Here is a 243,793-nt window from a genome sequence, read left to right as displayed (position 1 = left end):
CAGACAAAGCAGATCAGAGAGTCACACAGTCCATGCTGATAAGATGCTCAGTAGTTTAACTCCAAAGTAGCGGCCTCCCAACTCTATTGGTTGTGCAAAGAAGGCCAAGAGGAAACCAGAAGCTGCTCTGCATTTGCCCTTCTATATGGATCATGGCTCCATGCTAGCCTGCACTTCCTGGTCCAGGGGTGACCCACTGACAAGGAACATGCACCTAGAGGAAAGGATTCTGTCTCAGCACTGGAAAGAAAGGGAACACACAGCTGGAAAGGAGCTGGGCTTCTCGATGTCAGACCAACTCAGGGCTTCTTTCCTTATTGGGAAACTTAGACAACAAACTAAAGCTAAAATCCAGCCCCATCTCACAGGCAGGGCTGGCAAGGTTGCCCAATGTTTAGCATTACTTGCAATTTGATAGGAAAGCAGTAAGCAATGTTTTGAGAAAAAACAATTCATTACTGTCCACAGAATTATATTCAAATATACTTGCAAGTTATCTCAAGCAGGTAACCTTAGGAAGCAGGCTTAAGACTGACATTTGGAGATAAATTGTCTTTTCCATAACAATATTGTACCCCATCAATGTATGAAATTCAATCAGTAGGTGCTTGTGCATGTAAATGTGGGCAGAAATTAACCAAAATCACATTTGAGAGACTTCCCGTGGTGTTAGGCAAGAAAGATGAGATCTTTGTGTCTGGTGCCTCATGTATACTTTAGCAGAACTATGCTGTAGCAACAGAATGTCCTATATTTAAATAATAAAGATAGTGAAGACTTCAAGATTGTAGCCCTATCTGCTTTTCTTCTCCTTGATAAACAGTTGTGGTAGATGCTGCTACCCTGGTGTCTCCTAAAATGGTTAGGAGATGCAACCATCAAACCATTCTCAGCTGTAAAATGATAGTTTTGTGTCTGCTATAAGCTAACTGAAACTCCTTACTGCCTTCCAGTACTAACCTGTACCCAACTGCACCTAAGGTGATGCTATGCTCTGACACAGCAGTTTTAGACACCCCTGCTGCTTTAGTTGTGCAGCAGAATTTGAAAGGTAGAGAGAGTTTGTGTCATTATCAACTGTATTCTGTAAATCATAGTTGACAAGGAACATAGTAGGGACATTCCAAAATAGGAGGATTTGAAAACACCACCACCATTACCACACCTCTGCATTCATTGTTTTAAATGAAAAGGTAACTCATTTTAATTGTACCATGAGGTACATTACATATTAAGCTTAAAAAAAGAGAAAATGGCACCCTCAGTCAGTATGTCATTAATATGGTGGTGCTGACTCTGCATTAACTCCAGGCTTGTTTCTCTCCCCACTCCGCTTCTGTAGCTAAATTAATCAGCTTTTTGCACTGGCAGGAGCCAACACAGGGCTGGTGTATGCTGACACTTCTTGGCTTAGCTCAGTGATGCTTTATGCTGTCAAGAGTAAGCACAAATCACAGATGAGAACTAAAAGCAAGCTTAATAATTAAAAGGGCAGTCCTGCCAGTACAAGTTGTGGTTTATAAAAAACATGGAATAGCAGAATAAAAAGTCATGTGAAGCCAATCATGCAAAACTCAACTATCTTGTACTATGATCTGAAATACCCAGTTGCATCAGAGAAGGATTCTCTTTCTAATGGCCTTAGATAGTTATAAATAAGACTGACAATTTAAATATTAGAATTAATTTTATTAGTATAAATTATGTAAGTAGAAATGACAGTTTCAGTATCACTTCACAGTGATGCTGCTGGGTTTCCTTTCAGGTAGCCTCTATTGGTAGAGCTATCTGGCACCATCAATTTGAGACCAAACCTGACTGATAAAATATTTTGTTCCTCAGGGCCTTTCATGTCAGATGTAGAGCATTTCTGGGATTGCAGCAGCACCTGCCCCAGCATTCCTTTGCAAGAGCTTCCCATTCTGTCTCCCCTTTCCCATACCACTAGCACTAACTCTCTGCTTGGTGCAGTTCTCACAGAAGGTTAAAGCGTTCTTAAGGAAACACATTTTGGTCTCCAGAGTGCCTGAAATAAATTTCCAAAATTACAACTTACATGGAAAAAATGGTTCACTGGGTTTTCCATCTTTCAAACAGGCCTCTCCCACCTCATCCTTCAGATGACAGACATATCCTACATATAAACTTCTTCTACTAAGATCAAGTAGAAGGGATAGATGGGAGCTGGGAGCCCCACAGTGCCCCTGCACCTTGCAGGCACTCCCAGTACACCTGTCCCTTGTCCTCTGCCCCCCAAACCCACATCTTGTCCCAGCAGGAACCCCTTTGGGGGGTACCTTCATTCAGGCCTGGTGATGGGGCTAGCAAGGCTGGGTTTATCTGACAGGCAATGCAAACACTTCTCAAAAAAACTTCTAAGCCAGTTCAATACCACTCTGATAGTGGTATTTGATATAGTATTTCTGAAAAGTAGCCTCCTGTACAACTTCTTTTCTCCTCAGAAATTATGCCATGTCTAAATCAAATTTGCAGTAAATTCAAAATTTTCCTTGACAATCTGTTAAATCTTTTTTCCTCTTTCTCCCATTTTCACTCCAGACCAGACTTTACATGCAAGATTATTGAAATTCCAGGAAATTCCAGTATTTAAAATCAAGGTTTTGCTATCAAAATATTTGGGTTTTCTTTAAATTATGCTTAAGTGTTGCTTTCAGTGCTGTTTGTAGGATAACCTTAGGCTCAGCCTTACATCCAAGTTCAGATCACACCAGAGGATGTCTGATGAAAGCAGTAAATGGTGGACCTACAGGAGAAAAACAAGTGGCTAACACATTTTTGTATGTTTCAGTACTTAAACAGTTCCACAAACTCCAGCTTGAAAACTGAGACATTACAGTGACTGATCAGATACCAAAATTAAAAATATGAAATTAATCTCATACCACCTGTAGGGGGATATAATATAAGAAAATATAGTGTAGAAAGTAATCTTACCCCTAAGGAGTTGCAGCTGGGCCAATTATCAAAGATTAGGAACAGGCCTGACTTTAACAGGCCACAGCTGTAACCAATGAGAAGAAGAGTGCTATAAAAGAGTGGGGTGGCCCCTTGAGAAGGGAACTGGGGTCAGTTGGCTGCTTTGTGAAGGAGACAGAGTCAGTGTTCTGAGGAGGTGCCCACAAGAAAACACCAAGAAGGTATGAAACTTTTGTGACAAGGAGACAACAGTATGGAACCCCTGCAATAAGATGGCAACAACTACCCTTTCATGAATGTATCCCATGTGGGTCTAATCTACTTTGAAGAAATGGAGTAATGCCATTTTAGATCAGAAACAAACCAGGAAAAAGAGCTTCCCTACATTACCTTAGTGAAACTTTTTATCATGTAGTGATAAACAGTTCATTTTCTCAAGTTTATAAATGTTATCAAATTGTTATTAAATTTTTGGAGGTTTCCTGGGATTATTTTGTTTTCAGGATTCTGTCTTACTTGGTACAATGTTTACCTTGGTACAATGTTAATTACTGAGAATTTATTCACCAGTTCCAGCAATCTAGTTAGTAGAATAGGAGCCAACACTGACAGCTCAGCTGAGACACAGATAATCTTGGATTTTGAAATGGGAAAAGTTTAAAAACCTTGACCATCCCACAAACATTATTTTGGCAAGGAACAACTCTGTTATCAGTGCCAATTCATTGGCCTTGTTGTAGCTGTGAAGGAATTCAGAAGCTCTGATTTCTAGACAGTATTTGCTACCAGCTGCTATTAGGACTTGTTAACCAGGTAACCAGTTCAGCAAGAACCTGTTTGCATGACAGTGGTGCATGTGGCCCAGGGGATGTCTGCCAGGGCTGATAAGGCTGGCACTTTGCATGTAACTAGACCCTCCTCTGTGGGGCTGGGATGGGGAGGCACAAACAAGGACACAGCAATATTTATTCTTCACAGAATGTTTTCTCTGGCACCCCTATGATTTGTTTCCAGTGCTTCTCTCTCCCCAAAAGGACAACAAGCACTTTTACTTGTGTTTTTAAAAATCAGCTCCCAACTCAGGCCTACTTTGTGCAGACTGTGTTATCAGCAGCTTCCATTTCTTAACTTGGTAAGAACAAGCTATAATTAAAGGCTGAAGGTATTTATTCTTTCTTCCCTGCCCTGAAGGGACTGAGCTGTTGCCAGCAATTACAGGCAGCTGGCAGTTCCCTGGGATCACAGTAACCAGGAACCAGTAAGTGCACTGTGCTTCCATCTCCCCGCCCTAGAAAAACTCCTCTGCCACCCAACAGTGACACTTCCCAACTCTGCCTTTCCTCTGAACACCCACCAAGGAATGGCCTTCTTTTCCAAAGAAGATTTTCACCATTTAGGTCAAAATCCTAATCAAAGAAGAGTGGTGACAATTTTGCCATTCAATTCACTCTTTATAAGCAATTTCAAAACCTGTAGATGTGGACATGCAAAGCGTGTATGCACAAGTGTTATAACCAGCCCTGAAAAGGCCATGGAAACCGGGGCATGTGGCTGCTCTTGCAGGTGATGAGTTACATCATTGCTAACTTGTCCTCCTACTTTGCATTATATATATATATAAATTTTTTCCTTTTGTGTGTGTGTAACAAGGACTGCTTTCTGATGAAGTTCCCATCATTGCAGTGGCTGTTTTTGTGCTTTACTTGGAGACTGTACAGAATGTGATCCTGTTGTGGCAGCTTTGAATATTTTAGTAACAGGTAGAGACTCCCAGCATTGTGTGTTAGTAACTGTGTTACTTTTTATAGCAATGTTGTTAACTTGTCTCATCCTGTGCTGCTACTACTAAGTGTTTCACTTTGATTTACATGGGTAGTCGCCAGTCTCTTCCTAAATAACAGGTAGTACAAAATAGAACAAGAAAATCTCATGTAACAGAAAGTTGTGTGAATTTTACAAATCAGAGCAGTTTAATCTGTAAGATATTTTTAAACTAATAAATATTGTAACTATCAAGTTATATTTCACACAGTCTGTTTTGAAGCAATGAATCAACAAGGTGACTAATTTAATTATTATTTTCTCTTCCTTCTTTTACTACCCAAGCATGTATCTCTTGTTTTGCTTCCCCATTCCTTCTGTCCTGTCCTAATCCTTCAGCATTTCTTTGATTTGAAAAAATCTCCCTAGAATGTTGTTGCTTCCTCAGCAGCCTTTATATTTGCTCCTTTCCTGCTGCTTTTTCCTCTGAGCTGCCCTGTCTCCACAGCCATCTCTGCTGGTTCACTGGAGCACATTGCCCTCTAGCACTCAGACACAGCAGAGGTCACTCAGCAAGTCATGGCTGGGTGTTGGCTACCTGAACACAAGGAACACAACCAGAAAAGATTTCTAACAGCAAGCTGCACATAGTTCTAGTTCTTGGATGTTAGCAAGAAGAGGAACTGGATTTTAGATACTTGTATGTCTGCCTAAGTCCTTCCACTTGCCAGAAATACAGAGATAGAAAAGTAAAAAAAAAAAAAAAAAAGATTTAGTTGTTTTGGGGGAATTCTGTGTAGCCTGGGTACAGATTCACAAATCTAGAGGGTCTGGAGAGAAGCCCTGAAAGTTAATATATTCATTACCTCCTGAAGGAGAAAATTATGGCACTGAAAGCCATTCCTTTAGGTAAAGTCCAGAACAAGGCAGTGAAGAATACAGTTTCAAATCCTGACCACCAAATGAAAAGTTGATCCAGCCAAGGTGGACCCAGCCTGGATCAGCTGGTTTCCACAGGCAGTAGCTGCTTCTGCAGTCTCTCTGCTCTACAGCCAGTACATGCAACAGCCATTTCTCTTCTGTCTTGGCCAGGAAAATCTCCAGAAGTCTTTAGGAATGACTGCTGCTTATCCTAAATCATTGCAATTCATGGTTCTGAATGTTGTTGGAAGTGCAGAGAATGAGCAGGACATTGTGTGGATAAATACAAGTGTTGATAGGCTCCAGCAGCTGCTGCTGTGAAAGATCTCAGGGAGAGACATGCTTATGTTATGGCCCAGACCACTGTGAAGAGCAGCTCCCTTCCATTATAATTTGAATTTACCCACAAAGTCTGGTTGTACCTGACTAGCAACAGTCTCAGCACAGATCTGGGCCACCATCAGTGACTGAGCAATGCACACACACACAACCCTGAGTGCTCCTGAGCAGCTGTAGCTGCATGGACCAGTGGCATCCCAGAACATGTGTCTGTGTGAGGAGCAGGTAGGAAACAGAAACCTATTGGAAAGGCAGGAAACTGAAATTCAGCAAAAAATCACTCATAACTTCCTCAGCTGCAGCTGCTCTCACACAGAGAAAACTACTTGGGTGGTTCATACCTTGCCCACTGACTTTTCTCTCCTCCCTGTACCTAGATGGGGACACATCTCTGAAATTCTAGGTGGCAATCAGGATAGAAGCCTGCAAATCTTTCAGCCCCAAGGGTCTGACTGTATCATATCTACATTTATTGAATGGTACAGAGAGTGCCTAGAGCTGTGCTCCAGCTGGCTGTGCTCTAACTCAAGACCACTCATTCTTGAGACTATCTCTCCAACCAGCTTAAGAATTCTCAATCAACAAAAGTAAATTATACCCAGATTTGTTGGTTTCAAAAGGGAACTGGGAGGAATGGACTTAAAATAAGTTATGTGGCCTGGCAGCTGAATACCAGCTTGCCTTGTGCCTCACATTGGAGGGGAGAATACATTAACTTGTACTGCCTTCTTCTATTTCCCCTCTTCATCCCATCCTTGATTATTTAATAAATGCACTTGAAGAAGTACCTGATTTTTTCTTATAAGCAAATGCTTTTATTCCCCTAACTAAATTTTAGGTTAATTTGGTGGCAGCAGCTTGAACCAGTTATCCTTGTGTTTCTCATAAAACATGCATACATCTGTGACAATTTTTTCTTAGTGTTTGACATGAATTTTACATGAGGGAAGATGAGGTTAAGAGCATTTGCCTTCATAATGATAGGTTGTATTTCCAAATTGCATAATATTTCTATTTTTAGATATAAATCAAAATTGTTTCCAGAATCCCTGAGGCCTGTACTTCCTACTTCCACAGAAAATGTGTCTCATACAAAACCTTCTTCTTTTTTCATGGAAAAGGACACAGAGAACTGATGCAGTGGGAAGAAAAAAATGCTTACAAAAATACCATAAACAAAATCGTCCCCAGACAAGGGCGATGTTTTTTATAATAAAAAACCATTCCCACTAGTAGCAACAGGGATTCTTAATACTGGCAGTGAGATAGTTCACATAAATTTCAATACATTAATATTAATAGTGGTTTTTAAAAAAAAAGCTTTTTTTAGGCTACACAATTGCAGATTACAAGGCTGTAGCTTAGAATGGGACTTTATCAATCTTTGTCATTACTAAATTTAGCTCCTTACCAGCAACTTTTAGAAACAGATTTTGTTCATCTGCAAACCTCTTTATGTATGTAAGTTTTTCTGTGCAATAAGTAGGCAAACTGGCAGAGGCACTAACATGCACACGGACAGCAGGCTCTGCTCTGGCTGCTCATCCTCACAACTTGTTTCCTCCTGCATGTGCCACCAGCTGGAATGCAAGCACAGAGGAAGGGGATTTGATGCCACATTCTTCCTTGTAGAATGAGATTTTGCACTTCAGATAAACAGGGGCATGGAAGTGACATAGGACCATAGACCAAAACAGATATTTGGCTGCAGAGTGAGTGAATTTGGGTAAATGTACCACAAGATACTGCAGGAGGTTTTAAAAACCTGCTTTTGCTCTGACCTGTTTCTCAGACAGTTTCTTCAGCCCTACTTTTGCTATATTTAGATGTAACTTCCCCTTTTATTGTTATATGGAATAAACCAATTATTCTCCAGAGAATCCAGAGAATATTTTAGGAAAAAGAAAAAAAGCTTCAAAAATCTACAGCTGTACATCAAAATCAAAATAAGAAACACACATTTTGCTAAGTTGGTGGTGTAGCACTGACATCTTTATGGTACCCTTGTGCAGATAACATCATGTATCAAATGCAGCTGGCTCATTTCATTTTGCATAACCAACTTTCAGTATTCATTACTTTAAATACATTAGAGGCAGGTAGAGCATGTCATGTGTGGCCAAATATACTTTTTAATTTTTATGTCTTTGAATCTATAGCCCACTGTCATTAAAGAGCTTGGACTGCTTGCTACATACTTCAGCTAATTGAATGGGAGTCCTCTGTGAAATGTTATCTTCAGCAACAGCTCCAGGGTCACCCCAGCTTGAGTGCTGTGGACAAATCTGAGCACTTCTTTAACACCTGGCTGCAGAAAAGTCAGTTTATTAGCCAGTTCTTAGGATTAGAGGTTCTCATGTGCAAAAAGCAGTATCTAGGAACACCCACAGGATCTGGCTGGCCAAGGAAAGCTACTTTCAGGACAGAATGGAGTGACTCTTCCAGTGGTTTTTGACACCACAGTGCAGAGAAGTAGACAAATAATCCACCTTGATGTATGTTTTTCCTAAACAAAGTGTTGACTGTCTAAGGTTTTCCCCTCTCGCTTTCTTGCCTAGTCTGAAGTATCATTGGCTACATTTTTCACTGGCAGGAAGCACAAGTGGTTTATTAGTAGACTAGCACTGGTCATGAAACAAATAATATTTTTCTTGGAAACTGTTTCTGACTTACTGTCTACTGATAAGAGAATGACATTTCAGGAACCTGGAAACAAAACATGTATAGTTAGTGTTGACATTAGGGATGAAGCTTTAGAGGAGACTGTCACAGTGACCCCTCATAGGTTGTTATTGTCACAGATACATCCCACTTTATTCAAATTAAAGGTATATTGAAATGCTGCTGAATTTTCCACCTGATTCTCTATTAAGCAGTATTACTGTTACTTCTGATAAACCAGCAAACAATCCCAGATCCCTCCACCACTCCTGCAATTGCAACAACTCACTTTGATACTGCTGAGGCAGTCTTGAGGGGAAAAAATCTCCTTGGAAATTCCAATTAGTAACTGACATTCATTAATAGAAGGATCTGCTATGCTTCTGATGCATTTGATAATCCTAATTGATGGCTGTATGTGCATCACTGGACTGATACCCCTGTCACCTGAGGGTGACTCCTGCACCTTGGAACATACCAGGTCACTCTCAGACTTATTCTACTCTAAGCAATACTAACAGAAAAGCTTCTATTTTAGCTGCAGTGCTACAGACTTGTATTCAGTTAGAACCCAGCTGTGTGATGCCTTTGTACAGTTTTGACCAATTCTGGTTTGTTGCAGTCAACAGAAAATTGTCTGCAAATAATTTTGGCACAGCACTTAAATAGTACATTCCATGATGTACTCATATGTGTATATATATGCACTTGAGGTTAGACATGGACAGGATCTTTTGTCATACAAACCCATTAAAATTCTTGTATAAACAGTGGAAACATACAAAGTAAACATGCATGTAGGCCACATGTTTCATTGCAAAGACAATTAACTGGAAAAAAAGTATTGGTTCTTGTAGAGAAATGGCACAAAAAACAATGAGAAAGGAGACAAGGGACACAGGAAGGAGGAGTGCTGAAGTGGGGCTCTGGTTTATGGCTAAACATATGTTTGGCTCTTTTTGCTTGGCTAAACATGAGAGCTTGCATGTCAAGCAATGCCTAAAAAGGAGAATGGGATTAAAACCAAAACTGCTCTGTGGTCTTACTTATTTCTTCAGGAAAAAGAGAATTATGCCAGTTCCTTGTAAGACTGCATCAAAGACACCTGATATCTAAAGGCCAAAATCTTTTTATAATTGAAACAAGGTAATATCTGTAAGATTCTTTTATAAAATTTTAAATGAGTAGTATCATTCATGTGATCCAACTCATTGTTTTATGTGTATGTAAGAAAGCAGAACTCAGGGCACAGGTATTTTTACAGTGTGAATAAATTAATTATCTGGATAAATAAAACTCACCCATTTGTCCTAATTTACAACTGACATTAAGAATTAACCGCAGTTGTCTTTACTGGAATAATTTCTGCTTCTGCAACACAACGATATGTTGAAACTGGTAGTTTTCCACATGTGGACACAAGACTTGATCAAGAAATGTCAAATCACATTGGCAGTTCTCAATGACTCAGTTGTGAGTTACTGCAACAGGACATTCTAAAAAATCTAGGACTAAGCTGCACTAAACTTTAATTTTTGGCTTTTAACAGCTTTTCTTGTTGCTCTTACAATTTGAGTATGCTTCTTAAAAGTTTTTGAGGAAAGTAGGTTTTCAACAGATTGTCTTCTCGACATTAAAAAAATGTTGGTACATTGCTATACATGACAGAAAACAAAAAAGTAGCCATAAATACCTTTTGTAGCAACTAACTTCCTCAGCAATATATTTGGCCATTTTGATAACAAACATGACTTGACTTCAATCTAAATGTTGTTAAGTTTCCTAAGAATCTATGATTTTCCAGAAGCAGCCTTGGGAAACAAAACAAAAGAAAAAAAAGCCACCAGTAAACTTGGAAGGGCAAAGCAACATGATAAAAAATAAGAATGAGATAAAGATGAGTAACTGCCAAATCTAACACAAGTCCCTTTTAACAGCCAGCAACTACAGATTTGACTTCAATGAAGAGGTGGAACACAGGACTTGTGGTTCTCCATGGAAAGATGGCATCTCAGCCATTTTCTCACATTTCAGCATTTGGCACAAACCAGGGATTTACACATGAAAAATCTCCCTGGTCCTACTTATTTACTCATTGTGCTACTCATAACAGAGGAAGACCTGCAATGTCAAGTCCCAGACCTTGATGCAACCAACCCAAACATTCATTATCAGTTTCCTTGAGACAGAATGCAACAATTTTTTTCTGATACACCAGTCCTTTGAGTTCCTCTGCTATTGGATAAAATAACTAAGACAAATATTAAGTGAAGAAAATTAGCTTTATTTATGTAAATTAGAAAAAAGAATTGTTAGAACTTTGGTCAAATTGTTAATTCTGTACAATTTACAATTATATTTACATACAAAACTTCTAGTAAAATACAGTACATCACACTCTTCCTGAGTCACAGTGTGTTTCTCAGTTCTGTAAATATTTTTTTCTTCTTCCTTTTAAAGCAATTAGATTCAAGAAGGAAATAGTATCCTCAGTTTGACAGTGTTTGGTTTAGGTAATACTGTATTAAGAAAGAAGTCAATACATTGTACTTAGAAAATACTTTGTAGCCATTGCAGTTTTGATAGTTATTTTTCTATATTAAAATATGTTCCTTCCTAAAAATGTTAATTACATACTTCTTATTATGAGCTTGTTGCACTCTATTTATAGACACAAGACAAGGTGACTTCAAATACTTCCATCTCTCACTGCAGAGATACAGAAATCAGGTTACATGTACAGATCAGTGATCATTCAAAGATCAGGGAACATCCATCCACTTAGAGCAGAGGTCTGAATTGAGGCACAGTATGTTAAGATTGCTGTCCAGTCCTGGACAGGATATGTAAGCTATTGCCTGGCTCCCCTAACACAAACTTACCAAAGCACACAGCCTGAAAAGTGAGACTCTGTCAAGCAGCAAGGCACCAAGCCTGTCAATCCTTACATATGCATGGCAGTCCCCCTCTGAAAAGAGCCACAGTCCCCAGGGAGGGGCTGTACAGCTGCATTTCACAGCATTTGGTACATCTTGGCCAGCTCAAGATGTTATTAAGATTAAAGCTATCCATATTACCTTTATGGAGTTGAAGTTTCTGAGATCAACAATAAACTGTTATAAGGCTTATAAGGATATTTAATCTGTTTAATGAATGATGCAGTGTGTTAAATTAGTAATTAGCATAGATTACAACCTGTAAGTAAATTTATGTCCCTGTTAAATCCAAAACCCAATTATAGGAACTAGTTTTTGACAAATATTAATTTTTAAAAAAACTTTACTTAATGGCTAAGTGTGGGATGCTCTTAAATATATCTATGGTAAAGTACACTATATTTTTTTTAACATAGGCATGTGCATTTCTGATATTTTAGTCCAAAATAATAAAAAAATACAGATTTGATGGCCTCTCATTTACTCATAGTGTTTAGAGATATTTAAGAAGGCTTTCACTAAGAGAACTTTACCTAGAAACTTGCTTTCTCTTAAAAACTTTCTGTAATACTTCAGCACAAACTGAAATACATGATATCAACTCATGACAATCCTTTGATTAGAATTTAATAGTGACTTTTTAGCTGTTGACATCCAAGTGCGTAAAATGACAATATGGGGCTTTAAAGAAAATTGGTCTTCAGCTGAATGCTTGAACTTTTCCCAGGAGTTTTTGCATGTTTAGTAGTCTTCACTTTGATGCTTTCTTGATTGCCTTTAATAGCTGACTCAAGCCTGGCTTTCATAGTTGGAGAGGAGGCCATTAGTTTTTTAAAAACTGATGAATACTGTGGACCAATCTGCATCAGAGTTTGCAAAGCAAACTCATGCAGATTTTTTGCCGAGATTGTAGCAGAAACCAGCGCATTTTCATCCAAAAGAAAGGAAATGAGGATGGGAAGGAAGCAGGCCACCAAGTGAGCACCTATAAACATGGAAAATAGAACTTAAATACACAATTTTTAAAAATAGTGTCAAATTCTAACTGGAAGTATTTCTCTAAGTTAACATGTAATTCAAACTGTAAAGCTGCAAATGTTAGCTGAACTATAGGGTAAAAAACCCAACATTCCTGTGAGCAATTTTCTTGGCAATTAGTGTTCAGGACTGAATTCCTAGTGGTCATTTTGGTTTTAGTTTGTTATTTATGGCAACTTTGAGCCTTTGTAATGCTTTGGGTCCAAGAAATGGAAGTAACTTACGGTGCTGTTCCTCAGCAGCAGCAGTCAGAGCTGTAACCACCTTTATTCCCTCCTGAATGACTTGAAGTTCAGCAGCATTTTCAGGTTTTGCTTTTTCTGTTTCCTGCAGTTTCCCTACAATGGATGGCACTAAAGAATGGATATAAGGGTATGACACAGTTTTGTTTGGATGCTGAAAGATGGAGTGCAGAAGCTGGTAGCATTTACACTGCACCTAAAGGGAAAATGAAATTTGCAGTTAAAAAGCATTATAGTTCAAAATACATCTCTGAGTGTTCTAAATCTAACAGCTTGTCAGATAAAATTTTTGGGAGAGAGAAAAATGTGCTTCACAACTTTAAAATTCATCAGGCTGTAGGTTGCTCATGTATAATACTTTACAGGACTATTATAACTTGTAATCAATTATTAATAGAAACCAGATCATGCATTCTGTTTCTTTCCATCAAATTTTATATCTTCTGACATTTTTGAGTTAAGGAAAAAATACCATTTTTGTTTGAAGATTAGTATTATTTTGAAAATACTCTCTTCTTAGCAAAAGTGCAATACCAAAAAAGTGGTGCTTAAAATATAAGCAATATCCCTGTCAAACTGTAGGTACCATTTTAAAATGCCTTAAATGATGCAGTGGCTGCATCTCTTTGGAGGTCAATAGGACTGAAGCTGCCGAGTTCCTACATAATTCCCGAACAGCTCTGATGCCTAAATACTTGGATGAAATTTGCAAATGCATGCTAATATTTCCTTGCAGTCCTATTTGGCATTTTCAGTTTCCTAACAGTGAAAACCAAAGTTTACAATACTGGGAATGTACTGATACATAAAAAAGTATTGTCTTACAGTTATTTCTCAAGTAAATGAAACTTTACTTTTCTATTACTACACAAATAGATATAGTGGAGATACAAGAAAAGCAGCTTACACAGAATTCTAAAAAATACAAAATCTAATGGATGTTATTTTCAGAGCTGAACTTTGAAAGTGAAAAAAAACCCATTTGTATAAATGCTTTTTTTCCCTGATACATTTCTTTTGGTGAAGGATAGTAATATATGAATTGTGGCACTATAGTCTAATGCCACTACATGAAAATATTTATGCTAGGTCAGAACAAAACATGAATCTAGTTCAGTAAGCTGCATCCAGCAGCAGCCAGGAGCTGATGTTTATGGACAGTAACAGTTTTGTAGTGGTACTTGCTCCAGCTCCCAAAGACTCACAGCTGAGGGATTTCCTGTGCAAAAGACACTATCTGTGTGCTGAAGATAAAATGAACAAATAAAATTTGAAAAGTGCCTGCAACACCACACAACTGTATTGTGTACTTAGCAATGTAAAAAGCACTGAGTCTGATGCAGTAAAAAATAGGAATACAGAATTGCATACAGAACAATGATTAAATGCACTGCTGGACATGTTCTTTTCTTGCTCACTTGTTCAAACTTTATTTTAAAATACAACAGATATAGTCAGGAGAGAATTAACTTCTATCAACACAGAGGAACAACTAAAATAAGCTAATATTCATTTAGTGTGGTAGTGACATTCTATTAACTTCACCAGTACTTACAAGAGGATCTTTTGAGTCAAGTGTTGTTTTAAACTTCTCCATACAACGCTTCTGAAGGCACTCTACAGTAGTAACTTCTGGGCTGGTAGACATAACAAATACTGTAATAGCAGTTAGAAGGCTGATTTCATCGAGTTCTTGGAGAAGGCCATCTACTATCAACAAAGTAAGAAAACTATTAGATTTGAATTAAAAATTCTACAAGTTCAAGTGGTACAAAGAGGTGGAATAAAAATATCAATGTCTACGTTTCTTTAGTTTTCAAATACATGACATCCTCTGATACAGTGGGATTGACTTTTACTGCAACAAAAGCTAAGGACAAAATGGGAATGCAGGGGTGATATTTAGAAATTATAATTAGAATATTTAGAAATTATAACATAATTAGCATATTTAGAAATTATAACATACTTCTATTCCATTGTTTCTTTGCATAAAGTACAATAAATATCTTTGAAGAGATGGTATGACATATTAGAGTGCAATCTATTTGAGAATAATATAAAATTTGCATTTAGAATATATATTCTTCTGCTGTACGTTTTAAACAATTTTGTAAAGAGAAGTCCCAACAACAAATTACAATGTAAGAGATTAACATAAGGAACAATGAAAATACTATGAACTCAGGAAGTTGAAGCAGCAGCACACAGCAAACTGATTCAAGACAAAAAATTCTTTTTTTGCACTACTGTTTTAATACCCTTTGGTCCACTAGAGACACTAGCTCTTAGTGGAGAACCTGCACTCAGTGAACAGCTGGCTTTTATGCCCTGCTGTACACTGAAGCCATAGCTCCTGTTTATGCCTTCATCCATGGAATTATACTGTGGCACTAAATAACACAGGAGTAAGCCTGCAAACCCACTGTCCTGGTTTCAGCTGGGGTACAGCTAATTTCTTCTCAGTAGCTGTTGCTGTGTTTTGGATTCAGAATGACAATGGTGTTGATAATACACTGATGTTTTGGTTTTTGCTAAGCTGAGTTGTTTATCCTAAGTCAAGGACTTCTCCCCTAGTCTCATGCTGTACCAGTGAGAAGACAAGCAAATGAAACTGGGAGGGAGCATAGCTGGGATGGGTGTCTTGAACTGACCAAAGGGGTACTCCACACCATACAGCATCATGCCCAGTAAATAAACTGGGGGGAGTTACTTGGAAGGGCAGATGATCTGGGTTCAGGAAGGGGGGTTTGGCATTGGTCAGAAACTGGTAAGCAACTGAACAGTGCATCACTTGTTTTTCTCTTTTTGTTATCATTATTATTACAATTTACCATTATTACTTTATTTTCCTTAGTTTCAATTATTACACTGTTCTTACCTCAACATACAAGTTTTACTTGGATTCTTCTCCCCACTCCCCTAGGGTGGGGGGAAGAGGGAGTGGGGGTTCAGCGAGTGGCTGTGTGGTGCCCAATTTCCAGCTGGGCTTAAATCATGACACCCACATTTATACTTTTATAGATGATGACTTTTCATATGGACTGTAGGGACAAGACTGCACTATAGTTTCAATAGCACTTGGTAACCAGCTAATTCTCTTGTGACTAAGAGAGAAGTCTTTTTTTAGATATGCATGAATTTGATTTAAATAAAACCAAACAACATTTCACACGAACATTTCTCATTTTTAACTCATAAAGCCAGTATCTGTGCCTACCTTGATCCCAACAGTCAAGCACTGTGACCAAAGCACTACGTAGAAGATTAGTCCAAGCATTCTGACTCTTCTCTGCTCGAGCCATTGGAGAAGACAAGAGTCCTTTCAGAGCTTGTAGAGATGCAGCAACTGTCAGAGGTAACTGGCCATCTTGCAATTTCACAGCTGTTTCTTTAAGTACTCCAATAATGAGGTACAAAATAGTAGGAAGAACTGAAACACTTCCTGTAAAACAATGCAAATTAATTTCACAGAAATTTTAAAAAATGCAAGTACTTTTTACATTAAAAAAATGGAGGCAGTTTTCTTGGATTCTCTTTTTAATGTATAATTTATAATTTTTAAGCATATCTGTGAATAGAGGCACTGGTAATTTGAAGAAAAGATTTGAAATATCATGTGGCCTGCTATAGCAAACAGGGAGTCAGACTGCTTAAGTGAACTTAAACCTCTTCCCCTTTAAAATAAGCATTTTAAAATAAGCATTGTATATCTTTTCCTTGATGGTTTTATTATGTGAAGTGTGGAATTATGTCATATTCAGAGGAAAGTAAGAACAGAACCACAGAGGAGGTGGTTCTCAGGGAAGAGAAGCCGTGGAAGTATACAAAGTATAGCAGAGTATACAGTATATACTAGTATACATACTGGTACATAGTAAATTCTTTGTATATACTACAGTATAGAAAGAAGAGTAGAAAACAAAGTACAAGCATCTAAGTATATTTTGCATGTGAAGACAATACAGTGAAGGAAATTAACGGGGCAATTTCAAAACTGGCAAGAGGAAACACTTCTATCACATGATATGTGATTAGCTAAGGATGCCATTGCTCCAGGAAATCACTGAAGTCAAGAATTTAGTAAGAGTAATAAGGACTTCAGAACAAATATACGTATAAAACCCCCTAGAATTTGAATAGAAGCCTCCAAAAACATCTTGGAAAAGAGAAGACCTAAGGAGAGAGGCAGATTGTTCCATAGGCCAATAAAGAGATTTTCTTGTCTGAGAATCTGATAGTTTACTAGTCGTAATAAGAGACCACAAAAATGTTTTAAAATTCACAGGAATAATTTGGCATAGCAGTTTCACTTATTTTTATGTCTTTGAATCTAATAGTAATACAGAATTCTGCATATATTGGAAGTAACCTAGAAATCTGCATACTTATGTGTTGCTCCTGTCCTAAGCTATGACTCAGCAAAGGACAGAGTTAAGCATATGGCTTAATATGCTTATCTCATTCCCTAAACAGCAAAATGCTTATGTTTCTAAGATTTTAATATACTAATGTTCATGAGAGACCTGTTGAATAGCGAGAGTCTCTGGCTATGCATAAGTATTTTCTGAAGCTGAGGACATCTATTTTTGAACAGCCAGTCTTTGAAAATTTACTGCTGGAATTCAGTAGGAAATGTAGGTCACGAACATAATTTACTTGCAAATTTTTTTATGCAAACATATGACAGGTGCCTGAAGTAAGAGACATGGCAGTCACAGGACTGTAACTTCAGTTACCTACTAAAGGGGAAAAAATTACGCAATTCCACAGAGGAATTCTCATCTCTTTGATTATGAGCCAACTTTTGGAGCTGCTTCTTTATTCAACTGACTTATAAGCAAGCCTAAGCTCCTCTTTTTATTTACCTGAACAAAATACTTAACTTCTCTATTGCAAACGTTCCCTGTGGTCTGATCCTGCAAGGTGTTTGTGGAATAACATGGACAGCTAAAGACAAAAGTAACTACAGTGAGAAAAAATCACAGATTATTTTTCATACAAGATAGTTGTCCTCAGATCTAGGTGATGTTATGTTTATTTCCTTTCACTTTAAACTGATAAATAACGGGCTGTAGATGGAAATGAGAAAAGCATATCATCACATTACAAGACTGCAAGGGTTACACTCCATTTATTCCATTTGGAACATCATATTCTCCATAGAAGAGTCATTTAACAGAGAACAATTTTTTTAAAAAAGAAGGAATTTTCAGGGGTGGTAAATGCCAGAGAGGTGTGTAAGGTGTAACAACAATACTTAAGGTGGGAACAACAGAGGAGTAGGGCAGAAATGGTTTGTATGTGTGGCTGTAACAGTACTGAAAGATTATTTATATATATATATGTATATATGTATATATATATGTGTATATATATATATATATATATATATATATATATATATATATGTATGAATATGATATTGAAGCTTGGTGGCGGGGAACCATCCTAAAGTTGGGAGTGACTCCAAAATGAATCATGGGTAAAAGTCAACTAATCTGAGAATTCAACCATAACTGCTCACAGTCGTTTGTTAATGTTCAAATGATGGAAAGCTAACAGCATCATTTAAAATTTAATTTATTTCTGCATTATAAATTCCAGAAAAGACAATTCAAGTAGCATATAATCATGTAGCTGTTGTATACTTCCCTGTAGAAAATGAATCTATTAATTGCACTGCTATAGGGTGGGAGAAAATGAGAAACTACTAATTTAATTGCTTTAGTTTTGTAACTTGTTTTGCAATTTGACAGTCAAAAAATAATTAGAAAAGGAAGCTGTCACAAGCAAATCAACAAAACCTGCTGCCAGACTTAGCCAGCTAAGAAAATCAGGTAATAACAAAGGGACAGAAGGGCCTAATAGTCTTTCATTTATCTTTTCTTGTGATGAAATAGCATACCTTCAGGAGAACAGATTGCAGGAACATCAGAGAGAATAACTAATGCTGCTGCTACAAGTCTACTTCCATCTTCTGACAGCAACAGATGTTTTCCAGGTGGAACTGCAGGACTACCAGTCAATTTAGGGTTGAGCTGGGGAAGCTGTCTGACAAGAATACAAACACACAGCTCCAGTGTTGCGAAGACTAATGATTTCCCAGGCACCAGTCCCCCTGTGTCTTTGCCCTCTCCAAATTCTGGTAATGTTTCCTTTTCTGCAGCACCATCATCAACTGAAAGAAAAACAAGAAATATGGCAGAAGTCTGCAGGCTGTGACTTGTTTCCAAAAAGTTTACTTCTTAAAACTGTTCCAGTACCAAATTATAATCTTGACACATATATATGTGCATGGATATTCAAAATTCTACTAGCAAACACCCATCCTTCTGAATAAGCAAACTATGCAGTGATTGCCAAAAGACAAAAGGCTGCACAATAGACTTTGACATACAAAATCCTGAGGCACCAAGCCAATATGATGTCACCTGATACAAGCACTTTGAGTCTACTCCCAGTTTTTTCCTTTTAGAAAATGAATGTGAGGAAGTTACAACCAGAGTAACTATTGGAACCTGGCTTGTAACAGCTGTGTGTGCCAAGTCTGTCCATCCCTCAGTTTTAGCTGACCCCAGCTTTTCACTAGGACTCCTCCCTCCCTGACCAGCTGCAGTTTCTGCAGTTTTTCTCCTCACTTTCTGCCCTCTGTTCAACACCTAAACCACCTGCTATCTATCATACCACCTGATTTTCTTATTTTAGGAACCTGGACTGCCTTAAGTAAACTAGAATTAGAATCCAACTGTGAAAGACTTCAATTAAGACACATCTCAGAAACCAGTTTTCCAAGAAAGAATTGCTTTAACCCTGATCACAGCTATTCAAACATCTCACACAGTACTGTACCTTCTGCACTTCTCCGCTTTTCCTTCACATGTTCTTGAGCTGCAAAGAGAATCAAGCGAACCACTTCAAGGGCAGCAAGCTGAATATCAGGTGACTCTCTGGTCAGTATCAGTCGATGCAAAACATTCAGCAGCTCTACACCCAACTCCTACAGTAAGAAAAACATCTAACATATTTTAATTTTAATGCAGGAGTTTTTGGAACATGTTAATACTTGTTAAAGCCAACAGTATTACTCTGATTTATCTCTCACTAAGGAACACAATGTAATTGACACAATCACAGGAGTTGGCATTTTCTTCACCATCCAGCTCCTAGCTCCCAGTAACAGCAGTCCCTATCAATTCTCCCAACAAAATAGCTATCACAGTTATTTAAGATATAGGGAACTTAAAACAACTGGAAAAGCCAAAGCAATCTTTATCTTCTGGCTTCTTAACTCTTGAAGGTGGGGACACTACATTGTATGCCTCCTACACTTTATGCATTTCCTTGGACAGAGCATCAACAATCAGCAGAACTTAGCCATGTCCACAGGCTCAACCACTTTCACTGGGTCAGATAATTGCATGGCATACAGGATGGTATAAACCTTAATTTAAAGGAAAAAAAAAAAGAAATTTCAGTTTACTACTTCTTTTTAGGATCACTGTTGTGGTGTGTGGTGTTTTTTTTGGTTTTGCCTTTTTTCTTCTTTTAGTATCACTGCTTTTGTCCAGTCTTCTTTTAACGACTTTGATTTTTACAACAGAATTAATTCAACTATGCCTTGATAGAGAGAGAGAAAGAGAACTCTCTTTTCTGGAATTTGGTCTTTACCTGGCTCTCATCCTATTAATCTTATTACTCCTTCCTGATGAAATGTCCTCAAATTCTCTGCCCCTCACCTTACAGGTTCCACATTGTATTCTTTTTTTATCTCCTCCCTCTACAGCTTTGGATTTGGGTGAAGCATATAATTTACCTACTACTTATATGTTGAAGATTCCTGGAAATACAAGACACTGTAGAGGCACTGTTCAGACTAAAACTATGCCTTAATTCTGAGGGGCATTTGGTCATTATGCATTACCTGATCACCACCTATTTTGGACCTTGGCCACGGAACATCGAAGAGTGCCTGCAGGGCATGTAAGCAGGCAATAATGTTCTCCATTGCTGCATCTGATCCAGGAGAGCACAGGAACTCCACACTAATTCCTGTAAGCATCAGAAAAAAACCCCCATGTGTACTTGAAATTTTAAGAACTGATTTTTTCCACTACTAAGTAACCTCACAGAAGGCCGAGCAACTATTGAAGTAGCATTTTAAATGAAGTCATCTCCTACTGCTACCATCTTAGGGCAAGACCTGTATATCCATCAAAACTGTGAAAGAAACTTCACCTTCTAGACAGTATGAGACCCAATTATAATTGGCTACTAACATAAATAAAACCCCAGCAATTTGTGAATAAAACATGAGGTCTAATGAACAGACAGAACAATTCATAACTCCTCAAAATATTGGAGATAACCTTCATATAAACTGCAATCTATATTCTCATCCCAGCTGTACAGCTGTAATTCCAAAATGTGTGATGACTTGTGAAACCAATCAATGTCCACTAAATAACAGCTGTGCAACAGAAAAGCAGTTTTAAATTTTCAGTTTCTTGGTAGGGAATGAAAATTAAAATGCTATTTTATTCAAAAGCAGAATAAACAAGCCATATGCCCACAGTCAAGTACAGGAAATTTGATGTACTAAGCAGTAGAGGAAGCAGCTTTTGTATCAGAGGTCCCACTTCTAACTGAGAGAGCAATGGAGTTCAAAGGAGAGCTGGTTCTCTGCAGAAAGACTGGGATTCAAAGGAAGACATATGCAACAAAGTCATACAGACTCATTCCAAAAAGGGATTACAAAAGAAAGATACAAAAGAGAGGCCAAGAAAAAAATATAACCAGAAATGCCTAATTGTGTAAACTTAGAGAACTGGAAGTGAATTCAACTACCTGGTTAGCTCCTGCAGTAGTGGAGGCTTAACAGAGCTTTATATGAATGTAAGGAAACATTTCTTTACTGTGTGGGTGACTGACCACAGGGACAGGCTGCCCAGAGAGGTTGATTCTCCATCCACACAGATATTCAAAAGCTGTTCAGACATGGTCCTGGGCAGTTGGCTTTATGTCACCCTGCTTGAGCAGGGGGTGGACAAAATGATCTCCACAAGTCGCTTCCAACATATAAACTATTGTGTGATGTAAAACTGTCCTTCAGTGAAACCAACCCATACACTCTCTAACTGTACTGGTACAAACACTGTAAATCCACCCTTGAACTTGCATGTTTATGAGCAGAGCAATAAGCATTTGTTTAGGGCTTGTTTAGCTCACAGTGTTTTTTGTACCACATTTGAGGAAATGCCTTACAATTTTCTCACTAGGACTTAAAATGTTTCTGAATGCATGTTTTTCCAAAAGATGCAATACTGAATGATGCAGTTAAATTTGAATAACTAAAAATTTATTTTCTAACAGTTTTATCTACATTTTGAGTTACAGCATCTAGGCAGACTATGCACTCACTCACTAACCCAAGATAAGATGAAATCTGTCGGTATTCACATCCTCAGGAGATTTCACCAAGGGTCTGGTAGAAGAATCTTGACACATGGTAGTTGGGGTAACAGGTCTGGAGAGATTTGTAACTCCTTCATCTGGATCAACAACAATGAAACCTGTGCTAGTGAGCCATAAAGCTGTAGCATAAAGTATCAATGCCCAGGAGCTGTAGTAATGAGGTCTGGCATTTTCAATTGTCTCTGCTGTATAAAATGTACCACCTACAAGAAAAGAAATTAGTTTTAAAGGTGTAATTTATTTTCAGCTACTATATTTTCTCATTCTTAAAATGGGATTGTGTTCTATGTGTGATTTTTTTTTAATGTTTGCTATTAAAATTCAGGCCAATAAGGGCACTTCATTTAGATTTATTTGGACAGAATGCAATAGATTACCTATTTCTTCTTTCCAACATAAAAAGAGCCAACAAATAAGAATACCACTCTTCACATCCATGAAACCTCTGTTCTCAAAAACAGTACTGATCTTTAAATAGGTCCATAAGTAGGCTTATTCTCCATACCATTTAATCTTACTATGATCTTAACACAAGCCAGTTTGCTTACAAGGGACTTAGAAAAACATAACTAATTTGCCTTTTTACCTTCAGCAGGTAGTTGTGATGCATATTCTGGAGGCAAAGTTAAGAGAGCAAAATCCTGAAGTGCAGCAAGCCAGAGCTTGCTCAGTGTTCCAAGATCAGCCTGTACCAAGTCCAGAAGACCACTGGCCGAAAATGTTACATCTCTGTAGCTTTCTTCAGAGGAGTTTACAATTTTTAAACTGTGCTTATGTGTATCACTTTGATTTTTCTGCTTTTCAATTGCAACTATGTAAACCTGTTGATATATTTGGATAGAGAGTTACAAATATTAATACTTGGAAAACTACTGCAATCACTAGCATGACTGCCTGTTGAACAGGCACGAGATTTCCTGGAATCTATTTCTGCTTCAACTCCAGTAAGCATGACTGAATAAGCCCTTTTTCTCTAAATGTTCTGAATCCTTTCCCCAGCTAATTATGTTGCAAGAATCCCCCAAAAGGGGAAAACTACTAGAATTCCTACCTGCAATTAAGTACCCCGCTCTTAAAAAGTAATATATTATTTGTCCAGTTTTTGCTTCCAACTATCAAACCCTGTTACAGCTACAACACTGAAGAACTATCAAATAATATACCTATAATAATGATTCAGAAACAACAGTTAACCCCTTCCTAAATATTTTTTAAACTGAAATGCTACATGGCACTTCTCAAAATTATGTGTTGCTTCATGTTAGCAGTACAGAATGAAGAGTACAATCTTGCATACTGGGCAAACTTTGGGTGTTACCATCTATAGATTAATTTCAGTGTAATTTTCCTAGATACCTCTCTGGTTATCAAAAAGATAGAATTGAAAAAGTTTCAGACAAACAACTCTCTGTAGTGTCTCCAAAATGCCCCTGGAGGGAAGCTCTTCTCAACTATAAAGGACACATTTAGATTCAATGAATCTCAAGTCAGCTTTGTTGAATACTAGTTCCCTGCAATTTTGATTTCTGCATCTTTTTAATGTTTGCTTGCTGTAGTGGGTTGTCCCAGAGAAGCAACTAAACACACACCAAGCCCTTGTCTCACACCTCCCTGCAGCAATAGGATGGGGTAATTCCTCCAATTTCTGTAAAAAAGAAATAGGTAACATTCTAAGGAAGAAGGAACTGCCTAGGGCTTAAGTGAAATATTTGCAAATTACAGCTCACAAAAGCTTATAGGAAACTCTACAGAGTTTCCTTTGAAGAATTCTAGTGATCTTAATAATAGGCTAGAACAATCTACAGATCTTCACTTCTGACAGCTGAGTCTCACATCTCGTCTGAATTCTGTCCTGGCTTCTGACCAGTGAAAGGTTGTTACATGCTATTAAAAACCTTTTCTTCATGTAAAGATTTTAAATTTATCACGGTACTTTATCTTTTCCTGAATAGATTAAATAGACCAATCTATTTAAATCTCTCAGTGAAAGCATGTTTTCAAGATTTTTATTCCCACCTGCTAGCTTGTCTCCAAGGGCTTTGCTATTTTGTCAATATCTGTTCTCAAATATGCACATGAAACATTGGTATATTTTTCTACAAATGTTTACATAAAAACTACCTATTGCCTGCTTTCTCCTCCAAAGTATCTTCCTGGTTGTACACCGAAATATCATCCACCTTCATGACATGTTCATCTTTAGCTGGTTATCAACCATCAGCATCCAAGGCCATTATCACTACATTCTAACACACATCTTTTGGAGGTGGTGTACATGGTTCACATTTTTGACTTTTAAATATTTAACCTTGCATTTACACATATTAAAACAAGCATTCACATGAGGTGGCTTTATTTAAACTAAAGCAGTACTGAACTGACAATATTAATCCAAAAGATATATTTCCAAGATATGAAATGTCAATAGGCAATGAGAAAAATTATACCTATTTAAAATAGTACATTGAGTGGACCATCACCATACATACCATCAACCATTTGTAACATACAATTTCAAATCAATATTGAACTACTCAAATATATTAAGGAATTAATATTTTTAAGTATGATACATTATTCTTGTAATATTATTCTTATTATATTATAATAAAACCTGTTTAATGAGCAGTGCTTTTGTCAGGTTTACAAAGTTCACGTACTTTCAGAGGTAACACAGCAAAGTATCAGCACCTTCTATTTAAAGAAGCATGTCAGAAATTCCTGAAACTTCTGTCCAAAAGGTTCTAACTCACCTACCCAATACAAAACTAACGTTGCAGAGCTGTTATACTAACCTCTGCCCAAGCCTTAAGGACAGCCAGTACTTCCATAGTTGAGGTGCTTTCATTATATTGTTCATTTTGTGCTTCTTTTCCAGCCTGCACTTTGAGCAAAGAGGACACAAGCAACTGGTGAACCCTTCGGAGGTCATTGAGATCACTTACGACACCACTTGCTATCCAGGCACTGCACACCTAGTGTTGTGAAACAGAAACAATGAGGAACAAGAAAATACCACCACTGCATAGTCTTTTTTCCACCTGTAAAATTATGAAAGCCAGATTTAATTTCTACCAAGACAGAGTTACTCTCAGACAATAACAAATGTTGAATGACATCCCAGTTTAGTATACTTTACTAGTGAAAACCAAAGCATTGTGGGGTGTCACAAAAAATGGCAAAAATATCAACTGCAACAAAGTTTCTCAAAAGACTTTAAAGTGACAATAATCTTTGAGTTGTCACAATATAGAGGTAACATAAGTGACATTATTTTTTGTGAATGGAGGATTTAAAGTTAGAGGATTTATTTCCTTTTTCTTGTGTTGCTTATCAAGCAAAAAAAAAAGTTCAGAGGGTCTATTACCTAAGAGACTTCTGACTTTCAACACTTGCCTGACAAGCTTTTGCTGTGACATCAGGAGGAGTTTCAGGAGCAAAGGCAGGCCTAAGTGCTGCTCCAACCTAAACAGAAGTTATACAACATTTAATACATAGTGAATGATTGACTAAATACTTACTTTTCATAATCAGACTTTGTTACAATTTTCCTTTATAAAGTATAGCTCCTTTGTCCTATTTTCACAGATTGTTTCAGTGAGGTTAAAGAGCAGAGAAACAGTTTCAGTCATATTTTTATTGTTTTGCCTACACTGAAGACAATCGTTCTCTTTGAGGGGGTCTTCATGGCTGACTCTTATTTTCTTGTGCAGTCTAAACCAGAAACAGTAATGTCTTCCTTCCTGAATGACTGACTTGATGAGGAGCCCACCAAAAAAAGCAATGTTCTGAACATGAAAGACTTTGCAAGACACTTAGCTAGTGACATTTCCTTACTCAGAAAAAAATACAGATTTAAGAAAACAACTAACTGAAGCTGGTCAACTTTGGAAAGTGAAAAAGTGTGGGGAGAGCACAAACCCCATTTACCTAATAAAGAATGCACAAGCACAAAGTTACAGGGCTGCAGAGGTTTTACCCACTCTCACTGTTGAAAACTATTTCACTAAAGTCTAATAAAAGATTCCCCAGCTGCTTTAGCATGTGTTTGAAAATTCATATTTAAGTTTGACATACTACACTTGCATCCCAAAGAGCAAGGACTACAATAAATGTTTGTGAAAGAAGTGAAAGAATTTGTTTTTAATGGTAATTAATGACAATGTCTTAAGAGCCTCTAAAGTTGAGACTTCATTTATGGAACTTCAGAACAAGATGTTAGGAAGTCATTGCTTAAGTCCAGAAGATTTATATCCATCTTTTTCTGGATTATTATGATGTTTTTAGGAAAAAAAATCTGACAATGTAGACTTGATTAACAGTTTCACATCCCTTAAACTTATCTCTTAAACAGCTAATGAGATCTGTGCACAGTATTAGCAGAAACGCATTAAAGGTACAGAAGCTTAAAAGGAAAATTATTAGCTTTACTTGTGACCTGCTGGATGGTTATGGACAGCAAGGACAGATGGTTTATTATTTTCCCTTGACAGCTTTAGACTAGACCAAGGAACTTCCTTCCCACAAAGGAGTGCCAAAAAAAAGAATTATAATGGCAAAAACAAGATCAAAGTAGGTCAGGATGTCTTCAGTGTCTCTCCAATTCTATGAGAGAAAGTGATCTGACCTATTCAGTGCTTGCTAGAAACTGAAGCTATATGAGGCTTAACACAGTTGTCTGTCATATTTAACACAAGTGTGGTATGGAATGCTAAATTACTAGGACATCTTTTCTCTAAATCTAAACCAAGACTTAACAGAAACAGAGTACAATCCACACTTCTCTAGCTTGTTTATTGGCCAAGATCTCCAAATGTAATAGCTGCTGTGCAAAGGCTACTTATTTCTAAGCAGAATTTAAATTTATAGTTATTCCAAATACTTCTTGCAATACTTTCACACTCTTGAAACCAATGCTTTCCAAAAAAACCAAAATTTCAGTTTTTGTTGTATTCAAGAGGGAAAAATGCTGAAACTTGAAAAATTTTGAAGCTAAAAAATTATACACCAACTGAAAAGATGATTTCTAATGAAGTCCAAACAAATTAATAGTACTTCAGTAACAAAGTAACTGAAATCCAGCTCTGTACCTACACACTGTAAATGCAAATTTCTTTTAGTAATTGACTCTAAACTTTTGAAAGTTATTATCAATGGTGCTTACATTGGCTTGATACTGCTCCAGGATTACGTGACCTGGAAACTCTGGTTCTGGAACAGCTGCAAACTTCCGAACAATAATTTGCAACATTTGAAGCCCAGAAAGACGAAGTTGATCACTGTGATCTGTGGCAGCCATAAAAGCCATACGGACCAAGTCAGCTAAATGCAGTACCAAAAAGTCATCTGAAAACAGAAATTTAAAAATGAAAATAGTTTTATTAGATTTAAATTCAGACATAATGTGTTTTATAAGACTGTTCCCAACTGTTTTCAAAGTGCATATTTTACATTTTACCTTAATATGTATCAAGGATTCATTTCAGGCAGCTTACACATAGGTCAATTTTACTTGGCTACCTTATGTTAGCTGATCAAGTCTGCTTTCCATTTAAATGTAGAAAGAAAGTACTTAGAAGAAAGTATAAATATCTTCATGTATGAGACCTTCTAAAAAAGTGTTGAGGAAAACACCTCCAGATAAATACAGAGTGGTACTGAAAAATGGCCCTGTATTTCTACTGGTGATTATGCAAATTATGGAAAGAAAAAAAGGGGCGTTTTTTTCAGTCATACTCCCAGACACCAAACTGTGATGTTGTAGGCTGGTGCCAGCTATCACTTGTGACAGCCAGTGCTTATACAGAAACAAAGCCTTCCTACACATACGCCATGGTACTATAACCAGGAAAATGAGTGGAAATGCTGTAGTAAGATGCCGTTCTTTTAGCAAATAAAAATTTCTCTACTCCTTAAAGAATACAGGCTTACAATCAGAGTAATTAGAGGCTTTATTGATTACAAACAACAAATTTATGATTAATTTCATTAAGATGCAAAGAGCTAGTACTTATTTTAAGCATACTTTGCATTCTATGAAATTCTTCCAGTGCTTAACACATACCTCTTGAATCACGTTGTTTCCTTTCCTGAGCCAAAGTTATATCAAAATGTGCACTCCCTGCATTTTCACACTGGCTTATAATTTTACAAACGCACTCTGCAGCAAAAACTCTGGTGGACCATCGTGGATTTCGGAAAGGATGGAACCTGTCATCACTGTCAGATGTTAATACAGATACATCATCCCCTTTGGCAGTTTCCTCTTCTTGAGTGGTATCTATTGATGCTACTGTATTGAAATCTGTATTTTCGACACAGAAGGGAAAAAACCAAACATAATATTCTTTCTTACTATAACTGAAACCTACTAAAAGAAATATCTTCGAAGTCTATCCCTAAACTCAAATCCATGGTGACTCCCTTACAGTAAATGCTAGAATTCAAATATAATGAAACTGTCAACATTTAGTTGATATTACTTGCTGAAACACAAGATTAATACCACAAAAATAAATTAAGAACTGCACTGAAAGAAGGAAAAGAAAAAAAACCCTTTTAAAATTAGTGTGATACATTAGAAGCTAGTACTGTTCCAAATAAAAAAAATCTAAATGCAAGAAGTTTTCCTCCTGCACTGCAGGTTTAAAGAATTTCCTTCACCTCCACTAATATTCAGCACAGTAATTGATTTTGTGTGCTCAAGAGTTCCATTATGCTATAACAGGCCTCCATTAGTCTATCACTAATAGAAGAACTGGTCAGAATACTTTTCTTGCAGGTAATTGCACAGGACTCACAAGCTCAAACCTATGTTATATTTCCATTTCTGCTATGGAAATGAATTAAGATCAATAAGCAAGATCAATTAAATCAACAAGCAAGACATCCTAAGATGTTTACAAGAATTTGTTCAATGGGGAAAGGGCAATCAGAAGAGAGAAAGTCATATTCCTCTGAAGGAACTAAGTTAAAAGATCCAATCTTGCAATATGAATGACAGTTCGCAATATGAATTATACAGTTCATAAATGGAAAACATTCAAGAAACTTTAATGCTTTCCCTCAGTGGCACAGTGTACTGATGCAGGCCTTATTTTGATTGTGTTCTCAACTACAGTGTATTAAGACTTACCAGCAGAGGCAGCAAGAACATCTTTACAAAGCTTCAGCCAAAAGGAGAGCTTCTCAACTGCCATTGAAGTAAGCATATGAGTCAGGGTCTCTTTGATATCTTGGCACAATCTTGGGTCCAATTCTTTGTCCAGCAAGCCCAACAATGCCCCCTCCAGGCCTATTTCTCTGATGTTCACATCTGCTAAGAACAAAGGCTGTGAGTTGAGTACTGTGCATCACAAAACTGGATTAATGACAACAGAAACCCCAATAAAGGTTGCACACAGGGTATCTTATAAAAAATTAATTACTAGCCCTGAAATATTTTTGAAACCATTTTATTTTTCAATTTAACACTGCAGCTAACTTATGAATATAAAACAAATGTTGAGCTTTTACAGAAAGATAGTAACAACAGGAAGAAAGTTACCCCATCAAGAAATAAGAATCCTACTCTGAATTTCACAGCATTTCCATCCCCTCAGCATCTAGATCCTGAAAAAAAAATCACTTACCTTACTTCATAAGGTAATTCTAAAACAATGTTTTAACTTGAAATGAAAGTTAAAACTATTCTCCAAAAAAGCACAAAACCAAACATATGGAAATAATTTGTTAAATTAATATGACCAATTTTTATTTGACCAATATTACAAATTTTCAATATCAGCAGTTTTAAAAAATGGCTATATTCTATTTATTCTGAAAATTTCCAAATGAGCTTGAATTGAAAGCTGAAGTGAAAAAAATTTTTAACACCACTCACTCACAGAAAGGCACACGAGGATGAACTAGTGATCACTCTCAGGCCTTTTAGCAAAAACTTAATACAACAGCTACTGGCTAGATGAGCATGGATTTCCCTGCAACTCCCCTTGCATTTCCTCATTTTATAATAATTTTTTACTATACAGACAACTGAGGTAGAAGATGTTTTGAGTTTAAGATTTCAAGAGTATTGCAAAGTTTTCACACTCTTAGCAAAGTGTATTTAAAATTCACTGTCAATATGCCAAGCTTTTTGATCTCAAAATTTCAATACATTACCTGGAGTAAAATCTTCTTTGCTCTCTTTCACTAGTGCAACAGCATATTCTGACACTTCAGCAGCTTCTCTTTGCACAAGCTGACGTAAGCAAGCTACCACTGCCCGTCTCAGCAATAAGTATGAGCTACAGAGATTCATCTGAAACATGCAAGGAGATACAGTAAGATGGCTAACAAACCTCTGGGGCAATACTTCAGTAAGGCTGGTATTTTCTGAACATTTGCAGCTATAGCAAATCTGTTAAGTCAGTAAACATGTAATTGATGCTCTTTTTGGTCAGCCTTTTTTTTTAAACCCCCAAATGAAAAGTTTTGCAAGTCCTGTAATCAATTTTACAAAGCTTATAGCATTTCTCTCCAAAGGCAACTTACAATATTGGTTTGATGCTGAATCCACCTCTCAACCAATATTGTACAAAAATTGCCAATAACTTCAATGCCAGGTGAATCATGGTAACTAACTCTGATTACTGGGTATATGCATACTGTGGGCTTGAAAATTCAGAACAAGTCACTATCAGATGTAACTAGAGAAATGTCAGTGAAACCAAAGGTGAGAGAGTCAATCAGGCCTTAGTAAAACAGAACTCCATGCATGAAAGGAAGTTTGTAAGGGCAAAGAGAACACTGCTGCAGTTTCATTGGAAAAATAAAATTATATACTCAGTTTACATTAAATTATGTTTTAGAGAAGTTGAGAGAAAAGGTGAGAATTACTGGTGAATGTATGACACTGAGACAAGTCAGCTCTCCTGAGCAGTCTCTAGCAAAGAGGTCCATAGCACCATCATATTTTAACACCACCACGCCAGTGTGTGGGATATTTTACTGGAAAATATATGATAATAGATTCACTATTACTGGAACAAGGAGAAACACTTAAAAGAACCCCAAGACTTAGTGTCAAGGGCTTTTTGTTAGAGTGGAGCTTTCTGATTTTTATTTGCTTCTTTCAATTTTAAGATAATCCTGAAGGGAATCCTAAAGACATGATAAACTAGCTCTGTGGTCAGGCAAGATGGCTACACCAATATTTATGCATCTTTTTCTACATGAAGCTTAGGTTATCATAAAAAAAAATGTTCCCTACAACTAAGCAGTTGTGCACCCTTAGCTGTTACCATCCTTAAAACAGAGCTGAGTGTCTGCTGCAGGAAAACCTTGCATTAGGCTGTGCTGCTCATTTGTCAGCAACAAGCCAATATATGTTAGTCAAAATGACTAATATATATTAGTTAACATATGCTTAAAGAAAGCAACTTAAGGACAAAAAGAATAAGCAATACAGAATTTTAGCCTTGTTAGATTAACAAAACTAAGCTTCATCTTCAGAATTTCTATGCATGCAAATGAATCTGCAATACTCAGAATTACATTATACACAAAAAGATACACTCTCTCTGCATAATTCTTCTACAAGGAACCTGACTCAATAGATATGTCTCCAAGGTATTTTAATTGCAACTTCAGAAATAGGTGAGACTTTTAATGCAACATTTACGCAAGCAAGCTACACATTCTACTTCGAGTTGGACATGCATAAATTCCGTGCTCATTTTAACAGGGAAAAAACAGAGGGCCCAACTGAGGCGACTGAAATAAAGCAAGATGCACATTTTTCATCTCTCTCATTCTCCCAAATTCTAAGCAGGAGACAAGACTAAATGACAGACACAAAATGCAAGCATCACATTAAAACTTAAATGTAAAAACAGTTCAATTTCTGTACTTAACACATTAAAAACAAAAATATCCCTTACTAGGCACATAAATGAAATGTACTCCTGCCATCTGCAGAAAGTTAGGAAGGCTCTGGTTAGGATGACAATAAAATATCACTTGACATGCTAAAAGAAATTACATTAAAATGGTTAAAAAGAAAGATAAAAGATGAAATAAAAACACCACTGCAAACTGCAAAGGTTTAGGATTAACAAGGCACAGGGACCTACCAACACAGAATTATCCAACAAGATTTCCTGCACAAAAACAAATGACAACCAGTCATGACAAAACCAAAAATAGATATCACAGTGATATCAACCACACATGGAAACTGTAACATGTAAGCTCAGCATACAATAAAATTCAGAATCTTATCTCATACATACCAAAAGCCTAATTTGCTTCGTTAATTTCTCTTATTTTTCATGCTGAACACACTTAAATTCCAACCCAACTGCCACTAAAATTAATACTTAAACAATACCAAGACAACAGCACAGCATAGTTATTAACATTGTATAGTTATTGTGTTTCAATATTGATCTTACTGTTAATATCTTAGAGGTGAAAACTGGCATTCACTGTGTTGAGGAATACTACACCTTAAGCTTACACAGATAAGCTCTTTAGAAGTCTGTGCTCACCTAAGTTAGTTTCAGAGCTAATTTTAGACATTATTAAAAGCATATTCTGCTGTATTCTGTATTCTGTACAGAATACCTCTGTAAATCTCTATTCTGCTGGAGCCAAGAATTCAAACAGCAGGACAAGTATGCATTATTGTTAGAAGCCCTGTGAAAGATCCAATTGACGAACAGGGAACACTCTCAGAAGCTGAAGAAGGGAAGCTAGATAATGACAAGCACATGTACACAATATAAACAAAACACTACAAAACCCCCACAAAACATGAACCAGTGAAGCAGTGTGTCCATTGCCTAAGTCATGTTTTACTAGTGCTAGCACAGTTACAACCTGAACTGTTTAAATACACTGGAGACCTGAGCCATCTCATGCTGTAGGGGCTTAACAGGTAGAGGAGGCAGCTTGCTGCTGCCTGCACAAGAAATTGTTTAGCATGCCTAATGATGTAAAAAAGAAATTAAGAGGGAGGACACGGAGGGTTATGAGAGAGCGAAGGAAGGTAAAAGACAAGATAAAGAGGAAGTGAGGGGGGATGGCAGGAGAATGAGGACTGTAAAAAGGCAAGTTCAAAAGCACAGACACAGATTTAACAGAATCCTTGGGCAAAGAGGATGGAGAGGGGTGTTGGTTCAAATGCTACTAAAAAAAGTAAAAAAAAAAATTGCATATTAGTTTTCAAGATTTTATAAGTGAAGATTCATGTTTCTACAGATGGAGGGGGAAATATCACTCATCTGACTGCGTCTCCTGTTTTTCTTCCCTAAATAAAGAATGCAATGGTGGATATCCACATGGTCTAGGGCCTAGCTTTTGCATGCTACTTTCCCTTAAGACTTCAAAATGCAACACAAAGGAGGACAATCACACCTTGTTCTCCAAATTGCAGACATTTAACTCAAGAAGAATAACTAGCTGAGGATCACCTTGCAAGTAAACAGCACAGTGAGGTGCAGATTTCAGATCCAATAACTTATTCTGCTTCCCTAATGAGATGGTGATTTAGTGGGTAGAAGCTACACAAATGGATGTTGAGTTTTACAAATGCAGAATTCTTCTTGTGCAATTATCTTCTCACAGACCTGCAAAGCACACACCCAAAAAGCCTTGTTTATGACACTCTTCAGAGATGCACAGACATTACTGAATTGTCAATGCCAGCAGCATTGGCCTTAGCTGTACAAGCTCATGAAGAGAAGATCACCCATGTGAGGCTGCTGCTTTGGTGGACTCCTCTCCAGGAAGCCTACAGTCACTTCTGGGATAGAGGGGAACTCAGATGCATGAACACACAAACTCGAGCCATGACCCCTGCTTCTTAATTGACTAATTTAGTATGATGAAATTCATAAACCACTGTATGAAGTACCTTGAGACAACTTGTAAAAACAATAAAAATCAGTAATATTATGTAGACAAGGTAACTTTGTCATGATATCCTCTATATTAGCAGGTATTTGATAATAACAGAGAGATTGAAGCAGACTGCACATGGACTTACAAATGCTCCCAAAAGGTATCACACCCTCCAAGCAAGAGACTGTCTGACATGGTTTGTTGTGAGTTTATCAATGTAAGAAAAACTATGTTTTACCCAACAAACAGAAAATAATTGTTAGTGTATGTTAAAACAACACTTCAGATTACTTGCAGCTCTTCTGCAACTAGCATATTCATATGTATCACAGTGTGGGGCAGAAAAACCTTCCTCAGTTTTTCCTATCTCCCACAATCATGTTTCTAGTCAAACTAAATAAAGAAAATGTAAGGAATCTAAACCTATATGTTTAGATTAAACATGAAGATCTAAATCTATGTGTTTAGCATTGATACACAAGTGATACCCAATGGAAGATGTGAATAAGAACTGTGTTGAAATAGATGAGATTAAAACAAAATCCAACCACACATTCATTGTCTGTGGACTTTTGTTTCTCTCTGACAGTGAGACAAAATCGTATTTAAAAAAACAAAACAAACCCCTCAAAAACCTCCAACCAACCCTCCCTGTCCCCCAGCTATCCCCCCAAATCCACCAAGGCTAATAGCTACCAGAATTTTTTTTTAACAGAACTAAGTACTTCAGAAGAGCAGCAACTTCAAAGACAGTGAGATACTGAGTGAAAACAAAACAAAAAAAAACCAAACCCCACCCAACAAATAAACTCCCCTGCCTCTTGTCAAATAGGGCTGAAAAAGTTTTGTTTATTTCTTCCAAAGACCTGATTTGACTATAACTTGTGTGTTAGAAATTTTTATACTGACTGCCAAATGTCAGTACACTGAACCGTTAATGCTACAGAAATTACAGAACACAGAAATCTACAATTTTTCAGCATCATGAAAAAAACAAAACGAAACAAAACAACTCACAGTAATTAGTACACACAATTTTTAGTCAATCCTTCAAGCAAGGCATAAAAAGCAGCAGAGGGAAAAAACTGGCCAATATAAACCAGCTGGTACAAATCCAGCAAAAAGTTTTAATGAACAGTATATCCTGTCAAACAACTGGCCTTAGTAAGAACAGCAGAAAGTACTTGCAAGCAGTTCAGAAGGCCAAGATTTCTATAGAATGTGCTCATCTTGTAAAGGGGAAGAGAAACTGAGGGAAAAAAATGAAGATATATAGAATACTTGCCTGTCGGAGAACATGAAACACCTCATGCCTACACACACCTACACATTGATCAGTTTCTCTGCTTAAAGAAACAGCTGCATTTTTTAAGTGTTTGTGAAAAATAAGAACGAATTTTAAAATACATGGATATAAACTAGTAAATATATACTCACACAGAGGCAGCATACAAGGTTAGACAAGTTGACATGTCGAGGAGAAAACATGTGAAGCTGCTGAAGGCAAGAGATGGCTTGAGCTTGAACAAGGCAGTCAGGATTATCTTGCATCACTGCACAGCCCAAAAGGCAAGAAGTTCTTAAGGCTGACACTGCTGTACTGCTGCCTATATTGAGAATAAAGGTTATTTTTTGTTTGTTTTTAAAATGTATATTTCTTTTTAATAAACATGATAACCTGTCTTTTTCCCAAGCCAGCCATAATGTTCATCCTCCTAAACTATGATCCTTGTATCTGTGCTATACTTTGATATCCGTAAGTAGGGATCACATTGCTCTCTGGTTATTTAGATGCAAATTTTAAATATCTCCATCATAACTAAGACATAGAAGGGCTCCTAACTTTTGAAATACAAACACCTGTTCTCATGCTAGAATTAAAAGATGTAAGAATGTAAGAAATATAAAACGTAAAATTTATGTCAGAAATTTCAGCCCAAGGCAAGGCTCGGAGAACCAGTTCAAACAAAGGAAATTATGTCAAGAGACACTATTTTTGGAAAACTAAAGTCATGTCATCTTGATTACATGAAGTCATGGCCTATGAAATACTGTCTTACAACTATGCAAAGAAACTTAGATCTGCTTATTTGTTACATTTGCAACCCCACACATTCGATGTTTAGCAGTTTGGCTGCTAGAGCAAAGGAAGCTGAGACATTTGTGTGCTGTATACCTTGCAGCTCAGGGCCCAGAGTGGTAATGAGTGCATTCAAACAGCGCCCAAGGCTTTGATGGACTTCAGCGTAAGCCGGAGGCACACTCAGCAACAACATGAGAACAAGAGATAAGGTAGGTTCCACATGCACATGATACAGGGGCCCAGCCAGATCTACTATTAGTGACAGAGAGTGCAGTGCCCATGCCTGCAAAATAAGAGAAGCAGTAATGAAATCTCTGTATGATATACATAAGGCCTTTTAAAAATGTGCTAGTTAAAAGTGAAATTCAGTGATGAAACGCAATAGAAGTTGCACTTTTAGGTTCCAAAGGAACAAACAGAGAGCTTATACAAAGAAACTTTATCAATGAATAAGCCATTTTGAATATTTTACAAGGAACTGTATGTTGTGCAATGAAACAACCATTTTAAATTTTTCATTGTTAATAAACAAAAAATTGAATGTAATAGTAAATTAGTTTAACAGTGATTATTATTCCTTCATTATATTCTATTATTTTAAAAATTTCTTACAGTTCCTTGTGCAAGAACAAAATTATGAAAAAATACTAGACTTTCCAAAATAACCTATTTTTGTAGTTACAGTTACTTTGCACCAATAGCCACATCTATGTTTCATGTCAACAAACAGTTCCTCTTTGTGCAAAGATACTGTGGGAAAGCTTTAAAAATTCTTTAACTGATATTTAGACAAATACCTTAAATACACTCAATGTCTCTAAGCTATTCTGATAGATAACAGTTTCAGCCACAGGGAAATAACATTAATTAGTCTTTAAAATTTCTTGTCTTATTCAAGGATGTATATCCACCAGGTTCTAAAATATTTCTTTAAAATTTCTTGTCTTATTCAAGGATGTATATCCACCAGGTTCTAAAATATTCAGGCTACAAATCCCTTTTATTTACTATATGACCCTTCAACAAAATATGCTGTGAGGTTAACACCATGAAAGAGACAAAAACTGACACAAACAAAAGAAGTCCCCTCATAAACAGAAAATCCTAGGTACTATGTAGTCCAAGTCAAGATATAGGTGAATGTGAAAAGAAACAATCCCTAAAACATCAGATGCTGTTTTTGAAGTGAGCCTTATCAGTCTCACAGAACATTGAATAAGAATCTCCCACATCTCATAATAGTTCTTGCTTTGGAAGTTGTTGAAGGTGGATTTTGAGCAGGGGCAGTCTTCTACATTGCCTTTGCTGCTCCAGCTGCTACCTGTGAGGTATGCCTGTGAGATGTTGAAGTGTCTTATTCTTACAAGAAAAACAACCTTAAACTCCAGAATATAATTCAATTAATTTGTAACATAACATTTTATGTAAGTGGCAAGTACCTGTACATCAGGAGAAGTACTGTCCTGAGACAAAGTATAAAGGATTCCAACACATGCATTCAGGTGCTGAGTAGAACTTATTCCTCCTAGGTACCTATACAGACATCCCAGAGCCAAAGAATGACCTGTTCTTGATACCACATCCCTAGCAGATTTTAGCCTATTAATTGAAAGAAAGCTGTTAGTTTAACTACCAAGACTCTTACCATGTAATAAGTACATCTACGAATTAAATTTCTGGTATATAATCAGCAAAAAAATGTATTAGACACTATTATATTGCCAAAATTCTAAGTTCATACATGGTCTCTTATCTGAAGAAAGCACCAAAAATATTTTAGATACACTTAAATGGTGTTGCTAGAACAGCAGCCAATTCAATTCATTTGAAAGTCTACATGCTTGCTTAGTTAGTCTCACACTAAGAAATACATACAGAACTCAGGCAGTGCTTTTTCCTGTTAATTTCTGAAGCGACATCAAATTCATGAAGGAAACCAGCTTTTGAAAATTATCATAATAGGTGTCAGATAGATTTTTCAAACATTTTTATAAACATAAGCAGTATCTTTTCATGCTTATTGCGAACTTACTTGTCAAAACTGACTTGAGCTAATCCAGCAGTGAAGGCACTGTCAGAAACCACCTGTGCCAACCTGGCCAAACACTCTGCAGCAGCACATCTTAGAAGTGGATTATTGCTTTCCAAGGCACCCATTACCAACATCAGGGCAGATCTTCTAACTTCTTCTGAACCTAAACTTCCCTTGCAGTTAGCCAAGTGCTAAAAATAGACATTAAATATATTAAACAGCTAGACAGTAATCAGAGTGTGCTTTTCTGTCAGTCGTGCAAAAAATACAAGACCTGCAGAAGGATTTTGATTTTCTTCCCCTCTGTGTGAGGAATTAATCTCTCTCAATTTGCTGTTATGAGCGCTAGACATCTAACACTACATGAATGTACATCACAGCACAACACTATAGTATCAACATTATGATTTTAGGAAATATTGGATAAATTGTAGTGCAACCAGATAAACCAACATATTAGCATAAAATTTAGGAAGTAATATCAAGAAGAAAACACACCAAAAAACCCCTCAGTCCCAAACATTTGCCTAAGAAGACAAGAATGAAAACTGCACATGAACAGAGGAAAATACAGATAAAGCATTGGGGAAAATGAGCAAATAGCAGGTAATTATGAGATCACTTTATTTTAAAAATTGTTATGTTATGTCTTTCTTACCCCAGTAAGAAGGACAGTGAAAAAGACAGAAATTATATAAAACAGAATTTTTCGATATCTCTCTTATTTGAATGTCACTAGTATGGATACTAGTACGCTAGAGTGTAGAACAAGTTTCCCTTAAACTAATAATAAAAAAGGGGAAAAATTAAACAGTGATTCATTTGCACTCAAGAAAGCTATGACATCACAAAACAAGGTATTACTACAGAAAATAGGACTGATCACCTTGATTGTTAATCAAAACAAAAACTTCTGTGTACTGTGCAGGTTTGGACTGGGGTAGAGTTAATTTTCTTCACAGTAGCAAGCATGGTGCTATGTTTTGGATTTGTGCTGAACACAGGCTTGACAATACTGAGATGTTCTGTTATTGCTTAGCAGTGCTTACACAGAGCCAAGTCCTTTTCTGCTTCTTGTGCCACCCCACCAGTGAGCAGAGTGGAGGTGCACAAGGAATTGGAAGGAAACACAGCTGGGATAGCTGGTTGCAATCGACCAGAGGGAGATTCCATACCATATGGCAGTCAAGAGATAGTTGTTTAGCATAAATAAGCTTTAAGTAGAATGAGTTACATGGAGGTAAAATACTCAGTGATTTAGGATACTGTTTGCCCAGCATGAGTAGCTGGTTTAGATAAAACCTTAGGCTGATAGCTCTGAACTTAGGCCTAGAGATGTTTTTGTCTGGAATGGAGTTAGTTTTCAGAGTAATCTTCCTAGCAGCTGGTACAATGCTGTGTTTTGTCTTTAGCACAAGAGCATTGATAACACACTGATGTTTTGATTGTTGCTAGGTCATGGTTATCGTAAATCTAGGGCTTTTTTAGTTTTCCGTGCTCTGCCAGAGAGCAGATGCATCAGAAATGGAAGAAGATCATGACAGCAGAAGCTGCAATACCTCAAGAACTACCTACCTGCACAGACAGAGGGATAGAACCCAGTAACATATTAGAAGACTCCTTATCAAAATTCACCACTGGGCCCAGAGACACGTGCAAGGCATGTAGAGAACATATGAAGGGTAGATGCATAAATCATAAGGGTATAATTGCCTAGGGATTTTTTTGTGGTGAGTACCTCTCCAGAGGCACACAGCTTGAGCTGACATGCTGCTGTATAACTCTATTAAATAACTTAGTTTTATAGATTTGATGCCTGACACTCTGCTACAGGAAATCCAGAGTCAAGCTGGAAGAAGGAGGACGAACACCAGTGTGAGTGAGTGTATGTGACAATGAAGAGACAAAGGGGACAGCTGTCTGCTCTCGGGGCTGCCTGCTGCAAAGGGGCTCCTGTCCCAGCAGTTCAAGTCTCAGGTGGTCTGTGTGTGACTCCTCCAACAGTGTGACAATGCTCTGGCAGCAGCTCTTCCTTTAACATGGAATCATGCTCAGCATATAAAGCTGGGAGGAGGCAAGGGAATGTTTGGAGTGATGGTTTTTTGACTTCCCAAGTGACTGTTAGGCATGATACAGCCTTGCTTTCCTGGAAACAGCTGAACACCTGCCTGCTGATGGGAAGCTGGAAGTGAATTCCTTGTTTAGATTTGCTTGTGTGCATGGCTTTTACTTTCCTTATTAAACTGTCTTTATCTCAACCCAGCAGTTTTCTCACTTTTACTCTCACAATTCTTTCACCCCCATCCCACTGTGGGGGGAGTGAGCAAGTGAGTGGCTGCGTGGCTGGGTTTAAACCTCAGCAATTGATCTATTTGAACCAAGAGATGCTGTGGTTTAGTAACAGAGAGAAAAAGAGAAACAAAGGAGAGGGAGAGCAGATTTACCTTTAGGGAAGTAGAAAAGGCAGACACGACATGTAGTTGCACTATTTGTTGTCGAGATCCTTTTGTTTGCTTTATGGAATTCAACAATTGTTCTAACACCTGGAGCCTTAAACAAAAACAGAAAAGAAGCCACATAATTGAAAATTAAGGAAACAAATCAAACTATTTTATTTTAAAACCCATAACAAAATCTATGGTGGAATAAATCAACTCTTGAGCATTTTCATTCAACTGGCATCCCTGTCTACTACAAAAAAAAAAGTGTATTCCATATTAGAATATGAACTTCCATATATGAACATGAACTTTTCACATTTGTCTACTTAAATGTATTCACAGATAATCACAGATCTAAGTAACATTGAACAGACATTATTAAAAGGAACTACATATGGGAATAATGCATTTTAACTTACAAATGAGAAAGGAGGAGGCAAAGAAAAAAGAAATGAAAATGTATTTATTTGCAGCAATTAATTCATGTCTTGAGAAACAAGTGAAAAAAACCAATCAGAAAGCTGGTGACAGACAGGGCAAAAAAAACCCAAAAACAAAAAAAAATCCACAATAAAAGCAGTCAATGAAGAGAGAATAAAGAAGTAAAGACAGGTCAAGAAGAACAAATAAATAATTTGTCAATTTTATTGCCAGGTAGTCTCATATACAAACACCTGCCTGAAACCTACATTAAACCCCAAACATTCAAAGTTGAGAAGACATCAAGACTCAGAACTCATCAAGATGAAACATTCATCCCACATAGGAAACTATAAACCATCACCAGCTATAATGATCATGAGCTAACAATTGAGATCTAAGTATAGCAGGCTTTAAAAATATAAAGCTATTTAATTTTAAAAAATTCATCTGCTCTAAAGCTGCATTCAAAAATATTACCACACAGAAGCACACAAAAAAAGCAACTACATGCAAAAATCTTTAGGAATTTTATGCTTTAGCAATCAGTGTGCTTATAAATGTGAAAAAAACCAAAATGCCATATATGCAGTGAGAAAATACATAGACGAAAGCCCAAGAGAAGTATTTGATCTCTTACAAGCATTCTTGTACCTTGACAGAACTGTGTTGACACACACCCTCATTTCTCTCCATCCACTTTTTATAAAGAATGTATTATGTATTAAGCACCACAAAAAATGTGTAACATCTCTCAAAATAGCTTCCATTTTTATCTGGCTATCAAAAAACCCATTATTTTTCTGGGTCCACAGATTTGCTATGATAATAACCTCTTGCTGGATGTGCCTTCTTGTTATCAGTAACTTTAAATAAAAAAGTCCAATCATTTGGTGGTCTGATGCTATTCAGATGGTTTACAGACTCCACTTATGCAATTCATTATTTTTTCAGAACTGTTTTCTTCTGCATTCAGAGTCAAACACTGTGACCATCTTACAAGATCTCCTAAATTCCCCAGCAGTTACAGTTACTACTTTACCTGTGAGATTCTGTTATGTGGGAAAACATAACTCCAAAAAGTCGACTTGCTGCACTGATAACAGATAATGCAGGAGGTAGTGGTTTAGGAACTGAATCCCCTTTTGCAAATTTCTCATAAATTGAGTAAGGGTCATACTCCAGGCTGCCACCAGCTATGCTGTTACCTAAAAGAAGCTGTAAGAAGGAAAAGAGTGATAGCCATATTTTTGGCCACTGACCTAGATAACTACAATTGTACAAAAATACAATAATACCATTATAATAGAACAAAAAGTACCTGCTCTTCAATAAATCGGTGGTCAGTCTCCTGCAGTAAGGGACCCAGTAAAAGGAGATCGTTCTCATGACAAAGGGATGGAAGCAAGAATGCAGAGGCATCAATCTGGCTATCTGTGACAGTCAAGTCAGCCACTAACTCTTTTAGAACAGCACTGAAGTCTCCTTTAAATTAAAGAAAAAATATTCAAAACCATTGGTTAGTTACTTGCCACAAGCAACTTTGGGAGCAATGCATTTATACTGAAATAGTAACATCCACATAACATTTCTCTTTAGTCTTCAAATAGTTAATTATAAAAGACTCTGTTAGAGGGGAAGCCACAGAGCAGTACCTGACAAAAGCAAGCTAAGCTCCCACACCAATCTAGAAGCAGAAAAACAGAGACCTTTTTCTTTACAGAAGGCATAATGCCATATAACTGCTAAGTCAGTAAATTAGTTACATTTACAAATAAAGTAGAGGGGAAATGGCAGTTATGAATACAGCCATATTTTCTTCTATTTCCTGAAAATTAATGCTGTGGAATGTATTATGTAATCACAAAGGAATACTTGAACTTGGCAAGCAGAAGTAATTTAAAATGTCCATAGGTTTGATAAATAAACAAAAGCTGATGAATGCAGTCCCCCATTTTAGGAGTTTGCATGCAAAAACCAAAGCAGGAGTTTACTGTAAGTTTATTGTAGGAGTGATAGGTTATGATAAATTTCCCTGTAGTTAAAAGGGAAATTTTGTTGTACATATTGTTACACATAATGTTTTTGACAAGGTTGTACATCATACAAACAACACTGGGCATTTTGAGTCAGACTATTTAGGTCATTAAAATAGTCCTTGTAGAGAGAGAACATTTCCAATGCTGAATCACATGTGATGAGAAACAACTGGTTTGTAATTGCCTTGAGAAACACTGCAGAACTGATCTTAAAGAATGTACTTGGTCTTTATAGAAATATTACTTAAGAATTTGTCTCCAGAGCATTAAGATTGAAAAGTCAAGTCCCCATTAACTGGGAATTATCACCACTAAGATGTGGGGAGGGGGGAGAGACAGGCACTTAACACCACATATCCCATTCCTTGCATTCAATTTGGATGCTAGCTGATCACACAATTACATGTTTGCACTGAAATTGCTTATAAATTTTCAAGACATAGAAGTTTCAAAAAGTGGGACAACCCAGTTTTCAGCACCTCATGAGCACAAAGAGAGTTATTAGCATACTCAGAGCTGGTAGCTGCAATCAGCTACTTACCCCTCCCTGGAAACAGAACCCGTTCTGAGAAGCTGACTTTCTCTCTCTTACCTGTCAAACTCCTGGCCCTATCAGCCTGTCACCCCTGCAGGCATCTGGTGCTTTGCCTGCCTCCCTGGATAATTAAGCAAGTATGTCATTTTTCCAAAAAACATTACTCAAATCTAAATGCAAAATGTTTGCACTATCAAATATTGTACAATGTGTGAAAGGAATAGAAATTAGCCTTTAAAAAACTACTATAGTTAACAACTAGAAACTGTTCTTTTGTTATTACTCATCATCATGACAATTTTTTTTTTTTTAAATCCCCTTCCTATGAATAATACCAGCCTTTAAAATAAAATTTCATGGAGATCCCAGCATTTTTCAACCAAATAAAGGTTCATTTTAGTCCTGGACAGTTGGCAATCCTCAACACTTTAAACAATATTTCCCCAATCTAAAGCAGTTCAAAATTTTATGCCAGAATGCTGTTTCAGCATTCTAGCAATTCATCTCATCCTATTAAAAAAGAGAAGGGAATGCCTGTATTCAATTTTATGGTTTAAACCATGGAACATAACAAGCACAAAAAGCTGAAGTATGAAAAGAACCCTAATGAGTTGTCTGATAAAACATATTAATTTCAGACAACAGAAAACATCAAGAAATCTAATAGAATTCAAGCCATTGAAATTATTTTTGTGAAATTTTCCATTTGGACAGTATACAACTTTTTGTATTAACTCACAAGAAATAAATGTTTAGCCTTGAGAACATGAGCACATTATAATCCAAAACTAATGACACATGAAAATTATCTCAAATATGATTTGTCATTTTAGAACCAGATCTCCTCAGCTTAACAAGTTCATACTTTGGATCAGATAAATTACAAGTCTAATCCATTCATACACAATGGAAGACAGCAACTAAAACATGTTAAATGTATTCCACTGATGTTCAAGTTTATCTAATATTTTCTTCTCATATCTGCCACTGCTGAAATAATGCAAAAAATAAATTATAATTCATGCACACTCATGGTAAAACTTTGTAACATTCTGTTGTTTGAGCAGATATGATTTTTAATGATGACAGCAGTAAAAGAAACATCAAAGAGGCAGAAAGTGAGCAGGAAAAGACCAAGCAGAGCCTAAACAACTCATAGTATCTCAGGCCTCAGAAATCTAAAGGCATGCATTGACAAAGAAGCTTGGGTATATGAATAGTCTGTTTTCAACTGTTTATTTTCCTGGCCATTTTGTTTTGTTCTTCTTGCACTAAAGAAAACAAGTTTTGCACATTATTTACAAACACTAAAATTACAACTCCTGGTAAATGTTTCCATCATCAATTTTCTCAAAAAGAAACAACTTACAGATTTCTATCATCTGGCTAACTACCTGGAATGAAGAAAACAAATACAAAAGAAATAAAACCATGAACTTGTGAAAGCTTCTCAATCAGTGTGTCACTCTGAGCCATGTGAAATGAGCCCTGCTGTGAAACACAAGAGTACTCCTAATATTGTTCCTACTTATAATGACTAAATGTAGACATTAAAAAAACATCATGAGTTCCATAGTGACACTGTTTCTCCACACAATTTATTTTAAAAATTCACAGTATTTGTGAACACATACAGTTTCTGCATGAAGCTATCATACTGGAATAAAATGGAAAGAATGGTATTTGTTTCAAGTTTTACCTTAGAAACTTTTAAATGCATTTTTAAATGATGCATAACTGTATGTTATGATATATAAAAATAAGTTCTGGCACTGTATACATTTCCATTCCTTCCCTACTCTCATACTGCTGTATTACACATGCGTGGATACCTCTGAGACTACACCTGTCAAATTACTGTTTTGATTCTAAGGCTATTTTCAAAGATTTCAGCAGGGTGCCCACTTATTTATAACAAACTTTTCAAGCTATTTCTTTATTTTTTTTGTACTAGAATGCAGCATCCTCAGCTAGGCTACTCTCTCACAAGAGGTACCTTTTGCAGGTCACACTGTAAAACACTGTATTTTCTATTAAGTTAGAGCATACACAAAAATCCCAAACACACCAAGAAACTGCCAAACCCAGCCACACCCAAATATTTGTATTCTGTAACATGTCACTCCTGTACTACAAGAACAAAAGGAATAATTTGCTCTCAGGGTTGGAGATGTAACTTTCATTCACAAATGAGTATTATACACTATGCTTCATTATATACATACATCTAATGTGACAACAGCTTTAAGGCACAGGTCAGGGATTTGTCCCAATTCCCTTAGCAGTTACCACTAGATGGAGCAGATTATTTGAGTAAGGATTCCTTCCAAAATACAGAGGACACAGCTAATTTAGAGCATGGTTGCACCATATTGTCTCTGTCCTGAAGAATACCCTCTGCTTCTCTTTACAGCTGACAAAAACACTATGGCTCCTTACTGCAGTCCATAAACTATTGTACAACAAATTATTTAAAGACAACAAAGATATTAAATATTTTAGCTGAAAGTTGGACTCATCCACCTACAGTGCATAGCTAATCAATCAGAGACCTAGATTCTTTTTGTTATGCTCTCCTATAAAAAGTCCATCCCCAGATTTTGTTGAAATTGTTCTTTAAATACAAACCCTTTATCCACAATCTGCACAGGATCAGACTAATATATCTCTAATATAATGTAAAGCAGTTCAAAATTTCTAACATACTTCATTAAATCAATTAATTTGAATTCTTTCAATGGTCTATATCCAATTAGTTTAAGCTAAAGTTACATCTCTGGGAATTAGGATTTAATGGAAATGTAAAATGGGCATCATTGAAACATTGTCTAACTAAGTATTAAGTACTAAGTATTAAACCAAAAATAGAGGAAAAGTGTCTATTTGTAACAGAGGTCTGTTTTGATATTAGAAGGGAAAAAAGGTCATGAACGCTAACTTCTAAAAACTCACAGTGACTTCACTACAATTCGTCAAACTTAGAGGGAATAAAGTTTGTTTTTTAGAAAAGGCAGAACTGATTTTTGCTGGCTGAATATGTGTTGGACAAAAACTTTAAAACGAGCCCACAGTATTCTTAATGGATTTCTCCTTGCATGGAAACACGTACCTTCGTAGGCCTTTGGGGGCAGTACTGCTAGTAACTCATACAGTTTCTGTCTGTAAACCGTTGATGGTGTTTTTAAGGAATTTCCATATGACTTGTATATTGAAGAAAGCCTTAAAATATAAAAAGCATGTCATAGATAGGAGGAATTCCAAGTTTTATGTAACACCCCAGTTTCAACTGAATGCTTTTAAAATCTATACATATTAGAAGTACATTTTGATTTGCACAAATAACAGTAAAAGGAAACCAATTTATTTCACATGGTCTGACAAAATGTCTGTTGTCCATTTCCAAGCGTTATTTTCATTTTATACTAGAGAAATAAACAAGCTTTCTATTTATTTATATTTACGACAACAAACTTTTGTGGATACATTTCTCTAAGTTAGAGCTTGGAACCCAAATGCATTAAATTGTTCTATATTCAAAAGGCAAAAGTTTAATAAAACCCTTTCCAGCTTAGATCTGAAATTAAGTACAAAAAATATCCACGTCCAAAACACGCTTTTCAAAGCATATTCTTGAACTTAGTTTCTTATTCATAAAAAATAATGGTATATAAATGCAAATGTGTATGTTTTATTAAAAAAGCAGTATATAAAAACGAACTTAAAAACCTCTTGCAATAAAATCTTCCTTAGATTTTTCACAACACTGGCATCTGCAAACACAGAAACACTGAGTTTTGTCCCTTGAAAAGAAATTTCTTTAGAAAGTGCACTAATCAAATACAAGCTTTTCAAGTAACAGTTTTTTACACACACTTACTGTGTCAATAAATCAACAGCACTTGGGAGAGGAGGAAGAAGTCTCTGAACAACTTCATCCGTAAGAAGACCAGCACAGTGGGAAACAAAGCTTTTAATAGCTACAAAAGGAATTGGATTTCAATTTACTTAGTGTGAGGTAAGTTGAAGGAAAAAAAATCATGTTAGCAAAGTAATTACATTACTACATGACTAATAATGATTAAAAGTAGAAATGAAAAAAGTCAGATGCACTGTTTCAGTGTCTCAGCTTGGACATTCATATCCTGACTTTTAATTGCATACATAAATGCAATTACTTTTTGCATTCTGTTATGAACTAAGTGATGGTATGTAACTCAACTTCATGGTAATTCCATAATAATAATAATGAAAAGAAAATAGGAAGATGACAAGTGACCTACTGCTTACTTTACTACTTTTCCATTAAAATTTAGTTCAATTACTGTACTCTAAGAACCAATTAGCATGTATATAACTTACAGAAAACTAAACTTGAGTTTAATTTCCAAAAGCACCTAAAGAATCCACCACATTACCTATCATTTAAAGAAAAAAATGTTGAAAGGTTAATTGTTTAGGTATTTCTAAAATGAAATTGCTATTGAATTCCACATCCTCTGATGTACCTTAATAGTGAGGGAGCAGGGTGTTTACTATATGAAGACTCACATTTCTGGAAAGCAAAGCACCCTTTAGTACCCTAGAATACAAGACTGAAACATGTTAAGTATTTGAAGATCACTGGGGCAATTTCTTGGAACCCCAAATTCACAGTATTTCATGATAAAAAACTGCAACCTACCAGAAAGCAGCCACATTCCAAGTGCTGTTTCCTGGCTGACGATTGCAACTACCTAATTGTAATATTTACCCAAGTCCTTCCATTTTCACAAACATGTTTGAATGACTCACCAATTCTGTTTTGCCTATAGTAAGTTACCTGGTAGAAAACAAAACCACTATTTTCCAAACATAATAGACTGTATAAACAAGAGAACACAGCCTGCTTTGGATCTTCAGTCATTGTTGTGATTTGTTTGCTAAACAAGAGAAGCAACCTTCCTGATTATCATTTATTGCTTGAAAATCAACTGATTAGAAGAAGGAGAAGAAAAACTCTCTTGGGGTTTTTTTTTGTTTTTTTTGGTTTTTTTTGTTTTGTTTGGTTTTTTTTCCCACCACAAAATGAAACATATATGATAGATAAGCATATATTTGCATATATAAGCATATATGTTATATAGCATGTATGTTATATATGGAGGGAATATAGACTTTACCACCTAGTGAAAAAAAATCAGCATGGTGTGTTCTTGTTCTTTCAGAAAGAAAATTAACTAATAAAATTAGCTAAAATTAACATATAACAAATATGCAGAGAAAGACAGTAAATTCTGCTTACCACAGAGGGCACCAGCACGACCTTCCAGTGTTACTTGCCAGGTAAATGCATCTCCTCGTGTCTTCTCTGTTTCCAGGTCTTTAGGAGAAGATGGAAAGATGCACTTCCACAGTAACAGGATTCGTGGCAGATGATGTTGGACAACTGCAGGACCTGTAAGGATTGGTAGTTGTCAGGCCAATGCAAGGATTAATAAAACTAAATTTTCTTTCCTTCTCTTTTTTATTGTGTTCACAAAATCTCTGCAGGATTGAACAAAACCAGATGCTTCTTTCCCAGCCTTCTCATGTGTAATTTCTCAAATATTTACTGTTTTGGTACTTCATTTTCATATATAACTGCATACCCATGGACACATTTACTAGTACGTTACCAAACCAACTACAATGCCTGTTTGTTAAAAGTACAGACCCTGTGGATCACCAGCATAAAAGAGATGCAAAGATAAATAGTAATGTTCAGAAAAGCAAACATTTGTTTTAGGTAAATCAAGTATAACAACATAAAAAAGGGAGTTGTTGGGCAGAAGTAATACCTGAAAACATTAAAAATATGACCAAAATATAATATATTCTTCATTAAAAATTTATTGACCACAGTCAATAACCTGACCAGTAATACATCTTAAAAAGTTCTGTAAGATTTCAAATGCCTGACAAAAGGGAAATGCAAATTATTAGCTCATTTTTTGCTGTGACAAATATTTTAAAGTTCTTCATGGTCACTAGGACACTTGGTTAGATTCACTTTGAAATTTATTATCTACATTTAATTAATAGCAGTCCAACTCCAATCACTATTATTCAGAAATGGCTCCCAGTGAACTAACAGTAACTTTGAAAGAGATAACATTTTTATCACAGAAAGTTTTTCTAAATATTTCAACATTTGGGGTTTTAAAAATTATTTTGCAGCAGTAAATTAGACAAAACCTCAAACAGAACACTGAACACCTTAATGTAGATTAAGAAGAACTGCAGAAAGCTCCTACCTAATGTCATGAGAGCAGCTATCAGGAGCCATCCAGCCTGCATTCGCTGCAGTGAAATGCGGCTGTTCTGAGAAGCAGAACGCAACAAATCCTCTGCTACTGTCATGATTACCTTCAAAGTAAAAGAGAAAAACAGAGAATCACATTTTGGTAAATATCAATTTTTTTTCAATACTATTTGGTGTAATACTTAATCCTATTCTCTTGCTCCCAGAGGAAGGTTTCCATCTTCCTCTTACACTATGGCAATAAACTCAGGCTCATGAAGTTGCAATTCCTGACTTCAGTACTAGTCTGGGATGGCTTCAGGAGTTCTCTGGAGTACTTCGTAAGTTCCTTTGCTGCTCTGTACGCTCTCCTTTATCAGCAGTAAAATGACAACTGATAATTTCCACAGGAACGTGCATTGGAAGGATACAAGTTTTCTGATATTCTGTTTATGTCACAATGTATGCATGACATCTATGAATTACAGGTCAGAAGAAGGGTTGAGAGTGGTAATTATCTTTTTTATCCTTGTTGCTGAATAAAGTCTATCGTTCTCTCTGAATATTTATCAAATCAACAAATGGTATGACTGAAAAATAAATTAAAATAGTATAGTTAGAATTAATCCTATTTTAGCTGCTCCAGAATAATTGCACATGCCCACCATGTGCTAAAAGCAAGGTGACTCCACTTGTCACCAAGAGGTACCTACAACTTACATTGAGGAACACCCTTGTGCCCATGCACAATTACCACAGTATGTCTACAAATGCTGTAAGTATTCTGCATGTTTTTTGCTTCAATTATGTTTCATTTGCTAAAAACATCTTACATCTTGCATTATGTCCAGTCTCCAAAATAAACTGCTCATAAGTCAGTATTCCAAGTAAGAAGTGTCATTATCAGAAGTATAATTAAAAAGCTTAAGTACAGAAAATATCCTTATATAAATTCTTTTCACACTTAAAATGGTATGAAAGGTTGCATATGAAAGTTTGCTTCATATGAATGTTTAAGATTTTTACACTTCCAAAACTTCATCTGATGTCTTTTTTCCAATCTGAAGTATTAGTTTCCCCAGTTCCATAATGCTACCAGATAGTTGTAAAAGAAGAAATGTATCTGTATCGATTCCTGCTAGAGTTAATACATTTTATTCTAAAATAAAACAGTACCTTTTTTAAATTATAGTACTAAAAAATCACTAAAAACTTAGTATACATATGCTACCTATAAACCATACATGGTAGAAATGATGTAATTTAATTATTTCTGACAATTTTTCTCTGTGTACTAGCAGGAATGCCTTATATTTGAAGAATTTTTTAAAACTGAATTATAAGCAATAGAACTGAATGTTAAATATATATAAGCTCACTAATTTTTCTTTAGGTTCCACCTGCAACTCTATCTCCTCTCAAAGGATAATCCATTAATATAGAACAGCTTCTCTGCAGTTCACTATTGTCTATGTTTGATATTTCCTTCTCAAAACTGCTCTATTCAACACTGGTCTCTTTCTGCTCCTCAGAAGAAGAACTAGTCTGGAATCTGGCAGTGTTCCTAGGAGAGAGCAGAAAAGGGCTTTTGTCAACTGTTCTTTTCTTCCCCCTACCAGCTTAGTACAGAATACAGTGTTCCTCCCATATTTTTTGTTGTGCCCTCCCATACCTCCTCCCTAGCCCTATTTCATCCTATTATATTCCTCTAAAAGAAATCTTTGTTAAGAATTATGTTTCTCTGTTAAACAGAAACTTCAGCTCTGCTTAGGTGCATAGTATTTGAATGACACTTTTTATCTAAAAAAGTGGGCAAATGCCATCCATTTTGTTCTCTCTGCATGATCTTTCAGCAATCACAAGGAAAAGTTCATCAGTCAGGACTTTGAATGTCCAGAATGTTCTTAACGTCCGCTGACACTGAAACAGTTATTTCCAGAAGAAAGAATGTAAGTTTCTACATCATGCAAACAATTAGCATGTACTGCTGACATTTGTGATCCACCACAGTTTTCCAAACATGAGTAACTCAGTGGATAAGGTTCCCATTAAGATGGAAACAGCTCCTTCCCCCAGTCTTTATTTCTACAGCTGCATATCCTTAAAACTTCAGAGCACAGCATTTTCTATCTGCATTACTAAGGAGACTGGCATCTTGACTGAGTCAATGCAAGAAGCTGATTTCTGTTATATTCTATAAAACAAAACAAAAGTGTCTATCTGTTGGACTTGACCAACGATTTCCAAGATAACTGCAGTTATTGCTGTAAGCACTGACTAACCTGTACACTTGAGAGTCATTCCCAAGAAACAGGATTTTTTTCTCCTCATACATGTGAGAAAAACATGTGCTTATTTTAGTCATGGTATGCTTCAAAGTCCTCTTCTTGAGGAACCAAAGTATCTCATCAGGATCACTGGGTATTGTGATCATGTCGCTAAGAAAATATGCAAATACCACTGCAAAAAAATACAAGAACAGACTATATGAAAAGTATTCAGACCGTACCTTCCCTTTTCCATGTGGAATTCCTAAAGGACAATGTTTTACTGCACCCAGCAAAGCAGCCACAGCAAAACTATAGCCAGTTACTGCTTCTGGGCAGGACTTCAATGCACTGAGACGTTCAATGCAACGATCCAACAGCAGGGACACATAAGAGGGCAGGGCTACAGCAATACAGCGCAGACACCACGCTGCTGTCAGTCTAACTGAAATGCTGGGATGAAGAATGACAGAAATCACTGCCTCCAGAACACCTGAAAAATAATATGCACAAACACACTTAAGTAAGAGGCAAGCAGATTGTCAAACAAGCAAAAATGTATACACAGGACTGGCAAACATAACATGATCCAATTTCTATACTTCTCTTGAAAAAGTACTATTATTTTTAAATAATTGTAACAAATTTAAATAATTAAGCTCTTTTTAGAAAAAAATTACCCTAGATGAAAAGCAACATTATGAGAAAACCTAACATACTGCACAGTTACCCCTCAACATACATAGAAAATATCTGTAAGCTTCTGTAAGAAAGCAGAAATCCATGCCATGGATGCAGCTAAATAAGAACAATAAAGGCACCCAGCTCAATCAGTTTTATTATAAACATTATGAAGTGTTCCTATTTAAATACGACCCTTAATGGCGTAAAATTTAATGAAGATTTTTTTTTTTTAAACTGACATACTTGTACAGGTTAGGAAAGATACAGAACTCTTTGGGCAATGTCTGAAATTTTCCTACAGCATGTAAGGCAGATAACTTTCCCTCCTCCTCCCCCCCCTTCCTTTTTTTTTAAAGTTTCTTGGAAGAAAACAGAAAATAATACAAGAACGATGGAGGATCCTGGTTAGGAGACTGAGCATGAGAAGAACAGCCATAAGAAATCAAAGAAGATCACAGTGAACAAACAAATATAAATTTGATTTGTACTCTGGTTCACAAAATAATTCAGGGCTTGTACCTGTACTGGAGTCTTGCAGTAATGGTGCTGCTGTAGTTCCTAAGCCATGAATGAGACTTCCGAGTTCCTGAAGTGCACACACAAGCACATGCTGACTCGCTGTGACATCTGTTGTATTAATTTTTGTTTCCAAGTTACCATCACTTATTGCAGCATCTGATAACACAATACAAGAAAATCACCATGAAATCATTACCAAAATCAAACAAACAGATGGGAGAAAGGTTTTTGCCAAGAGAAGTTGTTTATACTACTAAATTAGCTTTTACCATTTTTATTTTTATTTTCATAAAGGGTTACCTTCAATGACACAAGTAAATTTCTTTTACTAAAAGGATGGTGTAGTAACATCTGTGAGGGAAAGAGTGTGGATAAATGGAAAATACCAAACTACTTATCTTTACATCATAGGAAACAGTAGCTGGCAAGAAGAGTGCTATCGTCTGCCCTACCAAAAGTAACTTGAGTAAGACATATGTCACAGACATCTTTCATGAAAAATCCTTTCTTAGGATTTTTCCTTGTAAGAAACTGCAGTTTCAGCAACTAAAAGTAAACAATGGTTATCTGCTGCTGTAGAATGCAACAAGTAGACTCGTGATTAGTCTCTTGTAGATGTTTAGATTTCCTGACCACTCATGGCAGAGCTGGCTCTTGCTCTCTGTCTGAGACACAGATCTTTGTTATTCATTCTTTTCTATTCTTAGCTTAGCTAGTTTCTGAAGAAACCTTTTCCTTTCTATTTCTTTTTAGTAAAGTCTTAATATAACATATATCATAAAATAATAAATCAAGCCTTCTGATCATAGAGTCAACATTCTTGTCTCCTCTTCATCCTGAAAACCCTTGTGACCACAGTCACAGACATACTTTGATTTAACTGGCCAGATTTTACTGCATTGTAGGGAAAAAGAAAGGGAAGAAAAGAATGAAATCTTGCAAGATCAAACAAGTGAAAAGGCAGAGACATGGAATGAAGAAGGAGGGAAAAATATTATGTTTTTTGAGTGTTTGTATTTTGAGACACAAATCATTATGTCTGTTTAGACCCAAAACATTCAGATATTTAAATCAGATACATGTACAGCAGAGGACAACAGGTTATGTCCAGGATTCTCTTTCTTCTCCTCCAGAAGGACAATGGTGGAAGATCAGAGGCTTTTTCTGGAAGCAGTGTACAAGACCTTATCATGCAAGAGATCTTTTCTCTCCATGAGAAATGCTCATGTGTCATTTAGGAACAAATGCTTCTTTTTTGAACCTTCAGTAGTGTCAACTGCCCTGAACAGGAAGGCAGGATCTGACTAGATATGCATTATCTGCCAACCTAACTTACTTTAAAATACTGTCTGTATACTATTATTGCAATTATTTCATTTGTTAATGGTTAAAATTTTATTTGCCAGGAATGGAGTGTTAAAAAAATCTGTATATACTTATGTGCAAATAACCAGCCCAAGCTAAAAACAAAGCAGTCCATCAAAAGCCCTCTACATTACAATGGTAATAAATCAGCACTATATATTCTGTTTCTGTGGATTCTGGATTAGGTAGTTGGACAATCACTTAAAAAAGGAACAACAGAGGCCTGAATGGATAATCTTGTTAGACCCATACCTACAACTTTCTTCAGTTTCCAGATGGCCTGACAAATCTCCTTGGCAGCTGCAATCTGAGCCTTTTCCCCAAGCAGGCCTCCTACTGTAGCTCGCAGGATGAATGAAACACAGCGGCGACAGCCGATAGCATCCATGGCACTCTGAACAGCCTTAGGGTGAGACTGAGACACAAGATCTAGAATATGGGATAGGAAGGCAGAGAAGTTCCTTTCAAGCCATTGTGCTCCTAATGTAGAGACAAATACCACATATGCCTGAAAGAGATTTCAAAAGAAACATACTTTAGAGCAAAATACGTGGAAATTCACTGCTAACTATCCTACATGCTGGTTTTTTAAATCTTCACATTGCCACAACTTAGAACACTAAACTGAAATGATTTATAAATTTATGCATCCAAAAATCACACACTTTCTCACTTTTAGGTATCTGCAATTTTTTAATTTATGTATTCATTTTTAAAAATAATTTAAATTATTATCAAAACTGTTATGGGTCCCTTCCAAGTCAGTGTACTCTGTGATTCTGCACTAGTAATATTGCAGCCTGCTTTGACTGTAAGTTATTTCAAGCTGCTTGCCCATGTCATCTCATTCCAGAGTGTGAGAAATAGCAGTTTACCCGGCACAGGCACTTGTTATGTAAAACATTGTGTTTGTTCTCACTGAAGAACAGCTTCCAGCTATTTAACATTCTGCACATGAACCCCAAATTTAATGTATGAATGCATTTTGGGAACTACTATGTTACAAAACTATAACCCATAACCCAGAGAAAATTTGGTTATTAAAGGGTCTGAATCAGGGAATATTTGCAGCCCCCAAGCACTGTTCTTCAACCCAATGAATTTTAATAGTTTGCCTTGCAATGGAGGTACCATAAAAAGACTGTCACCACAAAGAGAAAGAATGCAGAATCACTTTACAAACCTAATCACCACAAGACCATTTATTTCACCACATAATAAGCTCCCCTACAATTGCCTTCTATGTGTATATGTTGGATGTTTTTAATGAATAGATCAAAAAAACAGAATACAAAAAATGAGAATATGCAAATGAGCACACAAAATTCCTCATAAGAAAGGAACTTTCTGCTACTGCTTACATCAATCTACTTTCAACTACTGTTTATTTCAATCAATTTCTGTATTTACCTCATATATACCTTGTCTTGTGTCTAACATTCACAACAAAATTATTCATGTAAAAGAAAGGGAACTATTTAGACAAAATAATTATACTATTAGATCCTGTTAGCAGCTTATTGTTCTTGACAAATACTACTTAGGCTTCATAATGCATCAGTACATTACCCTGGTTTTACAGATTTGAAACCTGAGGAATTTAACAGGATAAAGACTTGTGAAGTGTGATACTGCCATGGCTACATTTTAAACTCTGTCTTTAACTTGGCTTGAACAAATCTAAAATTCTCTATATGTAAGAAGTCATCTTCAATGCCTTTCTTATTTTTAAATTCATAATAAGCTGCAACTCACTAATTAATACATTTTTTAACTGCAAATGTTTTCTATTCACAAGCACTGATAAATTCATAATTTTTCAAGCTTTTTTTGTAGAAACATTGCACTATTTCAATTGTTTTGGTACAGTTTGAGTGTACCATCTAGCACAGGTACTACTGTGTTAACATAGATACACATGAAAAAGGAGACAACTTCCAAAAACCAGTACAAATAGTCAAAACATTCAACCGAGATATCTGATATATACCTGGAAAACTAATAAAACTACCATGTATATAGAACACCCTGGAAATCTCTGGCATGCATTTTCTAGGCAAATGGCTGTCAAGGCATTATTGTTCCCTAGCTTGTCTGTTCTCTCTGCCAAAAGTTAATGCTTCCACTCAGCACGACCCGAGCACAGAAGACAATTTGTAGCACCTTCTAGCTGTTTCACTGCAAAATCTGGCAGCTTGTATCAGTAATGCAAGCTAATTTAAAGATCTTTTGCACAGAAGTTGAAATGTACTGACAAACTGCCTTACTGGCAAAGGTGGTTTTCATATAGCTATGGGACTGTAACATACTAAAATAATCACAGCTATTTGATACATAAATGTTCATGACCTTTAGTCTTGAGTCACAAGTTTCACATTTGAATATCTACAATTCAGCATGTTTACATTTAAGATAATATTTACAGGATGAAGCCAATCTGATATCTGAAAAATTTGTACTGTTTTTACCAGCAGGCACAACATCGCCTGGCTTCAGTCCTGTCCAGTTTACAAGATCCAATGTTTTGAGCATCCTGGAACACAGCAAAACAGATGCTGGGTTTTTTCCACTTAATTCGGTTTTCCTTACTTTTCATGCACTTATTCAAAGCAGAACCATCTTTTCAGAACTAGACTTGGAATTCCCTATACAGAAGAAAACTATTTCAAGTTCAAACATTTCTTCTAACTTTTCCCTTTAATTTTCAAATGTAAGGAAATAAGTTTTAAATTTAAAAACTGAGGAATTTATTTATATCACTCATTTGAAATTCATATCATGTGAAGCTTTCACCAGTAGTACTTAGTATTTAATTTTTAAAACGTCAAACTCTTGGGTAAACAATATGCAACATCAGAAGTCTTTCTTTTCTTTCTAGCGTGACTCAAGACATAAATCCTTATTTTGAAATGTATACATTTCATTACAAACACAAAAAAAGGATGAAAGAAGAGATATATACAGAGCAAAGCAATTATACAAATGTTTGGCAATCTCAGAAAATCATAACTGATGTAATCCAAACCTGGGTGACTCCAACTCTAACATCTCTGCTGACTGAACTGGTCCCTTTCAACATATCACCACTGGCTCGCAGAAATCCACAACTTCCACGCAGAAATCCAGTTCCCAATAGCTCCATCACATCCTCCAAAGAGACTCTGCGGAAGTTATGCTTGGTGGACGCTAAGAACAGATGTACATCTTTAGAGGAATAGTTCAAAAATCTCACTATATTTCACAAGTACAGTTTCAACTCTCTTAATTTTAGTAAAAATAATTTGCACAAACTCAGTAGCACAGTCGAATCCAAATACTGCTTGAGCATAACTTCACAACAGAAAATAGGACGCTTAGCTCTCAGTGCTCCAGCAAAACACAATATTTCTCAAGTTATTCTGCTTTAACTACCTTTGAGTAGTTGAAGCCATTACTTAATATGCATATTTACATTTACCCACCCTCAGTATTTACCGTCTATGCTCCTTCTGCAAAAAAGGTCTGTAAGGTCTACTCCTACCACCCACAGCTTCATGGAAGCCCTGGTTCCTACACATTCCAGCTCACCAGCAAACACAGTCTCTATCCCAAACCTCAGACAGGGCAGATCCCCCTCTACTACACTTAGCCAGGTAAAGACACAGCTACAGGTCCTCTTAGAAAAAATATCAAGCCACCTTAGCATTAAGATAGTCCTTTAAAAGAGTGAGGAAAAAAAATATGCTTGCAAGTGTTTAGGAAAATTTTCCATCCCCAATTCCTATTCCAGTGTTTTATTTTTTGATAGAAAGCTCATTTAAAATCCATGCTGGGACATGTATGTGTAAACTTAGCACAATGACAGCACACTGTGCAAACTGTCCTAATATTTTCACTGCGTTTTTCATTCTCTTTCAAGGATTCAAATGAGAAAAGGAATGAGAGGATTGGATATAAAGATGTCCAGAAAAACAACTTAACAAAACCCCCTCAACATCAGCAGGTTATCAGACGCAATGCACAAATTTCAGGAGTACAAATTTCTTCATGTACTGCTCCCTCCACCTCTCCCCCAGCCCCTTCTAGTCCCCATCTAGCTTCTGCCCCACTTAGCTCTAACTTCTTTATAACTAAAAATAACTAAAATAAGGACAAAACTCCTTGAAATAGCCAACCAAATAATTTATAAGCTTCTTACATAACCTTATCTTAGAGCCTTAGAAATAACAAGTACATTGCTTACATAGATTAAAGGAAACTAATGAGTCTATAAAGAGGTCAGAATATTTTTTTTTATTTTATTGAGAGAAGAGCTGATTTTTTTCTGTAACACAGTAATTTTCTCCAAAAATTTCTGGGGGAAATACTTTGTAAACTAAGACTTCAGAGTCTACAGTGCAAATACACAGCCTCAAGTATTTTGAAAGACAGTAAGTTGGGCTGAAAGGCATGTCATTTTGTCATTTGCTGGTTGTTGCACTGAAGGTCTTCTCTGTTGTCATTAAAAGCAGAACAATCAGTCTGAATCACACTTATTCTGTATCCTCTTATATATTGTTTAGATTACAGTTAGACATTTAGCTTGGGGCTTCTAAGACTAAAACCACTCAGTCTGAATCACACAAAGAACTGGAGATGGTAACTTTGTGCCAGGATGCTTCAGTCAACTCAAGTACTGTTACATAGCTATTTTGTGAACAAAACTGCCTGCTAATTTCTGCTTCTGACCATATTTATACTGCTGTCCACTGACAATCCAGATATTGTATTGACTACTGCAGAGAAACAGCTTGAAGGTATCCTTAACTTTTTAGTCTGACAGAGAGACTGCCTCAAATCTTAGTTATTTCTAAACTGCTTAAATTAATCTTGCTTTTCAATTCCTGAAGTTACTAATTTCTCTCCATACAATAGCAATCTCATAGTGGAGAAAAAGTTTTACTAACTACTTTCCATTGTTTATTATTTTACAAAGATAGATAGATAGATAGATAGATAGATAGACAGACAGACACAACCAAAAACCAGCACTTCACAAGAAAAAAGTTAGAAAAAAACCCAAATTAGAGATATGAGCAGTCAGAAGAAGCTTACAATGTTTTTTTTTTACTTCAGGCTTCAACAGAACTTGAGAGTTTCTTATAATCTGACAAACTTTTACAGATGAGGAATCAGCAAAGAAAGCACATATTTTACCTGTTATCTGCTTAGATGTTAGAGCTCTAGCCAATATTGTGCCTAAAAGTTTTGAAACCGCTAATCGTACATCATAATTGGAACCTTCAAAGGATTTAAAACATAAGGTAACAACACTATCCAGGTCCGTACTCCACATAAATATTGCTTCATTTTGAAGTTCAAGAAGACACTAGACAAAAAAAGGGAAATATAAGTGTTTTGACATGGAAAAGCAGTCAGTAAAAATTTTAGTTTGCTACATAATACACTGAGTTCTCCCTAACAAAATAAGCACGTTGCTTCATACTAAAATTACTTTTATTTTTTCTGCCGAATAATATCAAAGGAACACACATAAGCAAAGAATATTTATACTTCTGTGTTCATTGATCATTAAAACAGAATTTTATGTTTTAGGGAGCTACTTTCAACAGCTATTGGAGCAGTTTACCTTAGCAGCAGCACAGCGGACAGCCATGGATCGATCTGTCAAACATGATCGGGCAGCTTTGTAAATATCTCTGTGACAGGGGATAGCAGCAGCTCCTAAACCATTTAATATATTTTGCAAACTAAGCATGATTTCATAACGACCTTGAGACTGAAAAATGAAAAAGAGAAATGTTAAAGTTTTGTAACCCTAAGTTCCTTGGAAATACAAAACGCCAACTACTGAAATAGGTAAAAATGGCTGAGTCTTTTAGTGACCTATTTATACTGAAATAAGTTAAAGCAGATAACTCACCCCAAAATTCTATAAGCAAATGAAAATAGTAATTCTATGTTCTATTGAAAAGCAGTAATTACAAGTATGAAGCACAAAACAAAAAGTAAAAGCTATAGAGAAAATGTTCTCATTAATAATGCAATTAAATTTTCTAATTTATCAAGTACTTTAATGAAATCAGATAAAGAAAAGCTGTGATCCATCCTTTTATAGTCATAATCCATTAACTCTAGTACTTCTTTAGAATTTAGACACTGATTTTTATCTGACTTTTCACAATTTTTTTTTTGTATTCTGGTATCATGCATTTTCTCTTATTCATTGGTCCAGCTACCAGCAGTAAAAACCCTTTTATTTTTTCATTTTTTAAACATGCTGTTCCAATACCTCTGCATTCTTCATTGCTTTAAGCACATTCCCAACGGTGTCAGTAAAACTGTTTCCCAAAATTCTTCCCAATTTTTTGTATAAATAGCCCAAGCATACCACCGCAGCACTAAAACAAAAGCAAATCCAAAGACGCGTGAAAATGGATGCACTAAGAGATGAAAGGGATTAAGACGACTGAAGTAATCAATGTGAAAACAGCAAAATAACTAAACAGGATGTCCCAAAAATGTAAGTGGATCATCAAAAGGAAAAAAAAATGGTGTGTATGTGGCACACACCCTCTAGAAGAAATGCAGATACAAGAGTTGCTAAAGTAACTGGGATAATACAAGAATTCAGGTAATAGAATCTTCCAGTACATTTCACAACAGGAATAGTTCTCACATCCACCTTTAAACCCTAACATTAATTTCTTACTAAGCATCCTCTGTGTCATGCTGCAGCAGATGCTGCCAGAAGTCACCAGGGACAGGTTTATTTACAATTTGATGGTTGACGGTAGACTGCAAATGGTCTAGTAATTACAATTCTGTCATTTATGTAACATAGTACGTAATAAGGAAATACCTCGAAGGAAATGAAACTATAAACCCACGTCCCTTTCATTGTAGACAGATTCTGAATTTAACATTCAGGTGAAATACCTGACAAACAGATTCTGTGTGCTCACTGGCCTTTCCTTTAGCAAAGCCGAAAAATGCTAATATTGAAAAAAAAAAAAAAAGAGGTGCCTAATCCTTTGAATAATTAGTTAACGAAAACACTTAGCTTTTGTATTGACAGATCTATAACAGATCTATAAACCAATTAATTTCTTGAATACAAAGAGAAAAATAGTTATATGCTTAATCAGCTTTCAGCTCTTTTCCAGACCTACTTAAATACGTAGACATTACTGAGCATCCCTTTCAACAAACATTTTGCTTATTCCCCAACTGAATTCAAGTTAAACATATATAATTTTAAATTCTCATACTGAATACATTCTTAATTTAAAAAAATATATTTAATATTTGCAGTAATTCCCTAAATGCACTGTAAGAAAAACAAACCTAGTATCCTTTATCTCTTATCATATTACTTTCATTAAAAACCCAGTTTTGGTATTGCTTTTATCCAACTCAGTACACACCAACAATTTGGATTTAAGTTTTGTTAATGGTGTGCCTGGGAATGAAAGTACAATTTTCCAACTTCCCTTCTAAATGAGCATCTGATGGTCATAGGTACTCTCCTTAATAAAGTAATAAGCTGCATTCATGCTGCATGACCTGTTTATCTGATTTGGTAGAGCATTCACATCAGGCTGAGTTTTAGTAGCAGATGAGCACCTAACTAAGGTTTTGTTTAAAATGCTTGCCTAAAACATTTTCATCTTCCACATATAGGAAAGAAGAAAAGTGATAATCTATGAGATAAAAGACCAATTCACTGGAATCTGTATTTAAAGGAGTTCCCAGGTGTATCAACATATTGTGCACACTGACGGTGAAGTGTTGCTACGAGACAACATGGGCATGCATGCTAAATGTGGACAGATGGCACAGACAACGCTTTAATCAAGGTCAAAACAAAACAAAAAAAGCAGTTTTTCTACACTGAGCACCAAGTATTTCATATATTTGCAACCTAGGATGAAAGATTTTACTCAACACTCAGTTCTGTAGTTCCAATTATTTTCTGTAGCCTGTTGTCCCCGTGTCAGTTCTACCAGAAATCCGTCTAAAAACTTTATTGAAGAAAATCATATTTTACAATTACCTTTTTCTCCATCTCTTTCTTCCTCTTCTTACCACTGCTTACATACCCAGGAACAGGTGGTGTACACTGCCACCTCTCTCCCTCTCCCTCAGCTACTACTCAGCATTCTGGCTTTGATCATCTCCCATTTCTGCTTTACTGCCAAAGGCGTCCCCCATCCCTCCTTGCTGTACTGACATCACCCACTTTACCCAGTGTGGTACATCACAGCTGAAGTGGGAAGACCTGCAGAGCTCCGTCCCACACTACAACTCAACTCTAATGTTAATGCATATTATTGTTAATAATGTAGTATAGTAGTAATTTACTTTGCAAGACTAAGATCTTTTACAGCAAACTTATTCCTAACTCAAAAGACTGTACAAGAGATCAACTGGAACAAGAAGGAAACAAAAAAAAAGGTATAAGAAAATACAACTTACTCCTTGCAAAATCTGTTTTCAGGAATCTTTACTTGTGTTGTCAGAAACAGGTTTAGCATCCAAAGTAAAGTAGGAAGAGAGATCCTGCTCTGCTTTCAATACCATATTATTAATGCAAAAGGATGTTCATCTATCTTTACTACCTTCTATCTCATCTTTATTACCTCCATCTTTAATTTGCCTCACTATAGTGAGAGATGTGCATAATTTTGGGAATGAAGGTTATTCATAACATTTCTGCACATAAAGATTTGGCTTCACATTCAGAAGTAGCAGTTCATGTTTCCCTGCTCTGTTGATTAGGCTTTCAGTATTTAGTTACAAACATCTCAGATGTTTTTAACTATATCCAGTTTCCCTCCTGAATTAAGAAACGTACTCAGCAACTGTCTTTTATACCTGCAGTTGTGCTTGTCTGTTTTACTGCTCTTCTCAGCACTACTACCTTTTCCTTGTTTTTGAAGCACCTGTCATCTCATAACTCTGTTATCCATTGTTGGTATTCTCCCTGGCCTGATTTTCATTTATCTGGCTGAAGACCACCAGGTGTCTTCTACCCTTTTGGTTCCTGATGCTCATATACAACATGGACTACCAGCACAATCTTTGTTTTATTACTTATTTTGTGGCAGTGAACATAGATGCATCTCACCCCTTAAGCCTGTCTCATTACTACTGGATCTGAAGCTTGAGGGTAAAAAAGCACTTACAGTTTTGTAGGCAGATAACTTGGTGAGTCATCTTTACTCCGAATGAGTTCATTGCATTTGTCAATTGTTTGGTAAACAGAAAAAGTGTCTCCAGTGCTATAAAGTACAGCTAAATTCTTGGCAAGAAGCCGTCTGGTAGGAGGTCCTGGTGAATTGTTTAATAAAGAAGTCAATTGTTCAACCAGTTTCTTCTGGTTTTCCCTTATGTCAGCCTGGAAATAAAATGAGTAACCAGTTAAAACTAAGTTAAATTTAAAAGTTAGTTACAGATAATTAATTCAAATTATCTTTCCTTTTCATTATTACCATTCTGACAATGATATTCTGAACTACAAATGAACATTTTATTGCATTTTTATACTTAAAAAAAGACATTTCAAGTATGCAACTATTTTATTCTTCTTAAAAACCCAACACTTTTTTCAGAGCATAATTATTGCTAGTAGTGTTTCAAGTCTATTTTCCCTGTGGCATGTCAATGCTTAAATCTTTCACCAACAAAGCTGCCTTTTCTTTCTTTTTTTAATGCCTACTTTAAAAAAAAAGAATTCATAGTTATATAGTAAGTTTAGTAGCAAAGAGCTTTAAAGAAGAAGCTGAGTTTCAAGAACTTGAGCATTAGAAAAGAAAGAATTCCTTAAAACAATTATCCAGTCTTATATACATTTTTTAATACTCTTTAAAAAAAAAGAACCTGGCACTGTTTTTCATTTATGTATTTTCATCACAAATAACAACCCTTAAATAGCATTATGTTAGTTAGTTTATTCTTACATGTCTACATAACCTACTCAATACATACTAAACAGTGAATCAAACAATTGGAGAGTTGGCTGGAAATAGATCTTTTATCATTTAACTAGGAAAATTTAAAAAAAAAAAAAAAGAAACAACAAAGAGAAAGATGTTACATTCCTGCTTGGTAGAGAAGAACCAAATAATTGTGCAACACTAGGTGGAAGCATTACTTACATTCTTCATATTGGGTCTGCAAAATCTTGCAGTAGTAATAGGAGTTAAAAATAATTAAAATTCCTTTCATTGGACAAGTGGCTCTGTCGCTAGAAGGGCTGTGACCAAGAACTTACAACATTTAGAAAGCTCCTGCTAACACTGAATATACTTTTACTCCTTGTACATACAAGACATGAGACAAATAACATTGCAGGCTGCTCTTTGATTTTAAACAAAATAATAAAAAGATGGCCTTTTCTTTTCAAGTCTTATTACACTTACTCTGCTAGTCACTGGTAAAAGTTTTTCCAAAAACTGTAACCATTCAAAAATGAACTCTGCTTTTTGAAATTCACCAAGCTGGTTATATGCTTCTTCCTTAAGTAGTAAACTGTGAGCTAACTCCATTCCTTGAAATTTTCCTCAAATCTTCTAACAGTGCAGAATGAAAAAAAATCCAATGAACTACCAAAACTACATTAATCAGTTTTCTTCCTCATTAATATCTGGCAAATCGAAAGTTTGAACACCTGAACAGAAAAAAAAAAAAAAAAAGTTAATAAAAAATCAACAATCACATCATATATAATATTAATGTTTGACTCACTAAAATTAAAATTTCAAAGGAAAGCCTAACATAGAAAGGAAATTATAGCAGTTTTATTTAGATATTCTTAGTAATAGCAAGTGTTTTTGAAAATGAGAAAATGGTATTGATGTAATATGCCAGCTGAAGTTAAATAAACATCTGAATATATCAGGACTGATTTTCCTTCTCCTTGTTTTGCATGAAGTGAAGTTTTCTAGTCCTTAATCATATACCTGAAAGTAATGACCAACTGACCTCAAACACAATGATTTTGTTATCAAGAACAAAGAGCAGCAAAAGCTGCAACCAACAATGAACAAACTCCTGTTAATTATATTCACAAATATAAATGCTGACATATTATTCAAACACTTTCAGTATTCTCACTGCCAAGCAAGGCATAAAAAGCCTCCACAATTTCATTGCTGAGCAAACCTTTAATGATATCTTTTGGAAAAAAAACCCAAAACCCAAACCTGAAAAGACTGTTTCAAAACTCAAAGTTCTAAAGAAGCTATGTTTTACTTTTGTCTCTCAGACTATTTTGAGAACTTCCACATTGTTGATAAGTAAACCAAGATGGAAAATACTTGTAATTATATCTTCCCCCCACAATATCTAAATGCCATATAGCCTCAAAATATAAAATAGCCTCAAAATATGAAATTGAATATTCTGTAGGCTTCACAAATAAAAACAGTCAGGGAGATTCTGGTAACATGTGAACCATCTTTTAAACTCCCAAGCAAGTTATCCTTTTCAGAGGTCACTAAGACTGCTGAACATAGTTTTTCCTATGCAGTAACAATATTATAGTGTAAAGTGATCCTTCAAGTAGTAGATGGAGAATACAAAGCATTGGTAAATAATTCAGTACTCAGCAGGCTGTCATCAAACACAGAGCAGAAGGTTACCTTTACCACTTTCTATACATTTTTATGTAAAATTTACTCACAAAAAAAAAAAAATATTCGCATTTAATTTATCATCATGAACTGTCACTTCAAATCTACCTGAAATAACACACTATAAAATGGCAAGCATATCTAAATATACATAGCACATTATACCTCTACATATTTTTTCTGCCTAGGTACATAGAAGTTCACAATTTATCAGTTATCTCTCTCCTACAATACTCACAGAATTTATCTCTATCCTCACATTTTTTAAACATACCAAAAAAAGTAGGATTAAGTGTAGAGTTTCATCACTGCTTAGCATGAAAATGACACGTATAAGTCACAAATGCTCCTTTTTTCCCCTCACCCAAGGCCTGTTCAAATATCTACCATACCAAAACCACCTACAACCACAGCAAATTACCAAATTTACATGCCCATCTCAGGATTACAACTCACAGTTGTTTTCCCTAACTGAAAAGATCAGAGTTTGTTGTCAGACATTGGCACTTAACTCACCTAGCAGATTATTTCTCCTCATTGTAAAAACTGTCTCTCTGCTGCTCCAGGCTTTTGTATAAAGGATGTTAAGAACTCAGTTTTCTAGGAAAATAATTAATTTAAAGATCAATGTTAGGAATAAAAGCACATAAGATACAAATGTTTCTACAGAAAACAAGAATTCCAATACCAGCAATGTTTATTAAGTAATAGCTCACCAAAAAAGACTGGACCTCCATGAATATTATTAGCTCTTTATATAGTACATTTAAATTCAACAGACCTACCATATACACCATACAACTGGGGTAATTTAACTACTGAAACCACCTTTCTCATTTCTGTTTTGTTAACTCAGTTTAATTCTAAACCAGTAAAAAGTAAGTTCAAACAGCATTATAACCATAATAATTTTCTAGAAAGATTATGCAACAACCAGCAGAACTGGCAAAGGTGATTCAACTGTTCTGAAAATTTCATGTACAATACTATCTATACATGACATGAGGATTATCAACCCATTTTCCTAGCCTCCAGATATAATTTTAATATTAGAATTCACAGGCAAAAACATTTCCTTTCAAAACTCATTCAACTTGAACTCATTCTGGTAGGACATAAAACACAAGTTCCATGTTATTTTAAAAGCATACACTTTTCAATCACTCTTCAAAAGAGTAATGCTGAAAACAAATAAAAAGTGCATGTAGATATCAGAGTAATCCAAAATTCTTTTTGCCTGGTGAACCAGTGCTCAGCCTGCTGAAGAAAAGGTTCAAGATGACCTCACAGCCTTCGAAAGGGTAGGTGACCAAGTGGATGAAGACAGATTCTTTACTTCATAATTAATACAAGGAAGCTTCTCTCTTGACAGAAAAAAAAGATTTTCACTGTAAGGATTATCAGCCACGGGGACTGGTGTTGAGACACTGCAGAAACATCAGGGGTTTCTAACACTTGACTGGACAAAGCCTTAAGCAACACCATCTCAAGTTATTATTGTAACTTGTTTCTAAATGAAACACTCCAATTGTTTAAGCACACATTTACAAAACCAATATAAATTTATTTATTTTTAGCCTAAATTAAAGAAAGAAAAAAAATGTTCTGGTGTAGTTGCTGATCTTTATAATGAACATATGCTAACATGACCAGAAACACTACCGTTTCTCAAAAAAAAAGACTATTAGGATTGAATTAAAAGGCTGTCTGCTTACTATGCAAGGATTAGTTTTGTAGAATCAGAACTGTCCATGCAGGAAAAAAAAAATTAAAAATCCCAGACTTGATCTTTCCACTGCTGATCAACAAGCAAACCTCAATTCCACAAACCTGTATAGACAGCAGCATACTCCCCACTCTATGCAAAAAAACTTATTTCAAACACTTATTCCCTTCAATAAGCTGTAAGCCGGCACACCAGGGACACTCATGAAGTTTCAAAAGTAATGATAAAAGAAGGGCACATGTATACAAACTTGGGAGAACCAGGGCAGGAATGTAGGGCATTAAGTTCTCCTGCAGCACATGGTTTTGCAGAGAACAGAGCAAAAGGCACAGTGCTCACAGTGCAAAGCTGAACACAAGCACAGGACTTGGGAACGAGCTGCGTTGGATTAATAATAACTATGTCCTTGTTATGTACACAACATGTTTCCAGGCAATTTCTAAGGCGAAGAAAACATCAAACCCAAAGCCACAGTGTCCAGACACGGGTGGGACTCTGCTCTAATTGGAGGCGTGGCACAGCCAAGCTCTGGGCTGGGCAAGCACCAGGAAAGACTGAATGTTCTGTCAGCAACTGGAGCTGCTCGGCCCTCCTCAGCCCCAGTAAATCAATGCAAGCACAACCTAAGCACACAAAGATGCACCTCTATTTACAAGAAACCCGTGTTTAGGAATGCTGAATTATTTGATAGTGCTTTACCCCCAGTGATATAATTTTGATGCTTCTCAATATGAAAAAGAAATCTGGGGAAAAAATGTGAAATATAATTAAATGAGATGTATGCTATGCCATCAACCAAACTAAAAAGGCACACATGCCTGATGAAATCTTCATTTGCCAATCAACATGATGCCCTATCCTTTTAATTTTGTCTTTAGGTAACTAAAGTAATTACAAGAACTACAAGAACAGATCAATCAAAAACTCCTCCTTTTTTTTTCCTGTGAGCTAAGTTTATTTTACATTTATACTATGCTACAAATCTGGCACAAAGATTTATTGGCCAAGGGAGAAGTTGTTCCTACTTACTACTAAAAATTTTTTTTCATTTATCAACTGCCAACTTGACAAGCAGGATTGTTCAAGACGAGTCAGAAAAGAGCTCAGAAAAGCTCTTGGAGCAAACACTAGATGGAATGCCACCCTGTAAATTGAAAGGAATACAGGGTACATCAAGCATTAAAAGGCAACAGCAACAGTATTGTTGAAATTTCTGACCAACCACAATGAGAAAAAAGGGACCTGTAGTTTGTAAATAAAAGGTGACTCATCCAGGGTAAGACTGATATGAGTAGCTGCCTTTAGCTATTGTCTTTCAAATATGAGAACCCATAGACCACCCATGATAAAGTCATAACAGAGTACAAAACCTAAATAGATCCATTGTGTGGATCAAGCTCCTTCCAAGCTAGGCAATCTCCTCAGCTTTAAAAGAAGAGGGAAGTAGACCATAGTTTGCTGCCTATCTTTCACATGGAAGTCTAAGTCAAAAACTGTACCATTAGCAATGAAAAAGCTATGAGCAATAATGGAAACTTAATGAATTTCACTCTTCCTCTTCCTTCCAACTCTTGGCCTATTTTGCTTATGCACAAAAAAATAAGAAGTACCAAAAAAAAGTAATCTGCAATAAAGCAAACTCCTAACTGATCTCTCACTAAAATCAGCCTTTAAATTATGACTCATTATTTCAATGAAGAGTGACACAAGTAATGGAAACTATTCCACAGACCAAGTTTGTACTTACAAATTTCTTTTCTTTTAGAATTTTTTACATTTGATTGCTGATCCACCAGTTTGTCTCTCTTTCATAGGAACAAGTGCTGCTCAAACAGAAATCTGATCAACCTCAGTTCTCTGAGCATGAGGCTCAGGTGAGGATCTAATGCACAATCCAGATGAGGCTCTAAGTCCTTTATATCTACGTTGTAGTGAAGAAAATAAAGTGCCACTTAACTTACCTTAGTAACAGTTATTTATATCTTTCTAATTTCAAAAGCATTAACATAACTCTGCACTAAATCTGATATAAGGCAATAAACTTGTGGATTCAATTTTGTACCAATGACTAATCTAGCAGAGACACAAGTGCATAGTATTCCTCCATAGAAACTACCCCTGTTACTCATTGACAGTAATGAGTAACAGTAAAAAAACAATAATGAATAATAGTAATGATTAAGATGAAAAATGACCAGTAATAATAACAACAACCACCAGTGTTTTCATAACAGCTGCCATTGGGCTGACTACACAATCAGTGCCATAACCATCCCACTGCTGAAAAACAGAGCTGAAGCACATTTTCTAGCTTCAAGATGACCCTCACTGGGTCAGTGGTATTTTAACTGACAGTGGTATTTTAACTGACTTCAAATCCACGTTCTTGTCTTCAGAAAGCAAGATTTATTATCATCTGCCTAACAAGTGAACCAACACGTTTCAGAGAAAGCCTTCCAGCCTGACACGTTTAATTCCAGCCATTAACAGTTGAGGTCAATGTAACTCCTGCAGCACTGTTTAAAAGTTTAATGGGACGATCGTTAGCAGTGCCTCTGAGCTGACTGCACGGAAAGACATCGATGCTCAAACCTTTGTTACACCCTTGCACGTAGCGGTTCAGTGTCTTCCCAACATAAACAAAACTCCTGCCCAGCCCCCTTGGATTTACTTCTGACAAGACAAACTGAGTAGGATGGTCTTTGCCAGCTGGGCGGGAAAACCTTAAAGCACCAGCCAAACGCAGCTACTCATGAATGAAACACAGACCAAAATCCAATAGTTACAGTGTACTGTTTATGCTAGCAGGCGAAAATAAAGAGGCACCCAGGTCTGGAGAAGGCAAAAAGTGCAGTTTCAAACTCCAGCAACTTCAAATGGGAGACATGATGGCCCAGGAAATTTACAGCACACACGGAAATAATCTGATTTAAATAAACAACAATTACAGAGTCTCAGTAATTTCATAGGGAATAAAAAGAACTAAAATTTCAGTTTAAATGAGTTGGGAGTATAGACACTGGAAATATATCGGAGTGGAAATATTCAACACATAAATATGTTTATAATTACTGGGAAGACAGAGGAGCCCTTGTTTACTTACTGACTTCTACAAACTATTACCAACTAACTCACAGAGGCCAAGTCTGCCTCAAAATCTTCAGTTAGAGAAGGCAAAGCTAAATAAGAGCATTAGTGTAAGTGAATCAGTACTGCCACATCCTTTGTGTGGCAGGATCTCCACCATTCAACTGACTTGTACCTTTTTTTTCTATATACACAAGCTTTAATTTTTTGCTCCACAGAGCTACATGAAGCAAGAGCAGGTAACTGCTGCTCCCAACAAAACACTGACCCCTCTGTATCCTCTGTATATGTTTTATGTTCAGTACTGCTTATCACTCTCAATCTTTCATTCAACCAAAACAAACAAAAAAAACAAACAAAAAAACCCCAAAACAAAAACAAACAAACAAACAAAAAAACTGGGAATTTCATGTGCCCTTTTACTGCTTTCTTGTATGCATTTTCAAAGAAACATACGAGCAAATGTAGGAAATTGCAGCACCAAGACAAGAAGAAGAAGAGAGAGGAGGAGGAGACAAAGAGAAATTTAACTCCCCTTAAGACTGCTTCTTTAGCAGAAACACTGACTGATTAAATACTTCATGAAGAGCTTTAAGAACAACTTATGAAACCAGAGCCTAGTCGCCTAGTCTTTCAATGCATATACACACATACCTGAATTTGTCACTCATTCGTCTCACCAATTTGAGCCAAGTTACCATTGGCATCAAACTGACAAATGCTTTTCATCCAAAATTAATACAGAGCCATAAAAATGCCAGGTATTTTGCAGTGTTATGTTACATAGGGCAGCAGCAGAGAAATTTGAAGCCAAGCACAGAGAAGATGGACCAACAGTGACATCTGACAGCAGTTTGCAAGAACAAGCCACAAGAGAAAATCATCACAAGACCACAACTCAGAGCACATGGAAAAGAATACCAGGCCACAGAGGAGAAGGTTCAAAATTTTAAGGCTTTTAAATCAAGCAGAACTATAACTCTTAATATCAAATTATGAGTGCATTAGCATGTGAAAAACACAGCAAATAAATCTCACAGTTGAGCACTCCAATGTTTTATTGCATATTCTACACTATAGTGGGACTCAGTCAATCTCACATATCTTCCTTTTAAAATAAAAATATGTACACATTTGCATCACATGCTTATCCCCAACAGCAAAAAGCAATTAAGAATCCGTCTGACTATGAGCAACAAAAAATAACAGATGATAGCAGAACCACTTCCTCTAGTTCTTGCTGAAGATTTCAAACTAGGACAACTTCCCCTTACATTATATTTTTGTATGCAATTATTCTGTTAAGAAACATGACTCTGAAATCATAGATGTAGCAACAAGATACTTTTTCAGTTTTTCCTCTTAATATTGCTCTGGATGAAGAAATTTGCCACAGGAATGCTATGTGTGTATTGTGTCACTGAAAATTTGGTAGCATTTTTGCAGGGACTCGTTAAAGATGCAACCCAAGTGCATCTCCATGTATTGCATGCTCCATATATGTAGGTCTTGCAGTGTTCCCACAGTGTTTCAGGCTGTACTAAAGAACAAATATCATGCAGCCCAAACAGAATTCTTGTTAACTCCTCAGCTACTTCCATTTGTGTTGCAAAACAAAGGGGTTGTATTTTGATGTTTTGTGAATAATGATGCCCACAAAAGGGCATGTCTACTCCCACAGGAACAGTTCCAAATGACTGGTTTTCCTACCAAAATGCTTATCAAATGTTTTTGATTTCCAAGTTTTGGAGGAATTACCCTGTATCTGAAAGAGCAATAAAGCTTAAAGGCAACAAAGACCTATGTGAAATCTACCAGAATTCTTGCTTTGGGCTTCCCAGTTTTAGAAATATTCAATCAAAGAATGTGACCACCCACAATCCTCACACATAACAGTGACATTGATAAGAACTACAACACAATATACATTTGCTGAAGTGTGAAAGAAACGACAAGACAATGTCTTCTAGGAATGCTGAATGATTTCTGTGAAGTTTTGAGGACAAAGCTTGACACAATTAGAGAAAAATACCCTGAGCAAAGTGCCTGAAATTGCAATAGCTGTTTTAGCAATGCAAAATATTAAAGATCTTTTTAAAAACAATTGGAAGACATTCATTCAGAGTGTTAAAAAGTACATACACTTTGCTTTCATGTTTCTTATTATCACTTTAATTTTTATCTCCACATGAGAAGAATTATTCCAGGAAACCAAGAAACAGCAACATTCAGTTACTGAGAAATATAAACAACTATTTCCTGAGCTCCACAGTGGGCACTGCTGGCACACTCTGACCTCCCTGGCCCTCACAACTCTTGAATATTATTTAGGTTCATTTCTGAAAATTAGAGTCAAGAGATAAACTTGGCTCCATTACAGGGACCTCAGAACATTATTTTGTTTACAGTCAACCAGGCAAATTGCATACAAATAATTAACCAATGCTTCTAATAGTCACAGTATCCTATCTGATACTGACAAAGTTAGTTTAAAACATTTTTTTCCCAAAACTGGACTAAGTAAACTTCAAAAAGCAATAACTAGCTTCAGTCTGAATAAAAATGCATAGAATGCTTCGTGTTTATTTCTTTGCAGATTAGAAACCTGGTGTGATAGCAATGCAAGTGCATGAAAACCACAGAAGTATAAACATCCACCTGCTAACAATAATATATAACAACTTCAATATATGTCTGAACCTAGCTTTAGTCCTGAGAATGCTGTAGACAATATTGTTTATTTAATATACACAAAATATACCAAACTAAGTATGCTGACAGGGTGGGGTTTGTTGTTTGCTTGGGGGGGGGGGGTTTGTCACAATGAAAGAAGCTTCAGGAAATGAAATTATTTGTTAAAATGTTAAATTGACTTACAGTAGGTGATGTATGTGCATATGGATTATGCAGGCTGATTTGAGCCACCAATCTTCTGTTAAGGTAAATGCTGAATTCAGTCTAGCTTAGCATTAAATTAAGCCACAGGAAATTTTTGTTGAATATCTACTGAAAACCCAGAAAAGGATACTTATTTTTCCTGAAAATCACTATAGCTTTTACTATAATTGGCCTTCAACTGCACTGAAACACCGACACAGAAATTTAGCACCAGCAGCAGAAGCCCTCACAGATGCAAACTCTGCAGGAGACTTGTTTGGCAGATCAGAGATCACTATCCAGGCACAAATCACTGACATACCTCACTGCAATGCTTCATTCTCTAGGTATTTTATGTGGCTGTTCCCCAAAGAAAATTCCAAAACAGCTAAAAATGTAACTGCCTAGAGGTTTAAAGCCTTTTTGGTCTGCAATGTAGATATAGATATACTGCGTGTCTTTTTAAAGGTTCTGCTACCTGAACCCAGTAAATACAAGTAAAAGCTGAATAAAATATATGTCCTGCAATCTGAAAATGTTTTTGTGAGAAGGTGTTTCTAATCTCCTGCCTCATTAGGCTGTTCTGAATCTTAAAACAGATCATCCTGCATTGATTAATAAAGTTTTTGATGTGTTCGCATACAACATCATGAACTAGTCAGTAAGTCAGATATTTTACTGACTACAAAAACAATCCTATGTTCAATAATCAAGCACAAGTTTTCAGTGTATGGCTAGACTTAGTGTAACAGTAAACTGGCTTCCTCCCCCCACCTCCTTTTCACTGTGTCAAACCATCAGGAAAAGAAATGCAAGCTCCATTCATCACACAACCAGAAGTAATCTATCTTCTATGTCTCAACTGTTACTTCATATATGGACTGAGACTATTACATATCCTGTAGCAAAACACTAAAGCATACAATATACCTTGACTATTTCTGCAGACAGGGGAAATATTTCTGGCATGTGAGACAAAAATAAATGTACAGTTCATGGTCACAACTGCAAACACCTAATCCTATTAAATCAAACCCCAAACTCAAAGAATCACTATAATTAATGAATCTAAAATTCAAAACATATCCAATTTCACTCATAGAAACACAGAGCTGGACTCAACTTTTATCTGCCTTCCTCATCTTCTATCATTCTTCCACCCATATCCCAATAAACTCTATACTTAACTAAACGTACAACATCTATTACTCTTTCCCACATTCAAAAATGTCGACACGAATGCAACTTTACACATTTTACATGCCTGTGCAAAGTTTTTACCAGTTATAAGGTGTAAACTTAGTCGTTGTCTTATGCAGACAACCAAGAATTCAAACTGCAAAAGCTTACGATAACATTTCCAGATACCAGAATGCCCAATATTCTTAATTACCAAGCTTTATAAGAAAATATAAAACCAGACCCCAAAATAATGGAACCTCGGTACAAGCGAATGCCAACCCCCTGCCGGAGCCTCAGGATCCGTACGGCCCCGCACAGGGCAAACATTCCCGCTCGCCCACCCGGGCCCGGCGGCACCCGGGCTCCGCCGCCGCTCCCCGTGACACCCGGGCTGCGCCCGCCTGGCCGCCCCCCTCCCTTCCCTCCCTTCCCTCCCTTCCCTTCCCTTTCCTTCCCTCCCGGGGCTGAGAGCTGCCCTGCAGCCCCGGGGAACGGGACGCAACAGCACAGGCTGGGCTGCAGGAGCCCGGGAGCCGCCCGGCCGCCGGCTTTAGAGCTGCCTGTGCGTGTGACACCCACCGACCTACCCGGTGGCTCCGGGGGTGATCCAGCACTTTTCGGGCGCAGGCCTCGGGCAGGCGCAGCCCCGCAGGACTCCCAGCTGCGCTCGGCCCTGCTGCCCCTTCACACAGCCCCTGCTGCCCCCGGCCTCCCGCAGCCCGCGGTACCTGCCGGCCGCAGCGCTCCCGCGCCGCTCTGCGGGCTCGGCCCCGTCCGTCCGCCCGCCCTCCTCCAGCGCGAGGGGCGGCGGGTCCTGCGCCCGAGCTGCCGCCGCCCGCCGGCGGGGAGGGGGTAGGAAAGCGAGGAGGAGGAGGAGGAGTGTGAGGGCGACTCCGGTGCTCAGGACTGTGCAATCGGGCCCGGAGCCATCGAGCGCCCGCGGCGGCCGGGAGGAGGTGGGAGCGGCCCAGGGCGAGGTGCCGGAGGGCACAGAGTCACCGCCCCGGGGCGCTCCGAGGCTCCGCAGTGCCGGAGGGCACAGAGTCACCGCCCCGGGGCGAGGGGTCGCGGTGCCCGAGGGGACAGAATCACCGGCCTGGGGCGCTCCGAGGCTCCGCAGCCTCCGGGCGATGAGCGGCTCTGCGCTAGGGGGGGGCGCAGCCGGGGGCTCGCGGTCCGTGTTGCCCCGTGTTGCTCCAGCCAAAAACAGCAACAAAAGATCCCTCCTTGTGATGCTTTGTGAAGGGAGCTCAGCTGGCACTGCTGGGATTTGTACCTGGCTGTGATCAGTGTCTGCCATGGCCTCTGATTTCCACCCCGCCTCTCAGGCATCCACGTCCGTACTTCCCTGGGAGGGCCCCTGGGCACTGCACAGGACAGTTACAGGAACACGCCCTCTGTATTGAGCGTTCGTGGAACCCAACGTTTGCAAAAGTTGTTACTCCTGGGTTTCATCAGTGTAAACTGTGATCCCAAATCGATATAGAATCCCAAGTCAAGGAGGAATTCTGTGTCTTTCACACAAGGTCGGCTGAAACTCCTCCGGGAATTTCACCTCGTTTCTCCTACTTGCATAGGTGGTCCAGCTGGAGAACGTTGCTTTGTCACTGGCACTGGGAATTACTTCCACCCTTACAAATTTTCATTAGTGAACTCACTGGTCATGAGAAAATATCCATTGGAGGGATTTTCTTTAATGTATTCTGTGATCAGTTTAAATTCTATCTTAACAAGAGGAAAGTATGTCTCTCAATAATTTTTTAGTTTTAAAATAAACAAACAATAATCTTACTGTAGTTTTCTAGCTGATGCCCAGCCATCTTTGGAATCCAGGACCCAGAATTCTCTCCATAAGCCTGTGTTTTCTGGGACTGTCTTCTTTTAACTTGTGCAAACAGAATCTCAGAATCATTAAGATTGGAAAAGACCTGTAAGATTAAGTCCAATCTTTGACTGACCACCACAATGTCAACTAAACCATAGGACTAAGCACCATGCCCAGACATTTCTTGAACACCTCCAGTGATGGTGACCCAATCTCCTCTCTGAGTAATTCATTCCAATGTTTAATGACCCTTTCCATAAAGAAATTCTTCCTGGTGTCCAACCTGAACCTCCCCTGGCACAGTTTGAGGCTGTGTCCTCTTGTGCTATCACTGGCTGCCAGGGAGAAGAGGCTGACCCTCACCTGGCTCCAGCCTCCCTCCAGGCAGCTGCAGAGAGGGAACTGTTGTGGTGAGGGAATAATGCCTGGGACACAAAACCATAGGAGCAGAAATTGTGTCTAAACCTTGCATAAGCTTGTGCATTCGACTTAACATAGGTTCATCCATAAAAGTTTACATGCAGTGGATTCTCTGTGAACATCTGTACTCAGTTATGCAGACGATACTGCTGAGAAATATTTCAAAGAGCACATGCAGGGCTGCCTGATTACACTGTGCTGTAGCTGCCATGAGCACCAGGCTCCCTTACCATATATGGACACTGGTTTCATTTTTACTAAACTGACTGTGATAAAAAACATGAGCACTGATGCAATGACCTTTTTAAAAAAATTCTGACAATGGATGTGGTAATGAAGCATATGCTTCACACCTGAAGCAGGAAATTATTTACATATTATGTTTCACAGAAATCAACTGCACATACTCCTACTGATGTAAAGGTGTTAACCTGTTTTCAAAAATCACATACATTCCCGGGAAAGAATTACGTGGTAAGTTAACTTCATTTTGATCAGGAGGTGAATTGCTGTTACTAATATAGTGATTTGCAATTCACTTGTGAGAAAGGTCTGCTGAACAATTTATATTCAAAGACTGTTATGTGATTACTTTTCCCATGAGGAACTGCAGAAAATCAAGAGCTCTCTGACAGTCCTGAGGTACCAGAAACTCCTCTCAATATTTGTGAAGGATTGATCATGTTTAACTCAGGAACAAATAAACAACCCCAAATCTAGGATAATTTTTGGAAGATTATTGCTGTTATTATCATTATTACACCTATTATTCACTCTCCTATGGTAGCAGGCAGAGACCCACTCAAAATTAGTATCTCATAATGCTGAGTGTTACATGAACACAGGGCAAGACAAAACATCATTCATTAAGAAGAAAATGATGTTTAAGAAGGAAAGACTTGCTCAGTTTTTCCAAAGAATTATCCTGCCCAGCCCCCCAGGACACATGATATCAGATCTAAGTAATGCTTTGTTAATGCTAAACTGATATGAATCAATTGGAATAACAAGGCATATTGATGCAGGATGCTCCTTCCATCTCTGGGTACATCAGCTTTAGGGTTGCTTTGTGCCAGCAGTGCTTACGTAAGAGTCTGTCTTCATTGCATGTATAGCTAACCTTGATTTTTACCATTATTTTTCCCTAAATTGGTCAAGAGACTGTTAACCATGCACTGGTTCAAGTTAGCATCTACTTTAGCAGTTATGCATGCTATTTTTATTTTTCCCATTTTCAATCTGAAATGAAAAAAAAATGTTGTGCAAATTTATTGTAATTTGTTCTAAAACAGAAAAAATAGGACAATTAGATGCATTCACCAAGCATTAATTCAATTTTCCCTTTCCCCATTAGTCCTGACTGTGCTTCAATAACAAGTTACTTAAGAAAATAAGCAACTGGCAAATATTTGAAATGCTCAAACCTACTGATGAATCTTCTCATTAGTCTATTTTGGTAAAGTGGGTTGACTGATTTAGAGCATGAGTCAGTTCTGCCATACAAATTCCAGACATAGTGGAATATCTATACAGTCACATATGCCTCTGAGCTAAATATTTTCATTCTTTCAGCTTTATAATCCTCAGTGACTCTAGAGGAAGAAAAAAGAATATAGGCCTTTGAATTCAGTGGGACTGTCCATGCATGAGTAAGAATCATAGGACTAGGGGCCTGGTTTGAATCAAATGTTACATCACCCAATAATTAAATAGCAAACAAAACCAAATTCCGTTACATTTTAAAATCATTAAGAAGGGATATCTTTGTATTAATTATAAGATTACCCATTTTGTTTTACTTTCTGGAGGCATGTAGAACCCAATAAATCTTGGCCTGTCCTAGCTTTTGCAATGCTTTAGGTACCAATATTGCTTTTTTTACAAACTGAATATCAAAAATAATGCATATTTTTATGCTACAATACTGCTTAGGCTTCTTTTTATTCCCAACACGGTTCCTTTTTGTACTATCACAAAATGCAAGGCCTGAGTTCCTGCCAAGAAATTACACAGTCCTGCTGTTATTTTAAATCCTAAAATGCAAATAAAACTATTATGCAGGCCCAGATAATGTTAGATACAACTACCAAAATGGAAGGGGGAAATAAGAAAGTTAGATCTAGGGATGGATTGCCAGCTAAATATGAAGGCCTCCCAAAAACCTTTTACATTCAACATTAATCCAAAACTTTCATCAGAACAGTCTCTTTTCTAATGAAACACATCTAAATAGCATTAAGATCCTTTCTTGCATATTTTAAACACATACTGATGTAATAGGGCATCTGTTATGGCACGTACACCAGTAAATATAATTAAGGTGAATGGAAAGCAATGTTAAATTCAGAGTAATGAGATACATATGAACTAGAGCAGTAAGACAAGAATGCCATTTATTTGCACTCCCATGCTGTCTGGATCACTCCAATTTTAGAAATACTATGAGGTGTTATTTGTACTAATACCACACTGTGCATTGAGGTGCTCAAAGTGCTTTGTGAACCTTAGCTTCAGTCACATTTGTGAGGCAGAGGCTAAAGTAGGAGGTAGTGAAAGGCAACTTCCTGTAGCTCCAACAAAGGTGAAGAGAGGTAAAAGCATACTGCCTTCTAATGGAAAAAGAGGATCAGAGATGATGTTTTACTTTTAGTGAAAGGGGGAATACCCAGTGGTTTTAAACCTCTTTCCCCCCATTTTGACTCTTTCTTTCAGATCACAGATGGAAAAAGTAGAGCAGAAAATTGCTTTGCCCAAAGCCACACACTGGCAGCAATTGAACTAGAAGACAACATTGGTTTAAATGGAAAATGTGCAATATATTCATAGTATTTGGGCTATTCTAACTGCTGTTTCTTTCTCTTGTCCACATACACCATTTACTGTTCAGCTGTAACTGCATGGCACTTCTGGTAACAGAATCTTTTGAGAATCTCAGAGGATTTCCAAGTTCTGAGTTGCTTTCAAGAAGCTTCAAGAAATGAAGAAGGAATAAATAAGAAATACCAAATTCATCAAGTTTTGGGTGCTGTTTCCCCAAGAACAACATTAAGAAGGAAGCTCTGCTTTCTGTTCTTGTCCAGCAATTGTGACTCTGATGTTTAGAATAAAGCAGCTGGTGGATCTCCCAGACAACCCAGTGCTGTCCCACAGTGCTGTGCAATACATTAGATGGTGATGGTCATTGTTTTGTTCCATGTATGGTCTTAAGGATCAAGACACTGAAAACAAAAATAGATAGCCATTTATTAGATGATAATTGAGACGCAAAGAATTTAAGAAATTAAGTCAGTCACAACAGAGTTTTGTGGCAGACCTCAGGTAATGAATGCCTGTGCATTTGTGAAGACCACTGTAGCAGTGGCATACTGCTACTCCAGCTTCCAAAGAGAAACAATGTGTTTGAAGGAGTCCATAGAGAAGACAGGAACAGAAACTAAAAGCAAAAAATAATGGAAGCTTAAAAGAGTCATCCCTCCTTCTCCAAAAAAGCTGTTTTATACCAGAGGTGAGACAGAGGTCCAGCAGATTGTACTTTTAAATCCAAGTAGATGTGAAACTTTGTTCTCGAAGAGGAGCTAAAGAGCAGTTGTTGCATTGAGTCACAATGAAGAATTTTTGTGGAGCTTTTGTGGTAAATGAGATCAGACATCACAGATGCATTAAAAGTCCTGGTGAAAAGCACCACAAAGGCTGGCTGATATCCAGCAGCCCATCAAGTGGCTGCCATTTCAACATGGGGAAGCAACTGTCTGCAGAAACTGTTATGTGCAAAATCTTGTTACAGGCAAAAAGAAATCCACCCTATGTTTAGAGTCACACCAAGTTTATTTTAATTGAAACCGTAGCAATTTAATAAAATAATTATTAGCAGTCCAAATATAATTATTGCAGAAAAAACAAAGGAAATAAAAATAAAGAAACTGTACATAAGGTCTCACTAATAATAATATGGTAAAAATTGTTATGCATGCACTATTTAGTACTTACCCTCACCCCTCTTCCTGGTGTCATGCTTGACCTTTCACCTCCTTGTGTTTCCACCTTGTAGAGGGAGCACAGTGGATCATCAGCATCTGGAGTTCTGTGCCTGCAGAAATAGAATGTTGATGTTTATGATTTCTTCTTTCTCTCCTTTTTTTGGCAATATCTCTCACTAAGGGTTCTTTTTATACATTTTCTAATAAAGTTTTACTCCTTGCTTTTCTTTAATGGCCTGCAAGGATGTATTTTTCTTTCTGTTAATCTTAAGTGGTTTGCTATATACTCATTCTTTCTTCTCTTTTTTATCCCTAAGAATAGTTTTGCCCAGCTCCAGGTTTGTATTTCTTCAACTGACCATTGGCAAGTTGTTTATAGCCTTGGAGTGTCCAGTGCCAGCCTGTACCCCATCTCTTACTATCCCATGCCTCTACTTTACACTGCAGTTGGTGTCTTCACTTCTCAAAGTTCCTGCTGGTTTAATAGGCCTATATTTCTGTACCCTGTAACGCCCTGTTAGAGTCTTACATATTTAATTCTACACAGAATAAATACTAATTATTAGTATCTGTATAACAACTGTGGTTACACATAAAAGTAAAACAAATTAGCCATAACCTCCTGTCCTTAGAAAAAAATTTGTTACTGCCAAATCAAATAAAACCAAAGAGAAGCCTGAGGAAAGTTCCTGTAATAAGCCTCCATCCTGAGCTCTTGGAACACTTGGGACAAGGCCTGTGGACTGTCACTGGCAGTAGCAATACATTTGCAAGTATTACAGGGCTACGTGCTGTTTATTAATTTCCAATTCTGGATTAATATTTGTATGTTGTAAATTCATATGTTGCATACTCTATGTAGCAGCAGAGGTAAAAATTTCCAGAAGGGGCATGGAAAGGAAGCAGGAATACTGCTGGCTAGCATGGGAATTTCCAGAAGGGGCATGGGAAGGAAGCAGGAATACTGCTGACTAGAAAACAGCCCCTGAACTCATTAGTGAGTGTTTATGAGCCCAGTTCATAGTCCACACATGCTCAGCTTCAACACACTGGGTGTGTGCACTGCAAACAAGGTCACAAAAACCTGATATTGCAAATTCCTGCCTGGCTGTTGAATTGGAGACATAACAGCATAAGGACAACTCCTCACTTTATAGGTTATTTCAAGGAAGTGCGGAATAGTAAGCATCTTCTAATGGACATTCTCTAAGTATAGAAAGACATTCTCTAAGTATAGAACAGGATAATTATATGAGGTTTTGTCTAGTCATATTACAAAAACTATTTAAAGCAGAGTCAGGTCATCTGTTTAAAGCATATATTCATGGTTGAAGGGAATAAGCACTTGGCTTAGAAAAAGTAATTTTAATCAATTTTTTTATCAGTAGGGTCCAGCATGTTATTCAGAAATGGCTTCCTTCAGTAAATGGATTGTGAATCAATAGTAGATATAAATAAAGCAGTACAAAGGGAACAGCATTCAACAAGCTGCCAATACCTGGAGCAGAGGATGGCAGAAATCAGTATTCCAAGATGGATACACAAATAAATCAGAAATGGGCAGATAATACATAAATATCCACCTTTTTACAAAAATTTCAGAGTTCTGTCTCGCCCTAAGAACCACTGAAATGTACATTAGTTTTTATCTGCTTTATATGACAGACTGCTATGAGATAGAGTTTGGTTTGAAGTCTTTTTTTCACTAAACGTTTTCAAGCTTATCCCTCTTAGAAACCTTAGAGTTCTTTAAATATAATTAATTGCCAGGCTGCCAAAGATCTTTCTGGAGACAGGAGGTAAATTAAAAGCTGCAGACTTTGTATTATGTCTCAAAGAATCAATTCTCAAGATACACTAAATACCCACAATTCCTGTAAGGTCTGTGAAAAGTGGCATTACTCAGCACTTTTTAGAATTTGACCTCCAACAGAAAGAGGAATTACAATGTTTTTTCAAGCACACAGATCATAATGAATTTGTATTAGTTATTTGCATCAGGACAATATTATTTAAATCTTGCTAGTAGGAACTTTGAACATGACTCATACTGTGTCTATGATAACTGTTAATTATTAATGAATAAATATGTCATGTGGGTCCTAATAGCTAATATTTCCAGGCCATTTGTGTAAATGGTTGTTTTCAACTGCAACAATGTCAGTTGCCAGGAATTCAATATCCCTATTTATTTAATAATTATTAAGCATATATTATGCTAACCTGAGAAAAAAAATCATTACTCTCTTATCAAAACTGTAAGTTACTTATCTGTTTAAAAATGTGATTCTCATGGCATAGTTTGAGCCTACAGATTATACATTCAATGTTTTGTACAAAATGAAGATAAGGACAGAGTATTTGTAACTACTGGCCTACAATTTAGGATTGTGCAAGCTGCCATACACACTAACCATAAGGTTTTACATTTCTTCCAGAGTAATTTTTTATTCAAATGACAATTCTGGATAATTGCTGCAAACCATATAAATGTCTGATATCACTTTGAACCCTTCTGAACCATAATGCTGCATTAAAAAGAGAAACTTGATTCACAGGATGAACACATTTGTATCAGTTTTGAATTTGCCATGTTTTAATATAGCTGTTCTGTTCTTACTGCCTTTCCAGACAGAATTTCTCATGATATCTTCTTAGCACCATCTGTGAATAATGTTTATAAAAGAACTGCATAGGGGGTCAGCTGGGAAGGGAGCCCCAAATGTACCAACACTGCCTATAAAAGGAAAGCTAGTCTCTGCCTAGCAGCTTCAATGGACAAAAAGCTGGAAGGAAGCAATGGGGGCAGAGGGAACAATGAAATGGCAATGTACATTGTACCATCTTTACTTTTGTTTTCATTTGAATGTTTCTGTTCTTTTCCTGAGGCTCTGTTATGAAAGAATTGAGTAGACAGCAAGACCACAGTAACAAGGACATAGACCAAGCTATAGCAGGCAGCCTATCACAACACATCAGAGATTTCAGAATGCAAACTTCAAGCAAGCAATTCAGTGATACTGCTGGTTTCTAGATGTGCCTCACTTATTCTTCCCTGCAAAGCCCATGATCAGTCCTGTACTGGCTTCAGTCTCCCATCCTTACACACTCCAGTTGAGGGGGGTGGACTTTCTTATTTAGTTCTTACTCTCTAAGAGGCTAAAATTCATTGAATTTGTTTTCAATATATTAGTTAGTTAGAAAGCATTGTCATTTTATAGATAGAAAACATAAAGGTAAAAATTGATGTAAATACATCTAAGGTATTCTTTTTTATCTATAAACCACTTCTTCAAGCTGTACATGTAATACTTTTTTTCCTTATTTTTTAGTTAAAAATGATTGCATTATCCCAGTTTTGTTGATAAACATTTTGAATTATTGTGTCAATATTAACAAATATTTTAACCACACCTCAGATGTGAATGAGCAAAAAACACATAGTCATTATAGCAAAGGAGTCTCAGGCATCCTCCTATTCAATAGGATTGGCAAAACCAGTATAGATGAGTGAAAGCCTTTTTTAAACTATCTCCCAAGGCAATCAAGCACTTTAATGCTTAGGAGAAAAAAAAAAAAACAAACCAAAACAAACAAAAGACACCAGTACTGTATTTGGGATACAATTTATTTTTTCAAAATTCAATCAGGTGAGTGTAAGGTCCATTTGTATCCAGTTTTAACACCTGCCTGTTTCCATATGTGCCACGCTTGACAAGAACACCGGCCTCCATGCATTTGGCATTGGCAGCCAGTTCTTTTTCACACAGAGTCACAAACTGAGAATAAAGTTCCAACCCTTTTTCTTTTTCAATGTTTGCATGGTACTGCATCTTTCTTCCCTTTGGTTTACCACCTAGGGTAGCTTGTGGTATGATGAGTACGTCGCCGGGTAAATCAAGAACAGAGACAAACTCGCCGTTTTCATTTTCACTTAATTTAACATTCAACAGCGTATCGACTGCAAATAAAAATAAACTAAGAGTTAGTATTGCTGAAGTGAATTAAACAGAACACCATAAACAAGAGCCAACAAATATTTTGACAAACCACTGAGTAAAAGAAACTCTTTATTAATGAACTGAAACATGGACAATCAATAAATATTTAACCAACTAATACATCTGAGTATTGTGACGAATGTGAAAGATATTAATATTATATGTCAAAAGTTCTAGTTTTGGGGGAAGTGATTGGCTATCCAAAATCCTAAAGTTGATTCTAGTTGGACACCCCCAAAAGAACCCAGGATGCAATTAGTGAGCCTTCCTTAATTGCTTGATACTCAAATAGGCAGCATTTGCACAACACTCCACAATGTAGGACACACCATCCTCAGTGCACTTTGGAGAGCGTTTTGCCCTGACTCTCTTTTCATTCTGGTAGCAGCAGTTTGCAGCAGGACCCAGCACTGATCTGAGCTGAAGGCACAGCTCCACAGTTTGGTCTCAAGTAGAGCAAGTGTCCTTCAATGCTCCACTCTGAGACATGCAGCTACCAGTTTGTCACTTGAGACAGGAGGTGGGCAGGAAAGTCAGATGCAATTTGGCTTATAAGCCAGACCACAGAAACTTGCAAATAAAATCAATGCATTTACTAACTTTAGATTTTCTAGTGTTTCTGTAACAAATCAAATCATTACCCAACTCTGTAAAAGCTGGGAGGATACTAGTCATGCCTCCAAAACCTAAACATAAATGTTTAATGTTGTTAGAAGCAAAAACAGATGAGTTGTGATTCAGGAACCAAACCCACACACTTAAACAGATTCAAAATATATTTAGGAAACAATATTCTCTAAGAGAGGCACTCAAGAAGGATGGTCCTAGATGAATCTCCTGACAGGAAACAGAACTTTCTTTTTCTGGCCTGTTTTAGCTGCCCCACAGCTGAAAATATAATTATTCTCAAGTAACATTCTCAGGGAACTCTCACTAGCACAAAATAAATTTTTATATCATAAATATTTAGCATTATAAAAGGACTGTGCCCTCCAAGACCCAGAGAGAATGCCCCCCAGGAGTTGCTCTCAGCAGTTTTAATAACACCTGTACTTGTGCACTGTTGGTCTCAGCCAGCAGCCTGAAATAGACTGAAATAGTAAAATATTGTGACATAATCTTTAGCCAAATCACTAGTATCAGCCAGCCACAGAAAAGGGGCACTTTTATCTGGAATATGCATCATCACAGAATTTCCCAGGGGAACCAGTGCTACTGATGGAGGAAAGGAGGGAGAAGAAATGACATAAAAGTAAAAAAAAAAAAACCAAAAAAACCAAAAAACCAAAACAGAACCAAAAAAATCAAGCCAAAACAGCACCAGGTAAAGACAGAAATTGCTACTATTTGACCTTATACACAGCATCTTCTCTGTTTCAATGTAAATGTTAAAGTGCATGTGGAGAAGAAGACAAGAATTGCAGACATTGCTGTTATTGCTTCTGAACCAGAAAACTGCTCATGCTAACAGTGGATGTTACCACTGAAGTGAGATGGCAAAGACTGTTTCATTATCCACACAACTCCCTCTACCGGCTATGATTTGAAATATTCTGCACATATAGTGAGATCAGTGGCAAAACACTTATCAAATCAAGCCATGAACTATTTGAAATTCAGTTCTGTCCTGGACTGAGGACAGAAGACAAGTTATTGCCTGACACATGTAATATGTTAAACAGCAGGTGCAGCATTTTCTTTGTTTGCCAGAATGTTATCAGGGGAATTTGTTTTTTATGTTGGTCATGAACAGACAGACAAAGAAACAAGAAACTGTCAAAAGAAACAAGACAGACCAAACTCTTCTTTCGGCCAGGTAATTGAGTTAGAATAATGCCATTTCATGGCTTACCCAAATGGCTGCTACCTTCTCTGCCTCAACTGCTTTTCTTCCTTTTCAAACAATACAATAATGTATATGGATTATATCATACCAATTTTTGGGACAAGATCCTCATCAGCACCTTTGAAGAAGCATATGTAGATAACAAGCCCTCTCTGGATCTACAAAAGATTACAGAAAACGATGTCAATGTTTCTCATAATCTACAATGCATGCTTATCATTAAAGCAGTTTCCAAAATTACAAAACCACATAACAAAGAGTAGTTTTAGTTATTTAGTACAGCTTCAGACATTGAGTTGACACCCCACACTGTGGAAGATAAGATATATACTCATTATTTGCAAAATGCTTCTACATACAATTAAGACAATTTATTAGCTCCATGTGAAGCCAAATTTAGTTGGAATGTAGAGTGTACAGTATTAACATGGATGAGGTGGCAAGATGAATTAGTATACTTAAATCCAGCATAAGAAATAATTTAAGCTTTTTTCCTATCAAACTTACAGCTAAAATCAATTTTCAGTATGAGCTATGATATTATTTCCAATTATGAAACATGAAAAACACCACAGGACTTTGGTCAAAGAACTGAATTTTATTTTGATGTTGAAAGTAATCTAGTACAATATAATTCTGAAAAAAAACATGGAGTCTGTTAATTAAATATTTAAATATGATGACCAACAACTGTGAAGTTGTTCAGAGTTTTATAAAGTTGTTCAAACTACTATTTATAAGCCTGGGTAAAATCTAACTGGTGAAATGGAACTTTTCAGCTGACTGGTATAAAGAAAGGGATATGCCACACCTTTAGCATTCAGAGCAACTACTTGTAAGAACTATGTATTTGAGGGAAGAATTAGGCCTCACCTGAGGAGAAAGCAGAAGAAAACTCCTGTGTAGCTTTTCTGCTCACTTGGTTAGTCCATAAGGAATGCACATGCACCAGCCATGCTTTATTAAGCCAGACTGACAGGCTGTGCAGCCAGCAGCACCTATGTCTCATGCACGAGTGTACCTGCATGGCTTAACTTCTCTGGGAAAAAACCCACAGCATTCACAGGCAGACAGGATCCACAGACAGTATATAAAGAAACCTTCCCACTGCCTTGTCAAGAATAAGTATCTTTTTAATTTGGTTTGAGGAAACAGAAACGTCAACTTGTGAAATACCACTGAAGAGATGTTAAATAGATTGGCACAGGAAGGAGTTATTAATGCCATCAAAGCAAAAGGATAGAAAATGTGAGTAGCTTATAAAAAATACTTAGCAAAAAAATTTTCCTCTATTTGTTTTTTCCCCAAATGATAAAGGTTTTTGGTAAAGAAATCTTAGCTATACACATGAGATTTTTGTCCCTTTGTTATTGCAGAGATTAAACAAAATGCTCAAGGCAATGACTGAGAAATGCTATGCCTTCTCAACTATTTTTCTAGTGACTAACTTCTGAAAAAAGAGAACACTCTTCCTAGCCAAAATGTCACATGCTGAGAACTTTGAAAAGCTTCAAATGGCTTCTTTTAAAATACTTTTTTTGGTACAGTCTCACAGCAGTAACAATATTCTGCAAGCAGCTCATTTTAAAGACACAAAAAGTATGTAAAGTGACCCCTACAAGTCATAAGGCCAGACAGATAAAGTAAAATACATCATTATTTTTTCCAGCCTCTGCTGTTATTTGATGTTTGTTTTTGAATAAACCATTTATCACAAGATGAGACACACATATTGAAGAAAATTAGAAGGACGGGAGGTTAAATTAGAAAACAATTAATTCAGAGACAAGTTAAAGCTGAAAGAGGATACCTCTATTTATACTGCATGTTCATGGTCTTCTAGAACACTTTACAACCATGATAAAGTTGAAAGCTATGCACCTATTAGTAAGCTGAAACTTATGGTTTCAACTATGACTGAAAACTGTGGTTCAACACGTACAGCCATGTTTCAACCCCTGGTTAAGTCCTATTTTATTCTTTAGTTTTCTTAATTGAATAGAAGATGTAAAATTAAATGCAATTACAAGACCTAACCTAATAATAACATGTGTCAGACTGACCTTATACCAGTCTTCCAAGAGTCCTAAGACTTGTGCTCGTTGTCAATGTAATGTGTAAACTTTCTGAACCAAAGCAAAACCATTGCCATTGCTGCAGCTCCTCTGTAAGCTATCAAAGCCTAGCTGACTGTTCCTCAGACCACTATTTAATGCACAAAAATTCAAGCAAAATAACACAAATAAGAATATCATAAATTCAACATGCTGGTGTGTAAACAGCCACTGCAAGGAACCTACTCAGTGACCGGACAGGAAAGCTGTGCTCTATAAATGCCTACATAAATAAACCGGCAAAGCAAGATACTGTGCAACACTGGCATTTATTATACAGTGTCTTAAGAAATTATCAGATCAGGCAACCTGCTGAACCAGGTCATGAAGGGCTGAAGTACCCAGCCCCAATGCCATACAGACAGCCTTAGCAACAGTGTCCAAATGCTGCTTTTTAGCTCTTTTGCAGGAAAAGACAAATAACTCTCACCCTCCTTACTAAATACATTCATCTGTACTTTTTTCAGGATTTCATTAGCAAAACTGAAATATATTCTGCAAAATATTATCTCCACTTTTTACTAATTTTTCCTCCAAGAAAATGCAGTGGATAACAAAATCTTTTTAATTCTTAGAAAGTCAGTTTGTGAAACTACCTTACATAAATTATTCTGTGACATTTCCATTTCAAGTTCAGATTTACTACCCTCTGGGAAGATTTCTTCATATTTCTTATATTCAGTGAAGCAGAGAGATGACATCATCTGCCACAGGTCACAGAACAAGTCTGTGCCTGGTATTTTGCACCTCTTTTTGCCATAGTAACCAGAAAACAAGTCAAAGGAAATAAGATAAGGAAAAGACAGTTTTCCTTGCATGATGTGTAGGCACTTATACTTTTTAGCTGAATATTCATTTTATGTTTCTTTTCTCTCACAGTTACAAAATACACCAAACCTTACTTTATTTCACCTCTACCTTTACAAGAAGAATTCCTTTTTTCTTCCTATTTTGTTGTATACATAAACCTTTTATGCAGGGTATATAATCAAAATTCCCCATAAACAAGACATCCTATGTGCAGTAAACCTCAACAGGCCAAAAAACTCAATCATGAAAACACAATGAAGGCAGAGATTCATGTATAAAGTACACTCCTAACCTTTTTGAAGATAAGGAACATCTGCTCTGAAGTTCCTAAAGTACCTACAAGGGTCTCTTACTGCTCAGAAGCTATTCAAAGCCACCTACAATATATGCCACTTATAGTATGCTAGAAATGTTACAACATGAGGTCCTACTTGTAATTGGTCATAGAACATCAGGAACACACTGGTTGATGTAAATAATAGTTGATGATGTCTGTACTTTTTTATTTTTTTGGTTTTGCATTGACATGCAAAAACAGGGAGTAAAATTACCCTACCAGAAAATGTCAGCAGCAAAATTTCCTTCCAATAACCTCTAAAGTAGTCGTACTAGAGAAAAAAAAAACAACAAACAAACAAACAAAAAAAAAAAAAAAAAAAAAAAAAAACAAAAAACCCAAAAAACCTTCCAATTGGCTTTTTTTCTGAATGGTGACTACTTCTTGTTAAAACAGACTTCTCTTAAAAAGCCCCAGGTACTCGGGAAAGATTTCCAAGTACCCATCTCAAATATTAGTAAGGTTCATGTCTGAAAAATATCTGCTGGAGACCACCCAAATCTCTTTCAGACTCCTTTAGTGATATCTATTACTTTCCTAGTGATTTTACAAATTAGAGCGATAAGCTACATAACCTCCTTGCAGCAAAGTTAATCATATCTCTCAACCACAACATGTACCTTTTAAAATAGTTTAAAAGAAAGACAGCAAAATTACATTTCTGCTTTTCTTTACTAGATCTACAATTACTTCTGTGATTAGCAAGCCAGAAATAGATTATTTCTCCTATAGTTAATTGATGCTGGGCTAAGAGAATTTTATTGTAATTAACCTTATACTGAGAGGCTAACAATGCAGTATACAGAGACACACTACATCTGTGAAACACAGTAGCTCTGAGATCACACCTATTTCCTCCCAGTAAAACATTCTGGCTTCCCAGACCATACTGCAGAAACTAGTTCTGCTGGATCCACCTGCCCCTTCTGAACCAAGAGAGAAATGTCTTAAGGCTAATATGAAAGGCAAAGAGTGTACTCTTTTCAGATGTGCTGAATGAATGCACAAACCCTTTAACCATGCTAGAGCTTTTACTTTTTAAAATTTATGGAAGTGACTGTATTAAGCCCCTTCTGTTGTAACAGTCTTTAAAAAAGGCAAAAGGCCAAACAAAAAAACCCATGGGCTAAATAGTTGACAATGGGCAGAAATGAGTTATTCTAGTGTAGGTAACTCACAAGCAGTGACAAGTACAGCAGGTCAGTGCATTCCACAGGGCAGCCTTCGTGCTTTGGTAAAGAGCCCTGGGCTGCATGCACAGCACATCGACCAAAGAGTCTGCAGACCTACCTACCTTCCCCAGCAGAAGACTGTGGGAGGAAAAGGGGTAAAATACAATGTTTTCCTTAACGTGAGTGGTGGTCTACATACTAAATTTCATTTTTAGTTAGTGTTCTGGAAACAAACAAACACACCAAACAACATCAGAACTCCTGCTGCCATAGTCCCATAGCCCTACCTCGCCTTTCATCTCCAAGTTAACACTATCTCACACCAAACAAAGCCGACAGCTGAGCCCCCCAGCCAAGGCTGTAGTGTTTCTGTGAGTGTATTTAAGAAAAGAAGGAACAACACAGTCAGAAGAGAAGCGTGTAGTCGTGGAGCAGTCATGATCCTGAAGAAAATTCTGCCTGCGGAGCACAGGGAGAGAGAAGGAGCAGCAGAAAGAAAGCGCTGTGCGCCTCCTGCTGCTTGTCCCTTTGCCGAAAGAGCAACCTTTGCTGACAACCAGGGGGCGAGGAGAGCGCTCTGCAGTGGAAACGAGACGAGGCTGGAACACGGCCCGAAGCGCAGCCAGCCTAGACAAGGAGCGGAGGCTGCTCCCCTCAATGTCCGAAGGACCCCCCCCCCCCCCTCCCCGCCGGCGCACACGCGCAGGGCCCGGAGCACTTTCCCGCCGGCCGCCCCGCTCGGCTCCGCTCCGCTCCGCGGGGGGAAGGCGCGATGCCGGCGGCGGGGGGCGGCCCGCGGCCCACGTTACCTCCACCCACTGCGCCTCGGAGCCGCTCTCGGGCGGCCGCACCTGCAGGCGAGCGGAGACGCTCTGCTGCAGCAGGGCCCGGGCCCGCGCCGGCCGCGCCGCCGCCATGGCGAGCCCGCAGCGCTGAGGGCGGGGCCGGGTCACGCCTTTCCGGCACCGGCACCGGCACCGTCTGGGGCCCGCGGGTCACGGGCGGCGGGGAGCGTGAGCGGGACCTTGTGAGCATGGATAACCGGGGGCTTATGATCTGCCCTCCCTATGGAGGCGGCTGAATACAAGCTTTGGAACAGAATTAAACAATTTCTACAGCTCTACTTACCGATGCCCCAATAGCTAGCAGGAAAGCGGGCTTTGGTTTATTTTGATGAGAAATGAAAGATCTCCTTGTCTTTTGCTGGGGAAATGTAACATGCTTGTGATAAGAGCGGCATGCTGTGTAGTTTATGCATGGGAAAGAAAGTCTGAATACTGTTTGTTATTTCTTCTGTTCATTACTTGTTTGTGCTTCGGGTGGCTGAGATCATTCTATCAAGTTGGCGTATTTCTCTTCAGTGGTACTGCTTTGGAGCAGAGGGAACAGAAAACACAGTTAAAAGGGATCTGGATATCTAGTGATCCAAATCATCTGGGAAAAAGAAGTGCATAGTTTTGAAATGAGCTCCCACTGCTAATGGGAGAGGTTAAAATATTGCAAGTGGTTGTTTTATTATCTTCCAGGTTTTTGGCTACATACCCTGATACTCCTTGAACAGCTCCAAAACTGGAAGAGTTGTGTCTTTCTCCCATACATGAATTCTGAAAGAGACAAGTTTTGAACAATACTGCATTCATTCACGTCAGGATAGAATGATATGGAATTCAGTATATCTCTCCAAATTAATTTTATGACTGGAGATTTCATTTTTACAACAGTGTTTAAAAATATTTTTTTAAATAAAAAAGTTAATATATAGCAGTGTGAGTAAGAATCTGAATTTTAATACCTGGAGTCTGTCATAGAGTGAGATTACCAAAGATCCCTATTGAACAGCAAGGGCCAATATGCACTTCTGAATAATCAGTGTTACACATAGGGATATATATAAAAGAAGATTCTTGATGTGTGTTCAATGAGGTTGCTCTTCCCAAAGCAAACCTTCCTGGAAGAATGTGAAATTGCACTAGGTAGTGTAGGAGTAACTCATTTTTTGTACGATGTTTTTATTCAAACTTGGCTAATTTTATTTAAAGTACCTTCTGTTCGTTTACTTGAAAGCTGTATCCCCAGACTCATTAAGAAGAGTTTAATGAGGTAGAAATCCAGTTAAAATGAGAGGGTTTTCCAAATATATTTGCGATATAAATTGATTGTTAAGGAAAATGGATTTTGCTTCAGTCTTAGCAAATTATAACAAGCAGATTATGGAGGGTTATTAGTATATAAGGATATTGATTGTTATTTGGTGCTGTGCCATTATTTACACCAGGGTATGATGGAGAACATTTATTCATGTGCAAGTTTCAATACAAATGCCTGTGAAATATTGCATAGAAAAAAAGAGTATGACATCATTGTTTATGTATGGATTCTTGGTGGAATTATGTTGTATTTTCCTTGGGAAGCCAAGTAATTCTGTTGCACCTTGAATTTCTTAAATCTTACTGGCTTATTGTTAGATTAAGAGCCTCTCTTTTTAGGCCAAGGAATGATAGTAAACTTGTTGGATAAATTTTAGGCATGGATTTGGATTTGACTGTGGGTTTTATATTAAAAAAAACCCCACATCCTGACATCTGAAGCATATATCCATGCATAAAATATATTGGTATTTTTATCAGGTACTATATAAAGACATTTTTTCTGCATGTTTTGGATTTGACAGTTGTCCCAGAATATTTCCTGTATCTTCTCTGCTTGTTGTCACCAGATCTGAAAGTAGGTATTTTGAGAATGGCACCCAGAAGACATTTCTGGTTATTTTCAGATCATTTCTCTTTCAGAGGGGCAGATGGCAGTCTCACAAATTGCAGCGGAGGTGTGTTTTTTCCCTACCCTTTGTGGGAGTGGTTAAGTTCAGGGAGTGTTTGGACAACACTCTCAGGCACATGGTGTGATTCTTGTGTCCTGTGCAGGGCTAGGAGTTAGACTTGAAGATCCTGATGGGTCCCTTCCATCTCAGCATATAGTGTGAATCTATCATATTTGGAACAAATCCTCTTGTCAAGAAGTGGGTGGATGCTGGAAGGAAACTCCACCTGTGTGGGGACTCGGCTTTCTCCTTGTCTTTCAGTACCAAAATGATCTCAAGCAGTTGAATTCTTCCCTGTGGATGGTTGTGGGGTTTGTTTGTTTGTTTGATTTTTGTGGATTTTGTTTGGGTTTTTTTTTTGTTTTGTTTTTTGGGGTTTTTTTTTTTGGGTTTTTGTTGTTACTATTAAGTTTGGTGTTGCATACCATTTGGCAGTGGCAGGAGTTGACTGCACCTTTGACGGGACAGGATGTATCTGGGATGTTTTCCCTTTGTCTGTGGTGTCTGAAGCGTGATCAGTGGTCTTTCATGGAGCTATCACATTGACAGCGTTGCCCCTATCTGTTTTGAAGAGAAACTATACAAAGCTGCAGCAATGCTTATATAGCAAAGATACAAAGTAGGTTGCTGGCAAGGGTTATATCTTGGTAGAACTACCTCCTTTGGGACAGATGGAGCTGAATGGCTCCAGAGTGTCTAGGGAAGAATTAGAAAGCATTTCATTTTCTCCATTGCCAAATTTGGAACTCTTCCCTTGCACAACAAACCAAAAAATTTCAATCACTTAGAATCATTTAGTAAAGAATCCTGGGTGGGAGCACTATTGGTGTGAAGGGTGAGACAGAATGTGCCAGCTGTTAAAAGACTGCTGTTAAAAGACTCATCATCAGAGAATGGCCTGGAAAGTAGAATTTGCAACAATGAATTGCAAATTACCATCACAAGGTAAAGATATTTCCACAAAATAATTTGTAAATTGGGATTCATGTTGAAATAAAGTACAATTTTAATTTGGCTATGTTGAAACAATAGGTCAATCATCAAAGAAATAAAAGAAGATATTCTGCGTCTTTAGTCCAAGATGTTTAAACTGCCACAGAACAGAATGTTAGTGTGATTTGTTTCTGAAGTGATGTTTATGATCATATGTCTTGAACTGAGTCAAGTCCTTCACTTTCTGTTGGAAGGTGACCTCCTTTTCTTCTCTCTTTCTCCCAATTTACTTATTTTGTTTTTCTTTTTGAGCTACTTGCCTTATCAAAAATAGCACAAATAGGTTCTCTGCCTTCTCCTATATTTGGTGATTATTTTTTGTAGCCTATTTCTCAGTCTAGTTCAAGACCCAATTAAGCCTACTGCAGCATTGGAAATGATAGCTGAAATGCTGATTAGCTGGAAGAGACATGGTACTGCTCAACAGCAGTGTGGGTGCACAGAGGATTAGCTGGTGGTGTCAGAATAATTTTACTTCTAAGACATGTTATGATGACTGTATTTAGTACTGACTTATTCAAAGTACTGTCTAGAGGTCAGGAGCATGTCTGCCTCCCAACCATCATCCTCCTTCCTCCAGAGGTATTTAAATAAGAAAAGCAAAGAGGGCATGAAGAATTTCCCTAGTACAAGTCAGACAGCAGAAACGAGCAGTCCTGTCAAAGACCACAAGTATTGCACAATGCCTATGTAGAGCTACCAGAAACAGCCTCCCAGAGAAGAGATAGAGTGAAGACTCTCATCCACTTGGCCTTCCAAACTGCCCCCCAGATCTGTTCAGCTTTTGAAAGAACCATTGCAGACTTCTGGGGGAAGTTGATAAAGGAAGCTGGTGGTGTAGTTTTTATCTTTGTACTTTGTATGATACCTCTGAGGAAGGTCATGGCTTCTTCAACTCCAGTTCTGTAGCATCAGAATTGGTCCACCTCTTTAGCTCTTCCAGCAGAGCCAATTTAGTGTCCCCACAAATGTCAGAATTGTTTGCAGTGAAGGCTGGTATTCCTGTTGTGGAAGTACAGTTCTGTGATTTGAGCAGTTTTTATCTGCTAGTATTGTTTAAAGAAAGCAACAAAAATTTAACACACAATTAAAAATAGATTAGTGTTTTGTTTGGTCCTCCATACAATTACAAAACAGACACTGAAATGTGTTATAGCAATCAAAAGTTAATTAAACTTCTGAAAAAAATAACAGATTCAATGTGAAAGCTGTGTCAGATACAATTACTGGTTTTTATTTTGACAAGCGGAAATTTGCATCTATTAGGGGAAAAACGTAGCCAGATAAAAGACACACAATCTGCTTGCTTACTGTGATTGCCTAAAGCAAGTAAGAGCAGTGTTAGTTTCTTTCTCATTGGGCCTGTGACATTTAGCTACTCTGTTTTTTCCTGCTTGGGAGTCTCCTGAACCAAATCTTTGTCTGTATGATTGACAGGCATTAATGTTAAAAGGACTTCTGTATGGTGCTCCAATGGAATCAACAGAGCAGTACATGCCATGGGCCCTCACTGTAACATGGTGGTGTTATTGCTTAGAAGCAATATGTTTATTCTTTATTTTCATGGAATTGAGCTGATCCCATATGCCCAAATGCTCTTTCTTGTGCAGAGCTAATCTTGAGTTTCAACACCTCATTCTTAATTCTGGAATTCAGAGGGAGGCTGAACAAAGTCATGAAGCTGACTCCATGAGGAGTCCCTCAGAGGTCAGCAGTTTTCTGCCTTACCATTAGGAATGGTATTGACATTCCTAACGGTTGATCCCTGCAGGTGTATCCAAATGTACTTGCTTCCCTGATCTACTGAGTTTGGGAACTGGGTTCTACACAGCAGGAGCACATGAAAACAACTTGGGTGTAGGACAGTACTGACTCAGTGGTGATGGAAGCAGCACCCAGCACTGAGCTAGAAAAGGGCCCTTATGGTCGGAGGGCCTGGAGCAAACAGGATGGAAGTAATAGAGCTCAGTGACAGTCAACAGCTGTACAAGCTGTTTGCCATCCCTGAGCAAGCTCAGCGGGGTCACCCAGAGCACCCCTGACCAGTCCAGGCCAGCTTCATCTTCCTGTGCTCTGTATGGAGCTGCTGACCACACGAGTTCAGGGCCTGGCACTGCTCTGGCAGGTGGGGGTCTGGTTTGCTTCCAGACCCTGAGCTAACCCATGCCTGGCTGATGTAGGTGGTCTTGCAAACTGGGTTCCTCCTGATGGAGGAGGTATTTAGAACAGGCACAACAGAGCACAGCTCCTACATTCTTTATTTTCTTACCATCAGTGCTGCATCATACTCCTCTAACCCTCCCATGTAAAGGAATTAATGTCTCTTCTACTTATGTATTGCTGCATCACTGCTCTCTTCATCTTATAAACACGTTTGCAATAGCAATTAGTACTACAGAATGGGGTTGTGTTATTTAATCCCATTTTTTTTCATCTTCAGTGAGAAATTTTGATGATAATATGAGGATGTTGCTATAGACAAAGATGTGTCAATATCTTCTAGGATCTGAAACTTGAGCTTCCATGTTTTCAGTAGATGCCATGTGTAACATCAGAGTATTGACATAAAGCCTCACGTTATTAAAAATGGACATGAAATGAGATGTGGCTTTTTCTGTTCCTTTCACAAACACTATAAGAGTCATTTATTATTCTCTCTGTACCTGGAGGACTCCTTGCCTCCAGTTACTGTTGAGTATGCAGGCATAATAAGGCTGCATGTCAATTTTTTTTTTCATTTATATGGATGACTTTCAAAGTAAAACTCACCACAGCTTCAGGCCAAAAGCTTTCTCCTTGAGTCACAGCTCCTATCATTTTTTCCCCTCAGGCATACTGATCCATAGCTATTCAGGGAAGCATGCACACAAATGATAGGTCATTAGGAAATTCTCTGAATGGCAAACCTCTGAAGTCAGCCCAAGTGCTATTTGCCATACATCATGATAAAATTTGTGAGTTTGAGGAGGCACTAATTATATGCTTGGTCTGCCATTTATGAGTTGTTGGCGCTGTTGTTTCCAGAACACAGCAACCTCTTTCACAGCATATTTCAGCAAGGTTGCCAGAGCACGGCTATGAGCCAAGCAGGGATTGAGAGATTTTGGCATTTTATTCCTTTCAATGAAAAAATATTGCATTGCAACACAAATTGATACCTCACTTTGCCATAGTGCAACATCATATACTGATAAAATGATGTTGATCTATGGGCTTTTCTTAAAATTATATTTTGGGAACACATTTCCCTTAGAACAAATGGCAACTGTAAGACTTTCATTTACCATCAGCCTTTGGTTTTTGATGGTTTGTTTCAGTAATACAATAGTTAAAAAAATCCTTTCATTTTATATATATATATTATATATATATATTCACACACACACCTTTCATTATTTTAACCCACATACATAAAATGTGATCTTGGGAGGAAAAAGCAAATGCTTAATACAGTGAGCTAAATAATAAAAGATTGTAAAGTCTAATGAATATTCATGGAGTCAAATAAGATAATAAACATGTCAAGAAATGATGTGGCTTCCTGCTATGACTTCCAGTGTAGATTAACATGTTTCAAAGAGTAGTGTCAAAAATTGTTTATTAATTTTTAATTTTCACACTTTCTCAAAGCACCAATTTTTTAAATGCATATTTCTGAATTAATTTAGGATGATAGTACTAATGTATTAGTAGATAGCTCAGAAGCATTGCAATGATAGGATTTTTCACATATTCTTTGATTGGTTTATGTTTTTTTTTAAGCTGCCAAAGAGTCATGGTTTCTTTCTTTTACAAAAGATGCTAAATTGCTGCTACAGAATGGAAGTGAAACACTTTATCTTCAATATTTGAAGTTATAAAAAAATAGAAAAGTAGTTTTTGGTATAACATTTTCTTACAGAGCTTTTTATTTCACAGATAATTTTTGGAACTGCTGGAGGCTTACATTTTTATGATTAACAGAATAAAACAATTACTCTGTAACTTAGGATATTTTAATATCAATTACAGATGTTCAATCTTTCCTTGGATACTCCATTGCCCATAGGACAAAAAATAATCATGTCTTCATAGTAACAGTTCCAGTGAGGACCACATCCAGATTAAAAAATCCTTCATTTTGGTGCCCATAGATAAATTCCAGCACAAATATGACAAATTTTAGGTCCTGTTACAGAAAACAAAGATCTAAATAATGCACTCTGGAGCTTGGAGAATTATTCAGCTCAGTTTCAGGTGAACCTCTAGGCTACAACTGTACTAAGAATCAACAGCAGGAAATACTCTTGGCCACTGCAACTCACCTTTACTCCCTGACATAGTTTTGGCCAGGGCTTGCTCACTAAGAAAAATATTCTGTTCCTAGTTCAGCAGTTAAGAACCAGTTAAGAACCTCTGGCTCAGTGTAAAACCTTGAAGAGTTATTACATTCACAGCAGAGGATGAACCAGAGGATTGTGTTCCAAGAATCGGCGCTCTAGCTTCGCAGGATAGAGTGCCCTGCAGTTCCACGTGACAATGCTTTATACAGGGGGCACTGACAACAAGTGTTCTTGGGTCACGCTTATTTTCAGCTGAGATTGGTCCTGGCACACAAACCTCTGGAGCAGGCTGCTATAATTGTGTAAGGTTGTCAGAATTATGTAAATGGTCCATACATATCCCAAGTTTATTGGTGCCTTCTGAAATTGCACTGCTACTGCAGGGATTTATGAGAAAAGTACTGAATGGCTATGGAGCAAAACTGAACTGGCTTAGAACATTACCCAGATTTTAAAAATAATGACACAAAACCTAGTAAAAATTGATATGTTTCAATCAGCATCTTTGATCAAATAAGATTGATTTGCTACATAAAATTTCTTTAGGCTCAGGGTTCTGATGTTAACAAAAATGTTTCCTGTAAAACAAGCTTGTTACTGAGAAAAATGAATGAAGAGCAGAATTAAAGTAATTTCAGAAACTGAAACTGTGAATGTCATTTTGACTCAGATCTGCAGTGTCAAATGGCTTACTGAAGCTTCTAGAAAAGTCACCATCTTTTTTTATTCTGTATTCGTACACTGTCTAAAGCAACAGGACCCTTTCTACCCCTGAGACTTATCATAGCAATTTATCTCCATTACTAAAATAAAATATATGAAAAAAGAAAAGAGAAAAAATGCCAGTCTTCCTTCAATGTTGGTAAAATATATAGGAATAGTTTCAAAACCTTTGTTTTTATCTTCAGATGTGGAAATACTGTTAATTTGTGTTAATTCCATTCATGCAGGGATCATCTATATATATAAGGTACCTAAGAAAAATGACATGGCTTTGTTACAGAAGGGCATATTCCTTTAATTTTCTGCACCACTTCCTAAAGGTTGGAAAAATTGCTGTAATATAAGCTGCATTTTCATTGTGATGTGACTGTTACTATAGAAAGCAATGTTAACCTAAAGAACTTGATGACTGACTTCAGAAGAGTCTAGTAAAAACTTAAATAAGGTTTTCATCTCTTCTTGACTGTGAAAGACTACATTGTTTAAAATTCCACAGGAAAGCTACATATAAACTAAATTGGTATCAGTTCTTCAATGTAGGGGTATTAAATATTAAACCCCAAACGTTTCCAGGTGGGATGTGCCTGGCTTCGTCTGGCCTCGCTGCTGGACCAAAGGCTGCAGCTGTGGTGTTTTCACCACAGAGATACCTTTGGCCAGGTGGGTGCTGCAGCTGGGCACTCGGAACAAATCCAGGCAAAATAGGAACTCAGTTTACCTTTGGTGGAAAAGGTTCAGGTGACAATGAAGAGAAAAGAAGCGGGTTCTGTCATAGAGTCTTTAATCCAGAGCTTTATTTCAGCATGGTAGGCCCCTGAGCATGGTAACAGCTCCCAGACAAACACCCTGGCCAGACGTTCTCGTGTCCTTTTTAAGCCCCGGGGACAGGGGGAGGGACAGGTGAGGGCCAACCAGGTGTGAGCAGGGGAAGGGTCCCAGGATACAGACACTTGGACAGGCCAATGAGCCCGGACCTGAGGAGCATCTGCCAACCATAGGATGCCCTGTTGGAATGTTAAGATTGATGGACAGCTCTTAGGCAGGAGGGCAAAAAGGGGGAGGGGGAAAGGTTGGCACACCTGAAGGGGCTGGGACAGGTCAAACAGGAAACCGCACTGCAACAGAGGGGGATAGAATATAAGTAAATAAAGGTAATAGAGAAAGTAATCTTACCCCCTAAAGAGTTGCAGCTGGGTTAATTATAAAAGATTAGGAGTGGGCCTGATGTTAACAGGCCACAGCTGTAGCCAATCAGAAGAGTGTTATAAAAGAGTGGATTGGTTGGTTGAGGGGAATTGGAGTCAGTTGGCTGCTGCAAGGACAAGGAAGGGTCAGTGCCTAGAGGAGATGCCTACGGGAAACATCAAGGAGGTATGAAACTCTAGTAATGTAATGACAATAGAACTTTTGTGCTATAATAACAACACTTCAAGATCTTCTTTTTCCTTTAGTGAAACTTAATGAAAGCAAACAATTTCTTTTCAGTTTTAGATTTGGCAAAGCTTTCGCATTAGATGAAGCTACTTATGTGGTCTCAAATTTACTGGCAATACTAATAAACATGATAAAGAAAAGTTATTCAGTTTTTACTGTTTCTTGTGTTTTCTTTGTGCTTGTTAAAGGTGTTGCATTTTCAAGTACTTCTACATAATAAACAGAAATTTCTTCTTAAACTAGGTAATATTTTATATGAAAACTTAGGTCTTTGTGCCTTGTTTTGAATAGATATTTGAAATCAGAATCTGTTAAAATCCCTTGAGCCAAATTTACTTTGCAGCAAGTTGGGCATAACTGCTTCCATGCAGTGATGTCAGTGATGTTGACTTTGGTCAAAGCCTAGCAGGAAAAGGATTTTAGAAGAAAAATTCCAGTGAATGACAGAGAGGTAATATCATGACACAGAAGAGTTCTCCTCATATATGCCTGCAGTTCTTTTCTCCTCTAATGCCTGAAATTCCCTATTTACGCATTTTTGAGATGTGCCTTATTGATATATCTGGAGCCTGTTGCCCCAGGTATGCCACCATGGCCCAGTGTTTCAGCATTAAGTAAAGCAATGTGGAAGTTGGTTTAACTTCCATGAGGAGCACAGCAAAGATAAAACAAAGAATTCACACCGGTAGGCATTTTGGCTTGGATTGTTCTGCAGCCTGATACAGTTTGTCAGCCCCACAGGAAAATGCTGTTTTGGCAAGAACATGCTCCAGTATGGCCTCAGAGCTGCCAAAGGGAGGAGGTGGCAGCTATCCTAAGGCACAGTGACGCATTAGTGGCTGAGCCAAGAAGTAATGCTGAGAGCCCAAGGCTCATTAACCAGGGCAGAGCCCTGAACCAAGTAATTATCACCACATGACAAAAAAAGAGAAAAAGCATAATTTTAAACTTATTTATCTTAAAGGTAACCAGGGCTGGCCAACCTGCCGGGGGGGAAAAACCCCAGAATCTGTGACCCCCATGCCACACACACTCATACTAGTATGCAGTGGTGTACCTCTGTGGCCAAAGGTTGCAGGCCTGGTCATAAAGCTAAAATGACCCCTTGGTTCTGAAGAATCTTTCTTTTGCTATTCTTTAATATATTTTCTAGTTCAAATTGTGTCTGAAATAAATAGCTTGTATGAGAATGAGTTTGCAGTTACTATGTTATTAATGTGGTACTATTTTTTTTTAAAGTCACTTACACACAAACCAATCTAATTATCTACAAAGACATTTTTCAAATATTATTTAATTTTTAAATTTTGGAGTTATTTTGGCAATGAATCTTTCCTAGCTATGCCTGCATACTCTTAATTGATTTTGGGTAGAGAAAGAATATATTTAAACACAAGGCAATCTAATTTCACACAAAAATCAGTTCTATTTTTATCATATTATTGTACAGGTTGAATAGCAATTTAGAGTCTATGAAACAACTTCCTACGTTTACTTAGAGAAAACATTATCAATTTGCACTAAAATTAAATATTGTGTCTTTAATTTTGTTACACTTTTCAAAAGTATGAAGTGGAACTTTCTGAAAGATGCTGAGATTATCTGTAGTTTTCATCAAAACTCAAGTCTGGCAGTAAAAATGTTGTAAATTTTTGGTTGCATTTTCCTAGATTCATATTTTACCACTGTATGTTGTGCTGTGTGATGTGCAATAATATACCAGTCAAACAACATAGAACAATATTTTCAAATGTTAAAATTTAAATGGGAAGCCAAAAGCAAATGTGAGAAGTGTACAATCCATAAAATTGTCTTCACAATTAGTAGAAATAGAAACACTACCCAACCAAGCTGCAGTGTATTCCACTGAAGTTAAGGCATTTTGAAAATGTCTGCTGTATTGCTGAGTAAATGGATTGATTCCCTTTCTAATGGCCAAATACAACATTTCATACTCATATTCAATACAACCTACTGCCATGTTAGCTACCCTGCTAACAGGGTAGTTAACAAACTAGTGCTAGTAGAAATTATCAAAACTAAAAATATTGAGGATTGTTAGCTCAATTTTAGCTTGTGCTAGATCAGCTTTACAAAACCTCACAAAAATATTTTCTTATTATTGTTGTTGGTGTTGGAGCTCTTGTCAAAATGAAGAAGTGAATTGTACGTTTTCACCACGTTATTTTCTCTGTGAAGACCTTGAAGTGACCCATATCTCAAGTGTGTGCCTAGCTGTGATCCTGCAGTACTGAGTCCGTTGATGTGACGTGCATGGGATCTTGCACTTTAACACTGCCTCCAGCTGCTCCAGGCAGGAAAAACAATTATGCAAATTTCCTGCAATGCAAGAGGTAACATGATTTCCAGAGGCAGTGAAAAAAAGCCCTGGAGTCTGTATCATAGTTTCAAAACAAAGCAGCTTGTTGGTTTTCAGGATTCTTTTTCAGTTTAGTTTGACAGTAGGGTAAATGATTGGGAAAGGATTTGACCTCTTCAGGTGTCTGTAGATAGGCAAAATACGCTCATGTTGGTACATCAAAAATGTAGGCTGAATGAGAATCACTTCAAGGATAGGGGAAAAAACCCCCTATTTTCAGCATTGTGATTTATGTCTTGTAGCTGAGCATTGGAACATGCCTTTGGAAATAGTGGGGTTTAGCAAAATGCTTGATTAGAACTTTTAATAATATAATTTTAAAAAGAAACATTTAAAATGGTGAAAATTCTGTTCACTGTGAAAGAAATATTATAATAACACTTTAAACTGATGTAAAATCCTCTGATCCGTTACATATTACGACTGACACCAACAAATGACTGTCTACACTGTATTTTATATTTGCAAACTAATGACCTGAAATTGCTGAGATCTGAATTATTTCTATAATATCACTTGCTGAATAAGGACTGTTAATGGAATTTTAAGAGCAAATCATGTCAAACCAATCTAATTTCCTTCCACAAGGTGGTTACAAGGCTTGCAGGTGGGAGAGACGTGGGAGATGATGTGTCTTAAAACTTTAAGCAAATCTCACGTGACATAAGGAACAGAAATGGGTTTTGATGAACTTTTACTGAGTGAGGGTAAACTGGATGGAAGAGCAAAACGATCACCAGAACAATGATCAGTGCCAAACAATAGGACAAGAGGCAATGGGCAGAAACTGATGCACAGAAGTTTCACTTGAATTTGAGGAAGAAAAACTGACCTAGCGCTGGAACAGATAAAAATCTGTTAATAAAGATAAAAGATAACAAGATAAAATCTGTTAACAAATAAAAATCTGATAAAAAGACAGGCTGTGGAGTCTCCCTCACTGGAAATATTTAAGAACCATCTAGATACAATCTTGCGGCATGTGCTCTAGAATGACCCTGTTTGAGCAAGGAGGTTGGACCAGATGATCCATGGTGGTGGCCTTCCAACTTCTGAGATTCTGTGCTTTAGTATTTAAAAAAAAAACCCGACCAACCAAAAAATCCAAATCAAAATAAGCAAAGAAAGCACCAAACAGGTGGCACCTGTCTCGGCTACAGGTCTCTTTGTTCTTTTACGTAACGATCTAAAGGAGGAAATGGGATGCATTTATAATATTTGTAAAGGACATAAACCAAGAGGGGCCCGAGCTCTTGCCCAAACATTTTGCGGGCCAAGATGAGAACTCAGAAGGCACCGACGAGCCGAAGGAGCACTGCAGGGAGCGCCAGAACGAGCCTCTGCTGGAACAATTGCAGCATAATGAGGAATTAGCCCGAGCAAGTTTGCATTGCGTGCGGTCACTCGGTGCTGAGCCCGCGGCCCCGGTGCCTTACAGACAGCGGCAGGGATCTGCTTTCCGTGCTGCTGCTTCCCAGTGCCGCTGCTCGGCGGGAGGGCGCGGGGCGCTTCCCGCAGCTCCGGAGCCGCGGTACCTCTCGGCGCCGCACCCTCAGCTCCGCAGGCTGCGCGCCGGCCCGGGGCTGCCGAGCCCACCCAGCGCCAGCCCCGGTAGCGGGCGGGCGGAGCGTGGCGCGGGGGGCGGGCCGAGGCGCGGCCGCACGGCGCCATCTCAGCGCGCCCGGGGCGGCTGCGGGCATGGGAGGCGCTGCCTGGCGCTGGGCGCTGCGCGCCGCCCGCCTCCTGCCCGGCGCCGGCGGCGGGAGAGCTCCCGCGGCGCGGCGGGGCCGCCCGGGCTGCGCGCCCGCCGCTTGCGCCGCTCCGTCCGCCGGCTCCGCGGTGAGTGAGACGGGAGCGGAACGGGGCGGGCGAGGGCCGGGCTGGGCTGTCCCTGTGCTTGCGGGGCTGCCGTGGGGCGGCAGGCGGGACGATCTGTCCGTGTGCGGGTGCCCTGCCGGGCCGTGTCCTACGGCAGCCGGTTCAGCAGCTGAGTCCCTGCCGGAGGGGATGCGATCGCTGCAGGCGTCGGCGGCGGGGCCCGGTCTGGGGCAGCGCTGGGCCGGGAGGAGAGGAAGATGGACGGTCTCTGCCCGCTTTTTACCCGACTCGCCTGAACTCGGTGGGAGCAGTGCGCGGTGCTAAGCGCCCGAGGCGGTACCGCTGTGCCAGCCGGGAGCAGGTGGGACGCTGCCTGACGGGATGCTCGGCTCAGCTGCTCCGTTCGTCCAGCCGTGGGGGCCCCGCGTGTGGCTCTCCTGTGGCACGGCTCAGGGCAGGGACAGCGCCTGCCCTCAGCACCTCGGGCTCCTGCGCTGTTACTCTAATTGTTGTGCCTGAAACAGCTGTACCGAAAAGACCGCCAAGTCGAGTCTGTTTCACAAAGCTTCCGACTTTTAAGCAGCGTTTTGGTTTATTTCAATGCATTTTTTTATCTTTGACTGTTAAGATCAAGCATATTTAAGTGTCAAAAAATTATGACTGGTGTTATTTTAAGTTGGCCCAGTCCTTTCCTGCCTGTGAAGCAGACTCCCTTTGGGAGAGCCCTTGTGCAGAATGTTTCTCTAGACAAGTGGTGAAAATTTCTCAGTGTGCATGTAGGTTTCCTCCTGTCAGCTTTCTCTGCGAGAACTGCGGGTTGGTGCACATGCATTTACTTGCTTTTTGGTTTTGTTAGTTCTCAAGCTCTGGGGATGAGGCTCTGAGGGACAAACGTGCGCGGATCCTGTCGCGAGGGCTGCCAAAGCAGAAGCCCATAGAAGGGGTTAAGCAGGTGGTGGTCGTGGCTTCTGGAAAAGGGGGAGTTGGAAAATCAACAACAGCAGGTAAGGGTAAGGTTTCTTTATTTTTTAAATAATTTCCTTTGTGCATTTTATAGTATTTTGTATGGAATATTTAGGTGCTTGTGTCATTACCTTGTGATTGGGTTCCATAACACTTCACCTCTGACAAGTCCTGTTGCAGCCATTGGGAATTTACTTGGATACAGAAACCTTGGCTTTAACTTTGGTGTGAATTTAGCTTTGAAATTATATTTTTGTAATAGTGCAGCACTGTCCTGAGATATCAAGGCATCTTCAGAGGTGATGTAGGCTGAGGTGAAAGGGATCATATGTTAGTGCAACAACACTGTTCCTCCTTCCCTGGCTGCTTAGGTGTGCCTATGCAGTGCCTTTCTCTGTAGAGGATACTGATATTTAGAAAGTTTCCAGATCAGGACTCTTCAATTTTCTCAACTACATATGTAGATGCTTTATAAAGAAAAAGTGAAGCAGTACTTAAAACCACACAAATTGATCAGAGCTTTGTGAAGTACCTTGAACTCTTCTCTCAACTCCACTGTTAGGTTTTGAATTAATTTTTCTCTAATTTTTTCTCTACCACCTGTTCCTAGGTGGTAGAATAAGATGGTACATGGGTTACCAGTACTGCAGAAATCGATTTAAACTTAAATAAATGAGAGAATGGAAAAGGATTTGTTGTGCCAACATGTGCAAAAAACCATTTATTGTGCCTTCTTACAGTGGTTGAGAGAAGAATGACTGTTATCATCAACCTGGATATCTGCAAAACATTTGTCACTAACAAATGACATGACATCCTTGTCTCTGAACTGGAGAGACTGGGAGCTGATGGATGGACCACTTGGTGGATTAGGAATTGGCTGGATGGCTGCACTGCGTCCAGGTCTGGGTCCCCCAGCATAAGAAGGACCTGTGAGAGCGTGTCCAACAAGTCCAAATATGATCAGAGGGCTGGAGCACCTCTGCTGACAGGCTGAGAGATATGGCTTGTTTAGCCTGGAGAAGAAACTCTTAAAGAGTCTCTTCAGGGAGACTCTTTGAGAACCTTCCAGTAATTAAAGGGGGCTTACAAAAAGGAAGGAGTATGACTTTTTATATGGGCAGATAAGACAAGGGTGAATAGTTCTAAACCAGAAGTGGACAGATGTAGATTAGCTGCTAGGAAGAAATTCTGTGCTGTGAGGGTGGTGAGACACTGGAACAGATTGCCCAGACAAGGGTGGTTGTCCCTTCCCTGGAAGTATTCAAGGCCAAGTTAGATGGGATTTTGGACAACCTTGTCCAGTGGAAGGTGTCCCTGTCCATGGCAGGGGTTTGGAGCTGGGTCATCCTTAGGGTTACTTCCAACCCTAACCATCCTATGATACTATGACACTGAAAGTAAAGTTCTTGGAAAAGACCTCTGTAAAGTGTTAGAAATGTGTTTAAAGATCTCTTTCTTTGTAGAAGACTTATTCTTTAGTTGAAGGATGTCTGCTCTTCATCTACATGTGTTGTGGATAACACATGGATGTAGCTCTTGATGTATAATTTTGGGGTTTGTAGTTCAGCCATGCTTGAAACAGACTGAGTAATAATTTCTAGAACAGACTAATATGATATCTGTACCAAAAGTAACTGTTCTTAAAAAAAAGTGTTTTTTTTCTATTTAGCTATTGTCCATCCTATACACAGGATACACCTACCTGTACAAAGACATGCAAAACAGTTAAAACTTGTATTTCTTAACCATCAAAAGGTATATCATTATAATACATAGACTGGTTGTTGTAGGTTACTAAAAATACCAAATACCTGTTCATCAATTGACAGTTTACAAAATGAAAATAATTTGAAAAGCAAATTCAGATTACTCTCCTCGTGTCTGCAAACAAATACCTGAATTTAAATTCTTGTAACTGGTATCTCTGTGTAATTTCTACATAAAATTTAACACATGTATAAATAATAATTAAAACTGTGAGTTCATTCCTGTGCATTTAAAAGTAAAAAATCAGGGTTCAACAAGCATTAAATAAGATATTGGAAATGTAAATGAAGCATTTACATGTATCTGTAATGGACAGCCTTTTAAAATTAATGTTTTAATTAGTAATATTGTGAAGGAGATCTATATTCTTGTGTATTACCATGAGGATAAATTTGATGGTTCAGATGAACAACTGAATTTCAGATAAATTATATAAACAAAACTATTGCACGGCATAATTACTGAATGTTTTCTCTTGTTAGCAGTGATAACATTCTTAATATTTAGGAATTAAGTTTTCCTGCACTTAATCTTTTTGTTTTTCCTCCTCTTCTTCCTTACAGTAAATATAGCCCTCGCCCTAGCAGCAAATGATTCGGTAGGTGAACATTTCATTATCAGCCTTAATGTGAGATGTGTGTCATAAATTAAGTGGTTACTGCTGAGGGCAGTTGCATACACTTAATGTAATTAATGCTTTTATTTAGTTAATTTCTATTTTTTTTTGGTGGGCTTTTGAGTTTCTGTCAGTTTGTTTATATTTTATCAGTACCATGAATAACTTAGTAGATCTCATCCTGCTTCTGGGTTTGGCTCTGTCCTTTCCCTGGTGCGTCACTGAGTTGAACTGCAATTCTGGAAGGATGTATAGATGTCATGGAGAATGCTTCTGTAGGTTGGAGACAATAAATAATTCTACCACTTCAGAACACTGACTTGAAAAAAATTGGAGTTTGTGCTGAATAGTGTCCAAACCATTTTTTTATAGCTTCACAGATTTACTGTTTCTGGAGAAATTTTGTATCAAAATACTTTATAAACAGCTAAGGTGAAAACCCCCCAAAACTATGTATCTTCCCTAAAGCTTGGAAGTAAAAATTTTTGAGTGATTTCCCAGCTCAGTATTACTAAAACTGTTGCCTGGACTATAAATAGATGGTAGAAGCCATTCAAGAGTAAAAACCACAGGTGTTCTTTATGTCCACCTGCTGGTAGACTGGGAGTAGTTCCATTGTGCACATTATTGCCACGCAGATAAACTCAGAAGCAAGTCTCCTTTGCAATGGGAGGGTGTATGATGCAGGCTTTGTACTCATAAAACATTAAATACAAAGTGTACTCGAGTACTTTAATCAGGCAAGTGTAGCATCTTCCTGTTGTAAAAGACAAGTAAAACAAAAAGCAACAGGTAGGAGTGAGGCTACATGCAATCTGCAAACTTCCTGGAGGAATTTTGTAAAAGATTTAAAAATATTTCCATAAACTCAGTCACATTTAATAAGAAGAGTGTTTAAAGCTGTTATATGAAGTATGCACTCTTTGTGATGGCATCTGATCTTGTTATTTCACAGTCTTTCATTCTGTGTTTTAAATAGGCTGTTGGAATAATTGGATCTCAGAGAAAAATCTGTCATGTTGAAAAGCAGAACTGTTTAAATGGTTCCTTCTAATCAAGTTTAAAACATGGCATTTGCTCTAATACTTTTGCAAAAGAAAACCCTAAAAACAACTCTGCAATGTGATCTGTGTTGTGGGATGGTCACTGAGTAGCTCCATGGAAACAGTGTGAACCAGTTGCACATAACTTTCTGTACTAGCTTATGGGCTTTTTAGATGGTGTCTGATACTTCTCAAACATGGAGTTTTATGCATTTAAAATATCTTTAGATAAAGTATCTCTTTGTAATTTTGACATACACAAGTTTTGGGATTATGCCCTTTTTTAGGAGTTTAGATGTTACAATTATGTGGTGGTGTGTGAAGTTGGAGGCCAGCATCTGGTGGATGTTAAATAATGAAGAGCAGCTGGAATTGATGAAATAGCTGTGAATTGTGTGAACTGGTGCTCACAGGTTAGCAAGCTGTTACTGTGGTGAAATGGTGCATTGATGTAGTTTCAAGTTAGAAAGTATGAAATTAAAGTGGATTAAATAAACAACTCTCTTGTTGGTTCATGCATTAATATATTTTTTCTTCTGTGGTTTACTTTCCTTAAGATAATTAATGGCATGCATTATGTTTATTTTTAACCTTTGGGCTTGAAGTTGCTCGTTTGTTCATTTGTGTACTCACATTGATTTTAGTTCATTAATTTTGTGAGATAAGGTTTTAAAATTAAAATCTCTGTGACCTTGTTCCAGACTGGAACTGTCCAGTGCTCTGAATTCTATAAATCATTGCAATTTTCAGTTTTGCAATGGTGAATGAAGTAAATAAGGAGGTTGTTTTTCAGAGTCCATTGGTGCCTCCTGCTGTATTTTATAGTGAATTTCTTTGTCCTCAGGTATGCAGCAATCGATGCCTTTATTTTACGTCTAGTGACTATTGATGGTGCCTCACCTTGCCATGGTTTTTGTTTCATTCATTGCTGTTGTAAGTTCGTCTCTTTCAGAAGAAGCAGTAATGATTGTTAGTTGATCAGAGCTTCAGAAGGTCCCTGCAACTTCATTAACTGCCCTTATTTCTCTTATAAACAAAACACAAATTGATAGAAACTGATCTTGAACTTGATGTACTGCTTAAAGGAGGAAAGAAAGGAATTGTGGAGGAAAATAAAGGTGATGACTATAAAGGTCTGTGCTTCCTTCATAGTCTGTTACAAGTTCTATGCTTGTCACTGGTGTTCTTTTTCTAAGCTAAAACAGGTTAAAGACTATTGAAAACATCTGTTTTCTGGTGAGTGAGATCTGTGAAAGATGCTCTCCTTTAAGAGGAGATGGGATTAGATTCTTGCTACTTTCAGTGATTGCTGTGACATCTTATTGTTTGGTGTATCATAAATTGGAAGATTACCAAAGTGTAAAGGATTTTTTGTCCTCTTGATAAAAGAAAACATCCTTCCATTTTTTAAAAATCTACCTTCTGTAGTGAAAAAAACAACAAAACCCCCACTGTTTCTACTGATATATGTATTTTAATTTTTTTTTTAACATGGCAGCTTTTTCAGTTATTGTAGTGATGGCCTGAAGTACTAAGCCATCAGCAGAGCCTTGGACATTGTCATGGTCACACAGTGTTGTTGGCAGAGCCAGGATTAGAATTTCAGTGTTCAACGTCTTGCATGCTGGTGCTCAGTCTGCTTTGCGTATTTTTACCTCATGGTTACAGGGTAAATAATTCAAGACAGAAGTTCATTTAGATGCCTAGATGCCATGTCCAAGACAGAGTAGTTTGGTGGATTTTTTTTTTGTTTTGTTTTTTTTTTGGTTGGTTGGTTTTGTTTCTTGATTCAGAGCCAGGGAAGACAAGCAGGGCAGCCTCTTATGCCTTCCTAGCCATATTAGTTTTTTTGGTTCCCTGGGTTACCTGTTGTAGATGGATTAGTTAAGAAATATATAAGTTCTTGGGCCTGTACCAAGGCCTATAAATCTATACAGTGTTCTTTTTGTGTTAAGAAATAACTTAAAGTTTTACCCTTGTGTTCTATTGTTAATTGCTTGCTTAGTTTGACAGCTGATTCTTTTCATTCTTTTGATGTACCAGCAGTCAGTTGTGCTCCCCTAGGAGCACTTGGGAAGAATTTTTGGGTTTTGTGCCAGGACAATTCATATTCAGACTAGAATGACTATTTATGAAAGCTGCCTGGCCAGAGACAATTTATTGTAGTAGAAACAAGTTGAATTAATAGATGGCAGCAATAATAGGGTAGGGATTGCTTGTTTATGAACAGAGTATTTTAGTGAGCAAACACCAGCTGTGCATGACTAAGGATGGCACAAATCCAGTTGGGAGGCTGCATGCTTGTGCTGTCACTGTGAGGCAAGCTCCCCAGTCAGATTTCCTTTGGCTCGCCTTTTCGTTAGGGAAGATTTACATTTTCACTATAGGATGAAATGTTTTTTGCGTTGTGAAGGACAGAGGAGGAAGCAAAACCATATGGACCAAGTTAGCATGTACGCATAAGCAAGTGGCTTCTGCCTGCAGTACTGGGGCACGTGGTGAAAGGCAGCAGTTTTCCGTATTCTGGCGTAGCGCCAGGGGGTTACTGGGTGGTGGTGCAGACCAGGACCAAGAGGGGCAATGCACCAAGGGTGATTTTTATGCGGCGGAGCGGATTTCCCTGTTTTGCCCAGCCGAGGCCGCGGTTGCTGCGCAGCGCGGGGATGGCGGCTGCGGCCGGCAGGGGGCGCGCGGGCCGCGGGCGCTGCGGGGCGGGCGGGGCGCGGGAGCGGGGGTCGCGCCGTGTCCCCGCGGCCGCCGCGCTGTCCCCGCCGCCGCCGCGCTGTCCCCGCGGCCGCCGCGCTGTCCCCACCGTGTCCCCGCGGCCGCCGCGCTGTCCCCGCTGCTGCCGCGCTGTCCCCACCGTGTCCCCGCCGCTGCCGCGCTGTCCCCGCGCCTGCTCTTCTCTGGAGACACACATCTCACCTGGGTATCTAGCCGTTATCAGCACAGGCGGGGAAGAGGTCTATTTCTCATGCCTGTATAGTCAGTTACAGCATAGTGATAGTGTAGGTAGGAGCCGACTCTTCGTGTCAGCTCACTACTGTGGCCATAAAATTAATTTTAATTTCTTCAAACCGAGTATTTAATCAAAACCCACACATTTCAAAACTACTCAAAACCACCCAGGTTACTTTTTTTTACATTCCAGGGTTTTTGGTTTTTTTTTTTTTTTTTTTTTGGTTTTTTTTTTTTGGGTTTTTTTTTTTAATATTTGGCTTGTGTAATTAAACCATTTCTCCCCAGGCTAATACCTGACTGCTGCATTCATAGATGATTTTACAATGCATATACATCTCTTGCTGATAAGGAAGAAATTCCATGTGGGGAAACAAATCTTGAAGAATTTAGGCAATAATGGGATCCTTCACTGGGTAATTGTAGCATGAAGACAAGTTTTGAGTTGCTTTTCTGGTTGTTTGGGTTTGATTTCTAAGCATCTTTAACTCTGTTGCATAGAGAGTCAGAAGAATTTAATCACTGTAGCTAAGGCCTTCATGCATGTTTCTTAATGCTGGAGATGCCAGTTAGAATTGATTTGATTTATTTGCAGTGATAACTTAGCTTTTAGATCAATTGGAAAAAAATATAATAATGCTCTAAACATTTTGCTATTTTTCAAATAAAAATGAATAAAATTAAAAATATATTTTGAAATAGACGTCCTAAAATATATTGCTTAAATCAGATACCTATATGCTTAATTTGAAGAAAATTTCCTTTTTTCTTTGGTCTGTTTTGAAGTTAAATACCGTTAGTCTTCAAGTCATTGAAAGATACCAGAGAGACTGATGTGAAAGGTGAACCCTTTTTTATAAAAATGTTACATGCTGTGAAAGTGGAGAGGCATCTTGTAGAGATGTGGTAATGCTGAGGATTCTGCTTTGGTAATTTTATTTTTCAAATGGTTCTATATTGAGTTCTTTTTCTTCAGCAGGATGGATAATGTGCAGAAAGGCCAAACAAGGTTGAAGTGCTGGTACGCAATTGTTAAGAACATTGAGTAGGAGCTAATGCAGCCTGTTGTGGAAAAGAAGTGCTGGAGAAGTCCTGTGGCTGGCAGAAAATTGAAAACACTTCATATAAAGGACAAGTGCTTTTAAACCAGTAGCAGACTGAGTGTTTAAAGCAAGTTTGCATTTCTAGGATAGGGTGAAGAAACTGCAGTGGTACGTTTTTGGCCTTAATCCAATTTACAGCTAGGCACTTAAATAGCGTGCAGCTGAAAGAGTTAGAGAATTAAGGATTAAAAGATGGCTATTCATTGTGTCAGTATGTCAAATGAGGAATCCATAGCCTATCCTGATTTTAAAGTTCCCTTTTGTCCTATGTGTTGCTGCTTGCACTTTGGGATTAGTTCTAAGTCTATAATGACATTAAAAGGGTAAATTGAGAGTCCTGGTGGTGGATTAAGAGAACCAGCTTTAAAGTAACTGGCACCTTCACTTAGCAAAGCTGGAACTTCTGTCTCTGGAATGGACTACAGCACTTCTAGAAATTCTTCACTGTATAGAACAACAACAGCTCATTAACCTGTGCTTTTATCCCTCCCAGGCTAAACACCAGGGAGCTGTGGTTGTTGACAGAGTTGACTTCAAAGGAAAATACTATCTACTAGCATCCAGTGGGGATACATATACCCTACCAAGTATGGGAAAAATTCTCAGAAAATATGAGCAAAAATTAAATTAATGCTGTCAAAGAGTCTTTGGATGTTTAGCAGTAACACAGGCTGTGTTGATTAACAGCTATTTATAGAAGCTTTTTGTGAACTGTTCTTTTTATTAGTCTTTAATCAGGTCTGTTCCTCAATAAAGCATTGGCAACTTGGAAAAAAGTGGTATCACCAGATTCTCCACTGCACACAGAATTGTGTGGAGGGGTCCTTTGTGATATGGGAATGAAACTGGATGCATTTGGTTGAGAATTTGTTACTGGAAAATCTAATTGATTTTGTAGTCAATATTCCCTGAAAAACAGAAAGGGAACCTACATAAAGGAAGTGTAGGGAGAGATGGAAGAGGTCTTAAGGAACTTAAGGCTCAAAGAGGTAAGAGGAGGAAAGATATGGATCATTTTGTCATTAGCATTAATTTATGCCACCTGAACAAGGATTATGTACAGTAACATTTGCCTGCCTAAGAGAACAAACGTAATAGCAAGTCAATACTTTCTAATCTGCATAAGGAAAAGAAAAGGAGGCAAAATTTATTAGTTTTTTACATGATCTCTGCCTGCCAGGACTTTGGCCTTCAACAACTTCATTTTAGTTCTTTCCCCCAAAAGAATTACGACTAAGTTCAGAGCTTGAAAATCATTAATTTAGAACACTGCTTTCTTCCAAATCTCTATTACTCACAGGGCAGTGGCCAGGTTCAAAGACTAAGATGAAATTTAATTAGGTAGAGAATCTTGCCAGAGAAGGTAAAGGAGAAGATCTTTTTAGTGAGGTTATCTGTGCCTGTAATTTGTACACTGCACAAAATGAAGCTGTAGAATTCTCATCTCTCGGGGATATCTGCAAGAATATCTTCTTTGTCTATTGATGTAGAATATGGTTTTCTTGTAAATATAGAATCTGTACCTGGTGACTTTGAAAACTAGTTTTTGATTCTTCGTGTAGATGAGAGAAGTTTCTAAATTAGAACGAAAACTTCACTGTATTTTTAATGGGTAAAGAGCTGCAGTGATTATGTAACTTATGGTACCTCATGAAGAATGTTTGTCAGAAATCTTTAGAGAGGTCTAATGGGCAAATTAAAATTTTGCTGAGAAGAATAATGAAGTGAAGTAGAAAGAATTACTTAGTCAATGATGTAAAAGTAGAAGATAAAGAGGAGTTACAGTTCTTTATTCTGTAAAATTTTTTAATGTTCTTGAGGTCACCAGTGATCAGATGTAACCATGATAGTGCCAGTACTGCAGAAATAGGAAATCCTAGTAGTAGTTAGCCTGTGCTAGAGACTGTTTACCTACAGTGGGAAAACCTTAAAAGCATTGATAAGCGGGTAAATATTTGTGAGTTTTTAAGTAGAGCTTTTGCTGACATAGGAGTACTTTTGTATTTTCATGTGCTGACAATATATTTATTTCTGATTTCATGGTCTCTGCCTGCTGGAATTTTGATAAGGATCTTATGCTGCATGAAGAGGTCAATGATACTGCATGTGTTCGTATATTTTTTCAAAGTAGCTTCCAGTGACCATGATTAAACCATATGGGAATGGTTACATTGTCACTTGTATCTTTAGTGCTTAAGCTGCAGAATTTGCTGTAAAGCAACCAAAAATAAGGTCTCTAGAAAATATTTTCCAAGTGTAGTAAACGTGAAGATTGATTCAAACTTTCTTTCACAGCTGGGCAGGTGAAGGGAAAAGGACAAATGTTACACTTGAGAACAGCTGTTTTGAACTTGGTTATTGCTATGCCATCTGGGGAGATGGAATGCAGTTTGTTTAATAGCACAGGAGAGAAATATGTTTATAAGGAGAAAATACAGCCATGAGGAGGTGATGGAGTTGTTTTCTGAGTCCTTTTCCTGCCAGAGTGCCAAGGGAGGCTCTAGCAGTGGTGTGTGCTGCACTCTGAAAAACACTTAGTAGCAGGGGGACTTGTACGTGCTTGGGTGTGCTTTAAGTATTGCATTTCTGTCTGTGTAATGAGGATTATTTAAGAATAAAAAGATGCACCATTGGTATGAGAGGTATATGTATATCAAAATATGTCAGAGAACATAAGAGGAATCTTAGAGGCTTTTTTCCCTCCTCTTTTTTTTCCTAAGTTGCCTTTTTGGTTGTGCTTTTGATTCTCCATAATCTATTCCTTCTGTCCAGATGGTTTTCTTTACCTTGTGTGATGTTATGTTGTTTTCTTAGGATTTGTTTTAATACAATACTTTGAAAGATGTGCTGTTTTATATGAGGTTAGGTTGTATGGGGGGGGGAACCAATTTATTAAAATCTATTTTAATTTTTTAATTATCAGAACTCATGCATCTGGATTATATTTCACACAGCATGAGAGGTATCTGGTAATTCTGATTAGCAGTTTCATGTGGTAGCATCCAGGTGTGTGCATATTATTTCTTCTCTTGGGGATTTAAAACATTGTAAATGCTGGAAGAAATGATCTGGACTGTACTGTGCGTGTCTTAAAAAAATCCCTTGGTAGCTGCCATAATACTTTTCTGAGATAATTAAACCTTGAGTAAAGGGTTATTGGCATTCTAGGGATGTTTACATACTGCAAAAGTAGGGATATTTGGGAGAAAGAAGAGCATAGCTTATTAGGCCAATGCTTTCTGTGTAAGCTGCTGCTTCTAGGCATAGTGAACTCGACTTACCTGACGTGTTGAATTGCTTGGTAAAGAAAAAACCCCTGCCTTAGGCTATCTTAGATGAGGTTTTGTCAATGATTTAAAGATTTCTGAAAGACCTTTTTCCTATAATCCTGTAGAAAGCACCAGGCTTACAGGAACTTCTGCTTTTGTTAACATGAATCGTAGAAACTTGAGAATCTGTTAATTATTCTTCTGTTTGATGACAAGAATTTAATTGAACCCTATCCATGAAAAGCCGTGCATGTCAGAAACAGGCACTTTTCTTACTTTTGAAGAACCGTGAAAGTTTTTTAGAGAGATGGTCAGGTTTATTGTATTAGCTTGGTAATTTAAAGTAGTAGCTGAATTTGTAAAGTCCTCTGGGATGTTCTTCTCCAGCATGGATCTATTTATTCTTTAGTTCAGGAAATTTTGTACACTTAGGTTGGGTAATATAGATACAGTAGATGCAGTGCTGCTGACTCCTGGGAATGTAGTGGTGAACACCTGATTATATGTTCAGGAGGTCATGAAGTCATTCTAATTAATTTAGGTCATCTTAAATTTTTATCCCTTTGTTCTGAAAGTGAAACTCTGGTGAGCTGTGAGATCACTGTAGTCAATCAATAGTCAGAGTCCTTGCATGAGGGGGAAAATCCTCAAGAAATTCAGGAGAAGTATGTCATCAGGTTTAAAACACTTTGTGGGTTTTTAGTAATTACTTGCTTTCATTTGAGAAGGAATTAGGTGGAACAGCCTGTAGATGATGTTTTGATACGTTTGATTATCTGCCGACACGGACTGAGTCGTGAATCTTTCTAATCTGTTAAAATCTGCATTTTGTACAAGAACAGAGAAGCTTTAATAGTTTGTTTTCCATGTCTTCAGAGTCTAGCTTAAATATGGGTCTTTTAAATGGTTTTGAAATTGCAAGGAAGGCAAGAAGAAGAATGTGTTACAGTAACTCCTGAACTTTTGTCTGATAATTTTCACAAGACATCATAAAGAAAAAGTGTTAAAAAAAATCTACATTAAATAATCCATATAATTATATATGCTTTGCTCTGTTTTGTTAATAAAAAGTACATTGAATAATTGAATCCAAATTTGGTTGATTTTTGCAGTAAAATCTTATTTTTTAAAGTATGTAGTAGGTCAAATATGATAATACTTTTTTAAACTTATCTTTCCATCTTTCCCATCAAAATTGTGATAGCAAAATGACTTAATAGAAGATACCAAATTAGGAAAACATCACCCAAAAAATGAAATACACACTTTGAAACACTGACAGTGGAAGTCTGTTTTTGCTTTGTTGGAAAAGCTCCTCTTGCTGCTTTAACCTTTCAAACAAGCTCTTAAACATACTTGTTTGCAATTTTGCAGAATGTTGAATACAGTTAGCTTTCTATATTAGAGAAACTTGACATTCAGCACTTTAAAGGGCATGCTCTTTACTACTTAATTTGCAGAACTTAGTAATTGGTACTATGTCTTGCCATCTGTAGAAAAATAGTTTATTTTCCACAAAATATGTATGTGTATCTATTTAAAAAAAGAATATAGAAAGGAGTTTTGTAAGTCTAGACTACATAGTTGAAATAATTTTTTTTTAAAGTTTATTGCCTAATGTACCATATGTAGTTGAATAAGCCAATTTTTAGCCTACTTTTGTGTAAATGTATTTGATTAAAATGTTATGCCTGCTTAACTAGCTTCAGAGACTTGCATTTCAGTAACTTCAAGATGTCTGGAAAAGTGTACTCTGGCCACTTAAATGGAAGATAAAAATATGTTTTTTATGATTTTCACACTCTTTCTAATCACTAGTATGATTTAAATTGCATTCATTTGCATATACTTACGAACCTCTTATTTTTTGCTTTTTTTTTGTTTGTGTGTGTGTTTTTTGTTTGGCTTTTTTTTAAACAATAAAATTTGATATCTTGTTTAAAATGTTAAGGTGTTAGTTTTGTATAAAACTACATGGAATAGAGAGAATGTTGGTTATAATGCTTATTAATATAAAGTCTGTGGTCTACAATTTAAGTAAGAAACTGTACAAGTAAGGATTGTCTGTGTGGAGAATCTGGCTCTTGTCAAGGCAACTGACCCAACTTGTAGACATCGTTATATTTCATTCTTCAATTTCTATTTAGAGAGAAAGGAAACAGTGATAACTGATGTCTCAAATCGAGCTAATAATGCAGAAAGGAGGACATTTTGACAACTACTTCTTTTCACTTCTTTTCTTTTTCACTTTCACAGGTGAAAGAAGTTGGTTTGCTTGATGCAGACATATATGGACCTTCAATTCCAAAGATGATGAACTTAAAAGGAAACCCAGAATTAACACCAAGTAAGTGGAAGGGATTTTTCTTGCTGTCTTTTCTGTACAGGGAGGAGCATGGTCCACTCATGGGTGCTTCCTTGGTGTGGCACAGAAAGGATGCAAACAGAAGGTGAAGACTGAGTGTATGTATGTATTTATTTATTTGTTTCTATTATTGAGGTTACTTTCAAAGTTGCTATGTACAACTAGGAGCATATTCAGAGTCCTATTTTTTTGTTAATCTTGGTCCATGCAGTCTCATGTATTTTTACTAGAGACTCTAGGGAAGGGAAGGTTATTTATCAGAAGTTCTAAAATTGATATGTAGTATCCTACAATAGATAACTTTCAGTTAAAGAACAAAACCAACTAATCTAGGGAAAGAGGCACTAAAAAAAAAACAGTAAGAGAAGGATCATCATGGTAGCTTGTTTCAAATGTCATTAAAATGATTCTGTTTGATTTCTCTTAAGCCAAATGTGCCTTGCCACTTCACTAATTTGTATTTGAAGTTGTGCATTTAGGAACTCAGTGGTGGTCACTTTCCTACCAGAAGGTGAAGACAGTAGATAAAACTCCTAATTTTCCTTCTACTTGGAAGAGTTCTGGGGAAACATAAATTCAGGTAGAGCAGGCTTCAGAGAAATAAGGTGACCCAAAGTAGAAAGATCCCATCTTTCTCTTTACCTTTCAGACGTTTAACTTTCACCCAGGCCAACCAAGGATGAAAGTGAAGAATGGCCTTATCTTGATACCCTGTTCATATGATGTTTGAGTGTAAGGCAGTGTGTTTTTTTAGGGTGGTAGGGACACTGGGGTGATACGGTTTTTGTAATACCTTGTTTTGATTATCCTGTGAGAGAGGGCATGTAGGTAAAATAATAAAAACATGTAACCACATACTAAACTAATCACACACTGTAGCAGCTGGTTGATGCATTAAAATGTACTTGGATCCTTCTGAAGAAAGTACGGACTGGCCATATGTGTTGTCAGGGAGGGATCAAGAACATGTACCAGTTCAAACAGGACATAGAAAGGCTTCAGTGAAGTCATCAACTGCAATGTTTGTGGGCAGCAATTGCTAGTAAAAGGAAAGTTAAATATTCCTTCTGCTTCTTTTCATGCCACGATCTCTCTTTTTTTATCATAGAAAGGTTTGGGTTGAAAGGAGCCTTTGAAGGTCATCTAGTCCAACCCTCCTGCAATGAGCAGGGACATCTTCAACTAGGTCAGGTTGCTCAGACATCCTGATCTTGAGTGTTTCATGTCCACTACCACTCTTGGCAACCTGTTTCAGCATTTCACTAGCTTCATTGTAAAAACTTTCTTTCTTATATCTAGTCTGAACCTACCCTCTTCTAATTTAAAGCTACTACTTCTTGTCCTATTGCAACAGGCCCTGCTAAAATACTTGTCTCCATCTTTCTTTCAAGTCCCCTCTAAGTACTAAAAGGCTTCAGTGAGGTGTCCCTGGAGTCTTTGTCTAGGCTAAGCAGCCATGATGCTCTCAGTGTTTCATCACAGGAGATGTGTTCCATCCCTCTATATCTACTCTAGTGTTGTTGTAGAATGTTCATTTGTAACTCATCTGAATTTGTGTGTGTATATGGGTATTATGGTTGTTGATCTGTATGTTCTCACATGGCATAAAGCATGCAGAATGAAACAGTGTCAGTATCTTTAAAAATTTGTTATTAAGCTTGCAGTATCAGCCTCTGAAGACTTAATGTGGCAAACTTAGGATTTCTTATATAATTAAAATTCTGTCTCCTTATGATTATGCCATGTACACTGGATAAAGAAAAAGTAATGTATTTCCATGTACTGATGCACTGCATGTGCTTGTACAGACAGTCATCAAATTGAGTACTTCCTACGTTTAAGAACCAAGCTTACAAATGCAGGTTTGATTTAGATAAATTCCTAAGAGAGGAGGAGAGTACTTAGTTTTATTTATTGGATTTTTGTTATATCTTTTGAAGCCAAAAGGCTGCTGAGTGATAAATAAACAAATAACTGAGCCTTTTCATGTATCATCAGTAGGATTTGAATTCCTGATACAAATGGAAGTATTCTTGCATTCACTGATACTTTGAACTCTATTGAGGATGAATGTCATACAGGCTGTGTTTTCCCATAATAGATTTTTTGCTATGAATTTTGTATTTGAAGTGCATTGTGCAATGTGAACACAAAAGGGACTATGTTGTGGTGTTCAAATCTCTCTTTTCATTATGTGACGCTGACTTTTGTCTCCCCAGTTTTCCCTCACTGTCTGAAAAATGGATTAGATAATTTAGAATTCCTTGGTCATTTTGCTATGTATTTTATCAGTCCATACCTAATTTAAGTCTGGGTCTTGAGCCACAAATTGCCCAGTCTGTTTCTTATGGTTGTAGAAATCAACTTGCTAGGAATGCTAGAACTTAAGACAGTATTCACTCTGATATTGAGCAGCTCAATTTTGTTTCAGTGACTGGATATTTCTGGTAAACAGCTGAATAGAATGCACTGTAAGCTTTGTCTTAACAAGCTTCAAGCATTGTTAGAAATGCAGAATTCAATGTAATAGAAAAGAATTGCAAGATTTCCCTGAGCTGAAACTTCTGCTGTTGTCTTGTAAGCACTAACATTTTGATCACTGAAATCTATTCTTTCTACTTCTGTGTGGAATGTACAAGTAAATATCAGGATTTAAAGAACATAGCCTTTTTTTAACAGACAGAAAAATGAATTTGTATATTTCAAAAGCTTGACAGATGACACAAGTCTGCTGAGAAAGACAGTAATTTGGTATGAATAACAAGATAGAATTTGTATTTCAGGGATTCTGTTCACTACTCTGTGTATTTTTAACTATTGAGTTGATGAAACTGGCGACTAACAGCAAGAGAAGTACTGTCAAAGATGGTTTAATTGCAAAGTAGGAATGACATAGGAAACTTTAATTAAAGTTTAATCAAGGATTCCTTTAATGAGTGACAGATGGGTAAGCTTGCAAAGAAGTGATCAATCATAGGTGTGTGTGTATATATATATGGTACATATAGCGGTGTATATAAATATATTGATATAAAAACATGTATGACTCTTGCATTTTGCTATAATGAGGTTTAGTGTTATCATCTGGTTTGTTACTGTATTTTCAAGAGTAAAACAAACTCTGAAGAAATACTGCATACCAAATGAGAGAGCCCAGGCAGTTCTGTGTTATAGAAATGCATAAACTATGTCTACGTAACAATAAGTCAGTTAAAGACATTTTTCATAACATAGCAGTAAAACAAAAAGTTTCAAGTCTTAATGCTTTCTTCAGTGTGAGACATGGATTTGAAAGTGAATCTGTAGACTAATCCTGGGAGGTTCTGAGCACTTCTGCAATCTTTGATTTCTGTTTCCTCTCTCACATGAAAAGGGATTAAGGATGCCCAGTACCACACACAGTAAGTCCATGCAGGAGTTATTACTTCTGAATAGAAGTTATTATCATCATGCTATAATTTAAGCATTCAAAATGAATTGAGAGTTCTTAGTGAGGAGTCTGTATAAATGGAAGATACTACATTAAATTAATTTTGCAAACTGTAGTACATTGAAAAGTCTGCTAACATTTAATAGGCTGTCATTCAAAATACTTTAAATGGTCAGAGAAATGTTGGTTAATAAGTTCACCATTGAATTTAATTAGCTAATGGAGGATTATCTAACTATGGAATTAATATTACCATCAGCTACAATATATATGCAGGGCAATGCTAATAGCATAAGTTCCAAAAGTATTACTTTTATTCTTTCCCTAAGTAATTTAGTTAAAAGCAGTTTTCTGGCTTAGTGAATCACATGATTTCATTTTTTTCCTTTTAAATCTGCCATTTAAACTAGATGTCAGAGAGTAAAAACTATTATATTGCCAAAAACATTTGCTATTTTGCCAGATAAAGTTTCTTTATTTAGTTTGATTATGAAGGTTTTGGTGCGTAAATCTTTGACAGGTGACTCTACTCTTAGTATTTCAAAATTTTATTGCCATTTTATGATAGCTTCAGTGTCCTTCATTTCTTAATAAAATAGTATATTCAAAAGATCAGTAGCAGACATCTGTTTTCACAATTTAGAATAAAATGTAATTTCTTAGAGAAAGCTAACAGTGTTTGTGGCTGCCCCATTGAATCAAATAAAATTGCAGGAACTATAGAAATGGGCACCTGAATTTTTTCACTGGGGTACATTTGCATATCTTAAGACTGTGATAGCAGACTCTCATAACAGAATGTGAAAATTTAAAATAGTTTTGACTGTTTAAAGATGTCTGCTGGAATAGTATTAAGGGATTGTGGCGCATTCATTTGAGAGTCATAAATAGAAAATTGGGGGTAGACCAGTGAAATAGACAAAACATTACGTAGCATAATGATTTTGAAGAAATTTCTTGATGTTTGCTAAGGATTTAACTTTACAAGTAAAGCTTGAAGTCTTGAAGTTGTATTTGTCATGCTTTATCAGTGGAATGGCATCATGATAAATTTTTAAAAAACCCTACATTTGATTCTTTAAAAAAAAAGTATTTGTGGCTGATACCAGCTCTTGATTGGTGAGCAAATGGTTTTTAGATTGTCTATAGTCTAATGATATGTTTTATTGATTCTATTTTGAAAGTAGTCTGAACTGAAACCCTTTGTTTTACTTTTGATGATGTCTTACCGCAATTTATCGGGATGGTGGAAGTACAATAGTCCCACGTGTCTTACATGTGACAAAATAATTAATGAGAATGTTGTAATTAATTGTGGTTTGTATTTTTGAGGCTTTTTCAAATGTGATCAAGTAGTTGAAAATGAGAAGACTACTTGAATGTTTAGTCTTCTATTCTGGACCTTGACTGTTGCCCTCAAACCTGTAACAATAAACCTCAAGGTGAATTAGTCCAGCTATTGTTGAGTTCACTTGTGGAGAAAATCAAAGACCTTGGAAGGGAAAGGAGATGGCAGATACACAATTCTGCAAGTAATTATTTATAGGCATACAGCTGTTAGCTGCTATTTAAAAGGAAAAAAACCTCTAGGGAATTAATTTATTAAAATTTTATTCTTCATTATAAATAAATTCATACAATTACAAAAAGTATAAGATGAGAAATGTAGTGTAGTAATTAAAGCTTCTTACTGAGACCAGTCTTTTTGGATAAATGGCAAATGAAATTTTGCCAAATGCCATTCTAGTATAAATTACTGAAACACTGTAACCTGAAATAATACATTTGAAGTACTTGAAGGCAGATTCGTATTACTCTTTATGTTGCTAATCCTGTGGTGCAGTAATTTCAAATTATTTGAAGTGTGACTAGCAGATACTTACTAAAATATAAAGTTTGTTCTTAGAGATACAAATGTTTTTTTGGTTCAACTGGTATAAAAACTGGAATTAAATTGCAAAATGGCTTTGTTATAGGAACATGATAGATACTCTTTTCATTATACTTGCATAAACAAAAGAAATAAATCATGCTTTTGTAGACTGAACGTATTTACCTTTTTGCTTATTTCAAAGGAATAAATGTTTCCATTTCTCTACTAGAAGAAAAATTGAAGGAATGCAACTAATTCTGAATTTTCTCAATATTTTTACCTTGCAATTTCACTTTTGTGCTTTTTTTTCCCTCCGTGGGCTTCTTGCTGTAGTCTCTCTTTCCTTCTCTGCAGTACAATGTAGTGGCTTTTCGTAATAGAGAAATGAAGCAGAATAGATCAAAACCAGGAAAAAAAGTGGTTTAATCCTTTCCCTGTAGAGCCCAGAGGCCAAAAATGACAATAAGAGTTGAAAAGCTAGCATCTCTTTCCATTTGCTTTAGCTGATGGTCATAATCATTTATATATTGAGTGTGATGCCATACGGTGTGGGATATCCCTTTTGTATCCCCTTTGTATCCTCTTGAGATCAGCTGTTCTGGTTGTGTCCCCTCCCAGTTCCTTGTGCACCCCCAGCCTGCTTTGCTGGTGGGGTGGGGTGACAAGCAGGAAACACATGGACTGTGTAAGCACTGCTTAGCAGTACAAAAATATCCCTCTGTTATTAACACTGTTTTTATCAGAAATCCAAAACAGTCCCATACCATCTACTAAGAAAAAGAATAACTCTATCTTAGCCAAAAGCACAATTACACATAATTCTTTGAACATTTTTTTTCCTCCCATGTTTTTTCACCTAAATTTCCTTTTTTTTTGGGGGGGAGGGGTGGGGCAGGGGTCTTGATTATAGTATTTTACATTATTGACACAATTGCCTTGAGTTCTCTAGTTGTGCTTTGAAAGCAATGAAATCTTTAGTTAACTGGAATGTTTTTTTGAAGTTGGGTCTTAAATTAAAGCTGATGCATCTCTGCCCCTGGGGTTCCTGCTGCTCCCTGTTCTGCTCTGCTGTCTGACACCCTGTTATGTGACTGACCAGGGCAGTCCCCCTGTCACAACAGCAAGTCATTGCTTCAAATGACATGAGCTTTCCCGGAGGTTTTTGTGTGTCAGGACAGATGTCTGTCCTGTTAAACTGAACGTTGGGTTAGTCTATTTCATTCCTTGTGGATATAATGAACTAAAAGGACCCGCCTAAATTAGTCTAATAAATCTTTTGATCCACTATAAATAGAGTTTTTGTCTCCTTGGGGATCTGAGGGCATTTCAAAATGTGGGTTATTTTAGCAATCGTAAGGAAGACATTTGTGATGGAAAGTAATGGCATGATGCTTAAAACTAGCCCTGTGTTTTAAACATAACAAGTCAATGCTGCCTTAAAATGTAACAAAGATGTTTCTAAATCACTGTGCTCTTTACTTGTGCCAGATTTGCTTTTGAAGTACAGTCTTCCAGCAAGCAATTAGTTCTTTTGCTTTTAGGTAGGACTGCTGAAGTCATATCTGCAAAACTGTTCTGTTAATGAAAAAGCTTTTACAGAGCCTTGTTTCCTCTGCAGTCTGTTGGGAGGAAAAAAACTGTAATGCCTTCCCAGGTAATGGGACTGGTAGACCCTCTAAATATGAGAATCAAATCTCCTGGGAAAAGTTGCATTTCATTATGCACATATTTCATGAAATTGAACGGTGAGCATGGAATTATGCTCTTTAAGTCTCATTACTAGTTTGCTTTGGTTAAGTATTTGGGATGTCTCTGTGGTTAGATAACACTATTAGTGCAGGATGTAATGGGCAATCACAGCCTTCCTTGTGTGGAGCTCTTCAAGCTTAAAATACAAATTGTTGTATTTCTGGGGCAATCCTGCAAATAAACTTACAACACAGTGTGAAATCAAGCCTGAAGTCTCAATTAGTCTGTCACTTGCCACAGAATATTCTAGGTTTCTGGCATAAGCAGTTAAAACAATGATTACAGTTAAAGCAAGGATTTAAAATTTATGACTTTGACTAACCTTTGGTGACAGCATCCTTTACCCTCTTTCATAGATTGGTGTCACCGTTTTATTTCAAGGTACCTTGGGGCCCTGTTGCTATTCATTCCTCTCCTCTCTGTGGCATTTCTTTCCTCTTTACCATTCTGTGGGTGGAATTCACTTGCCTTTGCTTAGGAAACCACTGCTACTTTAAAGATGCCTGGAGTGTGGTGTCAGGCTTCTGGCTGTCCCTTCAGAAGGTATGTCTCTCCCTATGCCCTTTGTCAAATCTGCTAGCCATGTACAAGTCCCAGCTCCCTAAGGCATCCAGAGTGGCAGGAGACGTCTATGTTTACACAAGTAAAGCCCAATCACTTTTTTACTCTTCCTGTCCAATGGCTTCCTTCTGTCTGTCTTTCTCCCAAAAACCCCAATTTTCTCCTTAGTTCAGATTCTTGAAAACTCAGAGCAGCTTTTCTGCATTTGTGCTTGCTGAGCTAGTGAGCTCAAAATACATTTACTAGGGTGTTGCATGATCCACTACATTGATATTTAATAAGCTGCCTTTGCTTTTCGTAAGCAGTATTATGCCTTCTAAGGAGGTGTAGCACAACATCACAATCTTGTGGAATAACACTCTTTACTTACCTGATGGGGTAGGAATGAATGTAAGCTTCTGCTTATGCTATTGCTCAACAGACCACTTCCAAAAACTAAGCCAAGAGTTGGAATGGCTCCTTGTGTCTTAGCCCTGGGCTCCATCACATGTGACTGTTATTTGGGAAGACAGACACCATAATGTTGAATGTACTCCCATTTCTTTTTTGTCTCCCCAGCTTATATGGTGTGGGATATCCCTTTGGTCAGTTGTGGTCATATGTTCAGGCTGTGTCCCCTCCCAGTTTCTTGTGTCATCCCAGCCTGCTTGCTGATGGGGTGGCATGAGAAGCAGAACAGTTTTTGACACTGTTCTCATCACAAATCCAAAACATATCACCATTCAAGCTACTGTGAAGAAATGTCACTGTACTCCAGCCAAAACCACATACATACAGATACATAGATACATATATGTAATGTAGTGCTGTACACACTTTCTGTGCTCTACTGACCCTGTGACCCTGGCCATTGTTGAAGAGCTATGTCAGTCTTCTTAGAGAAAATGTGGAGTAACTCAGTTATCTTGTTAGATAATCTGTTTTCAAGGCTGGATTTTTTTTGGGAGAAAAAGCTTAGTAAAAAATAATTACAAAATGCATCTTCATTGATGTAATGAACATCCATCTTCATTACATCAATGCTACTCTTCCCCATGTGAGTAACAATTCAATCTTCAGACCAGTCCCAGAACTATTTTAATCAGCAATCTGCTATAATGCTTTCATGAATTTGCACATCTGCCTTTTCTAGTGCCCCACTTGTATTCTATCAGAAAAGGCATTTACTGACATGTCATTGGTGCTACGTTGATCTTACTGATCTGATTTTGTATGTTCAGAGAAAACACAGCAGTCTTTTACTTAGGGCCATCAAGCCTACTGGAAAATTGCAAACTAGGCAATTTTATTTATCTCTTGGCATAGGTGGTATGGTATTGCTGTATGTTGTGAGTTTAGGAGATCTGTTTTGTTTTGTGTTAAATTTTTGGAGCTGTATGGTAGGCTTCTGATAACAGAAAAGCGTACTCTAAAAGCAATGGGAATTAGAGATGTTACTGAGATCTCATTAAGCTAAATCTTCTTTACATGTTATGTTTTAGGAAATCTTCATGAGACCCACAGTGAAAAAGGAGGAAGGCCTGTTGCTTTTGATGAGACAAGGGTGATTACCAATGCCCACTGAAGCACTTTAGATTTGAGATTAGTCTTAAGAATGATTTTTAGCAGTAGGCAAACAGTGGGAAGCTCTGCAGTATTTTGTATTACTTTTAAAATATGCAGAACATTATAGCCAGAATATACAGCAAATTGTGAATTGTTCCTCTGCATTGTATAAATTTGATTAAATCTTGCTGCTCAGAGCATTTTATAATCTTTGTTGTTAACCAAAGAAAATAAGATGCAGTTTTAATAAGAGGAAACTCTGCTGTTGAGAAATAAACCATGCATATATTTTTAAAAGCAAAAGCCCCTTTTGCTGCTCTGTAGGTCAATGTTTATCTACTCACAGCAACTCTCCTGTTTTGTGAAGGAGAGAGAAATGTTGGAAGGTGTGTGAGCTCAGCCTGTGTACCTGATCTCTGTGCAGAAGAAATTGTCCACGCAGGTAGTGGATGTTGAGATGTCTCTGTATGTTTGACTCACATAGTGTAGAGCAGTTGGACTGAACTGAGAAGTGGCTTAGTATTTGGGTGAACTTCCCAGAATAATGCATCTTTCCCATTCACCTTACTCTCCAGTTCCTGAGCCTCATAATCGGCAGTCAAAGCTTGGCCTCCCCATTTTGTTTTGTTTTGTCTTAAAATTGTCCCTATTTCTTGATAAGAAATGAAGGAAACCTTGAGTCTGCAGTGGTATGCACTGTTGCAAGTACATTTTTCCTGCCACTTCTTTTTTCCTACTACTTTTTTTTTAACCACTCTCTTAGGTAAATGTGTAGTAATTTCTCTCAATACTTTGAATGCTTCTATTTTAACTTGCAGTGGTGTATATCTTGTTTAGCAGGACACCAAAACAGTGCCTAGATGTAGCTCTAGGGTGATGTTCCAATGTCATCACTCTCTTCATAACTAAACTGTCTTACTGCAGGGGGTGAAGTAAGCCTGTGCACATTGCTAGAAATGTGGTTAGACAGTATAATGCCACCAAAGTAAGTCCTGAGTCAACACTGAAGAGCTGCACAAGTCAAGAAGAGCTGTATGCACTGGTGCAGTGTATCAGTCCAAGCCAATCTCTTTTTCAGTAATAGCTCCCAACTCATTCCTGAATGCAATAGTCATACAAGTGATTTGTTTATCTTCCTGTTTTGTTATTTTTGATTTGTAAACCAAAACATCCAATTTATTCTCCACCATATTTCTACAAAATTACATGGCTTGAATGCTCACTTACTTGATTGCTTGAAAGCTTTCATCTGTAGAGTTTAGCTGTTGAATTTGTATGCACTTGGTTGTTATTTTGTCTGAATTTGGAGTTCAGCTTTGAATGCACTGTTTTTATTTTACTCACATTGTTTTTATTTTACTTACTTTGTTTTCATTTTACTCTCTTTATGTATTTTACTTTGGGTGCATCAAGGATTTCTGTCAAAATCTGCATTATAGTATATTTTCTGTTGTTTAAAGTGTTCTTCCTATTTTCTGCTAGTCCCTGCCTGTGCATACTCTTCCAAGGTATAGACCAAAGAAAATGCCATTTATTCTTTTTTGTGAGTGTGTGTGCCATTTTGAGATAAGGTGTGGATTTAGATGGTAGAAACCACAAGGAGGAGTTTCTGCTTTTATGAGATTTTGTTTTGAATGCCTTCTTTTTAATTGTTTTGTTTGCTTTCTGCTTGCACGCCCCTTTGCCAGCAGAACAATTACAGTATTATCTCCCTGCTTTTTATTCTTGACACTGGAGGCATAGGAATAAGATGTATGACAAGGACAATACATCTGCAACATTCAAATAAGAATCTTTTGTTCCTACTTTAGAAGTCCTGCAGATTTCTATCAGCCTGAAGAAATCTGGGACTAATTACCTGGAGCTGTTGACAATGTATAGTTTAGGGATGGTTTTATTTGGTATCTCTACTCTGGGGTTTCTGTAGCAGATTGAACAGAAGGAGACAAATTCCCCAATTCTCTGGTATGTTAGTGGGAATACTCTTCTGATTAATGAGATTAGTGAATAGGATAGATTAAAAAATAGGAATTAAAATCTCACCATGTTGTATGACTTTGGTTTTGTTCCAATATAAATGACTCAGCTTTTAGTGATTCCTGATAGGGAATCTATGCCTTCCAGCACAGAGATTTCATAAAAATAGATTGATTTTGGCAGCACAAAGTGACATTATTTTATGGGCAAATACATTGTTATTCTGGCAAAAGATGAATGGTATTAGTAAAATGTAACAACCTAACAAAAAGTAGAGTCAGATTCTTGGGCAGAATAGATAAGTCCATACGTTTATTGAAGGGATGAGGGGGAAAAATAACTATTTAAATAGAGAGGGAAAATTGCTCTTAAAAGATAAAAAAAAGTGTAAGCTTATTTCTTTAAAAAAACCCCAAATACCCCAAAACCATCTCTCCTCCAAAAAAAACCCCTTGTTTGCTTTTGTTTTAGAAAATCTAATGAGGCCCCTTAAGAACTATGGAATCGCATGGTGAGCATATGTTTTTATTTAAATCAAGCTTCTTTTCAGATGTACTTGGTATTGTACTTTAAAGCTCAAGTTTCTGGTTTGTTGTTGCAGCATGTCTATGGGTTTCTTGATAGAAGAGACTGCCCCAGTTGTGTGGAGAGGGCTCATGGTAATGTCAGCTGTTGAAAAATTGTTGAGACAGGTAAGACTTAGTTATGTATTTCTGCTTCAAAATAATCACTTATTTTGAAATGCATTTTACTGATAGATGAGTGTCCATGACATTATTTTGTATGTTATTAGTGAGCATTTTTGTGTCTTGGTCTTCTTAAATTCAGGTAAGGGGGAAAGTTGATACTTCTGTGTTTACCTATGCCCCTCAAACAGAGCTGTTGTTCTGTGCCTTTGATGAGTGAATTACCCCAATTTGCCTTCCATCTCATTCCTTTTTATGTTTCTTTATGCAGTTGTTAAAAAAAGGCATTTTGAAGTTGCCTAAGGATTTGAATGTATAGATATCTATGCATATCTACAGCTGTATTCCCTTATGTGCTTGTTAATTCACCAGCACTAAGAATTCTTGGATGGCATTTGAAGTGACAGGTACAGGAAAATCATTAGCTACAATCTCTGTGCAATGCAGATAGATTGTTGGTTAATAAATCTTCTGGCATGTAGAAGTGGGATGACTTCTTTATTCTGTGGCAGATTTTTTTTCTTTTATTTTGAAGAGATCTGTGGAGTGCTAATGAGACAAATAGGTGAAAAAATGCATTAAGGTTGCATGTTTAGACTTTGAAGTGACCCAGATTGTTCACAGCTGATGTCCAGTCGAGGAATCTACTGTGTACAGCCTGGAGATCACAAGGTTTCTGTTTATCTTATTAAAATTCTTCCAAATACTGTGCTTCTTTAACAACTGAAAAGAATAATTTTTTCAGCCTTTTTCCATTTTTACTGAATTCTCCTTTAGCATGGATTTTAGAATAGTGACACTTAGTGCTCTGGTGATGGAAACCATACGTCTGCCAAAACTTCAGAACATCTTTGTCTAGAATTGACCTTTAAAAGTAAGGGGTATCCATGCCAATAGCTGTGGAGACCATTCTGACCTCTCTGTGTGCTGTGTTGCAGTGGCTGGCTCAGGAAAACAGCATGTAAAACCTTGAAGGTAGAGTTAAAGTTAGCACCTGCTGTATTGGCATGCTCTGCCCTGGGAGAGTGGAGGCTGGCAGGCACTGCAGTGCTGTTCCTCAGTCCATAGTGTCCCAGCTGGGGAGTGTGTGCCAGCACCTTGTGCAGGGTGCTGGTGATGCTGTGTAATGAGCTCGCTGCTCCCTAGCAACCAGAGCAGTTACATGCTGGCCAACCATGCTGTGGGAATGAGACAAGTCCATTAATGCTCAGGGCATCACTGATTTCCCTGGCAGTGAAACCTTAGCTGTGAAGGAGCAAGATTTTATGGCTAAATTTCTCCTGTCCACATGCATTTTGCTTCTGCATGATTACCAGGTTAGCCTGAAATCTGAGCTGGAAAAGTTTGCATCTCTTCCTTTGAAAAGAAGCTCACAGATCACAGGGAAAATGAGCAGTTCTGTCTGATGTCCAGAAAGGAAAAGAATGCACGTTCCAGACTGAGATGTGCTATTTTGTTTGTAAAAACTGTAATCTCCCTTCTGCAGTAACCAGCCATTCTCAAGAATGGTTAACTGCAGGACCAATAGTTTAAGGACTTTAGACACCTAAACAAGAGAGAACTGCAGGATGTGATGATCCTTTTAAAGATACTTTTTGTTCTATTTTAGATTAGATGTGGGATCTCAGCACATCGTTCCCGATGTCCAGAGATGCCAGGAGAACCCTTGGGGGTCTCGAAAACCCTGGAATGTTGCCAAGAGTGTTTGGTGGCTTGATTTTGATCCATCCACAGAAGTAACAAGAGTCTGAGGACAAGAGAATCACTTTAGAGTAAAAGGTGTAAAAGAGACACAATTAGAGGGTGAGATATAGACTTTAAGGTTTTTGGTACAGGGGGGTTATGGAGACAAGATGGAGGGATCGGGGCGTGTCTTGTCCTTCTTCTTTCTTCTTCTTGTCCTCCATCTCCTGTGATGATGTTGGCACTTAGAGATTGGTTTATGGTGAAGGTGCACTTGCTAACATGGGTGAAAAGCATTGGGAAATAAAGGTAAATATTGTGTACGTAGATTTTAGTATAAAAAGACATGACCGCCCCGTGGGTGGTCAGAGAGTGCCTGTGACTGCTTGCAGATCAGACCTCTGTTGGGCAGACAGAAAATTTTGTAGATAAGAAATAATAAACAACCTGAAGATCGAAAAGCTGAAGAGTCCAGACTCGTCCTTTGCATCGCGTGCCACCCAAGAACCACTCTACCCGTGTCGGGGCAGAGACAGACAGCCGAACCCGACAATTAGAAATAGTTTTGTGATCTGCTGATTGTGATCTTCAAAAATTTTTGTTTGAAGATCACAATTGAAATTTTGTTTGAAAAATCTGTTCTGGTTGGTCTTAGCTATTAACTCCTGTTTAACAGGATAAAATTGCTTCCAAGAATAAAATACTTCTGCTGGTATTTAACTGTCTAAAAACATATTCTTAAGAAAAAGCTTATCTCATTAGCTGCATAGAAACCATTTAAATTAGCTCCCTAATCTAGATTTGTAGTATAATGTAAGTGTGCAAAGTTCCTGTGCATTCAGACAACCTGCTAAAATACAAAGTTCTTAAAATAGTTAATTCAGCCTGATAGAAAACATAGATGTTCCCATACTTCTTCCCTAAAAGCACTGGTGGTATTTCATATTTGTGTTTACTGTTAGATTGTGGAGAGGTTTTTTAGTTGTTTGATAGCATCAAGACTGTGCATTCACTCTGTGAATAATTTTGGATGTGTTTTCTTTTCTTCCATATGAACAAATCTGTTTTCCAGAGTTTATCATGCTTCTGATACTGCAGTAAAGCATTTGAATTGCTTAGTTTCCAAATTCTGTAATGGGGACTTGTTACCTCATAAATATGAGTGCCTGTTATGAGTGTTTCAATGCTTGTCTTACACTTGGAACTTAAAAAAATTTCTGGAATCCTTACTCTTTTAAATATATTTGTTAAATATATACATAACGCTTTTGTAGATACTTACTGCATGTGATCTCCCTCTTTGTAATGCAGGTTTATTGAATAGTGTCAGAATGGTAGATAACAGGCAATATTAGTGAAGTAGTGAGTGGTGAGTGCTTGGTGTTTCTCTGGTTATGCATATCTCATGAGCAAGGAGGTTTTCTGCAACACATACTATTCTTCTTTAGCAGAATTTGGGGGAAATGTGCCTTACAATACCAAACAAAGTGAACAGTTTAGGATGCTGTATTACTTACATTACCTATATATTGATGTATGTGTATCAAATTAATATATAAATGAAAATATAGAGCATATTCTATAACAGAATAATTGGTCAATAGAAAAGAAGGAAAGTGATGATCTTAAGCTATTGAAAGAACAAGAAGAAATGCAGAAGGAAATTGTATTTCATGTGTAGTGAAAGTGAATTGCAAACAGTAATGGAACATTTAATCTTTACAAACATATGCAGAACTTTCTGTTAAATATATTTCTAGTTTATGTCTTGAAATTGCCCAAAATTTTGTTGTGGCTGAGAAGTGACTTATTTGTTAACATAAGATGTACTGTAGGTCTATTTACACTTCAGGATGGTCTATCACTTATCTGGGTTTTGACTCTTATTTCCCTGTCACAGTATCTTCATGTAAAAAGTCTTTCACCTCTGTTAACACTTCTTTTGAATCTTGCTTGCCTGTAGGTGAGATAGAAGAGAGTATTTTTTTTTTTTAGTTTGAGTTTTTAAAGATCTCTCTTTTCTCTGAAGGTATAATTACAGTCCAGGTAAGGAAGCTCTCCAGTGCATCCATGGTACTGGGCTTTTTCTCTGTGGTTTTCACTTCACTTAAGAAGCTGTCTACTCTTTTGTCTGGCCCCATTTACTTTGTTCCTTTACTCTGTGTATCTTGACTCAGTGTGATGGTATTTGGTTCATATTAAACAGCCTACCTCAAAACTCATCATCTTGCTGTATTTGTTGTGGGATTGACTTATGATTAACCTTTAGGCTAAGCACAGTAAAGATACGATATTTTTGAGAGTTGCCTAAAACCTGCACTCGAACAGTAATGTGTCTGAAAAGCTGTTGAAATAAGTATCAAGTAGGTAGCTAAGAACCTTAGAAATAAAAAGATTATTTAAAAAAAAGACAAGGCAAGCAGAACTTGCTCTCTGATTTGAATTGCTTTTTCAGCAGGGATTTCAAATACCATTACCACTATCCCGTACACTCCATATGGCAAGTTCTCTAGCATTTCTAGCAAAGTTCCATTCTCTTTTCTGTCTTAGGGCATCTTAACAGTTGATGGCAAAGAAGCAATTAGAAGGGTGCAGATACAAACCTGCTGTATGTCTTGGAATTTGTTATGGCAATCATTCTGCCAAAGGCTCTGTGAAAGGAGAAGTCGCTGTGCTGACTGCCAATTTACTATCTGCTATAGTCATAGAAGCAACACAAATGGAAGGAGTTTCCTGTTTAGGGAGCAATCAGTAAAACTTTTAATATTAAAAGATAGCAAGTGTTGTTTTCTCTGATCTTGGATTCACTATCTTATTCCATGTGTGTTACCTACTTGAACTATCAGCAGAGAAGAAAAAAAAAAATCAATATTCTGCACACAAGTCTGCTTCTCTTTCTAAAAAAATCAAATAAAAATGGGACTACAGATAAAATGCAAGTGCATATTTTATTATGTAATATTCTCCTTGTATCTTTGTCCTATCAGTAGATAAAGTTATATCACTACTGGAAGCAAGCGTTGCCTACACAACATGGATTATAGATACCAGCAATTCTCTTTTGTGTGAACAGTCCCCTTGAAAATAGCCTAGAAGTCTGCTCTATTTTCAAGGCATGGATCTTGGGTTAATGAACACCCTTAATAGGATTTCTTACCCTGACATGACATTTTAACCTATGTTTTTGCAGGCTAGTCAGATCTTAAGAGGCAGGACTCTTGTATTTCTTCCTTATCATAGTTTTCAAGAGTATCCAGAATATTTTTTGCATCTTGGTATATTATGGCTATAAATCAGAGCCTCAGTGCTGCTAAGTGTTTGTGAATCCTAAAGGTTCTGTTGATGTATTTGATAAGGATGAAGCCATGTTCCCAGAAGGATAAAATTTTTCCTGCAATGGCTTAATTCTAATGAGTCCCTAAAAATGCTCTTATTGTCATCAAATTGTAATTCGTCAAGCTCTTTCTTCCTGCTTATTTTAGCACCACTTCAGCCTCTGTTCTAGTCAAGGTAGGTGTTGAAAGAAAATTAAATAAAACAAAGTTTCACTGGGATGGGTATAATTAGAAAGGAAGAATACAGGGAAGTTAGCAGATAGCAAATTAAATTAAACTTCCAATGCAGAGCCATTATCAGCAAAAGGAGGTGGAGCCTTGCATTTTGATGCTTGGACAAGCTTTATCCCCTTATATTCATGTTGAAAGCCATAAATTAAACAGAAGCAGGATCAATGTTATTTTATTAGCTAACCCAGGACTTAATAGGATTGTAGTCTAAAGATTCAGCCTTACTCTTAAAACAAATTGAAATCAGTCTGTGATTATTTAAGCTGTACATAATCTTGAAAATTTGGCTAGCAGTGAGGACTGTGTGTGCTTCTTTCTTTCAACGCCAGCACCTGCCAGAGATAGTGATGGTAGCAATTATTATATAGTGGAGTGTGTGAAGATATATATATATATATATATATATATATATATGTACTTGCACCTTTTTTGTAGCATAATTCTCTGATGCTCAGCTATCATACATAGGTAGTTGCAGAGTATATAATGTTGTCACTGTGAAGAAAATTAACTCTACTTCAGCCAGAACTTGCACACATACATTGTAGGGAATAGGGAAGACACAGACAAATGGATAAATAGTCTTTAAAATGTTGAGCAGACTATGAGTTGTGAAGTCTGGGTTATTTCAAGAGCCCATATGAGAAAGCTGGCATAAAAGCAAGCATTGTGTGAATAGGACAGTAAAAACTCATATTTAAAGATTTGGGATTAAGGTAACTTGGAAATAAAAGTAGTATTTAATTTTTGGAAAACATATACTATGGAGGCTATATTGTTTTGGGTTTCTGATCAGTCTGAAGTGACTCATCTCTATAGAGGAGATTATAGATACTCAATACTGTTTTTGTTTGAGTGGCTTTACTTAGTAAATTCTTACATGCAGTTGCTACTAGCTGAGAAGTGTGCATGTAGTTACTGGTATCCTTTGCACCATTACATTGGAGAGGTTGCAGGTACAGACTGGGGCCAGAATTTCTTTAGGTGTGGTTTATTTAGTTATATGTTAATGCTGCACTTGAGAGGACAAAAACAGGTAAGGTATTGAGAGCAAATGTATTTATACCTGGTAAAATAGCTACCAGGCTTCCATTGGTTATTTTACTGTGCATGTTCTAGGCAGCAGAATGTTCTGTATATGGTGTCTGTAGACATCAGTCCAGTCTTGTTTGGCATGTGTGTGCATAACACTCTTGTCTTATAGCTCAGAAATTCTTCAGCCTGTAAATTTTCAGCTTTGCACTGCCTTGTGTCTGTGTGTATAAATGCATTTCTTATAAACAGAACAATGTAGAAACTAGGGGAAAGCTTTCTGCATTAGGAGGAACAATGTGGATTTGATTTGAAGCAGTAAACAATGAGAGCATAGTCACTGAAGTAGTTAAGTACTACATGCTGAGCCATCTGTCTGATTGGTTAGTATGGTTTCCTAGGAGTTGTCCTTTGGCTTCTGTTTGTGACCATGTATTGTCTTTTGCCTTATGTTTTTGGGACCATGGAAATTTTGTTCTGTGTTTATGCACTGTTCAGCACTGTAGTGAGTTATCATTTGTTGTGAGAGATGCAGAGACATACAAAGACTAGTATTTACAACTTCCAAATAAATATAAACATTTTTCTTCGATACTTTGTTATATTTATACAATAAATTTATAAGACCTTTTCTCTTTTGAGCACAGTACATTTTGTGTTCCTGGTTCTCACTGTCTGTTCATATGAATGACATATATGTGTTAAGAATGCCTGAGATCTGTGTAAATATATCACTGGCATTCACCTTAACTGGTGTTCTTCAGGACCTAAATCTCTTTTGCAGATATATATGCAATTGCTTAGCTTTTGATTGTACATGCTACCCTGCCTGTATATTCTCCAGCAAAGAGCCATCAAGGTGATACTGGGGCATGGAGCATGTAATGTGCAAAGAGACACTGAAGAACTGGGTTTATTTTGTTGTGAGACAGTTCAAGGGAGATATGAACTGCTGTCTTGAGCTACCTAGTGGATACATAGAGAGAAGATGAAAGTAATTTTTTTGTGGACATGCACATTAATAGCATGTAATGATTAAAAGATGTAATGAATGTATGTTGCAATATATAGTAAGAAATGTGAGGGGGTGTTGGTGGTTTGGTTTTTTACAGTTAAAGCAATTGCATGTCAGAACAGGTTGCCAGGAGAGATCTCAAAGCTCTCTTTTGAGAGATATTAAGAACTCAGCTGGGCAAGTATCTGAGTAACCTGCTCTAAGTTGTTTCTGCTTTGTGCAGACAGAGGTCCCCAAGGTCTTTCAAACTAAGTTGTTCTGTGATTCTGGGATTAGTTCTAAAATTGGCATTCCAGTGCCTATTTGGCTGTCGGTCTGTAACTCCATTAAAGCTCAGAGAGAAGAAAATGGTTCTGCCTATCACAGAAATCATTGGTTAGAGCAGTCAGTCAAAACCTGAACTGAATGTAGGTGTCTCTCTAATATGACTGCCTTAATCACTCAGCGAGGGAGTCATACCATTAAGTGTTGCAGTCAAATGAGCATGTTTCAACATAATGACTGAGACCATCCTTTCCTCAGTACCATTTGTCTCTTTAGACTGTTGAAGTGCTGAGGTGGGGACAGAAAAGTCAAACTCAAATAGGCCTTGTTTCTTGAATGAGCATCCTTACTATGAGCTATAAAAAAAATAGAAGAAATACATATTTTGTTTTCCTATCATACCTCTTGTTTTCATAGAAGTGCCTTGATCTAGGAGTGGTTTGAAGCATGCATTGATGTGCTCTCAGGCACTAAGAATTGAGTAGGGATGTCATAAAGAAGTTTTGCTGAAGACTGCTGAATTTTTTTTCATTAGCTTTAGTAGTGTCCTGTCTAGTATGCAGGCATGTATGAAACTCAGACTAAGAGATCTGGCTATTCTCTGTAGTGCATGGAGAACCATCCATTGATTTTGTTTCTTTCTTTGTTGAATCTTGCCATCAGTGTCAGCCCTGAGTAATTTAAATTCCAATTTGACAAAGAAAAATTCAAAGATGGTAGCAAAAGTCATCTTAAAAAAGCAAGTAGAATAAATCTTTTATGTCAGATTTTTTTTAGATGAAAGGCAAGCAGGAATGAGCACAGGAGTGGACCCTGGAGACATGAAGTGAAGGCTGCCATGTTTTTAAGTGTTTTCTAAACAGGAATACTGGTAGTATTTATTTATATGGAAAGATTCAATATATGGACTACAGGAGAAACCTAATGCTTCTCTTATTTTTTTTTCTTTCACTGACAAAGGCATCTACTATTTTTTCTAGCTGCTATAGGTTAGATGCAAAAAGGGATGTTGGTATTGCTGCACTGAATATTGGAGTGCCTCAGTGGTTGGTACCCTGCCTGCAGGAATGGAAATTTAACCCAAAGCCTGGCCTGGAGCTACTGCATACCTGGAGTGGTGGGAATACATCACTTGTCATTCCCAGTGGTACTATTTGAGGGATTATTTTCCCCTCCTGGATTTATCTCCACACTCTTTGGCAGTATCTTAAGATAATAGGTGCAAATTTGGATTTTAAGAGTAGCAAGAACTTGTCATCCTTTAGATAAGTTTCTTAAACAAATTGGCAGAAAGTACCCCTTTTGCTGTGTTTCATCACTTACATGGTAAATGTCAGAGATGAAATTATTATAGTGTGGGCAAAAACTGTCTTATCAGTACAAAATTAGTGAGACAGTATTGGTGGATGGGAGGGAGTAATGAAATGGGAATTAGAATGGTACCTATTGGGTCAGGAGGAAGACAATAACAATTTGATGGCTCTGATTTTTTTGTAGCTGTATTTTCAGTGACTTGAAAGGATGCCCAGAATAGTAATAGTGAATCAATGCTGAAAATTATTCTTATTGTAAATGTAAAGAGCAAGTGAAGAAGGAGCACTGCTGTGAAGCCAGATGAGTTTTTTGGTGTGGATTTTATTTTTAACACCTTTTGGTTTAGGGAGGGAGCTCTATCAAGAGATGAGCATTGAAGGCATTTAACTTGTATTATGGCACTGAATTTTCAAGACAGGAAAAGAGTGAGATGGTGCAATGGGAAATTTTTGCAAAAGGGGTGAGAAGCATAAATAGCTCTTTGTTTTGCAAACTTTTGTAGTCTTTTCATGTTCTAGTACAAATGTAAGAGTCTATGCACACTTGTTTGTGTATCAACAGAAGATACATAGCAGAAATGTATATGCTTAGTGCAGATCAATACAGTATTCCTCTTTCTATATTTTGTGCTTTGGCAAATATCCATCCATCTTAGGATACTTGCTAATTTCAAAACTGACATGTGTTTCACAATATTCATGTGTTTATCCAATTTATCTCAAAGTAATTGAGGAAGATAGTCTGTAGCAGATATTTACAGTTTACATTTCATAGAACTAAACAAAGCTGCTATATGTATATGCTTATATTATGAACAACAAAGATTGTAGTTTTTTGCATCTTTGCAGTGCATAATTCTAAAATACAGTACTTACAGTGTCACCACAGTGGAAGATTTGCCAGCTTTTCCACAATTACAAAAATATTTATTCTCTTTATTTCTTCTGTTTTGAGATGCCTCAACCTAAGGTGGATGTGGAGATGGTTAGATCAGGCTTAAGTCTGTTGCCTTATAGTTTCAGCAAAAGGCAAAAGTTAATTAAAGCAATAGGAGTAGTTGCATCTTTAGGGAGTTGGAAAGCTTTTCTATTTTTATTTTTGTAATCTAGAGTATAAGAATGAAAAGATCCGGACATTTCATCCCTAAACAAAATCATTGGTATTATGTATTTTTTCTATTTAGAAAGATCCTTTGCTATTGGAGGTATTTTGAAAAGAAGAACAATACTCAGTAATAAATAGTGACTGAACTGCCAGTGCTAAAACTGCACTAGGATATGCCACTAAGACTGCATCTACAGCTGAAAGATGGTAAACAATAACTCCAAATGCTTGTGAGATTTTTCTTATGTTTTTAATAAGCTTTCCTTTAAATCAAGGAAGGTCAAATTTTGTTCTTTTGTTTTATCGCTGAAATTAAGGAAATTGTTTCAAGGGCAAGAGAAGATGACCCATTCATACCTTACAAAAAGTGTTTTAAAAATTCTTATATTCGTTTTTTATGTTTATTTTGCCGAGACTAAAGGACAAATAAACTAGTTTCTTCTCTTTCTGAACCAACCTAAATCAATGCAAAATCTCTACACTAATTTCTACACCATGGTTCAGCTGTGATGTTGATGTTTAGAAAAGCTTCCTACAGGAATTTGTATAATCATCACTAATTTGCTCATATGTTAATGATCACCTTGAAAGGTCCTGTCTGTCCAGACAGAACTGCCTTAACCAGTCCCAATCAATATGTACATATTTAAAGAAAATGATGGTACTTCTGGATATCAGAAGCTGAATGTTGATGCAGAGATGTACTGTAGCCAGAAATGTGGGAGATGACAGAAAGCTCTTTGTTTCCACTCCCCTGTCCCCCAGTTAGAATACTTCCATTGTCACCCTTTGACTTGTGTGTTCCTGTGTGTTTTGGGGTGGGTGTGACTGAACGAATATGGGCTTGATTCTTTTTGTTTCCAGCTGAAGCTACAGAACCTGTTCTCTTGCCTTTCTTTTTTTAATGAAGCAGGATCCATACAGCTCCCTGTTGCTTTATTGGCTTGCATTAGCAGCTGATATGAAAAGGGATTATAGTTGCTGAAAGGAATTGACAGTCATAGAGAGAAGTGTTAAGAAAACCAGAAAAATCCAAAAACATTAGCCAACATCTTACTGCTGAACTGGAAGCATTTGCAGTAAATGTACTTTAAATGTCTTGGAGGATTAAAAAAAAAGGCAAAAAAAAGCCTAACAGCAGAGTGAGAATGTATTTACAGCAAACATTTCTTGGCCTGGTTCCTCAGCTGTCATGGTTATGACTGTGCAGTTAGTGCTGCTGTGGGAACAGGCTGGGAGAGTGTTTTCTTTGCTCTGCTTCCAGTAGTCTCATCTTTCACACATATTACACAGGTATGCATGTGTCTGCTCTCCTTTGCATAAAACAAAACAAATGCAAAACATGCAACTGTTTTGCTGGGTTTGTTGACCAGACAGGAAGAAATGGCTGAGAGCTCGTAATGTCTCAAAATGGCTGTGCTGAGGTTAGATTTTTTTTATTTTTTCCCTCAAGGTTTTAAAGCAAAGTAGCATAAGGTTTCTCTGCAACAAAGTTAAGAACTTTGTGCCTAAATGGTATCCAGCATCATTCTTGGAAAGAGGTAGTGCTTTCAGCATGATTTGAAGTGTTTGCTGAACAGGAATAGTGGTGGTAGAGGAGCAAAGGAAAGAGAAGTAACTGCTTGTTTCCTTTTCTAAATAAAACTTCCATTTATTTATGCAAACTTTTTTTAAAAAATAGGAGACGCCTAATGCTGCTCTTCTACTTTCTCTGTTCTTCTCCACTAATAAGAGGGTTTGTTCTTTGTTTCTAGCTGTTGTAGGTTAGATGCAAAAAGGGATGTGAGCATGGCTGTGCTGTGCCTAAGAGGCTGGTGCCTGCCTGCAGGAGTGAAAAGTTAAACCAAAGCTTAGCCTGGAGTCACTGCATACCTGGAGTGGCGAGAATACATCACTTATCATTCTCAGTGGTACTGAGGGATTACTTTGCCCACCTGGAGGTACCTTCAGACTCTTTGGCAGTGCCATAGTAGAATAGGTGCTGAAGTTTAGAGCTTGGTGTGGAGTAAGTGGAAATTGATGGTGTAAGTCAGTGGGAGTAGGTTTGCCAAGTGGAATGAAGCCATGCTGAAGGTGTTGAATGAGAGGGCTGTAAGGAAAGGCCTGTGGGCTCACTCTCTGTCCTGGATTTCAGCACCTAAATGTAACCTTATTGGACAGCTGTGGAGTGAAGATTTAAAGCCAAAACTGAGCATCCTCTGTTATGTGCCAAGATCCTTCTTTCACCTGAACTTTACAGGCTTATTCTCTGTTCATAGTAACAGCCTTGGAAGTCTGGAAGTGAGAGGTGCAAGTTTGGTTATGTTAGTAGTTTAGCATTTAGGGCTGTATTACCTGCTACCCTGGAGAATGCCCTGCAATCCCATGCAGCAGTCATAACCCTCTGCTCTACAGCTAGAGATGCAAGATTCCTGAGGGCAGGACTAGGTGTGTGCAGGGGGAGCATGACCAGATCTGTGCAGATTAATTTCACCTGAAGCTTTAGCTTTCTAGGTGAATACCTTAGCTGCCAGCCTTATATAGCATCATGGTGGCTTCTGTAGCTTTTGCATTTTTGCTTACACAGTTTTATCCAGCTAAATACCACCTGCCTGGGAAATAAAAAGTGACATCTTTCCATTCATAGGTAGGTTCTCTCATATGACTAATTATGATATTAATCAGTTGCTATTATAACAGTAGAGTGACAGGCTTTGTGATTTTGTTTTTGGTTTGATTCTTCTATTTTTTAATGGCCACATGTGCTCAGCTTTGTGTTGGGTTCAGGGTTGCCAGTGGCAGGTGCATTTAGAGATTGCCTGCTACATTGGGCTTGTAAGACTTTCTCCTTTCCCACGAATGTGTGTATAATTAATGGATCCCAAATTGGCTTCATGTTGAAATTTTATGCTCAATGGAGATTTTCTGTTTCCTTTCCTGAGCAGTCAGGATGTTTGGGAGAATGTGTAGGTGGAGCTCACCAAAGCTGCTTTTTGAGCATGTTTTTTTCCCATTTTTCAGCCATTCTTTTTCATCTTTTTGATGAAAATAGAAGTAGAACCTTGCTACCTTGGAATATTGACTGAACTTTGACCCATTGTTTAGCATTACACGTTAATTTTACTTATTAAATAACTATGAGTGTAACTGTATAAACAGATTTTTAAAATTATTATTGAATTAATATATGTTAAAGTGATTGCACAGAGTTGTTTCTTTTATTTTTAATAATTCAGCTTGCATTCTGTCTGTTGGAAGCTGACAGATTGATCCTTCACTCAAACCATCCTCCCATATCTCTTTTGCTCCCAGAAAATAACTGCAAATATCCAAGAATAGCAGCAGGTTTTGTACCAGTATTCTTTGCAGAAAGTGGTTATTTCTCACATCCCAAGTGATTGACACAAACGTAAAGTAATTGTGCTTAAGGTACCAGAGATTAGTGTCATGGGGCTTTTTTCCCCCTCCCCCTCCCTAACAAAGGAAAAACTGCTTTTCTGTACTATTCATGAAGCTGTAGAAGATGTTTCACTTCTTACTGTCTTTTGCTCCATCAATAGTATCTTTTAAAAGAAAGATTATGTTCTCCTAGCAGAATGCTGCCTTTGGAATTCAGCTCTTACTAGGCAAAGTAAGAGCTAAAGTGGATTTAAAATTCTTTTTTTGCTTGCTTTTTTTAGATTTTTTTGTTCTGTATTAAATAAGAACTGGAGCTAAAGAAAAAGCTAGGAAGTGAATAAAAATAGGAAGACTCTCCATTGCTTGGCACTAATCTCTGGATGTCCCTGAGACTCATGGTATCAGCACCTGCAGCAAATGATTTTAATTAGGTTTAGAATACAAGTAACACTTTTATTGTTGGAGATTCATAACTGAAGACACTAGTGAATGCAAAAGCATTGTTCTGTGTGCATAGCAATTGTTCTGCCAATCTATAATTTCACACTTTAATAGATTATCTGTTGTCTAATTCATAGTAAATGCTCTTACTACTCCAGGAATATGACATTCAGCACATCTTTAAATTATGGCTATGGTATGTGTGTGACTGCAAAATGTGTATGGTTTTAAAATTTATTTGTTATTGTTTTTACATCTTATCTGTGTCATTAATGCCCTTTCTGTGTTCTGCTATTTGTAAGGACAATGTATATGCAGTTTTTCTTGCACCTTTCTGACCTAAAGGCAGTTTCTTTGAGAGAGAGCATACACCAACTTTAGAGTTACAGTCCCATGGTCATGAATCTGCTCTGTTCACTCTCAGACATAGTCCTGCTTACATTCTTTTCTCACACTCTTTCATCTTCTTCAATCTTCCTGTAGAGTTGAAAGGTTCTATATTTTGTGCAGCCTTGTTGTTACTTCTTGTTGGAAGTATTGATTTTTGTGCTTTGACATAATTCAAGCAGACTCTCCAACACTGGCTTCATTTGCAAGGGATGACTTTTTTTCATTCAGTGACTGCTGAAGTTATATTTTTGAATTTAAATACAAAAATTTTGGAGGAAAATTTTAATCCATATTTTGAAAAGCAGATTCTTTAAAAAAAAAAGGAAAACAGCATTTTATTATGTAAAATTCATGTTTTAACTCAAGGCTAGTTCACTTTAAAACCTGATAACTTCTCACCAGGCAGAAAATTAAGTTCTATATTGAGATTTACTGTCTTTTGGCCTCTGTTCAGTGGTCTACATCTAATTGATTCTATTTTAGTTTTTATGTTGCACTATTTATGGTAATACTGGAGGGTTTTCTTCAGCAGCATTTTAATTTACTTGAATAACACCTATCATGTTACTTTCTTCAGTAATCTTTTTTCAGAAGGCCTTCGACTGGCCTCTGTAGAAGTTCCCCTTTCTGTACAAGAAAAGCATTTTACATTATAGTTGAGAAACAGTTTTCTGACATTTTTAATCTAATGATTTTTAGTTTAAGTGTTGTTTTAAAATCATTGTTTCAGTGATGGTCATTAAATGGTACCTTCAGTAGTCTGTTGGTACCCCAGTAAGGAATTTTCAATTTTTTTTTTCTTATGCCAGAAAATGAACTGAAACTTAAGAAGAAAATTTTATTTACTTCTCAAGCAACTTAAGGAAGTTAAATAACGTACGAAGCAATTTAGGAACATGGCTTTCCATTGCATCGTTTAAGTATTCAGTCTTAAATTATATATCAGCTTTTAACATCATTACAGAAGTATAGGCTGAAATACATATGGGGAGTGGGCTTATTAAGCTTCTCCCTTTTGATATTTGTTGCCAATACTTATAATATTTCCTTCTGTTGTTGTTTTAGGGAAAATCTGATTCAGACGCCTTACATAAATTTTATGAGCTTAAGTTGGGTCCTGATAATACTGCCTTAAAAATGTGTTATTTGGCTTTGGGTTTGATAGCTAAACAATGATTTTGCCTTTGTGTATTAGTAAGGAGAACTTAAAGAGAATTTGTGGTTTAGATGATGTTTTTAACATAGCTGTATCAACCTGGTGATCAGTTTAATTAGAAGGTGTGATGCTAGCCCAGTTTCTTCTGATTTGTTGACCTTTACCTAACTTTTGTGCTTAGTTTTATTGCAAAAAACGTACGAATAGACACCCTTTTATTCTGTATTTCTTTTCCTGTTGTCATTATTTAGCAGCTGAACTACAGGCAATTCTGTACTGTAGAACTTGGAGAAAAAACCCCATGGTGTGTTTCTGAAGAAAAGTTTCTGCAAATTATGTATTGTTCAAGGGTAGAGAGAGCAACAGACCAATGATCAATCTTAAAACCGCGTAATAGAAGTTTGCTTTCCAAACTGTCATCTTTTAGAAAGCAGACTGTGGGAAAATGGGAATCACACTCACAAAAGCTCTTTGTAGTAACAGCTTGAACCTAGAGGAAGAGCCTTTTATATGTGGTAGTGCTGAGACAGTCTTCATCAGAATTACTCCTTGTCAGTCACCCTCAGAGATTATCCCCAGGCTCTTGTGGGTTTTCCAGACTGCCTCACAGCTGGGTTCCATCTTCCCTTCAAGCTGATATGATGTTGATTGGGCTTCCTGAAGAAGGTTGGTGTTGAGTGCCTTCCTGTCTCCTGGAACACCACACAGAGAGTGACCTCTTTATTGTTGCTTTCTGGCAGGTGTTTCATTTTGCTGGTTATACAAATGAAGGTGACAGAAAACTTCAGGTTACTGTGTTTGCCTTCACTCTTAACATTATTAAAGGCCAACAGAGAGGAAGAGGAGGAGACCAGTTTCTGTTCTGGTTGTTGAATTGAACAACACTCAGGCATTCTTCCTAGATACTTACTTCTAAAAGTTACTCTTAACCTATATAGAGAGAGACTAGGAGAATTTTCCTTCTCCTTGTGGATGTCTTTGTAGCAAACTGTTCTTACGGTTCACCTCAGTTTCTCTCTGAACTTGGCACAGCAGACTGCTCATAAATACCTTAGAGGCAATTTGAACTCTTGCAGTGGATCTGTTTTTCATGGTGTCACATTGCAAGGCTTTGAGATTGGTTGAGCATCAGAGGACAAGTCAAAGGGGCAGTTGTGTTTGTTCAGAAAGTGTCCAGTTGTGTTAAGCACTGTGGCATATCCTGTTGTGATACTACCAAAGAGAAAGTTTCCGTAGGGGCTAAAAATCTTCTGGATTATGTCTGGGGAATGTCTCCTTTCTTTATCAAATACTTCTGAAAGTACATTAAAAAATTAGATTAAAATGCCATGTTTCATTATGCTGTTCCTAGATTATCTGTTTGCTTACACTGTGAAACTATTTACTTGTTCCTAATGTTTGTGTGTGTCTAAGCAGCATTCTGTAAGTAATTTTTCAAGGAATTATTTTATAATATTATCACGTTACCGTATTAATTTCAAGGAATTGTTTTATGTTAAAATACATGGTTTTTATTTTAAATGCATGTTTTATCTTAACGCATAAGTACATGTGAATAGGTATATAAATCTTCATGCAGGAACACAATTTCTCACCTTTACTTTGTTCAGCTGTCTGCCTGTATTAAATCATTAACATACACATGAAGTAGTTAGGAGAGGAGGATGGATCTGGCAGGAATAGAACTTAAGCTGCCTGCAGTGTAGTTCTTACTGTTTTTCTGATACTGGTGTTCAGTTTGGCTGGTTGCTGCCAAGTCTGCACCTGCATAATTCTTGATTGTAACTCTGCATGTATTCCTCTTAATAGGAACAAATAAATAATATCTTCTGTTATTTACCAAACAACCAAACATGAAGATTACTTCAAAGTCATAAGTAGCAGCCCCTCTTCTGTTCTAATGCTTTATCCTTTCTGCCTCATGCACAGAGGATGCTCAGGCTTCATTCCTCAGCAGAAATGTCATCTATATCTCTGTGTTCTACCTTGGGTTTAACTTGCTATTTAGAACCCCTACTCAAAATGCATATATGGTATTTTGATTGTGGATTGTCACATAAACAGAATGATTGATTAAAGTAATTTACATAGAAGCATTCCTGGGGTTTCTGAGCAAGGGAAAATACACAGAAGCACATGGCACTTAATTACTTTGCTTAACAATAAATGTCAAGTTAAACCTTTTTAAAAAAAGATGGATGCTGTGCTTAAGGAAAACGCAATTACATTTCTATGCTTTGAAATGTTTTACACACTGTATACATTAGAGGGGCAAAGACATTAACACCTCTGTACATGCAAAGGTGCTGACAGATTTCAGATGCTACAAGGCAGGCTTTTGTAGCCCAGTCTGCCTATTGCTTGCAAAGGGAACTCATCTACTGTAATGTGCTGTTAATCTGAGCTCATTTTCCTGTGTGAAACGGCATTTGCATACACACACACTTCTTGGAACTCATGGAGAACATAAGGACAGTGGTCCCGAATTGGTAAATTGTTGCATATAAACAGGATTTGCATTCAAAGTAGTGTTTTATAGCACAGCCCGATTATTTGTTCCATTTTAATAATGTTGAATTAATGGCAAAAGTAGATTTCAAAAAGCCACTCCTGATTTTATGTTCCAGTTCTGAATTTAATTAAAAATGTCTTTCCCCTCTTTCTTTCTACTATGCTGCAATTTGGTAACATACCCGTAATTTCTTCTTCTGTTAAATAAAGTGTACACTTCTATAACAAATTGTCCAAATTATATTCAATAATGTTTAATAAAAAGATTTTCATACTGTATTCCTGTGGGAGGGTAATGGAGGAGCAACTGAATGACATCCAATCCTTGCAGAATAGAAGCAAATAAGAGAAAGTCCATAGTGAGAAATGGGGTTACGTGCAGCATTCTCGAGCCCAAGTCTGAGCAAATCTGTATGTCTAGACACTACTGCTCACTACCAGGCAAATAGACTAGATCAGTTCTTTCCAGAAATTTTGGCTATATAATTTTGGTGCAGTTCTCCCTTCTTGCCCTGAATTACAAATGAAAAACAGGAAAATGAAACTTTGAGGATAATTACTTGAATGCCTTCAAAATAAAAAACGTGGTTAGTTTTGATTAGAAATGGTTTTCTAATCTAGTTTGCCACCTGATTTTCACCAGTTCAGCGCCACCAGCAGTAGCATGGCTCAGAGAGGTTTGTGGAGGGTAGTGCTCTTATATATTTACTACTTAGGGACCTTGGCATCTTTGCTGTGGCTTTTTCTAAACTTGTGAACTTGACAGGCACAAAATCCCGTCTGCCACCTACTCTGCTCAGTAGCAAGATGTCCTCTCCACTGCTGCTGGAATGGTGTAGCTTCTCCATTTTTCTGTGATCAAGTTTGTAAGCAATAAAACAGACTACACTTAATTTGATAGGCAGCTCATTTCTTTTTCTTTTCAATCCATGAATTTGAAGAAAATATGTGAAATAAGATGTTTACGCTGCCATAAATTAAATAAAGCGTTATAATTTAATTACACTATGTGTTAGCAGGGTATTTTTCCTGTTGCCTAGCAATGAGATTTACCATGAGATTCACCATGTGCTTAAGACTCCTTTATTAACTTCAGTTTTCAAAGGTTTGTAACTTTATTAAAAAATCATTCTTTGTAGGACAATCCAGAAGGTGCACGCTGGCTGTTTTGGGGTCACTTACTAAGAAAGTTTGAGGCGGAAAGCTCTGGTGCCCTCTGATTTCTGATTTACAATACGGGGTAGATTTTGAAAGTATGTTACTGAGCAAAACGTTGTGTATCCCCACAAATCTGAATGTCTAGGAAAGGCTTTGAGCTGCTGGTGTTTGCTGTCACCTCCACTAATGTTGCACAATTGTAATGCTTGGTACATTGGGCAATCACATGGAACTTGATGAAGGAGACTAGTGCTTGAAGAGGTTGGAGGAGGAGCAAAACATTTGGGAAGGCTGAAAAGAAAAGCTCGAGGTCGGGCCCAGAAAGTCACTTTTTTTCACAGGAGGAGCCAGCTTAAATTTAGGGCCTGGAAGTATATGCAAAACCAGACAGCTTTTATTTAGCTTGAGGAGAATGCATTTTCCTTTCCAGTTACCTCTGATAAGTGTGGGATTTGGATTGTTTTGTACGACTCCATGAGGCAGTGCTGTACCTAAAAGGACTTGAATGTGAGCTCTTGGAAAAAATGGCTGAAAACTACTAAATATCCAAGCTTTTTTCCAAGAATATACCCAAGAACCCAGTGTTTTTGGCAGACAAAGTGATTAGACACTGTGTTAGAATAATAGTGGTGCTATGCCACTCATAGATTTGTTTCCAGACTGCATCTTGCTGCAAGGCAGAAAGCAAAAAAACAGTTTATTGATTCTATTTTGTAGAAGCATTTAAGGAAAGAGAATATGATTACTGGAATTGTATTATTTATTTTATATATACATATATATGGACTTAACAAAAGATGCCAGAATCAAGCTTCATGAAGATGGTGGGAGGAGGAGGTATTTTGAATTAATCCATTATCCTTTTAAAAAACTAAAACTGCTTATGCCTACCTAGCATTTCAAAATGGTTCTGATTATTATGAAAGATCCAGATTTTGCATATTGAGATTTTTTGCATGTTACTTACAGGAGATCTGTGTGTTTAGTTGCAAATCTTCAAGGAATGTGATTTTGTTCATTTTGTAAACTACTACATCTATATAATTTCAAATTGTCACCTTTATAATGGTTGATTTTTAATTAAGAAACATAGAAATTTGAAATTCATACCTGCATGTGAGCAAAGTAGTTTTTACTGGACAAGGAGGCATTAATTGCCCCTGGCATTTATCTGGTGAATAACTAAGCAAGATTAGTTAAGAAAACCAGACATTTTTTTCAGATAAAATGGCTTCTCTGCCCATAATTGTTTCAGTATGTATATTTTTGCACATAGATGTAGTTTTCCTTTGGAGATATATCATCTCAATATGATTATGGATGGTAATTGATTTTAATCTGCTAGATGTATGCAATTTTTTGACAAAATGTGGATATTATAAATGACATAGATCAGTATCAAATGTGAAAAAATGCAGCATTTGCTGTGGTTAACGGAAATGGCATTTCCTGTTTAGCTAGACTGGCTTAGGCATGGTTTAGTGTTCCTGCAGCCTTTGAATAAAAACGAGAAAAGGGAGGTGTGCCTGAGAGTCCCTAATTTAGACACCTAAAGTTAGAATTTTCAGCTAAGCTTTTCCATTCCTGTTCTCTCATAAATGCTCTGAAATCTTCCTTCTTCTGCCGTGAAAAATTCCATTTCTCACTGGAGTGTTTAGTGGGTTAGTGATCTGGATTTCATGTAGGATGTGCTTCCCTAGAAGATAATCATCCATACAAGAACTGAATGAAAACGAATGAGTATTGCCCTGACAGGGTCTAGTATTCCATGCAATAACTAGGGGACTGGCAAAGTGTTGATTATTTTTTGTTGTTAAAATGACACTTGAGGAAATGCGTAAAATACAATGCTCTAGTTTGGCATTTTCCTGTTTTAAAGCAGCTCATGCAGTTGTATCTTGCATATGTTTTATGAATCAGAAACATACCATATAATTCCATTATAGCTGTTGGGAAATGTTTAGATCAAGTATAGAGAATTCCATTATATGTACTACTATCTATATACTGTATTTGTACTGTATGCTCCATTATATAGAGTAGACCTAGGATAATTTCTCTTCTCATTAAGAGAACGGTTATCTTGGTGCACTATGCTCTAGGGAGATTTTTTTGGCTTTCCTGGAAAATGTGTCCTTGTAAAAAAATGTAAGTAATCTCAGCATTCTCATAACAAGAGTCTAAAATCTTTAATGGTTGCTCTCATTTGATGTCTAACAACCCTTAAACTTCTTAAATTTTGGAATGTTAAGAATGTTGTTACTCTGTATAATTATAGCTAGTGATTTTAATTTAACAAATCTGGGACATTCTGTTTCTTTATTTTTCTTTTTCCCAACATCTCTTTTGCCTAGGGAAAAAATACAGTACTGATAACTCTAACTTCATAACAACAAAACAGAAAAAAAGGCTAAATATGTATGTAGTAAATAAACTGTAGTTTCAACAAGTGATTAGAAGGAAGGAAGGTAGTCTTAAATGAATGGAAATAACTCCTAAGTGATATTTGTTGCACAAATCCCTTGTTTTTAGCCTGAGTTTTACCTAACATTTGCTTCTAATCCATGATTAAAGAGCTTAACGTAAACATCTTAAGTTATTGCTAATATTTTGGGGGAAATACTTAAATAATAATTATGCCAATGAAGTGAATGATAAAGTTGCACTCATAGTTTTGAGGCATCAGCAAAGATGGTCTCAGGAAAATAAGGTCTTTATCCTGTGCTGAAGGTGTGACTAAGAGGGCATCTCAGTATTATTCTTTTAGAGGTCCTTGGTTCACTTGTTTACATTACGAGAAACAAGGACTGCACTAAAGCACAAAGTGCCCTAAATAAAAATGTGTAAATCTCCACATATGTTTATATTGTTGTCTTCTAGGTTGACTGGGGTCAACTGGACTATTTAGTGATTGACATGCCACCTGGGACTGGAGATGTACAACTGTCAGTATCTCAGAATATTCCAATTGCAGGTATGTATATTGCTTGATTGCTTCAGAGATTTGTAATTCATTTGGTTCGGTAGCTTTAAAAAAAATCTTATTTTAAAGCACCAGTCAAAAATTACTTTTATTTTTCTTTCCAGCATGCTGAGAAGTTGTTTTATCAGTTGTGTGGTGTTGGAAACATTATCAGTGATTTTTAATATGTTATCATTACAGTTGTGTTGCTTTATTTTAAGCTAAGTTTTGAAAAGATGGAGAAGTCAGCTGTAACTCTTGAAGGAAAGACAGTCTTGCCAAAACCTGCTGAGTTTTGTAGTAGAAAATTTCCTTCTTTGTACCTACTACATAATAAAGAGAATAAAACAAAAGAGTGATTCATACCCATTTTCTTAGATACAGTACCTAGTAGGTTGCATGTGTCAATAGCAAAGCAGGAAGGCCTTTGACTCCCAGGGTTTTAAGCAATGAGGTGAAACATGACTGTGGCGCAGAGGTTTTTGCTAAGGTAGAATTTAATTTAATGTACATAAGGGCTGTAAAATTACGCAGTTAAAGAGTTGTGGCTTTATTAGGGGCTTTTTAAAATACAGTGGCTATTGATAATTTCTGTTACTACAGTGCACCTAAATGTCCTGATTTAACATAGAAACGGTCATTAGACTCTTGATTTTCAAGGGACTGTTGTGCCCTTTCCCCACAGAACTCTGCACTGCTTTCAGGAATGTGAGTGGTTATGGTGGTGCACTGGGTCCTCTGGGACAGAGAAGTGATGGAAATGACTTTAATCCTGTATGTCTTGTAAATTTTGCTGATGTCTGATTTTTGTTTGAATTCTGAAATGGCTTCACTTTGTTCCTACAGTTGTTCAGTTCAGCTTACTTTTTTCATCAATCCTAGCTTCATAAAATTAGGAGTGATAGCATCACTTTACATTTTTATTTCCCATTTGTTGGTTTTGTTGACTGTGCTGGAGTTGACTCTTGCAGTTTAAAAAAAACAATGCAGTCTGCTTTTGATGAAGACAAACACAGCAGACAAAGAGTGATAAGAGATGTAATTCCCTGTGTTCTTACTGGCTTGATGAATTTGTGATTTAGGAAGAGTTTTCTCTCTTGTTTATTGTGGCTATTTTTCACCCTCACTGGAAGGATGTGATTTTGTGTATTACAGCTTGAATAACTTCTTCTTTATTCTTCTTTCTTGTTTTGCTCATTACTTGCTTTCTGTCCCTTCTTTCAAAGAATCCATCACTTTGTTTAGCATGCTTTTATTTTCTTCAGCTTGGTTCCTTTCAAAGGTGTGGAAGAGGCTGTTACAGATCTTTATGATCATATCTTTGGAGCAGTGTACAGAATTGTGATGCTTTTTACAATTCATATTTTCTAAGCCCTCTGTCTTTCACTTTGGTACAGAAAGTATTTGGTGGTGTGCAACTCCGTTTCCTTTCTGGTTTTCTTATTCTTTATCCTTTGAAGATGCCTTGAACAGTCATGGTGTTAGTGGAATAATTTCTCTGTTTTTCCTCAGAGACAACATATGTATCTTAGTTTAGTAAATTTAAAGTGCATTATCTAATTTGCATGAAAGTTGTTCTTTGATTTGCATTCATGCATATGTGAGATACTGTATTTGCATTATGATTCTTTCATTATTAATCTGTGGCTTCCTCAGGATAGACAGCGTAGAATATTTTAATTTTGCCTCTAAATAAATTTACAAAACTCGCACACATATATTATTGCCAGCCACTTATAGAATTTTCTGTGAGTGAGAGAAAGAGCCCTGGTGAAGATGTTTTGTTTGTGGCAGGTTTGCCCAGATGGGGCATGAAAAGCTGTAGCTTTGCAACATCTGAGCATAAGAGAGACACTGCTAGGATATGTGAAATGATATTGGATTTTAATTTTACAGGACTGGTTTCTTTTCCTGCATCACAGGTCCCATAGCTTTCTTGAGTCAGAAGGAGACTAGAGGAATACTTAACAGGTGTAAGAACAATACAAGATATGTCTTATAATTCCAGTAGTCAGTCTTATAATTCCAGTCTCTTAAAGAGACTGTCAGCCTCAGGCAACCTTCACTGAGGCAGCAGTTTTGTGTGGGTGCTTTTCCTTTAAAAGAAGGTGGAAAAGGAAGCTACTGTGACTTTTGGTTTTATTAGTCTTAGTCACCTTACAAGGAAATACATCTTATTTAGTGTATTATTCTTTAATCATCTGTAATTTTGCTCATGTTGCAGTCATTCTTCAACAAACTCATAGATGAGGAATGTTATAATAGCTTGAAAATGTGGTACCCATTTCTGCATAAACACCACTGCTTTCTTCAGATGCAAATTTGCTTTCCAAATAGAAATCCAGGGTCAGTCTGGAGAAAATGCCTTTGTTCTTGTCCATTGTTATTTAATCTGTATTGAGTTCTGCTTCCTTATTTCTTTATTTTTTTGTTCCATCTTTTGCATGAACAAAACTTCCAGAAATGGGTTCTTTAGCATGTATTGAGCATGCATGCTTGGCAAAATTAGAAACATCCTTACACGTTTTCCAGCTTTTTGAACATTTTAAAAACGGAGGGTTTAGCTGATGTTATCAGGTTTGCTATCAAGATATAGTGTGAACTAATGATATGATAAAAGATAAGGCTTGTGATTCCTTTGCATTACCTAGTTGCTAAATTGAGAAATCTAACTCAGTGGATTTGTTTGATCATTTAGCTAAAGGAGGCATAAATGTAATAAATATTATTGGAGATGGATAATTAGCCTCTATAAAGACTGGGAGACCAGTTTATTATTCTCTCCCTTCAGAGTGGGAGGGCTGTGTGGGAAGCAGCAAGAGCATCCCTGTTCAAGAGGCAGTCTCAGAGCCCTGCACAAGCCCTTGTGCCTCGTGGAGAAGCTGCATTGTGGGGGCTGACCATTAAATTAGGCTGTCTGCTGCCCTCTCCTTGTTAACGTTTCAGTGAAGTCAGTGTTAGTGAAGTGTGACAGCTTGACAGCTCTAGAGACTGATCCTGTCTCAGCTGGCAGAACCAGCTCCAGGTCAATGCTGGAATTGTTCCATTTGCTAAAGGTTTGTCATATCACCCATTTCTTTGGCTATTGAGGTGCCATAGCAGGGAAAACCATTAGAAGTGTACATCTGCCCAGTGGGAAGCTGACTGAGACTAACAAATAATTTCACGTCTTGCTGAGCAATCTTTTAATAATGACAGTAATGAGTATTTGACTGACTGTTTGTAAAAGAGACAGAAAGGTAGAAGGCTTTAGGTTTTATTTCAGTGCTCTTAATTTTCCCACCTTCTGAAAGTAACTTTTTTCCCTGTACAAAGCATATGTTATAATCATCGTGATAATAACCCCTGAAAAGGTTGTTAATAGGAATAGAAAGACAATTAGTCAAGATAAGCAAAGGGAAAGCAATGTAAATACTATTTTGTTTCTCAAGTTCTATAAAAGCAGAAGCATTGTCATTGCTAGTCATACAGGAAATTACTTCCGTCACCTCTCATATTTAAAATCAACATAACACAGAGTTTGTACCATTTTTAATTGCCTTATCCTAAAAATGGTGTAATTTTCCTGAATGTTTGCATCTTTCAGCAATATGTATGTCTTAATTATCTCCTGAATGCCTTTTTCAGGTAGGGCTGAAATATTTATTAAAGGAATTTTTATTACTTCAGATATGAATTTTCAAAGAATTCTAATTAATAGGATTTATTTTGGCAGCAGTGATTTAATAGATTGTTTTAAATAAAACCAAAAAGCATATTTTTGTCTCTACTGGTTAAACATTAAAAATCCTATTTCTATTCAATTTACATTGAATAGAAGAAAGTAAAGGGTTGCCACCAACTTGAAGACATTTGGCATTTTTAAATTCTTTGTCATGTGACACACCATACTTGCAAATCAAATTATTTACTCATATTTGTGGCAGTGTCACACAGACCAGGGTGTAGTCTTGTGCACAACTACTTTATAGCAGTGTGTGGGACTGAACAGAACCAGATCTTGGCTCAATATATAATAACATACAAGAACAGGGAGTTGCAGGTGATGAGTAGACTGTCTCTTCAGAAATGAACATTAAAAAAGTAAATGGAGAACTTAACATCAGCTTTAAGAAAAATACTGTTGATGTTTTATAAAGCTGTGCATGATTTGGCATGGAAAAGAATTGTGACTTGTATAAGGGTGACTTTTGAAGTTATGTGAAATTGAAAGCTGAGTAGGTATGGTGCTGTTCTCTTGTCTTTTCTAAAGAGAAAAGATCAAAAAAAGCCCAGTGCTGCTGTACAAATTGTGTGTAGCATACAGTTTAAGAAGTGTATCTGCATTCTGTCATTGCTCTTTGGGTAAGTGTTTGTTTACCCCTTGTTGCACGTCTCTTACTTTGGTGCACACCACAGATGCAAGGCATCTGATCTTTCCTTTTGCTTTAACAGTAATATACAATGTTTTCCTCCATTTCTGAGCTTGCTTTCTTCTTCTGTGGTGAAGGTACATAATTAGTTTCTGCAGTAAATTTTGGAAGCTGTTTTATGGGAGCCTCTTGGGTAATAGAAAATTTTATTTGATCTAATTCTGAATGGCAAATATTTTTAATATCAGATTTTGATGTAGATTTACTCTTCATGTCATGCTGTATTTTGATGTTTTAGATTGCTGTAGGAAAAGAAAGGCAGGTGGGTTTAGGATAGATTGAAAAACAGAAAAAAACCCTGAGTTGCACCAGTGGGGATTTTCAAACAGTTCTTTGTATTTATCCAAATATAATTTGCATGTTGAAATAGTCTGCTTCTGTTGTCAAAATAAATGTAATTGACAAATGCAAATTATTGTCAGGGTTATCTTAGCTTTGGACACTCCTGGTGCTTCATTATGAACTGTCAGACTCAGTAGACTCTGTAAACTTAATTTAGAGGCCAAAATATAGTATGAGTTTACGCATTAATACCTCACAATCTTTCAATATAAATTTAAATTTCATTCTTGGCTCATGGAGTTTGATTTAACACACATTGCCTGTTGAAGTTGAATTGATAGTGTAATCAGTGCAAGTTCTTTAAATTTTATTGTTTCTGAAGAATAGTTTCCAGGTATTCAGGAAAAAATTGTGAAGAATAGAGGCTTTGCAAACTGAGCTTTCTGAGGTCTGGCAACAGTGGCTAAGTGTATGCTAAGTACTAGATCAACTGCAATTGCTTTGTTAGTTTTTAGACCAATTATTCTGAATAGGAGGAGTAAACTAGCCTAGTGTTCAGCTGACAATTGCTAAAGGTGAGAGAAATCCATATGAATAATGGCACTATATTTTCTCCTCTAGCTATTTCTTCTGAAAAAATAAATGTTCAAATCTGCTTCTTACCATTCCCACCTCCAGGGGAAAAAAAGTAAACAACAGAATGGTTTGGGGAGCTGATTTTGAAGTAATCTCACTGTGGTCTTTTTCTGCAGTAGAATCACTCTTTGACCCAGTTCTCCTCTTTGGATTGGGACCTCTCATTTAAAGAAAAAATCATATTCATTTGTCAGAAAGACTATTTGGACTTTGCTCTTGCTTAGTACAATTCTCATAATAATCTAGACATGATTAGCAAATGCTCTTGAAAGCAGGAGGTGGAATGGAGTTGAGTAGAAAAATGCTAATTGAGATAGCCAAGAAAGAGTGCAAAGTGGCAGTGTCTGTGAGGAATTAGCTTTTTGTTTTAGGCCTGTACTTTGCAGATAGTGCTTGTTCTCAGATGTTATTATGAATATTTTCAATGTTTTCACTATGTGAAACTTCATTGTAAATTGCGTTAGTGTGACATGTTTGCCATGACGAAAACCAAACATTTTACCACAGTGAGAGTTGTCCTTCCACACCTTTCCCCATGTGATCTGGTGTGAAATGGATGATAGAATACTTACTGATCAGTATAGATGAGGGCAGTTTAGCTTTAGGGTGACAGCTTTATGCAGCTGACAGTTCCACTAACCAGGAGGAAGAATATTGGTGTAAGATTTCTGTGGTCTTTTTATGTGGGCAAGTTGGTAGTGTCCTGATCTTTTATTACCTGCTTAGTTCTTGGGCAAAAGAGGATGTGTGGAAACATCCCCTGTCTGAGCAGCTGTTCAATGACTGCTCCAAGAAGAAGGTAGCAAGCAGGCTGGAGGTGTGATGCAGCCAGGATCTAGCCTTTGGGACAGTTCTGAGCTATGTTACGAGGTTGAAGTGAGGATCCTGTAATGCAAAATCACACTTGTGGCTTTTTTAAGTTGCTGTTCGTAATAAGATGCCACACGCAAAAGCTGAAGGAACTTCTTTGTAAGGTTTATCCTAGAAGATGAACCATTTTCTAATGTTAGTTTATCTCTAATTGTTGCCAGTTGAAATTACAGCAAAGACAGAAGTCTTTGTTCTTGCAAGATTTTTTCTGCATCTTCAAGTGCAAAGATGTATCTGTAATTGCAGGCAAATTTAACAGAAGGTCAGAAGGGCTCTGAAGAGATCCACGGTAGAGAAGAGTCAGGTTAACCAGGCTATTTATGACTGGAAGACATTATCTAAAAGCTTGAATTAAATGCAGTGGAAAAGGTAGCAAAAGCTGCAAGAAGTGCATGAGTGGTGTGATCAGATCAGGCCATCTACAGCTTTACTGAGGCCTGAATGTAGTTCCTTGCTAACAGTGTTCAGTGGCTGTCAGTCAGCAGATATGATTATTCTGTGTCTTTATCCTCCAGAACTCTGCCAGTCTCTCTGGTCAGTTATACTTCACAGCTTTTGAGGTGGCACTGTTTGCTAAGAGGCTGATATAAGACATGGTCTAATAGTTGTGTGTGGTGGGATCCTTATCTTGGATGAGAGACACGTAGCTTCATTCTGAAATCTATCTGTGAAGACACTGGAGGGGAAAAAGAATATATTAGGAGCATCCTTTTCATCCTAAGGGAGACCTTCTACACTGCAGCTGATGAGATGCTTTTTAGAGCTCTGTGTTTTTTGCTTGGGTACAAATTGACTATAGCTAAGGTTTGGTGACATTTCACCTTATGCTTTGTATAGGTGATATTTTCTATACCCAGAAATGATAGACTGTTTAAATGCTTGTAATTTGCTGAGCACCAGTCCACCAGAAGGCTACCAATGTGCTGTGTAGGCACATCTTTCTTTTACTGAGAATTAAGGATCTGGGGTTGAAACAGAAAGGGAAACACCCAGTGCTACAAGGTATTGTTAGTTCTGTCTCTAATGTGTCTGAAGGATTAAAAATACAGTTAACATAATTTTTACTAACACAATCTCCTCTGGGGTGCTGAGTCCAGTTCTGGATCCCTCAGTACAAAAGAGTCACGGAGCTCCTGTAGGTAGACCAGCAAAGGGCAAAGACTAGGAGATGGCAGCATATCACTTCTAAAGGTCCAGGCTATCCAGGGGCTGTTTAGCCTGGAGAAAATTAAGAGAACTGAGAAAACTATATCCATGTATATTGATATCTGATGGGAGAGTGTCAAGGATCTGGGCTCTTCTTGCTGGTACTGAGCAGTAGGAAGAGAGACAGTGGGCAGAAACTGATGTGCAGGAAATTCCACCTGAACATAAGTAGGAATTTCTTTAATGTGCAGGTGATTAAACCCTGGAACAGGCTGCCCAGAGAGCTTGTGGAGCCTCCATCACAGGAAGTAGTCAAAAGTCATCTGGACAGAATCCTTAGTGACATCATCTAAAGGACCCTGCTTGAGCAGGGAGATTGGACTGGGTGATCTGCAGTGGTGCCTTCCAGCCTGACCCGTTCACTAATTCTTTGTGATTTGGTGAACGTGCATCAGCTTTTTGTCAAAGGAAATACATAGAAATGTAAAAAAAAATGGAACATATGAGTAAGTAGATAAGTCAGTTAAACATAAATGTACTCTACTTAGATATCCTTAGTATACTCAAGGCACAGAAATTATTTTCCTGCACACAACTGCAAACACAGAATTTTTAGTATGTTCCGGTGTGCGATGTGATCAGTATTAAGGTTTCTGCAGCTTCTCTGTTCAATTTGTCAGCCTCAGTTTGTCTCATCCAGACACTTTTGTAAACATTGCACGTATTGCTTCAAGAGACATACTGTGTGCATGAATTCCAGCGTATTTTGTTACTTTATTGATCAAAATAACTCTTTACTGCTTGATATTCCCGTTAACTGTGTAGAGTCAAGATAGCAAGGAAAGTGTAGGCTGCGTCCTTTCTTGCTTGTCATTTGAATAATTTTCTGAATTAAACGTATGCAAACTTATTCAGGGAGGGGAGCACTGTGAAAAGTCTCATTTGCCATATTTGGTTGCTAGTAAAGGAAATAATGCTGCAAATAATTTGAATTCTTGAACTTCAGGTTGGGTTTGTTGGACTAGCAGATGTACCAAAGGGAGAAGATACTTGTTTTATAGGGTGTTGGTGTAAGTCAGTACAAGCTGGCTGTGAATAAATTTTGCCTGTAACTAGCTCAGAGTAAAAAGGAAAATAGGAGAGAAACAACTATTACACCCTCAACAGCAGCTTCTTGATCATGTTGGCTTTCTTTCTATGGAAGAAGCCATGGAAATTGTCCACAAGCATAATTTTAATTCATGTATTTCAGGAGCCAGAGGTTTTTTGTACAGACAGTTGGTGCTTGTGGCAGCCCAAACTGTGCCAGTGGGTTGTTTTGGCATTTTTGATTTTTTTCCCTTTGGATGAGAATTTGTTAGTAAAATATATCTCTCTGTTAAGCTGCTTGTGGTTCTAGTGGGTGTTTTTGTTGTGCATAGTCTGTCCTTCATGCCATGACAATTATTAGATTCTTAGCAGAATTAGTAATGAACCAGAAAATGTAGACTTCAGTCTTCTTGACTGCATATTAGGTTCTGTGAAGATTCATGGAATGCTTAGCCAGCATCTTCAGAGAAGAGTGTGAATAAAAGTGTGTATACACACAAGACACGTATTTCTAATTTTGCTTGGAAAGAAAGCAGTAATGAGCATTTTTTTCAAGTACTGAAAGATTTTTGTTTTATAAATATGCAAAAATCTCAAGGACACTGAGTCTCAATTATTTACTTGTGGCCTGTGCTTTTAGGGAAAGGTGCATTCATTTTTTGGAATTGACCCTACATTTCAGTGCTGCTTATAAAGTAACCCTGTGCTTGTTGAAATGAGGAGCTAAGGTGCTTTCAGTGTAACTGAAAAGCTTGCACATTATTCTTTGTGATGCCATTGGACACAAGCTGGTTTGGGAATATCAGCAAATTATTTGGATGCCAGAGTTTGAGCAAATAGGGAAATTGCATTTGCTTGGTGCATTACATGTGCCATTCAGTTTTTGGACTTGTGTATAATACTGTGTAAGACAGAGATTGGCAGCTTTTCAGGAGTGAGGTGCCAGATTGTATTTTTCTTTCACAAATTAGAGGTTAAGAATGCTGGCTGAAAATATTCAAACACGCTGTCAGGTGGTGTTTGGAAGCGGCTGGCTTTCAGCAGGCAGGATCCCTCCTGGCAGCAGGAGGATGCTGTAGGGGCAGGGCTCCTGTCCCAGTGCTGCCAGAGCCATGAGTGCTCTCACAGTGCCAGGGCTTCTGGTGCTCTGGTCCCTGCCTTTGATGCCAGGATTGCATGCCTCTGAAATCTACCCACCTCTTCCTTTGCCTTGCACACAGGGGATTGGGAGCTGCTGGCCCAGTAGGATCTTGAGTTCTCCCAAGCATCTTGAATTCTCTGTTGTAATTGCTGTTAGTGTGAAGTTTGACATAAATTTCTTGTGCATGGTTGGCATAATGTGACTCTACAGAAATCTTCTTGTATTAGAGACTTTTGACACTAGATGGTCAATGTGAAACCAAAGCTAATCAATTGACCAGTAATGCTCCCTTGTACATTACATTTTTATAAAATAGGGACAAGCGTGAACAGTTTTTTGTTGCAAATTTTGAGGAAATAACATTTGAAACCCCACAGCAATTGGAAAAAGATGCTCTTTGTGAAGTCATGTAGAATATTCTGATGTGTGTGGTGGTTTTTCATGCTGTATTAATCAAAAAGTAATAACAATGTGGGATAGTAACCTGTAGGCTTACTTTACTTTAGAATGTAACTTAGACAAGGAGCTCTGGCTGTTTTGTGTGCTTAATAACTCTCAGGAGTACTAATTATCAGGTAACCTGGAGCCACGTTTGAACAGTGAGCAACACTCTATTCAAACCTAGTGCAAGTGTGCATCAGTTGGCCTCTTCCTTTGTGGTATCACAAATGCACTGGTGTCTAGTGTGACATGGTTCAAGAAAGTGTAGGAGGTCTGGAAAACAACAGTCTGATTACAAGCACCTGCCTCCTGGTTTTAGAACAAGGCTTATTGTTAAATTAAAAACTTATAATTATGGCATGGGATTGTTACTGTGTAGATATTCCTAGAGTACCACTCTGCAATCTGTCAGCATGTGGATGGTTGTATGATACGAGATAATTTTTCTCATTTAGAAAGTATAAATGGTTTCTACATAGAAAAAGTTATGATGAAAGTATCTAAAATACTTTTATCACTTCATATCCTATCTCAGTTATTTTGATCATTGTATAATAAAAAACCTGGCATAATTTTCTTCCTTAAAAGCATATAACTGTGTGACTACTGTGAATTTATTAGCATGTACTAAATATTTAAAATATTTAGCAGAATAATTAATAAAATCCATTTTAATGGGATTTCATGTTTTCTTTTCCCAGGAGCTGTGATTGTCTCCACTCCACAAGACGTGGCTTTATTGGATGCACACAAAGGAGCTGAAATGTTCAGAAAAGTCCATGTACCTGTGAGTCTCTACATGAAAAATACCAGTAAATTTTTCTTTTTCCAATATGTAAAAAAAAATTCCATATGCAGCAGTAGGTGAACATTCAGAAATCACTTGAAGTTAATAAATTCTTGTTGAAAGGCTTAGATTCCATCTTATATCTGTGTCAGGAACTTGGTTATACAGAAAGGGGAGAATTTTCTTAGGCTGAAGCCATAATAATAAATGATTTGTTTTAAATCTGTTTGTTTCATTGTATGGAATAGATCAGATTGCTGAACAGAATATCTTAGGAAGTAATGCATGCCTTTCAGTCATGCTATGTGTCCTCATTACATGTCCTCTTCAGCACTGTCTCTGTTGGGGCTTCAGATTTCATGAAATGTAGAAAAATCATTTATTGATTTTTTTTAAGAAGCAAACTCAAATTTTGGTGGAAATATGCTTCTATCTAGTTACTTCACCATTTGAAGGGCTCTGTAAGTATTGTGACAAGTAGAAGGCTGTCCCATCATTGTTTTCCATGAGGTTTATAGTTTATATCTTAGCATACTTGTTTGAGAAATGAGAAATCTAAGAATATCCACAATTAGGAGAAAATATTAAACTGGCTAACATCCTTGACTTGATATTTTCTCTGGGTGCTACAAGTTGCTAAGTAACTGAATGTAGTACTCTAGAATATATTTATGTAGAGATTAATTTTTAAATGGGCAGTTGATGAAAGAATATGATATGAAATGCTTCCTTATCATAAGCTGTAAGGAAAAAAAGAGGTTTTCTTGTTTACCTGTGCGAAGGTCACTTCTAGTCTTTCTTAAGAAAGGAAGTTTTTTTTCATAGCTAGTGTTTTCATAATTAAAAAAAGTTGAAGTGAATGCTTTCCCTTTTTTAATTTACAGGATGGCTTAACAAAAGAAACGCTTTGATGAATTCCTTATTACTATTATTTAAGCATATTTGCATCAAAATGAAAGCATTGTAACATTTATAATTTGCTGCCAGAAGGAAAACAAGAGAAATAACATACAGAACATTTTGTTTTGATTTTGTTTGGGTTTGCTGAAATGATGTAAAATGTTGGGTTTTTTTTCAATTTAAATTGTGTTCAAGTTAGTGCTTCACTGAATTTTCCTTTTGTTTTAATGAGAAGTTACCAAGATTTCTTTCTAAAACTGTTTGGTTCAATGTCCTTTGAAGAGAATGGCATCCAAGAAAATCGTGTGTTCTAGGATGGGCTTGGCTAATACTGATTTGACTAGTGGAAGATAAGATATTAAGTATGATCTGTTTTGGTTCATTGGAATTATCAGATGTTGTCAAATCAAGTGAGAAGTCACAATAAAGCTGTTACACCACATGTTGTGTTTGAATGCACTTGAACCAGTTATCAGGCCTTGCCTTTTTCATTACCCTGCTTCATTTTATTCTCCCTGCTTCATTTTATTCTGCCCTGTATGTACACGTATAAAAATATGTATAAAAATTGCTTGAGTTTTAGGCAGCTTTTGCCTATGTACTACATTTCTAAATGTCAACTAAATATGAGGATCTAAAGAAAGTCAAGTGACATAATTTTTCATGGACAACTTCAGACCTGAGGTGTATGTCAAAGAGCTGGAATCTGAAGGTCTGTGCTAAAATTACATATCCTGATTGCATAATTAACTGATCTTCAATCTTTCATCTTTCAGAAAGCGCTTGCAAAGAGCTGATTTTTCAAAGAAGCAGAGAGGCTATGGGTTGCTGAACTCTGAGTATGCTTTCCTGTATTTAATGAACTGTGGTCTCTCCCATGTACATACAGGCCTATATACATATTCTGCCTTCCCCTCACACCCACCATTATTAGTTATGGAAGGCTCAGATGACATGTGTAGTATTACCACGGTAAAGTCACAGTTTTTAATGTTGTTTATTGAAATTGAAGTAGAATGACTGAAGGAACTAATGAAAAGCCGACCAGGAGAGTCAGCATTAAAACCAGGTTTATGGGGCAAAATTAATATTTTCCATCTTAGGACATAGTTGCTAAAAGAGGAGTGACATCTCTTGTGCAGTGGAGCACACCTACACTTAAAGTGAAGGAGGAATTTGCAAAGTGTTGCTGACTCCTATCACAAGTTTCAAGATTCTTGTCTGTTATGTGAGTTTGGCCAGCGTTTTCTTGTGTTCCTAAGGGTGACTCAAAGTGAATAATTTTGAGGATTTAGGAGAAAAACTGCCTATTTCCGCTTGCTGAGGCTGAGTTCAGTTCATTATTGTTTATCTTATCAATCATATCCCTGAAAGAAAAGACAGGGTTTTAGTTAAATCTACAATTTTTCTGGAACTTTCCTTGAATTTGAAGGTTGTGCTGTGGATTTTGCAGGTTTCAAAAAAACTGCTTAGATAAACTCAGCTATGTTTTTCCTTCTGAGTTGTACTAAAATGGCTTATTTGGCTATGTTCTTACTGGTGTTTCTGAAGCATCCAGAGTAACCAGCCACGATTATGGCTTCATGTTGGGAGCAGATATTAGAGAGAGAAATTGCTCTTTACAGGATGAAAGGTAGGAAGACAGAAATATTGTGCATGTTCACTTGAAGCACTTCAATGCAAAGTGGCTGACTGACACAGGAAGTTGATGGCAGAGGAACTGTCACCCTGGTCACTTCAGTCCCCATCAGTCAGACCTCAGCACCAGCTGTCTGTCCTTAAATACAGTGAATGACTGCAGTGGGTTTCTCAGGAATTGTCTCCTAATGTAAATACAGAGAACTTTCATTTCATCACTGTATTTTCTTTAACTTAGAAGGTTCTATATTTGGATTTAAGCATGATTTATTGTGTAACCAAAAGGTTTGCTGAGCACAAGAAGTATGTAAACATTCAGCAACTGTGTGCAGATAACTCCTAATGAAAGGGTTCTTCATTTCCTGTTATTTCTTGCCAGATGCTTTTTGCCATTTAAAATAACGATTAGACTAAATGGAATGCAGCTCCATGCTGCTGCCATAGGTTAGCTCCTGTATTGTGGTGGATAAAAGTTTTCATGTCATTGCTGAGCCAAATTTGCCAAGCTCAACAAGAACTAGAATAGAATTCACCCACACTTATGAAATAGTTTGTGTAGACAGTAACAGCTGCTTTGAAGCTATTACAAGTCTATTATTTGAGCAGGAAAATGAGGGTTATTACTGACTTCATTAACCAGACCTATTCCTTTGTAGATTTAAAAGCTCTGAAGGTCATAAGGAGCTCCCTTCTGTAAATATATGTGCAGAAAAATGCATGGTAAAAAAAACACTTCAGCAGTAAATTGTGTATTTTGAAATATTCCATATTATACTTAGTATTTTTAAGTGGCATCTTCATATTCCAGATGGATGAATTATATATTATTAAATATGCACTGTTTATTGGCTGACAAACAGGACCAACACAGAAAAATTAAAATTATTGTGTAATAATGAAATGTCATTTCCTTTTAGTAAGGTTTGTTTAAATGGAAATAAAAAAGGACAGTGTTTAAGGCCTCTAAAACTGGTCTAGCATCAGTCCTGGCTGAAGGACTTCTTAGTTACTAGGTTATTAAAAAATGAACAAAACAGCTTTAATAATGCTTAACTATTCACAAAACAATAGTAGACTACGTAAAATTTTCTTTGATGATAAATTTGCTGAATCATAAATGTTGTATGAGTACTTTGAAGAGAACAGAAAGTTCAAACCCCAAGATACCTGAAAATGAATTAAAGTGTAAATTTCAAATTACTTCTTTTTTCCGATTTTCTTTTTTTGTACTTTCAAAAATGGCCTCCATGTATCCTGGTGAAAATAATATTTTTCTTTTGTCAAAAATATGTCTTTCAGTGTTCTTCAGTTTACCAACAGAGTAAAAACTCCATGACTTGATCTAAGGGGAGAGCAGGATGAATGTCTGCTTAGAGGTCATCCATAGAAGGCTGTGGCTGTACAGCTCTCTTTTTACTGTCCTGCATCTTATACCCTTGGATATGCAGTATTTAATGTCTCTACTAATGTAAGAACTGGATGATAAAATGACCTGTAATAATGTAAATAGAATCTTGTTCCACTTGCTTCTCTGACAGTCCCTGGGAGAGAGTAGAAAAGGGGCAAAGTCAGTTTGAGGTGTTAAATTGGAAGTAGGTAATTTTTGTTTCAAGCATATTATTTCTTAAAATGTTCCTTGCTTTAAACCATCTGAGAGTTTTACATAAGTAAAGGAAGATGTATAAGAGGTGGTATAGAAAAGGTGTTATAGGCAAAACAGGTGACCACCTTTTGATAAATTTCAGTTTATAGCTAAGGAAACTTATTATGATATTGTAAGTAACATTTTTATTTTAAGTTCAGTGCCAGGAGTTGTACATTCACTTTTAATTAAATATATTTGTTGGTCGCACTGAACACTGTGTTTCCTCCTAGATATGCTTCATTAGCATAGTGGATATATTTCTTCTCTAATAACTCTCTAATAAGACACCACCTTGTTCAAGCACAAAACTAGAAGGTTCAGGAAAATGTAGAAGTACAAAATGCTACAAAGTAAATATCAACATAAATTGTGTATTCTAAAATTCAGCTATAGTGTTAGTGACATATCTAGGTACTATACAAATCTGAAAGTGAAATGTTGTAACATTGCATCTCTTAAAGCAGATGTTCTGTTCCTTAGCAGGCGGATAAAAACTTCCACCCTGTGGCATTTGAACACTGTTTTCGTCACTTCTGAAACTTTTGATCTGACTCAATGTAGAGTTTTGTTTACTATGTGAATAGAATGAGATTATTAGTATTATTTCACATTGGGAAGGAAGATTTTTTTGTGTGAATGACTTGGCAAATTTTCATTTGACGTATTTTATAAGGATGACGTTAAAAACCTGGCATCAATGGAAGGGTACCCAGGATGTGTGTATTAGATTTTTATGCTATGGTTTTTGCCACTTAGTTTCACGTAATTATTTCTATTGTTTGATCTTTAAAATGCGTTTCTGCTCTGCAGAAGAATAACAAATCTGGTCTTTTTGAAAACATTTCCCTACTGGATAACTTCTAAAAATGCCTTAAAAGCACGTCTGATTGTGTAATTTCTTGTAATGGTATGTTTTTATTTTCTCTTTCCTGAAACTGCAAAGGACAAAACTGTAAAACGCAGCATGAAAATTCTTCCAGTATTCAGAGTTTGAAAATGAAATACTAGCAGGGAGAGTTCTTGGCAAGTTAGGTTTGTGCAAGAAGTACTTTTTGTTACAAATAAGGCTGGTAGTCTTCAAGAGGTATAAATGTGAAGAAATTGAAATAATGCCAGATGATGGGGCCACTGAGATGACTAATAAGAGCTGATAATGATATTAATGGGTCTGATTCCTGTTTTAAATAACCACTCTGTGTTGGTTCTTAGTGGATAATCTATATTATCAAAGATTAACATGGAAATACTGGTGCTTCGTTTGAGCAATCTTTCCTTTCCTTTCCTTTGACAGGTTTTAGGACTAGTTCAAAATATGAGTGTTTTCCAGTGTCCCAAATGTAAGCATGAGACGCATATTTTTGGAACTGATGGCGTAAAAGATCTGGCAAAAACTCTTGGATTGGATATTTTGGGTAAGAATATGGAAATGGTTTTATTTTTGAAGAAAAATCTAATGGTGTGCATGAAGTGCTAACTGAATGATGAAACTGCATAATCCTAGATGACTTTGGATTCAGACTGTTTTCAGATGTAATGGAAGTAATAAGCAGTATGCTCTGTTCCTTGCCAGTCTTGTAATGGTGATGTTGACTGCATATGAAAATTCTTGAATTGCATCTTAAATCTCTGTATTTACAAACAATCCAGAACATGAATTGATATCAATGTGCTGTATTACCTGAAATTTGTTATGTGCTTGACTGTACAGCAATTTTTGCAAATAACCAGGAATTCTATTTAGTCTTAGGACAGAGCTAAACTCTGTCTAGTAATATCAATAAATGTTTTCTCATTTATTTTGTTTAAATTATTTTTGTTTAAATATTGACTCAGCAGAGGCTTTATAGCATCCTTCTGGTGTGTAAATGGTTCTGAAAGCTGGAGACTTTTTACAAAGGCAGGCAATGATAGGGCAATGGAGAATTACTTTAAACTGAAGGAGGATAGATTTAGATTAGATATTAGATATAATATATTAGATATTAGAAATAAGAAATTCTTTAGTGTGAGGGACTGGCAAAGGTTGTCTAGAGTCAAGGGAGCTCCATTCCTGAGAAGGTTCGAAGGCAGGTTGGATGGGGCTCTGAGATACCTGCTCTACTTGAAGTGTCCCTGTCTACAGAAGGGGGCTTGGAACTAAATGATTTTTAAGGTCCCTTCCAACTTAAATCATTCTATGATGAGCTATGATTAAGCTATCTGTCATGCCTGTAGGCTAAAATATACATGGATCTTTAAAATATACATTACTGATTAAAAAAGGCAAGGTTCAACCTGTGCTGTAAGTAAAGAATATAACACAGCGTAATTAAGTTGGTAAATGGGGTAATTGCATGTGCTAATGATGTGTTTCCATGTATCACTCTAATTATCTCAATGATTTTCCATAGCTAATTCATTAAAAAGAACCAGGAAGCTCACTTAGAAAGATCAACACAGAAACATCAAGGTCTGACATAGACTTGAGATAGCAAGGCAACACATAATTAAAGACATGCTTTTGGGCTATCTTTTAGTTTTCTGAATATGTAATGAGTTGTGATCAGAGCCCAAGGGGACTTCTGCAGCCCTGGGTTATGTGGATGGATGCAAATGCTCTGCAAGCAGTTGAATCTAACGTGCATTTAGATACGCAGGCACAAATGATGTACCATGGCATTGGTCCCATAGGTGGTTTTTGTTATTTCCTAAGAGTGCAGAACTGATTGTGATTGGATTTAATTAGGAGTGATGTGAGAGATGTACAGATTTAGCAGGGGATAGATGAGATGTACAAAACAAAGCAGAGTGAAGTTTAACTTCAAACTGCCAATGCAAAACCAGACTAAGATTAAGAATAATGCCCCAAGGGATAAATTTTGAGTTACAGTACTTGATCTGATTAGTATGCTCCTCCTTCCAGGGATGACCATTACATAATAATACCATATGGCATTGTAAGAATTACTGCTTACAGATTTTACGGTAATCCATCCCAAATGGAAGTTCTATCTCAGTATTACTTGAATTCTGCCCAAAAACCTAGAGAACATATTTTTACATATATATCTGTAAAGTGCATATATTTAAAATTAGTAATTCTAAGTTTATTTTGCATATATTTTCTGACACCTGTGGCTGTTCTGTTTGTTTAGATAAGCATCTATCTAGTCCTTCTTGTCATCCAACATTTGACAAATTCTCCAAGCTAATCCTTCAGTGCAGGATTGAAAAGTATTGTCCTTCCATTTGCTCAGAGTTGGCTGTCATTATTATTACTGAGTACCTTATTTTTGTTTATGACAGAAGGCAATTAGCATTTGCCAGGAGTCTTTCAAGTAAAATCCGTTATTTCATATACTTACGATTGTCTTTTATTTTTACTGTTCTTTAAAGGAATATGTGATAAGGTTTGTGAGAGAGACTTTGTGCTGCTGATTTTTCTCTCCCTGTCTCAGAAATTTTTTTCCTGAAGTTTGAGAGCTGTAACTGTGACCAGAAAGCTATGTCATTGGTATGCATGATACTGAGATAATAATTTCTGTGTGTTCCATCCTGACCTTTGCAATTCCTGACTTTTTTAACACTATCTGGTTCCTGACCATCAGCAATGACTGCCAGGTTTTTAAAATTCTTTGATTTTTCTTCCTACAGTAAATTTAAATTATTCTTTCTTTGCAATCAGCAGTAGTTGTTAATATCAGAAAAATTTGTGATGTTAAGTTCCCATCACATTGGGTAGTGAAGAATAGTCCAAAAGTTTTATCTTCCTCAAACCCATACCACCCAAACAGCTATGCAGATGGTTTTGATGTCTTCTGCTTAAATTATAAATTTGCAATTTTTTAAAATAATAATGCATTTTTCTTTATCTTCTGACTGCACTTCTGTTCTTACAAGTCCTGAATGCTCCTGTAGTACCAGCACACGTTTGTAAGTCTGAAGAGGAAAAGAGAGAGGCTGCTATTTTGTAATTATTGGAGATTATTATTAAGCTGATATTGAAGAAGTATTTTTTCATTTACAAAACATCCTTGGGAAAAAAGAGAAGATTAGTCTCAACGTAAAATAAGAGTAGGAAGTGAACATCAGGGAGATTTACAAATTACTGTTATTCCATTAAGAATGTTTATGGTTAGAAAACTTTCAAAGGACTCTCTGTATTTTTTTTAAAAATGAATACATGAACAGACTATTATACCTAAATTTATTCATGACTTAAATAAGTAAGGAAAAAAATTGAAGGAAATGGACTGTCATTATCCTAAATAATAATAAGGCTGTTCAAAGATTCAGCACACTAATCATGGAGCCAGTGCTTTTGTGTTTACTATTTGTTTGTTTTTGTTTGTATTCCTACTTGCTTTGTGTTTAGGTTTTTTTATTTCTTAAACTTCGTCAATTTTCATACAGTTTTTTAAACTGTTTCATTTTCTGAATACATTGAATCTCAGTAATTTACAATGGCCTTGATTTGAGTTAAATCAGGTTGCTAAAATGTATGAATTAAACTTATACGATTTCTGATGTGTCAGGATTGAACTAAGGTAGGCTATTCTGTCTTCGTCTATCCATAATGTAAAGTGTAGCTATGTCTTCCAGTTAAAGAAAGTTGGTCTCAGTTCACCTCAAAATTATTTATGTAGCAGTAAACATAGGAATCCCCAAGTGTTTTGTAGTGGTGAAATCTGTGTTGCAGAAAGTATGTCTCAGAATGGAACAGGGCTGCTAATTGATTCTCCTTTAGAGCGTTCCTTTCCTCTCTGGCAGTTCCCTGCTCATTATAAAAGCAGAATATAAAGAAGATTTCTGTTGGAAAGAAGAATGACTGAATAGCCGTCCACCTTTTAATTGGATCCAAGGCCTAATAAGGACAATAACAAATGCTATTATTTGGAAATTAAGTATTCAAAGAAGTCTTTGAATAGTGATTAAAATCTTAAAACGGCACTGAAAAGAACTTACAGTGAGGAGATAGGCTGAACAGTAAATTGCATGATGAACAGTTGCCTAACACTCAGGCAGTTTATTTCACATAAACAAAATATTTTGTATCTCAGCCTGTATTTTTCTGTGTTTGAGGCAAAAAGCCCTTCCTTCTCTAATAAATGACTAAAGCATGGTCCTTTCTATTCAGAGAATGAAAAATCCAAAATATGTTTGGCATTATTCATTATGGATGTAAGGAAAATATACCACAGCCAATTTTCATTTTAAATGCTAATTTTTGGAGCTAAAGCAATTCAAAGAGTATAGTGAATGGGAATTAGATTTCAAGTTGCTTTAGGGTTATTTTAAGTAAACATTTAAGAAATACTAGGTCTTCACATATGTGTGTCTTGGTATTTTTGATGCAGGAGACGTTCCACTGCACATCAATATACGGGAGACGTGTGATTCAGGACAGCCTGTTGTGATCTCTCAGCCTCAAAGTGATGCTGTAAGTTTGGTGCACTGCACTTAGAACAACAGAGAGCTCTCCTCTAAAAGTGAATGGAGAGTGCTGCTTCTTATTGCTCTTTGGAAAGAAATAGGTTTTTGAGTGAAGTAAGGAAATAAAGTAAAAGAAGGTAGTAGCAGTAAGTAACTCAGGCCCTTGATTTTTGAATGCTGGCCATCTGTTCTGCTTCTGTGGGTTTGGTTTTGTTTAATTAGGCTGAATCATTCAGAATAGAGAAGATTTGATCCAGGTCCTGGCACACTAAGAGGAGGTAGGTCAGTGTCAAGCCTCATGAGACCTTGCAGCTAATGTAGGTCCTCTAAAACTGTCAGTTAAGCCTTTGGTAGCTGAGCCTGGAAACTGTCAAAGGGTCTTACCCAAAGATGTTTGGAACAAAACTTCATATTGTCAGTACCTGGGTTGTTTTCATCAGGAAGTGGAGCAATTTGCACACAAGAGGAAATGGATTTTTTCAGTTTATTTACCATAACATTCTGTTGTCACTGGAAAATGCAAGTTGGTGAGGTGGTGGGAGTCAAATATGTAAATCTGTAAAGAAAAGTAGTTTCACATATAGAATTTCATTATTGCTGATGGAGTAAGATTTCCCTGTCTGCTATTTTCTTTCTCTGCTAGAGTTTGTCTGCCAGGCTCTGTAGGGCAGGGTGCTGTACACAGTATATGGCATAATGCAGCCCCACTCTCCTCTGCTGCTTAGAGGTAAAGATATATAGTGAAAAAAATTATTAATACTGATAACAGATAGTAGAATCAATTCACAATAAGGTAGACTGTACCTATGGAGCATTTGAATATTAGTAGCTTTTTCAATATCATGATTGAAATGTGTTTTTTCCTTCACAGTATTTTAGAGGAAAAAAAAAAAAGAGGAGAACATTAACATTCTTAATCCAATGTTATTAACATACTGAACAGGATTGTGGAAGACCAGTGATAGTCTTAAAATTGTAGTTTTGTTCTGAAAGAGAAGTGGCGTGTTGGCTTCTAGTTAAATGCCATGTTTTTGCTAGGTTTGGGCAAGGCCCATGCTGTGGAATAATGTAGTCATCTTGAGTCTAGGTCTATCTGAAAAGGAATCCCTATAATCCATATGGTAGCTTCTTTCTGGGAAGTTTGATCAGCAATGTGAAGTTTTGAATGGATGTATGGCTTTGGTCAAAGCTGAAGTAAAACAGCTGGGAAGCTAAGGTGGAGGGCTCACAGTATCTGAAATCTGTAATAACCAAGAGTCTGTAGCCTGCTGGACTATTGAGCCAAGAATTCAGACATGTATGGGGATAGCATTCTGAAAATAAAAAGGCAAGAAAGTCTGTTGTGTTGCCATCTGTTCCTCCTTTAACTATGTTCTTGATAACAAAAGGATGGGTTATAATCACCATTTGTGGCAATTAAGTTAAATATGCAGAGGAATAAAGATTGACAAATATGTGTGACTCTGGGGAAAACTCTTAATATCCTTCTCTGCCTTTGTGTCTGTGAGATAATAGTTCTCCTCAGAGAATATGTTTTAAAAATGTCACAAATCTCTGTAGAATGAAAAAGAACTTTCCTTCATCCCTGCTTTTCTTCTCATTTTAAAGATAGAAAAAATATAATTCTCTTATATTTTCAAAGAAATATTAAATTCTTAGCACATAACTGATGGTGGGAGAAGGCATATAAGGTCAGATTCTAATCTTTAATACATGACAGTCATCACCATGTTTCTCAAATAAACTGAAATTGTGGCTATTCATGCATTAACAACTTTTTGGATAGAGAACAATGTCTGCTGAATTTCTCTGCTCCTGTCGCTTAAATGTGCAGGGGATTTTCATACAAAATTCTATGCTGATTTTGTTAGAACACACTTACAAATCAAATACAGAATCATAGACCTGAAATAATACCTTGCAGATTCAAACAGTAGGGAATAGGGATGGTGATTGACTTCTTAGAAACCCAGCATGTTGTCACACCTTTTGAGCTCTTTCAAGCCTAGAATAAAATGGCTTCTAAAATATGTCAGTTAATACATTTTTGCTTACACATCTGCCATGGGGTTCATCTTGCCTTGCAGATATGTAAAAGTATACCTCTGACTTTACACAGAATTTCAAAATGTCTAAGCAAACTTGTCTAAATTTATTATTTTAAAGCTTAGATGTAGTTGGTGGAAAAGGGGTTTCCTTTTCACAAATGACAAGGAAATTACTAAGAACTAAAAAAGGAAATTACTTGTAGAATGGAACATGTGTGAACTTAGAAAGTTCTTCCTCAGGGAAGGCACAGAATACACAAGACTAATCTGCTTGTGGAAAGTATTGACATTATAGCTAAAGGATAGGAGGGTTTGATGACTGGAGTTCTCTTTTGGTGAAGCTTGAGGCAGTCCCCTGGGAGAAATAACAGTGCTGCTAAAATGATTTTTCTCTTGGTATAACATTGTCTGTGTTACTGTTTCTGTCAGTTTAAATTGTGGCTTTTTTTGTGGCTTTTTCTTAATACTCTTCATTGATAAAACTTTGTGATGTAGAAATGGAATATTGTTGTACTTGCATGGTCAGCCTAACACAGCAGCTGAGAGTGACCCAAGATCCTCTACAAGAAGCTTATAATTTCTTTAATCAACAGTAAAGGCTTACCTTCTGGAGTGAGACACTTCTAAAGATTAATTGAGCATTTTTCTCCTCCATCACACTGTGGAGGTGGATTAGCTGGCCCAGGCTCCATTTTGTTGCTTACTCAAACAGATGGAAGAGTCACTGGACAGCAAAAACTGGTAAACAAAAATCAGGAATGCTGCTAAAATGGTAGAATTGGGGGAAAAAAGGCAGGGGAAAAGGTAGAATAGGGACAACTAATGAGGAATCACTGAAACCAGGTGAAATTGATCATGCTCAGATGTACTGGATCTTCCTATGGACCATGGGAAAGGAGCCAGCAGCAAAATAGGTGTTTAGAAAGGCATCCTGAAGCTTGCAGGTAAGCAGATTAGAGGCACAGCAGGAGCTACAGAACATGATTAATTGCAGTGGAGTTATTCTGCCATCAAAGGAGCTGCCTAAGTGCCCAGTGAACTCTCCATCACACTGGGAGAACGATAAATAGAGGTTCCTGAGAGCTCTTCCTTCTGTGAGCATAGAGCCCAGAGACTTAGCTTGTGAGGAATTCCTGCTAGAAACTTTGGGTGTATCACAGCCTGCATGGCACAGTGCATTTATCAATACCTTGGCAGAACAGACAGGCTGTCTGTGATTGTTGACCACCAAACTCCCACCTGTCACCTCCCACGTCAAACAAGAACAAAATACATTTGGTGTACCAGTATGTCCATTCACATCCTACATGTGAAGGATTTTGAGTCCAATAAATTGCACACTGATTTATAAGGGAAGACAAAAAGCCCAGTCAGGTGGAAAGCAGGGGCACAAGGTATCAGCAGTCTAATGGAACAGAGCAAAATAAGTCTGGTTAATCATCCCTTTTCAATTAAATCAGAATGTTACAAACCTTGCTGTGGTGTCATCCAAACAGACAACTCAAATTTGTATTCAGAAACACTTTGTCTCTAGCATGCTTATGAAAGGGTGATATATAAGTAGGGTAAAAACATACAGCCTTTTAAAGATTGCAATAAGTAGTTGGAGAAAAATTTAAGTACTGGTAGCAAAAAGTCATAGAATGCTGTTTTGTGGTTTAGTTGTCATAAATAATTCCATTTAATGAGTAGTCAATGCGGGGTGTGATATTTTAAAATTAAAGCAAATCCTAAAGAAGGCTGCATGGTATGATTTATAATATGCCTTTATCATCAAGGCTTCCTTTGAATCATCACAGTAGTATTTGATACATGTAGGTTCAAATCCTTCATTCAGGGTGTAGACAGTACAATGCATCATCAGACCCTCATTTATGGTTCTGTCTGCTGAAGAAAAGGCTGAGTGTAGGATACTCTGTTTGAAGGATGTTACTATACTGCATTTGATTTGCAGGGTTCTCTTTGGCCATGTTTTTTGGGCAGGATGTGTATTTAGATGTCCGTAAAGGCACGTTGGCTTAGCAGTATTACCCAGCTGGGGCTGTCCCTAAGAATGGTTTGGCTGTTACTACTGCTGATATATAGGATTAATAGGAAGTTTCCTGTGAGCACTGAGGATTTTTCTTTGAGATTTTTAGTTTCATAAATCCAGCTTACTTACTAGTCTCCTCCATTTCATGTTACATTGTATGGATTGACTTTTGCTGTCTCAGTAAGTTTGCCTTTCTGACTTGAGACTTCATTGTAAATTTGGCAAGAGTTGCCAGTACATGCAAAGAAGAATCTTATGGTGGGGCTGCCCAGAGGAAGGACTGGTAGGGAGTGGGATAGTCTCTGGACCTCTTGTAGCAACCAAGAATTTCTCTGGGTGACATGAAGCTTGTACCTGAAGTAGACTCATCTAAAGCTGCATTTGTCATCATGTTTTTAGTGCCAATTGAGCTGACCACAGTAAAATACAGACATTGGAAGGTATCTCCAGTCATGCACTGAAGGCTGGAGTTGTGTCAAAGTAACAAAGCAATTTCCATGTTTCCAAATTAAATCTATTTAAAAATCTGATTGAACTGGCAAATGGAACATGATTGTGCAGAGAGTGCTAAGAACCAAAGTTATCAATGACAGGCTGGCTGTGCTTATTTTCATGTGGATGGTAGCTAAGACTAGTATTTGTCCTTGAGATAGTCACTATTGGATTAGTTGCTCATGGTGGCTACTTTCCTTCAGCAATTAATAAAATGTAAGCCCTAACAGGTCAGTTGAGCAGATTTAAATTCCTTTTCCTTCTTTACAGGTATATTAGGATCCACAGCACTTGATGTTCCAGACAGTCAGACTTGCACAGATTCTGTTTTGGATTGCTGGGCTGAATAAAGCAGCCTTAATAGTCTTGGAGTCTTGTAGTCAGAAATAGACATTAGAAACCATGTCAGTACTGGGATTTATATCCTTTTGTGTATGAGGCCTGTCACTGAGTGATGGAATCAGTGTGTGTTTCTGAGTTGCTGGTCTGAAGTTGTTTGTATACAGTGGTTTGGGTGAAGGAAAATGTGATATCAGCTCCTACCTGCTTTTACTTTGTTGATTATAAGTTGAGTTCTGTGTTTGTGTGACAGTTGCACCAGGTACTGGCAGGCACTGTAGTGAGCTGTTGGCAGGCTGAGATCTGCACTCCAGTGAAAGCAAGCCAGCAGGTCAGGCCACACCACTGCAGTCCATGAGAACAAGGCAGAGTCAGCCATGATCTGTACAGTCTGCAGTAATCTTAGCAACAATGCATACTTCCCTCATGGGTAAGATTTTTAGGGAGAATGAAAGGCCATAACTGAAAGGCTAATATTTCCTGCAGGGCTTAATTAGATGAGCTAGTAAAAAGTCTTCCAGTTTAAATCTACCCATCATGTATTAGGCCATGATAATACAGATCTGCTACAGAGTGATGAATCAGGATGGTCTGATTATTTATGCTTAGTAGGACTTCTCACTCCATTTCCTGGTGAGCTTCTTTACAGGTTCTCTGTTTCCTGCTCCACCATCTATGCTATCATCAGTCACTTCATTATCAGCTGTGCCCTTGAGGTCTTAAAAACTGTGCCCTTCTGGCACTGTGCCACTGTTTGAGAGGTGAGCAGTCTCTCACGTGGCTGTTTCCCAGCTTTTTTTTTTGACTCTGTGAGCATCACCTTCCACCTCTACCTCTGCCTGCCCTAGTGCTGCTCTCAGATCCCATTGAGGCAGTGTTAATAATAAACAAGTCTGGTCTGGGCTTAGGACATTCTGTCTTCCTGTGTGCTTCTTCATCCTCATGAAGTGGGAGGAATGATAACTGGTATGTTGTTTTTAAATATAAAGTTGTCTGTCAGCAAAAAATTGGTTTTCAGAAAATCTATAAACCATTCATTTAGAGCTTTCAGATATGAAGGGAGTAACTGACCTGAGAAGTTTGCTTTTATCCTGTTAAAATGAGAAAGGTTATAGGTGATGAATGGGAACTAATCCTTTACTCTTTCTCTGCTGTTTTTCCACCTGGAAAGGAAATAGTAAACCCTTTCTGGTTTCATTTGCAGCCCAACTTCTTTTGCTTAGTAATGATGGATTAAACAGCTGAACTGAGCTGTGCTCTCTGTCTGTGGATGGCGCAATGAAAAGATCACGAGTAGGAAAAACTATTCAATATACATAGGGTTGTTTTTATTGTGGTGCATATTCACAGTCACCAAGATTCCATTTAGACCTTTCAGGTATGTTGATTGATAGTCAGGTCCTCACTCATGGCTAAATCATTTGTTCAAAGACAGGAAACCAAGGCTCAAAACAGTTGATTTTTACCAAAGCCAGGTGACTGGTAGAGTTCTGTAAGGGCACACATGAGATACTGGTCCATTCAACAGACAAAGTAGTGATCCAGGAAAACAAAAAACCCAAAGGTGAGCAGGCTAGACACTAGACAGTGTTTAGTAGTGCTGGAATGCTTGCTACAAAGAGCTGCATTGGGACCCTCCTGTTGCAAAGTGGTGATCAGCTGCTTGGCAAATGAGGGTCAGTGTACACTGGGGAAGTGTTGCTCAGACACTCATTTAACAGCATTTTGTGGGAAAAGTATCTAAAATCTATTGGGCTGTTGGCATAAGGTAACATTTATACAAGCAGTTGAGTCTGCTTATCGTGAATTTGTAGCTCTGTGTACAATTTGGTCAACTCTCGAGCTGGCAAACAGGCTGGGCAGTCTTTAGAAGGGGCCGGGTACTGTATGCAGGTTATTAATTAGCTCATTAAAATGCATGAATTGATCTGTGCAAAATGGGAGCTGCCTGCGGGACTGTTCCAGGTAGTTTGAAATTCCCACCTGTAGTGCTCCTGCACCAATTAGTTAAATACTGAACTGCAAAGGCAGCTTGACTTCAGTCAGTCACCTCACTTCAGGTGGGTCCATTATCTTGTCTAGGTGAGTAGTTAGCTGGGGGGCAGCTGGAGCACCCAGGGCGTTAACAGCCGAGTGAGGTGAGTGTTGCACACAGGCTGTTATCCAACTGCACTGCGACTGTAGCCACAGAAGTTTGAAATTCCTGATTGTGAATTAAGTTCTAAATAATTCTGTTGTTCTTGCCACAAAGTCATGAACGTGAGAGAAAACAATTCTGTCTTGCTGTCTGCATTCCTTACAAACTCAGAAAATTTGGCTTTAGTTTTAAGGAGATGTGAGCATTGAGACTGTGAGGTGTAGAGGGTGAGTGCCAGAGAAGAAAATCCTACAAGCCAGGAGCAATCCCTAAAAAAGAGGAGACAGACATGAGCAGTGCATGGCCCTGCAAAAGGCTGACACCTTGTTCAGAGCAGTGACAGTGAGTGCTGGTGGGCCTGGTGTGACAGACAGACCGTCTCTTCCTGCCCCCCAAGCTCTGGGCTCTGGCATGTGTCAGTTTGTTTGCTGCTTTAAAGGCTCATCAGGGGTACAAGGACTAATTCATGGTTAGAGCCATCCTACAGGAGACAGGAAAAATCAGTGTGGAGATTTGTCCAAGGAAAGCAGGAAAGGTTGTCAATGTGGTCTGTGTATGCAGACTTAGTGGAGAAGATGGAGTAGGTTGGCCACTGTTGTGCAGAAGAGCAAGCTCAGTTAGGGGACTTTGCTGTGTACTTGACAGAGAACGTGATGCACCAGCTGGAATCTGAAGTACGACAAATTCAAATTATAGAAAAGGTGTACATTTTAAAAATGGAAGTAATCAACTTCTGGAACAATGTGCAGTGTGTATATACATACACACAAAAATACTATTTTAATTAAGTATTCTTATATAAATGGTTGAGATTTTTAAGATGTTCCCTTTTGACTACAAGTTGTTGAGCTTGGTACAGGAATATTTTGATTTAATTCTGGGGTTTGTTCTGTGTTGGACTTCATACAATGTTTTTATATAAGTCTCTTGGCGTAGGATTGTTAATTGATGGTGGACTGATCATGGTCCTAGCTGTGTCATGGTTTTTGGAGATGTTAACATAAGTATGCTTACTTGGGTTGCTCTCCATAGTCAAGGTGTCTGACCAGATGCCACAGGCTGGTGTGAAAGAGAGCTTTAACTGTGTGGATTTCAGTGTTGCAGAATTAGTTTTTTCCAATACCTACTTCAGTCTTTTGGAGAGGTGCCTTTTTTTAACAATACTTTAAATGTCTGAATAGGAAGTTCCATAGTGATAGTCAGGTTTGTAATGAATAGTTTCAAAAATTTTTTTCTGAATGCTGTTGTTTTCTCTGATTCTCTATCCTGTGCATCCTGGTTGTCAGGATGAGGGAAATTTATAATTAATAGTACCTGTGGGAGTAAAGAATCTGTATCTTCCTCATTGCTTCTCTTTCAGAAGACTTTGCTTGTTGTTAAAGACAAATTGTTTAGTTAAATTTAAATTCCCCCACCAATATTTTTCTATAATGCTTGTGCTTAATCTGTCCCTTAATGCATTGTTTTTCCTGAACACAGGCTAAATTTAATCCATTTATTTAAACATGTTTGATTTCCTCTTTGTGCGTAAAAGAACAAATACCTAATTAGTTGTAATATTCCTTTCTATAGAAAATCTAGTGCTCAATGTATGTTTCTGTTTTTGCAGGCTAAAGCCTATCATAAGATAGCTGTGGAAATATTAAGAAGACTACCAGTACCTCCTGCTTGAAGCATTTGCCACTGAAATTTAGCAAGAAAGTGATCTTTGATGCTGCAGTGCAGAAGAGTCCTGCTACCTAAATACATGGAGGCTATAACTTAATTCTAAGAATTTCTTTAGGAATTAATTTACCAGAGGTTAAATTATGATTGTGATAATTACTGTTTTTCACATCGTTGTTTGGCCATGTCCAAAAGGATTCAAGTATGCAAATGATGATAGACAGTACCTAACTGCTGAATTGTAACATCATCAAGCAAGAAGGGAAGAAGTACATTTTTTCCATGTGCCCTATTTTAAAGTCAAGAATGAAAAACAGCCTCTCCGTGCAAGGAGAACGATGGTATGCCAAGACATAAATTTAATTTTTTAAGCAGGATTTTCAATACTCTAATTTCCTTCAGTTTTTGTTCAGATTTTTACATGGCTGGCTATCAAACTGACCTTAAGTTCTGCAAGATTTTAAGAAGCAAAATCAGTTCTCTAACTGCGGTACTTTTCTGTGTTCATCTTAAAAGAAGATTAAAAAAATCCACGTATACTCTGAAGAGTTCTTGTGATGGATGATGAACAAATTCATTCATTATTGGATAAAGTTCGATTGTGAGGCAATTCAAATTCAGTGGAGAATGGATTACGTGACCCTGAGGCTTATTTCTCTATTGTTTTACATTATAATGAACCCAGACAGAAGACAAGGTAACAGAGGTCTTCACTGAAAACCAGATGTTTTTCCTGAGCTCAGTTTGCCACAGAATGCAAATGATCAAGATAAATTAAATTTATGATTGCCTATTCCTACTACAGTGCAGCAACTTGGAATTTGAATATAAAGATGTATTTTTGAAGTAAAGAAATATTTGGTCTTCAAACTGCGTGGCCTTCTGGTTTATTTTTTCATTGCCTGTGATCTTTGTGTTGGTGTGTGGAAGTGAAAGATTATGCCTTCAGGGAATGAGTTTTCATTTACAATTAGATCTTGGAGCTGACATTTAGGCTTTTCCATCTACACAGTCAAGTATCAGTATCTTAAACGTACATCGTAACCCTACCAGAGAGTGAAGTTAACCACACTAGGGAGTTCTGCTATTGACCTCTGAGGGATCAGGTTTTTCCCTGTATTCCAAGTACTTGGTCAGAATTTTGGATGTAGTTTTTTCTTATTGAAGTGATACAACATAAAAAAATGGTGTACATTTACATTAAGAATATTTAAGTAATATTCTTACCCAGAGTTTAGATGAAAAATCTAGACACAAGTAGTGAGTTGAATTTCAAACTTAGGTGATTTTCTAAATATGTAAATTGCATAGTCCAAAACCGTTGATTTTTTGCATCAAGTCAATCTCTGAACCTCCTTCCCTGCACCTTCCCCCATGAAATCTCATATCAGTGGTCAACTTTTTCAGTAGCATATTATTGTGGTCTGTAGAATTGAATACTCCATTCCTTTCAGTTGTCTGATATATTTTACAAAATTCAAAGCTGGCTTAGTGTTCTGCCTATGAATACTGCTTAGTGTTCATACTTTATTGATAACATTTTTTTAAAATTAAGTTTTGTTTCTGCATCTTTTTTAGCTTTGCTTTACATAGCATAATTGTTGATATACATGTCTGTAAATAATCCTGTGGTGGTTCTGGCTAGTATAATCTTATATTTCAGTGGAACAACTGGGACTTCTGACTGTTTTTTAGCAAAAGACAATGATATAATCTGAATGCTAAAATTTGTAATTCTCATTCTGTTAAAAAGTTTTTGAATGTCTGACACCCAGTTCATGTTGAGCCTGGATGAACAAGCAGTATACAGATAGGTGGTTGTTCAGCTCCCCTTTTGTTTCTTATTATTTCTTGGGTTAGTTGAAGGATGAATTTTGCTTTCAAGTTTTCTTTTATTTTACTTCTTTTTACATTTTTTCCCCTTTTAATTAAGTACTGTTGTTTTGCTCTGTTGAATCTTTCAGTTGCAGAATTATTTTGAATGCCTTTGTCAAGAAACTATGTTACAATGATTAAGCGTAGTTTCTATGCCAGGCTGAAAATTCATTTTAGTTAACAGTTTTGTGGAAGGATTACACAATGTAGTTGATTTATTTATATATATATATATATATATATGTAATTGTACAGAATTGGTAGGGCATTTCTGTGTTTAAGGATTCCAACAGTCAACCTAAATTTAAATTGAGATCATATTTGCTTGATTTTCCTCATTCTCATGAGTGAAAAACTGTTTCCTAGACCTTCTCCTGCAAAGTAAATGAAGGGCACTGGCAAAGTGTTATTGCTTTCTAATGTTATGGAAATACATATTTGTATTTTTTTATTATGTTGTACACTATAGAATACATAGTAATGAATTCCAGTCAACATACTACATTTGAAGTTATATAAATAAAATCATTGATGGAGGTTGTGAATGGGAGAGTCGGTTGGATCAGTTGGAGATTTAGCAGGATAAGGTGGTATTTAACTGTAGTTTATAAATATAAATTATAGGCTTGACACACAGTGCTGTTTGCTCTTTTCAGTTCCAGTATTTCACTTCATTCTAATTGATATTCCCTAGCATGCTAATATGTTTTTGTTCTAAAAATGCTAATCCTAGCAGGAGGCCTTGGCTTTTCCAAGCTGTATGGGTAGATGCTCTTTGCTCACCAGCAAGGCAGAGTTACTGTGCTCCTGGCTTACCAGCACAGAATTACTGAAGTCTGTAGCACTGTGAGTTCAGTTGCACACTGGAAAATCCCACAGAGGAGGAAAGAGAAAGAAAAGGAAGGCTAGGGAGGCATGGGACCAAACAGGCAGGAATGGGGACAGGGGCAACTGTCAGTCCCAGTTTATCTCCTGTGTAGGTTAGCAGCAAGATTCCCAAGACTCCCAAGATCCTTCTGCATTGCTGTCAGATGTAATTTTGTGTTCACAACACGACCCTGTGTATAGTGACCACAGTTCTTGTGTTTGCAGATAATCCCTGCAGTTTCTTGGGTGAGGAGCCTACAGGCTGTGTCTTAGTAAAGTGCATTTCTTGGCTTTCAGAGTTTTTGGTTTTAATGGAAACAAAAGAAGGCATAGAATTGTTTGTGCTAGTGAAGTATTTTGGTATAAATTTTTTACTGCTTTGTTCAGCTAATGAATTGTTTAGCCTTTGAGACTATGATTTGTGCAATACTTAGGTGCTAGATCCTCACAACAAAAAAACCCTGTTATTTGAAGTTATGAGAAAAAAGTAGTTTGCAGGTTACTTTTTGTCTACTAATTCAATTAGAGTTCAAACTGCCACCTGTTTAGTTGCTCTGATTAGTTATGAACTGATATTAATGCAGAGGAGCAGTGGCAGAAGCAGGTCATTTCAGTGTATTAACAAAACACCTCATGTAATTCTGAATTGATTTCATACAGTTAGACTCAGATCCAGTTTAGCAAGTGAAACCCGCTTTAACATCTTTCCCATAAGAAGTGTGGGTTTCCCTTTGCTGTGGGACAATTTACATTTTGGGATTTTGGTACTTATGTGCAAAGCTTCTTTCAGAGTGTCCCCAGTCCTGACACTGGCACATGAGCTCAGTACCCCACTGCCCAAGGAGCTGCTTTTGTCCTTCCAGGTACTGGTGGGGAGAGGATCTCCATGCTTTTTTTCCTACATGATTTGCAGTAGTTGTCCAAGACACAAGAAACTTGTTCACCCAGCTTTGGTTAAGAAGATTCAAATCCATAGCTCCTAAATTTAGGAGGGGTCTTCAGTCACCTGGCTTAGTCTTTGCTCAGGATCATCATGGAATGTTCATCACTCCTGATAAAGCTGTACTGCTTGTGGAGGAAGTAAAGAAGTGCTAATGTGCTAATCACAGCTGATTTTTTTTTTTTTTTTGCTTAGTGGCTTGGGCTGAGCTTTCTTTGGTCCTTGTTCCCAGCCTTATTGATTGCTTTTACCTAATGAGGCTATGAATATAATTACCAATTCTTAATTTAGTGCCTGGCATTTTAGATGCTTACAAATTTGAGATAAAGCTCTGGTGTTTTTATTTGGATTTTGATACCCACATATCCGGTTTTTTTCTCATGGCCGCATCTGGGCCTCTATTGTTGTTGTCATTTTTATTTAACAGAAATGCTTCCTGGTGGAGATGGCTGGGGAAAAGCCTCCTACTTAAGAACAGTTTACCATAAGATGAATCTGAATTGCTGATATAATTTCAGAATTGATTTATAATGGCAGGAGTTACAGTGATGATTACATTTTATTTTGGCAGCATTTCAGCCAAGGCATTGGTTTGTCAGCCACATATCACAAAGCAGCAAAAGAAAAAATGAATTCCCAAAGTAGATTTCAGCCTAAATTTAAGGCGTGCCTTTTTTTTTTTGGCTCTGTTTTACATTATAAAGATATTGAAATCTGAAGAAAAAATATATTCAAAGGTCTGTATTTTTCCATTATCTTTGTGTATTCAGAGAGGATGGGCACAGCCTGTCCTTCCTTATGCACCTATTTGTCTCAGTTTCTCCATTTGTGTGAGTCTGGATCTGAATACCCACTTTAATCAATGCAAATAAAGGACTTCTCCTAGGGAGTGTGTGAGTCTCTGAACAAGCTGGCGGGAGGGAAGAACATCTGCTGTCCTTTAACATTGTTTTCAGGACTTACAGATTTATTTGAAGTCTTTTCCCTCATACCACTGGGATTTTCTAAAATTTGTGTTATTTCCTGTGATCCAGAGGTTTTCTCTTTTCTTTGGGAGAAAAGCAGGAGACTCCCCACACTTGCCTACCCCATGTATGCATCCTGTTACTGAACAAGATCTGTTTTCAAAATACAAACTTCTGGTTACTTTTTCTGAAAAGTTAGCTTATGACTTTCTAATGATTCTTATAACTTTTTTTCTTTTAGGGACAACTTTTTTTCCCCAAATAATTACGGCTGAAATGCTATAATATACTTTTAAAGCCCAGTTTTGCTGCATACTTAGTTTCTCACCCTGTTTATTCTTCCTATCTTTTTTAGCCAAACACACATTCAGTAGATGTAATTTTGGGATGTTTGTCCACTGTGTAAATGTTGCAAATATTTTTTATCTCATTAAAGTGCTAAGTGAAGTTCAGGAGCCTGAACACATTTCTGCTCAACAGTAGGCATTTGGGGGTGATGTGAGATGAGTCTGTAGCTGGTCAGACAGGCAAGGATGAGTTTCCACATTGACTTATTTGCTGAATTGGGAAGTTTCTACATGCCTGTTTTTAGAGGAGGAATTTCCATATAAATGGGCTTTTGTCTGTGGTACCTTGAGGCCTCTAATTAATTACATTTCAGATGGAGTCAGGAGGTTTTGGATTTGCACTCCACACTTCCCTCTGCAGGATAATCGGGCCCAATGGCTATTTTGCAGAGTTAGTTTCTAAAACAAGTGTTAAAAGGCTGGGAAAATACACCTTGGCTTTGAAAACCAGCCCCACATTTGTTCATGAGTGCCACCACTACTGACATCTCTTCTGTAATGCATTAATATCCTAAACTTTTAGAAAACCTGTGAGTTGAAGGTTGTTAGCACTTTTTTAAAAATGCATTTCTTATTAACAGACAGTGCTACTTCCTGTCTTATTTCTTGACAGTGTAATAAACCTCCTTTTGTAAAGGAGTTTTCCTTGCCTGTTGGTAATGCATCCAAAAAGTTACTCCTCTAGAGAAAGAAATGACAGAGCTGTTTGATGCTGAGTACTTTCTTCCCTGTAGGGTTAATATAGGAAATTATAGTCACTGTCTCAGTGAATTGTTGGTTTTGTTACCCTGATGGGATATACATCTTCATTAAAACAAAGTGAAAGTGTTGATAAAATGCCTGATAATTATTCAGAGCTTACAGCTCATGAACATTGAAAACATCACACTCAAGAGGAAAATTTACTTGAAATACTTCCATTTATAGATTTTTAAAAATATATTTTTCTGAGAAAGTAATGGTATTTAAGATGTTTGGACAAGGTCTTTGCTGTTGAAATTAATTGCTTTCCACTGCCTGAAAAGGTCTGCCATTTTCACAAGAAATGTGACTCAGAGAAATTTTGTATTATTCCCCATCAGTGCCTGTCTACAGAATCCTAAGTATGAATCTGCAGCAGACAGGAGGGAAGAGAGATGATGTACCAGTATTTGCCTCGGATGATCTCATGCCAGGAAGCAATAGGAATTTGTTTGGCACAGCAAAAAATATAAGCAGTGTTGCATTTTTAGGAAAGGCAGATGGGTCAGGGCAAATCAGGGGAAGTTTATTAGCTGGTAAATGTGACCGGCATATGAAAGGAAATAAAACATTGTATGGTCAGAAATAAAATAGGGAATGTATTTTTCCCACTTGTGCCAGAAAAGTTCAGCCATATCACCTGGGATGCCTGGCACCCTGGGGTTGTGTTGATCCTGGTGCTTCAGAGAGGTGACAGGACTCAGCAGAACATCAGGACACTATTTCTGTATTTTAGGGAAGCAACTGAAAAATGTATTCAAAAGTGAATAGTTGAAAACAGTTGATACAGAATGTTCCTTGAGGAATGTCTCACTTCTTGATCAGTCTGTTTCACATCAGATAACGTGCCATCCCAGGGTGATGGCTTATTAAAGTTAGCATTCTAGCTATCCATACCACAGGAGCTGAAGTTGAATGCAATAACAAGATCTATAATCTCTGCAAAGCACTTTGCCCTACACATAGGTGATACCAAGTGTCAGGAAAATATTGAGTACCTTGCTGAATTATTGTACCTGAGCTTAATAGGCAGTAACTCGAGGTTTCGTTCTATTCCAGTGGGTTTTTTTTCTGTAAGAAAGGTTTCACGTTTCCATTGCCAGCCCTTCACTATTGTTGGTTTCTCAGATAAAGATAAAAAGATTTATGTACAGGGGCTCCTAGAGGGAATTTCGTGCTTTGATATGGGATTATATCATATTCTTTAAAACAAAATGGTCAATGATAGGGTTGTTCTTTATTTTCTCTTTAGTTTTTAAGAAGTACGATCACCAAAATGAAAGGTACCAATTGGACATAATTTTGGATAGTCAGATTGGAGCTCTTGTAACCAGTTGCTAATCATACCTTGAGAATACAAACCCACAAGCAACATGAAGCTGTTTTTCTTTGAGAATATGAATTTATTTAATCTTACTGTCATTGGCATGGAAAAAATAAAGAACTGTGGCAGATAAAATGCAATCCTTAGAACTGAAAACCACATGGGTTAATGGTCATGGTTAAGGATCATGAAAATATACCTGCTGAACTCAGGTTCTAGATGCAGCATGTTCATGCTGTTCTTGGCCCTGGAGGAGCCAGCAGCATTCAAACAGCAGGTTTTGCCTCTTAAATGAACTCCAAGCTCATTCTGTGATTTGCAGTTCAGAAAAGTCACACCCTGAACTGTGTCAGCATTGAACCTTTGGACTGTAGGTTTGCTAACACAGGAAGTGACTCACTGAAATGTTTGTTCTTCACGTTGTTACCTACTCTCCCTGGGAAAACAGGGATCTATTTACTCCACAGTGTGTTGGTGCTCCTTATCAGACTGTACAGTGTCCCTGCCAGGGCTGGTGCTGGGCACTGTTTGGTAGTTGTTGCTGTTCTGTTTGTAGGAGTTGCTGTGTGTAATGCTCAGGAACTGTGTCCTGTTCTGCACCTGGAGCAGACCTGATCTCTGCTTTGACTTGCTGTGCATTTCAGTAATGCTGCATTATTTGTAGGCAATGCCTGACCCTCTAATTCTCAAGTGTTCCCAAGATAAAATCCTGCACTGAGAATGACCTCTGGAAATGACACCTTACCCTTGTGACTCTACTGCTTTGGAAAGAGCTCTGCATGGGCACTGGGAGCACTGTCCACTCTCATTAAGGGCTTATTTGGGACTCTTGGGACACAGAGACAGCTAAGGGTCAACAAAGTGGTATGAGGAAATTGCCTGCCATGCTATATTTGAACATGAAATGGGGGAGATTGAAAAGGGAGAGATCACTCAGTGGTTACAGTCATGGGCAGAACAGACTCAACTTGTCAAAATTAGTTCAATTTATTGCCAATCAAATCAGCATAAGATGGTGAGAAATACACCCAAATCTTAAAGCATTTTTCATTCATCCTTCCCCTCTTCAACTTCACTCCTGAATTCTCTACCTTCTCTCCAGCAGCCATGTAGGATGACTGGGAATGGGAGCTCCAGTCAGTTCCTCACGTTGTCGCTGTTGCTCTTGCTCAAAAGGTAGAGGACTCCACACACTCTTCACCTGCTCCAGCAGGAGAGTCAGTAATCCACAAACTTCTCCAAAGTGAGTCCTTCCCACAGACTGCAACTTTTCATGGACTGCTCCAGTGGGAATCCCTTCCATGTGGTGTAGCCCATCAGGAACAGACTGTTCCAGTGTGGGTCCTCCATGGCACCACTGGACCTGCCAGGAGCCTCCTCCAGCATGGGCTTCCCACAAGGTCACCTGCTCCTGCATGGGCTCCTCCACAGGTTGCAGGTGGATCTCTGCTCCACCCTGGATGTCCATGGGCTGCAGAGTCACAGATGCCTCACCATGGTCTTCCTCACGGGCTGCAGGGGAATCTCTGCATTGGTGTCTGGAGCATCTCCTGCCCCTCCTTCACTGGCCTTGGTGTCTGCAGAGTTGTTCCTCTCACATATTCTCCTCTGTTCTCTGGCTGTAATTTGCTTCTGCCCAATAACTTTTTTCCCTTTCTTAAATACATCATCCCAGAGGTGCTACCACTGTTGCTGCCAGCTTGGCAATGGCCAGAAGCAGGTTCATCTTGGAATCAGTACCTCTCTGTAGGCACACAGTTTGTGGTAACTGGGAGAGGGGCTGGGGCCAGGCTCATCCCCAATGGGTACAGCTGTGTGGGCCAGGTGAGCAGCATTGACAGCAATGAGCCATGGAGTGCCCAGGGGCACTGACCAACCACCAAAGGGAACAGAGGGCTCACAGGTGCAATGCATCAACATCAGGGGTATAAAAGGCTGGGCTGAAGCACAAGAAGGGCAGATGCTTGCAGCCTTCTGACGTGGTCTGATGTTACTCTGTATGGGCAGCTGCCTGAAGCCCTCTGGTGAGGTATGGTGTTACCGAGCATGGCTGAATGCTAAAAGCCTTCTGAAATTGTATAGTGATACTCTATGTTGTGGCTGTCTCAACTGTGACATATGCTGTGACACTTCTGATTTCCTCTGGGGTTCAACTGCAAAAACAGAGGGAGTACACATTTGTTTGGTTTCTGTTTAAGTAACTCTTTTGAATAAACCTTTACTATTCTAATGTGCACTTGTTAAGCCTGGTTTGGAGCAAAATGTGAAGATGTTTCTAATGCTTCTGTTGATCTTCAAATTATTTTGAAAGTTAATTCATAATCTTTAAAAGAACTGTTTTCTTTTAGACATAGCAGTGTTTAATATGTTCAACTAAGAAGGAATACTCAGAAAATTGTTTATGATACAGTGTCATAGTTTCTTTTGGCCACATGAAATGCATATTTTCTTTAACCTCCACTCTCTATCTTAGTGCTAGTAAAATATAAAATAGTAGAGCCTGGTATCCATGGAGGAGAAGGGGTTGAATGAATTGCAGAGAGGTAGATTTGCTGTTTGCATAGTAGCATAGAGAAGGTAAGTTGCCTGTATCTCAGAGGCAAGCTCTTAGTAGTGAAGTCTGCAAATTAGAAATTCAACTGTTACTAATCCCTAGTTGTAAAAAAGAATTCATTTCACTCCTGTGAAGTGTTGGGGAGAACTGGATCACTATTTCTGTAGAGGGCCAGTTAACAGCTTGACAAGACAGCAGCAGTGAAGTCTCCTGGCAATAAATGCCAAGCTCTTCAAGAGAATTGCTTCATTTTGATTAAGATCAATTTTTTGTTATGACTGTACGCAAACTATCTGATTCAGCCCTTGAAACTCCTGAATTTTAACCTCCAGGGATTTTTCCCCACAAGACATCTGGGAGTTTATTTTAGCACATGGTCCAAAAGTCATTGACTGACCTCCAGCCTGAGGTGCTCAGCTCTGTGTGTGTAGTTGTACTGATTCATCCTCTCACCCAGGGAACCTCTGCCTGGCTATTTTAAGCCTTGCTTCCTTAAAGGGAGTTTTGATCATTTTTGCTCTTTTAATGAGATACATTGGAAGACAGTTTAGTGAAGCAGAGGTTCCACAAGAGCAGAAATGCTGTCAAAGCCTTCATCCAGGGGCTTGTATTAACTGCTCATTACCAGTGTTTGTCATTTTGCCTTCTTCTGCTGTTGTTTTGGTGTAAGCAATGTCAAGGGATCTGACAACAGATCTCACTGCCTTCAGAGGGTCAGATGCAGTTGAAATGTGTTTCTGGCTCTGCACGAAGTGTGTGTGGGCAGTGCTGCTCTGCCCTGGGCCCTGCTGGCTCCTCGCACCTGGGACAGTGATTGGGGTGGTCCTGCTAAAGGGTTGCTCATATGGACTGCAAGACATTGTGGGCATCTTGGTGTTTGTTGTGTACACCTTGACCAGCCCCTTTCCTTGTGTCACAGGGCCTCAAAACACAAAACCTCCTCTTGAAAGGGAAAAATCAGCCTCCTTAATTCACTGAGAAAGAGCTATAAAATGGAGATGCTTTTCCTAGGATTTCTTGGTATGAAAAATTTTCCTAACCAAGTGACCCCCTGGGAGACATTAGACTCTGGGAATGGGCCACAGCACTGGGGCTCAGTGACAGGCTGGGCAAGGCTCATCTCCCAGAGCCCACGGTGAGGGCATGGCCCAGCCCTGCTGCCTCCATATGGGTTTCACTGTTTAATGCTCTGGAGGTTGTAAATCCAAGCCAGGTGTTACAGATCCCTTTTGTGTTTTGCCCAGCACTTCCTGCCCCTTCCTTGGAACCGGTGTATGTGTCAGGTATGGTGTGTTCGGGTGCCACGCTGGATCAAAGGGGAACATGGTGACAGGTTCAACAGGGAGTGAATTTCTGCATGCAAAGCTGAGTACTGGGAGCATGCAGAAATACAGAGCTACACAGAAGTCTCTGTGTGTGTGTTTGCAAACTAACTGCTGGGGTTTTCTAAAGAAAAATGTCCCAATAGCTGCATGTTTTAGATTAAGAGGCAAGGGAGAGCAAAAGTGCAAAGTTGTGGTTGTACAGGGAAGCTCTCACACATGTAACTAATGCAGTAATTCTCTAAGTTAGGGATTTGACCTAGTTAATCCATTTCAAAGAGAAATGTGACTATTTTTTTCTCACAATGACTGTGAGAATCACCCTTCTTGACATAACTTCCCAAAATGAGATGTTCCTTTCATAACTTTAATATCACTATTCCATTAGGGGATGAAAGAACAGCCTTTAATAATACAAAAGGAACTAAGTGACTTGGGGGCAGGGATTTTACCTGTAAGGTTCATTCTGCATTGCAAGCACCTTAGAAATCAGAGTTATGCTGTTGAGCTCTTGTGTCATGTAGAGTCAGCTTTTTAGCATCAGAGTAAAGTCACAGTGCTGAACTCTTCAGCACAAACAGTTTTGTGGAGGGGTGACTGCTATTGCCTGGTTCTTCTGCTCTATCAAGGAGATTGTTTCTTTAAGTGGCTGTAACAGAATGAAGTAACACATAGCAGTTTATCTCTTGATAATCTTTGATAGGAATATGATTTTAAAAAATCAGATTATATTTCTTAGAAATTTGCTGGAGTGCTTTTTTTGTAGCTAACCACACAAAACATGTAAACTGCATTCACAGAGAGGCAGGTGCATGAGACATGAAGACTTCTGTTCAGAAAAAATTTTCCCTGTGAAAGGTGAATTACTTCCTTTTCACTGACTTCTGCCTTTCATTAAAAAGGAAAAACCCAAACAAAACAAAAACAACCAAACAAACCTCCCTGGTTCTTACTTTTTCTGTTTTCTTTAAATGCCTCAGTTTTTCAACAGAGAACATTGAGCTAGGTCTAAGTTCTAAATAGCAGAAGGTTTTGGAACTGGCAGCATTTGGGTGGAGACTTTCAGAATGTACCAACCCAAGCAGTATAGTCATTTGAGGTCAATTACATTAATTTAGTTCTTTACCAGAAAATACCCATATTTTTCTTGGCTTTATCTGCATGACAGATGCCAAGAAACTTATGTTCCTTGTTAATTTCATATTTATATGCCTACCTCTACAAGATGTTAAAATAAGCTTTTTTCAAGACATTTGTGTTCTTTTAAAATATATATACATTTTACATTTTCAAAACAGGACTGGTTTGAAGGCTTTGATTTTCAAACTGGAATGAATTTCATCTTATTTCTTAAGGATTTTTATTCTAAATTTTGGTATATTGTATACCAGGCTATTGTTAAAATTATGTGCATTAATTTAAAATCCTGTGACAAAAATAAATAGATGTGCAATTACCTCAGATCTAAGTGTATAGTAATAGGATATATACCATGTGTAGTTGCCTCTAAATCCAACTAATTGATTATGAGTATATTTATGTAACATTCTCTTCTACAAGCTTGCAATTTACATTTCATGAAACACTACAATGTACATTTATGACATTATTTTGATCCACTTTATATTAATAGTGTGATTTTGAAAAGGAAAAGATAGGAGAGTAATCCTCCTCTCCCTTTGTAAAGCACACCTGGTGTGGCATGGTAAGGCACTGAATAAGAGATCTGCCTTGCAACCTCTGCTCTTTTTGTCCAGTTTGGAGGTGGCTTGATTAGATGCCCCTGGAGCCTTTCTCTGAGATCTACAAACCAAATAATTTGTCACAAATGTTAGCAGCAGAGGCAAGGAAACTTCTGGCAGAGAAATCCTCTCTGTTATATTGCTAAAATGAAATACGAGGAGATGGCACAGATCAGGGCTTGGCTCAGGTAGTTGGCATTCAGAGGAGGAGAATTGGACTTTAGCCCAACTTTATAATGTTAATTCCAGCCCTTTTGTGTATTTTTTTTATCTTGCTCTCAAGTATGATTGCCTTGAATACAGTTTGTACAAAGATGTAATCTTCATTTGCATCCTGAATGCTTGGTGCCTGCATATCGTGAAGTATAATGTTTCTACTGAAAATACCCACGTACTCACATTTGGCATACAAAAGGATCTCTGCTCCAGGGAATGAACAGGTCTGAACTAACTGAATGCCTATGAGGGGATGTAAAGCTGTCTGTAAGAAGGAATGCAAACCGTGCTATCAAAACGGGAAGATTTTTCAGCCCGGGTTGCTCTGTGCCTGTAATCCCAGCATACACACAGCAGCAAGGTGTTTGTGGAGCTGCTTTTGCATGAGGACACAGTGCTTGGTGCATTTATTCATGTATGTGCCTAGGAGTGCTCCATCTGAAGCCTCTGTGCTGTCATATTCACTTTGCCTGACTGTGCACCCCTGCTACCTGCCAGCACTTGGGCACTGCTGGTGTCACTGCCTGCCCCACGTGTGGCACGAGTTTCTGCTGCCCCTCACACTCCCCCTTGGCAGCCCTGAGTTTGTCTTGGGGAACAAAATATACTTCCAAAAGAGCTGTAAGATCAGAGAGAGCTTCTTCAGCTGAAATAAGTAAATCAAGGCCAAAACTCACCGCTTTTGAAGAGTTCTATTTTTCTATTCCTTTGGCTTCTTTTCTTCTCACCACCATTACCACAGTAGACTCCTGTGGGTTGAATGCTCAGTTACTCTTTCTCACATGCAAGAGATAGTAAAAGAAGAAATAAGTTTGTGATTTAAGATTGTTTTCATAGAACAATTAGGATATTCCTTCTATTAAAATGATGTTGTTTATATCAATTCAGCTATCTAGGTGTGACTCGTGTAATTTTTATAGAATAAGGGGCTGTCAAGCACTTGGTTTGGAAACTGGGAGTGGAAATCGCTTCTAGTGAGGAAAGGTCACCTTAAGTGTGTATGAACAAATACTGCCAGATGTTCTTTCAGAACAATAGGGAACAATCCATCACTTCTATTCTAAAGTTGCTTAGTATGCCCTTATTTTAGTATTTATCTCATGCAAACAGGAATCTAAAAATTCTTCTGCTTGTCTCATTGACATAAACACCTTCAACAGCACATTGAAAGTGACTTCTGCATCTGTTTGCCTTGTAACTTATTAATAAGCACATAGTTCTTTCTTTTCAGAAAGTGAGATGATACCTTTGAGTTTCATTTTCCCCCTGCTTTGTATCTGCTGTAGATACCTCTATTTTCTGTCAAGAAACCAGGTAGTGGACAAAACATTGCAAAGGTCAGGGAAAATATCTTTTCAATACAATGAGACAGTGAAATGCTGAATAGGGAACCCAATCCTGTGAATAATTTCAAGAGTCAAAACCAGTACCTGGATTTGCTTTATGATTTTGCAGGAGAATGATGGCCTTAGGCTGCAGTCCTATCATTCAGATTTTTCTGATGTCTGTTAGCAATACTTTTTTATTTTCCATGCTGAGATGTGGTTTCTTACATTTCACAGAGTTTACATTTTCACTTCCTGGATTTGCGTTTCAAGGTTACTTCCTTGTGACTTGGAGCTTTGATGGGGAAGTTACAGCCTCTTTGTTTCCAATAGGATTTAATGCATGATACAACTCCTTATATGCATGGCATATCTACTAAAGAAATTATAATTACCAGGTTGGTGCAGCCTGCATATGGTCTGTCAGGGCACCTGGACACTTGCTGAGCATTGATTCTTCTGCACAGTGTGAATTAATGGAAAGTTTTAAATCCCGAGGTATCTTCTCTAACCTGCTGATGTACACAGCATTGCAGAGGGAGCATTATCAAAACAGGAATCTGAGTGGGTGACAAAGGAACTGACCATGTGAGTTCTTGGTGTATTTGCACAATTTGGGATCATTAAAGCTAAGCAAGAGTTGAGAAATGACTCTGAAGAGCAAAACACTTTTATACAGCTTGAAAACAGATAAATTCAGACACCATAAGGTTCCTCTCCTGTGACACCTTTCAAACAGCTCTCACAGACTTCAGCTGGCACCAGCTGATGCTATAAAGAGAGAATTCAGTCATCACTGGCCTTTTCTGTCTTTTTTTCTAGGGGGGAAAAAGAGGTCAGAGTGGCTAAAATGCAGCAGATACGTGTCTCAAAGAGGTGAATATTTTAAACCACATATTTCTTAATGTGGCTAGGCAAATGAAAATGAAGGTGAAAGCAAAAATTCAAGAGGTAATATTGACACAGAATGATCTTAAATTCAGTACAGTTCATCCTCAGGTTCTTGTAGCCTTCATATGTACATCCCTTCCAGCCTGAGATCCCAGGGTGACTGAGTGCTCACACAGACTAGACAGGCACCAGTTCTCCAAACCTCCAGCAGGTTTCCATTTGACATTTGTGCACCTGGTTCTGACCTTACTTGTTCCATTTCACCAGCTGCTGGCTGCTCCTTAGTCATAGTATCCCCAGGGTTTCTGGAGATTTTATTTATTTAATAAATTATGAGGTAATGGGTATTTGAAGTTAATCAGATCAGTGAGTAAAAGTTGTTTTAGGAGCTCAGAGAATGACATGCACTGTGCTCCTCTCTTCTGCTCCCTCCCAAGGTGCATCTGGAATGATGGCCTGAGGTGCTTTCCAACAGCTCCATAGCTGCTAAAGCAGTGACCCAGAGTACACAGGGTGAGGAGAAAGAAGGCACCAATGTCACAACTTTGGGGCTGAAGTGGGTGTTGTGAGACTGAGCCATAATTCTCCCAGTGCTCATGGAAAGAGAAGCAGTGATGGAGAAAATAATCTCTGCACTCCAGTGTCTTTTACTGAGCCACAATCTGCTTTGGAAGCTTATTTCTGTATGTTAATAAAATAGAGTTGCCTTTCTGGAAAGTGTCAATGTCAGCACAGCACACAGACTTGTACACAGGCTTTTATAGTGAAAAAAGGAGTTCATAACCTCTTTTATTTGAGTAATTGCTGTTCTTCATTAATAAGTCTTTGTTATCTCCAAATTGAAGTAATACTGTGAGCTACTCGTGCTTCCTGCTTAGCTTTATTTAATTGTGCAGACATTTGAGTCAGCAGTGACTAACCTGGAAGCCAAGTCCAGATGCTGAAAGGCTCCTTGCTCTGAGGGCACCATTGGTTAGCAGGCTGCCCCTGCAATGCTGAGCACGTGGGAAGGGCTGTGCTGTGAATGTGCTGGCCCAGCACACTTGTTTCACTGCCAGAATGCTTCACAATCAGACATAATTTTTCAGTGTCACATTCCCTTTCAGGGAACTCTCCTGACACAGGCTTTTGTTTTCTTCTTTCTGAACAACCATGAGGTGCTCAGAGATTGGGAAGAAAACCCTGCCTGAGACTTGGGAGGGTGCTGTATGGTTTGCCCACTGCCTCCCTTCCCCTCAAATGCCAGGGTAACACTGGCCATGAAAGCAGTTATTTTCCCACTTTCCTCCCCTTCTCCTTAGCTTCACAATGTCCTCTAAACCTGTATTTTGAAGGATTACACTAGGAGATGTAGGACTGAAATATAGATAAACTTAGCTGAAAAAGACATGCAAGCCCTCCAGATTTTTTATTTAGGGCAGATGGTATAATTAGTCATGCTAACAGTGCAGTGCCATGAGCTTGAGACCCTCCCACAACACCCAGCCCCTTGCCCTGTGACTGTGGTTCACAGTGGGGTGTACCAAGGGGTTCCCCTGGGCCTGGCTGGGTACCAGCCTGCACACAGAGCTGTCCCAGGCTGGGGGGATGGCACTGCAACGTGGGGCTGCCTCTGCTTCAGGCTGCTGCTCTTGGGCTAGAGCAGCAATACAAGCAGGGTGGAGTTTGCAGGTGCAGGGAGTGTCTCAGGGTGTCAGCTGGGAAAAGCTGATCAAGGGACAGCCATCCAAGAAACAAACTCAAGTGTAAATTCTGATGTTGCTGTAGAACTGAGGAAACCCAAAAGCTTGCCCAGCCTTCCCAGCTCTACCCAGTTGGTCTAACTAGAGGTGTTATCTCTACCTTCAAACTTTCCAGGCGTTGCGTTTTCCCTGCTAGGAGCTACACAGTTAGAGGTTGTGGGCCAAGTTTACTGAATGGAATGGCACTTCCTAGCATCACTGGTTCACTGGCACAATGGACTGAATCCAGTCTGTCATGTTTCTTCAAACCCCCTCAGGTGGGAGGACAGAAGCTGATGTTCCTTCCCACCAAGGTGTCAGAGAAGCTCAGCAAAGTAAAAAGACCAAATTGATGTATTTTCTATGCACTTACCTGGTCTCTTCCCTCTCAGCACAGCTCACTCTTATGACTGCAGTGGGCAGTTCTAGGCTAACAGCAGACTCCCTGGAATCCTTGGTTATTGTTGCATAAATCTAGCTCTAGACCTGTATAAAAAGCAGTGAAAAAATGTGGCATAAAAAAATAAAAGGTGAGAGTAGAGCATTTGTTGTATTGGCTCACACCACCCATGATCAATTTTGCTCTCTTTTGCCTACTCTGACTTTGTGGACAGAATTTTAATCCTGTCTCTCAGTGTTCCTATAACATTGTACTCACCCATAGTTTTCTTACCTTAGTGTGGGGTTCTACCATTGTGAAGCTTGCAGGAGCTTTCCTTCCCTTCGGAATTCATGCCCATCTTTATTTTGTTTCCTGCTCTGAGGATGGCACAGCACCCACTGCTGTGGATTATGCTATTGTATAACTCTAATTTTAGTTGGTACAAGATAAAAGGCAGAATTAAAAAAAAAAAAGTGAAAACAAGAATGAAATGTTTTGATTTACTGGATTTTTAATGCTCTTTTGCGGGAAATTCCAATTTTTCAGTCCACTCTGGAATGAAGCCATTTTTGCAACTGAAGTAATTCCCGTGAGAGGCATTTTGGAATTGGCCAGCACTGTGTGCTGCTCTGCACTGCTTGTCCACCTCTTTCCAGCTGGCTGTGCTGTGCAGCTTTTGCTGTGGTCAGTGGTGTGACCTGTCAGGAAGCACTAGAAAGGTTCTCCAAGTATTAGTCTGGGGAAAAGACTGTGGCAGCAGTGAGCACCTTCTGCTGAAGCCAGGCAGAAAAGGTGCCTGGATAATGGAACAAAGATGGAGGAGCCTGATTGGCTGCAGTCCTGCCTTCAGAAGGTCTGAGGGGAGAGTTTCAATAACTTTATTTATCATTTGCATGGCAGTGTCCCCTGCAAAAAGGAGAGGAAACAATGAGAGTCCTTGGGAAAAGAAAGCAGAAGGAGGGAAAGGAAAAAGAAAAGTTTTTCCACAAAAAGTTGATGGAGTTTTTGCATTAAAAAAAAAAGTAGCAAAAGTACTGAAAAGTTTGTTAGAGGAAGAAGAGGGAAAAAAAAGTGAAGGTAACGGAGCAAAGAGTTGACTCCATGTGAGTTAAACGTGCTAAGAGAAAAGACAGGGTGTGACTCTGAGAAACTACAGAAACTGAAATTCTTGCCAAAATGGGGAGAAAAAAGAAAGACGAAAATCACCTGAGGAAAAAACCAAGTACGTGGTGAGGTTCCCTTCCTGGTAATTTTGTGGAAGCAAACAGTGGTTCTGGGTGTGAGGTGCTATTTTCTGTGTATGGAGTGAATGATAAGCACCCTGACCTTTGGTGCATTTTACCATCTGTTTCAGTGTCTTGAGAGGCCCTGAAGTCTGCTAACAGGAACAGGTTATGCTGTGAAGTTCTATCACTTTTAATTTATCTGGCCACCATGGATGTCGCAAGGAAGGAGTATCTCGCAATTACTCTTTAATTATATGATTAGTTAATAGGGTTTCCTATTAAACACCATGTAACTACGTGGAGATTACCATGTAATTACCTTTAGAGGATCCAAAACTAATTAGCATATAACCTGTATTCTTGCCTTGTGGTTCAGAAGGCTATAATCTTGTAATGATATGGTGCTCACTGTGTTGTCAGCCTGCCACTATACGCTAATTTCCATGTAGTTAAATGCACAGTAGTTTTCACACAAGTAGTATTTGTGTTCTGTTACCAATTGTCCCATAAACTTGTGCCCCTGTTGGCACTGACAATGACTTTAACCAATTACATTTTCAAATTGCCTATGTGGAAGTCTTTTGTTACACCCTTTGCCTGCTGCTGTGCTGTAAACTCAGCTGGATGTGAGCAGTAAAAGCGGTCTTGAGGCAGGAGACTTGATTAGCTTCCTTCATTTGCTTCACCAAATCCAGTGCAAAATGCACATGTCGGTGTTACTGATGTTTACTGTTCATTTGTGGGAGGCAGTGGCTTCTGGGCAGTGAATGATGCAGGTAAAGCACCAGTTCAATAACCATAATAAAATAATGTGTACTTTAAAGATTAGCATCCCTGCCCAAGTTTAAGTGGAAGTTAATTCCTTCTGCGTTGTTTCGCTTTTAAAATTTAGCTGAACAACTGGTGAGCAAAGCTTACTTGCTTAATAAACAGAGGCTAGGTTTTATCTTTTACCAGACAAATAAAAATATTTTTAAAATAGTATTTCTATGATTTTGCATAGATAAGAGCAAATAAACTGTGTTTATCTTGGTCTATTCTTTGCTATTCAGTTTCTAATGAAGAGCTCCATCATACCTCTTGGCTGGGATAGGACAGGATAAATGACCACTATAAGTGGTGGTCATTTCAATAGTTTGGTTGGTTTTTCAATTTTCATTTTCTTTTCCTATCTCTTTTCTCAACATCTACCTTTCTGAAATGCATTCCATATGTTTTACATTTTTCCTTGAACCTAGAGTAACCTCAAACACATAAGTCAGCTCTGTTGTCCCCCCATTCCTCCCCACTTTTTGCTCAGAGGGCCTTGCTGAGCCCTTCAGGGAGGACCTGGAAGACACTGGTGTTTGCAGTGATGGCTAAAACAAACTACCCAGGTGGGCTGCTTGTGGTTTGGGCCTGATTCATTCTGTTCCCCAAACAGTCTGTGCCCTGTTAGAGTTCTGTCACCTGTGGGTGCAATAAATTCACATTCTCATGTTCAGGCTGCCCAAAAAATTATTCAGCAGGAGGAGACCCGAGGTGAAACCAGATTGTTGCAGATCTCACTAGCCAGTCTTTGTGTCCTTCACTCTGACACTCTGCTGGGTTTCAATGTATAGGGTTTTTCCCAACTAGTTCTGTACCCACCTTCCAATAGCATCATCTAGGCTGTATTTCCCTAGCCTATTTGTGCTAGGGGATATCACAAGAGACAGTGTTAAAAGCCTAATAAGTCAAGATGATGTTCTCTTATTCTTTTCTATTGCCATGCCTGCTTCTCTGACAAAGAAGGAAATTACAATACCTTGGCATGACTTGTTCTTCACAAATCCATTATTGGCTTTTACTCATCTCTCTCTCTCTCTCTCCCTCCTGCTTCCTCTTCTAAGATCTTTGGAGTAGTTTGTTTATTTGCTGCTTTTCCTGACTGCTTTAAAAAGGTTTTCCTCCTGAACCATCTCTGAGATTTTTTTTATATATTTCATCCTTTATAAAATTCATTGTGTCTCCCTATCAATCCTTTCTGGTGTGTATCTCTACAGTGTCTAAGATACAAAACCCTGCTGCTGCTATAGTACTTACACTGATTGGTCTGAAATTCCCTAGCCCCTGCCTTCACCTCTTTTAAATAAGAGCATGATATCACTGTCTTTCCCTTTTCCTAGACCTCATCATTTGATATTCATGAACTCTGAGAGAGAACTGCTAATGCTCATGACCCTGTACCACCTATTCCTTCGAGTATCCCATGATGAAATTAGCCTGACCAGCTGAACTGAAAACATCCAGCTACTCTCTGCTGTCTTTTTTGCTCTTCCAGGCAGCTCTATTAACCCATCTCTTGTTGGTACTACTGGTGGTAGCAAACTCATTACATGAATTCAATTCTTTGGCCTCATATATCTACTGGCAGCTGTCTCCCCTGTGACCAGAAAACCAACTCTTGTCTTGGTCTTCTTTTTTACTAATAACCTATTTATAGAAATGCACTCCTCTTGCCTGGGATGTTTCTTCCTAATTGTGTCTCACCCAGCCCTTTTATGATTTTGCTCCACCTTTATTTTAGATCCACTCTTCTGTGCCCTAACTTTACACTTTCAAGTGTGTTTCCTTCTTGTCTTGAGAACAGTGAAGAGCTTATGATACAGAGAGATGAGGAGATCAGCACCACTTTTTATTTAAGTATTCTGAATAGATACATGAGAGCACAGGTGTGTGAGATGTGTAAATATACAATATTCACAGGAATTCAAATGCACAAGTGGACACAGGTTTGGCAGAACCAGAGTTACAGTTCTGCACCAGAACTCAGAGTTACTGAGCTCTGTGTGATCTCTGCAGTGGAGTGGTCTTTTGTGTGCAGTGGTTAAGGTCCAGCTTTGCTGCATGTTGTAACTTGGGACTGATGATGTGATTTATAATTTCAAAGGAGATTTCTAGGAACTGAGATCAGGCAGCAGCAAGATGGAGCATAAGACTCTCTCAGTGTGCAGGAAAGCTGCAGGATAAACTTGGAGGCATCTTTTATCTTCCAGATTGTTTGTATCAGTCTTAATTTTTCTGTCATTATTCTCACATTTCACTTTTCTTGTCTATCTTGAGATGTCAGAAAACTGAAAATCCACGTGGAAACAGGGCAAGCCCAGCATGTCCAGGCAAAGGTAGAAAGTGTCAGGATGTCAGCAGGTGCCCTCAGCTGTGGTGTCTGTTAGTAGGCTGAGAGTGAGCCACTGCCTTTGAGGCTATTGTGGTGGCACTGGAGTTGTTTGTGGAGCTGGGATTCTCATTGCTAGAGGGCTGGAAGCTGCACTAGTGATGAGGTCTGCTGTCAAGTCCTCCTTGGCATTTTGTGTGATATCAGGAGCACAGCAGGACTATTGTGTAGCACCAGAATCTTGTATGCCTGCACTAATTTTAGGGACACAAACGAGGAGAGGAGCTTTGGCAGCTCAGTTGCTTCTGTTTACTTGAAATCTCTGGAGGTGACAAACCCGTGAGCTCTTTACCAATACTGAAAAAAGAATCAGTTTCTTTCCTCTGGATATACTTATGCTGCTTAGAAATAAATGATCTGTATGAAGCTGTTTTCACCTGGGGTACCTGAAATCTGGTATTTGATGTGAAGGCAATTACAGCATTGTTCATCTTTGTCCACTCTCTGGTCTGTGATGTACTAAATAACTTTGGGAACATGTTGTGCAGCTTGTGCTGGCTCTGAACCAGAAGCAGCTTTGTCTGTTTGATAATGAGATCAATGCCATTGGGGGCAGACTCAATGCTCACTCTCAAGTTTAGTGCATGATGTTTTGTGCTGTCTGCCAATAAAAGATTACTGCAGTACTCAAAGTCTGGCTGCCTGGAACCTTTTAAATTTTTTTTTATTGTTAATTTCTCTCCTGTTATGGAAGAATCCTAGCAATTTAAGAGGATACTGTTCTGGGTGGTGAGTATATACATAGTTGTCTAGACTCTTAAATGCAGGAGAGGGAGAAATCTGTGGGATATGTTAAGTTCAGATCTGGGAACAGGTGCAGTCTCTTTCTGAGTTAGTAATGAGGATATTAAAAGAATAATATCCTAAAATGACAGAAGTTTAGCAGCTGATAGTTTGAACAGTTGGAGTTCACTTTTTGGAAGCATATGAAATGTACTGGAGGCAGTCAAAGTTTGATTTCTTTAAACTTCCTGTCCTCACAAGAGCTCTGTTGCTTTTACCTGCTCTGAATGGAGCTGGAGAGAGCATCCTGAGTGAGTCATAGCACTGGGACTTTACTGAGCTCTTAACTAGAGCTGTGCAATGTCCTATTGACCCTGCACTGCTGCTGAGCCCAAGGGCTGTCCTGGCTCTCCTTCCCTACCTAAAGGCAGAGTCATTTGGCCCTGTGACAAATGTGCCATGGCCATGTGACATCACAGACTGGTTTCTGTGATGGCAGATACACTGAGGGTAGACTCTGTACTCCCAGCTTTTATGAGTTCTGCTCCCAGATCTCAGACTTCCATATGGGACTGGATACCTTGGCTTATCTCCTTCTGAATGGGGTGCTGTGATCTGGAAAATACAGCAATGGTGTGTTTTGAAAACTGTTCCTGAATTATCCCCAAAAAAATTATTTAACACAATTTATTTGGGATTTGTTTAGTTGCCTATAGTAACTTTTTCCTCTTGTTTATAAAATGTAGATTGTAAGAACAAATTTTTTCATCTATCTTTGTCAGTGTCAGTTGAGAGCAAAATAGAGTTACCCATCAGCAGCTGTGCATGAAGAAGTTTTCTGAGGAACCAGTCTGTTTTCCAAACATTTTCTTATTTTTCTTCTGTTGCAGTGACTCAGTAGACACAAAATCACCCCAAGCACTGTGGTGTGTTTGGACTGTACAGTTATCTTTCCACAGTTGGAATAAACAAGCATAATTTGTTTAGAAACTTCTATTACCCTCTACTGTTCTCTATTGTAACTCAAAATAGTCACCCTGTGGATGTTAAAAAGGTAGGTATCAAAATCATCTGCTTGTGCTCCAGCTCTGTTATGGAAATGTTACTAAATTGTGTCATACTTATTTACAAAGCTATATGATTTATGTGAAAATAAGTCTTTGAACGGTAAATATTTTACTTTTTAAAATACTACTGAAAAAACTTCTGGGAAAAAAAAAAAGGTGAGTTCTAAAAAAAAAAGACTAAATGAATCCCATGTATATAAGATGGTATTTGTGCTTTTCAAACCAAAACTGACAGGAGACTGTTATGAAATGTACTCTGACCATAGATATTCATGGACAGCATCAAGACTTGGCAGTGGAAAAGGCACTACTTGTGCACAATTCATGTTTCATATTCACATGGCATTACCTCAGTCTGCTGTCATATGCTCAAACAAATAATCATTAGAACCATTATTACATTTTAGCATATTTGGCACAGTGTTTGAAGGTGTACAGACATAATGTAATGTATTTTTCTAGGCTGTAGTGGGATGAATGTGTGTCTTACCAGTGTTGTCACAGACGTTTCACAGACTGAGTATCCCAAAACCATTACAGTGTCTCAGATATTGAGACAAATGTTTCTCCTTTTTGAGCAAAAGAAATTTAAGTCTTCATTCAACTTGCTGGTTACATAAAGTTGCTTAAGTACCATAATTTCTATCTCTAGGTTTTTGCTTTTAAATCTTCCAAGGGTCCTGTCCATAGGCTAAGCTCATAGTCATTAAAAAATTGGCAAGGAATCTGGCCCTCAATAAATTTGAATTTTTCTGAATCTTTGCTGTTTCTATAATGGGCATTTGATAGAAAAAAAGGAAGTGACCTACTCCCCATAGTAGAGGTTCAATTTCAAGAGGAGATTTGGACTATTCTCACTTCTGAATCGGCGAGGCAGGACAAGTGTACTCTCTATGGATGATATCCCTTGCATAACAAAATTAAGAAAACTGGCCAAAATTATATTCATGATCACTAAATAGACATCACATTCACAATCACAACAGATGAAAGGGAAAAAAGTGGCAAAATAACAGATGAAATCAAATACTTTTTCACCAAGGTGCCATGTGATTTTGGGACTCTTAATGAAAAGTGCAGAATTTTTGCAGAAGGCAAAAAATTTTTCAGAAGGGGATTAAACATATGCATGAATTTCAAGCAGAATGCATTGCTTGATGATGTTGACTGATGGAGCATTATGGTAACAGAACATTATATATAAAACCAAATATTTGTGCTTCTGTATTTGACAGGAGTTTCAACAGCTTGAATGAAAATCATGTCCTTTTTCTTTACCTCTCGAAAAGCTGTGTGTTTAAGCTAATCTTTTAAACATTGTGTGTAGTGTCATGGGAGAAGGAGAGACAAGGAGCTATTTCCTTAGCATTTTAAAGCTTTGGTTTGCAATGAGCTCTCTATCTGCACCAGACAGATACTTCATCAGGTCTGGACAGCAGGAGCTCTGCTGCTCATGCAGAGCTTGTGGAGCTGACACTACCTGTGAGCAAGGATGTTCAGACTGTAGGCCAGGGCAGGGACAGAATGAAGCCACACAAAGCTCCTCCAGGACTGGGACATGAGTATGATCTATAGTGATTACTCTTCTAATATCATTTGTGTCTAGACAGACGTGTATGCTCTTGTTAGCTGATGAGTTGTGCTAATGGCATTGGTAACAATGTGTCTTCAGACAACCATTTACTTCCTCTGAGAACTGCATTTATGATGTTCTGTGAAGACTGTACACAATTCAATAGATGTTGAAGAGCCTCTGAATGTTTTTTCAGAGTCTTGATGTTTTGTTTTAAATGGCATGTCATTTCCAAGACTCCCAAAGACAGATAGCTTTCCCTGCTAGCTCGCAGTCGCTCTGCAATTAGATGGAACAGACATTGAAATGATGATGGTGGTGTCTCACTGCTGCATTTTGCTGCTGCTGTGATCTAATGTATTTCAGCAACAAACTATTCCCCCTGCATTTTGTATTCATCAGATGTCGACATTAACACACTGTCACTTCTAGCAGCTATACTCTCTTTTTTTCAAACTTGTAAAATGTTTTCTAATCTAGAAAAAATGTCACCATATAGCTGTAGCTGTAAAGGTGGAAGTTGTCCAATGCAAAAGTAGAGTAATGCCTTACCTGTTAAAATCTTATTCTGAGTCTTAAAATGCATGTAGTGGCCTTTATGGAGTTAAGTGTACAGGATCAAATTTCTCATCCTGTAAGCTTAACTTATGTTGTTCTTTGTACGCATCTGCTTTTGACAAAAATACTGAAGTGATGTGCACAGTGACATTTGTAGCTATTTTTTTAGTTTGGTTTCTTGATGATGGTCTAAAAACACCTGTTGAGGTTCTGTCCATTCTTGACCACAAGATAGAAAGCAGAAGAAAAAAAGGATTTTATATGCCAGATTTTGCTCACAGATAGCATCACACCCATGCTACTGAAAAAAATCTCTGTGAGGTTCCAGCCTTTCCTAAGTATACTGCACCTCCCTGGGGGATGTGTGCTTGTTTACTTCACAAAGGTATCACCTATCCTTAGAGAAGTTCACAGTTCACACAGTACATTCTCTATCTCCTTTTTTATCTCTGTGATATAAAAGTCTCTCAGGTTAGTTTTTATAATGGAACAAAACAAGGTGTTCTAGAAAACAAAGGAAAAGTATTTGTTTGGTTTTCATCCCCATGGCTGTAAATCAAGAGATCAAAGAAGTACTGAAAGTGCAGCATACTGAGACAGTGAGTAGAGAAAATTTCCTCAGTGTGAGTTGGATATTAATACATGTGGAAGAGCCTGCAAAATATATGAACACTTTTCTTTATCTCTTATTTATTTATTTTTCTCTACATATTTGGTTTACAAACACATATTGCAATGAAAGTTCTTTTCACACATCCTACTGGTTGAAGATTTAATTTTTTGTACATATCTAAAAATACATAGGAAAATAAGAAAAAAAGTCTGCATGCAGCAACTTACCAGCATGTGAGGACTTCCTCTGCATATGCTCAGTGTTTTAAAACTGCATCAGCAACAAAAAACCTGCACACACAGCCTTTACTACTGACCTGCACTAACTCTTCACTCACCAGACAAAACTCTCCACTGGAATTTTTTCCCTCTGCTAGTGTGTACCAAGGCTGCACCTTTGTGCATTGTACACAGATGAAGAATCTTCAAGATCAAAGCCTCATGCCTAAGCATAGTCTTGTTCCTGACATGTCATGCCAGGCCCTTTTCACTGGGAGTACTTTGATGCAGCAACAGTGAGGAAAAATAACAAACCAAGAACAAACTGAGAGAGGAAGGAGGCAATGCAATGTGTTCTCACAGCTCTAGGCTTCTGCAGTAAAGCTAATATGTGCAAACCCCCTGTTTGGATAGGTTTCTCTTCACTACTATTGTTTTTCCCAGTTTCTGTTTCCACTGTCATGTCTGAAGACTTCATTCTCCTGTCCTTGTAAGGTGAAAACATAAAGGATCCAGGATGAGAGCAAGAGACTATTTCCAGCCATTCCCAGTGCAGAAGGAACGGTGCAACCCCCCCTTGGTTCACCCAAAGCTGCACCTGGCCATCAGGAAATGGAAATGTAGTGCATGATGCTATGCAGTATCACCAACCTGGGAGGTTTGCAACAACCTTGAAAATTCAATGTTGCTTTTCTATGGAGCCCTTCTCTGCTCAGGAGTGGCTGTTCTCAGTGACTGATGCTCAGTTCTGAGCCTCCTAAGGAACCATCAACATATTTTGTTCTGCCAGAAGAGCCCAGGACACAGGGCTGAGAGTTGACATCAGAGATGTGGAAACTCAGGAGAACCTCTAGGACTTCTGAAAAGGTAAGCAAGGTTCTCAAACAGAAAATTACTGAGTGTACAGAGGGGAAAAACAACCACCTTGTGAACCCTATTTGAATACTACAAAATTTCAGTAATGCCAGGAATGGGGGGAAAAAAGAACCGCCTTGGAAGTCAATGAGGAGACTATACAGTCAATGAGGAGTCAATACAGAAAAGTGCAGTGCTGATATAATTACTGTTTCAAACATGACTTCTGGCAGGAGCCAGAAAAAAAGCTTTCTTCTTTTTTCCTCCTGGCAGAATAGGAGTGCTACCACCCTGGCTAGCAGTTACACTGAAATTCCATGTTCCACTCCAAGTCTTGTCACCTGAAGGAGATGACAGTTCTGTGCAGGAAATCTCCTTGGTGTCCCCTCTGTAGAGAGGGCAGACAAAAAGGGTTGCAAGGAGAAGAAGGTTTTTCACTAGAGTCAGGGCATGATCCTCCATGTCACTGCTGGGCATCTGTTTGTGCAGCTGCAGCCAGAGCACCTCAGAAGGTACCACAGTACAGCAGAAGACAATTGCACAGTTTCACAGCAGTCCTGCAGCCTCTGGGCCCAGCTGTGCCCTGAGGTGTTGTGAGGTGTTTTTGGCAGCTTTCAGCTGCAGACACCTGAACGCCAAGGAACAGTTCAGGAGTTTTGTGTCTGTGGCGTGTCAAACACATTTCTTTATCCAGCTTCTGCAGGTGTATGGGCATTCAGTCAAAGCCAGAAGAAAAATGGCTTGGTATTAAGTAGATATATAATCTCTTTGTGCCTTCACCTTTACCTAGAAGAAAGTCCTATTAAATTCAGTGAAAATTTGCACAAGCTGAGATTCTAGGAATGAATATGGATTAAAATTGCTTTACTGTGATTTTTATGGCAGCACTTTTTATATACTAGACAAGTTATAAATCTGTTGAGATGATAGTGAGAAGTTCACTTGATGAAAAAAACCCCACTGGATTGCATTTAGAGAGACATACAATAACCTAAACAACTACTCCATTTGAAAGTTGTCATCTGTACTTGCTTCTCCTGGCCTCTCTGTAAGGATCTGCCAACCCATAACCAGCAAGCTGAGAGCCAGTAGGGAATACAGAGATTTTCTTCCTCATTGGAATCGATGCTTTCTTTACCTTAATGTGAATTACTGTCAATAGCTGATTTTACCAAGTTTGCCAAGGCTCACAACTCTTGTATGTTCTTATGGCTTCCCTTGTATCTTGTATTTCTTTAGGCTGGTTGCTGTGATTACTTAAACTATCTGCTTTTAATTAGCTGTCTATGAGCAGGTGTTTTAAGGTGCCTATAAGTGGATTTCACTTATTCTTGGTTTTTGCATAATGCAGGAGCTAGTATGCAACGCGGGTTGTTTCTCTAGCACAGTTACACTACTTCCACTTTACTACCATCTTTGCTTTTATCAATAAAAATAATTTTGATTGTTTCTTTGCCAGATAAGCAGAAAAATCCCCTTCTGAGCCACAGATTGTGGGCAATGCCAAGCTTTCACTTTTGGTTTTGTTATTTTAATGAGATTTTCCTTTTTCATATTAACAGGAATGAGTGCTGCTAACAGATAAATAGAGCATGGGTTAAATTCCACAAGTGACATTAATGTTTGTACTTTTACAAATGTTGCCTGTAGTAATTGCACTTAAACTCCCTATCTTCTTCCCACCTTCAATCATTAGGTGATGTCATCTGTGTTTTAAGGCTGGAATTCTCTAAAATAATGCAGCATGAATCCAAGTGCCCTTCATCTGTTATTCTCTCATCTGCAATTTCCCTCTCCTTGGACATACCAATTCTTCAAACACTGGCCCAATAGCAGGACCTAGTTACCTGCATCAGCACTCAGAAAGCAAACACAAAACCCAAAGGAAACAACCCCATAATGTGCTGCTCTTAGAAGATCTAAATGAGAAAGCTGCTACACATACTGTGCTCTTAATGAGATGTTTGCATAATGCGATTTTTAAAGAATTATATTTGCAGTGTTGGTCACTGGAAAAAGGTGGCATCCTTCAAGATGTCACATTATCCTAGTGCATATCCTATCCTACATACCTTATGGGTATGTACTTTTGACTGGAAAATGTGCTAATGAATTGATTCAAGCCAACCAAATCAGTCCATTTCAAACTGTCAGAGACTTCTGAATAAAGATCTAACACCCACGCAATGTGGATCATCCTCAAAAGTCTTCATTCTTTGCCATGAAAATTCAGGGAAGTTTTCTCTACTGTCTCATGGAAACAGGCTCAGACATGTTATCCTGCCCACAGTGACTGCAGCATCAGAACTGGCAGACTTTATGTTCATTGCAAGAACATAATTGTCAGCCATTTGATATCTGAGAAAGCTGAGCAGAGAATGTTCTCCATTGTTATACATAATGAAAAGTAATAAACAAAAATTATGTCTTCATAGACTTTGAATAAAAAAATACTAAAACCTTTTAATTCAGGAGAAACTCACACAGATATGTTTTGATTAAAGATTAGAAATATGTAGTATAAATACTTTTTTAAAGGTCAATGCATTTGCCCAATATATATTCTCATAACTGTTTTTCTAACTTGAAGCAGGGGTAACTTGTATAAATGTGAAATGATTTGTGAAATAAGCACAAGATTGTTTTCCTACAGGCAGTGATTGTAGATGCTACTGAATAGGAAAGATTCAAATGATTTTTTTGCAGATATACAAATATTTACATTCTGGTTTAAACTTTGTCTTATAATAATATGCAATGAAAGAATGGTATACAATAATAAAGTAGTAAAAAGCTAACAGAGACTTTCCTTAATCTTCTTCAGAACCATCTCCTAGATGAAACCTTGTCTTTAATTTAAGGGCAGAAGTCAAAGCCATACCTCTAATCCAGATTGCCCCTGGAACAATGCCTTACATGCCCCTTTTTCTTTTTGCATGCTTGTACTGCTTATAGCAGGCAAGGGAAAGAACAATGTGAAATATTATAGCCTGTGACTGGTAAATGTGTGCACATGGTCCCTGTCTGGTCATATTTCAATTATAAGAGGGATGCAATGGTCTTGGTGCCAAAGCATTGACTCTACACATGACAGCAAGGTTATGCTAGCTTGATTGATCTGATTTGATGAGCTGCATTAATAGTACAAGCTTCTGGACCTCATTTGCATTAGATGTAACAGGGAGAGCAGAAGTCACAGTAAGAAACATTTGTCAGTATAAGGGAAGGAGTATGTGAGCACACAAATCAGTAGGGTCACTGGGCACTGCCTTTCTGGGGAATTTTGGCCATCTACTTCAGAAGTGATCAGAGTTAAATAAATAACAAAAGTGATGAGGCGCAAAGGCTGTGTGCAAATAATATCCATTTCCCTAATGGATTGCCCACTCTCAGTCCTGGAATGTGTTAGCTGCACAAGCTGTAACAGAAACAAGAGAAACTTCTTTTTTCAGTGATGTGCAGAGCTGCCAAACTTATTATCATATCACAGACATTCCCCACGAGTTGTGTATATGCTGCATGCTTGTGCTTTCTTATCACTGAACATTAGAGTCTATATTGCACTACATATTGCTCAGCTGCTTCCCTTTCATGGAGGCTCATTTGTCATGTATTTTGGCTTGTGCAAGGATGAGATTAACGGCCTTCTAGCTGCTGCCTGATTCACTCCTACTTTTCCTAGCTTCTCAGTATAGCCAGCTGTATTTGTTCTTAATGGCTGTATTAATTATACTTAATCACCTTGTTTAGCTGGAGAGATACAGGATTCCCTGACTATACATCTTTGGTCACTGTTCTCCATGAAAGCCAAACACTATCAGAAAAGGATCTCCACTCCCCATACTATCCTATTTCTCCTGTCCCATCCTTTCCCAAAGCTGTAGATCTTTAAATTTTCCTCAGTGTGTTTTCTGTATGCAGTTGGGTTTTGGTCACTACTTCATCAGGCACAGACCTCTCTCTTTCCAAGCTTCACCTTCCATCCTTCCCTTGTTTTCCTGATGCAGCCCAAGTAATTCAGCTAATAGTTATTTGACCCACAGCTGCACACTGTGGTAATACTGAAGTGAGAATGAACATACAGTGTATATTTACTCTATGCATATTTTAAATCCACCTAAGCAAAATGTAGAACACTGTTTGTTCCTCTAATGTGTTGAAGAGGAACAGTAAACTCAGTCAACAGGGGTAAAATTTCTCTGAAATTGGTACTTTGTCCAGAGGTTTTCCTTTTCTCAAGGGATTCAGATACTGCACCACAGTTATGTTGCTGCCAAATATAAGACTTTGCTTCAAAGCTGAAAGAGGAATATTCCAAGGTGGAATCCAGGTTTTTCCTTCCTGTGCATGTATGTTGTTCTATACAGTGCTATTTCTTTGAGAGAGCAGCCAGGGGATAAAATGAAGAGTGGTGCAAAAAGCCTGTATTTCAGCAATAGAGGTCTGTCTCCTGGCAGGCACTGCCTAGAGCTTTACTCTTCTGGTGCACTTTGTTTTGCTTTCAGACTCTTCCCTGGACCCAGTGCCTCAGGATGCTTCCCTTCTGGTCACTGCTTCTGCCCTCCCCCACACGAACTGCATCTTGAACTCTGCCAGTTCCTCTTTTAAGAATGCAATGTTCTTGAGAGCTGACAAAAATAAAATTTGCAGTGGCATTTCATTGAGTTACCCGGCTTTCCAAGGGTCAGGGTAACAGCCTGCAACAATGTGGCCTGCAAAAAGAAAAGTCAATAAGTTTCTTTTCAAAATCAGTAATGCACAAATAGCAAGTCACGCTCCTCTGCCTTGCTTCTGCTCCGCATCTAAAACTTTGAGTTCCCATCTGTCAGTATTTTCTCTGGGACATCTTGTGTCTCAATGTAATCTTCTGTGTCATTTTCTTTGGCAACATTCACCAGAAGTGTCTTCGGCAATTAAGGCAACTTGAGGTGAACAAGATCTCCTCTATTTTATTCACACCCCATGTTCTTTGAAGAAATCTCTGGTTGTCTCTCTTCATAAGAAAAGACAAATGCAGCAAACAGCAGATAGCCATAAGCCTACTTCAGTCATGTCCATATTTTGCCTGAATGTCAGATAATCAGTTTAATAAAGCCCAAGATGTTAACTTCAATGCAATTTAAATGCCTAAACCCAAAATGTTTCTTTTAAAAGCCTAACCTTCTGCTGAATGTATTTTAATCTTGTAGGCTAATTAATCACTTGGATAAGAGCTTTTAAAAGAGATAAATCTGCAACACCTAAGACATTATAATGTCCATAGGTCTGGGATTAGGGCTGTGGCAAAGTGAGCTTTTGAATGCCCTGCATGCATTCCCATCATCCATTGAAACTGTCTGAGCAACATATGGTTAAAAGAACAATCCAAGGCACGGCTGTGCTTCTGTTTCAAAATCTTCAGGGCATATTGTATGGACTGCAGTTGCCTCATAGCTGTGTCTTGAACTCTCAGCTACTGGTTCCTGGCCTTCAGCTGAGGAGCATGTGGGATTGACTGGATTAGTCCTCCTGGCCTCCTCCAATGCCAAGTGAGACAGATTAGGTTAAGTCCTTTTGGTAATGGTTAAACTTTGTAATGAAATGTATTAAAGTGTTTTCCTGCATTCATCTTCTGCTTCTCATCACTTTGAAACACTAGGAATTTACTGTCTGGAGCAGCTGTGAAGTATTTTCTTCTTGAACTGCTACAGCTGTTTCCCAAGCAAACTGAGGAGCTTGGCACTGACACCCCTGTACTTTTCCATTCATATTGCCTTTGAGGAGAAGGTCAGATTCTCTTAGAAGGGCCTCTAGCTCTCTGAGGGCTGAGAGCTTCCTTTTTGCCTACTGGAGAAAAGGCATCTTGTCTAGCTGCATGGCTGAACAGCAGGTGTAGTGTTTTGAGGATCTGCTCTCAGTCCCAGGTCCCAAGTACTGATGTGCAGACCGGATTTGCTTTCGGCTTAAGTCACTTGATGTCGACTCTTCTTGCCCTATCACTATGATAAAATCCAAGCAGCTTCTTTGGTAAAATCATCTCTGGGAAATAGTCACAGTCTGTGCAAGCACCAGGAACATTATGGAACTGGCCCCCAGAACATCTGTGGCTGTTGCTGTACCTGATGGATTGCTGCCATAACCTTCTAGGGGTCTGCTCATAAACCAATGGGGTGGTTGGGAGTGGGTGTATATCACTAGGAACTGACTTTTATACCTGGGGTCTCTACTCAGCACGGCTTGCACAGGAGATTTTTGCCAGTAGCTCCCTGAAAACTCCTCAGGAGTGTGCTCAGGAAATGGAACAGTACAATGATGGCCAGGAGGACATGGGTGATGTTGGCACAACAGCACTGGATGCACTACAGAGGAATAACTGAGTCTGCTACAGCCTTTCCATGTGAATAATTGAGTCTCTCTGTCACCCTTTCTAACCCAGGAGAAGCAAAAAAAGCCAAAGGAGACTAACATTACTGAGCATTTTTCAAAAATAAAAGATGGTAGCTAATTATTACCTCAGTCTCAGCTTAGGAGTAAAATAACAGTTATCAAATGAGCTAGGGACAGAATGAAGAACTGTGCCTAAAAAGCAACAGTCTGAAAAGAGTAACAGGGGCCTTATACCGTCATCATAATCAAGTTGAATGAATGCACATTAGCCATCACATTGATGTTAATAAGAAGTGAATTCTTTTTCTCTGGATGTAGATTAGCAAGTGAACTCTATGCATTAGTAGTAGTGGAAATACTTTGTCTAAACCACAGAAAACTGTTGTTTCTGTTGAGGAATGGGTAGCGCCTTTCCTCACCAAGAAACTCAGCTGCAAAGATTTTTCAGCCAGCATGAGGCAAGGCTGCATGTAGGGCAGATCCCAGCACTGTGCAGCCCTCCAGCAGCATTTGCAGACTGACAGAGCAGCCAGCTGCCCGTCCAGCTCTCCCAAGGCTTGGCAGGGCTTACAAAAAACCCGGTCACTTGGAAAGGGCGGGTTACAGTAGCAGGGGATGGTGGAGCTCTGCGAGGGAAGTTACAAGGATTTCATCCCACAGGAGTGTAAATCTCTCTCCTCAGAGGCTGCTCTAACTGCTTTGGGACTGCAGCCAGCTGGATATTGCATAGCTGCACTCCTGTCAGGGCCTGGGTGCTAGGCCTCTTTCCAAAGCCTGGCAATTAAACCAGGAAAACATTCAGTTGAGGGTTAATTTAAAGACTTAACTGTGGTACTAACCAGAACAGGAAATTCCATCATTTAGCAAGAGTGGTAATGCTTCTTTGCCCTACAACGAAGGGAGAAGCATGGAACAAAATCTACCACTGTGAATACATCTTTGCCTCTCTGGTGAATCAAGATTCACCTTTGTAGGTATTTTACTGGATAATTTCAACCAAGTCATAAAGAAAGAGGAACAAAGAAGCCTTTTTTGTCCTCCCCCCCCACCAAGAGATGGCTGCTTATCAGGTGAGCATGGTGGGCTCTCACTGACTCTCCTGCAGGATGCTGCTCACCAGCACTCAGGGTATGACAGTCTCCTGCTAGCTGTTTGAGCAAGGCTCTGTGCTGCTTAGAGCAAGGACTGTGGGACAGCAAGGATGTCCTTGCTCTGTCCAGCCAGGATGTCCTTGCTCCAGGCTCTCACGACATGACAGCCTGTGGGTGTGGTTGGGATGAGCTGTTCTCACTGCAGGGAAAAGCTCCAAAGGGATTGCTAATGGCCATTGTACATCTCTGACAGTGTTTCAGTGCAATCTTTCACCATGGAGAAAACTTGAAGATGTTGCTTAATCTGTTCATTAATTTTTGTGGTTTCTTTTGGCTTGTGAAGAGGCACGGAATGAATGTAACTTGTCCGTACATCTGTAGTCCAAGACAGACCTGTTGAACTTTGCTTTGAACATTGCTTTGCTACACACAAATATCCCTAGTGGAAGAGAAACTGAAGCTTATTTTTTCCCAGGATGTGTCTTTACTAAGGCTATTAGACTGGTTTTTTAAGCTCTTTGTCCCACTGAATATTTAAGTGCTTTATTCAGACTATTTCATTCAATCTCCTCTAGCAGCAGGAAGCAGTTTTGCTAAACAGCCAGAGAAGGCTTTGAGAAGAGAGATGGTAGTTAGTGTAGGTGGTAGCAAAAAGTAGGTGGGAGCTACTCCTACTTTCTATTTTTTTTTCCATCTGCTTTTTGTTCTCCTCTCAGTCTACTGTTTGGGTAGAGCTTGATATGAATGATGTGTGGAGGAGGGAAGAGTGAAAAGCCTTGCCCTTGCTGTGGTTGCTCCTTCTGGATCGCTGACTGCTCACCTGAGCTCAGCCACACTGAAATATCAGAAGGTCTGACCAGTTTGATGATGTGTTTTTATGATGTGCAAGACAGAGTAATGTGACATGGATGCTGATGTCTAGAAGAGGATTTAAATGTGAGCCTTATGGCAGCTTAGAAAGCTCATGAGCACTCAAGCTCCAGCCTTTGCAGTGTCTTTTGCTGGAAAGTGAGGTTGTTGCTTGGACTGTCAGCTGATGTCTGTGAACCCTTTTCTTTAGCTCCTATTTCTCTCTATAAAACATGCAGCAGTGGGCTTTGGACTAGGAGTCACTAGGCAACAGGATGGTTAAGATGTTGAACCCAATTCACCTTTAGAAATTAAACACGTATTTATTTCCTCTGTATGGTGCTGTTTGCAATCTGGCAAGTGCAATTAGCTCTTGTCTCAGTCTCTATAGATACATAATGCTTTTTGTTTACTGAAATCCTTCTACAAGGGCTTGCGTGTTTGAGGACTCATCAATAAATCTGGCAGGGTGACTGCTGTATGTTTCTAATCCCTTAACCATTTATTTACAAACAACATTTGGGTGTCTATGCTGTGCAGATTAGTCAATAAGAGGAGAATTTTTTAAAAGGCAAATGAAAGAGGATTTAATTTTAACTACTTGTTTTTCAGTTTCTAAGAAAATACACATAGATACCCATTTTTGTGGAATTTATATACCTTAGAATTTACTACCAAGTTCCTAATTTTCCTTTTTGAGATACTTGCTCTGTGTAGCTGTCAAAGTCCAAGTCTAAAGTTGGGGTGAGACAAAAATACCTGTTCCATACCTGGGGATATCTAGAGTGGAAAAACTTAATTAATTAAATTTAGCAGCAGTAATACAATTCTAGTTCTAAAGCACTTCATTTCTATGGAAGGTTTTCAGCTGTTTTCTCATTCATGCACCTTAGTGGGCATGCCTAGTTAAACCTCACCCTATTTTGGATGGGAAATTGGAGCACAGATCTGAGTGCCTTCTGCTGTACAGCAGCACACCTGCAAATCTATACGAAGTCAGGACCTCACCATCTAACTGATCTTGGACTACAGTGCTCAGTGTTACTGGTGTATGTATTGTTCTTAACTGAAATTCAATGCAAACATCATCCATATACAAGCTCTTCTGTCATATCTTAGAGGTAACTACCAATTTGTTATTAAAAGTAGTTTACATACACATGTACATAAAAATAATTTTATCCTGAAGAAAAAGAAACTCCAGAAGCAACTGATTTTCACAAATGGCTTGATTTTGGTTGATAACAGTTTGGGGTACCAGGCTTTAATGGACTGTGAAAAGATGCTTCAGTATATTTCAAAAGGTGCAGGTTTTAGAAAACTCAAACAGTAGTAACTTGAAAATGATAGCCTATAGTATTCTGTAGTAGAATTCTGTAATTGCTACATGCTTTTGGGCTATTTTTTCTAGAATGCTGTAGTGTTTTTATAAGATTGTTTAGACAGATGTTCTTCCTTTTTTGTTATAAGAGCTATTTGCACTTCTGGGGCTCTGAGATGTTCCTTCTGATGTTGAACTGACATCTGGTCTCTCTGTGGCAGAATGTCTGCAGGTAGAATTGCTGTAAAAATGCATCTGCTAGATAATTTAGGTACACTAAGTTTTAGAGTTGTGGCAGACAACAGATTTATAAACTCACAAATCCTGTCTGGCATTAAACTTACATCCTACTGAATTTGAGAATTTAAGGACTTTTCAGGTCAGATTTTTCTCTTAGATGTTTCTACTGCATCTTGAAAGTACAAGGACAAATTAACCTAATCGTTATATAACATTTAGTTCTTGAGAATCTGAACAGTTTTCTAGGAGGCTCAAGTCAAATACAAAATGGAGAACTCCTGAGCCAGAGGGAGCAGTATTAGAGATATTACAATTGCCTGGCTGTGAGACTGCTCACTCCAGGGCTGTTGGTGATTTTGTAGGGATGGATGAGCATGGGAAAGGTCACAACAATGCTTGTCCTCACTGCTCTATCCTACTAGGATGACACAGTAAGATAATGGGATGAACTCCTATTGGTTCAGAGAATGATTTTGTGTTTGAGTTAGAGAGTATCACAAATACTGATCTGGTTATCTTTGGCATCTGCAGACCATTGGAGTATTTTCACTTTTCCAGATATTACAAGTTTCACCCTACAGAATATGCCTCTTTCCAAAATGTGGAGCTTTCATATTTCTGTCCAGGATTTCAACAAGGAAAACATTTGTGTGTGTACAGTATGTCATTCATGTGCCATAAATCAAACTTCTGGATATTTCAGATTTACTGTGCATACATTTAGATGTTAGAGTCATTTAGAGTCTATCTGATCATGTTTAGTTCTTATCTGCTTCAACCAGGATACCAGATGTCCAGAAAAAATAGCCTTAAGTCATCCTCTTACATCCAAACATGTCCAGAGTAACTCAGACATACTGCAGCCAGGCAGAGAATTAGACTGTGGCTCACTCTTGAAAGAAACAATGTGGTTTCCTCATGCTTTTTGGACCTCTTTAGATGAACTTCCTGCAGCCAGAGATGAGAAATAATGCCATGTTTTTCTGCATGGACTGATGCTGCTACATTTCCAAAGCAAACAAGGCCATGTGTCCCACATTCCAGCAGAAGGAATCTCCTTAACTATTGTGGAAGGGCTTGCTCCTCTGTAGTCTCAGTCCCTTGGGTCATGCACTCCCATTCCAGCCAGGCTAGGTGTGAGGCTGCCTCAAGTCCCTTTCAGGTGGTTATTTGTTCAAAACATGAAGCCTGTTGCAATCATTTATCCTTCCCTTTTGCAACTACGAGTTTCTGTTCAAGCTGTGTCATTTTAGGAAAAAAATATAAGAGATGGAAGAAATCTAGCTGCCAGTAGAAAAGGAGAAAGGAAGTATATTGAATTATCCAGTGTGTAATGGCAGATGATGTTGGAAAAATAAGGTGCCTGTCTGTCACAACCTAAGAATCTGCCTCATCCAGAGTAGGATGTTTGGTAAGCAGCTCTCTGTTTACAGTTTTGCTGTCACAGCCAAATTACCTATTCATGATGCTGGGACTACCTTCAGTGGGATAGCTCCTACAGAATTCCTGTGCTTACTAGGTTTGCTGGTGTTTGTAATACTGAATTTAAATGTACAACTGGGTAGAAAGCTGCCTTCCTGCCTCAAAGCACTGAATGCTAATTGCATATAAAGCTACTTGCAAATGGGTTCTGTATTCATTGGCTGGCTTTCACTGTGGTACCTCATTATTTCAAGCTATATAATTGTCTTCTAATAGGAATTCTCATACTGGATCTTGTTTCCTCCATGTGAATTTCCATAGGTGCGCCATTTTAAGGCACTACGTCAGCTGCAAGACATTGCAAATGACATAGTACTATTTAAAACCAGGGTTTCTCAAGGACAGAAGATCCTTTATTTTGTACCATCCCTAGTCAATCAACTAAAAGCATCAGATTTGTCCTAATCCAATAGTGTCTCCAAAGAGTTAAATGCATTCCTCTGGAGAAATGCTACTGAGACAAATTAGATATTCCAAGCAGAAGCAGGTTCATTGTGTAGTTTGCACATGTGAGACAGTGCTATTCATGGAGTTTTTATCAAGAAAAGATACTGAACTTGTCTGAAAATACTATTGGCCTAAATTGTGCAATTCTCATTCATGCTTGTGAACATTTGTACAAATAGACCCATTGACTTCATGATGAAAGTGTTTCATTATGATCATTCCTATTTCAGTGATCTTTATGTGATTTGAAATAATAAAGCTCCACAGGCCCATTGACTTCAGTGATACTACTTGGTCCACCAACATGAGTAAGGGCTGTGCAATGTAGTTAAAAGGATCTTAATAACAAATCCTCTGTTATCAAGCTAAATATAACCCCCACCACAGCCCTGCCATAGAATAGTCACAAAACTGCCTGGGCTCCCCCATCCCCACACATGCACACACATCCCCCTCCAGTTTTTCTTTCGGAACAAAACCAGCTGTAACTAGAGTCTGAGTTTTGCAAATTGAAAGGAGCTTGTAGCAAAAAGAACAAAAGTGCTAGTGTGCAGAAGCCACCCTGCAAAGAATGTTGGCAGGAGAGGAAGCCAGGCCCTTCCACTGCTGTAACCTTAAACTATCATTTGTTGATGTTGGTATTTCTAAATAAGAGAGGAAACGAGAACACAAGAAAAAGGGAGATGGAGAACTTGAGACCTTTTGGAGACTAGGCTTTTCACATTTTTATGCAGCCTGGTAGGGCAGAAGAAACTCTTTATTGAGTGATAATAGCATCCACTGCACAATTTACCCGAACGCTTCTGTGATTGGGGTAGTGCCATAATCTTCATTCAGGCTTTTCGTTTCACAGGAGTGAAACCAGTAAAGAAAAAATCCTTTGTTGCTCAGGTCTGAAGTGCAGACAGATATGGGATTGTAGCTCCAGCTATAGAGAGAGCTGATGTTTCTCCACTGAGCAAGCTATTTAGCTATCAGATCAAGTGGTGTGATCTGGAGCACAGCAGTGCATTGCTCCAGTGTGAAAATACTATGAAGTTTAGTGTCTCTATGCACACTGGGATGGAGTCTTGGTTAAAAAAAGCCCCATTTTAGTAGCAGTGCTGCTGCTTAACAAGCTGCAAAGCCTGATGTATGGATTAATCTGTAGCTTTGGGCTGAAGGGCTGTTTTTACTTGCAGAAGAAAAAAAAAATTCTCTTTAAGCATCCTCTATCCTTATGAAGAAAACAAACTAGTGTCCATAAACAGTCACCTTCTACCTGAGGATCTCTAAGCACCTCAGAAATAGGCAATATTCTTACGCCCACTTCAAAAACAAATTGTGACCAACAGAAGTTATGGTAAAGCCATGCCCGGCACCCACTTGTGCTGGCTGGCTCTCTCTGACCCCAAAACATAGCAGTAAAAATAGTTTTCTATGTGACTTTTACAGCTGCCTTCGACCTTGAGTGGCTGAGGTTGCAATCACAGTTGCAGAGAAGTCAACAGCAATTTTGTCCCTCAATGTCCCAGTTAAATAGTAGATATTGTAATAAAAATATTTCACAGTCATCAGCCCTATATGAATTATCAGCAGCTGTCAGCTTTTATACTGAAAAATATAGGTCAATAAAAGACATGGTATCTTTTAAAGTTATAATGCTATAAGGATGAAAAATCCAGTCTATTCCAAGGGTTAAACCCAAGCTTCTTCTGTAAAGTTTCTATGGCAACTAGATGCAATCTATAGTGATATTGTAGCTAATGAAATGTTTCTTCCAGACCAACGGGGCAACATGTAGCATTCAGTAATGAGGAATGTCTTTGGGGAAGGAACAGTGGCATAAAAGATGCGTTCTAGCAAACTATATTGGATGATAAAAGCCTGCAGTAAAGTGTGTCCTGAAGTCCAAATTCCCTTCTGTTTATTCACAGTGCTTCCTTCATATCTGCTCTGATAATGAGGAACGCTGGTAATAAGAACAGTACTTGAGAAGGAAGAGAGTAAGGAAAGAAAATATATTTGATCATTTCTTTAACTGAATCATAAAAATAAAAAAAATAAAAGCTTGTAAAGAAGATCTTTTGTGTGCTTGAAAGAGGTTTTCTTTATGAGTGGAATAGCCAAATGTTGACATTTGGTGTCAGCGTGCTATATCATATCTGTATGTGCTTGTGTATGAATTGTGTGGGTACAGATTAAATCTCCTCATCTTGACTTCTCAGAAGCTGAAATCTATATTAGCAAACCCCAAACCACACATTTTTCAGCTGTATTCAGCCCATCTCATAGAAGACAAATCAGATGAAAGACATGAAAGCCATGCGTGTGTATCTGAGAGCTGGAGCAGCTCAGACACAGCACCCTGCACCCGAGCAGTGACACAAACTCCCCTTGTGTCCTCTGGCCCCTCATGGCAGGGGTTGGCCATGCTGCCAAGACCCTCTGCTTCTGGGAAGCAGCTCCTTCCCTGTGCACAGCTGCAGAGCTTCTCCCGTGCTGGAGAGGGAGGAAAGGCAGGTCAGGGCAGGGTGCAGGAGCTGTCTTGTGGCTTTGTGGTCTGCATAGGCAGGCTCTGCCCTCCTCTGCTCTGCAGGCTGCTTAGACACTTGGGCAAGGCTGCAGCTTTGTCCTTGCAGGTCCTCCAAACTTGCAAGAAATCAAAGAAACCTGTAGATAAATATGACCACACACACCTGATTTTAAACATGCAGGTTTCTGAGTTTCTAGAAATGCTTTCCTACACAGGCCTTGAAGAACTGTATGAATATTGTTACTGAATATAATTAATAATTTTGGGAGGTGTCTAGACCTAATGGACACCTCTCAGACTGCCTTCTTTCAGTGCAGTTAGTTGTTCTATGTGTGTGCTCTGTTTATGTTGTACGTGAGATATCTGCTCTGCTGTAGTAATGCTGCTGTTGTAGCTATGGCAGTCTAAGAACAGAAAGAAAGCAAACAGGGCCTCCACCACAGAAATCCTTTTTCAGGGTCTGGAAAATAGCTTAGATGCTAAACTGCTTTCTGCTTCTTCCAGCGCTGTAAATGGATTCAGTAAGAACAAGCATGAATTTCTTTCCACTTGCCTGGCCTTGCTTCAGACACAAACACAGAAGAGGAGAGTTAAATGGGTTACATGCAACAAAATTTCTTAACCTGGACAGAGAAATGGGTGCTATTTTAGCAGGGCACTTTCAGAAATGCACTGAATATGGAAGTGAGCAGCAGCCTGTGCCACACACCAACACACTGAGGGGCTGTGGGACACGGTGCTGTGGATTCCTAGCACAAGGTAGGTGCTTTGTTAGGCTCTGGGTTTTTGGCTTTGTTTTGCAGAGCACTGCAGAACAGTGAGAAGGGTATGGCCTTTTAGCTGGACCTGTCAAGGATCTGCATGTCCATGTGACATTGGGTGTTTTCATTTGCATATCTGCATTTGAAGACTTTTAGCAAATCTAGTTCTAAATGTATAAAGTGGTTTAAAAAAACCCTCACAGATGTATTCCTGCCTATGCACTATTAAAATGCAGTAGAAAAGATTAAACTCTTCTCTAGTGGTGTGCTAGATAAAAAACAGTGTTTCCTTAGGCAAAATTACTAAGTTTGTTGGTTTTTTTTTACTTTCTGGTTCTTGAAGTGGCATTTACAGCCACAAGAAATAAAGAACAAGGTACCTTAAAACATCCTTGTAAACTTTATACAGTCATTTAAAGTGAAGCACAGTAGTAATTTATTTCCAAAGGTTGAACTTCGTAAAAATTTTTGTCACTCATGGAAGCTTTCCCTCTCCTTAGCCAGGTTGCAGTAAAATATCTAATGCCTCTTCTCTGAATGGCCTCATGCCCTCTGTCTCTCCTCTTTTCTCCACTCATACCAAATACTTTCATGGTTAAAGTATTGGTAGAAAAAGCAGTGTTACATCCAGAAACTTTATGTTCATGTACATGTTTGCCGTTGTTTTAGCAGTTGCCTAAAAAAAGTGCTACAGTATTAAACAGAAGCACTCTGTTTTCAGCTTTGTCCTTATTTTGGAAACTGTTTGGATTACTAAAATGAAAACAAAACTGCGAGCAGGAATTTGTATGCCTGAGAGAAGGATTATAAAGCTTCATTTCTACAGCCTTCAGTTTTGTGAAATATAACATCTTAATACAGAGCTTTTGCTGTTATCTCTCTGAGGTTCAGAATAGAATTTCTGTTTTAGATTTCACCTCTGTGAAGAACAAAACAATCAACACAGTCCATCAGGATCACAATGGAATCTTGTGTCATCAAAAGTCAATGAAGCGTTCAGGGGCAGTGAGAGCGCTTCAGCGGGACAGACAGACAGACAGACAGTCATTTTGGTGGTCAGGGTACTGCACGTGTCAGCAGGGCAGCTGCTGTGCTTGAAAAGATCACTGTGCACAGAGCTCAGACACAAATAAAGCTGGCCAGGAGACGTGGTAAGTTTGCGATGGCCAAAGAGATTAGATTTTGTCTTCTGCAAAAATAAGTCAACTTTGTGATGAGTTTTGCATTTTTATTAATTTCATGTGAGCTTCATTAGACTACCAGCTCATAAATATACTCACTTTTTGAGAGCAGTTTCAGAACAATTAATGTGTATGAGCACTGATCAGTTATCTGGTGAACTGTGTATTGCAACAACTGAGAAGGATGTCTTTAAGATGGGTTATGACTTTGCCTTACAAAGTGTTAGGAAACTGAAGATACTGAATAAGCCCATCCAGAACATCTCAGGTGACAGACTGAACTTGCTGAGACCCTGTCCTCACTTCTGACTCTGTGTTTGCCCTGGTGCTCGTGTGGTTGCAGATCAAATTGTTACAGAGAAGTGATGAAAACCTATCCTACAGGAAAAGTCATTAGTTCATGGTTAGATCAGCTTTCTGGTCAAGCTGGTCAAGGCTAGGAACACACAAACAGGAACAAGGGGGAAGGACTTAGGTGGATTTAAGCTGTCCTTGAGGCACTCTCTGGGGTTGTTTTTGCATTCCATTGGTAAAATTCCTGAGAAGTGTGTTGGAAGACCAAACCTGTTGGTGTGTATTCAGTGAAATTTGCTGCTTTCAAGAGGAAGGGTCCTGGAAAGCCCTGATATGAGGAGGATTCTTCACCTTGGTGAGTGGATTTAATTCCTTCTTGGATTTCTACAGTGTGAAGGTAGAAAACAGAAAACTCCTTGCGGAATGTCTGCCTTCCTAGTTTTTCACGAGTCATTTTTGTTCCATAGCTAAAGAAAATGTGGTATCTCACTCTGCTGAACCAGTAGGAAAGAGCACACACATGATCCCTGCCCCTTCTATACCATGGCAAAAGCGCTGCATCCAGACTGCAGCTTGTGGAGTCCCACATTGCTGCCACAAGTGACCTGTTCTTGCTCTCTCATTATTGATGCATTTCCTCACTGTGCTGGAAGATTCTTGACTCACAGAGTTTTTCAGCACATGGCTCTCATCCCAGTGAATCAAAAACTGTAATATAAAGCTCATCATTTATCAAACAGGCACGGGGCTGAATTCAGATCTGGTGTAATGACTATATAAAGATTTCTGTACGTGCAGTTTTTCTGGGTCACTCTGATTGTTTTGTGGCAGTATAATGCTTCATATGAGCTGGGCTGATTGTGGCTGCTGTGACAGCTCCAGCAATGTGAGATATTTGTGTATGCTGTTTTACCACCACACCTACAAACTCAGTGTGCAGCAGATTTGATGAATGTGGTGGTGTAAATCCTGAGATGCCTACAAAAGCATTGCAAGCATTACAACTGGGGAAGCACCGGCAGGGGTTTATGTACAGGAAACTAGAAGTGGATCCTGAACTTGTTCCCTAACTCAGGAGAGCTTGTGTGAGTTTTACACAAGAGCACATTGGTCTTTTAGCAAGAATACTGCACTTTTGGAGTCAGAAAAAAACAAGGAACACCAAACAATGATTCTTCTCAAACACAGGGTGTGTTGTCATGATAAAAGACCAGTTGAGTAAGGAGGTAAGGATTATTAAAAAGAATACATTGCACTCAGGGAGCAGGCCTCCTCTTCTGATGACTGCTCAGTCATCACAGATACAAAGGTCAAGGCTCATCAGTATTCCCCCATCTGGACTCACTGTCGTAGCTAACAGTTTGTTGCTCTTTATGATGAAGTCTTTGCTTCCCCAAATAAATAAAACTATCCACATCAGGTTTGTCTATTAAAAAACGATGTGCAGGTTTGTGCAGCTCCTGACTCTGCAGGAAGCTCTAAAACTGAGAATGGAGCTGGCTGAAAACCTGGGGAGTGAAGTGACGTGACAGAAGCGAGTGCTCTGCTATCGCTGTCTCAGTGCCTGCTCGCAGTTTGGCTCGTTCTTCTTGCCAGGATTCCGAGCTCTGATAGGGCCCAAGGCAGTAGGGGGGGCTGCGTGTCCCCCAGCAGCCGTGCGGAGCCCTGCGGGGCAGGGACCGAGGCTGGGCACGCTGCTGTGCCCCAGCCCTGCTGCCGATTGCTGCGCCCAGCCTGACATTGGCCGCGTCAAACGGCACTGCGCACTGTGCGCCGGCACAAACTTCTTATCTTGAATATTCTTCTAGCACCAGTAATGTCACTAGGTGACCTAAATCCTTCATTCAGTCACACTTATTTTTAGCCAATGTCAGATAAAATAAGAGCATTACTGTGCAGGGAAGAAAGAACCGACTGTATGAACTTTTTTCCTAGAGGTGAATGGTCTGTGGGGAAATTGATGTCGAGTTTTAATCACAAAATCACAATAATATTTGACTGCCACTAAAGTACTTGCATTTCAAACGCAGGGGAAGAACTATAGTCTACTCTTAAATGCATTAAGTAAATAAATACAAAGGCATACAAAGCTACTTTTGAAATGTGTAATTTAAGCATAAGATAACTGAAAACTAAGCTGCTATTCATTTATAGATGAGAAAAGAGAGACATTAATTTATATAATTAGGCAGTTAATTGTCATAAACGTTATTTAAAGATTCAAACCGTAATCATGCATATCTAAGTAAAAACTTAGAGACTGTTTAGCATTCATAAACTTATTTATTCTAATATATTTATATATTCCAATACATATACATTATATGAGCCTATAAATATATATAGCTCTATATACACAGCCCATCCATTAACATAGAGTCATCTATTGTAGCTTTTCAGGTATTGCAGATTGTTCTATAAGTCTCCTTTTCTCTCCCTCTCAGATGTTATCAGGTGTGGTAGAAGGCCTCGCTGCAAATGAAAGCTAACATTGCTGCTTAAAAATAAAATTCCATTCAGTCATTTTACATGTAAAACAAAAGTTATGTATGTGTATGTAGACATATAAAATTATGATTGCAGTGTTCATAATGGTGGTATGGAAAGGCTGAACATCTACCTGAATGTAGGAGAAACAGCTCTGCTGAAGTGATAAGTGAAAGCTGGCCTCAAGTACTCCCCGTATGCAAACTTTTTGCTGGCAGAATTTAATCAGTGTAAACATTTTTTCATTTTGAATGGGGCATAAGGAAAAAGAGTCACTAATAATTGGCAATGAAGTAGAAAGATAAAGTACTTGAAATGAAATAATGGATTAGAAAATGGATTAAAAAAGATTTTTTTTCTTTCTATCAGGAATCTCACTGTTAATTCCAGGCAACAATATTCACTGTGTCACTTCCAAGTTTCCTGTAAGTTCATGTCTGCAGCAATCACCATTTAATCAGTGATGCAACAAAAAGACTTTCTAGATGTTAAAGGCCAGGCTTTGCTTTACACAGGGAACAGCCTCTGCACTCCAGTCTAGCAGCGTGTCTGGGACCCTGGCTCTGTGAACCTGCTCCCCCAGAGCCTTGCAGGGCTCACATCCAGGCCTGAACTCTGTGGCATTGGTCTGTCAGCCTGGGCAGAGCTTTTACTGTCCAGGTAACAGCCTGTGATTCCCCTTACTGAGTTAGCTACACATGTTCCAGTGAGACTCGACACGGGGCTTGCCAGGGAGAGCAGAGCAGCTCCAGCGAGGCTGAAGTAGGAGCAATGTATGTGGAGAAATCCATTTACAGACACCTTTCATTTCTGGGAGGATGGGTATTTTGTGAATTGGATTAGTAGTAGAAAAATGTTTTAACTTACCTGTTTTTGGAGGCATTACATAGAATTTCCTGTGCAACACTTAGCATTGCTCATGGGTAAAACAAACTTATGCCAGTGAGAGAGCCATGCATAAAAATGGTCTAGGAGTACTTGTATGTTAAAGCCTGCTTGGACTCCATTAACTGTGGCAACTACTGCTTGGTGTCACTTGACATCTGCTAGTCCTCAATTAGCCCATCCCCTGGGAGCTGAGCTGCACAGTTCTGCCCTGGCTGGCACGTGCTTATTCCCATGGCTTCTCCTCATGACTCCAGTGGAAGTGCTCCATGCTGCACGAGTGCCCGCTCCAGCTCTTCGTGGCTCTCCAGAGGGACCAAGTGGATGGACTGTGTTCAAAGGGTTAGGCAGGAGCCATTCCCTCTGTGGAGGCAGCACCTGTGCCAGGCACCCCTGGGGAATGACAGAGCAGAGAGGCTGGGTGTCCATACACCAGTACATCTAACAGGAGCTGGGGCAGAATTGCACACTCTGTTACTCCTCACTAATTTGCCACTCCTAATGGCTTTTATGCCAGTGTAGATGTCAGACAAGCTCCTTTGTGACTTTAATGCCACAGTCTTATAAGCCTAAATCAAGGACATTTTCTTAATAGCTTCATCTGCAGCTCATCTGAGTGGAATTTGGATAAAGACAAGAACTGAAACTTTTCCTTTATGAGAAAACATTATCCTAAAGCACTGCTGGAAATATTGTCTAGAAATATTCCTTTGGAAAACCTCTCAGTGCCTGGCCAGTTCAAGAAGTGCCTTTGCAGGTAGAGAGATGGAAATGTTGCCATTAGAGGAGTTTTGTCCTGCTGTAATTGGGTTGGTTTTGTCCTTCAAATGTTGCTTTTCAGAACCAGACTGTCACTGCAGCAGCCTGCTAGAGATTCCTCATGCTGGAATAATTTCTTAAGCAATAATTTGCAGCTAAAATAACCAGGCAAAGTTTAAAGTCATGAATTTTAGGAAGATGGATGAAGCTTTCTTGCTTTTTGGAATAGTAGTATAGTTTATTATTGCCTGTAGTCCTTATGATGAGGGTAACATGGCCATGCTCATAGGAAGTAACTGAGGAAGTGACCATTTATGCTGTTGCTGCCCAAAAGTCTCTACAGCATGTGGTTATTTATTTATCCACTGCAACAATTGCTCTATAAACACACAGTACATTCTTGGAGAGAAACCAGTCAGGATCTCTCAGCAGGGAAGAGGAGCCCACTTGTGTGTCCCACCCAGCAGAGGCAGCCAGCCATTGTTCGGGGCTGGGCTCAGCTATCTCACAGGGATCTCAGCCTGGGCTGAGCACAGCCCACAAAGCCATCCCTGTGCCAAAATCAGCCACCTCCCAGTCCACATCAGGAACTTCAGCTGAGGCAGGTGAAGTGTCCACAAGGAAGTGTCCCATTTTCGTACTGGTGTCCATGTTAAATAAAAAGTGTGAGAGATTAGGCATAGAAAATGATACTAAAGTGAAATGGTTACTAAAAGGATACAAATTCCATTAAGCACCAGCAGCACTGGGTTCAGTAAATAGAAAGGTCATCTTTCTGTCTCTGCCTCATTCCCAACTGCAGCATGACTCAGAAGAACAAACAATTCAATAGGTTTTGTTAGTTGCTTGCATGCATTCTGGGGTTTTTATTACTTGAAATTTCATTTGGTTCTCTGATTTTACCACAATCCGAAAACTAAATACTTAAAAAAATCAGTTGTAAACAAAATAATTTTTTGCGTATGTTTAACAGTCAAGTGTCCTGATTTCAAAAGGATTTCAGCCACAGATCATTTTATTACATGTCCTTGTTTTATGATAAAAAGAGAGGGGAGAAGTGAGAACAAAAGCCATCTTTGATTTGTACATGGATTGAGAGTTTGAAAGTGCACACACAGCAGGTGGGCATGTGCTTTACAGATAACCATATCAGTGGTAATGGTTGTTATAATCTCAAGTGAAGAGGAATAAAAGGAGAGCTGGACACCACCAAAACTTCACTTAAACCATTAGATTTGGGCTGCCTCTCTCTGCAGGGCAGGCTTCTTTCCAAATATTTTCTGCCCTCCAGGACAGGCAGAAAAATCTAATCCCTGTGACCTTTTCTTAAAAAAAGCAGAAGTAATGTTTGCAGCATGGTATTTGTATGCAGGGATTAGCTCTTGATTTCTTTGCTTAGTACTTTAGGGTATATTTTTAAAGTACTACTCAGAATTTCAGTCTCACTCGTCAACTTCTATTGACTTTAAACCTCATGAGTCACTTTGACAATATATCCCAGAGGCTTTCTATCTTACACTGGCTTTAATTTAAATTCCTCTGCTTTTGGGGGTTTATTTCTGAATTTAGGGTTAGCTTGCATGGGAAGCTGGCTTTCAGGAGGATTTTCCTATATTAGAGATGTTCTGCTTCCAGGTTATCCCAGTATTATTTTATGTTCTCATTTTCTTTGTGGGGGAAAAAAAGACATTTTTGTTAGTATCTGCAGTTTCTTTTACTTGGTTTATTCATGCCAGCAGTGGCTGCATTACCTCAATGTCAGTATGCACGGCCCCCTTGTGAATGCTGTTGTAACTTATGTGTAACTCTAAAAGTATGTACTTGGTAAGACCCGCAGTACAACAAAGGCTAAACTCTGTAAGTAAAACCTAGCAAAGCATTTATACATTATTTTCTTTGCAGAATGGCTATTGTCTTCTCTCTTAGGAAAAAAAATCCTAGCTGATTTTCCATATAAAAAATGCCAGTGAGTCATGTGATGTCATAAAGCTCTGTGGAAGGGATATGCTGCTCCATGGCAGCTGGATGCACATCAAGCCCTCTGCCTGGTAATCTCTTCAGGTGCCTGGACTGGTGGATTGGTCATTATGTGTGGTTCTCATACAGAAGTTAAGTCAAACTGAGACATATACAAGGGTGAGTGAGATATTTTGCCAGTCCCTAGAAGGGTTTTCTCATAGTTCACTTCATTAGTCCTCCAAAATGGCAAAAAAATAAATGACATTTAGAAAGGGAGCTCAACGAGAGTCAGGTCTGTGTTCTGCTAAGTGTGGACGACAGCTCGAGTTACCCTTAGCTCCTCTCATTGCCTGGTAGCCCCAGGTGAGCTAAAGGCAGGGCACAGAGCCAGCTTCCTCAGCTGGAGAAATCCTGGGCAGTGTTAACCACCTTTGCCAGGCTGTGCCATCGTGTACATCTGGGTAGAGCATCAAACAAGTGTGTTGACAAAGGCTAAGTATTTCCCCTGAAGTGTTTGACAGAAAATAAACAGCTGGAGCAACTGGCAGTAAATTCTAACTTCCTCAATAGCATTCTGGAAACAATGGGAAGAGGAAGGAGAAGCCAAATAAACAATAGCTCTGTTATAATTGGCACAATAGTCTGATTTCTCCTCCTGTGTCTTATGTGGTCATATACAAGTATGCAAACAGCAACAAATGCTGCCTCACTAAAGACAACTGTTCTCTGTCTGGGAATTTAGGTAGCAAAATACTGAAATTTCAGGCTGAGCATTACTTTCAAAAGAATTTTCTACTTTGCCATGAATTATGAGCTGATCTCCCATTTTCTCAGTGTCTTTCTCATCTAATGGACAAAACATTAGTCCCGGATTGGTAAGTATATTGAAAACATTAAACAATGTCAATGAAATTCTTATTATTATTGGGCAGAGAAAAGAAACTCTCAGTCTTTCCTTAGTTCTTGCCAGGTTAATAGCTATGGCATAATGACATTTCTACACATTATTATCAAGATTACTAGTTTCATTAAAAAACCCCACAAACATTTTCTCTAGCACCACTAGCCATTTCTCATTTGATTTTTTTGAATCAAATGTTTTACTGACCTCTAATCAGCATAGGTGTACTGCACTACCTTTGGCTAGACTTGGCTGCCTTGGAAAAGGAAGATAAGATTTTGTTAGTATGTAACTATTGATCAAGCTCATGTTATATTCTATTCCATTTTCATTGCACCTTCAGATCTTACTGTTTCCCCCTTCAAAACTCTTTCTACAGATTTGCATTTTGTTTGGATCAGTCTAATGGGCCTGTCATGGTCCCAGCCACTCCTTTTTCTCCTTCCCTGCTACTTCACATACACCTATCACATAAATGATTTTCTGGTTAATCAGTAGCATTCAACTGAATAAATTTATTCCTAATGTTTGGTATCAGATCTGGAATTTTTTGCGTCCCTCCTTCTGAAATTCAGTTAAAGAGGTAACTGAGCCCTTCAGATGTGGACATTGACTTCCAAGACAAAATCCATATCCTTTTTCTGACCTGTACTTGCTTAATTTTAGTGTCCTTTAGTGTCACATGCATGTCCTATTATGCATGTGTCCTTTAATAACTGTCCCTTCACATATAATCAGATTGATTTTCTCTTTCCCTGTTTTTCAGTTTTATGACTAGAGGGCATTGTTTTAATTTCCTTTGAATGTTGAATATCTTTACTTTATTCTTACACCTCCTGACCAGCAAAATATTTGTTTCTTGGCTGACTGTTTTTTGTGTTTTTGATCATTTCCTTATCTTCAGTAATGTTTTTGAGACTTTTCCTACAAACCTCTGCCTTAGTGTATAAATTCCAGATAAGATTGGTACCTTTGACTTAGTGACACTCCCACCTTCCTGAAGATAGAGGTGAGCTGTTTTGCCTGGCTGATTTCACTAGCCCCGTCACTTCCTTAAAGTTTGTCCTTCTGAGCCTGGAGCTTTCACTGTTATGAGCATTGCAACTCTTGCAGAAACAATAGTGTAGTGTAAACATCCGTGGCAGCTTTGATTTACGTTACTCTTGCACTGCTCTAACTGCAGCAGTTAGTTTTGCTTAGACTAACTTACTCAATTTCTTAGGCAGGTTTTGCACTCTGCCCTGAGCTTCAGGGTGCTTTCTTTCAACCTCTGCTAATGCCCCAGTTTATTACTTAAACCTCTGCTTATGCCCCAGTTTACTGAGTTACAGCCCATGCTTCTTGTTTGTTCTTCCATTCCATTTAAATGGCATCAGCTTCACACCATTCAATTCATGGGTTCCTATGACCAAATTCTTTTATGAATGTCTTCACTAATAACAAAACCAAGCTTAAAATAGAATTCTGTCCAGTTGCTTTAACAGTTATTTGGTAAAAATATCAATCGGTTATTTTACTGGGGAATAGCAAGCCTCTGAATTATTAGTGTCATTTCCCTCAACCTGTTTTTGCTTGGAAAGCTAATGTCACTTACAATTTGTCTCCTTCCAAAGCCACAAATTTCTCTTTATGTACACAGAATTTCCTCTAAATAATTCTTGGTCAGAGGAGAAGTGGTTTTGACTAGATCTCATTTCGTCACTTGTTCCTTAGCAGTAGTCTCTGTTTTGGCTGCTGTTTGTTCTACCATCTGAGAAATTGGATATGTTTGCTCTTAAATATCTTCATTTCTCCTGTGGTGGAGGTTACATCACTTGTTCCAGATCCAAAAGAAAACAATAGATGGCAATTTCTTTGGTGGACTTTCTTCTGCAGTTTGGTATCCTACCATTATCTTTGTGTAGCATCAACCCTGACCCTAATAAGCAAATTTCCTTGTGTAACCTCCTAACTGGCAACAAGCCTTTGCAGCCCTTCTCTGTGTATCTGGCAGAGATACTGGCTGCAGCAGCATCTGCAGGCAAGTGAGGAATAATTGTTATTGAGTTGTAGTAAAGAGGCATTTCAGGGATGTGCTCTTAAGTATTTCAGAGTTGAAATGTAACAAAGAAAGCCAGGGAGAATTCTCTCAAGGTCACAGAATAAACCACATTCTTGTTCCTATGAACTCTCTACTGACATCCTTTCAATGAAAATCTGATTAAAAATTTAGTATCTTGAGTAGTTAATGCTTTATTTATGAAATTTGGTTTCTTATTTCTTTATTTATTTTGAATTCTCAAAATTTCTGCAGAAAGGGTGCAAAATTGGTGCCTGGAAGAAAAATTGAAGAAAATTCAAAGCACGAACATAGAAATTCCACATTTTGTCACTCTATTCAAGATATTTTTTGCCTAATTTCACAGACAGTTTGTGTTTAAGTTTTAGAAAAGATAGTGGATCTCCAGTCACTCTGTTTAAATGAACTTTATCATATTAAAAGGTAATTGAGTATATTAACTGCACAACACAAGGATTTATGTTCATTGTAATTTTATTTCAATATCAATGAGAATTTTAGTTCTTTTTATTACTCTTTCTGAAAGAAGCTAAAAGTTACAGTTCAAGATTCACCCTAATGCATTTTCATTTTAAATCAAGGTTTGATTACAAATTCCAATGGAAAATTATCCATTCAGAAAATCTAAATCTCCATAAAACTGTTTATTTTTGAGCAGTGCTCCTTAAAGTTAATACAAGGTATTTACATGCATGCTTGGGCATTTCCCTACATATCCAGATTTTTATTCCTTTTTCCACTTCATGTGTATACAGGAAAAGGCAAAAGAAAAAAGAAGGAGAAATGGGAGACAGAAAGTTGAGAAATCTCTGCTTTGATTGCTGATAAAATATTTTCTACAGAAGTCGCTAGTGTTCATTGAGCTTGTAGAGAGGTTTAACCACCACCATCAATAAAATATTTCAATGGTATATAATCTCAAAGAGTGAGATCCTTTCAAATTTGTTGCCTCTTTCTGTTACAAAATCTGCAGCTGGCTCTTCAGCGTGCTTTGCCTGATATATTATGTTAATCAGCTCCCTCATTTTTGCCAGGCAGCAACCACTCCTTCAAAAATCCCACCTAATTGAGTGCGCTATTTTGGGGTGTTTTGTCTTGCAGCTGGGAAGCCACATTTTTTGCCTGTAATTTGTAGTCTCTGCTTATAAATGAAACAACTTTGTAGCTTCCTCAAGCTGAGTTTTTGGAAGCTATTTGTCAAAGCATTTTTTGTAGTTCAAGGCAGAAGCCTCCACTGCGGAAGTAATGAAAAACATTTGGCAACTAGTGGAATTTGTTGATACTGTTTTTTTCTGGTTTTAATCATAGAGGTGGTCTCCTGCTGGGAGTTTCCCCTGTTATATAAATCTTGTGTAGAGAAGACATTTCGTGTCTCTCTCTCATAAGACATTTTGGATTCTTCAGATTCTTCCTGAAAAGTTTCTTTCTTCTCCTGTGGCCTGCTTTTTAAATTTTTTTCCCTATGGTAACTATACATATTCAACAATACTTTAAAACTTTTTTAATATTCTTTCTTTGGTTATTTTTTGTCTCCTTCAAAGCTTTATTATTTTTTTTTTAATTTTACAGTCTCTGTGTTATTAAGGTTTAATTATTAGATTTCCATGCAGTTTCATCTTTGTAAGAACAATCTTCTGGTTCCTAATGGTTCAGAGTGCTGGAGAGATTGCAAAAATACTGACATGCTCTTTTCTCTCTCTGAAAAAATGCCTGAGACAGATTTTTCTCAAGCCTGTTTCATTTCCAATTTAGTCCAGCCACTAGGCTGCATCAGAAATTCTTCCACAGTTAAGACTGTTTAAAGCAAATACCATATTTTCCTATTAAAGTATCTCCATATTTCCCTCGAGAGAAGCACTGCTGATGGTGACTGCAGGGCTGGCTGCACAGTACTGTGAGGTATCAATTTTTCCCTCACAGCCATGAGTAACCCCATTCACAGCCTTCAATCTGATTATGAGTTGTCAGATGAAGGTTGGCTGAGGGTGGTGGACCTGTACAAAACTTGTGTCTTGGTGCACAGACACAGATGACAGTGGGGAGTGTAGCCTTTCTCTGTAGGAACGACCTTCTCAAGTCTTTCTTGGGCACTCTTTACCACGTTGGCAGATGGGCACAGGGTGGGCAGGCATTCTCCTGCTTGAGGGATGGGGCGGAATCCCCAGGGATCATCTCCATTGCAGGAGAAGTCCCATGTAAGAGCTCTGCCACAAAGTGCCAAGGGCAAGAAGCAGGATGCAATAGCCAACAACAAAATTGCCAAATGTAGCAGGATGAGATTTGGCGCAAGTTGAATGTTAGGAATTCATTAGGCTGACATCTGGAGGTGGTAGAACTTTAACCAGGGGCAGCAAACTATGACTATTTTCTCTTTATCTTCTCCTAATGTGTTCCATGTATCTCCTCAAAACGGGAAATTTTCAAGGGAAATATTGACCTCTTCCCACTCTGAGAGCACAGTGCTTGCTAGAGTGCTGGGGCCACAGAAGGCAGGCAGTTACCTTCTGGGTTGACTTCTATTTAGATGTTTGCTTACCTCCTACCAATGAATAATGGTCTAAGAAGTTACAATTGTGGTATTTACAGCCTCTTCTGTAGAACTTAAAGGTGTATTTTCTATTAAAAAGTGAATGCAGAGCATTTCCAAAGGCTCTTGACTTTGGTGAAAAGACCCTTTACCCAGGAGACAGCCTAATCTTTCAAACTTCCTTCCCATGAGCCTGTTTTTTTAGATAATCCATCTTTGCCTGCTAGCATACTGCTCTTGATAATGAGCCTGTCGTGACATCAGGTTAAAATGTATCACTACAATTAATTTCCCTAAAATATATTGTTCAGAGGATAATGAGAACTAAGTCCTATTTTAAAGCTGATCAGGCAGTGCAAGACAAGAATCTAATTCTTTTAATGAAAACCGACAGACTTTTACTTCAAAACCAACTATACTTCATTAAAACTGTGATAAAAGCCTGCAAAGTATAACTAAAATATTGCAGCTGGGATTTCTTCAAAGTAAGAGAAGGCTTCCTATATTGTTTCAGCATGACATAATGTGAATGTGATGGATTAAGTCTATTTCCAGACACATTTGCACCTGAAGTTTTGATTTTCTTCCTTCCTGTTCATATAATTAAAGAAATTTGGAGCCAGACCCAAAAAAGGACTTCTAGGCACTTTAGGCGGAATTCAGATGCCTGTATCCAATATTTTAGTGCTTAAAACCTTTGCTTGATATGCCAGCTGATGTTGAAGATACCAGAATTCTTATATTTTAAGCTAAAGCTTTCCAGGTTTTGGTGGATTTTTTTTGGACAAGCTCCAAAGTGTCTCTGTTCTGTGATCAGATGTAATCAAAATCACAAACTGGACAGTAGATACTTTCCTTCTCAAGGGCTTGAGGCTGCAGGTATTTCTGGAATGCATTTAATATTACCGACCCCTCTACAAATAAATGTGTGGTAGCCATTGTCTTCTTGTAAGGCATAAGAAGAAGCACATGCCATTTCTTCTAGCCTGGGGCACTGAGGTGCCCTAAGAGAACCTGGATTTGTCTTTCCTTTTGACCATGTGAGGAAATCGGATCATGTTCTCAATGTATGGCGTATTCTGAATGGGGAAACCAAAGAGGAGCAGAAAAGAGATTAAATATTTCACTGAGCTAAGGAGGAAGAACATGGAAGGTGGTAGAACTTTGTGACTAGGAAGTTAAGGTAAACCTCACAGATGCTAGGGGGGTAAATTCTGCTTCCACATATATTTTTCAGTGTTCAATGTAAAGCACTATTTTATATTATCCAATACGTTTTTCCAAATAAACTGATTCAAGGTAAAATGATTTTTAAATTGGTATTATCGTATAATGACTCAGTCTTCTGATAGAATGTTTGTTTCTTTGTTTGTTTTTTAAATAATTTAATGGCAAAGGGTGCAATAAAAATACAAACCAATGTAGGAGGGGTAAAATGAGTAAAGAATGATGTGGTGTACTTCTTATTTCTCACATGTTTGTAGCTCACAGCTTGCAGCAGTATTTTGCCAGTCAAGCTCTTTAGGAAAAGTAATGATGCTGGAAATATGATGATCTCATCTGTATGACATAGAAATAATTTGTGATTCAGGTGATAGCTGAAACCCACTATCCTCATTTTGAATTAACAGTTCTAACATCATTGAACTTTTAGGGATATCATACTTTAGGTATAAACTTAGAGTAGGATTTCTTATTGTTTAAAACATCAATATTTAGGATTCTTTGTGAGTAATAATTTCCTGTGTGTAAGTGGAGCCATCCTAAGAGGCGTCACTGGCAGCCTGGCTATATGTGTCACTAGAAGCTCTAGGTGGGCACTCTGAGACATGACATCACAGGACATTATGGAAAGAGATGGCTTGGTAACAGTGCCATATGCAATTATGGTGATATTCCTATCAACTCATACAGTGAAACAACTCATGAGACATGGAGGAGGCCACTACAGGGAAGATACTGCAATTGGGAAGCAAAATTATGTTGTGTGGCTTCTCTTCACCAGAAGTGCAGATGCTGTGGTGATGATGAGGACTTGGATGCTGGATGCCAAAGGAGCCTGCTAAGAGACATCTAAGGAACAGAATTGCAGTGCCACAGAAGAATTCTATGAAACATTTGTTGGGTTCTCGGGGAAAACAACACAACACTGCAAAGAGAATTTAATTAAACTTAGGAAAGGGATTGAGAGCAAACCAAAAGTAATGTTACAGCAGTTTGTGGACATGTAATATTTTCACATCTTGATTATTGCTTTAAGTTCACTGATTTCATCTCTAAATGAATACAGAAGAATTAGAAAAGAAGAGCTGAACAGGACCATAAAACCATATATTTTGCATATCTTCTGAGTGAGGCTAGAGTAGAACAACTTCTGGAAGACGATAGATGCTCACAATTTCATAAATGATAGGGGAAAAGAAAATGGGAAACGCTTAGTGAATATGTGTGTTAGTATAAAGGGGAACATGATGAAATAAGGTTTTAAAACAAACCAGACTAATTTGTGCAATTATGCAAGTTCAGCTGCAGAACTGAAGGTGGTGTCTAATCCAGAAAAAGATTGGAATAATCTATGAAAAATAAGGAATCTTAACTTGATCATGCAAATCCAACATTTATCTTAGGAACACCTTTTACTCCTGATCAAGGTAAAATTCAATCAACTTGACTTTACTTTGACCTGGTATGGATTTCTCAGGTGGAGAGAAGGCTGGTAACATGAAAACTGTAGTTGCTAGAAGAACCATGCTAACAGTGTTTATGAACATAAAATATCGCTTGAAATGTCTTAGAGAAAGCTGTGAAAATTAAAATAGAGACCATCCACAATATTTCTCACCAGTCCAATTGAAATGTGTGAAAACTTTTTAAGTCCTAAATCTAAAAAAAAGCAGAACTTTCAATTTTCAGCGATGCTATCTGTTGTTGGTTTAAAGTTACTTATGACTGCAAAGCCTGCTACAGTACTTTAGGAGTGCTGTGACACTGCAAACTAAGTAGTTGTGAGCATTTTGCAGAAAAAGAGTAAAGAAGGTGTGGGGAGAGGAGCTTCCTTACTGTTCCACAGTGAGGATTTTGATAACATCTTTTCTACCCAACTGCAAATGTGGAGAGCTTGAGAAGAAATGTTGATTTGCAGAAATTAATTAGTTCCTTACAGTATTTTTTATAAGTACTGTGAAACATAGAAACCATTGGGAATACCACTCCCAGTGCTACAAGGCATCTGTTTTCCCAAAATACAAGCATTTTTGTACAGGCCTTATCAGGATTAGACCATCCTCTGAGGCTATGACTTTAATGATTGGTTTGTGAAAGGATATTAAAAATCATTGAAAATATTACTGAGTTCATTGCCTGATCTGCCAGTAGGCAGGATCTAAACAAAAGCATTATTTCCCCTTGTGAATCATGAGTACTATTGATTGTCTTTCCAGTAAATGTGTAGAGCTATAGAAAGAATATTATACCTTGTCCCTGTAAGTCATATTCTGAGTGAATGAGCTTTTAGAAATGGAAGTTCTGGTGATTTATAGTTACAGCAGCTGAGTTGGAATTTCAGGAGGACGCTTGGTAAAATTGAATGAGGATAGAGTCTGGATGGCTTAGCTTGTGCTCCAGGAATCACAGGATGTAAAACAATTATTATTATGGTTGCTGCTAATAATGAATAGAGTTTCTGTTTCTCTCTTTCTGTAGATCCTTGAGGCTGAAAACATGCAACTTCCCTCATATGCTGTTTGAGAAGAAATAAATATGTGTATTTACTGGTAAGAAATGTGTATTTGTACTGGTAAGAAATTTTCTCTTATTTCGTTCAAGCCCAGTGCTGCAACCTGCTAAGCAGTCTTGATATACTTTTAAGGTGTATGCTTGTAATTTTTTACTAGTCAGATGGCATATTTGAGTTCTTTAAAATCTTTTGTGCTATGTCAATCCCAAAGGGGCATCGATGCAGAAGACCTATATTGTCTTTAAAGAAATTTTAACATTACAGGTATTATTGTAAGACATGCTGAATCACTGACCTGCTAAATAATATCTATCCAGATTCCACTGCACCCAACAGGAACTCAGCTGCTGACGTTTGTGAAATGGGAAATTATTTCAGATGAAACACTAATCATATAACTATTAAATTCACCTTAATTACTCTGCCTTAGCTTTGGGATTGTTTATTTGGAATGATCACTGCACAAATCCATCACCATGCTCAGCTGGGTATTTTCAGCTTGCTTACTTCCATGCATGTAATAATACAATGTAGAAAATCAGCAGAATGCTCTCCTGGGGAGCATTCAAGGTCAGCTTGGATGGGGTTCTGAGCAACCTGAGCTAGCTGAAGACCTGTCTGCTCTTTACAGAGGGGTGGGACTTGATGACCTTTAAAGGTCTCTTCCAACCCAAACCATTCTATGATTCTAATGAAGCTGTATCACTGCTGTCTCAGTGATCAGGAAAAGCCCAATTGTGTGTTTGGTGGGCATAACAAAGTGGGTGGACTAATATATCTGATAGGACCCAGCCAGTATTTTGGGTTAACCTGACCCCTCTCTCTTCCTCTACAGACACTTTCCTAAGAACAGAGAAGGATGATAAGGATGCTACTTTTTAAAATATCCATGTTGAATTAGTCATTGTATCTTAATAGCGAATAATCATATGCAACAGGTGTTTTTCCTCTGGCTTGTTGAATTTCAGTATAACTAGCCTCCAGTTATTGGCCTCAGGGAAAGAAGCAGTAGAACAAATCAGCCTGATTTTAAAATAATTACTGCAATCCTACAGTGCCTGTCAGTTGTTATTTTCCTGTTTTATGTCAATGTACAGTACATGTGCAAATAGGACTCTGAAACAGGGAGGAAAAAAATGCAACCTATTAAATAAAATCGAGAAAGTAACTGGTGGGTTTGGTAAATATGATTTTAGTAGAGGTGAAGGGCCCTTTCTATATGTTGTATTAAAATCCTTTTGAGCAAAGAAATAATGAATTGCTATCATGATGATAAAAGGAATAAGGATTATTATAATTTTGCTCCAAATAATTACTATGATATAAAATGCATTTGGGGGTTCCTTTTGTGGCTTTTGCGTCAGCATTTAAACAAGATTAAT

General features: G+C 38.0%; 3 protein-coding genes across 16 annotated transcripts; 1 reads left to right on the top strand and 2 right to left on the bottom strand.

Annotated features, from left to right (window-relative positions):
• Window positions 1-10,882: 10,882 nt before the first annotated feature.
• On the bottom strand, window positions 10,883-76,678 carry HEATR5A (HEAT repeat containing 5A). Of its 8 annotated transcripts, none has more exons than XM_071426939.1 (38): window positions 76,603-76,678; window positions 66,971-67,054; window positions 65,243-65,490; window positions 64,007-64,218; window positions 61,111-61,219; window positions 60,448-60,597; window positions 60,015-60,186; window positions 57,865-58,025; window positions 55,092-55,347; window positions 53,475-53,630; window positions 52,514-52,764; window positions 50,018-50,129; window positions 49,027-49,179; window positions 47,623-47,722; window positions 46,855-46,964; window positions 42,493-42,656; window positions 42,214-42,389; window positions 40,755-40,860; window positions 38,311-38,501; window positions 37,718-37,877; window positions 36,372-36,561; window positions 35,633-35,802; window positions 32,425-32,451; window positions 30,473-30,611; window positions 29,445-29,624; window positions 28,374-28,613; window positions 27,474-27,655; window positions 25,706-25,774; window positions 25,105-25,284; window positions 22,896-23,130; window positions 22,264-22,512; window positions 20,760-20,887; window positions 19,688-19,835; window positions 18,744-19,016; window positions 16,056-16,280; window positions 14,391-14,545; window positions 12,818-13,031; window positions 10,883-12,540 (listed from the first exon to the last, which is right to left on the bottom strand). In XM_071426939.1, exons 3-38 carry the CDS (start codon window positions 65,366-65,368, stop codon window positions 12,239-12,241), a joined length of 6,171 nt encoding a protein of 2,056 aa, XP_071283040.1. In that variant the 5' UTR covers window positions 65,369-65,490; window positions 66,971-67,054; window positions 76,603-76,678; the 3' UTR covers window positions 10,883-12,238. The 8 variants fall into 8 exon arrangements, with proteins under 8 accessions (XP_071283040.1, XP_071283038.1, XP_071283041.1 ...); XM_071426937.1 differs by lacking the exon at window positions 76,603-76,678 and adding an exon at window positions 76,055-76,457; XM_071426940.1 differs by lacking the exon at window positions 76,603-76,678 and adding an exon at window positions 76,055-76,457 and having other exon boundaries at window positions 14,391-14,542.
• Window positions 76,679-80,058: 3,380 nt separating this feature from the next.
• Window positions 80,059-92,884, bottom strand: DTD2 (D-aminoacyl-tRNA deacylase 2). 4 transcript variants are annotated; one of them, XM_071426936.1, is made up of 6 exons: window positions 92,638-92,784; window positions 92,116-92,197; window positions 87,484-87,553; window positions 85,233-85,509; window positions 81,559-81,652; window positions 80,060-80,789 (listed from the first exon to the last, which is right to left on the bottom strand). In XM_071426936.1, the coding sequence occupies exons 2-6, from the start codon at window positions 92,125-92,127 to the stop codon at window positions 80,775-80,777; spliced, it is 468 nt and encodes a 155-aa protein (XP_071283037.1). In that variant the 5' UTR covers window positions 92,128-92,197; window positions 92,638-92,784; the 3' UTR covers window positions 80,060-80,774. The 4 variants fall into 4 exon arrangements, with proteins under 4 accessions (XP_071283035.1, XP_071283037.1, XP_071283033.1 ...); XM_071426934.1 differs by lacking the exon at window positions 92,116-92,197 and having other exon boundaries at window positions 80,059-80,789; window positions 92,680-92,884; XM_071426932.1 differs by lacking the exon at window positions 92,116-92,197 and having other exon boundaries at window positions 80,067-80,789; window positions 92,638-92,880.
• A 13,263-nt stretch (window positions 92,885-106,147) lies between these two features.
• Window positions 106,148-184,180, top strand: NUBPL (NUBP iron-sulfur cluster assembly factor, mitochondrial). Of its 4 annotated transcripts, XM_071426928.1 has the most exons (11): window positions 106,148-106,337; window positions 107,173-107,320; window positions 109,613-109,647; window positions 120,295-120,385; window positions 132,010-132,049; window positions 132,140-132,230; window positions 154,117-154,210; window positions 164,917-165,002; window positions 170,477-170,597; window positions 174,522-174,604; window positions 183,255-184,180. In XM_071426928.1, the coding sequence occupies exons 1-11, from the start codon at window positions 106,197-106,199 to the stop codon at window positions 183,315-183,317; spliced, it is 993 nt and encodes a 330-aa protein (XP_071283029.1). In that variant the 5' UTR covers window positions 106,148-106,196; the 3' UTR covers window positions 183,318-184,180. The 4 variants fall into 4 exon arrangements, with proteins under 4 accessions (XP_071283029.1, XP_071283030.1, XP_071283031.1 ...); XM_071426929.1 differs by lacking the exons at window positions 106,148-106,337; window positions 109,613-109,647 and having other exon boundaries at window positions 107,193-107,320; XM_071426930.1 differs by lacking the exons at window positions 106,148-106,337; window positions 107,173-107,320; window positions 132,010-132,049 and having other exon boundaries at window positions 109,610-109,647.
• The last annotated feature ends 59,613 nt before the right edge of the window (window positions 184,181-243,793 follow it).

This window comes from Agelaius tricolor, unplaced genomic scaffold (assembly GCF_023055355.1).
Source record: "Agelaius tricolor isolate 1412-34295 unplaced genomic scaffold, bAgeTri1.0.p SCAF_5, whole genome shotgun sequence".
Classification (NCBI taxonomy): domain Eukaryota; kingdom Metazoa; phylum Chordata; class Aves; order Passeriformes; family Icteridae; genus Agelaius; species Agelaius tricolor.
This window is presented reverse-complemented; position numbering and strand designations above follow the sequence as displayed.

Coding starts and splice junctions, on each gene's coding strand:
- HEATR5A (XM_071426939.1), bottom strand. CDS start 65,368: ATGGAGTTAGCTCACAGTTTACTACTTAAGGAAGAAGCATATAACCAG. Junction 55,348..57,864: donor TTAGAGTTGGAGTCACCCAG/GTTTGGATTACA, acceptor AATCTCTTTCAG/GCATATGTGGTATTTGTCTC. Junction 38,502..40,754: donor CCTTTTCTACTTCCCTAAAG/GTAAATCTGCTC, acceptor GTCTATTTTTAG/CACTTGGCTAACTGCAAGGG.
- DTD2 (XM_071426932.1), bottom strand. CDS start 92,745: ATGGCGGCGGCGCGGCCGGCGCGGGCCCGGGCCCTGCTGCAGCAGAGC. Junction 85,510..87,483: donor GGATCTTGTCCCAAAAATTG/GTATGATATAAT, acceptor TTTTATTTGCAG/TCGATACGCTGTTGAATGTT. Junction 81,653..85,232: donor ACATATGGAAACAGGCAGGT/GTTAAAACTGGA, acceptor CTGCAGGCACAG/AACTCCAGATGCTGATGATC.
- NUBPL (XM_071426928.1), top strand. CDS start 106,197: ATGGGAGGCGCTGCCTGGCGCTGGGCGCTGCGCGCCGCCCGCCTCCTG. Junction 154,211..164,916: donor TCAGAATATTCCAATTGCAG/GTATGTATATTG, acceptor TTCTTTTCCCAG/GAGCTGTGATTGTCTCCACT. Junction 165,003..170,476: donor TCAGAAAAGTCCATGTACCT/GTGAGTCTCTAC, acceptor TTCCTTTGACAG/GTTTTAGGACTAGTTCAAAA.